Genomic DNA, 218,423 nt, shown 5'->3' on the forward strand with positions numbered 1-218,423 from the left:
TCCGGGGCTTGATCGTGCCTCGCCGGGGCTTACTCGGGCCGACGGCCAGGGTTTTTTGGCCCGACGAAATCCTTGGGCCAAACCGGGCCAGCTGGGACTAGAGGAGGGGTTATGAACAAATGCGGAGTTTCTCAGCGTCTAGAGAGCTCAGCACTGCGGATCATTTCAGAAAGATAACAGCTTTAACACCGGTATTAAAGACTTTTTAAAATAAATTGAGCTCAAAACTCACTCTTAGTTAGCAGCAAGTGTTTGAAATAACTTGATCCGATGTGGATTATAATCATTAAACAAGGCAAAAATATTTATAAGCGATGTAAAAGACTATGCACGCTGGGCATTAACATTAAACATGGTAAATATGACCGCTTGAAGAAATCAGACGTCATCTTCTTATTCTCAATTGTGTTAAATCACAATTGTGTAATTATTTAGTAACTTATATCTCTTATTCTCTATCACAAATGTGTAATTATTTAGTAACTTATATCGTCTGTCACAAGCCTCGTCTGGAGAGTTTAGCTCCGCGTAGCCTATCATAAAATATAATAATGTTTTTGTTCGGGAGCTTTTATAAAAATAAAGATATTATCATTCATTCTTAATGTGACGTATAGGCCAGGGGCGTAGATTACGCGAGGGACGTGCTATCATACAGCTATCGCTGTATGAAAACAGTTGTTTTGACAGAAGAACTGAAACTTTTGGAAACACGAAGACATTAATATACGATTGCGACAATATATGGTTTTTCAAGTCAACTCCAGCAGGTGATAAATACAGTATATCAACAAAACAGTGCTAATTGGCATAGATTTAGTATAGAAACTATTCTGCCTTATTATGTGATAAATAAGTGTTTGTAGTATATATATATATATATATATATATATATATATATATATATATATATATATATATATATATAGGCTTTTTATTTCACATAAATGCTGATTTTTTTTGGATCCTTCTATTCCTCAGAGAATCCGGAAAAAAATTTTACTCATGTTTTAAATATTGATAATCAGCAAATCAGCATATTAGAATGATTTGATTTCTTAAAGGTCCCATGACATGGATTATTTCCTTTTCTTTAAATGCTTTTTAATGTTTCCTTAGGTGTACTTATATTGTTAGTATGATTTTTACATTTAAAATTTAGAAATAAAAAGCATTTTTATATCCTGATATTTGCCCTCTGGCTTGAATGCTCTGTTTAAAGGGGCGTAAAAATAACCATGGTTTTATTATAGTAAAACTGTAGTAAACCATGGTTCCCTTTCATAGGTCACTTCGATGCTGCGGTGACGTCACCACGTATGGGAACACCTTCGGTGTGACGAATGTCTGAAGCCCTATACCATCCCGCCAATCTTATTGGCCAAATAGCGCGTGGCACCGCCCAGCATGCGTAGGCATATATATACCTGGTGCCGCGCGCCATTTACCTCAGATTTCATTTCTTCAGTACGAAGCGAATCTTCTGTGCCCTATTGTCTCGCGTTCTCAGCGATCGTCTACGAGCAGTATACTCCTCTCCGCGGACGCGATGAGCTTCAAAAAGTGCAAGGACCCGTGTACCAGGTACATCGTTCAGGGGGACACTCATGACAGGTGCGTAGTTTGCCTAGGCTTACACCACGCACAGGAGGCGCTTAGCGGCCTTTCTTCATGCCCCCATTGCGATGGCCTGCGACTCAGGGTGCTTCGCTCTAGGGTAGATGTGTTCTCCGATGTTGCCGTGTCTAACCCCCGCCACACCACTTCTGCGACTGCCGAGGCACCGCACGAGGTGATAGCTTGGGGTGACACGTGTGACATGGAGTTCGAGGACAGTTCAGCGATGGAAAATTACTCTCCACATCGCTCGCTCTCCCCTACCCCAATACACAGGAAAACTTTTGAACCTGTCGTCTTTTCCTGTGAGGATTTACGGCCCACACCGGGGGCATGTAGTGCCATCTCCTTCGGTTGTGACCGCCATGATGACGACGTTCTTTCCACTGCGGCCTCGGGGTCCGAGGACTTCGCGGCCGACACGAGCCCTCTCCCTCCTAGTGGACAGGAGAGGCGTGTTTCCCCCTCCTACAGTGAGCTGTTGGATGTGGTTTCCCGTGCAGTGGGTACATTGGGGCTGGAATGGGAGGTTGAGAAGGCCGAGGCCCAACCTTCTTCGAAGCTGGACGACCGTTTCCTAACTAGTCGGACACCTGCGCAGCCCCGGAGGCCTTTACCCTTTTTCCCGGACCTCCACCAGGAGGTTTCGAGGTCCTTGAAACAGCCGTTTGTGGCGCGCATCACGAACACTGCGGCCGCGGATTTCGCCACCATTTCGGGCATGGCGAGTCATGGCTATACAGCGATACCGCCGGTGGAAGAGACTCTCGCCGAACATCTTGCGCCTAATTCGGCCGCGGCGTGGAAGTCCCGCCCCCTCCTCCCCTCGAAGGCGTGTCGAGTCACGTCTAGTTTAGTGGGAAAATCCTATAGCGGCTGCTTCGCTTCATTCTATGGCGGTCCTTCAGGCCTACCAAGCGGAGCTGTTAAAAGGATTGGACGAGGGGGACGGCATTACACCTGAGGCGGTCAAGGAACTACGGCGAGCAACTGATTTGGCGCTTCGTGCTACCAAACATACTGCTCGAGCAGTGGGCCGTTCCATGGCTGGATTAATTACGGTTGAGCGCCACCTCTGGCTTAATCTCACCGATATAAAGGAAAAGGATAAATCTTTCCTCATGGATGCCCCTGTGTCTAAGGACGGTTTATTTGGAGAGGCTGTCACTTCAGTGGTGGAGAAGTTCAGAGCAGCGAAACAGCAATCAGCCGCTTTCCGCCAGCTGATTCCCCGCAGACCCAGAGAGGTTGAACGCCGTCAGGCGCCCGCGCGTTCTCGCTCAACCTCCTCTCACCGCCAGCGAGTGCCCTCTCGGGAAGAGCCTTCACCTATGGCACCCCCTCGCAAGGACTGGGGCCCTAGGGTTGTTCCACCGGCTCAACAACGCCAGCGAAAAAAGTTGAACCTGAGTTCGACGGCCAATGCCTCTCGTTCTCGGGCACCTAACAGCAGCTCCTGATTTTTTCGCTGCCTGCCAGGGACTGTGCCCTCCGCTAGAGAGCGCTGTTGGACCGCTTTCGCGCATCCAACACTCTCATTGCAGTCCCCACGCTCAAACCCTGACTGTTTCGCCGTAAACAGCGCCTCGAACAGCATTGGAGCGAACTGTAACACCAATCGCTTCCTCAGACACTATGCAAGATCCAGTTTTCAGAGCTCGAGGAGCACTTCAAAGGGTCGTCATCGAACGGCCCGTCATGACGGCTCGCACAGCCGCCGCTGTTTCACTAGCGGCAGAGCCCGATGCTCAATCTGTTGGCCTAATTCCTGCCGTGGACACGTTTCAGTATTACGTACAATGAGATGCAACGGCTGCTATGCATATACTTCCCCTGTGCACGAACACCGTGAGTCTTTCGTGCCCGGACATTTCTATGTGTGCAACAGCGTTGCAGGAAACGAACATTTTGAAACCGCTAATATTGTTTCGGGCCCCGTGGGAACGCTTGCCCGGCATTTTTCAATGGGTGTTACGCACAATTTGTCACGGATACACCATTCAGTTTCGGAAAGGCCCGCCCCCTTTCCGCGGAATTCTCTCCACGGTGATGAAACCGATGGACATGGCGGTGCTGAGACAGGAAATGTTAGCTCTACTGAGCAAAGGGGCTATAGAAGAAGTACACCCCTCTCAGATGGAGTCAGGGTTTTACAGCCGTTATTTTGTGGTACCAAAAAAGGACGGCGGATTACGACCCATTCTGGATTTACGCCGTCTAAATCTTGCACTCAGGTCGAGCAAATTCAAGGTGTTGACGGTAAAATCTATTTTGTCTCAGATTCAACCAAATGACTGGTTTGTCACGATCGATCTGAAGGATGCTTATTTTCATATTCAGATCATCGAGAGACACCGGAAGTTCCTCAGATTCGCTTTGGAGGGCTAAGCGTATCAGTACCACGTTCTTCCCTTTGGCTTAGCGCTAGCTCCCCGTACATTCTCAAAATGCATGGACGCAGCTCTGGCCCCGTTGCGGCTCCGGGGCGTCCGTGTGTTAAACTATCTGGACGACTGGCTGGTGTTAGCGCAATCTCAGACTCAAGCACACTCTCATCGAGATATTGTGCTGAATCATTTACACAGCCTGGGTTTACGCACAAACTTCCAGAAAAGTGTGTTAATCCCCTCTCAACGGATTACTTTTCTGGGAATAGAATTGGACTCTCGCGCGATGACAGCAAAGCTTTCTGTCCCGCGCGCTCAGTCGATTACGTCATGCGTTCAGCACTTCAGGGCGGGTCACACAGTGACAGTGAGACTGTGCCTCAGACTGCTAGGTCTAATGGCGGCGGCGCTTCCCGTGATCCATCTGGGTTTGCTTTACATGCGCCCGTTTCAGTGGTGGACGAAACGACAGAATATTTCACCCCGTTGTTCTCCGCATCGAACGATCTCGGTGACGCGGAGGTGTGTGATGTCGTTAAAACAATGGATAACAGCCGAATTTCTCCTCACCGGGGTTCGGCTGGGAATTTGTGCAGGCTGGCGAGGCGTATTCTTCTTTGGTCTCACGACAGATTTCTGTCTGAGGCTCTGGAACAAGGGGAATGGAGATTACACCCCCAAAGGGTGAATCACCTATGGCATATTTTCGGGGAAGCGAAAGTGGATTTATTCGCGTCGAGCACGACTACGCATTGCCCGCTATGGTTCTCCCTATGCCCTCCATCACCCCTGGGTCTGGATGCGCTAGCTCACAGCTGGCCCAGGACCAGTTTGTATGCGTTTCCTCCGATTCGGCTGGTCCCAGCGGTATTATGCAGAATACGGCGGGACAGAGTGGGACAGCTGCTGCTGGTGGCTCCGCGATGGCACACACAGCCGTGGTTTGCGGATCTCATCAATCTGTTAGCGGGCTCTCCGGTGGAGATTCTCCTCAGACGGGATTTATTATCGCAAGCACAGGGACGGATCTGGCATCCGAGGCCAGATCTGTGGAACCTGTGGGTGTGGCCTCTGAGCGGAGTGAGTTGATATGTCCCGGTCTTTCTGCTGAAACTACCGAGACTATACTGAACTCTAGAGCAGTTTCTACGAGACGCTTATATGCTTTCAAGTGGAAACTGTTTATGACATGGTGTGAAACTCATGATGTGGATCCAGTTTACTGCCCTGTGGCTTCAGTACTGGAGTTTCTTCAAGACCGTTTTTCGGAGGGATTGACACCAGCCACCCTGAAGGTTTATGTGGCAGCTATCTCAGCTCACCATGAGCATATAGGTGGTGTTTCAGTGGGTCGTCATCCACTGGTTTCTCGCTTTATACAGGGTGCGCGACGGTTGAGACCTTTCCGCCCTGTGCGAGTTCCTTCATGGGATTTATCCATTGTGTTACTGGGTTTGTCAGGGCATCCGTTTGAGCCCCTGGAAACTGTATCGGATAAGATCCTGACTCTGAAGACACTTCTTCTCATGGCTTTATCCTCCCTCAAGAGAGTTGGGGATTTACAGGCTCTCTCTGTCTCACCCTCGTGCATGGAGTTTGCACCAGGCTCTGTGAAAGTGTTGTTGCGACCTAGGCCTAATTATGTTCCTAAGGTCGCGTCTAATCCTTTTCATTTTCAGCAGGTGGTCCTGGAGGCTTTTTCTCCTGCTGCGACAGAGTCTGGAGATCTAAGTCTTTGCCCTGTGAGGGCGTTGAAGACTTATGTGGATCGCACTGCCCCATGGCGTGAGTCTGACCAGCTGTTTGTCTGTTTTGGACATAAGAATAAGGGCCATGCAGTTACGAAACAGCGCATGTCCCATTGGCTGGTGGAGGCTATTTACTTGGTCTATGAGGCGCGCGGGCTCGCTTCGCCCTTAGGAGTAAAAGGTCATTCCACAAGAGCAGTGGCTTCTTCTCAAGCCTTTCTCAGTGGATCTTCTTTGAATGATATCTGTGCTGCGGCAGGCTGGTCCTCACCGAACACTTTTATCAGGTCCTACAGTCTGGATGTGAGGATGGCTCCTGGCTCCCGGGTTCTCTCCGCTTGAGCAGATGCTTCCTTGGATCCAAGCTATCAGGTACGTCAGGCGTGATGGTATAGCGTTCCCATACGTGGTGACGTCACCGCAGCATCGAAGTGACCTTTGAAAGGGAACATCTCGGTTACATATGTAACCTTGGTTCCCTGAATAGGGAACGAGATGCTGCGGTTCTGGCCGTGCCATACCTTGATAGCTTTCTTCTCTTCTTCGTCATGAAATCTGAGGTAAATGGCGCGCGGCACCAGGTATATATATGCCTACGCATGCTGGGCGGTGCCACGCGCTATTTGGCCAATAAGATTGGCGGGATGGTATAGGGCTTCAGACATTCGTCACACCGAAGGTGTTCCCATACGTGGTGACGTCACCGCAGCATCTCGTTCCCTATTCAGGGAACCAAGGTTACATACGTAACCGAGATGTTTTTTGGCGTGTTGACTACCATTTGTATAACCACAGATTTACTACAAATACCATGGTTAAACTATGGTTAATTTAGCAAAACCATGGTTAATTTGTGGTTACCATGGTTTAACTATAGTAACCATGGTTTTTTGGTTTTATTTGTAGTAAAACCATGGTTAATTTTCGTAACGTGAGACTCCGAGTAAACGACAACTGTTGTGATTGGCTGACATCTTTGCATTTGAAATGCGTATTACATGTGGAACCCCTCTCAAATATATATATATATATATATATATATATATATATATATTTACTATTACAGCTGTCGAGATTAACGAATCGTTGATTTGTTGATTATATAATTATTTTTTCGATCTTTTCCCATCACATGAAAGGCTGCAGTGATGAGCATTGAGTAGACAGAGTCTGTTTATCGCGTGAATGCAGTCATCTCGTCATTATTGCAACACGTTTTCTCTCACAAAATGCCTTCACCACAACTAACAGCAAACACATGAATACAAGAGCTCCGTTGTGCAGCATAACAGCGTCATTCATTGTAATGGCAGTTTAGGCAAGTGTGCAGATATACTCGCGATGTGTGAGAGCTCCGAAAAAAGGGAGCGTTCTTTGATCGCTCTCTGTAGTTAAATCACAATTTAAATAACAGATTTGTTTCATGCTACTAAGAGAAACAACGTGAAGTTGATCATTTAGTCACTGGCTTGATTCACTGATGCATAAACAGTAGTTAAACGATTTAGAAAGAAAGTCTGTGTGAACTTGAATAATTAGCTACACATCAGAAATCACTGATCACAGATCAGGCATTAATGAACACTGTTACTCACTGTTTGTGCCGGTGCGGTCGAATCCATATCATAAAAGTCTGTTTGTAACGCCTGTGCTGACATTGCGACTGAATTATATGTAAATATTTGGGCGGGCAAAGCAGAGAAAGGGGAGTGTGACGAGTGGGGCGGGGCCGAGGGACATGGGAGCGAGGCCGGTGGAGTGATTGGAGATGAGCTACACCTGTTCGACCCACCGGTCTCGAGGCCCACGGAGGAGATGGAAGGATATAAAACTGGAGCTACGACAGTGAAGGACGAGATAGGACCAGGCCTGGGCTTTTAGTTGTGTTTTGGTTTTTATTTGCGCGCACCAGTCGTCCGTGAGGGGCTGGTGCGCTGTTTTGTGTTTATTTTGCTTTATTAAAATGTTGTTTGATTGTCCGCCGGTTCCCGCCTCCTTCTTCCGGATGAATATGAAAGGTTTTATCATTACAGTGGTGCCGAAGCCCGGGAGAAGGAGGGACGCGCTGCTGAAGATCCCTCGCCGCTGTGGTGAATCCGCGGTGCCAACGAGCAGGCGAGGAGTGTGAAGCCATGGACGCTCGAGGCGGTGGGCTGGAGCGAGTTGCCGGGGACGGGGAGGAGCAGGGAACGGGGGAATCCTGCCGGCTGCCCAAAACCGGAGGAGCCGTCGCCGTCCACCGGGCAGCGGAGGAGTGTCGTGCCGTCCGCCGAGGGCCGTCCAGTGCCACCGCCAGGCACCGCGGAGGAGATCGCCCAGCTGGTGGAGGGCCGAGCAGCGGTGCGTCTGGGAACCGGAATTTTTTTTTTTTTTCTCCTCTCTCCCCTCTCTCGTCTCTGTCGCTCCTCCTTCCATCTCCTTTTCTCTCGCCTCGCCTGTCCTACCCCCGGGGGGGGGGGGGTAGAGCGCTGTCTCGGGAGTACCCCCCGGCCTGCGAGGGGCAATGGGGGTATGTGACGAGTGGGGCGGGGCCGAGGGACATGGGAGCGAGGCTGGTGGAGTGATTGGAGATGAGCTACACCTGTTCGACCCACCGGTCTCGAGGCCCACGGAGGAGATGGAAGGATATAAAACTGGAGCTACGACAGTGAAGGACGAGAGAGGACCAGGCCTGGACTTTTAGTTGTGTTTTGGTTTTATTTTGTGCGCACCATACGTCACAAAGAGGAGATTCCAGATCAGCCTGTTTGAGCTTCTATTTTCTCAAAGGCAGAGAAAGATAGCAAAATCTCGATTTACACCGATTAAAATTTCTAGAAACTTGGGGACCATATACAGGCTAGGGGAACTCATTATAATGTTAAAAAACCTCAGAAAGTGAAATTTTCATGTCATAAGACCTTTAAGGATGTGACACTAAAGACTGGAGTAATGATGCTGAAAATGATCACAGGAATAAATAACATTTTAAATTATACTTTTGCTGTACTTTGGATCAAATAAATGCAGACTTGGTGAGCAGAAGAGACTTCTTTAAAAACAATAAAAATCTTACTGTTCAAAAACTGTTGACTGGTATATTATAGATTACAGAAATGTTCTATTGTAATGTTTTATATTATATTGTAATTTTTAATATATAAAATTTCTGTCCCCTTCACTTCTGAAAAGATGGCTACGCCCCTGGTATAGGCTACTACAAATAAACAGAAACAGACTCGACTGAATAAGCTGGCTATTTTCATAAGCGTTAAAAATAAATAAATAAAATAGAAATAAGTGTATTTATGTGTGATTAATTTTGAGTCTTGATAAATTAAATCAATATGATCAATGTATCACTTATTCTACATCGATGCTTTTGAATTTGAATATATAACAAAGCATGCAAACAAACGGCCACTTTTATCATGTTCGTTTTGTGATCGCGCATGTTCCAGTGACTTATTTCTTGGTTTTCTGATAACTTCTCTTTGTTGGTGAAATGATGAGGTTGCATGACGTTGTTCTGAGAGGCGTGTTTTAGTGACGAGCAGCGGAGCTTCAGGCTCCACTCTGGAAACCCTGCGCTATTCTGGCCTCGGTGCTACTGGCCCGAGGCTATGAGCCCCACCCGGCCCGCTTTAAGCCCTGGCTCGCACTGGCCCGACAGTGGAAATACGGCTATTATTGATTTTTTTCTGGGTTAATGATTAAAAAAATACATTCTCAAAAACGGTGGCAATCAAATAAAACATTTTTTTGGCAGTCAATGAGCTGCACAACAGAGGTTTATTGTTAAAATTAAAGCATTAATATTACACTGAGAAGTACATTATAATGTACTTTAATTGTACTTTAAATTATTTCTCTCATAAATTCTTCACAAAAGTCATCAAAATAAAAGTTCAGTGTAACTTGAAGACATTTGAGTTTCTGTGAGTATTGTCAGGAGAAAGCAGGCTGGATTCAGATGCGGGTAAACTCAAGGCTTTATTCGAAACAGAGGAGAAGAGTCACGGTTCACAGGTTACACTCGCAGTGACAGGATGAGTAGCAGATGAGTCACGTTTCACAGGTTTCACTCGCAGTGACAGGATGAGTAGCAGATGAGTCACGTTTCACAGAAGTACGTATAACTGCCAGACCGGAGGGATGAACAGCTGGAAGCTACTAGGAGCTCAAGGCTTGTGAGAACAAGGGCAGAGGAATCAACTAAACACACTGGAGCCTGAGGACAAGACACGACAAGGTGAGTTCAAAGAGCTGCTAGATGATCGGAGCTATTGGTATGAATAACAACAGTCTGACAATAGACAGAGAAACACAGGGAATAATAAAGGGGAAAAAATTAGAAGGACATAGAGAACAGGTGGCGAGCAATTAAGGTTAACAACGGGGAAACAAGGGAGGCGGGGAAAACACAAACAGGCAGACGCGGTGAGCTGTCAAACCATCCCAACACACACACACCCACACCAAAAAGACAGGTGATTAGCCCCGAGACCCGACAGTACCCCCCCTCCCAGGAGCGTCACCTGGCGCTCTAGGAAGGGGCCTACCTCGATGCCGCCGGAAGTCCTCAATCAACGAGCGGTCCAGAATGTCCCGGGACGGCACCCAACACCTCTCCTCTGGACCATACCCCTCCCAGTCCACAAGATACTGAAACCCCCTGCCGCGGCGCCGCTCATCGAGTAATCTCTTAACCGTATAGGTAGGAGATCCATCCACAAGACGAGGGGGTGGGGGGGGGGGGTGACTGCAAGCAGGATTAAGGGGGGAAGAGAACACAGGCTTGACCCTGGAAACATGAAACACCGGGTGAACCCGACCAAGAGTAGGAGGGAGCTTGAGTCTGATCGCCACCGGACTAACCACCTTGGTGATGCGGAAAGGCCCAATGAATCTGGGTGCCAGCTTACGAGAAGGCGCCCGGAGAGGCAGATCCTTGATAGAGAGCCAAACCCATTGACCACACACATAGGTAGGAGGAGAGGACCGGCGACGATCAGCTGCAGCCTTGGTTCTGTCAGAGGTTTGGACCAAAATCCTCCTGACTCTCTCCCAGGTGCAACGGCAGCGCTGGACGAAAGCCAGGGCGGATGGAACCGCTGCGTTCACAGGGTTCCTGTGATGGGAAAAGAGGTGGATTATAACCAACAGCACACTGAAAAAAGGGGACATACGTGACGCGGCCGCAGGAAGGGTGTTAAGTGAAAGTGAAAGTGAAAGTGAAGTGACCTTCAGCCAAGTATGGTGACCCATACTCAGAATTTGTGCTCTGCATTTAACCCATCCGAAATGCACACACACAGAGCAGTGAACACACACACACACAGTGAGCACACACCCGGAGCAGCGGGCAGCCATTTATGCTGCGGCGCCCGGGGAGCAGTTGGGGGTTCGATGCCTTGCTCAAGGGCACCTAAGTCATGGTATTGAAGGTGGAGAGAGAACTGTACATGCCCACCCACAATTCCTGCCGGCCCGGGACTCGAACTCACAACCTTTCGATTGGGAGTCCGACTCTCTAACCATTAGGCCACGACTTCCCCAAGGAGCATGCGTTCCCATACCGGGAGTCGAACCCGGGCCACCTGGGTGAAAACCAGGAATCCTAACCGCTAGACCATATGGGAACCGCTACCCTTATGGGCGTATTCTGCCCAGGAGAGCTGCTGACACCAGGAACTCGGATTGTTGGATGCTAGACAGCGGAGCATTCTTCCTAGATCCTGGTTGGCCCATTGGTCTGAGGATGAAAACCAGATGACAGACTTGCAGAGGCCCCAATCTGTCTACAAAATTCCCTCCAGAACCGGGAGACGAACTGGGGACCCCTATCTGAAACCACATCCACCGGTAACCCGTGGAGACGGAAGACGTGATCCACCACCAGTTGGGCGGTCTCCCGGGCGGAGGGTAGCTTGGGCAGGGGAATAAAATGAACCGCTTTGGAAAAGCAATCCACCACCGTGAGAACTACAGTGTTTCCCTTCGACGGAGGAAGCCCAGAGACGAAATCAAGGGCAATGTGTGACCAAGGACGGGAAGGGATAGGGAGAGGATGCAGTAGACCATCAGGAGGGCGATTGACAGGCTTACTTTGGGCACATGTGGGGCAGGCCAACACAAACTGTCTAACATCTGCGGCCATAGTAGACCACCAAAAACGCTGTCGGATGGCAGACAACGTTCTCCGAATACCTGGATGGCAGACTAACCTGGATGAGTGACCCCACTCAAGGACCTCAGAGCGCAGCGCAGCCGGCACCGGCAACCTGCCCGCCGGGCACTCTCCCGGCACCTGCACCCCTCGACCGGCCTCCTCAACTCGCTGCTCGATACCCCACGAAAGAGCCCCGACCACCACCCCCTCAGGAAGGATGGCCTCGGCCGCAAACTCCCCCCCCCGGAGCACCGAACAGGCGAGAGAGGGCATCAGGCTTGGTGTTCTTTGATCCCGGCCGGTACGAGAGGGTGAAGTTGAATCTGGCAAAGAAGAGCGCCCAGCGGGCCTGACGCGAGCTCAGCCTCTTGGCCGAACGGATGTATTCAAGGTTCTTGTGATCCGTCCAGACCAAGAAGCGCTGCGCTGACCCCTCCAACCAATGACGCCACTCACCCAAGGCCAATCGTACCGCCAGCAGCTCTCTGTTGCCGATGTCATAGTTACGTTCTGCAGGACTGAGACGACGAGAGAAGAATGCACAAGGATGAACCTTCTCATCATGGAGGGAACGCTGAGATAGAACTGCGCCAACCCCAACGTCCGAAGCATCAACCTCGACAATGAACTGGGCCTCCGGATCTGGAACCATCAGAACAGGTGCAGAGACAAAACGGGACTTTAAAATGTCAAAGGCTACCTGCCTTTCCCGGTTCCACCTGAAGGACACCTTAGTGGAGGTTAAGGCTGTCAGCGGTGCAGCGATCTGACCAAAGTTCCGGATGTAACGCTGGTAGAAGTTGGCAAAACCCAGGAAACGCTGCAGAGCCTTCCGGGAGTCAGGGACCGGCCACTGGGCAACAGCTTCAATCGTAGCGGGATCAGGCTTGATCTCCTCCGTAGAAATAATATGGCTAAGGAACGTAACAGACTCAGCGTGGAATTCGCACTTCCCCGCCTTGACAAACAACTGGTTCTCTAGTAACCGCTGGAGAACCCGTCTGACCTGCTGGGTGTGTAATTGGAGAGAAGAAGAAAAAATCAGAATATCATCCAAATACACAAAGACAAATTGATTAATCATGTCACCCAACACGCTGTTGACGAGTCCCTGGAAAACGGCTGGAGCATTGGTCAGACCAAACGGAAGAACCAAGTACTCGTAGTGTCCCGAAGGGGTGTTAAATGCCGTCTTCCACTCATCCCCCTCCCGAATGCGCACCAAGTGGTAGGTGTTGCGCAGGTCTAACTTGGTGAAGACCCGAGCTCCCTGTAATAATTCAAAAGCAGAAGACATTAAAGGTAGGGGGTACCTGTTCTTGATAGTAATGTCATTCAAACCTCTGTAATCAATACAAGGCCGCAGGGAGCCGTCCTTCTTCTGAACAAAGAAAAACCCTGCACCAGCGGGAGAGGAGGAATGGCAGATGAGCCCAGCCTGAAGTGACTCACGTATGTACTTGTCCATGGCCTCTCTCTCAGGACCTGAAAGGGAATATAAACGACCCTTAGGCGGAGAAGAGCCCGGGAGGAGATCAATGGCACAGTCGTAAGGGCGATGCGGAGGTAGCGGGGTGGCCCGGGCCTTACTGAAGACCGCCCGAAGATCATGGTACTCCGCCGGAACACCAGTCAGGTCAGAGGGATCCTCCTGAGGAACACAAGACACAGAGACAGGACAAAAAGCAGCACCCAAACATGACACGTGACAAGACTGACTCCAGGCTAAAACAGAATTACTGACCCAATCAATGTGGGGATTGTGCTTGTGCAACCATGGGTGTCCCAGAATTAAAGGAGCCTTAGGGGAATCAATAATAAACAGTTCAATCCGCTCATGATGACTGCCAGCAATATGGAGGTCTATCTTGGGAGTGACGTGGGTGATGGTGGTAAGGGGACGGCCAGCTAATGACCATGCTGAAACGGGACTAACTAAAGAAACAAGCGGGATTCTCCAACGTTGAGCAGAGGGAGCATCAAGGAAGTTCCCCTCAGCCCCTGAGTCCACCAGGGCGAGTTCAGTGTGTAAACGACTCTGGAAGGAGGCGGGTGTTTGCCGTTGTTTGCGGCGCCGGCTGAGACGACCCTCAATGCGGAGCGCGAGACAAATGAGCCTATCCAATTCCCGCGGGAGCTCTATGGCCGCGAGTTCATCCGAAATGGCGAAATCCAACCCCTCAAGAAAACGAGCGCGCAGCGCGCTCTCATTCCAGCCGCATGCTGCAGCTTAAGTCTGGAACTGGATAGCATAGTCAGTGACGGAGCTCCTCCCCTGAGACAGTCGTGATAACTGGGCCGCCGCCTCGTCACCCTGAGCAGAGCGATCAAACAATTTGGCCATCTCTAGACTGAAATCCGCGAAGGTGGCACAACAGGGAGCCCGCGATCTCCATACGGCGATTCCCCATTCGCGGGCACGGCCCGAGAGGAGTGTAAGGACGTAAGCCACCTTGGTCTCTTCATTTGCGTAACGCCAGGGCTGCAGAGAAAACACCAGCGAGCATTGGGAGAGAAACGCTTGACAGGCGTTAGGATCGCCATCGTAGACCGGCGGATTGTTGGCATGGGGTTCGAACTCGTGTGACATACCGGTGTGAGGAACGGGCCCCCGGCTCGTTGCCTCTCGCTGAAGATCGTCCACCCGTGTGAGGAGTTTGGAGACTCGGGCACTGAGAACGTCCACATCCTGCGCGGTGGTGTTGAGCTGGGTGGCATGCTGCCCTAACAACACTCCCTGTTGAACGAGAGCCGAGCGAAGCGGATCAGATCCCGCTGAATCCATAATCTGGTCAGACTGTTCTGTCAGGAGAAAGCAGGCTGGATTCAGATGCGGGTAAACTCAAGGCTTTATTCGAAACAGAGGAGAAGAGTCACGGTTCACAGGTTACACTCGCAGTGACAGGATGAGTAGCAGATGAGTCACGTTTCACAGGTTTGACTCGCAGTGACAGGATGAGTAGCAGATGAGTCACGTTTCACAGGTTTCACTCGCAGTGACAGGATGAGTAGCAGATGAGTCACGTTTCACAGAAGTACGTATAACTGCCGGACCGGAGGGATGAACAGCTGGAAGCTACTAGGAGATCAAGGCTTGTGAGAACAAGGGCAGAGGAATCAACTAAACACACTGGAGCCTGAGGACAAGACACGACAAGGTGAGTTCAAAGAGCTGCTAGATGATCAGAGCTATTGGTATGAATAACAACAGTCTGACAATAGACAGAGAAACACAGGGAATAATAAAGGGGAAAAAATTAGAAGGACATAGAGAACAGGTGGCGAGCAATTAAGATTAACAACGGGGAAACAAGGGAGGCGGGGAAAACACAAACAGGCAGACGCGGTGAGCTGTCAAACCATCCCAACACACACACACCCACACCAAAAAGACAGGTGATTAGCCCCGAGACCCGACAAGTATATCCTCCTGGGAACCAAGGAAAATATTTTTTTTCCTAATCATATTTTTTTGTGATTCCATACCTGTTTAGGGTTTAAAAAAACATCCTACAATTTAGACATTTTTATTTTTTATTTTTGTTTTACAGCATGTCCACTGTAGTGGACAACAGGATCATTTGAGTACGAAAACAAACACATTTGATAGATACAAATTTTACCAGATTATAAAGTTTTTTTTAACTAAGAATACATACATTTTGGGCTGTAAATTGACTATTATCCAAGAATACAGACATTTTGATTATACAATAGACACATTTATCATTTTAAAATCCTTTTCCTTACATTTTGTAAGTATATCTTTACTATTAAAGTTTAACACTTTGTTATGTCTGTATCCTTTTATTGGTCCCCTTGAATCCTTTTAGTGTTATTTGAAGAAACAGTCGAGCTACAGAGAAGGACAGCAGCTTGTGAGTGTTTTGCCTTGTAATGATCGTCATTGCTAGGAAAGTTTTTGGTTTAAATAGTGTGTGTCTTACCCTGGTAAATACGTGCTGAAAGTGGCGCTTGGTTTTGCGTTTGCGACTGCCCAGTTTCGATCTGCTAAATAGTGAGGCGTGGCCAGCTGACTTCAATCACAGGTAAATAAGGCAAATACAAAAGCGTGAGGTTTCACTGTGGCAGCCCTCGTGTGATCCCTCCTTGTGTGAAGACGGACGAGTGTAAAGACAATCGACTCTACCTGCGCGACTCCACCGAGCAAGGACACCGACAGGGCACTTGAGTATTGCCTTTTTTTCCTCTTTCTTTACTTTTTGTATACCTTGTTCTCAAATATCTTACACTTGTAGTCACTATGTGCTTTCAGATCTCTACTATCACTACTAACACTCGGAGAGCACGCTATGGACGTCGCAGGAAGGCCTGTCTGACAAACCTACGGCCTGTCCCTCTGACCTCTACTACTACGCTCTCTATTCCAGTTGGTCTCTGGAACTGCCAGTCTGCAGTTAACAAAGCCGACTTCATTTCTTCTCTTGCTACTCATTCCGGTCTCAACCTCATCGCACTGACAGAGACTTGGATCAAACCTGAAGATACTGCCACCCCTGCAGCCCTCTCCACTAATTTCACTTGTTCCCACACTCCTTGTACCACTGGGAGGGGTGGAGGGACAGGTCTCCTTATATCAAAAGAATGGAAATTTGATCTTCAGCCATCACCTACAGGTACTGGTTCATTTGAATCACATGCCATTACTGTAACCCACCCTGTTAAAATCCACTTTGTGGTCATTTATCGTCCCCCAGGTCAATTGGGAAACTTCTTGGAGGAGTTGGATGTGCTGCTATCAAACTTTCCTGAAGATGGTACTCCTCTGGTACTGCTTGGTGACTTCAACATCCACCTAGATAAACCCCAGGCTGCTGACTTCAAAACTCTGCTCGCCTCATTTGATCTCAAGCTAGTGTCTACTACAGCGACTCACAAATCAGGCAACCAGCTGGACCTCATCTACACACGCTGTTGCTCTGTGGACAACTCTTCAGTTGCTTCACTGCACACCTCAGACCACTTCCTCATTACTGCTAACCTAGCACTTACTCCTGAAGTGCCTCACACTCCAACGCAGGTCACCTTTCGACGGAACCTACGCTCACTCTCTCCATCTCTCTTATCTTCTGTGGTTTCATCCTCGCTTCCTGCACTCTCTCAGTTCTCTGCTCTGGACACGAACAGCGCTACGGACACTCTTTGCTCCACTTTAACATCTTGCTTGGACAACTTTTGCCCACTGTTGTCTAGACCAGCACGCACTGCCCCATCTGCCCCCTGGCTGTCTGAGGTTCTCCGTGAACATCGCTCTAAACTCAGGGCTGCAGAGAGGAAATGGCAGAAGTCAAGAAACTCTACAGACCTCAGTGTGTATCAGTCTCTCCTCTCTTCCTTCTCTGCAAATGTCTTCACGGCTAAAACATCCTACTACCACAACAAAATTAACAGCTGTTGTGACGCTCGGACACTCTTCAAGACTTTCTCTTCTTAATCCGCCGCCACCACCTCCCCCATCGACTCTTACAGCGGACGACTTTGCAGTTTTCTTCACAAATAAGACGAGATCCATCAGCGGCCAATTCTCCACACCGCAGACTGAGGACAAATTCACAATGACCGATGCACACTCTTTCTCCTCCTTCTCCCCACTCTCAGAGATGGACGTCTCCGAACTTCTCCTGTCCAATCATCCTACTACTTGTCCACTTGATCCGATCCCCACTCACCTCCTTCAAGCGATCTCTTCTTCAGTCATACCTTCGCTTACTCACGTTATCAACTCCTCTCTTCACTCTGGAACATTTCCCTCAGCATTCAAGCAGGCTCGGGTAAGCCCACTGCTCAAGAAACCATCTCTAAATCCAGCGCTTCTTGAAAACTACAGACCGGTATCCCTTCTTCCATTCATTGCAAAGACACTTGAGCGAGCGGTGTTCAACCAGTTTTCTATGTTCCTTGTACAGAACAACCTCCTGGACAGCAACCAATCTGGCTTCAAAAGTGGCCACTCAACTGAGACTGCTCTGCTCTCGGTTACTGAAGCCCTGCGACTAGCAAGAGCAGCTTCAAAATCCTCGGTACTCATCTTACTGGACCTTTCTGCTGCTTTTGACACTGTTAATCACCAGATTCTCCTGTCCACCCTCAGAAAGATGGGCATCTCTGGAACTGCATTCCTGTGGGTTAAGTCCTACCTCTCTGACAGATCCTTCAGTGTGTCTTGGAGGGGTGATGTTTCAAAGTCACACCACCTTGCTACTGGGGTTCCTCAAGGCTCAGTACTTGGACCACTTCTCTTCTCAATCTACATGACATCATTAGGATCTGTCATTCAGAAGCATGGCTTTTCTTATCACTGCTACGCTGATGACACCCAACTCTACCTCTCATTCCAACCAGATGACCCGACGGTAGCTGCTCGCATCTCAGCCTGTCTGAGTGACATCTCTAGCTGGATGAATGACCATCACCTTCAGCTTAACCTTACGAAGACAGAACTCCTGGTGATTCCAGTTAACCCATTGCTTCATCACAACTTCTCTATACAGCTGGGCTCCTCAACCATTACTCCTTCGAGGACAGCTAGAAACCTAGGAGTTGTGATGGATCATCAGTTAAGCTTCACAGACCACATTGCTACAACTACCCGGTCCTGCAGGTTTGCCTTATACAACATTAGGAAGATTAGACCCTTCCTGTCAGAGCAAGCAACCCAACTTCTTGTCCAAGCTCTTGTTCTCTCCAGACTGGACTATTGTAATGCTCTCCTGGCGGGCCTTCCTGCATGTACTGTCAAGCCTCTGCAATTGATCCAGAATGCAGCAGCGAGGGTTGTCTTCAATGAGCCAAAAAAAGCTCACATTACTCCGCTCCTCATCAGGTTACACTGGCTACCAGTAGCTGCTCGCATCAAATTCAAGGTACTGATGCTAGCCTACAAGACGACCACTGGCACGGCACCAACTTACCTAAACTCATTGGTTAAATCTTATGTGCCCTCCAGAAGTTTGCGCTCTGCAAGTGATCGACGCCTTGTGGTACCATCCCAAAGAAGTTCAAAATCACTCTCAAGGACCTTTTCCTGGACTGTGCCCAGCTGGTGGAATGACCTCCCAATCTCAATTCGTACAGCTGAGTCTTTACTCATTTTCAAGAAACAGCTAAAGACTCATCTTTTTCGCCTGCACTTAACCAACTAACACTAGCACTTTTCCTTTTCTTGTCTTTAAAAAAAAAAAAAAAAATACCCTACCTATGCGTTCTATACTAGACTAACTGAGACTTGTCATGGCACTTGTATACTGTTGTTGTTCTCTTGTTGACCTGACTGCTTCTATTGTTCTCATTTGTAAGTCGCTTTGGATAAAAGCGTCTGCTAAATGATTAAATGTAAATGTAAATATTTTAACAATGAACATCAAACATATGATCAAAGAAGTGACTGATCACACGTGATGTCCATTTCTTGGTCCTGCTTGACATACGATAGAAGCTAAGCATGCGATCACAAAGATCCACGCCACCCATGTTGGAATAAATAATAACTGTTTAAATACTCAATGCAGCGGAGTTTAAAATTGGGGAACTGCATAAAACATACATATTACTCCTGGCCCACAGAGGGCGTCGAGTTTCCTGCTCATCCCTGTCTGCATCTGTCCCTTCAACTGAGCCTTCTGCATCATCTTCCTCTTCTTCATCACCATCTTCTCTCACTGGTTGAAACTCATCCTCATCTCTTTCGTCATCTGACAACTCTAAATCTGAATCTCCCTCAACTATTTTGTGAAGAATTCTTTCTGCTTCAGTTCTGTTTCCTATAACAATGTAGAGTCATTATTTACATGAAGATAGTCCTGATGTCCACTATAATTGACATTCATAAAATGGCAAATTTTTCAAAAGATACATAATGTATTTGCTATCAGAACTAAATATATGATTCCTAACACCTTAATGAATAAGAAAATATATGATTATCATAGTAACAAAACCATAGACAAACAATATTTTACTCACCTTTTATCTTTCCATAAAATGTGCTTGTTCCTATGCCGTCCATTTTGGATTGAAAGATTGAGGGGGTTCCCGGCCTCCCAGCCAATCAAATAACATATCACTGAAAAGCCCAGGATGTCCTCTGTACAGTACAGCAGGAATTAAGAGACTTGCACAAAAGATTCCAAGGAGAGGGATGAAACTCAGATGTCCACTACAGTGGACATAAGTCATTGGGCTGGGTCTCAGGAGGATATGATGTCAACAGTTGATGACAATATTTTTTTATCAAATGAAATGGTCAATTAATAATTAACCTTACACAGCTGCAGGTAATAGATAGGGAAACATGTGCATAGGAAAACACACCAAACCAAGGCCAAATACAAAAAAAAAAAAAACTCAACAGTCCCACACATGAAATGCTGGTGAAGTGATTCTCAGGGCAGCTCTAGTCTCATGTAGCCAGACCTTAAGACTGATGACTGAAGGTCTGGAATTCATGGCAGCTTTCATTGGCTAAGGCCCGCCCATGAGGCCATTTGACTGACATGTCAAACAACCAATCACAGTTCATTTCGTTCATCGTCACGTTTTGAAATGTGGAAATGTTGCCACAATAACAGACTGGTGTGTAAAACTCTGACACATTGTAAAGATTCTGTGCTGGGAATTTCAAATATTTCACATACTTTTGAATATGTGAAAAGTATTCAAGTATTCAGACTCCCCCACCTGGGTCAGTCTGACCACCTCTCTTTGTTCCTGCTCCCCAAGCACACGGCGGTCATCAAATGTGTGAAACCTACAATAAGGACTGTTAAAATCTGTCTGGAAGGTGCTGACTCCACTCTTCAACATCAATTCCAGCACACAGACTGGAGTGAGTTTTTTGCCCAGGCCACCACAAACTCTCAGATTAACATTGACATTTACACCAACTCTGTCCTGAAGCACATCAACAGATGTGTGGGCAGAGTGACCACACACAAAATTTTTTAAATTGTCCCCAATCAGAAGCCCTGCATGAACAGAGAGGTTCGCCTCCTGCTCAAAGCAAGAGATGCGGCCTTCAGGTCTGGAGACCGGAGGCTTACAGCTCAGCCAGAGCCAACCTGAGGAAGGGTATCTGCCAGGCCAAACTCACACATAAACATAAGATTGAAGAACACTTTAATTCTTCAGACCCCCGGCGTATGTGGCAAGGCATACAAACTATCACAGACTACAAACCACCTAACTCTGTGCCCCCCTCTAGCTCTGCCTCCCTTCCAGACGAGCTCAATCACTCAACATCAGATGTTTACCGTACTCTGCGTAAGGTGAATGCACGGAAAGCAGCTGGCCCTGACGGAATACCTGGTCGTGTGCTTAAAGCCTGTGCAGAGCAGCTGGCTGAGGTCTTCACAGACATTTTAAATCTTTCCCTGACCCAAACAACTGTCCCCACTATCTTCAAAACCTCCACCATTGTACCAGTACCGGAACACTCCACTGCCTCGGTCCCTAACGACTTCCATCCTGTTGCACTCACCCCCATAATTGCCAAGTGCTTTGAGAAACTGGTTGCATCCCACTTAAAATCCTGTCTCCCTGCTTCACTAGACCCATTCCAATTTCCCTATCACCACAATAGGTCAACAGAGGACGCCATCTCAACGGCACTTCATTCTGCCCTCACCCACCTGGACAGTCAAAACACACATGTGAGAATGCTGTTCATAGACTTCAGTTCTGCATTTAATACGGTAATCCCCTCCAAGATGATCTCCAAGCTCAGCCAGCCTGGAATCAGCACACCCATCTGCAATTGGATTCTAGATTTTCTGACTAACAGACCTCAGGCTGTTAAGTTAGATAACCTCTCATCCTCCATCATCACCCTGAACACCGGCGTGCCACAGCGCTGTGTACTGTGCCCTTTCCTGTACTCCCTCTTCACCCATGACTGCGTTCCTGTTTACGGCTCCAACACCATAATCAAATTTGCAGATGACACCACGGTGGTATGTCTGATCAAGGATGACGATGAGTCAGCCTACAGGGATGAGGTACAGCACCTGGCTGTGTGGTGTGCCTCCACCTTGGTCAAAAAGGCACATCAGCGCCTTTACTTCTTACAGAGCCTTAAGAAAGTTCACATGAGTCCCAGGATCCTTGCTGAATTCTACCGCTGTACCATTGAGAGCATACTCACGAACTGCATCTCAGTATGGTACAGCAATTGCTCCGCATCTGACCGCAAAGCACTCCAGTGGGTGGTGAAAACTGCTCAACGGATCACCGGCACCCAGTTAACTTCCACTGAGAACATTTATCACAAGCGCTGTCTGGGCAGGGCAAGAAACATCATCAAGGATGCCTCTCACACTAACCCTCTTTCCATCCGGCAGGCATTACAGGAGCCTAAACTCTCGCACTAGTAGGCTCAAGAAGAGCTTCTTTCCTGAGGCTGTGACACTTCTGAACTCCACACCACCAATCTAACCTGCACCTGCTCTTTTACTGCACTGGTCCCAGTACTTTACATACATGTATTTGCACTACTCATATTTTGCACAGACTGCACACTATTCTAGCTATTACACTATATAAACTGTCTAAAGTTGTTACTGTACAAAACACAGTAAACTATTTCTATAAAAATATCATTGCACTACTGTTATTTTGCCTATAATACATTGTTTAACAATACTTTTGCACACTCATCCAACTGTATTTATTACCACTGTTCTCACATTGCTGCTGCTCATAATGTATATATAATCCTACATTGCTCTGTTCATAATGTACATACAATCCCTACATTTGCATTCCTATTTATATTCTGTACATACTCTGCTCAATACTGTATATAAAAAAACTCCACTGTACATTCTGTATATCATAGCTTCACTTACTCTGCACTTTTATGTACAGTATATAAAACACTATATTCTTGCACTTCTGGTTAGATGCTAACTGCATTTCATTAGCTCTGTACTTGTACTCTGCATAATGACAATAAAGTAGAATTTAATCTAATATCCAGCATTCAGTTGATCATGATAAGTGCTCGTCGTCACAGTTGTAAATACGATGGCTTTCTTCTTGTGAGGGGGTTTTACACCACAGCATTTTTTGTTATAGGCCGAACTTTAAAAAACGCGACACACACGTCAAATCCTGTAGAATTCAACCAATCTGATGATGACTTTGACACTCCTGAAGTGTTTCCACTTTTGTGTCCCATATACATCAGACGTTTGGCCAACGGTCCATGAGTGTGACGTCTAAGGCTGAGAATAGAGCAGCTCTAGAGATGAAGTTCATGTCCTCATAGTGAAACGCCCGAGTATGACGAAACTTCTCCGCTCATTCACAGAGATTATTTAGAATATAGTATATTTTCGATTTAAAATTGACAAACACTAGTTCATATCGCAATTTAATTGAGTTTAATTTAGTTTGATTTGTTCATCCAAAATTTGCTAAACTCTGAGACATTCCAGGTTATACTGTAAATGTGTATGTTTCCTGATTCCTAAAAGGGATGATAAATAAGCAGGTTGAGTGTGATTTGGGTGAAGTGCTAGGAAGGCTATCTGTGAGTCAGTTCTCCCGTGGTGTCGGAGCTGTTCTCCAGAGTTGTCGGACCACAGGCCAGGGGGACGAGCCAGCTGGCTGACACATGGACCTTGGCCCTGTGCGGTGTGTTAGAGGGGAAGATCTGGCAACGTGTCCTGTGTCAGGGTCATTATCACTGATTACACGTGGACAGCTCAGATCCATGTCACACACATACACACAGTCATCTGTCTTAAACAGGTCACAATCACAGGATTGTACGTCAGATAAAGCTGGTTTGTATAACATAGTTTTCATGCAGTTTTTGTAGACTGTGCAATGCAAAAATATGAAGTTCCAAGTGTAACCTGGCTGTTTTTGAATTGTGTAACACAAAACACAGTATTTCATGAAAAAATGGTGTCTTGTACAGAAAAAAAGAACAACAAACAAGCAAAAAAGGGTTGCATTTAATCAATAGAAATACAACGTCAGCACTTATTCTATGCACTTGTCATGCATGTCACAAAATGCATTTTGTTCACAAAATTCTCATTCAGTGGATATAATGCAGTTTGTTGATGCAAAATCACTTTTAGGGTTAGAATTTCACAAAATGAAATGCTGACTTCACATTTCTTCACATGCAACTTTGCTTTGTCCTGAAATACCGCAAATTGTATGTGACACAAGATATGCATACTGTATACAATATAATCAGAACACATAGTGCTCAATATGGTTTCCCAAAATACAATGCAACCGATTCCCATTTCAAGTATGACAAATGAACTTAAGTAATACTGCCTGTTTACATGTAATTTCCAACACCATCCTAATTCATTGTTTTATCTGACAGAAGATAGACTGCAGGAATAAGTCCTAAAACCCAGAAAGAGTTTGCATTGTCCTGAAGTCAATGGATTTTTGAATGGGTTTTTGTAAGGTCTGTATTTAACAAAGGCTCAAAATATTTTTATATTTGATTCTACAACATAAAATAAATAAGTAATATCCCCTTAATTTAAATAAAAAGGAAAAATCTTATCTGCGTTGGCCTACAAAAAAATGCATCACTGCAGCATTTTGATTTTACAAACAATTTGAGCATGCAAAATTACAAAAGGCTGTTGCTGCCACAGAATACAAAAATAAAGGTAATTGCAACTTTTCATTTCATAATTCTGACCTGTTTTTCTTGCAATTCTGAACTCATACTGTATATCTCCCAATTCAGACTTTATTCTCATAATTCTCAATTGCGAGATACAAACTCAGAATTGCAAAATATAAACTTGCCATTCTGATAAAGAAAAAAAGTCCAAATTGTGAGAAAAAATTAGCAATTATATATTTTTTTATTCCACGAAAAAAAACATTTATATATCTTTGCCTTTTCTTTCCTCATTGCAAGTTTATGTCCAAATTGTGAAAAAAGCTTTTTTATTTATTTATTTTTTATTTATTTATTTTTTTAATTCAATGGCCAAAAATGGACTTTCATACAAAATAACCAGGGCCCGGTTCCCCAAAACGTTCTTATTGCTAAGTAGTTCTTAACCTATTCCATAACCTCTCTCTTAACCTTATGGCACGATTCCCGACACGTTCGTACGCGAAGTATAACTTCTGTAAGTCACACTTTTTAAGGTTGGTCTGGACCATTCATAAGCTCTCTCTTAGCGTTGTTTGAGCTCAAGACGCTAGTCTTTAGAAATCAGCGCAGCGCAGCGCAGCACAAGTCAAACTGTTGACAATGTTGTGGCTCAACAATGATTTTATGTTATGGACATTTTAAGACTCATAATAAATTATGTTCGCAATGGATACAGGCCTATTTATGAAGTTGACTTTATGTGGTATCAGAACTAATATGGTGGTAATTAGCCTATAGGCTTTTTCATAATGTAATTAAAGCGAATTGGCAATCACTTTTGATAATTAAAATCTGGCAAACAATTTGGCTCTAAATGGCTAAGATCTATAAATGGGTAAGCATGGTGGTGTCCAGTAAGCGACCAACTATGACAACGTGTCCTTGTATTGAATCAAAGACGGAGCCCGACGTGGAGCCGTTAAGTTCATGTCAATTTTTTTATTCGGCAAAACTTAAGCCCTTTTGACGTTTTGCCTGATGTGTCTGTATTTAAAAAAAAATCGCCTCCCAAGACAACTCATTATGGAGCTGCTGGACCTTCTCAGACCTGCGCTTGCCAGGCTAACGCGGCGGAATTATGCTTTAAGCCCTGAAGTCCAGCTGCTTGCAGCGCTACGTTTTTTTTTTTTTTTTACCGAGAGCTTCATCGAGGTCGTGGGAGAGGGCTACGGCCTAATCAAGACCTCGGTGTGGAGGTGCGTCCACACTGTCACCAACGCCCTTCTGCGCCATGCCAGGGATTACATCCTGGGCACACTCATCACTATCGCCAATTCATCAGTGATTGATCAGGCGTAGGCTACTTATCGCGAAAGGGATATGCAGCCATAAACGTGCAGGTTATAGTGGACCATAGGGCTTGCCAGTCAATTCTGATTGTAAAGTACCTTACCATTAATATACAAGTGGCACAACGGGATAAGGAGGTGGAAGATTAGCGAGGGATACCCGGTTCGTCTAACCGTCACAACATATCGTGTGAACATATTACTGACCATTTGATAATTTAATTTAGAGTCTATATTCGACTGATAACTTAAACCATGTTAAAATAAATGTTACTGTAATAATTTGAGGAATGTTTCATTTGCATAGAACGTGTTGTCTTTCTTAACGCTGTATTGCACCTTCGCGGGAAGTGGAAAATCGATTCCTGAGCAATCGATGCCAACTCATTCAGCACCCTCAGTTTGGACAGCGCTCTTGTAACGTCGGATGTAAGAGGCAGCGTGCTAAGAAGCTTCCTAAGGGACACTTCGGGGAACACACTTAGGAACATAAACAACTTTGGTAAGAAATATCTTTCGAGGTCTTCTTAGAGCGCTAAGAGTGAGCGTTATCGGGGAACCGGGCCCAGAATGATTTCCAAAATTTACACACAATGTGTGTTTTTTAAACGTTTCGTTTGAGCATGCAAAATTACTTTTCCGCCATGGAATAAAAATAATAAATAAACAAAGATAATTGTGACTTTTTATTTCACAATTCTGACCTGTTTTTCTTGCAACTAGAAATTATGAGGAAAAAAAAGGTAAAATAAAAAGTTGCAATTATTATTTAATTCAACAAAACAAGAATTGTAAGAAGTGAGTCAGAATTCAAAGGTAAAAGTTAGAATTGTGACATTTAAACTCTTTTTATATCTCTCTCATTTTTTTCTCATAATTGCAAGTTTATATCTTGAATTGGGAGAAAAAAGTCAGAATTGTTAGTAAAAGTCACAACTAACTTTTTATTTATTCTTTGTTCTGTGATAGAAATAGGCTTGCATACAAAATATCCAAAATCATTACCAAATATACATTTACTGTGTGTGTTTTTAATGTTTCTTTTTGCATACTGTTTCACATTGCCATTTGAAATAAAAGTAGACAGTATGTAGTAAGAACATATATTAAGTATGTGCTTTCATTCAAAGACACCAAACAGAAAAGCAAACATTATGGGCATTATTTAGAAATTGTGAGAAGAGCATGGAAAAAATGTAAAAAAGTGCTTGAGCAGAAATGAGTGTGACATTCACAGTGCTTTGAGCTTTCTTCTCCATATGAACTATCGTTCCGCAGCCTATTTCCATATAAAGCAGCCTCCTGCCTGGAGATAGAGAGAGAGAGAAGGAAAAAACATCTCCCTCTGAGACACAGACAGAGAAAGAGAGAGAGCAATACTGCAGGCCGACTCCGATAACAACATTCAACTCAATTAAACTCCAGATTGGGGCCGTTCTCTCACAGAAACGATGAGTGCGCCGATAAAAGTCTAATCACAGGACCGCTGACCCTACAGGTCTCTCTCTCTGTCTGCTCTGCTACCTGCTCTCTGTGATGATAGCAGAGGCTGTATTTAAGCATGCTTACTGGAGTCACATGATTATATGTGCGTGAGGATCATTATACCCCCTGCTGAAGTAGGAGGGAGTGTTAGGGGCTGATAACACAAGCCCGGGCCCATGAACACCCCACGGCCCTCCCTCCCCTCACGATATGACAGAGGTGCTCGCTTATGACTCTCTGAGTGTGTGTTTAGTGCTTGCTAGTATTATTGCTCACTGAACTAAAACTTAAAGGGACAGTTCACCTAAATAAAAATTCTGTCACTTCCTCTCCCTCATGTCGTTACAAACCTGTATGAGTTTCTTTCAGCTGATGAACATAAAAGAAGATATTTTAGAATGCGGGTAACCAAAAACTTAACAATAGCCATAAAAAAAAACAATAACTAATACATGACAAAAACCCTTACCAAAATGACAAAAAAAAAGCTAATTCAAAATAACACACACACACACAGATATATATATATCAAACAGATGATTATATGAGAATTATTATGAAAGAACAACATCTGACTCATCAGGTGCTCCTCGGGGTGTATTTGAGGGTGACTGAAGTTCTTCAACATTAGGACAATAATGAAGAAGCAGAAGTTTTGGTTGGAGAGTCGTGGGCACAGGGCCAACCAGACCTCAGCAGGAGGAACAGCTTGGCTTAATGACTAATTAAGACTTCTTAACGACAATTTACTCCCCCAATTAACACATCTTGCAATATGGTGTTTACTTTTAAAAATCTTCAGCTCTGTTTCTATAATTCCACTGAGAACAAACGCTCAAACGTTCTCCCACTCATAATCATTAAAATATGCTTACAGAGAGCTCGAATTGAGTTCACTGCAATAAAAGTCCAGTCGCACATTGAACAAAAAAACGACTATTTTTAAGTTGCCGTGGTTAACTGTAAGAGTCCAGGGGTTACTGTAAGACAGCTAGTTAAGATGGGGTCAGAAAAGTGGGTGTTTCATATCAGAATGCCTGTGAATCTCTTAATTATATGCTATTATAAGATTACTGTCAAACTGCATTCAAATTAGTGTGTTAACAATTAGCAAAAGACTGTATCACCTACAAAAACACACACACACAAAAAAAAATCAAAACCGGTGCACCAGTGCTCGCCCACTTTTTCAGTGGCATTGGTTCCTGAGCTATTTTGCCCATTCATTTTCCAATACAGCTTTTTATGAACAAAACCAATCAGCTATGATCATGTATGCCTTCCAGTGCTTTGTAGATGTACCTTCCTGAAATCTAAAAATGAAATAAATGTTGCACCAGCTAAATGTCCATGCTTTACTAATAACAGGGTTTATGCAGGTTTTTATAAGACAGTAAGACTTTTCAAAACATTTAATGAATAAACTAAAGAGAACATACATTCATGTTCTCAAAATATAAATGTTTTGTATCATTTAGTACAATAGTACATTACTTCTAATCAATCTCCATTACTTTTTAATTAATTTGAAAAAAAAGGCATTAAAAACGTATGTCTTAAAACCATTAGAATATGAAAATAACTTTTACTACACCTTCTGATCATGCTGCAAAAAGTTGGTAATTTTGTCTTGTTTTTCACTGCAGGATTCTTAGACAAGACAACATAAAACAATAAGTCTCGTTTTATAAGAAATGTTTTCATTAAAAACAAAGAGAACGGTATCTTAATTCAAAGTTTAAATTTTAATCTCAAGTTCAAGTACATTGATTTAAGGATGTAAAATATTTGTATTGGGAAAAAAAATATTTTTTTGTAGTGCATACAACATTTAATGCCATGCCCTTGTGAATTTAAGACTTTCTCTGCTAAGACTGCTCTGATTTAAGACCTTTTTAGGCCTTAATGTGGATTTTTTAAAGACCTAATAAAATTTATAGTTTCAACATTACTTTATTTTTTTTTAAAAACATAAGTATCAGATACATAAGCAGCCACATTTGGTTTTCAGGTATTGAAAACTGATCAAATGCCACTATTTGAACTTGGAGCCACACTGAGATCCCAATATATCTGACAGGACAATAGACCTATAGCACGTTAACAATGGAGATACCAAAAGAAACATTTCTTAAGAATCAGAATCTAAAAGGATATTAAGATATTTTCGATATTTCTTGAGTAACAAGCATGCAAACTTTGGAAAAACAAAGCAAAAAGGGATTTTACCCATTTTTGAACTTTAAAGAATTTTAAAGAATTTACTAACAGACCTACCAGTCTCCAGGTAAAAATAAAATAATAATGCCACCATCTTTCTGAAAGTAATTTTCACCCTACTGTAATTTAGCTCCTAAGCTGAAAATGTATTTATAAAATAGCAGATTAATCAGTAAATATTAATTCATAGAATTTAATTTCTAAATGCTTAATGCTTAATTAATAGCATTTCAACCGTATGCAAGGACCTTTGGTTGAATTGACCCAACTATGAATGGAAGCAAAAAAGTATTTGAAAATTGGACAGAAAAGACAAAGGAAAGACTGTGTACTTAACTGCTTAACTAATGGAAAGAGCTACAATAATGGGAAGAATTCAGTTCATTGCAATTGACATGATCAAATTAAAACAATGAAAAAATATAAAAGTAATGATTAAAAGATGTTAATTATGTCTATAGAGTATATATATATATATATATATATATATATATATATATATATATATATATATATATAAAGTAGTTTGAGAGTGTAGTGTTATTGCTTTGTGGGAGTGGATGTATGCTAAATAATAATTATGCTGGGATTTGCTTGTTTCTGTTGTATGATTTTTGGAGATTGGTGTATAGTCATCATGGCTAATGTAGTTTTTCACCAAGAATTCCACTGTTGACCACAATTATAAAAAAAAAAAATCGAAAGTCAAAATAATGCACGCTGATGGCTTTAATGAAAGTATATACCATCGATTAACAACCTTGTAACTCACAATATGTCTGCATTTGTTATCATTAAAAAAAATCAATAAATTCCCTTATGGAGAAAATGAAAGGGATTTTTACTTCCAGAACCCAACTGTTGCACTGTATTGATTAGCACTATCTAAAAGCCGCATAGCCTATGTGATCTTAACCTAAATGTTTTTAATGAAATACACCAACAAACCACAAATTTGTTCACTAGAGTAACATGCACCGACCGACCAGTCGTTCACAATAAGTCCAGGATCATGCATTAAGAAAGTAAATGGGTTCATTTTGATTTCACATTGACTTTAACATCCGTAAACTCCAGGAGACAAACACACGCACAGAGCACGAGCCGCCACAGTGATTTATCTGATTCAATTAGCCTGTAAAATGTAAAACAAGTCAGTTCAATAAAGAGCTAAAACCATTCTTTCTGTTGTTCGTTCGTCTCTCGCCCTTCCTTCCTCGACCTCCCTCTCTCTACTGAATAATGAGAGTGTGTAAATGCTTAATTAGATTAAAAGGGTGTGTATAACGATATCAAGATGTTGTGTGTGTGTATGTTGAGATCTCTCTACATTAGTGCTGTGTTATTGTGGGCAGGGCTGAGAATTTATGACGCACAAAACCCCTGAAACATCAAACCCATTAAAGAATCCTGATTTATTCTCCGAGAGCACTGGGAAAATATATCACCCATAAAGAGGTGTGTGTGTGTGTGTGACAGGAACTCCTGGGAAGCATGTGTTTATAGGAGAGGCTTAGCCGAGGTCTCTTTGGAAGTGTGTGACCTGAAAACAAATTAGAATACAGAAGGAAAACGAAAGACAATATCACAATTGCATGCAAGGAAGACTAATCCAAATTTCCTGAAAACGTTTTCAAACCTGCCTCTAAAAAAGTCCTAAATTTCACATCAGAATATACGTTCATATTCTCATATAATTTTCATATTTTATATATTTTTATATTGTTCTTTGTTTTGCATTATTCATTTTTTTTTTGTTTATTTTAAAAGATTTTTAAATTACCAATGCTACTTCTATCATTTATTATTTTTGTTCAGTTCATAGACTGCTACATTTTTAATTTACACTGTTAATTATATTGTTTATTTTGTGCTATTTTACTTTACATATTTCATTACTTATTATTGGACACATCAATAGGAAACAAAGTCACATGTGAGTTTTATATACAGCAATGAGATCAAATGGAGAGCAAAAAGAAAGTTTTTGTCTATTTTTCAACAATTGTGTCCAAACAGAATTTTATTTATTAAATTCAGTATCATTGAGATACTATTAAAGTTTTTATTAATAGAAACTGGACCACAAAACCAGTCTTAAGTTTTATTTTATTTCCAAATTGAGGTTTATACATCATCTGAAAGCTGAATAAATAAGCTTTCCATTGATGTATGGTTTGTTAAGAACATCTGGAATCTGAGGTGCAAAAAAATCCAAAAACTGAGAAAATCACCTTTAAATTGGTCCAAATTAATTCTTATCAATGCATATTACTAATTAAAAATAAAGTTTTTATATATTTACAGTAGGAAATTTACAAAATATCTTCACGTAACATGATCTTTACTCAAAATCCTAATGATTTTTGCCATTAAAAAAAAGCTATCATTTTGACCCATACAATATTTTTTGGCTGTTGCTAAAAATATACCCCAGCGACTTAAGACTTCTTTTGTGCTCCATGGACACATATGATTTTGCCATATACAAAAAAGTTAAGTTTATGGAGAAATACAAATGTGTCCCATGAAGTCAGATCTCCTGTTATCCGTCATACAGTGAGCATGCTCACGTCATTAAATGAATCATCTAATTAACGTATGTACTATAAATAAAAAAATATGATGCATGTTTTATTTCACTGTCTTTGGTTTTAGGAGATGAATAGGCCATTCAGATGGAATAAAATATCAGAGCTCATGCTTTTCCTCTGGTGAATCTGTCTGTAACAGAGCTGTTAGTCTCAATAAAGTGAAAGTGAAAGTCATGACATTTGCCAAATATAGTAACCCATACTCGGAATCGGTGCTCTGCATTTAACCCATCCAAGTGCACACACACAGCAGTGAACACACACACAAACTGTGAACACACACCCGGAGCAGTAGGCAGCTATATCCAGTTTTGGGTTGGATTTAACATCTGGACTATAATGAGCCGGACCTGATAACCACAAACAAACAACAGCTAGTTTAGATGGAACACAACTCTCTAAAAATGCTATTTAAATGGGACAAACTCCATGATTATGTCAATAAGGCATGAGCGGAAGTTCCCAGTCCCAATTAGACAACTTTTAAAGAAATGTTGACAAAAAAAAAAAAATCCACAACCTTCACATTTCAGATTTTAACCACTCTCGAATGTTTTACCCCATAGACTTCTGAAGGAAGATTTCCTGTTTAACAGCAGGCCACAAATGCCATAAAGATGATGTCAGCATATATTCCTTAAATAACGCTTTGGTCCCCTGGGGTTTCAGGATCGTAGTGGAGGAAGGCGGGGTCTCTGGGGGCGGCAGACAGGAAGCAGCGCGGTCGCGTAGTGATGGAGGTCGTGTATCTGCTCAAACGATGCACTCACGTTATATGAGCCTGGCAGAGGTGTATCCTGCTAAGAGAAATCTAATATCTAACCACAGCATCATAAACATCATCTGCACAATGAATTTACAGCAGGGTTACCTATGTATATGAGCCAGGAAGCCCTGTGTGTGTGTGTGTGTGTGTGTGTGTGTGTGTGTGTGTGTGTGTGTGTGTGTGTGTGTGTGTGTGTGTGTGTGTGTGTGTGAGATTTTTAATTGTTTTTACAAAACAAATGAGAGTCAAATTGCTACAGATAATGTACATAGAAATTAAACTGCATAGAACTAGAAATATTCTAGTTATTTAGACGTATGCAACTATTGCATATTGTAATAATAACTAGCTATTTTTACAAATGCATCCGGATCATATTGGCACGGTAGTGACCATATCAGAAAACAACAATCAACAAACAAAATAGCTGTGAAACTAATTAACCTAATTAAAGTAAAATCACCTTTGTGTGATGCAGTAATGAAGTGACGAAGTAAATTCTTTGTAAATTCTACAATATTTATATATTTGATATGAATTTAATATACATTTTGATATTTTATATATATATATCAATTAACTATTTAAAATAGTTTTTATTTTGTATATTATTTTATTTGTATTAAGTATTAGTATTGCACCTTTATTTTATTTGTATAGCACCTTTCATTTATAAAATGCAGCTCAAAGTGTGTTGTGTGAACAAAAACAAAATTAATCAAATACTGAACAATAAAACAAAGTAATAATTATTATTAAGATTATTATTATTACTGCACCCTTCATACATAAAATGCAGCTCAAAGTGCTTCACATTTCAGTACAATAAAAATCAAAAGAGAAAGTAAAAGTGTACAATCAGGATGTAATAATAATAAAATCCATCACCATGTTGCAAATATTTTCAGTCAAGATTTTATTCAGCTATTTAAAACAATTTTGTATTTGTTTAACTGTCATGAGAATAATGTCACACTGCAGAACATCATAATGATGCTAAAATTAAGCTTCATTTTCTTTATGCAACATAAAATGTCTTATTTGAATGTGAATGTGATCAGGGTTTGATTTGATGAGACTGCTGCAGACGTCAGTGTGATTGTGATGTTATTTGTGAGGGAGCAAACGTGTCTAAAGCGAGGAGTAGACGTGAGGCGAGGCTCTGAGCTTATAATGAAATATTTGCAGAATCTACATCAGAGCGTCTGAGTCAAACACTCTCTAGGTTACTTGTGAGATCTCATATCTTATGTTGTATAATTACTGATTTTAGATATGGACGGGATTTAATCTAAATCCTCCATGAAGCCAAACTATCAGGGCTTTCCCACTGAATTTAAGCTTATGCAAACACACACACACACACTTAAAATCTGTATTTGACTTTTTACTGAGAAAATTTGTATTGCTCAGAGTTTGCTCATTTATAGGACAGATTCTTTTAGTTTACGTAACGTACTGTGCATATGTATATATAAATACAGACTATCAGTGCAAGTTTTTGGTTGGATATTTATAGGACAGATTCTCAGTTAGGCCTATGTTTTATTTAAAGTACCAACTTTTTCCTGAGTACATTTTGAGACACTGATGAGATCTTCTGACATCTTTGGAGGACACATGTGACATTACTAGGGTTTTATTCCCAGAAGAAGCATCTAATGACCAGGAGACTTAGTAAAATATCAATTTGCTCTCCATTTCATGTTTAGCAGAAACAACTAAGCTATTAATGATGATCTTATTTGTGATTTTTCTTTCCTATGAGAGTCTAAAGATGAATTCAGGGTGTTTTGTGTGTCCTACATTGGCAAACTGTAAACCCACAGTCTGTCAGATTTAAATGCAGTTGTGCTCTGTTTCTTATATAACGCTTCAGTTGTTTTCTCCACCTGCAGCAAACAGAAAATATCAGAAAAAGACAGAAAATATCCAACATTACTAAAAGCTATTGCTACAAGTTTCTTTAGAATACTTGGTTCTGACAAAACACATACAGTTGGAATGGTCTGAAGGTCAAAGGTTACATATTTGGAAACTATTTTGTAATAGAAGTGATATTGTGACAACTGCAAGAAAACTGCAAAAAAAAAAAAAAAACACTGCATTAAAAATTTTTAAATAGAGTTTGGGTGTTACCCAGTGGCTATTTTTAGTATAGTGCCCAAACAAAATCTCACAGGAACCACAATTTTTTTTTTTTTATCAATTTCAAATTTGGAACATAACTTTGTTAGACATATAGCCTTGATTTTATAGCAGTTTTAGAGTGCAAAATATTTCATAAAATATAAAAATTATAATACTACATTATCTTTACTGTAAACTTAAATATCTATAAATATTTATACTTTCCTTTTTTGAAATGCTTTTACTTCAGCAATAATCTGCTATGTGCTTTCTTAAAAAAACACACACACACACAAATAACTTAGGTCTGTATTCCAAAGCGTTCAGGAACCATGTTGTAACAAGCATTGATAAACAGGTGTCCTGTTTTCAGTGAATTTCAGTGAAAAATCTAAAATAAGAGTCAAGTTTTGGCATTTACATTTACATTTAGTAATTTAGCAGACACTTTTATCCAAAGCGACTCAAATATGGACAACGGAAGCAATCAAAATCAACAAAAGAGCAATGATACACAAGTGCTATAACAAGTCTCAGTTAGGTTAACACAGTATACGTAGCAATTGTTTTTTTGTTTTTTTTTATATATAGAATAAGAATAGAGAGTGCTAGAGTTAAAGGGTCAAATAAAGATGGAAGAGAAGGGTTTTAAGCCGATTCTTGAAGATGGCTAAGGACTCAGCTGCTCGGATTGAGTTGGGGAGGTCATTCCACCAGGAGGGAACATCTAATTTAAAAGTTTATAAGAGTGTTTTTGTGCCTCTTTGGGATGGAACAATCAAGTGATGTTGACTTCCAGGCACATAAGTCTGAAGTAATAAATTTAGGTAAATGGGAGCAGAGCCAGTGGTAGTTTTGTAGGCAAACATCAATGCCTTGAATTTTATGCGAGCAGCTATTGGTAGCCAGTGCAAATTGATAAAAAGAAGTGTGATGTGCATTCTTTTCAGCTCATAAAAAATGTATCTTGCTGCCGCGTTCTGGATTAATTGTAAAGGTTTGATAGAACTGGCTGGAAGACCTGCTAAGTGAGCATTGCAATAGTCCAGTCTGGACAGAACAAGAGCTTGAACAAGGAGTTGTGAAGTGTGAAAACCAAAAAATTATGAAATTGTATTATTTGAGTACCAATAAGATACGTAAAATAGCAATTAATTAATTTTCTGATGTCTCTTTATGGTTTGGCCATTTTTAGGGTTAAGATTTCACTCTGTGGCATGAATGGGTAAACATACAATTCTCCAAAACTGTTCACCAAGTTGAAATCACCAATGAAATTTGACAACAACTGTCCCATAAACATTGTTTCTTATGCTTAAATAGCATTGAAAAAGGCTTATTTTGTTCAGGTTAGAGCAGCCAATGCGCATCTCAGAATGCTGAGTATTGCTATAGCAACCGTAGCTTCAAACGGCAGCAGTGACAAGATGACTTTTTTTAGTGAGAAGGCAGAACTGTTCTGCAATATTGTGCATAATACTTTCTCCCATTGATAAATAATAGGAGTGCAACATCTTTGCATATCTTAAGTCTTTGATGGAAAGCACATACTCTCTTTCTCCTGCTCTCTCTCCCATACAAACGTTCACACACATCAAGTACTGACACACACTCAAATACACCAAAACATGCTTGCACACAGAAACGTGTTTGGCTCTAATCTGATTTAATTTATGAGTAAAATAGTTTAGCAACTACGCCAGCTTAGGTGTACATTATTCCTTATAAAATGACTGATTCATATTAATGAGATTTAATGAGATTCAAATAACACTTAAATTTGGACCTGTTCTTCTTATAATTGGAATATATACATTTTCACACTTTACTTGCATGGCTGCTGGTCTCTGTCTACCTTAACTGTATGAAAAAGCATGCTTGAAATTCTCCAAAACATTTATTGTTGTGTTCCACAGAAGAAAATGGATCAAATCCATTCGGAACAAACACAGAGGTGAATAAATGATGACAGATCTTTCACTTCTGGGCCATCACCAGTGTTGGGTAGGTTACTCTAAAATACTAATTAATTACTAGCTACTAATTACATCTTCAACAGTGTAATTGGATTACTGTATATTTCACTCTAAAAAGTATTTCATTATTTATTAATAATTACTTTCTAAATCCCATATTAACCTTGACCAGTTGATCAATACAAGGATAGCCCTGACACTGCTCTTTTAATTCATTCAATAAATCATATAAAATTGCATAAATTATTCTTGAACTGACCCATGTATTTTAAGGGAGAAGTTTATATTAAAAACAGTAGACACTAAATTTTGATGATAAATACACTATTGTTTTATATTAAATTGTTCTAGTCATGGATACCGTATATAATGCAATAACAGCAGAGGTGACTGTAATTAAATTACAGAAAAATTAAGAGTCATCTCTTACTTTGTCAAGGGAAAATTAATTTTATATATTGCAGTAATTAATTACTTAGTAATGTATCACACTCAATGCACTTGCATTTGTCACACTTGCAATGGAAGGTCTAATCAAGTGCATTGCATTGTGGGAGACAGTATTCACCACAGTGTGCTCTGCTTGCATATTGGACATTTTGCCAAATGCAGTAGGTCATCTCCATGTGCACTTCTGTTGTGCACTTCAAAAGTTTAGGGTCAGCAAGAGATTTGTTTGAAAGAAATTACTTTTATTTAAGGATTCATTAAATTGATCAAAAGTGTGAGTAAAAAAAGCCTGAGAGCATCTACAGAGCCAGTAGGACACATTCACTGCTCTTATCTATTCAGGCAGAGACCATGAACAGGGAACAAAAGCAGAGGAGAGTCCATAAAATACCTCCACTGGGGTCGGTTTTGGTTCAGGAATCAGGCCAGCTGGACCCTCACACTGAAAATGATGGACATTTCCAAGGAAAACAGCCCATAATGTACCAATGTCCCGAGTTTACTGTGAAATGCTTCAAAGGAAGCGAGGGATTCGCCAGCCACAACACACACTGTTATCATTCTGAATCTGCTATTCTTTCAAAAATCTACCATGGTAAACCACAGTGTTTGCCAAAAGAACACAGTTACTACAGTTACAGTAGAACCATTACTAGATCTAAAGAAAAAGTGGATCTTGCAAAACATCCATCGATCCTACAATGATGTGGTTGCTAAGGTGTTCTAAAGTGACTTATAAACAAGTAAAAGTACTTTAAAATCAATCCTAAATGTAACTGGAAGCCAGTGTAAGGACCTGAGGACTGGTGTGATATGCTCAGATTTTCTGGTTCTAGTCAGAATCCTGGCAGCAGTGTTCTGGATGAGCTGCAGCTGTCTAATGGTCTTTTTGGGAAGGCCGGTGAGGAGCCCATTACAATAGTCCACCCTGCTGGTGATAAAAGCATGAACAAGTTTATCTAAGTCTTGACTGCAAATAAAACCATTTGAGTACCATCCCAGAAAGCACGACCCAGTTTTCCAGTCTCTCTAGTAGTATGTTATGATCGACAGTGTCAAACGCAGCTTTGAGATCTAGTAGTACCAGCACTGATATTTTGCCAGAATCAGAATTTAAGTGAATATCATTTATTATCATAATAAGTGCTGTGATGCAGTCAGAAACCAGATTGAAAATTGTCCAGATATCCATTTGAGTTTAAGTATTTGTTCAGCTGATTAAAAACTACCTTTCCAATAATATTGCCTATAAAAGGAAGATTTTATATTGATCTATAAATGCTCAATATGGCGCAATCAAGAATGCTCTTTTTCAGAAGGGGCTTAACAACTGCAGTTTTTAGGGATTTTGGAAACGTCCCAGAAAGAAGTGAGGCCTTCACCACTTCTGTGAGATCTGCTCCTGAAGGGTTAAACACACTTTTGAAAAAGTGTGGCGAGGTAACAGGTTGACAATTTTAAGTGTTGCACTATTTCTTCCAAAACTATTGCTATCAATTGCTTCAACACAGACATGGTGACTTCTTTTTGAAATTGCGGTCGAATCTGTCTGACCTCTGCTTAACTTGAGGATGTGCTAATCATCTTTCTGATCTTATTGATCTTCTCAGAAAAGAAGGATGCAAATACATTGCATTTGCTGTCTGAGAGCATTTCACTGGGAATCTGACTTGGGGGGGGGGGGGTTGTCAGTCTCTCAACAGTGGCAAAAAGAGTATGTGTGTTGTTTTAGTTACTGTTTATAGGGTTTGAGAAGCAGGTCTGTCTAGCTGTGGCTAGTTTCACATTAAAAGCATGAAGGCTGTCTATAGATGATATAGGGAATTTCAAGTTTCATCTTTCCCCACATCCGCTCAGCTTTTCTGCATTGTCTCGTCATACTCTGAACTGCTGATGATTTTCTCCAAGGTGATTTTTGTCTGCCAGTCTTCTTATTGACTTTTACAGGAGCAATATCATCAATAACATTCTTAACTTTTGAGTTAAAGGAATCAAGGAGAATATCAACAGAGTCTCCAGAAATGCTTGGTGTTAAAGATATAGCCTTCATAAATATCACACTAGTGTTCTCATTAATGCATCTCTTTCTGACAGAAGTGATTAGATAGTGCTACGTCATTACTAAAAATGGATGAAATGTTTAGACCTCTACTGTTGATTAAATCTAGAGTGTGTCCACAATTGTGTGTGGGTTCATGCTAACATCTTTTGGGCAGTTGCTTAATGGTTGCAAGGGTGTTCTGGATGGTTATGCTATGGAGTTGCTAGGATGGACAGGGTGGTTGCACTTTTCTTAAAGGTTCTTAAAGGTGAAAAAATTCTTAAAGGTGTACTGTAGTATGTACAGTAATATTTACAGCTAGTGGTTGAAATGGGTACTGTAGTCCAAATTTAAAATACTGGAGAGAGTCGTTTCTTCTACTATTTGTCCTCAGACTCAATGCTCATGTGGGTTGCCAGATTGAGGACACGCAATAGGAACAAGTGCAACTGAAAATGAAAGGCGACGATGATTTATCCGCATTTTAATATTCCTTTGGTCATAGAGATTTCTAGATGGATGCTAGGGATTTTTAGGTTGGGTAAAACCCAATTCTGACCCAGTCTGTTTGCTGGCTTCCATGGCTGCAACTGGCAACCCAGGGTGTTGAAATCCTATTGGTTAAATTGGCAGTGGGCAGAATCACACGGACCAAAACAATAACAGACATTCCGACATGGAACACACATTTCAAAGTAGAATAATTGACTGTTGCAGTGTGTTTTATAAATATCTGCAAAAATATTATGGTATTTTTATGCTTTAGCACAGGCAAAAAATGACATAGATCACCATTAAATCTGACTGCTTATAAAAGTAAAAGTACACCTCTCCTCAACAAGCCAACAAGCAATTCAAGGCCTGCATTCACATCTGTAGCATGAATGATTGATACTTCATTTAAAGACCTCACCCTGAGCACGAGCAACAGTAATTAATACTGGCGTTTGCCATTAAGTGCACCAACTGTGGTACTTTGGCTAAACCTATTTTAAATTTCGAAAGGACAGGCTCTAGATTGTAGCCTGACATTTAGTGAATGCCGAGAAATATTCAGTTCAAGGGGATTTATGGAAGATTTATTCGTTTCATTGGATGAAACTCTCTGAAAAGTCTGAATAAGCTCCCAAGGGCGCTGGCAGATTAGCGCACAATAGACAAAGAGTGCACATTTTCTGGGTTGAAGAACTGCTCACCTTGTACTGAGTCGGCCCCGGGCGGCTCATTTCCTCTTTGCTGGGGGGGGGGAAGCCAGCATGGTGCAATAGAGCTGAAGGCACCCTTCCTTTTGCTCTCCAGAAAGGCTTTCTTAAAACCTTCATAAGCCAGGCCATACTCAAACACATTATAGGCACCGGGACCTAGCAAAGACATGCATCAGTAAGATGATTAGTTTCTACTGGAGTTCTACTAACCAGTGCTGTTTGATATTGTTGGTTGTTCAGAAGTCTGAGGTGGTATTTTTTTTAAGGAAGTCTCTATTACTCACCAAGGCTGTATTTATCTGTTAAAAAAATACAGTAAAAACAAATGTTTTTTTTTTTTTTACAAATTTTTACTATTTAAAACAATCGGTGTTGAAAACAGATGTGCTGCTTAATATATTTTTGGAGACTTTGGAAAATGATTTTTTTAGAATTCTTTGATGACAAAAGAACAGGATTTATTTGAAATATAAACATTTTGTTACATTATACATGACTTTACTGTCACTTACTTTGGCATACTATTTTCAATGTACTATGATTTGTAAAGCACAAATTGTAATTATGCATACTAGACAATGCAATTTAGAATGCATCTTGAGTGTCTTGATTGGTCTCTTTGAAAATGGCTTGAAATCCGATTGGCTGCTGTTGCAAAGAATATGTGTAGCAGTATGAAATCTAGTGCCTACTTTGCAAACCTCATGTTTGCCCCTCTGGCAAGCACAGTCCAAATTTGACCTCTTGACTGCATTTCACAGATAAAAGACATTTTGCATTCAGAAAGCAAAACAAACTCACAAACACAGGTACAAACCTGGCGTAGCTTTCGGTCTGATTTCTGTCAGGAAGTGTACAGCTCAGCTGTCAGGCCGAAAGGATTCTTCTTCACCCCTCTGCCTTTCTTCAGGATCTCTCCAGAGCACAGCGCGGGTCATCATACGCACCTACAGGGGGGGTCTCATCCTTGACTGGAGAATCGCTATAAAAACACAGAACTGAGATCAGATGAAAGTGACATGAAGAGGCATTCCCAACACATTTTACTTCTGTCATTATATTTTACTAAAAGATTATGAAGTACAGTTGTGATGTAGGCTACTGATATGTTGTGCACAATAAGATGTATCAAACAAGTAAATAAGGTCTAATTTGATTTTATGTGACATCAGGAGAGTTTTTTCCAGACTAGTTGTTATTAGCAGATATGAATGTCCAGAAATAAAGGAGTGTGTTGCCTGATCTTGAGACAAGAAGGGAGGACCCAACCCAGGTGCGTGTATGTTAGGCGTCTCAAACTGACTCTTTATAGTATTGCCCTGGTCCTGGAACACCCTAAAAATACACACACACATATTTGAGAAATGCACACATGATGCAAACAGTTATTTGTATCCATACAGAAAAGCATCCATGCAGAAAAGCATGTTTTGTCTTGTTGCAATAGTGCCCTCTACAGACAAGACAGAACGTCCATATGCAATCTTGCAAAATAATACTCATGGCTCATATAGAATATAGTGAGAATATGGAGGATAAAACACCTCAATTCAGTATTCAGAGGTTCAAACTGAGCAAAAATGTGCAATTTGGTGCAGTCGCTAATTATTATATGGCCAAATAGTGAAATAAAATTCTGGTAATAAGTTTGTAATGTAAATCAATGATATCTTTATAACAGTATAGTGTGTAGACAACTTACATAAAATGCTTTTCAGTTGACACTCTACAGTATATCTCCCAATAATATATCTTAGTAAGATATTATATAAATGCTTAGTTTTATGATCAAAGCTCAGTAATTTCAACACATAATGCAATGCAATACAATGAAGATTGAGAGAAGAACAAATAAACATTCCTTAAAAGCCTGATTATCATATTTGATATTAACACTTAACCATAAAAAGCATGCATAATCAAATAAATTAAGTTTCTTCAGTCCAATAAGTTACTCATCTTTACTAACAATATAAAGGTCTTTGTGAACAGAAAAATGTCCAAAATGATTTCCTCTGAAAGCTACACATATGTAACAGAGGACAAATACACCTGATATGAGGTTTAAACCTTCTTCTCCTCCTGTAGAGCCACCAGCTCATGGTACTGAGAGACAACCAGCTCTGAATGGTCTTTCTGATTCACATTCTCATAGAAGACAGTGTGATCCCTGACACACACACAAAAACACACAGGGATACACAAAATCAACCATTTAATCAAACACACAATACAGTTCTGCAGGGATGACTTGGGCTTCAGAATTCATAGACGTTGTGTTCATTTGTGAAGATTATCACGATGAACAAAACATGTAAGAATCATGAACTTTTGCTTGACACAGAGTTTATTTTCAGCAATAATCCAAAAGCCAATAGAAAAATCCTACTGGGTTTTGTCGAGGGAACCAGCAGTGATGCTTATTTCCGGGTTGGCCTATGAAAAGACTGCAGTGCTCTGTTGCCTCAAACAAAACAACCTATTTTCAACAGTTTTATGTAATTAAAATGGCAAATCCCTTGACTAGGTCTTCCTCAAACACTTATCATATCGACCCAGTAGTTTGTAAGTGTGACGTACTCCAATCATTTGAGGAAAAGTTAGTCAATCAGATTAGATTTTAATAGATGAAGAAGTGCTTTTGAGTGCAGTGTTCATCATACGGTCAGCGAACAGACTGCGGTTGGTCTGTGGGTGTGTCGTCTGAAAAATTGATTCTGAAGCATCTGCACACGGCAAACCAAGTCCAGATGCTTGTCACGGTTGGTAAACCTGACAAGCTCTCTGGGTTTTGCACTTTGTGGGTGAAGTCTGTGTGTTACTCGTCAGCACTGATTAGTTTGTGGGCGTCTCCGTTAATTGTCATCAGCAACAGCTGTCACTCATTACTCATCCCTATACATTGGGTGCTTCTCAGGGTGCTTCTCAATTCTTATTTGTGCATCCTCGTTTCCTCTCCTCGCTTCCTTTCCTCGCGTCTCAGCTCCGCCCCCTGTAGGATGCGAGGGAAGGCTGCAAGGAAAAGACGCGAGGACGGAGGGATCGAATGAAAGCTTTTTTTTACACATTGGAATCCTTGATCACTCGAGCGTCACTTCGTTGCGTCATCAGCAGCGCTCAGAGGATCTGCCCTCATGTTGTTGAAATTTGTTTATTTAAGAAATTCATAATAAATAATAATAAAGAAAGATACCCTGTTGAAATATGTGAGGTGTGTGGTTTATATAAACTGCAAAAGTAAAGTAGAAATCAAAATTATTGTGACCGATGTGAAGGGGGAGGAGAATTTATACGTGCGTCACGTTTTAGTCGATAAAACTCTTCCGCATAGGATGCACCTGTGTATCCTCGCTCATGACTCCTCTGGAAGCCTCCTCACTCCTCGATCCTCGACTCCTCGCGGTGCAATTAGAGAATTGAGATGTCCTTCAAGATGGCTGAGCTCGATCGGTTTCCGGGTCATAGGATAGAGGACGGAGGAGAGAGGAGACGAGGAGGGATATTGAGAAGCACCCTCTATATCCCTACTCGTCTCCTCGCTCCTCCGTCCTCCATCCTATGACCCGGAAACCGATCGAACACAGCCATCTTGAAGGACATCTCAATTCTCTAATTGCACCACGAGGAGACGAGGATCGAGGAGGGAGGAGGCTTCATGAGGAGAGATGAGCGAGGATACACAGGTGTATCCTATGCGGAAGTATTTTATCGACTTAACGTGACGCACGTATAAATTCTCCTCCCCCTTCACATCTGTTGTAACAATTTTTATTTATATTTTACCTTTTCACTTCAAATAAACCATGCATGTCATATATTTCAAACAGGGCATCTTGCTTTATTAATATTTATTATGAATGTATTAATTAACTAACTTTAACAACATAAGGGCAGATCCCTTTAATTACAGCTGATGACACTTTGAAGTAACGCTGAAGGGAGCGAGGATAAATCATTTCACTTGATTCAAGTCCTCCATCCTCACGTCTTTTCCTTGCGTCCTTCCCTCGCATCCTGAAAGGGTGGAGCTAAGACACGAGGAAAGGAAGCGAGGAAAGGAAACGAGGATGCACAAATATGAATTGAGAAGCACCCATTGGCTTGTCTAGCGTCTTGTGTGTTCGTGAGAGTGTTGTTTCATGTTTGTGACCTTTGCTTTGCTTTCTTGTGTGTTTCTGGTTGGATGTCCGTGTCTCCCCGGAACCCCGTCCACTCTACGCAAATAACCACCAAGCAACACCACTTACCTTCGGCTCGCTTCCCCGCAGTTCCTGTGTCACCCTCTCCTGCTGCCTACTCACCTCCACCTTCCGGATTCGTCATTCATCACCACCATCTTGGACTGTGCATTCCTCCCAGTGTTATTTGTGTCCCTGTATTGTTTCATTTTTCTTATTAAATTACTTTAACCTCGCACTTGCTTCCTGCCTAGGGTGACTGCTAATAAGCCCAAGGGGGGACAATTGGTACGTTTCTGAGGGACAATGTGGGACACCCCATGGGCAGACTCACTGATAGTGGTTTACCCATTTCTAGCACATACCACCTTATATTAATAATGCCCTATTCCCCTAAACATGTGTAATTGCTGATGTATGCTCATGACAGAATTGACAGATGAACTTCCACTTACGATTTACTTTAGCTATTTTATAAATTTTTCATTACAATTTATTCACTTTAAATAAATTATAATATAAATGTATAGGATTAAAATGAATTGTAGTTGCTCAACACCACAGGAAAAGTAAAAAAAAAAAAAGTCTGACATCACAACTCAAGGGAAGGGAATTCACTCATTCACTAATCCCTATATAGTGTATGGCAGTTGAGTTCACTATATCAGGAAGGAGTGAATAAATAAATAAGTGAACGGATTCGGACAGTGACGTAACCTACACTGCGCGTGAGACTTGGAGCTGTTGCAAAAACATTGCCATGTGTAGCCTACTTTTATATTACATCTACCTAATTTTAGAAAATAATACTAATAGCCTATATATATGCCTATATAATAGCCTATATAATGCCTATATATATATATATATATATATATATATATATATATATATATATATACAGGGGCGTTGCTAGGGTCTTGATACATTGGGGGCTTAGCCCAGACCCCCCCCCCCCCCCCAAAATGAGTATCTCTCATATATTAAAATCATAAAGAGTTTTTATGTGAAAGATTTGCTTTGTTGTGCATTAGAACCACACGAGGCATTTTAGTCATATTACAAAATAATTTATTGAGGCCAAACATAATATAACATTATAAACTGTGTCACTTCACCACGTGACAACAGCAAGCAGGCTCCTGTGCATTCATTGACATTAAAGGGTCATGAAACCCCCCTATTTCAGCGCAAGTCTAGCTCACACTGTTTTTGAAAAATGCAACTGAAATGGGCGTGGATGGCTGTGAGAAGGGGAGGGGAGTGTGGATGTGGTATTGCACGGCAGGGATAACTGTTATTGCATATCATTACAAATGTGTCGTAAAACGTAAGCAAAAAAAGTTTTTTTTTAAAAAGCTGGCAATACACTGACACTATTTCTGTCATTTCAAAAGTAACTGAACGCCCTGTCATCAAATTCTATTGAATAAAACATATTAAATGTACATATTAATTATAATGTCATTATAAACAACTATATACTTTATATACACACTATAAATTAATATATTTGCAAATAATAGATTTCCGGTTAAAAAAAAATTCCGTGCCTAGATCGACGCGCCACCTGAACAACAATAGTAAAGATGGACAGCGACATAGAAATATACAGTGACGGCAGCGCGCAGGGTTCTGTGGAGGTGGAGGACTTCTCGAGAGGCGAAGCTCTCTCGAGAAAAATGTTTGCTGCATATATATAAATTAGATGTGTCCGTTGTGGATGGCCAACCAGCCGCACGGAGCCAGACTCTAGCCCTGGCAGCATCGCGGGGAAAGCTATGCAATGCGCTTGAACTTTTGCACCACGCATACAAACACTTGCGTCCCATGATCGCCTCTCTCATCGACTACGCAATATCACAGTTTGTTTGACAGGTCTATCATTGAAAAGATCCACGTGGTATCATGATTAATTCAGTGAAATGTCTTCTCATTGGATATGAAGGCTCAGCCTCATTAATAATTATGAGAGAACGATGAGTCATCACTGTATGATCCGTACAGAAAAACGTCACATCCTGTGACGTAGACTTGATGAAGATTTCAAACCCGGAAGACGAAAATAGCCGATACAAACTCAAATTTAACCATTTATATTCTATTATTAAATTTTACAGATTATAACATTGTCTTCTATGGTGTTAAACACACCTACCTCTGTTAAAATCTCAGAAAAATTGGTTTAGGGTTTCATGACCCTTTAAACATAAAAATCACTCGCGCCTGACGCGCTATTCGCGTCCGGTGTGAACGCACCATAGTCACCTGACTTAAAGTTCAATGATAGGAATGAAACAATGAATGAGTTGTTGTTAATTCTCCATTTTCACTGTATGTTTCATTAAAAAAAACGGCAGCAAAACAGCGATTAAAAGACGTTTAGCTCGCGTCTCGCGAGATGAGAAAAGTGACATCGGTTGCTATAGCCAGGTAGCCTATCAGACAGAAAAGTTGATGCTAGCGATGTTAGGATTTCCTAACCTGAAATAAAAAGAATGAAGCAAGATATGATTCCTAAAGTTATTTATTTGCTTCGGTAATACCAATTGGGGAAAATCCTATTTTAGACTCTTTCTGTAATACGGCCCCTGGTATTCTAGCTAGCTATCCATCTGAGGGGAATAACGTTAATTTACACATCCTGTTTCAATCGCCAAATCAGATGTATAGGCTACTTCATCTACATTCTTCACGAGAAACGGATTATGGCTCACAAAATGGATTAGTTATAGGCGAAATAGTAAGGTCCCACGTACTTTATATATACAGTACATGTTGTTCTGCATTAATACCACAGTAAGTACAGGGCTAGGTACGTTAGACCAGGGTTTGCTAAAGAGCCTTCACCGACCTGAGCTTAATGATGAGGGAACGGCGCCAGTAGATAACTCTTCTTGCCTCCTTATTTTACTTTTTAAAAAGTGTCTAATGTCCATAGCTACCACCAGAAGCCACAAACAACAATGACAGTAAAGCCCAAAGCTCTTTCTCCTCAGGCGCGCACTCTAAGCTGTAACCATAGTAACTTTGATCTGCTTGAACACATTTTAATCGTCTTTAATACACGATTGATTCCGAAGGATAGATTAAAAGACCCGGTCATTTTTTTTTTAATAAATACAAATTATAAAAAAATAAAAAAAAATCATCAATAAATTAAATTTTTTGAGATCCGGGGCTATAAAAAAAACATCCGGGGCTTATGTCTAACGACGCGCCTGTATATATATATATATTGTAATGCTTTTATGTTCATAATCATTCATTGCTATTAAAATAACGTACTGAGAACAAAAATAAACACACATAAACGTTCATAATTGTGTATTTATTACTTTTAGTATCTTGACACTTGCTCAAGCAGCGTTTTGAGCTCAGATAAGATGGTTGTTGAGCGTCCACAGGCGACTGTTAATTTTACATCGGAATACACCACCTGTTATTAACGGAAAAATGTAAATTATCCACCAAATTATCATTTTTGTAAGTTAACAACGATGCCACCTCAGTAAATTAGTCAAATAGTTAACTGAGTTATTGCCTACATAACATATTTTAATATAAATAATGTAGGAAAAACGTTAAAACAGAAATAATAAAGATGTAAACTTCATCTCTTATTCAAACTCGCTCGCTCGCTCTCGCAGTAGCGTGCTGAACTGTCAAGTAGTGTTCGTTTGGCTGCCTGGGGCTCGAGGATATAGAGCCATCAACTTTTTTTGAGCAAGCATTGATTTTGCGTGACACAGTCTCAATTTGCGGGACGCATGAATTGGGCTTCAAACGCTGTGCGCGCACGCGCTACGCGGGGCGGGTGGTCACCCTATTCCTGCCACTCCTTCACCCCAGTCGTTACAATGCTTCAGAATACATTTTGTAAGACAATACAAATGCTGTTGTGTTGCAGCTGAGAACGTATGCATCAATCAAACTCACTCCTGTAGATCACACTGTCCTGGTCCAGGTCTGTCTCTACACTTTACCTGCTCTCTCCGTCCTGAAATCTTCCTGAAATGCACACCTTTATGCTTCTGAGAGGACGACAGCTCCTCCTGCAAAGTGGCAAAAACAAATGTATTTTACAATAAATATTTTTGTCATTTCAATCCTTTCACCTTGAATGTTTGTTAAGCTCAATTCTCACTTATCAACACTTTAATCAGACATACTAAATACAGACTTATGTTTTAAAGGGAAACACATACTTTAACATTCAAAGTCCACTAAGACCATTTACTGTATTAAAAACTAAACTGCAAAAAACACTTCATAATTCAGAAAATATTAGATGATCTGAAGTCTCAGTACAGTAAAAGGAAAACTTCAGAATGTCTGCTAAATTCATATTTGAAATATATAACAAATCTTATTTTAATGAGGTTGACAACCACCTCAAAAAAATATAATATAAACACTATCAATATTAATAAACTTATTCATATAATTATTTTACCAACTTAACACTATTTTTTTTTAAATCTTTATACATTAAAACGTTTATTTTTTATTCTGCCAGATTTCATAAGTACATTTTTTAATTTTCTAGTATATTTCAAAACCTTATTCCACTTTGAACTGTTAAGTTTTATAAATTACTTTTGAAATTATTTTGTAATTTTCACATTTTCATTAATTTGGGGGTTTTGTCAGATTTCACAAGTAAAAAAAAAAAAAAAAAAACACGGCTAACCATTTTTATAGTATATTTCATAACCTGATATCTATTTAACATTTTAGAAATTATATTTGAATTATACATTATTTTAAAAAGACAAAACTGGTATTGAGTATTAGCCATAATAGATGGTTATTCGTCATCATAAATCGTGAACTGTACAGGGTAAACTTTCAATGTTCATTCATAATGAAAAATGGTTAATTAACCTTGATGAAGCTTGTTGAGCACAGCTAAGTGGTCCAGTGAAACAAATTAAAGTGCTATGAAAGTGTAAAAATATGACCATTTTAATTTACCAAAAGGACTTTAAAATGGGTGGAATATGTGTGATCAACAAGCAAAACCTGAGAGGGGAGAGAGAAACAGAGATGCACCATGATGGATGGCGTTGCACTTTGATAAAGAGTTCTTCCCCCTCTAGAGGAAGTTGGCAGCTCAATGGCAAATGAAAGATGATTTGATTAAAGCTGAGTCCAGCATCTGCTGCATTATTGTAAGTGAATATTGAAATATAACATAAAGAAAAATTACCTAGGGTTTTCGGTCCTGACAGTAAAATGGATGAGTGCTGTGCTTTGTGACTTTTTAAAATAATGCAGCGATCATTAGTAATGGCAATAGGCCCGGCACTAATGATCCAGAGCACAGGGGCATTAGACGCTCTTCTGTTAATGGACACATCTGACCTCACACACACACCGACTAACTCAAGCATGCATACTCAAACCACTCCATTAGACATGTATCTTTTTCACTGAGTGCACATCCATTTACACATACTATTCGTAATCTGTCTGACTGGTACGGGACTGTAAGGAGTGTCTAGGAGACGGGATGGCCGGAGCATCATGATTTAGCAGTAACTTCGCTGCTTTAGAGACAGCCTGCAGACATTGTAATGACATATAATCAAAATACATATATGAGACCATTAACAGAGAGAGATTCATTACAGCTGCAGGAAAAAAGCATGTGTTTTTTTGTTTTTGTTTAAAAATGTAAAAGATTGGATGACAAATAATTTTCTCCAATTAAATTCGGATAAGACAGAGATATTAATTATTGGACCAAAAAACACCACACAGAATCTTGTAGATTACAATCTGCAACTAGACGGATGTACTGTTACTTCCTCTACAGTCAGAAATCTGGGTGTTATATTAGACAGCAATTTGTCTTTTGAAAATCATATTTCCAATGTTACAAAAACTGCATTCTTCCATCTTAGAAACATTGCCAAGCTACGAAACATGTTATCTGTTTCTGATGCAGAAAAGCTAGTTCATGCATTCATGACCTCTAGACTGGACTATTGTAATGCACTTCTAGGTGGTTGTCCTGCTACGTCAATAAACAAGCTACAGGTAGTCCAAAATGCAGCAGCTAGAGTCCTTACCAGGTCAAGAAAATATGATCATATTACCCCAATTTTACAGTCTCTGCACTGGCTACCTATAAAGTTCCGTATCAGTTACAAATTATCATTACTTACCTATAAGGCCCTAAATGGTTTAGCTCCTGCGTACCTAACTAGCCTTCTACCACGCTACAACCCATCACGCACCCTAAGGTCACAAAACGCTGGACTTTTGGTAGTTCCTAGGATAGCAAAGTCCACTAAAGGAGGTAGAGCTTTTTCACATTTGGCTCCCAAACTCTGGAATAGCCTTCCTGATAATGTTCGGGGTTCAGACACACTCTCTCTGTTTAAATCTAGATTAAAAACGCATCTCTTTCGCCAAGCATTCGAATAATGTATCTCTTAAATTGTGAGTGTAGTTGCATCTGCATTTTTATTCTTTAGCTTGGGTTAAACTAATTTTACTTTGTTGGATCAGCAGCTATGCTAATGATGTCTCTATTTTGTTTCTATGTTTTGCCACGGGATTTACATCCCGTGGTAACTAGGATTTACACAAGCTCCAGTCTGGATCCAGAACACCTGAGAAGAGATGATGCTGACCCTCAGAGGACCCCAGATGATGCTAACCTTGAATCAACAAACAGAACTAACAATTATTGCTACATGTGTGACTGCATCATATAATTACTATTAATTAATAATATTGATAGTTCATCATCTAGCTGACTACGTCTTGTATTATTATTATTATTTTTATTTTTCTAAAATCCTGTCAAACATGCACAAACTACTAGCTACTACTAAATATTGTAGAAACATAATTTTCTGTAAAGTTGCTTTGTAACGATTTGTATTGTAAAAAGCGCTATACAAATAAACTTGAATTGAATTGAATGTGTATCCTATCTGCATTAATTGTAAATAAAACCTATTGTATATATCGTTCTATATATTTTGGGGAAAATGTGATTAATTGGTGTGAAAATAATGTCAAACAGGTTTTTAGCATGTTTATGCAATTTACACAGAATATATTGAATATATATAAAATATGAAGACTGACAGTTTTTGTTTTATCCAGCTGTATTTTACTCAGTGCAACTTTATAACATGCAAGTGAATGATATAACGCCAACATGTCAGAAAAAAATTAATAAAACAATCACTGAGTTTGAAAAAAGATCAGCCCCTTGTGTCAGTATTTTGTTGAACTTCCTTTTAGTTTAATTACAGCCTTTAGTCTATTGGGATTTGTATCAGTCTCTACTAGACTTTGCTGTATTTGCCCACTCTTTTTTGCAGAACTGCTCAAGTTCAGTTCAATATGATGGTGAGCATTTGTGGACTGAAGTCTTCAAGTCATTCCACAGATTTTTTTTTCAGTGGGGTTTAAGTCTGGACTCCGATGAGGCCATGCAAGAACACTCACCCATTTCTCCTTTAAAGGGGTCATATGATGCGATTTCAAGTCTTCCTTTCTCTTTGGAGTGTAACAAGCTCTTGGTGCATAAGAAAAGATCTGTAAAGTTGCAAGGACTAAAGTCTCAAACCCTAAGAGTTATTCTTTATAAAAGTCAACCACGATATTGAATTTCAATAGAAAATTCCTAATAGGAAAAAAAAGCCTAAAGCATAAGTGAAAGTACAAACCGAGAGAGTAAATAATATTAATTCATATTTTTGTTATATTATTATTTTTAATATTTTATAATTTAAAAAAAAGTCTCAATCATTTATTATTATAGTTTCTCTAAAGTTTTTTAAGGCATACACAAAAAAATGTTAAATGTAATGTTTTGGCTGCTAAACCAAAAACTACGCTGTTCTTCCGCGCCGGTGTGAGGCGCTGCGCGCACAGATCGACTGTTCACGAACCTGCCCGAGGATCCCCGAAGAACCGTAAACAAAGAGATCCAGCAGAACAGGGTCACGGAACCACAGCTGCCGCTGCTAAAAACATCAGCTGTAAGTTTAAATACACTTTATAAATCGCATATTCGGGTTCTCTACACTTGAATGCAGTAACAGTAGCAGTAACTCATCGTGGAGGCACTTTTGTCTGTTTTTGTGTGTCCCGCAGTGAAAGCAGGACACGTTGTTGGTCGAGCATGCCCAGTAACACAGCTCAACTCCTGGAGTCCGACGACACTGAACCGGACCTCCCGGTACCGGTTCACAACCTGAGCGGGATGAGCCTCCGGGATGATGAGAGTCCATCAGAACAACATGATACTTCTCATCGGGGTGTCCTGGGTGCGGTACTGGACCTCCAGCCCTTATCCCAAACTGGATCCGAGGAGGAAAACACCACCACTAACAACAACAACAACAACATCAGACAGGATACTGATTCAGATCAGCTCTATGCCGGGGCACCGGGGACCGGTGGGCTCTTCCAGGACGGGCCGGGCGAGTCCCAGGGTTACCCGGTTCAGGGGAGTGTGATGGCGATGATGATGATGATGCAGGAGGGTGAGAGGTGTGCACTCAACACCAGGAGGAAGAGCGTAAACACAACAGAGTGTGTGATGGTGCCCACTTCTGAACATGTGGCAGAGATAGTTGGCCGACAGGGTGGGTTTGTTTGATCGTTAAAGTTTCATGTTTGATATTCTAATATTGTGACTCATCTTGTCTCACTTTTCAACAGTGGTCAACAGTAAGGAGGCCAGCTGGATTAGTGATTCATATTTGTACTCACCCTTCTGATTTTCACACCTCACCTCAAGAAAAAATAAATATATATATATATATATATATATATATATATATATAATATTAAGTTACAAAAATATATTTTGTATTTTATATTTAAGCATAAGTTTAGTTACCAAAAGGTTTTAAATTCACCAGATTTCAGACGGTAAAAAAGTTAGATAGTATATTTTGATACCTGAATTAAGTTTGAACCAGTGTTATTATAGTTAACTCAAGCTGAAACCATAAAAAAACATTTCATTTCTGAAACTAAAATAAGTGTCAACTGAAATAAAATAACAATTTGTATTTCAGTTAGTTGTCATCATTTCTCATTTTTAATTATTTGAACTAAAATAACTAACTTGATATACTAAAGTAACTAAAACTGAAATAAAAATTCATAAAAGACGATGTATAAATAAACTAGATAATAGTAATAATAGACATAAATAAAACCAAAAACTACTAAAATGGCAAAAAAACAACACAATTACTCAAACTAACTAAAATTAAAATAAAAATGCAAAAAAAAAAATGATTCAAATATTTGCTAACTTTTTTTTAAGTTTAAAAAAAAACACTTTTTTAAAAAATAATATTAGTAATAAGCCTGATCATAATTTGTCATAATTATTTGTAAATTGTGCGGGCCAATTTCCCAATATCAGTGCATTCATTATGAAACCATTATGAAAATGGTTTTAATAATATATGCTTGCATTGACCTCATTGAACTGCATGTGTCATGTGCATGTTTGAACTGCACTAAAGATTTCAGCTGCCTCACTTATCTGTAATGTCGTGATGTTTCTTCACTGAACTGCATGAAAACAAGTTGTGTAATACTAACAAGTGCCCTGTTACTATTTCAGGTATGTTAGTATCGACCAATAAGCATCCAGTACTGCTCTAATTACTCCTGAGAAGAGATCACTTGTCTATAGCTGTGATTGATTGATAGATGTCTTCTTAAACTAGGAATGTGTTGACTCGGCTTTGTATTTCTGCTCTCCTCAGGTTGCAAGATCAAAGCTCTAAGAGCAAAGACCAACACTTACATCAAAACCCCCGTGAGAGGAGAGGAACCAGTGTTTGTAGTGACCGGCCGGAAGGAAGACGTGATTATGGCGAAGCGTGAGATTCTGTCTGCGGCCGAGCATTTTTCTCTCATCCGGGCGTCCCGAAACAAAGTGGTGCCGAACGCAGGGCACAGCGGCATTCCTTGCCATCCGGGACAGACCACCATCCAGGTTCGGGTGCCATATCGAATGGTAGGGCTTGTCGTGGGGCCAAAAGGAGCGACTATCAAGAGGATCCAGCAGCAAACCCACACCTACATCGTCACACCAAGCCGCGACAAAGAACCGGTGTTTGAGGTGACCGGGATGCCTGAGAACGTAGACCGAGCTCGGGAGGAAATCGAAGCCCATATTGCGATGCGAACTGCAGGAAGCTTGGACACCAGCGTGGATGATGACGACTTCCACTATAATGGAACCGATGTTGGTTTCGAGTCGGGCGGCAACAGAGCCTGGCTCTTCTCCGGCGGCGTTTCAAACTTCCACAGCAATGCTGCAGGGAATCGCAATGACAGCTCCAGCTCGCTCGGAAGCAACTCTAGCGAGTCCCACTACAGCGGGAAAGGCAGCGCAGTGGCGGATCTCAGTCCTGGCAGCAGTGGAGGCACATTCTGGTTTGGTGATTCCCAGTTGCCCTTGGGATCCGAAGATCCTGCGGGATACGACGGGCTAATGATGACAGCTCCGTCCAGCAATCCGCAGCCGACACTGTGGGGCGCGAGTTTGCCCACTACGCCAAGGCTCTCTCCGTCTCTTCTGACCCGTCTGTCTCCATCTCTTCCGGAGGATCATCCGCTGGTTCGGTTGGTGCAGGAGAATTCCCAGAGCCTCCCTGCCTTTGGTTCTGCATTTTCTCCATCTAGCGACAGCACAGGCTCCAGCTCTCCACCGGACGTGCGCACTTACCCAAAGCACAGCCAAGTTCCTGCGTGCGTACGTTGTGGAGACAACATGGCGGCGCTTGTCCTGGGCGGGCAAAACCTTGTTTGTTTGGAGTGTTCCAACTCTGTCCTGCAAAGCGCATAGAGAGAGAGAGAGAGAGAGGGGAAAAAATTGGGATCAAAAGAAATTTATTCTTTATTACGTTTAAATAACTGGCAAATGCAGGTTTCTTATTAATAACCACAGTTGAGTTCATCTCAGAGATTTGCGTTTAGCTGCTACGTCGTTTTTACGGCGAGCGTCGCTGGGGTTTAGCAGTGCTAAATAGTCTTTTGTCATTTAGTTTTCAAGGTATTGACTGTGTTTACATTTTCATGTGCCTGATTCCATGGTGGGGTGTATGGCGATCTGTGGCCTTTAGTTTCTGTTTCACACTAGAGTCGAGCAGCAAGTGATCATAAAGAGCCGTCTTGAACTCTTTGAACATCTCCAACTTTGGCATCTCCAACAAGGGCATTGCATGACATCAATAAAGGAATTGTTCACCCAAAAATGAAAAATTACTGAGAATTTACTCACCCTCAACCCATCTAAGATGTAGATGAGTTTGGTTCTTTGTCAGAACATTTAAATATTTGGCTAAATTTAGCGTTAGACCAGTTGCTCACCAATGGGAGAACGCAGTATTATGGATAGAGGACTCCTATTCGAGCACGCAGCAACGGTTTGCAGTTAAAACGTGTTAATGATGAATTTGTTTCTTACAAACATGCAACTTTTCACTCCACAAGACTTAAACTGATGGACTGGATTGACGTGGATTACTTGTGATGTTTTTATCAGCTGTTTGGACTCTTATTCTGACGGCACCCATTCACTGCAGAGGATCCTCTGGTGAGCAAGTGATGGAATGCTACATTTCTCCAAATCTGATGAAGAAACAAACTCACATACATCTTGGATGGCCTGAAAATGAGACAATTTTCTGCAAATTCTCAATTTTGAGTGAACTATTCTTTTAAACATGAGCAAAATGAATTGCTATCTAAATTGCATAGTTAAACTGAACCGAACACATAAACTAAAGTAATTTTTAGATCAATTTAAACATTGGTTATGCTTGCGTTTCAAGTGAATTTTGCTTTCATGTTTCCATCCACATATTTGTATACCGATTTTGGGATGTCGTATACAAAAGCTGAATGGAAATGCCAAGATGCGAAAATTTGAAAATGCACATAGAAAAAACATACATGCTCAGTTGAGATTCCTAGTCATTTTGACCGGGAATCGAACGTGCACAAATTATGATGGAAAAACTTTGCTGGATGCGCAATAAAAAGTAAGTCAGCACAAAATTGCTTTTCAAAACATCAGGCTTCCCCAGTTGAACCAATTTTTTATTTTATTACTCATACTTTTGCGCCATTTTCCCAGAAAGTTAAGATTTTTTTATCTTTAACACATGGGATTGAAACAGTGCTTTATTCTCAAATGTTTTATTGATTTGCAACTTTTGATGGAAACATTAACTGGAGTGACGATGCACGTAAAACTACGTACAGTCGTAAAGGCCCTTTTTCGTAAATTGCATTATAGGGCTAGTATTTGTTGGTAACGACTCCTCTCGTTGCCTTAAATGAATGGGTCCTGCCAGGGCATCACCGGTGTCGTACCCAGAGGAGCCATTCTGTTGACGATAATGTGGTTTAAACTGCTCAAAGTGTAGGCTGACAAGGCTACAAACAGCACTAAACTCAGAGAAACTGAAGCATCAGAGATCCATAACCTCTCAAGATTCACCTTGACAGGTTTTTCTTTTTTTTTTACAATTTTGTAGTATTTCTGTTGTTTATATTTCATATTCAAATATATATATATGTATTAAGATTTAAGATATATATTAAGATCTATCTGGCGAGGAGTCAGCTGCTGCGAGTATTAGCTTGTAGAGTATTGCTGTTAGGTACTATAGAGCAGGAAAGAGCACACCTGCATGATTTATTATCTATTCCTAAACCACGAAGAAAAACGAAAAAAAGCCAAGGATTAGATATAGATATATACACTGCATTAGGTCTGAATACTACCACATTATGATCAAAATTAAAGTCCTATGTTGAACATGACTAGGATTTGTTTTACCATCACACTGCAACTGTTTCTGTATTTGATAATTTTACTGTTCTTTTATTATGTATATACATTTATGCAGGGACATGAAGTCATACAAGTTGAATTCTTAAAGTTTAAAATATATTTTATGATAAATGGCCTCGCTGTCAGAGCACTGATATTATATATTTGCTGTAAAAAAAGAATCAAGATTTTTATTTTTCTGATATTAAAAGTTCCTTAATAAATTGTTTCATTTAAAACCTGTGCTTAGTTTTTGTGTGATTTGGGTTTTACTTTCAACTAGCTTCATCCATACTTTAGCGTTGCAGATCCGTTGTTGCAAGAATGAATCTAAGAAATAAAATATTTGATGAAAGTAATGAAAAATGCAAAGATTGGTAATATAGTTCTCCCTTACGAAAAATGACCATGGTAACCCCAGTTTCAGCTAAAATGCAAGGTTTCAGTGCAGTGGAAGCTGTTGCATTTTAATGGAAACTATTTTATTGTGGTAAATTTTCAGCCTCATGACAGTCTCTGATTTTAGACAAAAAAACACTGATGCAATTTTATAACCAAACATTACGAAAGTACAAACCAGATTGACACATTTAATAGTTCCAGAGAGAATATTTGCATTGTTAAATGACATTAATAATGCAATATTACAGTATTCTCATATCTACCATGTTTCAGTCATATAGTGATTTCAGTCTGCTGTCGATCAGATTAAGTCATTATGAACAGAAAAGCACTAATATGTGAAGAAACACACCAGAAGCCTGAACAACCTGCTCAACTAGTCGCTCATTCAGCCGTTTCTCTCCGGTTGACACACAGGCTGTTCAGAATGGTATACTAGTGTACTACACAGTATATACTGCATACTATGTTTTTAAATATGTGGAACTTTAAACATTATTTGTTTTATTGTTGTCACCTTGTCTCAAGTTGCATGTTTAATTCAGCAAGTGGCATCCAGAATGCACTTGTTTTGCATTTGTAATCTGATTTTTATGTAATAACATCTTCAACTTTTGAACTTCTGATCAAATACTAAATCAAGATTGAAGAATTGCCTCATATTGCTTCAACATTACTGTTTATGTATGTTTATTACTCCAGTTTAGTCACACAATAAAATCGAGCAATATGCATTGTCCAATATGATCATATATGTATGTACTATGAACAATACTGCATACTGCAAAAATACTAGCATGCCATTCTGAACAAGCCTTCATATTCAATACTGTTGCCTCTTAAATCTCGTTGCTTATCACACGTTGCTCCGTCTCCATCCCAACATGAACATGCAACACTAAGAAGAAAAGATACAAATGCACATACAATGAGAAGACAAAACTGGTTAGTACAAGAAAATAATCAGTATTAACCATATCTAGCCCACCTGGGCTAAATGGAAGGAAAGTTTTATATCAAAGACAAAATGCACGTGGCTCCATCTCAATCCTAATCCTGACTGCACTCCGTTTGAGACGGAGCCCTTCCAGGGAAAGTTTAGTGAAAATCTTTACAGGTGATATAAAGTAACCAAGTGCTTGATATAAATGAGTTATTAAAGTCATAAAAAATACTAAATAAAAATATGAACACACAAAGGACAATATTCTGGCCACATACTCGCTACAAAAATTTGGAAGTGATGGAGTTTTCTTGAATCCTATTAAGTTACTGTCCCACATGCCTCATTCATCAAAAACAAACTGTGAACTCATCATAAAAAGCCATTTCTGCATATGAAAATATGCACACAAAAACACACATATACATACACACACACACACACACACATAAATAGCAGAAATACAAGAATTATGTGAACTACATAAAGAATGGTTTGTGAAACTATTTTTAGTTTAGCTGTCACATTGAATCGAATGAAACTAGATTTCAGTGTACATCACTGTAAAACCACTCTTATACAACTTGTTGAACTTCTTAAATACAACAATTTACGTGAACCCGAATTTCTGTATAACTTCTGTAACTATGAGAACGATCTCATTCATGAAACATAAGCAGAATACAGTTTGCGTAAATCATTTAACTATTCTTGTTCCTTTCAATTCAATGCAACAATTTACAGAAACATGTTTTTTACGAACCATCATAAAACAGAAGCTGAACAGATATCTGTGTGAAGTTTTAGATTGTGAAACCTTATTTACATGAACTGTTGCGTTCAAATTGATTGATATAAATATTCAATTTTTGTAAATACTTATTCAGCTTGTTTTATAAAATTAGGTAAATTATTGCATTCAATTGGAATAAATTACATTACTGTTCAAAAGTTTTAGATCATTTTTTGTCTCTTCTCCTTACTAAGACTATATTTACAGTAAGAACAGCAATATTGTGAAATATTTTGAGAATTTAAAATAACTGTTTTATTTTTGAATATATTAGATGTAATTTATTCCTGTGATCAAAGTTCAAAGCATCATTACTCCAGTCTTCAGTCACATGATCCTTCAGAAATCATCATAATATGCTGATTTGCTGCTCTAACATTTTTAACGATATTCTACGTTCAAATTAATGCAAATGCCATGATCCTTTAGTCATAAAACCATTGTTACATAAATGAACTGCATATAACTTAATGCAATCATTTACATAATTTCCCCCCCATAATCGTTAATGAATGCAACAATTCACATAATTTAGAATTTTTGTCTACAGAGTTCATAAAACCTTTCAATTCAATGTCATGACTTACAAGAAAATGGTTTTACAAACTACAATGAAAGATAAATTAGTAATTCTTAGTAAACGGATGCATTCCGGACGATTTGGTTCATCTTTGTTGTGTGAATGATTGTTGTGCAGAGAACATCTCACTCTGAAGAGAAGTGCCATCTGTATTTCGCTGCAGTGTGTATGTGGCCACTGTAAACTGGATTAAATGCAATATGAGGTCATTTCCTCTTTGAACATCAAAAGTGAAGGTCTCGTTTAAAAAAAAGATGATTTTGCTTTGTTTTGATGAACAGTCCTGTTGGATCGATCAAAGTTTGTGTCGTTTTATAGTATTGCTGGTTCTCTAACGTGTTGCCAGATGGCGTAAAAAAAAAAAAAAAAAAATCTGACTCTGCTGAGGTTCATGGCTGAGGTCAGAGGTCAGTCATTTTGAGCTATGTGACCTGTAATAAATCTGAAGGTTTGATGTTGGAGCATCAGTCCAGAGGTTGCGGGTCGGCTACAGGCATGGTGTGCAGAACCTCGTCCAAGAGCTGCAGAGCGCGGTGCAAATGAATTTCAATCCAACACGGGGTCTCCTTGATGCTCTGGCGAGGGTAATCGGGACCCCAGCCCTTGACGAAACTCATGCGCAGAATACAGAGACGCCGCAGGTCGTCCACACCGATGCCTGCCGCAGCAGACAGACCTGAGGACAGGCAGACGGATCACTACAAACCCAGCAAACACTGCTTTACTATTTCAGTACTCTGTTTTGACTGCATCAGCAGGAGAATACAGAGGTTCAAGAACACTTACCAGAACTGAACATCAATAAATCATTCATACAAGTATAAAAAATGAAAATAAAAAAAGGTACAATAAGATCTTTAGTTAGCATTAGTTAAGTACTTTAGATAACGTGAACTAAGCATGAACAAATACTTCTACAGCAATTATTAATCTTAATGTTGATTTTCAACGTTAACTAATGCTTTATTGAAATCAAAAGTTGTGCTTGTTAGCATTAGTTAATGCACTGTGACTATTTTCATTAACAAAGATGAAAAAATACTGTAATAAATGTATTGTTCATGTTACTTAATAAATTAACTAATGTAACCTTATTGTAAACTTTCCAAAAAAAACAAATAAAACTCAATGTCATGAAAATCATTTGGTTACAGTATTTTATTATTATTGTTGTTGTTGTTATTTTAAAGAATTCTAAACAGAAATTTATAAAAATTATTTGTATTGAATATTTGAATATGTCATGAAAATCATTTGGTTTGATTATTTATTATTATTATTATTTTTGTAAAGAACTCTTAACAGAAACGAATGTCATGAAAATCATTTGGTTTTAAAGAACCATAATAGGACTTAATTGTCATGAAAATAATTTGATTCTAGTACTAAAAAAAAAAACCTTAACAGAACCAAACATATTTTATTTTTGAATAAAAAATCCTTATAGGATCCAAACATCCTGAAAATCACCTGGATCCAGTATTTTTTATTATTATTTATTTATTTATTTTTATTAAAAAAATCCTTATACGATCAGAACATCCTGAAAATCATTTGGTTCCAGTATTTATTATTTTATTTTTTATAAAAAATCCATATAGGATTTTGAACATCCTGAAAATCATTTGGTTTTTATTTTATCTTTTATTATTATTATTATTATTATTATTATATTACACTATTTTTTAGTTAACAGAACTGAACGTCATGAAAATCATTTAGTTCCAGTATTTAAAAAAAATTATGATTATAATAAAAAAATAAATAAGAATAAAACATTAACGGAACAGAACGGCACAAAAATCATTTGGTTCCACCACTTTAAAAAAAGAAAAAAAAAACAGTTAATGGATTATTCCACTCATGACCAGCCGTGATCGCCACACGAACCGCTCTGTGACTGGGCTTCATTAATAATGACAGAAAGCGGATCTACACATGTATAGATGAAAGTGACTAAGACTCACTGATAGCAGGGGCGATGCCTCCCACCGAACCCGGGCCTGGGATGTTTCCCGCCACCGCAGCCGCCTGCGCAGCTGCTGCAGCTTGAGCCGTGGCCGCCTGCTGCTGCATCTGCCGATGACACTGCCGCAGATCAAACACCTGCAGACACACACACACACACACAGACGTCACAGACGCAGAGCAGAGAACACCTAATCCTGCTGCCACACTCTACATTTAATGATGCTCCAAGCCTCGTAAAGACACTGTTAGGATGCACACTTGTTACACCGCACTGATGCAGCACAAAAACCACAAAACTGCGTTACATAAACTTATTCTGATGCCCATACACACAAAATCAAAGCAAAATCATTTGAAAAATGCTGCATTTGACTAGGTTTTGAATTTTTCTCATTTTATTAGTTGCATTTAGTGTAAATGTTTCAGCAAGTTTACTGCGGTCACATTAACTAAGATCCTTATTGTTCTTAGGCGAGATAAACACTGAAGTCCGGAAACAGAAAAAAACTAATTACGATTAAATATTTCACATATTCTGATTGTAAATACAGATCATGAGCAAGTAATATTTTATTAATATTATTAATAGTTTCCTGGTGCACATACATACAATTTAATATGACTAAATGATACATAATACTATTTTGGTTGAAAACAAATACGATTTATTATTATTTAATTAATATTTTGGTTCAAAACAAATATGATTTAATATTACTATTATTCATATCGTAAACAGAAATAGGATTTTTTTTCTACTTATTTAATGTTATTGATATTTTCAGATTATAAACAAACAATATGATTTAATATTTATTATGAAACATTACTTACATTTTTTATTCTAAACTTAATATGACTGAATCGTTCCATTTTTGCTGTTAAAAAGACACTGCCACCTTAAATAGCTTAAATGATTTTTTTAAAAGAGACTAACTAATAGTAGTGTGACATAATAATAGTTTAACGACTTCCTCACACTGTATACACATATACCATAGTATTTCCATTGTACTTCGAAAGAATATCACTAATTTGTCCAAGAAGGTCCTAATAATCCTACCGGGTGCAGTGGACGCTTGTGTTACCTTGATGTAGGCGCTGGGGTAAATCTTGTGGACGGCGTCACCCGGAGCTCGTCCAGCCTCACGGTCCAGATAATAGCTCTGGACAAACACAGCGTGGTCACTGAGACAGTGCACCCACACGTCCCCCTCGCCTTTACACTCCAGCTGAACACCTTTACCGATGTGAAGCCTGCAGGACAGAGAACAGAGAGAGCTGCACTGACTGGAGAGAAGAGACATGAGGCGTAGAGTCTTGTCATTCAGTGCTGTCGTTATTACACAAACTAAAACCACACAACTACCAAGCCTTATTATTACTTATTAATATTCTGATTGTTAAACTGGTCAGATTTCACGTTATTAATGATTTAGTATTACTACTATTCTGATAATAAACAAACAATACAATTTAACATTTATTATTTATTGTTAATAACATTAAATTATAAACTTAATTATTTTTTATAACAACACCAGTGTTGTTAGTTTTCTTAAACTAAAACCATAAATTGTTTTAATAATAATTAAATATTTTTATTTTGAAAAAAATATGGCTTATTATTAATTATTAATAGTAAAAAAAAAAAAAAATTTTTTACTTGAAATAAAATAATATTTAACTGAAATGTAATAAAAACATAAGACATTGAAAAAAATGAAAAACATTTATAAAACTTGAAAACAGAAAATACAAAAATTCTACATATTAATAAAAACTATAATATCAAAGTGATATCAAAATAACACTGATAATGAAAGTGTTAGAGTTATATTTCATCTATTTACTGTTTATTTTGCAGTAAAATTTAACGATAATAACCCTGTCTGGGACAGACTAATAAACTCGCATTTCATCTAGTTTAACTTGATGCCCTAAAATAACTGAAATAAAATGAATAAAAATTATATAACATAATATTGATAAAAATGACAAAATTACTAAAATCTTTAGAACATTTAATTTTAACAAAAGAACATTTAATTCACAATATAAGTAAAAATACGAAGTGAAGTGACGTGTGGGTAAGTAATATATTTATTATTTCATAACTAAATAATATAATACTAAATAATACTCATTTAAATTAAATACTAATTTAATACTTGTAAACAAATATGGCTTAATATTCATTATTAATATTATAAATAAAAGAAACATCTTTGTTACTTGAAATAAAATAATATTTAACTGAAATTTAATAAAACCCAAAAAATTCAAAAACTAATACAAATGACAAAAATACACATCAAAATTACTGCAACTTTAAAATGATAACAAAATATAAAAATAAAATCTCAATCATAATATGAACAAAAATTGTAATCCTAATACTAGCAGTGTTAGGTTTCCAGTGATGATTCAGTCACCATACCTGGCTCTCTCGATGGCCTCTGTGCGATGTACGTTACTCAGCTGACCGAGACAGAAGCGATCTCCACCTGACGGGTCAACATAACCATCCACCGTCACCACGGGACAGTTAGACAGCACCTTAAACGTCTCGCCCACCTGGATGTCCATCTCAAAGTACGCAATCGAGCACCAGTAATCTGGAGCTGAGCAGAAGCCAGAGAGAAAGCACGCGGTTACAAATCAATTAGCATTTTTAACACTTACATCACAGGATTTTAATATGGATTCTGAAATACGCATATTTAACATATTTTGATTCCTTCTCGTATGCAATAAAAAGATTTACTTCAGGGTAAGAACATAGATTGCTGTATTTAAAAACACAATATGATATTGATACTGCATTACATGTTAAGGTGATGATGTACTGGTAAAATGAACTCTTCTTCTGTACTGCAAGGGGTTGTGGGTAATAATAGCTAAAAGCCTCTGCGGATATATACTTTTTATTCATGCATACTGCATACTACAAATACTAAATTTACCAGGAATAATGTATGATCCACACATCTTTGGCATTTTTATGATAAGGCACCAGTGTCATTTTAGTATTCTGTTTTGAATTAACTTTTTAGATTTTCATTTTTTATTATGTTTTGTCTTTTTTTTCTTCATATATATATATATATACACATATACACGTTTATTATCTTTTGTCTTTTTTTTTCATGTTTTTTTTCTTCATATATATATATATATATATATATATATATATATATATATATATATATATATATATATATATATATATAAATATATATATATATATAGTGTTCCTGTAGCTCAATTGGTAGAGCATTGCGGCATCAAGCGCAAGGTTTCTCTAGTTAGTTAACCGGGACGCAGTGTGTTTTATTCCTCACCTGGATGAGTGGATATGGGCGGCTGCAACGCCAGCTCATTATGCACTGACCCTGACCCAGACAAAGAGAAACATTTAATGATGAGACTAAAACATGGTAGTTAGGGGTAGATCTAGTGACTCACAGTACTGGCCCGTATGAGGAAGAGGAGGATGGTGCTGCAGGTGGCCGTTCTGCTGAGGGATGCTGGGAGGAAAATTGCTTCCTCTGGGCCATGAGCTGGGGGCATCTGAAGGAGGAAAACATGCGGATTTCATACACTCTCAGAGCTACATAAGATCATCAGGTTTCAGGAAAATGTTCATTTGACTGATGGGCTACAGCTAGATGCAGCATGAAGTGATGCATGTAAACAGGCGATGCATTCTATCCTGCTGGTTGAACAAACGGAAGAAATACTGACTTACTGGCTGGACCTGCAGCCATACTGGTGAATGCTGAAGTGGAGGCGGAGCCTGTGGAGTTGACTGGCGGCAGGAGGGCGGGGCTATTGAAAGCGTCGGGCGGGGCAGAGGAGGAGGCTGTGTGCTGGATAGTTTGAATACTGTGACCTCCATCAGCAGCAGAATGAGACGGCTGAGCATCGAACTCATCCTTCACCAGCGGATCTACACTCGGACCTACACTTACACACGCTAAATGACTTACTCACCAATCTGCAGTGGATCACATAGTTATTCCATCATTATCCCAAGATAAATTCCACTAGACGACATGAAATCCTGCTTATTTTATGCCTAATTAGCAAATAAATTAAATTAAAGGAGATTAAATGTTGATTTGAGTTTAAAGAGTGATATTTTTATGTTAGGTAAAAAATGTTAGCCTGAATGCACTGTAAGTTGCTTTGGATAAAGGTGTCTGCTAAATGCATAAATAAATAATATCAGAGAGTGATATGGGAGAGATTGGGGTCTGTAAGATTTTGTTAATATTTTTGACAGTCACCTCACCAAGGCTGCATTTATTTGACCAAAAACACAGAAAAAAATTCTGTGCAATACAATTTTTCATTTAAAACAAATGTTTTATATTTGAATATGTTTTAAAATGCTATGTACTTCTGTGATGCAAAGTCTTCAGTGTCACATGATCCTTCAGACATCATTTTAATATGCTGATTTGCTGCTCAAGAAACATGCTTTTTTATATTATAATATCATTTTAACATTTTAAAATAAACCATAATCCTTTTTTTCAGGATTCTTTGATGACTAGAAAGTAAAAAAATAAATAATAATAAGTTCAAAATCTTTTGAGATATCACTTTTTGTAAACATTATAAATGTAGTTAATGCCATCAGATCAGTTTAATGCAAAGTCTGTCCCCAAACTTTTGCAAGGTAGCATGTGTATCTTGAGTCAATTACGCAGTTTAACATAATTGTATGGTTCATACAATTGTATTTTTTTATTAAATATAACAATATGTAAATATAAGTACTGATCATTAAAAATTAAATGAAGTAAGAGCACTCTAACCTGGGCCGCCCAGAGTCAGAACCGACAGATCTGAAAATGGAAAGACGGAGAGAGATCACGTAAATAAGCATTATTCTACATAGTAAGAAAGTTTTGACAGTAATGTTCAACAGAAGACAATCCACCGATGCTTGGAGACACGACCCTCTCGTAGTGGTACGGGTTCACACACACGCTGTCGCATTTCAGGTCGAAGGCAAACTGGCAGTACTTCACATGTTTCAGCTCGTTCTTGTGCAGGTCCGGCCATCTCCACAGCCGTGTGTATATAACATGAGGAAATCCTTTACGACCGGCCACCTGAGAAACAACTGAGATGTATCGATCTACACATCGTCACAGCAGAACTGTGCACACGGATGATAAAACACAGAACAGAATTTCATTCCAGAGTAACTTCCATTTATAGATAAAGGGATAATTCACCCAAAAATTTACATTTGCTGAAACTTTACTCACCCTCAGATCATCTTAGATATAGATGAGTTTGTTTCTCCATCAGAACAGATTTGGAGAAATGTAGCATTGCATCACTTGCTCACCAATGGATCCTCTTCAGTGAATGGGTGCCGTCAGAATGAGAGTCCAAATAGCTGATAAAAACATCAACATGTAATCCACACCACTCCAGTCCATCAGTTTATGTCTTGTGAAGCCAAAAGCTGGGCGTTTGTAAGAAAGAGGAAGAAGAGGAATTCGCACCAATCAAGTGTGTTTACAAGTGAATACAGTCCAAAGCAGTTTTAAACAAAATATGTTTGTGGATTTTATTGTGAAAGGACAACAGGGGATTGACTTTTTAACTGAGATAAATGTTATTATGGATTATGGACTATTTTAGTCAAAAGCGACTAAAAGATGGATTTGTTTCTTACAAACATGCAGCTTTTGGCATTACTAGTCATTAACTGATGGACTGGAGTGGTGTGGATTACATGTTGATGTTTTTATCAGCTGTTTGGACTCTCATTCTGACGGCACCCATTCACTGCAGAGCATCCATTGGCGAGACCGTGATGTACAGTAATGCGAAATTTCTCCAAATCTGTGATGAGGAAACATCTTGGATGCCCTGAGGGTGAGTATCTACTATAACTACTACAAACTATTCCTTGTCCATTTTAATAATCTAACAGACCTGCAGTCTACCATCTAGCGTGCGTTGTATAGTCACACATTTACTGGGATGAGCTCCGTTCGTAGTGATGGCTGTGATGAGAGAGTCTAACTCATCCTTCTTCTCCTTCAGCTTCTTCACCAAGCTCTCTATGGCTCGTTTGGAGAAGGACTCGCTCTCTCCTCCCTGTCGATGGCACATGAGACTGTGGACGATGCTCAGACAGGCATCATTACTGGTGGGTGTGCTGGAGACAGACATACTGCTGGAATAACACAACCAAGTCCTTCAACGCGTCTGTCTTCACTCCTCGAGATGTGCTCCGCACCAGCCTAAAAACACAGGGCGTGACTTAAAGGCAGGGTAGGTAATACATGTATAAACAACTTTCTTCCAAATTTGTTTAAACTTTCTATATATATCAATGCATAATTAAAATGTAAGTACTCTGATAAAAAGAGTATAAAAATCGAGTGACTCTAGACCGTTTAATCTGTATTAAACACAGCTCATTATTTCCATTTCGGGACGAAACATAGGATTGGCTTAGGCGACTGTCACTCTCTCGCAACCATGGCAACCACCCTTTTGCCACACATGACCTGCCCACTTGCGCGTGCACGTTTGATTTGAGGAATTCAACAGGCACGGATCCTAGGAATACCAAAACAATGGCAGAGAAACAGCAAGCAAATTTCACAGTACCAGCCTATGCAGTTAGTGAAGGCAAACCAGGCAAAAAAAGGAAGACAGTAACAGTACAAGAAAAGGCAATGAACAAAAAGTCTTTGGATAAACAAAGAAATAAAATGCGAGTTAATATCGGCGTGGCTTTCCAGCGATGGCGAGAACTGAGGGAACTCAAGGGGCTGAAAAGTGACTCCTTGATGGCTTTATTTCTGCTGGACAGGTAAATCTTTCTTTTTGTATTTTGATCATACATATTTTTTTCATGAAGCATGTGTCATTAGCACACGTAGCTGCGTAATATAGCTAACATAACATTACTTAGCGAGCCATAGTAGAGGCTCTGGAAGGAGCCCAGAAGGGAGGGGGCGGAGTGAATGGAAATAATGAGCTGTCTTTAAAACAGTCGTGAGAGGTCTACAGACACTCGATTTTTATACTTTCTTTTTCAGAGTACTTACATTTTAATTATGTATTGATATATAAATAAAGTTTAAACAAATTTGGAAAAAAAGTTTTTTATACATTGTTTTACCTACCCTGCCTTTAATATACAATATTTTGTGTTTAGAAAACAAACATACAATTATTTGATATGCCTATAAAGCATGTTGCATTGAATTCAATCAGACAAAAACCTATATATATATATATATATATACACCGATTTTTTTACGTGTTTTAAAGGAGTCTCTTCTTTCATCATGGCTGTATTTATTTGACCAAAAATTCAGAAATAAAACAGAAATATTATAAAATATTATTCCCATTTAAAATACCGGTTTTCTATTTTAATATACTTTAAAAAGTAATTTATTCCTGTGATCAAAGCCGAATTTTCAGCATCATTACTCCAGTCTTCAGAGTCACGTGATCTTAGATAGATAAATAGATAGATAGATAGATAGATAGATAGATAGATAGATAGATAGATAGAATGCATCAATCTAAAACAAATACAATTAAGTAGATTATGTTCAATACTAGTGAAACATTTACTAATTTAGTATTTACATACCACATATTATTACTTCTGATTAAACACAGCAGTGGTCATATTTATGCAGAATTATTGGTTTATCAGATTAATTAACATCCAGTCCCGCACTGGCATAAAAACCGCTATGATTGAAACATATATGATCCCAAAGGAGTCAGACTGATCTATTAAACTATAAAATCATCAAAAGCACATAATTACAGTTAATTATTATAGCAATTAAATCTGTGAACGCGGTGATAATAAATCACAGTCCAGTCTGTGACAATACGACTGATCTCACTAGGACCTAACGAGCTGACCGGCTAACAGATACTCCTTATGTATGTGTGGAACGGGCAAATCAAATGCCTACTTTAGTGCTAGAGCTAAGTATTAAGTGGAAATTAAAAATAAAATGAGAAAATACCAACAGAAACACTTACGATTCATGGCGACAATACACGGAGACCGTCTCTACGTAAGCGCGGTGACGTCACCGGGAGCGTAAATACGCCCCGCCTACATAGATGCTGTTCTAGGTTCATGACTGAAAACTGCAACAGAGTAAAACAGCAGGTGAAAATCACAGGCTAAATATGTTATACACTAGAACGAGAAAACCAACAGCGCTGTGCTCACAATAGTAGACTGTACTACATCTAATTGTATGCACAGAATTTCTGGAAGACTTGCTATATTTACACACTGCAGTAACCCACAGTGCAAGTTGTTTGAATTTATTTCCATTTGGATGAATAGATTTGATTCAATAATCTTAACTCGGTTTTTGATCCGGCTAGGTTATGCAACAAGTGGCACAGAATTGTTTGAAGTTTTGTTATACACTGCATACTGTTTCACATCATTTTAAATTAAATAGTAGTTAGTATACAGTAAGTTTCTGAATTTAATTCAAGACTTGACACTCCTAGACTATTGTCAGTGCAATTTTCCTTGGTGCAGCTAATGACAGAAATTGTATGCTTTACTTACCATTAACCCCTTTAAAGCCTGACACATGAAATAACATTTAAAAAATAATAATAAAAATAAAACTGAACCCCATAATTTGGACAAAATGCAAATAAAAAAGTCTGCCTATGTGTTTTATAGGCCTTGTAGTATATTCTCGGTTGGAGCTCAAACAAAAGAAGGGATAAAGATGGAGTAAAAGGCTCGAACGGAGCAAAAATATGCAATTCGGCACAGTTATTTATAAGGTTAAAAATAAGATGCCAGTAATTGATTTACATTTCAAGTAGCTTGCAATGTAAATCAATGAGATTTTTATATCAATAGTATAGCAGACCACTTAAAATGCATATAAATATCATTTTTCACTCGATATCTGCCAATAAGGTCTTGTATTGTATTTTTATTTTCAAATCTCTGTAGTTTCTAAACGTATAATGCAATGCAATACAATGACTATTAAGAGATGAACAAATAAACGTTCCTCAAAAGCCTGATGATCATATTTGATACTCGCATTTTAACCAGATTTTTCTAAAAAGAAAAACCTAATTTGATTCAGTCCAGCAAGTGTCCATCTTGAAATATTACTAACAATATAAAAAAATATTTTTCCGTTTACTTAAAAATCAATAAACAACGTGAATCAAAAACCGAAAGTGGACATTTTTTTAAATTAATGTTTACTTGCAAAAAATCAAGGCATCTAGAAGATTGAGTGCAGCAGGTTTTTCAGCAAAGTTTTGATCATGTTGATAATTTAGAGGTCTCTGTAGGGTCAAGTCATCATCATACAGACAACTGAAATGGTTCATGCATTTCACTAGATATTAAAACTTCCCAACCTCAGTTCACTGGTCCAACAGCTTCTGTTTATGAAAATCAAATGATTAACAGTAAATAAACAAGTGAAAATCTCACCTCCTCGGGGATGTCCATCAGAGAGGCCCACACACTTCTCACCACTCGATCGATACACATATACTCTAAATAAATAAACACTCTAGAATATGATAAAACGGACAGACTTTATTAAAACACAATTCTTAGAAAAACATATTCATACATAAGTCTTACAGATACTACTGTGACAAATTCTTCTTGAGCGCAACAGGCAGCGTGAGAAAGTCTTCAGCGAGGATGACCTCCGTGTTTGACCCCTGCAGCACGAGCTCAGCCTGTCTCTTGAGCTCGGTTATGTCGTCATCGTCGCCGTCTCGCCGCAGTGTTTGGGGTTTGTAGCGTTGACTGAAGTGGTGCAGAACCAGTGTTTGCGCCCCGCAGGCGAGCGCCGTCGCAGCAGCCATGCTGGGAGTGCTGTGCCCATGTTCCACTGCCTTCTCCTGCTGCCCGTCCTCCAGCGTGGCCTCGTGCACCAGCACATCCGCCCCCTGACACGCCCTTTTAAACCCATCCCCCAGCGGAGCGCTGCAGTCCCCGAACACACACACCTTACGGCCCTTCAGCGGCGGCTCCAGCACCTCGCTGGTGGTCAATACACGTCCACTATCTAGAGTCACAGACTCTCCGTTCTTCAGACACCCGTATAGAGGCCCCGGCTTCAAACCTGCACAAGATAACATTAAAAGATTTACATTTTTTAATCTTAATCTTACAGTTCAATCAATGTGGTTACATATCTGCTTAATTACTGATATTATATTTTTATTGTACAGCCAGATGTACTACATAGTTGGTTGGTTGGCTGGCTGGTGTTTTAACACTTCACTGGCTATTTTCATTGTGAGAAACAACCGAAATAGTATAAAGGATCAATAAAAAATAAAAATGTTTAAAGTAGATAAAAACTTCTAAAATGTATTCTGGGCAGACACTGTTAAATATATTACTTTTGCTGAGAAATACATCATCATATTTACCATTTTACGCCATAACAGCACTTCATGGCAAAGTCAAGAATAATAAGTTTTAACAGTCTTAATAATACATTTAATAATAATAATTATACATATAAACAAAAAACTATTGTTTGTATATATTATAAATACAAATTATATATTTATATATATTTTTTTACAAAGTGATAAATAAATAAATTAAAACATTTGATATATTAATTTTTTTTGTTATCTATTATTATTTTTTTCCCAGGAGAAACTAATTTTTTTTTTACATTTTTTTTAAAAAGGCCCATGAAAGTACTTTCATTTGTAACATTCCCTAGTATCATTTAAAGCATGACATTCAAAAATATGATTTACAGTCAAGGATGACTTACCTAAAAAAATAAAACAAACTAATTAAAAACACACTTACACACACATACAGGCAATTCTTCTCCATTCAATAAATATACATAGGGACGAATTCAATATCTTGTATATACTGGTAAATTCTTTTTTCAAAATAAAACCAATGATTAGATCTTTCATTTATAACTAAATTCATACAGTAGGCCTAATTTGTTATGGATTCATTCATTCCATTCAATTTAACACTTTTAGGAAACATATAAATTCAGTATGAGTGATATCAACTGCTAAAAGAACTTAAATTAGCACGGTTTAATAAAATATATTTAAGAGATACGTCATAGTAACAAACAACATTCCGATTTAGTTAAAAAAATATCAAAGTTATCAAAGAAACTAAGTTACATATTGTTGCAAGCTATCATTTTACCATGGTATTTTTTGTTAGGGTTGCAAAAAGGTGAAAAATTACCAGGAAATTGCTGAAACTTTCCAGGATTTTTTGGAATATTCCAAGGATTTTTGAAAGGTTTCCAGAAATCTACCGAAAATTTTTCCACCCCTTTGCAACCCTATTTTTTGTACACATTAAAGGTAGAGACGTATATAAAAAAAATATTCACATTTCAGCTTTCTGGAGATCTAGGCTGGTAACAGAAAAAGAAGAAGAAGTCCAAAAAAAAAAAAAAAAAAAAAAAGAATCCCAAAATATAATTATAGTGCACCAATTAAAAAAAAAGAAAATAGATTAATTTAACCGGTAATAGGTGTATATTACTGTATTTTTCGGATTATAAGTCGCACCTGAGTATAAGTCGCATCAGTCCAAAAATATGTCATGATGAGGAAAAAAACATAAGTCGCACTGGACTAAAAGTCACATTTATTTAGAACCAAGAGAAAACATTACCGTCTACAGCCACGTGAGGGCGCTCTACACTGCTCAGTGGTAGGCTACAGGAGCACTGAGTAACATAGAGCGCCCTCTCGCGGCTGGAGAAGGTAATGTTTTCTCTTGGTTCATGTCAAATTAATTTTGATAAATAAGTCGCACCTGACTATAAGTCGCAGTACCAGCCAAACTATGAAAAAAGTGCGACTTATAGTCCGGAAAATACGGTATAAAATAAACTGCTAAATAATAAATTAATCAATTAAAAAGAATAAAACAATAATATTTAATAAATGAACCAGCTTTTTGCCTTTAACAGGTTACCTAGTTCTTTCAGCAGGTCAGTGTTTAACCGTCCTGGACGCTCTCGCTCCTCCACCGAGAAGCCGAACGATGGGACTCTGTGGTAGAGCTTGAACGCTTTAACCACAAACTGTTTGTCCTGGAAGAGGTGGTAACAGTCTGTGTGTGGGTCCAGCCGTACGGTTCTGCCGGGGCGCTCCTGTGGGTGAAGCGTATCGCTGCTGGCGGTCAGCGCAGGACTGAGACGGCCCTCCACGGGACACTGCTCATCCGACGGCTCCAGCTCATGCACGGCATATGGGAATAGCAGCTGGGAGCTGGACAGCTCTAACGCCACACGCAGGAAGTGTCTTAACCCACACGGGCCGTAGATGTCCACGCAGGGGAAAGGCTGATCCGGCTGGGGGTTAGAGTTCAGACTGATGGTGCACAGCAAACCAGGGAGACCAAACAGATGATCACCATGGAGGTGAGATATGAACACTTTCGTGATTTTGCCTGAACAGGGAACATGGGAAAGTTGAAACTTTTTGACTTTATGTGTGTGCACATATACATACATTTTATATATATATATATATATATATATATATATATATATTCAGTTTCAATTTTCTATTCACAAAAATATTAACATATGGACAGCAACTGTTTCCAACATTGATAATAATCTGATATGTTTCTTATGCAGCAGATCAGCATATGAGAATGATTTCTGAAGGATCATGTGACACTGAACACTGGAGTAATGATGCTGAAAATACAGCTTTTTGTTACAGGAATATATTACATATTAATATATATTAAAACAGAAAGCAACTATTTTAAAATGGCAATACTATTAAAGCACAGCACTTTTCATGACAATTAATTAAACAGATTCTGGGCCCATATTGTCGTGTATTATAGAGGGCTTTTTTTCTAATCTGATTTTCAATATATACAGTGATTCATAGTGCAGTATTTTCATTACATCAACATTCATTTTAAATGAAATAAGAGAAAACAGAATAACTTCATATCAGCATGCATTTAAAAATCTGTAAAAAATATTGTGTTGTTTCGTATAAGCGTACATTCACATTGGAATCAGTTAAAACAATTATAAAGTATTTTTAGAACTGCTTAAATTAAATAAATCGGTACAAATATTATATATTAGTTTTTTTCCCCATAAACTAATTAAAAGGTAGTACAACAAATACTACGAAGAAATCTTAAACAATGCATTTTTATAGCAGTAGTGATTTTTCCCCTTTGCAATCATTAGTGAAGAATGTGATTATTGTCATGAATTAATTTCACACATACACTGATGGCACTAAAGGGCCTAAAGTTTTTCTCATAAGCAAAAATAAGGTTTTGTTTGTTTCCGTTGATTTTGAAACACAGAACTGTGATATTTTCACCAGATTCATTAGATTGACCCAGAGCAGAGGACGAGCATGCAGCATGTAAACACAACACGAAGCACTGATCAGCGCGAGCTCAGACGTGCATCAGTGACTCACTCGCTTTAAGTGAACTCCTCATCAACTGAGTCTGTGTTCCCTCTCCACAGTCAAACAGCCAACTTTCCCCTTCAGTCCTCAACACCAGCGCAGACGCGCCGCGGCTGGGAGACGGATACGCCGAGCCGGTCCCGAGGAATGTGATGTCCATGGACATAGTGCTGTTATGCGACTTTACAACTACTATACTAACGACTGTTAAAATAAACCGGCACGATCTCACGCGTTCGATCAACATCCGGGGCACGAGTACGACGTGGAGGCAGGGCTTCACGTGTCGCTCCGCCCCATACGTACTCTGATTGGTTCGCTCGTCTTTCATAGACATACACGTTACATGATAGGAAATGTGTGCGTAGTTGGTGTAGGATGGAGTTTGAGTATGTTGTTTAAACTTGCAGCAGCTAACATCTCGTGATTCAATAAATCAGACAGCGAGTCAAGTTAACAATAAACAACTGTGCAATATAATAAAGGCTTTGTAAAACTGCAGTTTTTAGCTTTTTTAACAACATACTCCTACACCAACTACGCACACATTTCCTATCATGTATGCCTATGAAAGACGATCGAACCAATCAGAGTAGGTATGGGGCGTGGCTACACGTGTAGTCTCGCCTCGCCTTGAATAAAATTGCTGTATATTGCTCAAGATGAATGTTTAAAAAAACTGCTACATGCGGTCGAGTTATGATTTAAAAAAATTCAATAATTTTTCTTTAAATAATTAAATAATCTTCTTCAAATAAATGTTAAAAATGTGATGAATCTGGTTCTTGTCAAGTACTTTATGGTTTATTTCTGGGACACTAGAGGTCAGCATAACATCACACACTAATCTAATAATATTTGTGGGTTATTGTTTAATCAGAGCAGAATTTCCAAGGCAACTTTGCATGATATTAGTATTCATTTAAAAGTAAATAAAAAAGTTAATATTAGCATATATTTAAAAATGACAAAGTATATTTGTGTATACTATTTTAGTATTTTACTATATTAACATTTTATTTTTTTCATATAAATTAATTTTAACCTGTTAAAATATAATGAAAGATAACTATATTATTTTTGTTTTTCTTTTACTTTGCTGACATAAAATTTCCTTACAGATTAAAATTAATTTATATATATATATATATATATATATATATATATAAGTATTTTTCTTTATCAGAATCAGAAATATAAATAGGTAAAATAAAAAATATGCATATTAATAAAAAGATGTATTATATATTTTACAGTTTTTATATTTGCTTGTAAAAAAAAATACAAAACAAAAAACATATGACCTTATTTTGACATATTTAATATAAAAAATTGTTTTTACACATTTTTACAGAATCCCCAAAGCATCTATTATTATTATTATTAATGCATAATTCCCTAAATGGTATGTTAGTTAACTTAAATTAGCTGGATTTATATATATATATATATATATATATATATATATATATATATATATATATATATAATGTATGTGTATATAATGTATGTGTATATAATGTATGTGTATATATATACGTATGTATATATATATACACATGTATATATATACACATGTATGTATATATATACACACATCTTTCAAATACTTCCTGAGACCTAGAAAAAAAAAGTGTGTGAATTTAGTATTTTCTCCATGTGATTACATTGTTAGAGCATAAAAAAATAACAATTAAAAAAATGATATTTCATTCATATGTTATGCTTTGTCCTATGTAGAGGACACCAGGACTAAAATAAATAAATAAAAAGACATGAATGAACATGAATAGGCAAAAACAATAAATTATCAATACTTTTTTAGGTTTCAGGATTTGTTTATTCCATACCTTGTATAACGATAATACTCAACTATGCTATTAAAGATAAAACATGATAATTTGATCTAACATTTCACTTCATGCAATTGTAAAATAGACATTTAGGGTTTTCCCATAATATACAATGTATTTATATACTGCTTCTAATTTGCATAATAATGTGTTCTTGGGGCAACATGTGATGAAAAGAGTAATAATTGGCAAGATTTTCATAACAATATTCAAATATTTCATAGGAATATTGAAATGTAATTTCTTTGCCCTATTCATTTGTTGTGTCTCCCAAAATACATAATGCGGTTTCATAACAGAAACCTACATTTCAATTTGAAACCCTGCATTTTCAATGACAATTAAAATATCTTACATATGATGAGCGACGACTAAAAAATACATAAGCAGGCGCTTTGGTTTTTTGGAATATAGCTGGGATGGTATCAGATCTCTAATTAACTCCACATTCTTCTTTTTTTCACATAATCTGAACTCAAATCATGTTCACATATTGATTTATTTGGGAAGTAGCTGTGAAATGAGTTGGATAACATACACTCAGCCGGTCATTTTTCAAAATAAACCCCTTTAAGGAGAAATAAGATGACCACGTTAAGGTTTATTCTGTTACAATGACATACACTTTTTTGTTTACAACTATATAAAAAGCATGTTTATATCCTAAGCATGTAAATATTTGCTGGGAAATGCCCTAAAAGTTCACAGTCACAGCTACGAATATACGCTATAATGCAATTATAATTGTGCAATATACTGTACTATATAATATAGTTTCACGTCCTCCTCCTCTAGGAAACAAATGGATCTTTATGAACTGAATGGCTGTTACAGACACAAGATACCAACACAAACATGAACAAATAGAGCGCAATTTCATTAAGGTTTAATTGCACATAGCATATAAAAACAACAGAGGAGTGACTAGGCACACTATTGAACTCTAGACTGGAGAAAATACTGTGAGGGTGCAAAAACATAAATATTTATTTTGCAATGAAAGAATATGACTTTTAATTAGAATCATTCAGCTATTCTGCACTGTGAAATCATTTTCAATTTTTACTACCAAATTTTCATAAGCAAAACGGCTCTGGACATTTTACTTTTGAGTGTTGTTTGTAATTTTTAAGTCTTAATGGTTTCTTATTAAATTGTAATGTTGTGAAGAAGTGAAGTTCTTATACAAAGGTGTTATACAAATGACAGGAAACATCTAAGTAGTACAATGCATAAATGTAAATAAAATATTTAACTGTGCTTTTTGGGTAAAATGTGCTGAATTGTGTTGAAAATGGTTAAAATAGGTTTCATTTTCTTTGTGCAAAATTTTATTTTAGTAGTTATTTATTTGCATTCTGTAGTGAAATGTTTCCTGTTTGCAATTTAAACAAAGGGTCAGAAATATGAATAAATTCTAGAAGTTGCAAAAAAGAGTGCCTAAGACAGAGGTATGAAAACTCCCTTCAGACTTCCTAGTTTTTGACCCGTTTCTCTCGGTTTAGTGTTTTCTCACGTGTTCGTCATCTAGTCTACTACAGGGCTGTGAGAAACACCGGGCCAGTCGTACATCTCGGGCACAAACGAATCGTAGTTGGTATTCCACACAACTGATCTGATGTACGCTTCCTTATCCACAGGCTCTGGGTATCGAAAGGCCATTCCCTTTAAATACACGTACTCCATCACCTGTGCACAAAACACACAGTGTCTTAGTAAGGGCTTCTGACAGAAAACTAGTGGCATACTGTGTGACACACACACACACACACACACACAGTCTGACCTTGATGGCCATCTGCAGTGACACCTCTCTGATGTTGGACAGGGGTGGATACAGTCGGCCCTGACTCAGCTCTTCATCTGTCAGCTGATCCGCCAGCGTCTGCAATACAAACAATGTTTTATCAACTTACAATATCAAATATTAACAAAAACAGCAAGTACAAACTTCTGCTTCTTACACACAGGCCATGTAAGGCTGATAACTTATGAAAAATATCTCTAGAGATAAGCAGTTTGCTAAATATGTGCACTACGTTACATATACATTGTTTTTGCTTAAAATGTTGTTATGATTTATTCAAACATGCATTAAATAATGAACATGTTATTATGACAGCCACCATGTAAAGGTTTATATATGAACAAAGAATTGAAGTCATAAATATTTCATAAAAACTTAAAGATAAAAGTGCAATTGAAGTGTACTTATTCAACTTATTTGAATAATAATAATAAAAAAAAATTACATTTATTTGATACATTGATTTAATATTTAAATTAACTTTATTTTCAATTTTCGGCTAAATTAAAACTTCAATTCTGGTAAAACAACTGTTTGGCTAAAACATTCACTTCAGTTCATCAATTAAAAAATAAAAAATAAAATTGAATGATAAATCAGCAACAGAAATTCCTGAAAACTAACATTTGTTGTGGTGAGATGAGACCATATTCAACACTGTACAATAAAATGAACCATACTATAATAATGAACTACACCATATTTGAATTTTGAATTAAAAATAAAATGTAAAATAACAGTGTGGTTCAGGATTGTGTATGTACCTTTGCGGCCTCAAGGAAAACCGTATCACTGATGTGTCGCACTCCACTGAGCATAACAGCCAGAGCTACACCTGAAATCACAAATCACAACCCCAGGCCAGCTTTAGACCATTTGTTCTTAAGCATCTTTACATGCTTCTTAGATATTAGCAGCTTTAAAATGTGGATGTGTTTAGAGTTAACCATTAAAACATCCATCACTATATGACTGTAATAAGTGCATATTAATACCTGGGAATATATATGCATTGTTGCCCTGTCCAGGGGTCAGTATGCTGCCATCTTCTAGTGACACCGGGGCAAACGGACTGCCACTGGCAAACAAACACCTTCCCTGAAACAGAACCGTCTTCAATTATATTCACATACTGCTATTCTTATGTGTTTGACAATCCATGTGCACATCAGATCCGTGTATGACTACAGGTGTAATGTATGTCATCTGTGTACATCTGAGAGTATTAATGCTGTTATTACTGTAACACTGTAGTGATTAAAGCAAAAGCCACACTTTTTCATGCTGAATTTACAAAGAATTAAGTTCTGGCTTATTCCATCAGATTTTAGAGCTAACTGATACGCAAATTTCTAAATCCACTAAATTATCAACATGATAAAAACTTATCTAAAAAAAAAAAAATCTAAAATCTAATTAAATTGTGTCTTTTTGCTTTGAAATCGTAATGATTTTTATGAAGTAAACATAAGAATAACTTTCGTATCGTTAGTAAATATTGGACCAAAACAACTTGGGTTTACTCTATCTATGAAGTAACTTTTTTATATCACGTTCAAATGTGATTATCAAATATGATCATCAGGCTTTTGAGGAACATTGGTTTCTTCATCTCCCAATCATCGTTGAATTGCATTGTACCCATGTTATTAAAGTACAGAGTTTTGATCAAAACTAAGTATTTAAATATCATCTTGTGAAGACATTATTGGGAGATATACAAAAAGGCAACTGATATTTATATGCATTTTATATAAATGTCTGCTATACTGTTATAAATTAAATTTATGCATTTAGCAGACGCTTTTATCCAAAGCGACTTACAGTGCATTCATGCTATCAATTTTTACCTATCATGTGTTCCCGGGGAATCGAACCCCCAACATTGCTCCGCAATGCTCTACCAATTGAGCTACAGGAACACTGTTATAAAGATTTACATTGCAAGCTATTAGTATTTCATCCTACTTTTACTAAAATATCAGCAACTGCAGCAAATTGTATATTTTTGCTAATTTTTGGGCCTCTGAATAAAACTGAGGTGTTTTCCCTTCCATATTCTCACTATATCACACTGTATGAGCCTGGTGTATCAAATGATTTGCAACAAAACAACACATATCCACATTTTTTGGGGCTTTTATTTAAATCTGGCTTTACAGGGTTAAAGCATGAATGATATTTAACCTGTGTGAGGCTGTAGGCGTCTTCAGCTGTACACTCTGCCTTGGCAGTCGGGTTGCTGAGGGCGAAGATAATCGGACGCTCGTTTAAGCTGCCCATTGCTCTGATGACATCATGAGTGAAGAGCCGGCCGGCACCTGACACACCTGATGACATTGAGAAAGAGGTCATAATAACATACAGTGCATGCATATTAATATAGAATTTAGGGGTTATATATGATGCATCATGCTATATGTACAAACTATATGCTACATACAACAATGACAACCTGTGTTTACTTGCAGACACAATTCTACAGGTAAAGGAACAGCAACTAAAGGAGCTTGTTTAATTCAAATGGTCATGAAAAAATAAATGACATCTGTTTTTGTGTAGTCCTTGACTAACACAGAGCGATCAGCTCATCTTACCGATTATCGCCGTGGGCTTAATAACATTAACAGCGTCTAAGAAGCTTTTCACTTCCCCGGGATCAGGGTGAAGAAAACCCTCCTGATTAGTATCGGTCTCATAAGCTCTGCCCTGGAACAGAGAAATGCACACTGGATTACTGGACTGCAGTTGTGAGTCTCAAAGCATGTGGAAGAAGAATAAGTTGCTAAATGACACAGATTTTCAATTCCTGTTGAGAGTTTTTAGAGGAGACTTGGCATGTGAGCTCAGTCAGCGAAGCTTAGTAAAATAATGTGACTGCATTTCGAAGACAACAAACAACCTGAGTGGTAGTACTCAATTTTATTTCAGTATTATTTATATATTATTATTATTATTGTTTATATTTTCAGTTTTTTAAATTTTAAGTAAATTTTTTGTAATTTTGCAATTTGTTATTTTTAGTTTTAACTTAAACTTTAACATTTCAGTTACTAGATTTGGTTTAGGCATGGTATATTTAATAAAAAAAAAAAAAAAAAAAAAATTATATATATATATATATATATATATATATATATGCCATTTTTAAGGTACCTTATATTGTTTTGGGAGTCTCCTACAATAGGTTTACAAGCATGAAAGTCAAAAATGAAAATCAAAAATTAATTTGAAGCAGTTCTAAGATTGAGTCTCTCCTTTTTCCTTTTTTTTATATCCGTCACAGAAATGGGATTCAGATTACTAACGACTCTTTTAGGCTGTACAGAGTCGATTCTTTATTTTGGGAGACAATAACTTTATCGTGCACTTTCAGCTTTACAATGTCGCAGATTGCTTACATTCACATACAGCTACAGAACACACTGTATGAAACAATATTCTACATGGCATAAAAGGGGCACCTCAAAATTTTTAATTTAAATTATTTTATATAAAATAAGTGTTTTAAAGAGTTTAAGCTATAATAATCCTGGTAGCAATGAGACATTTTTAAAAGTTGGTTCATTTGATTCAATGAACTGGTTCAAAACCAGAATTTACTTATCATTGTTTATATTCCTTTTTGTAGTTAAAGCAAGCATCATTAGTACTATAGCTCATAGTATTATTCTCAAAGAGATTTTTTTTAAACTCACTAATCAAAAGTATTAACGTTTGGCTTATGACTTGAGTGGAGCAGGGATATGAATCCGCATTGGTTTCTCGATTCGATTACAATTATGTTATTATTTGACACATTTTCATAGAAATTTTATGTAAACTATTTTGTGCATTTTATTAAATTACATATGCAGGCCCCTTTTAAAAATAATTACAAAGTAATAAATGTTATGCTCGCCCACCTTTACTAACAGACCATATTTGTCAAACATCCAGATTTTCTTTCTGGCTTCTGCCTGAGAGACTCCCGACTCCATCATGGCCATGACGATCAGGTTAGCAATTCCCAGAGCAGCCTAAAAAATACAAAATTCCATCTTAATTACACAGGTTACGTTAGTTTAATCACATATCAAACCACACAGATTAAAAGACTTGGTTTGCATTATAGTGTCTTTAAAAGGTGTAATGTTAGCTCACCTCTCCAGCCCCTAGAAACAGAACTTTATGTTCAGATATTGGCTTCCCCAAAACACGTTGAGCGGTCAATAAGCCTGCCAGAGCTACTGATGCAGTGCCTGCGGGCACACAAACACAACTAATGATGCACAGCAGACAAGCAAACATCTGAAAATAAATCAATTAAATATGCATTTCTTAAAGGAAATACCTGTGCATGTACAACCCGAATTCCGGAAAAGTTGGGACGTTTTTAAAATTTTTATAAAATGAAAACTAAAGGAATTTCAAATCACATGAGCCAATATTTTATTCACAATAGAACATAGATAACGTAGCAAATGTTTAAACTGAGAAATTTTACACTTTTATCCACTTAATTAGCTCATTTAAAATTGAATGCCTGCTACAGGTCTCAAAAAAGTTGGCACGGGGGCAACAAATGGCTAAAAAAGCAAGCAGTTTTGAAAAGATTCAGCTGGGAGAACATCTAGTGATTAATTAAGTTAATTGATATCAGGTCTGTAACATGATTAGCTATAAAAGCTTTGTCTTAGAGAAGCAGAGTCTCTCAGAAGTAAAGATGGGCAGAGGCTCTCCAATCTGTGGAAGACTGCGTAAAAAAATTGTGGAAAACTTTAAAAGCAATGTTCCTCAACGTCAAATTGCAAAGGCTTTGCAAATCTCATCATCTACAGTGCATAACATCATCAAAAGATTCAGAGAAACTGGAGAAATCTCTGTGCGTAAGGGACAAGGCCGGAGACCTTTATTGGATGCCCGTGGTCTTCGGGCTCTCAGACGACACTGCATCACTCATCGGCATGATTGTGTCAATGACATTACTAAATGGGCCCAGGAATACTTTCAGAAACCACTGTCGGTAAACACAATCCGCCGTGCCATCAGCAGATGCCAACTAAAGCTCTATCATGCAAAAAGGAAGCCATATGTGAACATGGTCCAGAAGCGTCGTCGTGTCCTGTGGGCCAAGGCTCATTTAAAATGGACTATTTCAAAGTGGAATAGTGTTTTATGGTCAGACGAGTCCAAATTTGACATTCTTGTTGGAAATCACGGACGCCGTGTCCTCCGGGCTAAAGAGGAGGGAGACCTTCCAGCATGTTATCAGCGTTCAGTTCAAAAGCCAGCATCTCTGATGGTATGGGGGTGCATAAGTGCATACGGTATGGGCAGCTTGCATGTTTTGGAAGGCTCTGTGAATGCTGAAAGGTATATAAAGGTTTTAGAGCAACATATGCTTCCCTCCAAACAACGTCTATTTCAGGGAAGGCCTTGTTTATTTCAGCAGGACAATGCAAAACCACATACTGCAGCTATAACAACAGCATGGCTTCGTCGTAGAAGAGTCCGGGTGCTAACCTGCCCTGCCTGCAGTCCAGATCTTTCACCTATAGAGAACATTTGGCGCATCATTAAAAATACGTCAAAGACGACCACGAACTCTTCAGCAGCTGGAAAATCTATATAAGGCAAGAATGGGACCAAATTCCAACAGCAAAACTCCAGCAACTCATAGCCTCAATGCCCAGACGTCTTCAAACTGTTTTGAAAAGAAAAGGAGATGCTACACCATGGTAAACATGCCCCGTCCCAACTATTTTGAGACAAAACTATTTTGTAGCAGAAATCAAAATTGAAATGAGCTCATTTTGTGCATAAAATTGTAAACTTTCTCAGTTTAAACATTTGCTATGTTATCTATGTTCTAATGTTAATAAAAAATTGGCTCATGTGATTTGAAAGTCTTTTAGTTTTCATTTTATTAAAATTTAAAAAACGTCCCAACTTTTCCGGAATTCGGGTTGTAAAGACATCATAAGTCTCATTTAGATTTTGAGAAAAAAGAAAAAAAAAGGAAAAATCTGATCATGCTTTCCTCAACAATATGCATGTTTTCAGGAATGATTCATGGTTGGAACATAAACCACTAATACTATGAGCAATATTACTAATGATGCTTCTTTTAATTAAAATGGATTCAACTACAAAATTGGAATGTAAACAGTGACTCTCAAATGAACTGATTTACTCCATTGAATCAGACTTCTCAGTGATCCAAGTTTTATCATTAACAAAGTAAAAGTTATTAAAACATTTTGGTTAATTTGAATAAAGTTGAAATAAAAGATAAATATTGGTTGAAAACCTTTTTACTAAAACTAAACTAAAAATTAGAAACTGAAATTTGAAAGTTTAAGTATGAAGCACTAAAATAACTAACTGCACTAAAACTGAATGAAATTAAAATAAACGAGTACACAAAGTAATACCAACTGTGGTTAGCAAAACCCCATTATTAAATCCAGGACTGGTACACACCCTGGATGTCATCATTGAAAGTACAGTACTTCTCACGATATTTCTTCAGAAATCGAAAGGCATTGTGATTCCCAAAGTCCTCAAATTGGATGAGGGTGTCGTTTCCGTACTTATCCACCACAGCCTCCATGAACTCGTCTATGAGATCGTCGTAGCGCTGCGAACGGTCACGCCGCTGATACAGACCCATGTAGAACGGGTCCCTCAGTAACTTCTGCAGATACACACAAAAACATGTAACACGGCTGCTTTCATACACCATCTGTAAGCAAACTTAATGTTTGTTTGAACATTGCACAAAAACCCACCACAGCAGGATTCTGGACTTAAAAGCATTCAAATCTCCATAGTGAAATTAACAGTGAAAAGTGATGGATATATGTGACCCTGGACCACAAAACCTCTTAAAGTCTTAAGTGTCAATTTTTCAAAATTGAGATATATACATCATATGAAAGTTGAATAAATACGCTTCCCATTTATGTATGATTTATTAGGATCCGACAATATTTGGCAGAGATAAAACGGTTTGAAAATCTGAAATCTGAGGGTGCAAAAAATCTAAATACTGAGAAAATCACCTTTAAAGTTGTCCAAATGACCTCTTTTATTTTATTACTCATCTAAAAATAAGGCTGGTTATATTTATGGTAGGAAATTTACCAAATATCTTCATGGAACATGTTCTTTACTTAATATCCTAATGATTTTTGGCAAAAAAGTAAAATTGAAAATGTTGACCCCATACAATGTTTTTTTTGGCTATTGCTACAAATATACCCCAGCGACTTGCTTTGTGGTCCAGGGTCATATAGTTAATAATCTTTGATATTTTCATATTCATATATTTAATAATTTTATATACACATTGAACATTTTTATATATACACAATAGTGATACAAATAGTATATATAGAATTACAACTTTAAATAACCTTTACATATATACACATACATATATACACATACATATATATATATACATTATATATATATATATATATATATATATATATATATATGTGTGTATATGTGTATATGTACAGTACAGACCAAAAGTTTGGACACACCTTCTCATTCAAAGAGTTTTCTTTATTTTCATGACTATGAAAATTGTATAGTCACACTGAAGGCATCAAGGGCTATTTGACCAAGAAGGAGAGTGATGGGGTGCTGCGCCAGATGACCTGGCCTCCACAGTCACCGGACCTGAACCCAATCGAGATGGTTTAGGGGTAAACTGGACCGCAGACAGAAGGCAAAAAGGGCCAACAAGTGCTAAGCATCTCTCGGGGAACTCCTTCAAGACTGTTGGAAGACCATTTCAGGTGACTACCTCTTGAAGCTCATCAAGAGAATGCCAAGAGTGTGCAAAGCAGTAATCAAAGCAAAAGGTGGCTACTTTGAAGAACCTACAATATGACATTTTCAGTTGTTTCACACTTTTTTGTTATGTATATAATTCCACATGTGTTAATTCATAGTAGAGCTGAAACAACGAATCGATTTAATCGATTCAAATCGATTATTAAAATAGTTGTCAACTAATTTAGTCATCGATTCGTTGCTAAATAACTTATTTGCTGTAAGCGGCTCATTTCGTGCATATTTCAAATCTGCGGTGACCAGTGTGGCAGTAATGAGCCACCGGAGGTTTTACTCAGCCAGTACAGCAGGAGAAGTAGCAAATAGCCAATAGCTGGCCTCGTTTTATGTCACGTGCTTCCCGAACAGCGTCTCTGCAGCATTCAGCAGGATGTGGGAGTACTTTATTTTGGGCCTTCAAAAAAGAAGATTAACCTGTAAACTCTTCACTACTGAACTGTTTAAGGGGCCGTTCACATATCGCGTCTTTTGCGCGCTCATGTTCGTTATTTCCAATGTAGGCGCGCAGTATGCACGCTCATAATGGAAGCGACGCATCCGTTTTTCCAGGCACGTCCGCACCGCATCGAGTTAAAAACATTTCAACTCAGAATGCGTCAAGCGCACCGCGGGCCATGTGACAAGAACTAAATAATCAGCTTCATCCTTTCCCGTAACAACGTTAAAAGCTCAGCCAAGATGAAGGAACAGCTGATCATAGTTGTATATGGATTTCCATTTTGAAATAAATTTAGTAGCAGAGCTACTGCAAGCGATTTTTTGAGCTGCAAATCCATTTATTCTTTTGTTGAAATTTCCGCGTCTTCAAGGAGAGAGCACGTCATGGTTGCTTAGCAAAGGCAGACGCCTCAGGGGCGCTTCTGCCCGAGCGCTTTGGAAAGGAGGAGAAAGCGGTGCGCCTAGTGTTTTCCACGCGTTTTTAGGCGCGATATGTGAACGGCCCCTAAGACTTTCATTTGTGCAGATTCTCCAGTACAATGTTGTTTGCAAATGTTTAGTTGTAAAAGCTGATAACATTGCTTTTTAACAGTTAACATTTAAAGCTTTACAAACATGTTCTGTGATCAGTTTGTCATTTACCAGTTCATAATTCAGTCCTGCAGCCTAATTATGACTGAATGAGAGAGTTCAATGTTTAAAGATATTTGAAATGCACTTTTTTTCCCCTAAGTATTCACTGCTCTTTTTCACACAGCAGGTTTTTTTCTGATGGATTTTACTTTAAATTGTGAGTTCCATTCAGGTTTCATTCCATTGGCACTTTATTCGAAGGATTCTTTACAATTTCACAGCATAAGCTATAAAGCTGTTTCCCAGTAAATAATAAAATACAACGCACTGCAATCTTATTCTGTTTTATCCTTATTCTTCGTGAAAATATGTTCTGAAAGATTCCTTAAGCTTTGTTCGGGATGTTAAACTACTTTAGGAGCTCTAAGGACTGCCATGGTGAAAACGTTATTTGAAATCTCCTTGTGAAATTTGCTAGAGTATGGGTCAGTGTTCTGATTGCAGAAGAGTTCGACAAATGATCACTAACACATAATAAAACAACTCCAGGTATATTTTTGATGAGGATATGACAATGCAAAATGGTTAAAATCTCTTAAAAATCTAGTTGAATGATAAAGACCCTTTATTAATAATTTACTTGGGGGAAAAAAATGGAAAAAACTAAAATATAAGTACATAAACCGATTAATCGATTAATCGTAAAAATAATCGACAGATTAATCGATTATCAAAATAATCGTTAGTTGCAGCCCTAATTCATAGTTTTGATGCCTTCAGTGTGACTTTTCACAAGTCAATTTTCGTAGTCATGAAAATAAAGAAAACTCTTTGAATGAGGTGTGTCCAAACTTTTGGTCTGTACTGTATATATATATATATATATATATATATATATATATATATATATATATATATATATATACATACATACATACATACATACATACATACACACTGTATATAGTTATATAGTATATAATGTTTCCTTTTTTGACTAATCACAGTATTTAATATATAAGCCAGCCATGGGAAATAGTTATACATTTTGTAATTAAAGAAATAAGTTTTACATTTAACCACTATATATTTAAATATATATATTGTTATTAAGTGTTAAATGTTAAATTAATGTATACACGTACAAAGAGCTCTATATGGTCAACAAATCTTGTCAGTGATGAATGGTTTGGGAATGAATGGTCACCAACCTCGTTATCCGTGCCTACATCAATGCAGACCGGCAGGCAACTCTCAGGCCGTATTCCAGCACAGGCCGTATAAAGACAAAGCTTCCCTACAGGAATACCCATCCCATACACCCCCAGATCACCCAGACCCAGGATACGCTCACCGTCTGTCACCACTACAGCCTGTAAACACACACAGATGAACAATCCCTCACTGTACTAAATCAAACTCTCTTAAGAAAGCCAAGTAATATACGCAAAAGAGTAGGGATGCTCAATTATGACAAAAATCATAATCACGACTATTTTGGTCAATATTGTAATCACGATTATTTAACACTATTATGAGGGGACCATATGACCATATGAACTTTTTATGAGTGATTTATTTAAAGATAGTGATCATATCAAATATGTATTTCCTGTAAATAAGGTTGCTACAATCATTATATCTGTACTGTTTGTTTACTGTATTTTCCGGACTATAAGTCACACTTTTTTTCATAGTTTGGCTGGTCCTGCGACTTATAGTCAGGTGCGACTTATTTATCAAAATTAATTTGACATGAATTGAGAGAAATGAACCAAGAGAAAACATTACCGTCTACAGCCACGAGAGGGCGCTCTATACTGCTCAGTGCTCCTGTAGTCTACCACTGAAAACAGAGCACCCTCTCGCGGCTGTAGACAGTAACGTTTTCTCTTGGTTCTTGGTTCTAAATAAATGTGACTTATAGTCCAGTGCGACTTATATATGTTTTTTTCCTCGTCATGACGTATTTTTGGACTGATGCGACTTATACTCAGGTGCGACTTCTAGTCCGAAAAATACGGTACTTCACTGGTTTGCACTCTTACTGCCATGTGCCGTGTGCTGCTTTACTTAGCTTTCTTTGTACATGACCTATTTGTATAATTGTACTTTATATTTTATTATCTGTATTTAATGTTCTACTGTTAATGTTATCTGTATGCACCAATGGTCTGAAAGTAACAATTTCAATTCTCTTTATGTATGTACTGTACATGTGGAAGAATTGACAATAAAGCAGACTTGACTTGCTATGACATCTACATTATAGACCAGCGGAATTTCAAAAAAAACAAAAAGTCCTCAAAATTATTGAAAATAATTAAACTGTCAGTAATAAAAAGGCAAAGGAACAAATACAACAATAAAAAGATACAAATTAAACAAACTGTGCTTTAATGTTTTTTTATGCAAGTCTCAAGCAGTATGATTATTTCATTTATACACTATATCATTTATTATTAATATCTCATTTCAGTTTAAGATGGGTTAAGATTTATATATATTGCAGTTTATATGAAAAGATTCATGTAGCGTTCAGCTATAAAACATAGCCCGCTGTCACTTTAAGAGCTGCAAGGATCCAAATTACTGTTACACGCGTATTTTCATTCTCAACTCTTTACATTCATCTATTACTGACACCGAATGTATACAAGAATAATCACCAAGCGCAGCATTGAGACACATTTTTGCATGTACTTGATTGATTAGGTGTGCAGCTTGAGCTAAAAGATGACTTTAAATGTCTGTGTTCTGTTCTGTCTCCGAGCGCTTATCTTCCCGAGGAGCAGCGCAAGTTCTCTTTCACGCTTTTAAAAACATGAATAAATATACTTCAAAAATTCAAGCACGTCCCATTTTGCAAATGTCACATTACATGATTTTACTGATTTGAACGGGAAATTTGGCATTTATGGAGGAATGAAAGTGCAGCGCTGCAAAGGGGGGCGGAATGGGGCACAATAATTGTTTCATCTCGATTATTGGATTTTCATAATCGTTGGAGGCCAAAATCAAAATAGAATCATTTTTCCGATTAATTGCACAGCCCTACATCACAGTCTAAAAGATGTCGTTTGCCAAGAAATCTAAATGTTGTCATGTGTTTGGAACAGCATGAGGGTGAAAAGACAAAACTTACTAACATAGAGTGTCATCAAGCATGCACTTTAATAAAAACTGAAAAGCAGCAGAATGCTGGAATGTTGAAATCTAATACCTTGACAGTGGTTTCTGGCCAATTATCCAGTATGGAACGAATATGTCCTTGGTCCTTAATGGAGATAAACAGACCTCTGTAGAAACAGAGACAAAAACTTCAATCTCTTTGCCACACAAACACACAAACCAGTGTTTCAGAGTAAATCTCCCCTATGATGACAATGACAACAACAAAAATAGTCTGACATTTATACTAAACACAATAATACTTCTCTGGTAAAATATCTTGATGTTTTTGCTCCATTTTAAATGTTCATCTACTTAAAGCTATGATTTGTATCAATTATACAATGTATCAAAGCTAAATAATTAATGAAATGTAGCTCACTTGGGTCGCCTGAAGATATGTCCATACTGAGTACATGCGAGACCAACAGTAGGTGTGTAGACGATGGGCATGAGAGCCTCGATGTCTTCCATAAGCACGCGGTAGAAGAGACGCTCGTTTCTTTCTTGGATCCCCATAAGATAGATGTACCTGTTCAAATTAACCCATACATGAATCTGCATTCAAAAAACGTTGACCTTTTATAATTGGACATTTTCCAACAGAAACTGAATATGGAGTGTGAAATAATGTTGGGTTGCACTATTTAGCTACATAACTTTATCTATAAAGATCATGGAAAAAGCAGGTTATGATTTCACTTTTTTTTTCTACTTTCACTTTATTGGCTAAGATTTTTTGAGCCACACAACCTTTATTGCAAAATTTCTCATCTATTTGCATAATATACACAGCAAACTTTGGACATTTGGATTGAATTAATTCTAATTCAATCAAATTGTAGAACAGCTCTTATTTTCTGGAAAGGGTAGTGAAGTGAATGAATGTACTTCTGCAGTGGGTCGGACATCTTCTTCAGGTTCTTCTGGAAGCGCATGGCCTGGGTGTCCTGAGTCTCGATCTTTGGTGGCAACAGACCATGAATGCCCAAAATCTGCCGTTCTTTCAGAGTGAAGGCCATTCCCTATGCATGCACAAATACACAATAAAATGTTTACACTACATTTTTACTGCAGTTAAATTGAGGATTGGAAGTTTGGGAGTGTTTAGAAGTCAAGAAGGCTTTCTTGAAAATTTTGAATGCCTAGCAATGGTGTTTTTACAAATAGATCAGATCCAAATGTTTTATATTTTAAACAAAAAACGATTGTAGCTTCTTTAAATATTAATATTACTATTATTATGTAGTGTTCCTTTTTTAATGTACGTACACTGGTCTGCTGTACATTAAAACCGTGCATAAAATCTTTGACCTGAGCTGCCACAAATGTAATGCATACATCCTGTGTGTGAGGAGGAAATGTCTGCAGGGAGGAGATCAAATCAGAACAGTGACCAATGAGGGTCAGTGAGAGGGAAACACCCATCTATAAAACACAGGAACTGCATTCACTTTACATTCCAAATGCCTGGAGTGTGTGTGCCTGTGTGTTTGAGCATGTTTTGTCTTTAACAGGGCTGGTGGGTTACAGGTCTGCTTAAAAAAATTATGTTAAAAGCAAATAATAAAATGACTACATCATATGTGACCCTGGAGCATAAAACCAGTCTTAAGTCACTGGGGTATATTTTTAGCAATAGCCCAATAAAAAAAAAAAAAAAAAAAAAAAAACATTGTTTGGGTCAAAATTATAATTTTTCTTTTTTTTTATACCAAAAATCATTAGGATACCAATAAAAATCATGATCCATGAAGATGTTTTGTACATTTCCTTCTTTAAAAATATATTAAAACTTAATTTTTGATTAGTAATATGCACTGCTAAGAGTTCATGTGGGCAACTTCAAAGGTGATTTCCTCAGAATTGTGATTTGTTTTGCACCCTCAGGTTCCAGATTTTCAAATAGTTGTATCTTGGACAAATATTGTCCAATCTTAATAAACCATACATCAATGGAAAGCTTATTTATTCAGCTTTTATATGTTGTACTTACATTAATACATGTACTTACATTTTTGATTGTATTGTATTGTATTGATCTACACCATGGAAATGAAGCACACTACAATGTTTTTGAGTGTATGTGGCTCATCTGCTGAGTCACTCTTCTAATGTTCTCCAGACAAAAGCATTTATACCCTCATTACACACAGGGACTGTGTTAGACAGTATACATCAACGTTGTGGTAGTGGTGTAGCATGACAGAACATGGTTACACTATATTGTGCATGCAGTCTTACATTCATGTGAGTTGAGGTGAAAATTAAACACTACTAAAATGTCCAGTTTAATTTAGTTTATGTATACATTATATATATATAGGAAAAAAATGTATATAGCGACATGGCTTAGTGTGATGATCAAATTATAAAGGCAGTGATTTAATTAAACAAATACATCCACTGCAGGTTTCAGAGGAAAGCCTGGCACGGTGTTCATTCGTACACATACAGCTCATGATATAAGATGCAGCACATATTTACTCGTTTTTCTATTTTACAGAACATTAGCATAATTGTTCTTGTTGAGATCTTATTTGATGATAATCACAACACAACATCATAACTATTATTTTAAACTCTTCACTTTATTGCTTAATTTAAAATGTTTGAGTTGTGATAGTATATATACTAGGGGTGTAACGGTACGCAAAAATCACGGTTCGGTACGTACCTCGGTTTTAAAGTCACGGTTCGGTTCATTTTCTGCACAGTACGGGAAAGAAATGCAAACATTAAACTGCAGGTTGTTTATTACTATAAACTTTTTTTAAACAATTTACACTTTTTTTAAAATACTTTTTAATAAAATATATATAAAATAAAAAAAGAATAAGAAATAAAATACTGCTGCAAAGTTCTCCACTAAATAAAATACTCTCAAGTCTCAAACCAATATTATATAATAAAATAAAACGAAAAATATAAATAAATAACTATGATTACAGTGTAGCATTACCAATCCCAGCTTGTAGGCCTGCTCATATTTAAAAAAAAAAAATATATATATATATATATATATATATATATATATAACTTTTCCAAAGTGTAAAATGCAGCATCAACCGTTTCAGTTTTTAGACCTGCTCAGATTTCGTTATTGCGTTGGACCGATCGGAATTAAGAGCAAAGTTCTGTTTAAATGCCGACGGGAGCTGCGTTTGAATTACAATCGTTTTTTTCCTAGTTGTAGTGATGTTCACACTCGCGTGATGCCTTTTGAAAACCTTAGGCGGTGACACACTGGCATATTGCACCTGTCAAACAGTCTATTTTGAAAGTATGTGGACTGAAAGAGAACTAGAAGGCAGACAGATTGAATTTGGTCTAACCTTGTTGGTATGTGGGTTGAGCATGAGTGGTTTCCCCTTTTCTTTAGTGTGAACCCATCGGCACACGCTCACACATGGCCTCACACTCATGCTTAATCTGGACAGCATGGCTGCACTGATACCAACACACACCTGCAAAAGAAAAAAAAAAATACATGCGAGTACACTTAATGCACTCAGACACAAAAACAGATAATTTCGATCATTAGTGTCTGATAGAAGATCTGCTGATTAGATTTAATTAGAATTATTATGTAGGGCTGTAGCGATACACTAATTTCATGATACGATACACGATATTAAGCTCACGATACGATATATATCACGATATTCAGCCAACGATACAATCTGATATAATTCAATACAATTCTATATAATTCGATACGCTTACATCATTTAAAGGGGACAGAGTGATTTTGGTGACATCTTGTGACTTATTGTTTCATTTACTTGGATTGAATTAATTGAAATGAAAACTCAAACGTCAGACAGCTTGCAAAATAAATGCTGGACAAAATTAATCAAAGATGTGTTGAGAAAATTAGTTCCAGTTATTGAAACCGTGCAAACTGTAGCTTACAAGCCTTTGAAAAGTAAATAAAGTGCAACATTGCAATTTGAAATTAACAATGGAGAGTTAAAGTGCAAGTGGCCTGTTCTGAACAGTTTCTTTGAAAGCTTTTTAGCTTGACACTGAACATGAGGTAGCCAGTCTAGCTGCCAGGTAAGTAAACATAGTAGTACCATGGCTTCTCCAAAACATCAAATAATTCAAGTCTCTAAGAACATTTAACTTAAAACTTACCTGAGTATTTTAAGGCCTGTAAGCCTACACCTATGTGAGGTAGCCAGTCTAGCCAGCAGATAAAAAGAAACCATGGCAGCCAGACAATAATTGGCTGGGAGACTTTAACGTGTGCCCTTATCTGAGCATACAGCCCGGGAAGGCAAACCTTGGTGAGGTGTTCGCGGGTTGGAATAGGATATCAGGGCTCCATCGCGTTCACCATCCGCCTAAAGCCGGGGTTTTCCACTGAATACGTGCTCAAATCCTGACAAATAAAGTAAGCAATGGACTCTGCAATTTTCTGCGACCTTGGTGAAGCAGATGGAAACTTGTGGGAACAACTGCCATTGATGTCCAGCGTAGTTTGTTTTGGGTCACGCGGCCACTGCTGCTTTGGGTCCTCCGTAAGCATAAACTTGTCCAGGTGGTGACGTTTTAGGTGCGCTCATAAATTTGTGCTATTGCCGGAATATTTAACGTTAGTGCCACATAGCTTACAAACTGCGATGCTTTTATCCAAGTCGATGCTTTGCTTTCCTTTTTTTTTAAAACCAAAGTGCTCCCACGCATCTGCTTTTAAGCAGGCGGGTGAAGGATTTATATTCGCCACCATTCTCTGAATATCCTCGCTCTGACTTAGTAAACATGAAGAGGCAGACGTCTGCATCTGTGTAAAGTTAGTACGGGGAACTTGCTCTACAGCAACACTAGCGGCTGGCTGACCAAATTGCTCTTCCTGCAATGCGAACGGGGGTAAACATGGGGGATTTATAATGTGACGTATGTATCGATACTCGCGGCTAAAAAAAATCGATACTTTCTTTGGAAAAAAAATATCGATTTATATCGCAGAATCGATAAAATCGTCCAGCCCTATTATTATGGCTGATCTGTCGGCATCAGTAGAGTCTCACAACACAATCCTGACTGAGAAAATTATGAGTCACTGATGTGCTGATAAACATTCATGCCAGAGACATTCAGCACACAGATGGCACTGAAGAACATCTCTGTAGCCTTTAAAAAAATGCTGTGGCGCTTGAGAAGAATATTAAAGTCTTTGAAAAGCAGTATTTAAAAGCAATGCAAAACAGAAAACCAAACGTTGAAGTTTGTGAGGCATAAAAACCCATGCATGTGATCACTGAAGACAAAACAGTGAGGCCATCCTTAAAAATATTTTGATTTGCAGTAACAGTAATCAAAAAAACAAAAAAAAAGGGTCGGTAGGTCGGTCTATATTTTTTTTCAAGATTCAATTTCATAACGTCAAGATTCAATTATCATAACGTCACTGACTGGGTCTCCAACCCGTGCCTTCGGGCGCATCATTGCAAACCTCATTTTGATGCAGGCTATATAGACCACAAACAAATGTAAATCTTTGTCAAAAACATGTTTATTGCATGAATTTCAGGTGAGAAGAAAAAAAATTAGGTACTGTTTTACTTGCATCCACCATCCACCGCTAGGTGTCAATGCAACCTACAAATGAGAGACCGTTTACTACGCTTTCTTGGGTTGTCACTTTTGTGAAAAAAGTTTGATTTGAGTGACCAGTGTTCATTGAATCGATTGTAAAATCAATTTTGCATGTCTAAATAAGTTTTATACAGCAAAAAACACCAAATATTGGTAAATCCACGGACAACAGGCAGGAGAAATGTAAATATTCAATATATTGGTAAAGACCAATATTTCTGATGATTTATTGGCGTGAAGTTCTGTGTACAATGACAAACAGGAGTGCAACATTTTCGAAAAACAATAAGCAGAGTGGACTGCCATAATGCAAAACATTTACTGCAGGCTTCAACATGGCTGTGTTTACGATTAAATTTCAACAACAAATCGCATAGGCGATTTTCTAGGGCTGTCAAAAAAATCGTTTTTCGAATATTCGTCGAATTTAAAATAAAAATCCACATTCGAATGCAAAAACGTTGCATTCGAATTTTAGGTGTGCATTAAGGAAGCTGTCTTATGAGCCCCGGTAACGTTACTTCACAGTCCGTGTTCCATTCCATCTCGCCGCGTGCACAGCTGTGTCTACACAACTTTCAAAGGCGGACGAGCTCGACACGCAGTATCTGCCGTCTCATCTTTCACCTCGTATACGTGCACCGTCCGTGGTCTCAAGAAATGCCCGCACGCGGATGACAAAAAGGACATAATGCAGACTGTGTGTGGACGGCCGAAGTATACTTGATCTTTATCAGAGGCGCACGGGATGCGATGACGATGTATGTGGCATTGCATTATAAGGTTATGTTTGCCTATCCAGTTGAAGCCACTACAAAAAAAAGAAAAAAAAGAAAAGAGAACATCAATGTGGAAAAGATCTTGTTAACATCAAAACTGACACCAAGCCGTTCACACAGAACGCAAATTTTGCACACTTTCTAGAGGGACAACGTTGGGCTCGCATCTTGCACAAGAGAGTTGTGTTGTGTTGTTTTCATGTTTAGAAAGACATGTAAAATTAATGTATTTAATTTAATTTTCTAAATATATTTCGAGACTTTATGTTGGGTTTTTGTTCCCCATCCTACTGCATCTCATGTTTTTAAATGAAAAAATTTATTCTGTGTGACCGGTTTTGAGCCCTTTTTATTTATTTAACAATGCATGCATACATGACGCTGTTTTGTTTATAGTTCTTTAAGCAACCAAATAATAATTGGTTCATAAACATTATTTTAAATATTGTTGATTTTTCACAGTCATGTATTCTAATGCTTTGAATAAAAGTGCAGTAATATTTTGCTCGATGCGGTATCTTGATGCCTCAGAAGAGACGCAAAAAGCTTTTCTTCACCCTAACTTAAAGTATGCATTTTAAATTTGAATACAATTCAAATTTTGATCATATTTAAGTAATAAATTCGAATTTAGTTTTTCAGATATTTTGACAGCCCTAGGCGATTCTAGCCCGAATATGTATCTGTTTGCATGAGACTGTCTGAATACCGGCAGAATTCACATTTCTGTTGTAAAAAGAGAAACATTGTGCAGAAGTATTATTTGCTGTTATGCGTGTGTGTCCTGGCTCAATAGAAAACTAAAGGGCTGCAGTTGCTCTGTGACGCCTGTTCAAAAAAAAAAAAAAATTAAAAAAAAAAAAAAAAAAAAACTGGACACGCTCCGAGAGAAGGTCGTTAAAAACAATTTTCTATTTTCGTTTTCGAAAATTGTGTTGGTTGATTCGTGCTTGATTTGTGCAATAGATTTTCGAACATAAAGTGACAGTCGACACGCACAGGCCATAGTGTGACATCCGTTAACCAATAGTGTAAACATAGTAGGGATGGGACGATAACCGGTTTTATTGATAACCGTGATAAAATGTGCTGAAGGTTAGTAATATCGTTTAAAAATGAATTATCATTAAAACCGTGTTTGATTATCGCGGTTTTAATAACTCACTATTAAATCATGTCCAGCCAGCAACAGTCTGACGCAAGCGCAGCGCACAATGTTTTTTTTGTTTTTTTTCGAGAAGGAATGGCGAAAGTCAGTGACTTTTCTATGCTTTTCTATGCTTCTACACTTTTCATTGTAAGGAAGGAAATGCCACAGAATTTAATCTTTCTTTAAATTAATTGCATAGAGTTGCTTGTTTTATTAGTTGTTTGTTGATTATTAAATATAAAACTTGCTGAAATGTTTTCAGTGTGAGCATCAACTATTTTTGAACACTTTCATCTCGTTTCACGAAACCGTGATAATACTGATAATCGTGATAATTTTAGTCACTATAATCGTGATATTAAATTTTCATACCGTCCCATCCCTAAAACATAGATGACGTCACGTGTTTTTTTATTTATTAAAGAAGATAGTCTTCATTTGTATGTAGGCCTAGGCAATTTATATATTCACAATACTTACTTAAATATAATTATTAGTATTTTATTGTTTTTGTATTAGTTGTTGTAAAAAATTGGTCTGTCTTAAGGCAATTTACAATCAGCAAGTCGGTTGGACTAAAAGCAAAAAAAATTAAATAAATTGAGTCGGTGCTAAATTGACAGGGTCGGTCGGGTTACGGCAAACAAGAATATTTTTAAGGATGGCATGACTGGCCCAACACACCAAGTGATAGTTCTCAGTAAAACAAAATTATAATTTTTGTATAAGCTATTCCTTTAGGGATAAATCATATTACTTGTCTCAACCACATAGAAACAATCAGCTCCCTTCCCCCATGAGCTGACCTAAAGCACATACACAGTGCACATTCAGTGCTCTTACACTCACAATCTCAGTCACACACAAGGAATCAGGTCAATGAATGAGATTAAGACAGAATCTACTGTCAAAATCTGGTTTTCCCAAAATGGGGTTTGTGAGGTGATGAAAAATATTAAATAATAAAAGTGCAACATTCACATACATAATTAAAACAAATTACATTTTGAATGTAATAATTTTTTTTTTATATTTAATAAATAAATTTATATCTATATATATATATATAATATTGGTTTACCTGCATGTCATGTGGCCATTAACTAGCATAACTGTGAACTGTGAACATGCAAATGTGTTGTAAAGTTATTAAGATATTAACTTTCTAAGGGCTTTTGCTGTCAAACACATTTGGAAATCCCTGCAAATACTAATACAAATACTATGCAAATACTAATTTCTCAGCATCCTGTAATCTCCTGGAAGGAAGATGAATAAAATAAAATTAAGTAAATAAATAAAAAAATTAGGATGAGGAAAAAAACTAAAACAATTTGAGGGTGAATAAATTATTACAAAATCTAAATTTTTGTGTGAATTAAATGTCAAACTAGTTTACCCACATAATCACATAATACTGGTCTTTTTACAATGAGAAAGAGATTTAAAATTTTCCTTTCTCTCTGGAGTGTTACAAGCTCTTGGTGCATAATGAAGTAGGGCTGTGTATTGCCAAGAATCTGGCGATACGATACAAATCACGATACAAGGATTGCAATATGATATATTGTGATACACTGCAAGCAAAGAGATATATTGGGATATTTCTTATTTTAGGAATACTATATATTGTCAGGAAAACTGTCATTAAGAACACACCACCATATGCAAACCTTAACAATAAATAAATAAATAAAAATTGTTTAACCAGAACACAGTGGTATCTGCATTTGCAATCATTTAGTTAAATATCAGGGCTCGACATTAAGCTTTAACATGAGCTTGTCCTTCAGACAAGTAAATCAATCATTCACTTGTAAAAAAAAAAAATGTCGGTGTAAAAAAAAGTTACTTGTCTGGGGGGAAAAAACGTGTTTTTTTTTTTTTTTTGGCAAAATTGTAATTTATTTTGAAGCAGTCTCACCAGTAATCTTATTCTTAAAGTAATCTATTACTTTAATCAGTATATTTTTCGATATTTGCCTTAAATTGATTGCTATTTAACTTTATAGAGGACAATAGTTTCCTAAACTAACTAAATGTACATATCTCCATTTACATCGAGGTTGCCTTGCTCAAGGGTGCAACGATGACAGGCCAGGGAGTTCAGGGGTCACTCTAAACTGGGACATTTGCATTTAAAGAAATAGACCACCCAAAACACTGAAACATTATATTCCAAGATATGTTGAAGCTACTGAACAACAGACAAATTATCTGCAAGGCAGCAACTACTCACAATGTGATTTATGCATACATTTTCGCATTTGTCAGATGTTTTTTGTTTTCCAAAGTAAATTATATTGTACTTAAGAAATTGCCTGGGACTTGAACCCATGACGCATTGCTATCGCCATGAACATATACACCCAAGTTACCAAACTAACCACAGTTTATTACAGATTATTCACCATCAGGCTACAAATGTGTCCCAGACACAGAAAACATGCCTTCCTTCTGTAAGGCTATTCCTGCCATGGCCTCTGACCTTTAACAAGTGGCACTGAAAGTTATTTAGGGAACAAATGGGAAGTCACAAACCAGATCTGCCTAATGTGTTCTTGCTCAGTGAAAAACAAGTGATTTCACAAAGCGGCACCTCATAGCTGATGAACACATCCTGATCTTCAAACAAGGACATAATTTCTGTGATTTATGGAACTACATATAATTAGTTTAATGTAAGTGTCTTAATTAAAGGCAATGATGAAGATAGGTCACGGATTAAACCTAAAGTCTTTGAGAGTCCTGGCCAGATCTCAAACCATTATATGGTGCTACCCTAAGAAGTTAATTTTTTTTGAAAAGCAGATTTTCTAGAAATAAGAATAGTTCATCGATTACTCAATCCAGGCTTTGAACCTTCAACCTTAGTCCAGATTGCAATGGAATTTGAATCTACAAACTTTCATTTACCAGTCTAGATCTTTATGTACAACATCATCGAACACAAACAAGTGAATTTGTAATTATAAACTAAGAGCACCACGCTGGTAGCATACGAATAGAGTTTGAAGTTTGAACCTACCAGGATACTAGATATTTAACCACTAAGCCACCACACCCATTAAAATGATTTTATTCAAATAGATTAAACACACAGTGCTAATCGTTAATGGATCACATCTTCAGGATATTTAGGCCAGAAACCACCGGTGATTAGCGACATGACATACAGAAATATAAAAGAAAGATACCCACGCTCATAACATTAGCACAGAATCAGTTCAGAATCAATCACCAAAAGAACCAGTTCATTTCAGACGCTCTGTGTGTCATTCTGCTTCACGCTGAATCACACATGCGCAGTTATCATCAACTCCTCGGTTCTCGAATCGGGCGCGTCTGACAGAAACGGATCTGGACTCGAGAATGAGTCAATCTTTCGTTCGTTATCTGGCTCGGCTCGGTGTTCATCTTCAGTTGTCTCTTCAGAGCAGTTCAGTCAGTGTACTGTTTGAGTAAATGAATTACTCCGGGATATTGGTTTGTTTTAACCAAAGTCCTTTCAGGCAAGTCGTGCCACTCGGCCGCCATCTTGAGGAAGTGGCATGTCTCTTATAAATTGTCTCTGGTTTTAACTAACAGCTCAAAAAAGTTAAAGTCATTTGTGGATTAATGCTTATTGGCGAGACGAACCGTTTCAAACGATTCAGTTGTATCTGGTGAACTGGTTCAAGAAGATCCGGTTACATCGAGTGATTCGTTCGCGAACCGGATATGACAAACTGCAGTGTTTTGAAATCTCACAACAGACCCAGAAGAGAAGACAATGCTGAATAAAGTCGTAGTTTTTGCTATTTTTGGACCGAAATGTATTTTCGATGCTTCAAAAAAAAAAAAAAAAAAACTGACCCTCTGATGTCACATGGACTACTTTGATCTTTGATGATGTTTTTCTTACCTTTCTGGACATGGACAGTATACCGTGCACACAGTTTCAATGGAGGGACTGAGAGCTCTCAGACTAAATCTAAAGTAACTTTAACTGTGTTCTGAAGATGAACGGAGGTCTCACGGGTTTGGAACGACATGAGGGTGAGTCATTAATGACATAATATTGATTATTGGGTGAACTAACCCTTTAAAGAGGTACACCTATAATTATTGTGCAAAGTTTGCACGTTTCTTGTGTGATATCCATTGGCTCGGCTTCCTGGTTTGAAACAAATATTTACAATATTGCGACATAACTTGGGCAGCGGATTTGCATTATGCCACCGGCTCACTTTTGCCCAGGCCCGCCCAAAAATACAATTCTGGCTACGCCACTGGTTTGGTGTCTGGATTCATCTGGAAACTTAGAATGCAGCATGGAATGGAACAGCACGGAACCCATTCATTGTAACTTATTGATTGGAAGATTTAAATGACATTACATTTTTGTTGATGTTGTTCATAGAAATTCTGTGGAAAACTGTTGTTGTTAACAGTAAAATGCAAACCCAACGAGCCACAGGCGTAGAACCAAAATACTGATAATGTCAAACCACAAGGCCATCAGCTAACTAATTAAACAATCATGTAAACACGTTCTATAATGTGATGCTGTTAATCTAACGTTAATTGAGTGACGTGACGACAACTGCTGTTCAGCTAGGGTAACACAAAACGCTCAAAACACTTAATATATTACCATCGAGAGCTCTCTTAAAGGATATAACTGAAGCCTTACCATTTCCTTCAAACGTCTCAGAGTCAGCTGGTGACAATAATACGCGACTGAACATTATATTTTGGATTAATTCACCGTTGTGAGGTGTCCGCGTCAGGTCGCGCGGAGCTAGTGACAGTTAAAAGCCTTCTCTGCACGAGACATTCTACCGCACACACACCGACAGCCAATCAGAAACGAGCTGAAGTGTACCGTAAAGCTTTTATGTAAAACGCAGAACAAACTACAAATAAATAAATAAATAAAAAAGTATATAGGTCTCTGCGGGAGAGTAATGTAATGGGAGTTACCAGATCATGGTGTTTTAAGACCATGATACCTGATTGGCTGACGTCATAGTGATGGTAGGTTTAGAGGTGGGGTTAGGTAAGGGGAATCATTTTGATTGCATGATTTAGAAACACCAAGTATTTTAAAAACACCCACAAGGTCATAAACAACCACGTTTGCTCTGCAGAGATCGCCGACCACAGAAGCGGAAGATAAGTGATGAAATTACCGTAAGTTTCTAACACAAACCTCATCTCACTCTTCCTCAGAGTTTTTCAACAGTTGAGCTTGAAGTGAAATAGTGGAGTTTTCATTTTAGTTTTACTAACAAAGACTATAATAAAGAATAAAAAATAAGAGAAGCACAGCTTCTAATACAGGAGTGTGAGTTGTCGTCGTCTATTTTGGAATGATTGCGATGTATTCTAAATATAAACTTGTTCTGTCGATCAGCGTCATTTCTGGACTTGCAAAATAGCTACACAAATAAAACCAGATGTTTGTATTTAAAGTCAAAAATCAAAAACACTAGAATAGTTTTAAAGCTTTAAAAACCACAAACGTCTATATTCTCCTGATGATTACATTAGGCTACTGCTCTAACATAACTAATTTAAGTTTAAAATTATTTTCTGCTTGGTATCTTATATTTCACTTCCACTTGATATGTGTGGTGCATATTTAATGTAACAATGCAATACATAATATAGTAGTCATATTAATAATATTGCATAGCTATAATAACACCCTCAAACAAACAAATAAAAAGAGATTACATTAGGTACAATTTTATTAATATGTACAGTACCAAAAGCTTGGACACATTACTATTTTTAATGTTTTTGAAAGAAGTCTCTTATGCTCATTAAGCCTGCATTTATATATATATATCCCCTAACAGCAAGTATGTATTCATTTGATTAAAAAAATGGACTGTAAAGACATATTGTTTTAAATGATTTCTGTTATATATATATATATATATATAAATATTTTTGTAAATATTTGAATCAAATAAATGCAGGCCTGATGAGCATAAGAGACTTCTTTCAAAAACATAAAAATGTGTCCAAACTTTTGACACTTTAGGTACTGTATAAGTAAAAATATACAAAATGCAAAATCAAATGGTGTATAAATAAAGATTTTAGGAATCCAGCATGAATTTTGCCCGTAGAGTCTCCAAATGTCTAGAACACAAACATTCTGATACAAATTGGTCATCTTTACCTGCTTCATAAATATATTTCCAGATCTCTGTTCGCTTTATGACCAGAAGAGGTCACAGTTAACTTGTTCTAGTCTCGAGAAAACAATTAAAAGTCCTTGCACAACTTAACCAACCGTTTGAGATACATTTAACGGGTTTATTTATCATGCTACAGTATAGATGTGTTAATATGGTAGCACTTCTTAATATTTGTCATTAACAAACTTGATGTATTTTCCAACATATATTTTATGAATAATAATATATTATTACATCCCTGGGTATCTTAATATTTAAGAATACAGTGTACTTTCATGCACATTATTCTCCATTCTATATTTAATTCTGCATTATACATCTTTTTTTATATTTTATCCTTATTTTTATTGTTTACTTTTATTTATTTCTTTCATAGCTATATTTATGTATGTATATAAATATATATACATATATATATATATATATAGTTTTTTTTGTGTTGTATTCCTTAATAATTGCACTGTCCATGGAGCGGACCTGACTCAAATTTCACTGCTGGTTATATATGCTCTATATAATTGTGTATGTGACGAATAAAAATCTTGAATCTTATTATTTAAATATTTAAGGCAAAAATATATGAATCAAAATTTGAACTATTTAAAATACATTTAACAACTAATAATCTGTTTATTATAATATCATGTAATGGTTTTAAACTACTCTTTCAGTCACAACCAGCAACATGGCAAGTATTTAATAGCTCTGTCTTCTGGGACCTGCAGAGTTTAGCTTCAACCCTAATCAAACACACCTGAACCCGCTAATCAAGGTCTTCAAGATCACTTGTGAAGTCACAGGCCAGGTTGGAAATAAACATCGCAGGACAGTGGGTCCTTAGATTGATCTGTATTTATATAATCTTCTATTATGTTATGAAACATAAGGATTAAAAATGATTGGAAACTTTGCAGAAAATTGCAGGGAGAGGCACCTCAGACTCCACCTGAAGGAAAGTGACAGACGTCTGCTTTCATATGTGCATAACTCTCATAGCTGTAAGATTGTTGTTTTCACCTCTTTGACAGACTGTCTAAAGACTTAAATATGAATTCCTTTTACTAAAAAACAGCATTAATCCTTTCCATTTTAGTGCCTCGTCTGGTAATTCTGGTACTTTGTTTCAGAAAACAGAAATTTATTAAGAAAACCGAAAGATCCCAACCCTCTGTCCTCTTTTTTTAGGGTTGCACTGCAAAATATTGCCATCGTATATAGTTCAGATATAACTATAACTCTTAATGTTTTACAAGAATGCCCTGAAAGAGAAAATGGAAGAAAATGAGGGAAAGAAAGACACAAATCTTATTTCATATGTGTACATGAATATCACATATCAAATAAACATTAGTTTGGTTTTATTATCAAAATACTAATACAAATACTAAGTAAATTATATAATTTGTTAATAAATAGGTACAAAGAATAAATACATTATTACAATAGGTTTTATTATATTATTCTATGTGCAATATATCTGTAGTGCACTCCACACCAGTGACAGCAGCATGACTTCTACCTGAAACAAAAACAAATCTTTTATTAAACACCACACACAAAAATCTTATATTTAGAAACCCATAAATAAAGACTCGATCTTACTTCCTCTTCACACCACAATGTTCTTTTTCTCTAGTTTCTCTCTCTCATCGGTGGAGCTCAGGAACGCCACCTGAAAGCGTTGATGTGTTCTATAGCTGCAATATAAAATCAATTAGAAACAAAACATATTTAGTAGCCTACATGGTTCTGTCAAATTCTTTCAGATCTACTCTTACTTCTTTTCATTGTACTTTGCTTGATAGTTAGGCTTTATCAGTATATTGTTAGGCCTATTTCTTCTTCTTATATGTTGAATTTGCATTATAGTAAAAAAATATATAAAAATCAAATCTAACTGGTCAAGTCATTTGGTTGTTCATTCTGTGGAATGATATTTAAAGATCCGAGTCATTAAAATGATCCGATCTTCTCAACAAAGATGCATACGGTTAATCACACAACCTGTAGCCTATAAAGCGAGTTTGATTAAATATAATCCGTAGAGATTATACTAGGGCTGCAACTAACGATTATTTTGATAATCGATTAATCTGTCGATTATTTTTACGATTAATCGGTTTATGTACTTATATTTTAGTTTTTCCCATTTTTTCCCCAAGTAAATTATTAATAAATGGTCTTTATCATTCAGCATAGATTTAAGAGATTTTAACCATTTTGCATTGTCATATCCTCATTAAAAATATACCTGGAGTTGTTTTATTGTGTTAGTAATCCTTTGTCGAACTCTTCTGCAATCAAAACACTGACCCATACTCTAGCAAATTTTACAAGGAGATTTCAAATAATGTTTTCACCATGGCAGTCCTTAGAGCTCCTAAAGTAGTTTAACATCCCGAACAAAGCTTATTAAGGAATCTTTCAGAACATATTTTCACTAAGAATATGGATAAAACAGAATAAAATTGCAGTGCATTGTATTTTATTATTTACTGGGAAACAGCTTTATAGCTTATGCTGTGAAATTGTAAACAATCCTTCAAAAACAGTGCCAATGGCATGAAACCTGAATGGAACTCACAATTTAAAGTAAAATCCATCAGAAGGTTGTCCAGAAAAAAAATAGGACACACACAAAAAACCTGCTGTGTGAAAAAGAGCAGTGAATACTTAGAAAAAAAAGTGCATTTCAAATATCTACATTTACCTCTCTCATTCAGTCATAATTAGGCTGCACGACTGAATTTTGAACTGGTAAACGACAAACTGATCACAGAACATGTTTGTAAAGCTTTAAATGTTAACTGTTAAAATTAAAAAGCAATGTTATCAGCTTTTACGACTAAACATTTGCAAACAACATTGTACTGGAGAATCTGCACAAATGAAAGTCTTAGGGGCCGTTCACAAATCGCGCCTAAAAACGTGTGGAAAACGCTAGGCGCGCCGCTTTCTCCTTCTTTCCAAAGCGCCCCTGAGGCGTCTGCCTTTGATAAGCAACCATGACGTGCTCTCTCCTTGAAGACGCGGAAATTTCAGCAAAGGATAAATGGATTTGCAGCTCAAAAAAATCGCTTGCAGTAGCTCTGCTACTAAATTTATTTCAAAATGGAAATCCATATACAACTATGATCAGCTGTTCCTTTCATCTTGACTGAGCTTTTAACGTTGTTACGGGAAAGGATGAAGCTGATTGGTTAGTTCTTGTCACATGACCCGCGGTGCGGTTGCGGCATTCTGAAAAGTTTAAATGTTTTTAACTCGATGCGGTGCAGTGTTGGAACTAACGAACTTGAGCGCGCAAAAGACGCGATATGTGAACGTCCCCTTAAACAGTGCAGTAGTGCAGAGTTTAATGGTTACTCTTCTTTTTTAAAGGCTCAATGTAAAGTACTCCCACATCACGCTGAATGCTGCAGACATAGACATCATATGATGTCTATGGCTGCAGAGACGCTGCTCGGGAAGCACGTGACATAAAACAAGGCCAGCTATTGGCTATTCGCTACTTCTCCTGTTGTACTGGCTGAGTAAAACCTCCGGTGGCTCATTACTGCCACACTTTGGTCACCGCAGATTTGAAATATGCACGAAATGAGCCGCTTACGGCAAATAAAAGTTATTTAGCAACGAATCGATGACTAAATTAGTTGACAACTATTTTAATAATCGATTTTAATCGATTAAATCGATTCGTTGTTTCAGCTCTAGATTATACAGATCCATAGCAAGTAGCAACCATTATAATTATCGCTGGAGATTTGAATTTTTTAACATGTATGAAATTCAAATGAGAAAAAAAAAATGCTTCAGTATCCAGATTACGCAGTGACTCCTTCAAAAGCATCCCAAGATACACCATCTGAAGCTGGTTTATGAATGTCCAGACTGCAATCAAGTACAAATCTAAGATGGTTCTTGCATGGTTCACTCAAAGTTATAAACGAACATTCTTCTAGTAATGTTAAAGTGTTCAATCAAAGTTATCGGTTCTTTAATAATGCTCTCAAAAATTTAGCACAAAACGAACACATTTATACATCTTTCAAAATGTTTTTTTAGTTTTGTTTTGATTTTACATCTAAGTTGCACATTCATCTAACATTTTTTTAAAACGTTACTACAGAAAACATTCAAAAGCAACACTTCCATAATGTTCACAAATGATAAAATGGAATGTTCTCTTCATATTTGCATAACAAAGAAAAAAAGTTTTAAAAACTGATGTTTAGAATGTTCAGAGACAATGGGAAATTTAATTGGAACGTTAGCTTGGTAGAGTTATTTCATAGTATTAATGACTTATTATGTTTTACAATAGTAATAAAGAATGAGCAGGTGTGTCCAAACTGCTGTCACAATATGTGCCAACTATATCTCAGGCGTGTGAAAGATGAATGAGTGTGTGGGGGTGTATTTTTAGCACTGAATGTACTTACTGCACGCAGACCATGAGCAGGATGGCTAGGCAGCTGATGACTGACAGGACGACAGCCATAATGACGAGCGTGGTGTGGGTCGTTTCTGTGCTGCTCTCGTCTCGAGACGTCCCAAGCAGCTGGATCCCACAGCGTTCCCCATCATAACCTCTCTTACATCTGAAATGATCAGACTTCCATTACTTGAACACAACCATAATGCAGTGTTGACTGAATTTCATTAATTATAAACTCTTTATGTGAATTCTATGCTGTGTGCATGCAGAGAAGTATAGAAGCCTGTTTCTGCCATGGAATAAATAAAAAAAGGTAGGTGCGACTGTTTATCTCTCAATTCTTGTGATTCTTTATATATCACAATTCTGAACTGCAGTCCCGGAATTCTGAGTGTAAATCTTGCAATTCTCAGAAAAAAAGCAAGAATTACTGTTTAAACTCGGAATTTGGAGACATAAACTATAAATTCAGACTCTTTTTCTCTCACAAAAATGTGCATTTTCTCAGAATTTCTACATTTAATTCTTGTGATTTCTTTAATTTTGTTTCCACCATGAAATAACAAATACATATGTAGACTTTATATCTCACAAATCTGAGTTTATATCTTGTAATTCTTAGAAAGAAATCTGAATTGTGAGACATAAACCTTAAAATTCGTACTTTCTTATTGGCAGTTTCGAGTTTATATCTCACAGTGAAGTTTATATCTTGCATTTCTGAAATTATTTCTTAGAAATTTAATTTCATACTTTTATATTTTTTGTTTTTTTGCTTTGACCATTAAATAAAAAAATGAAAAAGGTAATTTGACTTTGTATCTCACAATTCTGAGATCATATTTTCCAGTTCTCAGAAAGAAAAAAAATCAGAACGGCAAGATATAAACTCAGTATTTACATCTCGCAATTCTGAGTTTATATTTACATTTTTTTTCCCTCTGAATTCTGGGTTTACATCTTGCAATTGTTTTTACATCATAAAATAAAGGTAATTGTCTCACAATTCTGACTCAAACAGTTCTCAAGTTTATATCTCACAATTCAGCGTTTATATCACACGATTCTGAGTTTATGTCTAACAATTCTGAGAAATGGTCAGATATAAATTCAGAACTTTAAGGATGAAAGTTGAATTGTGAGATAAAATGTCACATTTACCTTTTTATATCTTATCCCGTGGGGGAAACAAGCTTCAGTAGATAAGTATCACTCACACACAGACAGGCTCTCTCAGGCCGTGCAGGTATGTGCAGTGGCCGTGGATGCAGTAGTCCACATGAGAGGTCAGGCAGGGGTCAGCGGTGGTGCTGTGATTTGGCTGAACAGGAGTGATATTTTTATTCTTTCTTCTTCCTTTGTTCTTTTTGTGCCCAGAGCGTTTGTGATTCTGCTCGTCTCCTTTACTGACTTGGGTTACTGGAAGACACAAGATGTATGAGAAACTTTAATGTGTGTGAGAATGTTTACTTTCTACACTTTGAATTTTCTTTAATGTTCCTTAAGTGGTCCTTTACGTTGGTCTTTTTCACCAAATAGCTCCACACTTGTTCTTTGCTCAGTTCATTAATGCAGCAATTCTTCATCATTTTGTCACAGCATTTAGTTTTATTGCATGAGATTCATTTTAGTTCATCATTAATGAACTACAAAGGTTCAGAAATATATATATCGAGTTAATGTAAGTTGCATTGCAATTGCATGAATATTATTTCTTACCAGTAATGTACAGAAACTGGACGAGGAATTTCCAGTTCGCAGCATGCTTTGTTTGCTACTGAATACAGAGAGTGTGCAGATTATACTTGCATATTTTTTATTTTAATTTAGATTCGTTCGGTTATATTATTACAACAAAAGTAGTTCATTAATAGTTATTTAATTATACATTTAATGTCCTAATTAAAACACCAAAAGGTGTTATTCCAGTTAGTAATAATTAGCTTAATCTAAGAACACACAATATTTTTGCAAGTTTTTGTAAATAATGACATCTTAATACCTCCTTTACTGACTTTGATTTCTGGAAGATTCATACTTTAATGTTTTTGGCATTTGTATTCTATACTTTGAGTTTTAAAAGTTTAATTAAATGTTGCCATAAAAACAGTGATGCAAGTCCGGTCTTTTTCACTAAATATCTCTACACTAGTTGCTTGTTTAATTTATTTAATTAAAATGAACTAATGCAACACAATTTGGTCACACACTTTTGTTTTATTGCATGCAATTAACTTACATGTTTATAGTTTACATACACTATTCATTTTATTCACTAAGCATTCTTATTTTTATTTTTTATTTTAGAGTGAAAAATGAACAGTTTGTTCTTAGAAAATTCACTTATTGCTAGTATAATGAAACTGTGTTTAAATTCATATAATGTATAAGTTAATTTCTGAACCTTTGTAGTTCATAATCATAAATGGTGCATATAATTAAAATGCCAAAGGTGTTATTACGGTCAGTAATTATAATGATCTTTTTCTAAGAATAACAGACGTCTGCGGGAGATTGTCAAGCAAGTGGACGGGTTTGTTTGACTGTACCTTTAAACAAAGTTGGATCACTGAACATTACTGATGGATCCTGATCATCATCAGATTCCAAATCTTCACCTATGGCGCTCTGAAGCCCCTCCCCTGATGATGACATCACGGTCACATGATCCAGTGCAGATGTGTGAGCAGCAGCTGTCGTTACGGTGAAAACTGCACTGCAAACTACACACAGAAACACACACTATGAATCACAGCAGAAATGTAGTAACAGCTTTGGGAGGAATGCTGATTTGTATTTAGTTTCGGCCCAGTTTGCACATAATAACAGGATCCAATGCTTCATCATATCACAATAACACATTAACCTCAATTAGCAGATATAAAGAGAGGTTAATCTGCTAATGTGACAGTTGATATTGAGTCATCCTGTAAACACCCCATGTTTATTGTACTGAGCAGATTAACTGTGTATGTGTGAGAGAGAGGGAAAAGACATAAGCGAGTGGAAAAGTTGAGGTTATATGAGGTAAAGCTGCACCTGCTGCAAATACAATACATCATTAGAGTCATTTATGTCTACTTGTCTTGTTGGACACCTGCTTATGAAATACATAGTACAGAATCTGATATGATCAACACAGAGTTCCATTCATGCTAAAATACAGAATATAATGACAGGTATGATGCAAATATAAATAGGTGAACTGCACAGGACCCATACAGACCAGTTATTAAAGGTCAATTGGCAGGTTTTGCCAACAATTCTTTGCCAACCCCATTTTTTCAGCTGTGAATTAACCCTTTAACCTTAGTTTACATGTCTGGGATTACATTTTCTACATGAAGAATGTCACTTTTGAAAAAAAACAATGATTTTGACTAAGAAAATGATGTTTAAATGAAAATGTGGAAAATATGTCATCTCTCAAACATCATTGTATTGCATTGCATTTTATGGTTTTGCCCCCCACAATAAAAACTACAGAGCTTTGATCATAAAACTAAGCATTTAAATATCACCTAAGACATATTATCTGTAGATACAGAGTGACAACTGATATTTATATGCATTTCATACAGTCTGCTGTACTGATAAAATGTTTTAAATTTAAAGCTAACATCTTACTTTTTAGCCATTTAAATAGCAGCAACTGCACCAAATTTGGGCCTCTGAATAAAACTGAGGATTGTTTTTTTTTTTGCCTCCATATTCTATATGTCATGCAAAGCAAGGCAAGGCAGGTTTATTTATATAGCACATTTCATACACAATGGTAATAATTCAAAAGTGTATATATATATAAAAAAAAAAGAACTATTCCATTAAAAAAATTAGATTTTTTGGCCTATTATTTCATGAAGACAACATAAAACAGTGTTTGCATCTAAGGAGGTCTCAATGTTCACAACCCATGTGATTCATTTCTACAGTGAAACATGCTATTCAGCAAGAAAAAATGTAGGCTGGGACTTGATTTTATCCATCAGGAATTGATTGGGATCAAAAAAAAAAATGAAAGAAAGAAAGAAAAAAAAGTGGGCGTTATATAGCAGAATGGAGTCAGACCTGAATGTGAACGTGAAGGACTACTCCCATCCTGAAACACAGCCAGCATCTGTTGGTTGAATCCTAAGTAACCATGGTAGCGTTGTTGCATAGGTGGAGTAAGCTTTGATCATCACGTTTTGAAACAAAGTCAACCTTGTTTGTATTTGGAATAATGAACAAAAAGACATGGAAAAAGCATCCATTTGATTTCCTCTTGGCTTGAATTGGTGCCATTGTCTGAAAATTGCAAGAGAGAAAATTCCACCAGCCCTGGGTGTGTGGCAATCCAATCCACTCTATCAAGCACTAATTATAATTTTGCATGCCATTTTATTCTGCACATATTCTATTCTTCATCACATTATATATTAGTATCTATTAGTATCTATTAATATAGCTTTATTTTAGAACATCACTATATTAAACAACAAACTTTGTTGTCAGACATTTTGCTTGAAAAGCATGCATGTGCTATCTTTATTCTAATAAATAAGTATTTATTTGAAGCAATTCAATGGAATTTTAAATGTGCCCTTCTCACAGGTATCATTTGGCAACAGCTGCAGTCAAACAAGTCTACAGTGAGAATGTCTTGAGTAAATGCATTTGATCTGAACACTCCTACCGACTGGAATCCTGCATTTAATTCATTGAAATTCACACACACACACACACACACACACCTATTATTGTGTTCAGGGATGACCTTTATAACATTAGTTCGCAAAGCTAAATATATATTTAACACGGCACTGTGACGCCCGTATCCTCCGTCCTTTGCCATGAACAATACACACTTTGTGACGTCGAACATGACAACAGAGAGCCGAGATTTAAACTGTGTGGTGTTCTGGCATCATACACCTCTATGGGAAAAGCCGGAGCTCACAGCTATTCAGAGGCATGTTAGTACAGGTCGAGTCAATTTCCCAAAGCCTGCCTGTCTGGAGACACAAACACAATGCCACACTTCCCTCAGCAAGACTTACTATCTTGGAGGTTTTCATATTCGTCAGTCGATTGTCTTCTGTCAGATGTCAAAGTGAAATTAAAGTACAGTAAACCAGTCAGTAACTGCACATAATTTACACTCAACATGGAAGAGAATATCTTTCATTTTCACACACTTTAGACTTTTCTGGATTTTTTCCAGTTGTTACCTTTATCATTGGGCAAAGATTTTTTTTACATTTGTGATCAAAATGAATAATTTCTTAGCAATATGAATATTTTATAGCAAAGCATAGCTAGAAATACATATATTCACACGTACAAAAATCCCACAATATTTTATGATTGTATAAATGTCAGTTATAAATGAAATAACTGTTTTAATTCTCCTACGATTTCCAGGTTTTTTATTAGCGTGGCACACCTGAAGCTGACAGGTCAAAACTAATATAAGACAGGGTCAGATCAGGATGGAGAAAAGGCAACTCACCGACACAGAGCAGCAGAGAGGAGAGGCGCTGTAGGTTCATGGCAGCTGACTTCTGTGCTGAGTTTCTGTTTGTCATGTACTTATTGTCCAGGAGGAGCTTTTATAGGGAGGTTTCCGTTCACACACACACACACACACACACAGATAATGTGTGTGTTTGTAGGCGCCTTTTGTAAGGTGAATGTTTGACGAGAGTCCACCTGTAGAATACATCCACTGATCATTCACACACAAGTCATCAAGTGAGATTCATTTTCCATTTCACGTCACTGAGCTGTGATGCTGAATGTTTCTAATACTCTACCTCCACTGTGTTATCGGCTGGTGAGATTTGAATGGGATTTAAAAATACTCAATATATAAACATGAATATTTTTATTTTAATGGTCAATTGTGATGCCTTTAAATATAGGAGTCACTGGAACTGAATTTGGCCTAGGATCTTTGAAATATCTGGGATGGAATATGAGACACATCACGTCTAGAATAAAAAGAATTAAAAGAATGAAAGAACTGATAAAGAGAGAAGCCAAAATACCACTAGTGCACACATTTTGTGCCTATGTGTGAACACGGCCTCATGGGTCATTAAACTATGATTACTGTCCCTGAAATTTGAGGCCAAAAAACTGTGGTGTTCTACAGAAGAGCGGTAGCTGGAAGAACAACTGATTTGCTTAGATGAAGCCATTAATAAACGTGTTTGTGCATTTTAAATTCCGTTTGAGTCGCTTGCTGTGCAACACGTCCCTCACATCTGCATGGCAATGAGTTTCTAAAGAGCACCAAAAAGAAGAGAATTACAGCTAATGACCCTGAACCATTAACACCATAGAAACCCCGTTAGATGCTAACCAGACACCACTTGTATTCACCCCTTTTACATCTACATTTATTCATTTAGCAGACGCTTTTATCCAAAGCGATAATCGTTTAACTTTTAATTAACAGCAATGCATTTTACACTGTCCTTTGTAACTTCAAAAATGTAGTGAGAATGTGTACAGAGGTCAATTTCACCGAGATAAGAATGAGTTTGCATTCTGTTCATATGGAAGACGCCTTAAAATTCCATGTATAGGTATTCAGTGATAACATCGGACATCCTTTTTTAGCTCAGAACTCACATAATAGACAGGTCTATACGTACGGTGGATTTAATGCAAAAGTTTTTTCAAACAGAAATAGCTAAAGCAGATCTATTTTGAGGCAGCTCCTAAAAACATGCATGCAATGTAAACCAACTTGTTGGTGCAGACCAGAGTTATGTGTTTCCTCACAAGTCTAGAGGTTTGCATGCAATCTCATGGTTTTATTTGTGAGAAAGATATTAAAAGCATTTTTTTAAAGTGCAGAAAAATGTCCTGCATTTGTTAACTGATTTCTTTAGATTATTTTATTACTATTTGACCATGCGGTCTGAAAAGACAAGTTTATCTTTATATTTGTCAGTAATGTTTTGTTATTGTCTACACTACTGTTAAGCACTGTGTAATTCATAAATGTTGGTTGATGTTATTAATGAAGGATTAGAAAATGTTTAGTAGTACATTCCATAAATCTAGACTTACATAAAACCTAATTCAATCATTTTAACAATCATTTATAGAAACAGAAAATAGAAATGTTATTTTCCATATTGCAAAAATCATTTGCAGTTTTGTCATTGACTACATAATTGAAATAAAACTCAAGTACATAAATCATTATTAAAAGTAATAAATATATCAGTTCCATATGGTTTATAATTTGTAGCAAATACATTTATATCTAAGTTTTAAATAAATAGTTTTATATACAACATGGCATTTTTATAGTAACTATTTGTTATGCTACCATAGTAAAATGTCATACGGGTAATACGAAATTTCAGACTTGTGCGCATGCGCAGTGCTAATTTTCCGCATTGGGCTCTTTCACGCTTCCTCATTGACAGCGCCTAAAGAAAGACAGCAACGACACACTGTTTCATTTGCACTCTTAACAGTTTTTATCACGGTTTTAACGTATTATTTATCTGAAACAACTCGGAAGTCTTCTTCAAAAGTCTTGGAAAGTTCAGAAATGTCAAAGCCTCCCCCCAAACCAGCTAAACCAGGTAAGAGGTGCGCGTGAAGGAAAAGCCTAACGTCAACGTTACCTCGGCAAACCTACTAAACTTTCATTATCTATCCATACGTTTTTGCGTTGTTTATTTGTCTGATAGCTATACAAACACGCTGGTTTCCGATGCCGTGCAGTGAAATGTATATAAGAGCATGCAATTCTGGGGCTTGGTGAACTTTCTCCTGCGGGTGGAGTTTGGCGTTTCTCCAGCGCAACGCAATGCAATGCAACGTTACTTTCTTTTGCGCTGTTACGCGTTTTAAACGCCTGCTACCGGTTAACATGCGCAACGAAAAACAAGAAGAAAAAAAACACATCTTAGCTTAAAGGCTCAAAGAAATAGACAAAAATAGTAAAAGCCTTTTCCACCAATGGAGAAAATCGCCCTCGCCAGCGTTTGTATGGTGTTCAGAGCCACTGCCTATACATGCGCACGTTTGTTCTGCGTAAACGCGTTTTTGGTTATATTCGTTGCGTTCTGGAAATAAATAAATAGTTTCTATAATGCCTAAAAATGTTGACTAGATTTTTGAGTCACAGCTATTGTCTCTCAGTTATTTCCCCATATGAAAGAGCTGTGCTTATGTGTGCAAAATAACATGACATTTGGACTGGTGTTTTATGCACGGTCAAAGGTAGAGAAAGACCAATATGGTCTTTTCACAACTGGTACATTGCATGTTATTTTCGTATTAAAACTACCAATAACCGATTTGCAGAAATGATCAAATGTTTTATTTCTGCTTTTTGTTACAACGGTACCTAAATCTTTAGACTGCAGAACTAGTCTCATTATGACTATTTATTATTTTTTATTATTAATAATGCCATTCCCTCTTGTAAAATCACTTGATTGGTCTAAATGGTCACAAATTTATTTTTGATTCCAAAAGAACCAGTTATTTAGAAAACTGAACTAAACTTTGTGTTTTATTATGTTTATTATGTTTCCTTTTTATTTATTATATGATTTAAAATCCCTTGATATGTGTACTGCATTACACCAACTGAGACTTGTTATAGCAATTGCGTATTATTGCTCTTTTGTTGATTTCGATTGCTTCCTTTGTCCTCATTTGTAAATCGTTTGGATAAAAGCGTCTGCTAAATGACTCAATGTAAGTCGTAGGATGTCCTCTAGTTCCAGTTTGTCCAGGATATGGGTCTGTGAGATCCAGCATGCAAATCTGCCCAATTGGGTGGGATGGGATGTTTGGAATTCTTAACACAGTATTGTTTAGTAGTGGCCAAACCTTTACACTAAAAGTATAATAATAAAATGTGGTGTAGATTCTAGGGGAACTTTAAGAAACATCTTATTGTCAGTATTGCACTTCTTAACGATTGATTGTAAGTGTAATTGGGGGCAAACAAAATTATTATATCCAGTGGAGGCCAGTTTTTCCATTTCAGAGTCTGATCTGGAAGTTCAGGAGGGGCCGCTTGGATCCCGCTCAGCAGGGCTTCTACCTTATTTGTTATACGGCAACTCGAAATACCTTTGTGGTCAGGAAATGCCCTTTGTTGTGCATGTAGTGTTTTGTGTATTTAGACCTCAGGGGTTGGGTTCCTCTGGCTTGGAGACTTTTCTGTGTCATGTGATTTGCCCTGCATTTGAGCTGCGTTTAGTTCTGTGATACTACCTGGTTGTAGATGGGGTGGTGTTTTGCATATGGTTGGGCGGATGGGTGAAGATAAGGTTTAACAGGTGGAATATTTACTGATATTTCATTCAATCATTCAAATGTATGTTTTCAACAGGCCAGGTCAAGGTGTACAGGGCTTTATTCACCTTTGACCCAAGGACGGTGAGTTTCCTTCTTACTTATACTATTTCCCAGTTGTGTAGGTTGTTTTAGCCTGAATCGAGCTCATCATGAATATTTTCCTCTTTTTCAGCCAGATGAACTGTACTTTGAGGAAGGAGATATTTTGTACATCTCGGATACAGTAAGTTTACGATCTCGCTTGGAAGTACTGATAGTTCCTCCTGTGATAAAGAGCATTATAGTCACGGCAGTGTTGGTGATTTTGTACTGATTGCTGGGTTTATTTTCAGAGTGACAGTAACTGGTGGAAGGGGACATGCAGGGGAAGGACTGGTCTTATTCCCAGTAATTATGGTAAGGAAAACAAGCGGCAAACTAGAACCTACTTTACTAAAACATCTTCAGTGACTAAAAAAGTGACTTTTACGATGTCAGGCAAGTTTAATTCGAGATAATCAGTGGTGTTTGCTAAAGAAATCCTATAAATATTATTACCATTGCACATACATACAGGGTTAATGATTGGAACAAAATCCAACATCAAGTTCTCTTTTTATGCTTTATTATGTGCCATTACTTTCCAAAGCTTTACTTAAATTTGTCTGGAAGACAAAAAATTGGGTAAAAGCATCCTGTAGTAGGTGTATCATTCTTATCTTGATGAGATTTGCCTTTTTCCAGTGGCTGAGCAAGCAGAGTCCATAGACAACCCCATGCATGAAGCAGCCAAGCGAGGTACCCAAATAGAAACCTGTCTAGCATTTAGTTTATTTGATAACACGGTGAAACGATCAAATGTTTTGTGTGTGTGAATGCAGGTAATCTGAGCTGGCTCAGAGAGTGTTTGGATAATAAGGTTGGCATCAACGGACTGGACAAAGCCGGGAACACCGCTCTCTACTGGGCCTGTCACGGAGGACATAAAGGTCAAATATATACACAGGCTTTAAGTGTTTTCACATATTTGTGCACAAACTTAGCCTATAAGAACTCTTTAAGCTTGTTTTGTCCAATAATATGGCACTTAAAAAATCAAGCAAATTACAAAGATTTCACCTATTGTGTGTTTATGGGTTTTATTTCTTTTAGATGTGGTGGAGATTTTGCTGAGTCAGCCGAACTGTGAGCTCAATCAGCAGGTAAATCTGGTGTTTCTGATCGATCGCTGTTCTCGAGATCGAATGCATTTCATTTGAATTTGTTCAAATGCACAGAGAGATCAGCTTACAGAGGTCTGGATGCAAAAGTGACTGAAACGGAAGCAGTGTTCTTTATATCTGACTCAATGTAATAAATATTATGTTAATTTCCTCAACAGAATAAACTGGGAGACACGGCTCTACACGCAGCTGCCTGGAAGGGTTACTCCGATATCGCTGAAATGTTGCTTAATAAAAGTGAGTGAATTATTTTTTTTCCCCTTCTTATATAGTTCAGCAGAAACCTTACCTTACATGGATTATGTGAGAATAGTGAAATATGACACATGAACACAACAAATATCTGTGTAAAAAGAGAAACCATTCTTGCATTAAGCCTTAACAGGAGTGATGTAGTTTTGTTGTGACGCGTATCTGGTTCAAATCAATCGTGACTCAATTTATAATTGAAATGTTCAAATGCATGTCTTTTTTTTATATCTACATTGTTTATATTGCATCTGTGCTATTCTAGATGCCAGGACAGACGTGCTTAACAATGAGAAGAAGACCGCTCTGGATATGGCCACCAATGCACAGTGTGCCTCTCTGCTGAAGAGGAAGCTGGTGGGAGGAGGTGAGTCACAAGGCGTCTCCTTTCGGGTTACCTTCCTGTGAGAGAGATTCACACTTAACTGTCTCTCTCTGTTGAATCTGCAGTGATTCTCCGCACCCACAGTAACGCCGAGGAGTATCTCGATGATGAAGACTCTGACTGAGAGAAGAGCAGCACTAATGTCCATTCATTCCTACATTCACTCCAACACAACATGTATATAGATCAGATTATATGTGCGAGAAAGATTACTTACAAGATTACTTACAGGGGGGGGGGGGGTGATATGAAAGCTGGTTGTCTTCTTTCTTCTTCATTCCAGTTCATTGTAAACGTATTGCTGTACATGTTTAGGTTGGACACGGTGAACATTTGTTCTTCTGTTTGCTGCTCCTCTCTTAACTGTATTTATTCCACAGAACTGTCTTTTTGATTTTAAAGTGCCTTCTTTAACAGGGAGATGGCCCAGAATGCCTCCGAGCACTGGGTCTTTTTATTCCAAAAGTTTTATGCGTGTGTATGTGGTAAGTGTGTGTTTGAGTGTTTTACTCTGTGTGTGTGTGTGTGTGTGTGTGTGTGTGTGTGTGTGTGTGTGTGTGTGTGTGTGTGTGTGTGTGTGTGAGAGAGAGAGAGATATGTGCTTGATGAGCTTCTGAGATGCATGTAAATCTGAGTGTTATAACTATGCAAATAAACCAGCGTGGCCTTTGCTTGATATGCAAGTCTCAAGCTGGTAGCTTGAATATAATGGTGTTTGCCTTTTTTTCATTTATTGATTTTTTTTCATTGTGTGCATTAATTTTTTAAGACATTTTGTGTGAATGTATTTTAGTGTTTTACCATTATGCATAATTTTTAATCAGATTATCATGCGCTATTTATCACGGAGACACACTAGAGAAAACTGTAAAAAAAAAAAATTACTCTCCAAAATGGCATAATGAATCTTCATAGTGCAATTAGAGAAATGCTTTCATTTTAAACATGTTTTTCGAGGGATAGTTCACCCAAAAAGGAAATTCTGTTATTTACACACCAACAATTGTGGAGTTTCCTCCTCCTGTTGAATTTTAAAGAAGAGATTTTGAAGAATGTGGGTAACCAAAAAGTTGCTGGTTGACTTCCATATAAATTGACTTCTCATAAAAATTACTACGGAAGTCAATGGTGAACAGAAACTGTTTGGTTACCCACTTTTGTGTTCAGCTGAAAAAAAGATTCATACATGTTGTGAGTAAATGATGACCGAATGATTTTCAGATCCCTGTTTTTAATTAAAACATGATGTCAGGTCAACCACAAACCTTGTTCCAATCTATTTTCTTTTTCCATTTGGCTCAAAAACAGTGTTTGTGGTGTGGTCCTTATTAAATTATGTTTGCGTAGTTTGTGCCGCGTTTCATGAACTCTTGGTTTTGAGAGCAATGCGATTCATGGCAAAGAAATTAAATAATAGTGTTTATTTTACAGGTTAGTACTCCACTCATATTCTATATATATATAGAGTGAGAGGATAAGAGTGGAGTATTAACCTGTCAAATAAACACTTATGAGTGAGAGATTTTGTATTCAGTTGTTTCGGAAGATTTAGTTTATTTTTGAAATAGGAACTTTAAGGAGGTCATTGACCCACCGATTACATTTACTGGAAGATCATTCAAAGTTACTGCAGTTTAGTGGTCTCATGTTATATCTTGCCAATTCAACAAAAAAGTATGTTCTGAAATAATGTGCTGACTTCTTCATTTGTTCTGCCAGTCTCAGCTGCTGAAAATGCATTTTAAATAATGATACTGAACAATACACTAATGCAACAAAGGTAAAAATCACCAGTTTTAGGGTGTGATTTATATTATTTTGTTTTAAAATCTTAATATTGACCACAGTCCTGTGCTCAGACATTACAGTGAATGTGTATGTTAGCAAGGGGCTTTAAATTAACCCTTCAACTGCCCCACCAAGAAAAAGCATTTGAAATTTTTTCGGTTTGCATTTCTTGTCAGCGTATGTTGCTAGTTATCACACTCAAATGTATTTTTTTGCATCACATCCCATATTTTTTTAAACATCGGCCTCTACCAAATGGTTGATATGTCACTTGATGGTAAAAATACCGGATTTCATTCACACATACTATAAAGATCAGAAAATACGAACTATAATACTAATTTATAAAAAACAAATCATAATAGTTTTGTATATTGAATCTTCTTTATTTATTGAAGTATGCCATAACATATTTCAGGTTTTCATTTTAACAGGAAATTATACGTTTTCTTGTTTTTTAACAATAAACAAAAATAAATAACAGAAATAACTAAAAGTAACAAGACCAAACGCATTACATTATTTATGCATTCAAAAAAGTTAAAATAGCAAAAGATAATAATATAATGGCATTTAAGCTTTTATGATTCAAGAAACACGTCGTCAAGTGTGGTAGTGCAACAGGATTTTATTTCTTTCTTATTTTAGATTAATTTTTATCTCAACAGCAATGCTGTGCAGTGTAAGTCTTCAGCCAGGAGTATCCTCTGGCTCCTTTAAGGAAAGTTTTTTAGAGTGTGTTTGCCTTTTCTTCTCTTCTAACATGGAAGCTTAGTAGAGGATGTGCCTCTCGAGGGAGCATCATCTTCATCCAGGGACTCAAAAGGACTGTCACCAGCTACCTCTTCTCGGACGGGATGATAATCCAGATCCACTATGTCAGTGGTTCTCAAAGCTCTCCATGAAGTACCCCCAGCACTGCACGTTTTGTATGTCTCCCTATATCTGACACACACCCACTTCAGGGCTTGCAGTCTCCACTAATGAGGTGAAGAGTTGAATCAGGTGTGATAGATGAGGGAGGCATTAAAAATGTGCTGGGCTGGGGTTACTCCAAGACAGGTTTGAGAACTTTATTGGGTCATCAGGATAACTGAGATCAGCATCAGAGTCCTTGGGGGGTTTTCTGGTACATGGGCCTTTTACTGTTGAAATCCATCTAGTAATTGTAAAGAAAACAACAACAAATAAATTACAATCTCTTACATTTATAGTATTGTAAGTACATCAGCATTTGTCATTTAATAAGTAATTGCCTCTGATAATTATGATTTCCACACATTAATTCTATGAATTCATTATATTTACTTAAAAAAAAATCTAAAAGTGGCAAAAAAAACCTACACATTTAAGAAATTATCTCAGTATTTTAATGGAGAAATAACAAGAGCGGTGTCATATTCATAGCTATGAATAATCAGAAGTTTATTTCACAGCAAATTGTACATTCTGACTGCAGATGTGAATGATCTGAAAACATTGGCACAGCTTTTCTACGTTTTCCATAAAGTGACAAATCAACCGTTTTGTTGAGCACGTTTTTGAAAAATTATTAAAATCATACTAAAGTTTTTTCATGGCACCAAGTAACATAATTTTGTAAAGTTAAGTCTCTTACAGTGTAATATTAAAAAAAAATATGCTTGCCTTGCAAAATTTCACCGAGAAGGGCTCACATGGAAGGGTTGATTTCTTTGTTTCTGACATCCATGTCTATGGTTAGAAGGATTGTGACAAGTGCTGTGTATTGACACTCTGACATCTAATGGATTTTTTGGGCAAAACATACTTCAACCAGATGGTAGAGATGGCTCAATCAGCTTGAGTTAAGTTAGGTACTCCTCTCAACAATACTAATAGTCATAATAATAATAATAGTCATGAAAATAAAACGGAATACACTGATTATAATTTTTTTTTTTAGCATAGTACAGCTTAATGTTCAGTGGCATCTGTGACAGCTGACCAGTGCTCTGTTTGTCTTTCATATAGTTAGCAATAATGTATTAATATTCTCACAATAAATGTTGTTACTTTCATTTTCAAAACTGTAAGAAAGTACATTCGTTAAGCATACTCGTACAAATATAAAGTACTAATAAGTTCTCAATAACTTAAGTATATTAGAGTATACAAGATAATACTTTTACTTAAAGGACAGTTCAGCCAAAAATGAAAATTCTATAATAATTTACTCACCCTTCAGTTGTTCCAGGTCTGGATTTTTATTTTATTTTTGGGTGAACTGTCCCTTTAGCAAAGGTTTTAAATATGACAATTAGTTTCTCCCCAATATGGTTTTTAGTAGTAATTATAGTTTACTAAAGTATCTCAATATTTCTTGTACTAATTACCTTTTCATAGCTCTAAACAATTTCTATTTTCCTTCCTTCCCTAAATCAGAGCAGACCCCTGTACAGCAGGATAAAGCTGAATGTGTCAGCGCTGGACAGGTGTTTAATGGTTTTGGGCTGAGCAGGGAGGCCCTGACAGTACTGCTGGATCTTCTGAGAAGTGCCACAATCCAGACCCTGGTGTTTCTCTTCTGTCTGCCAGTGGTGCATCATAAAGATGGTCTCCAAAGTGTTTGACGTATCTCGTTCCACTGTCACTGTATTGTCCTCTGAGTCTCTGAGGAGGTGCTGGCCATTCACCAAGAGATTCACCTCCTTAAGACCCCAGAACACATGGAGGCAGCGCTGGGCTCAAACTGAGGGTGTTTTTCTGATGTTAAACCTAAGCTATGCTGTAAATGGTTGTAAAACGTACTTTCAGTTATGTATAGAACAATTTGTTTTAATGTGTAAAAAAAAAATTTACAGGACAAAAAAAAAAGCACCTAAAAGAATGTTTTGTGAAAAAAAAATTAAATGCTGCATTAAAAAAATTACAATGTTCACGAGTACTTCTCTTTTATTTACAAGTGAATATGAAAAACAAAAATACAAAATGTACAGAAAGCACTGAGGTTTATTTATGAATAAATTACACACTAGAAAAGAAAGATGTATACAACTTACGCATTTCATTTTTAACTTGCATCACAAAAATAAACTAGAGAAATTAGGTTTTTCCATTGACAATATGACATTTAAAAAAAAGATATTGAAAAACTGTAATATACAATTTTTTTCCTACTGTTATCTCTTGGCTAATGAAGAATGTATTTGTTATGCATTATCTTAAGCAGAGAAAGTTTGCACTCTTCTCTCTCTCTCTCTGGAGTTTGATGTCCTCCCTGAACAGCTCCACTCGCTCCCTCACCTGTCCCAGGACGCTTAGCAAATAGACCATGCCTGTTAACAACAACAGCACACGGAATTTCAACTAAAAATGTACTATTAACTTTGTATTTTTGTCTTTCCCAGCAGGCTCACTCGCTCCAGAATAGTAATAAAACAAGAGAAAATGGAAAAACGTATGAAAAATATAAAGACAGGTTTGTAATCTTACCAATAGAAAAGTATAACACAGCAGGCTATGCATACAAAATGCTGCAGTGTTTAAGTTTGGTTAAAACATTTGTAGATATGTCTTGCATGACAGCACTTCAAAAACACAACAAAGAGAAAGACCATTGTCTTATATAGCCATACTTGCCAACCTTGAGACCTCAGAATTAGGGAGATATTAAAAAGGACCCGGTGGGGGGGGATGTGTCGCCATATATAATATCCCATACACAAACGCAAAGAAAAATCTAATTCATTTATTTGACAAATTCAATTCCTTAAGGCCTCTCCTCAGGAGGTTAGACCCTAATTTGTTAGCTACTGTAAATGAAGAGATATGAAATAGCTAGATCTTATCAATAAACATTTATTAATTCATAGCCTAATGCAACAACTACATAAGTAAACTCTCAAAACATTATAATTATGACATTTCATTTTGAAATTTTCATGTAACAGTCTAAAGCTAAATAAATAGCTGTTCTTGCCGTTCATTTCAGACGTCTGCTTCTAGGGGCCGTTCACATATCGCATCTTTTTCGCGCTCAAGGTCGTTATTTCAACCGTAGGTGCGCGGCCGCGGTGAGCACGCTCATAATGGAAGCAACGTGGTGCGCTACTTTTTCCAGGCGGGTTTTTCCTTCTCATCTCCAGAAATATATCTAGTAGTAAAGCTAATGCGAGCCGAGGTGAGGCTAGAAATCAATTAATCCTTTGCTGATACTTCTTCGTCGTCATCATGGAGAGCGCAGTTTGGTTGCATAGCAACGACAGACGCCATGGGAGCGCAAGCGTTTGGTCTAAAACGGCGCCCAGTGACGGATGGTGTAGCAATATTGTTGTCCGGGTGGAAATCGGGAGAAATTCGGGAGAAAGGTCGGTCCGGAGATTTTCGGGAGGGGCTTTGAAATTCGGGAGTCTCCCGGAAAATTAGGGAGGGTTGGCATGTATGTATATAGCGGCTGTCTTATTGTCTGTGGGCTTTATGTAAAAAATACTATATTAAAAAATAATTTTTATATTAAAAAACTGTCTTTTAACGCTTTCGCTAGGTATTTGAGTGAATGAAAATATAATAGCCTACTTACATATTAATGTGATGTCCTCCACAGAACTCTCACCTGCCACCGTCGTCATATGCACGCAAGTGATTCTGGGATATGGTAGGGTGCGAAGTGTCCATAGGATGTACACTTCATTTTCATGGGAACTGAAATTCGAAATTCGAAATTCGTCAGCCTTCGTCGCGCCGCGGTGACGCATTCGCACTTCAAATGCGCCCTTCGAAGTGCGCATTCTGACTTTGGGACAGCTTACATCCGCACGTCGGAGTCCATGCACTTAGGTTTGGGACACAGCAATAGTAGTGTCTCAAAATGTGCTCAACCATTATTTCGAGCATGCAGTTTAAGGTTAAATCATATGGTGGCGCTAAAGAGCCAGATTAGTACAATAGCCGAATGGTCTTAAAGGGCACCTATTGTGCAAAATTCACTTTTACATGGTGTTTGACCATAAATGTGTGTTGGCAGTGTGTGAGCAAAGCCACCCTAGAATGATAAAAATCCACCCAGTGGTTTTTTTACAATCTCAATAATTCATAAGCACTGTCTCAGAATGCCCTGTTCTAAGATTGCTCTCACTGTGACGTAGAATTGCGCTAAGCCCCACCGACGTGGTTTGATTGACAATCTGGTTTTGGCATAGACCCCGCCCTCGGTGATCTGTACACCATCCTCCATTGTTTCAACGACAGCCGCTAATGTCTCCTAAGAAACATAAGTGTTCTTTTGTGGGATGCAATAATGAACATAGTAGTTTTCACTTACTTCCGACATCAGAGCCACTGAAAACGCAGTGGATGGATTTTATTTACGAAGGAAAGGCGCCACTCAAAATTCCAAAATACGTTTATGTTTGCGCGAATCATTTTTTGACTGTTTTGAGAACGAGGGTCAATTCAAAGCAGGTCTTGCTTCAAAGTTAATCCTCAAGTGTGGTTCCCTTTCAGTCGGTCACTCTCGACGCCACGTCGGTGACCGACGAATATGGGATATCGCTTCGATAGACTCTACTTCGAGTGTAAACTAAACGAGCCAATGCACATTGGCATGCAATTATTGCATCCAGCTGCCGCTGATCACTGCGTGAGTATAAGAGGGCAGCAGGTGCAATGTATACCAGCTTTTCGCTTCGGAGCCGAGCGTTAGTATCGCTCTGCTCAACTGTGTCTGCTGTGAACTACGAGTTCAGCACGCTCTCGGAAGCTTCGTGTGTTGGCGAGACGGCGCTTCAGCGGCGGTCGTTCCTGTGTCGAGTGTTTTGCACACTTCAGGCTGCACTACCCCTGTCGTGTTGCAAACGGCCAATTCCCCAGTGCGCCTCAGCACTAAAAGAGCATTTCCTAAAGAGCAAATTTCTCTAAAAGAGCTTCACGGGTGCGTCTTAGTAAAGAAGACGGATCGTCCTTATAAGGATGCCGTTTCACCCGTGCGTTTCTGGGAGCTGTCGTTACCTGGCAACGGGTGATGGTCACGATCGCTGCCTCACGTGTCTGGGCGTCGAGCACGCTGAGGTGGCTTTCGTGGATGAGTCATGTTCTCACTGTGGGAATATGACCATCTCGGAGCTGCGAACCAGGCTCCGCTACCTTCAGGGGGGCGGAGTCCTGCGGCCACGATCTGGGGCTCGTTCTGGCGGCCGACAGACGAGAACCACTTCCGGCAGTAGCGCGGATGGTTTGAGGGTCACAGTGGTGGCAAACCCTCTGGGGACCACCACTCCTCTTGCACCTCCGATCCAGTGGAGCAACCCACGGAATGCACTGGGCCCTCTACAGCGAGCGTACCAGTGGTATCCAGTGGGCCTCCCCCCGACCGGATGTCGATCTCAGCATCGGAGGGAGAGCTGTCGGACGAAGATTCTGGGATGGTGGCAAGGCCTGAGTTGGACCCCGAAATGTCAGCTATGCTTTCCTGGGCCGCCGAGAGGGTAGGACTCCAGTGGAATCCTCCACCGCGTCCCGAGCCCTCGCGGCTGGATGATTGGTTTCTCGGGGTGGCACGCGCTGGTTCTCAGCGCCCCACCCCAGTGCCTTTCTTTCCGGAAGGTCACCGCGAGTTTGCTGGGTCGTGCGATGTCCACATTAGTGGTCCAGGAGCGCCATCTCTGGCTGGGTCTGGCAGACATAAGAGACACCGACACGGTCCGCTTTCTCAATGCCCCTGTGTCCCAGACCGGCCTCTTTGGCAACGCAGTCGAGACCTTGGCACAGCAAACTGCATTCAGTTGAGCTAAAGTTTCTTTCATTGAAAACTCCTGCTCCTGCTTGCACTGGCCTCCATCAAGAGGGTAGGGGACCTGCATGCATTTTCGGTCGACGATTCGTGCCTACAGTTCGGGCCGGCTGACTCCCAGGTAATCCTGAGGCCCCGGCCTGGCTACGTGCCCAAGGTTCCCACTACACCCTTCAAAGACCAAGTGGTGAACCTGTAAGCGCTGCCCCTGGAGGAGGCAGACCCAGCCCTGGCTTTGCTTTGTCCCGTCAGAGCATTAAGGTGCTACGTAGACCGGACACAAAGCTTCAGGACCTCAGACCAGCTCTTTGTCTGTTACGGAGGCCGGCAGAAGGGGAGTGCCATCTCTAAGCAGAGGATGGCCCACTGGATTGTGGATGCCATAACCCTGGCTTATCAGGCTCAGGATGTGCCCTGCCCATTCAGGTTGCGAGCTCACTCAACTAGAAGTGTTGCATCCTCCTGGGCGCTGGGTCGTGGCGCCTCGCTGACAGATATTTGTAGAGCTGCGGGCTGGGCGACCCCTAACACGTTCGCTAGGTTCTATAGCCTTCGTGTAGAGCCGGTATCCTCCTGTGTTCTCACCTCAAACGGGTAGTGGCACTGAGAGGCCCCGGTTAGTGTCGGCTTGCTTAAACCGCTCCAGAGTGTCCGTATTGTAGACCCTGTTGAGATCCTCCATCACCCTAAGCAGCTGGACGCAGCGGAACGTCCGGCGCCAGACCTTCATGATGAATCTGTGAGAACCATGGAAGGGTGGGTTCCATATTGAGACCTAAGCGGTACTCATATGTGTATAGTCCACGGTATAGCCTTAGAGCCTGTGTTTCCCTGGCAGACTTCTGCCTTCCCAAGAGGGTTTTAATCATCTCAAATTTTTCCTTATACTCCTAAATGGATGCTATATGTGTATTTGCCTCCGAGACCTCCTTCGGGAAGGATGGGGCTTCCGCAGCGTCCCGGCTCCAAGCGGACCGGGTACGTTTTCCCAGTGTTATCCAATCTCACCCAGTGAGGTAGTGCTTTGACAATGGTGAGTGGAGCTACTTGTTCTGAGCCCCGGCCTACACCAAATAGGGGCGCAGGCGGCTCGCACAGGGCACTGGAAGGGGCAGCACCCATGGCGCTTTGATAGGGATCCCATATTCGTCGGTCACCGACGTGGCGTCGAGAGTGACCGACTGAAAGGGAACGTCTCGGTTACGTATGGTAACCCTCGTTCCCTGAAGGAGGGAACGGAGATGCCACGTCCCGTCGCCATGGTTGCTGTACCGCCGCTGAGCTGCCGGGTCCCAGGCTCGGCTCCTCAGCGAAAAACTGGTATGCATTGCACCTGCTGCCTTCTTATACTCACGCAGTGATCAGCGGCAGCTGGATGCAATAATTGCATGCCAATGTGCATTGGCTCGTTTAGTTTACACTCGAAGTAGATTGGTCTATCGAAGCGATATCCCATATTCGTCGGTCACCGACGTGGCGTCTCCGTTCCCTCCTTCAGGGAACGAGGGTTACCATACGTAACCGAGACGATCGTTGCCTTCTGTTCGCGATCCAACGTCACCTCCAGAAGAAGTAAGTATATTTAATGTTTTTTGAGCAAATGGTCATTTCAGTCGATGTCAGCCAATTCAATAACAAATGCGTCTAAAGTTGTTGTCGTCCTCGTAGAATGTCTGTGTATATAATTTAAACCTTGTTTGTATAGTGTGTATCCACACGTATATATATATATTTTTTAAGATATTGTATTAAAAACTGTATATGTTTTCTGTAAAGACAAGACATCAAAATTGCTATGTTTATACAAAGGCCAGCACATCGACACGAAGCTGTAGAACGAGGGATATTGGCGTGCAGACAGAAACATCACAGCTATGCAGTGTTGGTACACAACTGTCACTGAGGACGCTTCAAACACACCACAGGAGTATCAGTATGTTTATGTTTTTAACTGTATTTATATTATATAGTATACAATATAATATTATATAATTGTATTAACTAATTGTATTTTTATATGCACATTTCAAAATTCATTTTCTGTAAAGTTGCTTTAAAACAATGTATTGTGAAAAGTACTATACAAATAAATTTGAATTGAATTTAATAGCCACGATAGAGAAAGTGAATCTTTGCTGAATTATATATTCCAGGTTTCCAGACAGAGACAACATTGTCAAGTTTTGGTGTTAGCACAAAATTAGTTTCTCATACAGCTGTTGCGTCTTCCACGCCCCTCAAGACTTCATCAAAGAGACCTTGTCTGGACCTTGAGGAAGATGAAGATATCCTACAGGAATGCTCTTCAATACTAACAGCACAAGAGACTGATGTCACATTTAATCCTGCAGAGGCAGACACATCAGTAACAGAGCCAAAAGACTTGTCGTAAGTTTATATTATATTTTAGAATAATGCTTGTTTTAATTATAGCATATCTAATTTTTATGTAGTGCTTATGTAAATTAATGTTCATTTTTCACAATTGAAAAGGTATTTGTAAATGAAATAATAGCTTTGCAGTTACATGAGACTAAACATTTATAATGTAAAAAATGTTATGTTTATTAATTTATTAATTTACTGTTTACCAACTTTTCTCTATGTGTTGTCAGATATTTGCAGCTATGAAGTTACATCTTTTCAAGTATGACACCTTTCAGTGGACCTGAAAGAGTGGCTAAATGGACGTCTATGCTAAACCATATGCAAAATAAGCACACACATGAAGACAGCAATTTTCCAGCATGTCTACATGGAACAAGGAGAAGTCGAGACACAAAAAAGTGGCTAGCTGCTGGTATGTAGGCTAAAGAAGCAATAGTTACTTTTAAAAAATGTATGCAGATCATATAGCTTGCCTTTTTTTATTTAAAATTACATATCATACTATAGTAACACTTCCAATAATTTAGGAACACTGCCATATTTCAAGTTGGAGAGAGTTCTCTCCAACAAGAGAATTGTGAAGGATGTTGCCAAGCTAAGTCCGCACTTCCAGACTTCTTCTATCGAGGTTTTCCACAGTGTAATACTACGGTTTACACCAAAAAATGTGGTTTTTCCATTTCTGGGAATGTTGTGCAGGTAATGTTATTGTTGTAAAAATAAATTTACTTTTACATACACTGTAGACATTGTATGTTGAAAATGTATTTATTGCTTACAGACTATACCTGCACTACATTACAATGAGAATGCCGGGCGTCCTCAAGCCACAACAGCAGCTGCTCGACCGGTGTTCAAAGTGACCTTTCCAAAGGCCAAGAAGGGAGAATACCGGCTCAGAGAAGTTAAGACACAAGCAACATTCAGTATGTATAAAATGAGTTTACTTAACAAATTTACTACAAATGTACATATCTTTTTTGCATCGTTTCTTACAAGCTATTTGAAAACTCAATATTTTACTAATTAAAAACAAAATAAAATGTTATATTGCACAGGATATGTGGATGACCTGCTGGACCTTATATTTGATAAAAGTCTTTGTGGATCCTGCACCATATGTGGATGATGTTTTGAGGATACCAATATCACCAGCATTGTGTGCAGAGTATGACCGGCCAGAGAAGGAGGAGGCCATCTGTAGTAGGGTATCTCGGTTTAATCAATAGGTGGATCGAAAACCTACATAACTACCCTGGGCATCAGGAAACTCTCTTTGAATCCTCAGGACCACACAGGCTGGAATCACAACTCGAACTTTTCGTCCAAGGAAACCCCAGCACCAGCTCACAAAACTCCGATAAGCTAAAAATCTGTAACGACTAATGCACACACACACAGGCACGTCCTCAAAACAGGGTTCAAGGATTTTTCTGTGTTTTTTTCTTTCAAATATCTATCATTTGTTGTCTGGAGTTTATGTTTTGTTTTCACTGTAATTTCCTTTGAATATAACCTGGCAAATATTAGACTAAAAATTCAAACATTTGTAATATTTAGAATAAATAGACATTTTTTCTTAAATGTGCTAATCATTAACACTCACTGTTGTACTCCACGAAGTCGCAGGGGACCATAGTCAGCCCTGTAAATGTTAAAAGCGTTTTGTAACGAAAACACATTGAAACAAACTGGATCCATTTCGGGATGGTCTACCATACATGATGGAGTGACTTGAAGTTGTTTCATCCGTCTTGTAACCTTTGATACAACAAATAGCGTCAGACAGTTTTATGTCACGTATTATTTTTTTGCAACAATTACAAATGTAAATAAATTAATACCTGTTCTATCTCCCTGCAGCATATATTTTCTGGTTCTGTAGCCATCTTCTCACATTTGCCACATAAGCACCTGTACGACAAGTAATGTCAACATGACGCAACCGTTCCCTCGCATAAATATAATTTTGTTTGTACTTAGCAAACGTTATCACAGTATTTGTGTTTGTAGTTTCAAAAAATTTGCGCGAACGTTATCACAGTGTGTGTGTGTGTTGCACATCCATAATTGCAAAGGGGAGGCGATTAAAACTCTGTAAGTATTTATGCATAAATGTATCAAATAACCATTCAGAGACGTCCTGCTCCATTCTCAATTGTGTTTCTTCTGCCGGAGTCTCTTCTTCATCTGGGTCTGATTCCGGTTCAAACATGTTCGGCTGAATACCATACAAAACAGCGGGTCTCTCACTCTCAGCCCTTCTGCTTCTACCGACTGTTATTGCCATAGGTATGCAAGTTACGCCCTCATCCAAAGGCAGGGCGGGGATATGCAGCTCATTTATATTTAAGGCGGTACACACCAAAACAGCTCTTTTTAAAACAGGCCCCAAAAATGACATTTTCAGATGGTTATAATAAATCTACTGTGGGGTATTTTGTGCTGAAACTTCACAAATACATTCTGGGAACACCCAAGACCAATATTACATCTTGTAAAAAGGGGCATAATAGGTGCCCTTTAAAATTGAGTTTGGATTTTGATATTGGAATGTATGCATGAATGAACATTCTTTAGCATACTAGAAAACGTCATCCTGATTATTTTCGTGGAATTTTGAAAATATTAACGTTTATGTTAATGCATTTTGCCAGACACTTTTATCCAATGTGACTTTCATCGCATTCAAGGTATAAACTTGATCAGTGCATTTATTCCCTGGGAATGGAATTTATACAAAATGACATTAAAACACATAGAATAAAACATAACTTTTAGTGAGCTTTTAATGAGATTTCAATGCAAATAAATCAACAATTCGTAAATCAGTCATTCAGATCCTGGTATTTATTCAACGTCTTGTACAGTCCATTTAGACCCCAAGTTTCAAATACAATGTGCATGTCATCAGTAAGTATAGAACAAAATATGACATCACCCTGAAAAAGAAAATCTTTAAATTATGGAAAAACACAAGTCGGGTACATTTTTTGCAATCACTAATAATCCATAAAACTTTAATTTACTTGCATACAGTAGGAAATCAGATGAATTGAAATAAAGGCAAAAGGTGCATCACAAACTCATTACATACAAGAAATTAAGACAAAAATCATCGTAAGTAAATCACAAAACATGCCCGGTGGCAATAGGCACATTGTGGAACGCCACATACTCAATGAAACAGGCATATGGGCCCAAACTGGTATCTTTAAGGGGGCGTTTTATAAGAATAAAATATGTAATTATAACAGCAGAAGTAAGTTGATTCCACAGTTAAACTCTCTTAAAGGCATAAGGATGGAAGCTCAAACCACTCCAGCCATCCAGAAAAACAAAGACCACACATGAATATAAAAATAGAAACAATCGTCAACAAAAAAAAAGGTAAAAGAGCACACTTTATAAAGTGATCAGACAGAGAAATACATGCACAATAAAATCAGGACTGAGCAAACTCTCAAGAGTACCAAAAATTAGAAAAATATACAGAATATGGCATTGAGCTTTTGATGATGCCAAGCTGTTATTGCACCTTTATGAAAAACCTGATGTGGCCGATGGAGAAAAAAAAAAAGCTAAATCGAATAACAGAAAGTTTCGTAATACCAGAAAGCAGCAAAGAGATGCCTGAAATGTGCAAACAGAAATGTGCATGTTCAAGTTAAGCTCAGTGTGTGTGTAACAAGTACAAAAATAGATCTGGATTTGTCCAATGCAGTCGATAATATCTAAAATAGCTCCACGAAATTTAAGAACCATAATTTAGTCTCTAGATCAAGGGAAAGCATGTTAAAAAGGCTGTTAAAAATCGTCATAGCCTCCCTGAAGATTTACACTTCTCTGACAGTGCTTTGGCACAGGAACAAGCTGGTGTAATGCTCTCTATCGCCACAAGATGACACTGTGGCCAACTGGAAAACTCGACCCTTGGGACTTTGGGTATTGGTGTGCATGTTCAAACACACTTCTCTCAACACTACCAGACTCTAGCTGAAGAGCTTGACGAAGCAGTTTTGGCAGTAGGGTTTGTCGTTCTGCTCTTTGAACGTGCCCTTGTTCAGCTGTTTAAGGCAGAAGGCGCAGACGAAATGCTCGGGGTGAAACTTCTTGCCCATGGCGGTGATGCAGCGGCCGGTAATGGGCTTCTGACAGCCGGAGCAGAGGGAGCCGCGGTGCTCGTGGTAATGAGCCTCACAGTAGGGCTGCCCTTCATGCTCGAAGAAACTGCCGTTCACAAAGGGAATGAAACACTCCTGTGGAGGACAGAGTGAAAAGGCAGGAATGATTCAAATAATGCTACAATAAAACAGCACAGAGGATGCATGCAGCAACACAGAAACATCTGATATTAAAATGTGCATACATTCAAAACACACAGATGGCAACATAAACACCACAAATCTTCCAAAACCGATCCCAATACCTAGAAAGCAGCATGGCTTATGATTGATCACGTCGATATGAATTAATATACACTGCTGTTCAAAAGTGTGGGGGTTTTAGAAAGATTTTTAAATGTGTTTTAAAGAAGTATTTTCTGTTTATTAAGGCTGCATTTATTTGACCAAAAATACAGAAAAAAAACTAATATTGTAAAATATTATTACAATTTAAAATAATGGTTTTGTATTTGAATATACTTTGAAATGTAATTTATTTCTGTGATGAAAAGCTGAATTTTCAGCATCATTAATCCAGTCTTCAGTGTCACATGATCCTTCGGAAATCATTCTAATATTCTGATTTATTATCAATGTTGGAAACTGTTGTGATTCTTTTTTTCAGGATTCTTTGATGAATAAAATTGGGAACATGCATTTATTGAAAAAGTCTTTATTATCACTTTTTGTCAATTGAACACATCCTTGCTGAATAAAAACATTTATTTCTTTCAAAAAGAAAAAACTGTAGTGTATATTGTTACAAAAGATTTCTATTTTGAATAAATGCTGGTCTTCAAAGAATCCTGAAAAAAGTATCACAGGTAAAAAAAATATAAATATAAAAAAAAAAAAAAAAGTGAAAAAATCTGAATATAAAATAAATTCTGATTTATAACTATATAGACTCAGATATAGGTGTAATGCATTTAATGTATTTCAAGAACGTGATTAAAATTAAATGTATTTACATCAGCCCATGCCAAATATTGGCCTATTAATTGGCCCAGCTGATATATCAAACACATACTGACCCTGCAGACAAAACACTCAGGGTGCCAAAGAGCGTTAAGGGCCGAAATATAGTTCTCCAAGATGGCACGAGCACAACCGCCACATTTGGGGGCAAACATATCGAAATAGTCCTTCCTACAGTACGCCTTTCCCTCCTTCTCATGGAAACCTGCAGGAAATTGACAGAGAGAGAGAAAAAAGGTTGCCAAAGGCTTAAAACTATTTTAAAGAAGAAGAAAAAAAGCTGGTAGAAAAAGAAAACTAAAGAGAAGAAAAGAGGTTGAGAGGAGGAAGCTGCTTACCCTCAGGCCCAAAGAATGACCCGCACTGGGCACAAAAGAAATGCTCCGGATGCCAAGTCCTGTCTAATGCGGTCACCACTCTCTGCAGGAGGAAGTCAAAGCAGTTCATTGCAATGAAATTATGGTGAAACAAGAACAGGAACAGAAACAGAAAGCACAATTTGATTTGAAAGAATTTATGCAAAATGAAGACAAGAAAAACTACTAATAAGACAATTATTAACTATTATTGGTAATAACTGGCAAAGTGCTCATTACCCAGAGGTCATGCACCAACCTACATAAACAAAAATGTGAACCACTTGTGTTTTAGTAATATAAACTGCTCCAATCCAAACTACATGCTAAACAATGCTATTTTTCAACGTTATTCAGCTTTTTTGTGTGTGTATTATCTTGTTTTTACATGTGTATTTATCAGTTCTCATATAAACATCCAGTCATTAAGTGAGTCATATTAATTCAGGTATTCATGACTGATTCAATTAACTTCTGTGATATAGCTGACTCATTAAAAGAATCTGCTCATAAGAATCACAAACTAGTATGTTTTTGCATTCAGCCACCTCTTGACTTCTTGTTTTTTTATTGCCTTTTTAATTTGATTTTATGTGTGTACTTTATGTAAAATTTTGTGTTAATGTGTTTTTTTATCTCTATGTTATCATATAAACATCCAGTCAGTAAGTGATTCAAATCTGTGATTCGGGACTGATTCAATCATGTAACTCATATGTTCATGAATCTTTTCAAGCGACTCATTAAAAAGACCTTCTCGTAAGAACCATGTTAGTCAATCAGATTTTTGCATGCAGCCATGTATTGTATTGCTTTTGTATAATGTTGTGGTAGACAATGTTTGTAAATGCATCTTGTTTTAAGGATGTTTAGTCATTTTTTCTAAAAGAGCCATAAGAGTCTTATAATTATTTATTTTATGCACTTACATTCATGTTGTCAGCAGACTCTTCATGCATGTGTTGCATGCTTCTTTAAATCATACTTGACCTATTTAGACTGTCTTTAAGGGACTGTTTGTGTTTACAGGAGATCTGAAACCAAAGGTAAAGTGTGGCCGGCTATAGTAAGCACCATCACGACAGGGTGCTGATATATGAGACACTAACACACGTCCGTGAATGCCCCGTCTGTGACCGCTTAAAGGTGGGGATACGAAACCGAATCCTTACGTCCAGAATGGGTCCGTTGCAGTAGTAACAGCGTGGAGAGAAGAGGCTGTGGTAGTCCTTTTCACAGTATGGCTGGCCGTCTCGCTCAAAGAAGTTTTTGGAGCCGATTTCCTCCTGACAGTGAGTACACACAAAATGCTCCGGATGCCATGTCCGACCCATTGCTGTCACCACCTGAATGAGTCAAAGAAAACGAGGAGGGAAGTGTACGAGTTCAATTTAATAAAGTAAATAACAAAAGACATTTTGTTTAGCTTAATTAAGCCTACAAACTAAAACTTTCAAGGCCTGGTTCCACAGTCAGGGCTTAGACTAAGCCAGGTTTAGACCATAGTTCAATGTGGACATTTAAGTATCCTTTATAAAAAACATTACCGATGTGCATCTGAAAAAAAAACAGTGGCACTGATATATCTTAAAACATATCAGTGCAAGTTTCTTTCAGTTAAAACAGCTCAGACATGCATTTTAGTCTAGGACTTGGCTTAAGCTTTTTCTGTGAAACCGAGAGTGAGACTGATTTGATCAAAAACAATACAGTAATATGAAATATTACAAGTTAAAATAGTTTAATTATCTATTTTAATTCATGTTTAAAATGTAATTTATTGCTGTGTTAGAACAGGGATACATTTTTTTCAGGACTTTTGATGTAGAGAAAGAACAGTATTTTTCACAAAAATAAAGCAGCACAACTGTTCTTAATCAGCTTATCAGAATGATTTCTGAAGATCATGTGACACTGAAGACTGGAGTTAAAATTCAGCTTTGATCAGAAGAATAAATTATATTTAATAACAAATTATATATAAAACATACTCGAATAGAAAACACATTTGAAATTGCAAAAATATTTCACAATATTACTGCTTTTACAACAGTTTTTTGATCAATTAATTGCAGCCTTGGTGAGCATACGAGACTTTCAAATACATATTATATTTAAATTATTATTACTATTATTATTTTCAGATTTACCTTAAAAAAAAAAAAACTCTGACATACAAAATATACACATTGGTGGTGTTTTGGAGCACAGCGTCCGCTCTAGAGTACAATATCCAAAAAATCCAAATGGATAATAATTTGGCCAGTATAGGAGATTTTTAAGGGATTTCTCACCTGGCCAGCGATGGGTTTCTTGCAGGCTCCACAAACGCCTTTGGCAACAGTCTGGACACCCAGTCGATTGAGGTCTGACTGCAGGCTGCCCAACATGTTATCCAGTTTATTCCCCTGCTTTGGAACGCTGTTGGGGGAACTCTTGCCCTGAGCCATAATCTACAGGAAAAAAGAAATCATTTTCAATTTTTAATAAAAAATTTTAAAGACTGTTTCATTAAGCAAAGGAAATGAAGACAAATCCTTTACTGCACACACAGACACAAAATAAGCACTTTCTCCTAAGTACACATAATTACTACCATTCAGCAGATGCATTTATCACTTTTTTTTACTAGGTCAATCTTCATCAACGACATAATATTGATTATTCATGCCTAAACACTTGCAGGATTTGACACCACAACACCCACTGATACTCAACTAGTTTTGGAGACTCGACACTGAGAAGTGAAAATAAATGCTCTCTAATAAGTGGTTTAAGATTTATCCGTACAAGCCCCAAAACTGATGATCAACTTTGCACCATGGGAAATCAACTACCTTATTAAAATTCTCTTTTGGATGAATATTTTCTCAATATGACCATCAGCATGTGAAAAGATTTTTACCACGTCAATAACAACACAGCATGTACATTAAGAGCTGTTGAATTGCACATCTTTAATTGCACCATTTATTAATCAATCCATTATAGCATGTTAGTTTTATTAAACAACTACCACATGCACTTAAAGAAGCTCAAGTAGTTCTCAACTTCACCGAAACACTGAATCACTCATGTGAAATCAATTGTAATTAGCCACAGCGATGCATGTCATGGAAATGTTTACTGCATTTGTCTTATTTCACAGCCTTTGGAAGAGATCCATGATCCTGCACAAAGAAGCTATAGTTACCATTCATAAACAGCAAACCTGGTTAGACTTTATGCAACAGGCTTTTGAATCATGTCTTTTTATTAATTAAAGGAAACCAATCTCACACTCCCTACATAACCGACTACAGCGGGATCAAGAAGGTGTTAAAGACATAATCAGATGATAGTCCAAGAATGGTTATGGGTCAAAAAGGGCTGGTATCCCCATCTCTGTTCTCTCAATTCAAAGAATCGTGACACAGAAGCATTCTTCAGAAAGCAAAAATAGCAACCCACACATCCTCTGTTATTTCTGCATATGAACTCACACTTAAACAAGCTACTCTTGAAGCACTTCCTGACTTTCAACTTGCAGTATTAAGTCTAGAACATTCTGCTCAATTGTGGAAGACAGAGACCCTAACCCTAGTTACAAATTTGGTCTTAAAAGACAACTCTAACTGATAGCCAACAGATCAACAGTCTTTTCTGTGGTCACTAGCACTTCATGTACCAGGAATCAACAGGGAAAACAAGAGAAAACACAAAGACGGACTGTCTTCATGGGACATGTTGGCACTAGCAAACTATTTAATAAATGCTGAGACACTCCTAGTGCAAACGCTGTTTGGAGGTCAAACACATAACAACATGCGCTCCATATGCAACATGCTAGAAACCATGAAAGAATGGCTAGAAACAAGGCAGAGGGTTCCCAGTTTTCAAAATTACCATTTCAGTAGTTAAATAGTGTATATACATTTACTATAATTCAGAATGATTCACTAAAGATTCACTCAAATTAAATTGTGAACCACTTCAAGAAATTTTCTGAAAATAATCCACTCTCAGAATTATTCACTATGGCTTGTGGGCAAGTTTTACTCTACACAAACCCAACATACAACCTGCTTTCGTTTATTAATTTCCATTTAGACTTTTCCAGGGCCTAAAAAAAATCACTATTAATTCCAAGTTTTCCATGACTGTGGGAACCCTGAAGGCATAAATGCAAGCTCTGATCAGATGCAGATAGACAGAGAGAGCAAGTTCATGCCTGTACCGGTGGAAAAAGAGGTTCATATTCCGTTTGGCAGCCAACAGATGCTAAAACCTTGGGTGGAGGGGGCGGGGTCACAGGTTTAGGAGGAGATGGGGAAGGGCTGGGGATTTTAGGTGGAGGTGGAGCTGGAACTGGAGGAGCAGGAGGAAGTGGAGGAGGAGAGAGCTCCCTAGGGGGTGGGGGTGGGGGTGGAGGTGGTGGGGGGAGAGGAGCTGGCATCTGTTTCACAGGATCTTGCTTTTTTGGGACAGGATGGGTTAGGACTTTTTTCGGAGGACTGGGTGAGTCTGGAGGAATGATGATCTGATGGACAAAGAAACATGAAACATGTAGCAGGAAGTGAAAGGAGCACAAAATGCATAATAAAGTGCAACAATCAGGTTCTGGAAGTAAAAATCACATTCAATTTCTAAACAGGGAAATTAGATTTTTTTTCTTTTTATATACACAATAACTTTATAAACTTTTTAAGTCAGACCTGGTGTGAGCTCTGAGGTTTTAAAAGCAAAGGTATAGGCATCAGTTTGCATTATTAATTTAACGTATTTTTTAAAGAATTGCGGTAAACGGCAGAATTCCTGAAAAACTACATTACCCATAATGCTGTGAAGAAATTTCCTTCAATCATAGTTGTAACAAGCAAATTGCGCCAAAAGTGCTTGCATTAAGTACAACATATCACATAATCCATCAATCCGTCTTTTAACTCAATTTTTAAGTGCTTTTATGCTTCAAATAAAAGTTGTAACACTGTGATTCTCCTCGCCACTGGTTGGTTTGGTTCATGGCTTATAACACTTTAAAAATTCCCTATGGAAATTTTGTTTTTGAAAAGAATACTTCAGTAACCACTAGTGGACGTTGTTTCACTTTATTTGAAAATGTTCTATAAACACTAAAAAGCAAGTTTTATAAAACAAACCATTATAAGAAAGGTTGTTGTGTTAGTGTTTTGTGAGTTCCACCAGTAACCTTACGCTACCTTATCAACGGTTGGTGATACACCACCTTCCTCTCTTAAGCGCTGTGGGTTTGAACAGAGAATGACTCCTTCTGTGAGCCAATCAGCTGGCTGCTTTCGTAGCCGCTCAGTGCGACCAATTCCCAGTTTCCCTTGCAGCTCTTCAATGAGTAGATCCTGCGAGTTACTCTTGTTGATGATTAGAGGGCCCATTTTTCGTCGCATGTGGCCGTCACGAAACATAGGGTGGACGTTGGACGTTTCCTTTGTGCGTCTGATGACCGATTTAAGCTGCGGAAATGCAGCATTAATAAAGTGACCACCTTAAAGGTTTAGATCATGCAGTGCTTTCTATGTGAATGCCATTCAAAAACATTCAGTCCAAACGCCTCTAGAAAGCAACCCCACACTATTCTGGTTTGGGCCTATGCAATGCGTAGCCTCGAGCATCCTCTTTGTGACTCACAATAGAAAACATCTCTTACCTTCAACAAATGATGCAGGAGCATGTATAAAGACCATGAAACAAACACAACGTGCCAAAAGCAATGCAAAGCAAAACTGACAAAGCAAACTCAATTTTAACCTTAGAGTTGACATCGCAACCAAAATCACTAAATTCAATGCATTTAAACTTTTTAAATTGGATTGAAAACCCTTTCTTTTTTCAAATTCAGAGTGAATAAGTTCAATACAATACAAATTTAGATTTGATTAATAACCATTACATGCAATGTATTTTTAGATGCACTTCTAATGTTTAAATAAATGTTCATATGGAACAGACATTGCCCAGATATTGTACATTACTTAAATCAGAATTTTTTCTATCTGGCGATTTTTAGCTTTTTAAATGTTACTGGCAAACACAAGCAACATATGATTTAAAAGTTATATTTCAAGATCAATGCATATTTTTAATGCATCAAGAAAATAACTTAATTCATTAGATTTCACACATCAACTTTAGCAACTGCAAATCATTTTCATCATGCAAAACTATTGGGACTATGGAAAAAAAACACTTTGCAGAACATCTCCTGCATCAAGTGCCCTGAAGAAATGCAGAAGAAGTGAAGATGGAATGCAACTGCACAACGAAACTCCACTACAGAACTGCAAAGAAACAAGCAAGCCTAGCCTTGTTGTCCATTTAGCGCTATACACCTTGATGAGGAAGCGTGTCAGGGCATGCATTTGAACATCGCAAAGACTCCTTTCACAGAATCTTATCGACTGCATGCACCACACATACTTTGGATTACTGAATTCTCCACCTTTCCATAAACACGAGATGCAAAGCAATGCAACAGAAACCCAATTAAATGACTATCCCTCCAATTTTAGGAGCACCATGTGACGTTTGCATATGTGTATCAGGTTTTTGAGAGGCATATTTAACTTGCTAATGGTGGGTGCTTCTATCCAAGTAGGATGGAAAGGTTCAGATTGGGTATCAACAGGCCCCTTGGCCCAAGGATCAGGCTCATGTATTTGAGAAAGCATAAACAGCCGTATGTGGTTCAGCATGCTTTTTGCCCATGCTCGCTAAATTTAGGGGTGCAAACTGGAGACAGCCTGACAGAGTTGGTGCGCCTCATACTTGTCCAGAAGCGGAGAGCCTTTCAACCGCCGATGGCTGGAGAAGTGGAAGGTCCAGCGAAACATCTACCTCCCCAGGGAACGATGTGGGGTTTAGAGAGTCGTCCATCCAAGTGACATCTGTAATGCCACCCTGTGGAGTCAACTGATGAAGAAGTGCCAGAACATCATCATTCACCTCTGATGAGGCAGGAGCTCCTTCACCTAATTTCACCGGCTCTGGTTGGGAAAGACTGGACGTCAACAGCTTGTCCAGGGCTTCCTCCAGAAGATGCTTGGGGCAAGGAAGGCTTATTCCCAATATGCCCGGTTCAAAGCTCTCAGGTTTCTCTTTGGAAGGCTTCGGAGTTAATGTTAGGTTTGAAACTGGAGGAGTGGGCAGTGTAATAGTAGTTGGCACTGGACTCTTGCTAGTATTCCCTGGCTGGGGACTTGGGCTCTTGGCAAGGACTCCAGGGACTATAACTGGGCATGGGCTCTTTCGTACAATGACTGGACTAGAGGTTTTAGCAACTGTTACAGGACTAGGAATTTTCACATCAACAATTCGATTTGAGCTCTTGATCACTTGAGGAGGACTGGGGCTTTTAGCCACTTGTCTAGATATCCCTGGAGTCCTAGCTGGTGAGGAGGCCTTTGGTACCACAGCGGGACTACTTTTGGTGACCGAATCTGAACTTGAGGTTTTTGGATCGACAGTCTTGGGTGAACTGACTTCACATGTACGTAAACTTGATGTCAGAAGGCTTGAAGTTTTTGCAGATGGTTCAGGTGATAAAAGAGACACATGGGCTGTACTCTTTGTGTTAGAAACTACCAGGAGTTTCTCCGAATGGTTCTTGGAGGAAGTGTAGAACACCGTGGAGTTGGACTCTGGAGCAGCGGTTGAAGATTCCTCAACGATGTGGAGTTCCAGTAAAAATGGTGAGCAATTAGGGGAAGAGTGGGGAGGAACGCTGCGGTCAGATACCTCTGACTCTGGGACTGGGACAGAAGGGACTGTGAGATTCTCAGTCACCACAATATTGGAAAGTTCTGACTCTTTAGTGGATAACGAGTCCTCCTTAACTGACAGAGAGCCAGACTAGACAATCAACAGCAAGACAACAACAATAAAAAGAAAAGGAGAAAAGCATTTGAGTAGAAGGACTGATGAATTGACAAAAAGAGCATAAAACTTAGTGGCTTAATGTGATGCGTTATGTAATACCTCAACAAGTTTGGCTTATTTAGTCAATGTAACAAAGTATAAGTTGGTTTACCAACCTGCAGGCAAATACAATCACCAGAATTCCCAGATATAACATGACACCACAACCACAACATTCCAGATTCTCTCTTTTCGACCGCAGTGCGGCTCGCGTCCACGACAGATATTCTAACAAGACCTTCATATTGGACCCATTAAGGCATATAAACTTTTATTCATTTTAAAAGCCTTGATTGATCAGATTATCATTATCAACACTTATAGACACGCATATGATAAATCACAACATAGCTGATACCCCTGCAATACATTAAAAAGGAAAATCCAATGACAACTCATTAAAACCGCCCTTGTAAAGATTTAAGACATATTATATGCCAATAAATAAGAATAATATAAGCACTACAAAATCATTTTGCTAATTAAACACTTCGATTTTAAACACAAACGATTCCATGAGTGTGACTTAATTTATACGAATTAACTATTGTGTGGTAACGCAATGAATCACAGTTTGTTTGAAGGAAACATTTATAGGAAACATGAACAATAGCACTTATTTATCTCACTTTCTCTAAAACTTACATTGCTCTGAACTTTGAAGTCAGACAGTGAAGCCATGAGCTCATCAAGTTCTCGTGTCGCTGAGGAGGCAGAGATTCTAGCCTGCTGCTGGGCAGGAGTCTCTTCCTGAACTTCCCTCGACTCAGGAACCACTGGTACTGATGGGGCGGGTCTGTAAATGTTTCACATTTAAAAATGGGATGTAAGAAAAGGTCTAAACCACAGATAGGAATCTTCACTTGATCACAACTTTTCTACTCATTTGCACACTAGAGTGTCCAAAAGACCACAATGAAAATCTAGTATCCAAAGTTGTATTTAAACTCAAAATAAACTAAAACATAGGACTATTTTCTCAAATTAAGAGAAGAAATATCAATAAAATATTTTACCTTTTTAATTTATTTACTAAAAAGTGGTAAAACGCTACCAGTCAAAAGTTTGGAATAATTAAGATGTTTAATGTTTTTGTAAGACGTGTTCAACAAGGCTGCATTTATTTGGAAATTCAGCTTTGATAACAGGAATAAATTACATTTTAGTAGAAAACAGACAACTGTTCCTTTAAATTGTAATAATTTTTTCACGAAATGACGGTTTTTATTTTTGATAAATGCAGCCATGGAGAGCAAAAAGACTTATTTTTAAAAACATTAAAAAAAAGACACTTCTGACTGGTAATGCACACAAATATATTTATATATATCTATATCTATATATCTATATAGATAGATATAGATGTAGATATAGATATATGTATATATATACAGATACATACATACATACAAACATACTTAAAAAAATATAGAAATGAATGTTTTCAGCAGTGTGCTTACGCAGGGGCCGGAACAGAGCTTTCCAACTCATTTAGCAGGCTCTCCACACTGGGTCTGACGTCCTCTATCCCTCGTCCGGGTGCACTGCGTTTGGGTTTCTCTATCTTGGGAGGAGGTGCTTTCACTACTGATGAGACGCCGTTTTCTGGGACATAGCGCTGGGTGTTGCTGGCTGGTTTGGGTAGGTAGGCCTCTGTGCAACACAACATGGAAAAACATCTATTGGATATGTTTGACATAGTGTGAAAATGTTGAATTGATGTTAAACAACCCATTAACGCTGAGGTTTAAAGCGCTCACCTTCAGTAGGGAAGGAGGGTGTGCTGTGCTGTACGGCGTTGAGCTCCAGCAGCAGACGGTCCAGCTCTGACAGGTTACTGCCCAATGATGAGCTCATGACGGCGGCGGAGGAGTCAGTAGTCTTCTGCTTATTGGGGAAACTATAGACGTGCTCTGCTTCAGATTGTGACACACGAGGACTGGCGCTTTTCGGAGCTGAGCTGAAAGACTTGAGGAAAGAAAACAAAGTTGATTTACTTTAAGGCACTAAAGCATAAATGGGGAAATATTACCAAAAAAAGAAAAGAGAAAGAAATGTGTTTAACGGTACAACAAGAGACTGCTTAATGCAGTCTCTCCAAATGTTAATGTTTTTCTTTTATTTATTTTTTTAGCTTTGTACAATAAGTGTTGCATGAGAATTCTTAAAAAAGTGAAATCATGTGGGACTGAACTATGCTTTTAATAATTCCTTTATTTTGATTTGGCCTCTATATGTGATCCCACAGAGCCCAAAACATGCATTTAAATGAATAAATATCACCTGTATGAAAGCTATCAAAAAGATCTGATGTCTAGCGCCAAACATTTAATAACACATACATATAAACACCTATATTTGCATAACACTGCAGATTTAATATCGAGAAACTTAACCCAAACTGATCTGTTAATTATAACAGACATAATTCAAATCAATGCAAAAATATAATACTCAAGGCAGTCACGTGGTTAAAATTTAAAAACCTTTTATAAACCGGGCTATTTCATTATAAAATTGTTAGCCATCATGTTTCAGCTTCTCACAGCCTTCCTCAGATCACCTAATCGAATCATCTTAAAGATACAGCTGCAAAAACAGTCGGATTACTTCTCAAGAGTCACTGAGAGAGTGGAGAACCATTGCAAAAAACTAAATTATGACCGTTTTTAGTCCAAGAATGCTTAATTAACATTTTAAGTGAACTTAAATGCTACAAATATGTATAATATGGCATTCAAGAAACCTTGAAATGTTGAACCTGGTTAAATGGCACAAGTCTCTGGAGCGACCGAAGATGAAGTGCTTTGCTCGAGGGCACAACAGGCTGAATGTGGAACAGGACGGCTTCTGCTATTTGTCATAAGGTTAAAGGATAACCAGCAGCCTCATATAAAGACCAGCAGAAAGCTCTAGGGAATAAAGAAACGCTTCAGGAAGTAATGGTGCATTTTACCTGGGTTGATGAGTGCTTTGATTCTGGCTTTTCTACCCAAGATCCATTCAGTGTTTGAGCAGGAGGAGAGGTTAGTGGAGGTGGGGAGGACACGTCCTGATGCGAGTCTTTTCTTGTGGGGTAAGAATATGGCGTCTCTTCTGGCAGAAAAACAGCTTGTTTGGAAATGTGGGAGGTTGTGGACTCCAAATCCGCAAGAAGAGCATCTAAAAAAACAAGGGAATCAAAATATTGGGTTGATTCTCAGAGCTGGATGTTTTTTTAATGCCATACCGGATTCCTTGGCTGTTTTCATGGCGAGTAACAACTAGAAATGGTATTAAAGAGCGATTAAAAATCGATCTAAATGTAGCTTTAGATAAAAACTGACATTACATTTTTTTTTTTTTTTTTTTTTACTATTCACCAAACTTCTGTATGTTGGATGATACAGATTTCACAAGAGAACTTAAACCAACAACAAAAAAATTCTGAAGCCTATAGGGCTGTTTAAATCCATAACCTCAAGTATTCAGATGTTTGCTTTAGATTCAGGTTCCCTGGGGTGGTTTTGTGCAAGAACACCATAAATCTATGAGAAATCAAAAAGGTTGCTCCTGAATAACCCTGTGTCAACTTGACTCTATAAAGGCTGTTCAAAACATGGCTCTCGCAGCTGGATCGGAGGGATAATTCTGAATCACATGATCAGGATTGTGAAATCACTACAGGCTTCTCTCATACGGGGTGTGGCGAGAGCGCCAACCTCTTGTGTAAAGACTGCTCTGAAACAGCATGCCTACAGGCATAGATTCAGCAGGAAGTAAGGCGCAAAATGCATGTGCATAAATGGACAGACCTCATAATGCACACATAAAATCACCATTAAAAAGCCATAAGCTCAGGAATAGAACAGAAAGCACTTAACACAATCAGGTAAACTTGTAAAACATGCTCTTAAGTGACTGTCAATACATCTCTGGTTTAAAAGTCCTTCACTTAGCAACTTCTAAGATAAGGCATCTTTAGAGCACAGTTGCATCATCATCTTTGCTAACAAGTGTGTCACACCACCTCTATACAGGAAGTGATTGAGGTCATATTTTATTGATAATGTGTGAAAAAGTTTAGAATAAAAGTCAGAGAGCCAGAAATATCATGCTCCTAGGATATTCAAATAGAAAACATATAAAGTTTAGAGCATATTAATTCATAATTACATAACTAACACAATTCATAGCAAATTAATTTATAAATATAAAATGCATAAAATTCAACTCAGAATTTTTTTTTTTTTACAAGCATTTAACTCATAAAATTCTTAGCAAGTGAATTCATATAATGTATATAATTTAGAGAAAATATATTCTGAAATGTATCAAAATCTAGAGTAAATTATTCATATTACATTTAATATTCAGAGCATATTAATTCAAAAATATATAACGCAGAAGCAAATAAATTCATAAATATATAATGCAAAAATGTCAGAGCAAATTAATAATAATAAATATATAATAATGCACAGTAAATGAATTCATCAATATTTATCTCATTAAATTCCAGATTAAATCAATTCATAAATATAACAATATTCATAAAGATAAAATATTTTATCAATTTCAGAGGGAGTGAATGAATTCATGAATAAATAATAAAAAAAAATTCAGAGTATGTATATTAATTTATAAATATATTACATAATTCAGACCAAATCAGTGTATAAATATATAATGCACAAAAAAAAGAACAATTAATTCAGATATAATTAAAAAAAAAATCAGACAAATGTGAAGAACAAAGTAGCTAGAGTTTCTGTGCAGTACATAAATAATATAAAGAGTTGTGTCAAATAAGGCATCGATTGTCAGTGATGATTTGATTGTAAGTTTTGATGTTCTTCCACATGCCGTTCACGCCTAGTGTAGACACATGATATTAATTTAGATGTTAGGTGTTCGGTTTATCTAGAACCATACATGTTATAGTCCAAACTCAAACAAGACGAGTAAAAACATCAAACTCAACAATCAACCTCTGTAAGCAGGTAAACGTTGGTCAGTCCACAGACACACAACACTTTGTTAAATCACACAATATCAACCGTCAACAACAGCCGATCCCCAAAATCCCCATTACAGCCACAAACACATGAAGCCACAATCCCAAAGGAACAACCAAGTGAATACAAAGAGCAGGAACGGATTGAAGCTGGTTACTTACAGTGTGTTGGGACAGACAGAAACACCCTGCCGAGCTCTGAGTCTTTACCTTTGCACTTTATCTCAGACAGGAGGAGCTACGACAAAAAGTGGAAAAAAACAGATAGGAAAAGGATGGAATATCCAAGAGTGACAGAACGATCTAGACAGAAGAGGAGAAGAAAGGGAAAACGGAGCACTTTGAGACAGGACAAGTATCGGAGACTCTTCTGCGTTCAGTAGCAGGGACTGTGGAGTCGTCCGAGGGAAGGGCGGGCGGGCAGGAGGCTGTTTCTCAACAGGTGCTAACTTTAACTTCCCCTCCACAGAGCACATAGTAAAAATGCTGCGGTATATAACCTGCCTGCAGCTCTGTACAGGTCACCAATCTGGTCAAGCGAGAGAGAGAGAGAGAGACGCTGCTACCATTAGACCAACAGATTAACTTGCAAAATAACTCGGTCAGTGATACTACAGTACTACCATTTGCCAAATAAATGTGAATATTATTTACAACAGCAAGGACCGTAAGACTTTGAGACTTGAATCTGCTCATATCTTAACTGTTTGTTCAGCACTCGGCCTGATGAGGGAGTGGCAAAGGAAACATTAACCCATATTTCTCTCTCTTTCTCTTTCTCTCTCTCTCCAGTCTCTGCTGTTTCTCTGTTTACATCCATTACATTGATATTAGCAATCAATCTCAATTTAAGGGATAGGTCATCTAAAAATAAAAATTCTGTTACTATTTACTCACCCTCAAGTTGTTCTAAAACAGCTTCTTTCTTCTGTTGAACATAAAAAAAATGATATTTTGAAGAAAGCGTGTAACCAAACAGTTGATGGTGGCCACTGACTCACATTCACATAGAAAAAAAATACTACGGAAGTCAAAGGGGACCATCAGCTGTTTGGTAAAGGTTTGTTACAACTTGAAAGTGAATAAATGATGACAGAACTTTCATTTTAGGGTGAACTATCCCTTTAAGAATTAAGCATCATAAATCCTTTGACAAAAAAAGGCTGTATGTCTTATATATATATATATATATATTAGTGTTGTCAAAAGACCCGGTACTTTGGTACCAAGTCGGTACTAAAAATATGTAAATGTGACGGTACCAGGTTTCTTTAAGTACCGGTAGTACCGAGGTCCGGTTCAAACCCGGTTCATCGCTATGATTTCCGCGAAGCAGAAAACGAGGACGGAATCTCAAAATCCAGTCATGAAAATGAAACTTACATTTTAATATGGACAGTCATGGAATTTGTCAAAGTTAGCATAAATTAATCAAATCTCCATATGGACCAGTATCTGTAAATGTTAAGCCGCAAAAGTTGTTTGAAATATGAATCCGTGTTCTGCGCGTCTCTGTGTGAATTAATGAATGGCAGAGACGTGCGGGTTTGTTTACTACATAGACTGAAGCGCATGACGCTTGCATTAATTTCAGCATCTGAGCTTCAGAGTTCTCTCTCCATCAAGCGATCTGAACTTTTCAGTTCATCTCAATGGACGCACAGCGCACCTGTATTTGATGCTCTGTAAACTCTTTGTAAAGGCGCACGAGTCACCGTCGCTTTACTGATAGCGCTGTTTCTCACACATGCAAAGAGAGAGAGCGACAGTCTTACCACGCTGAATCGACACGCTATATGTAAACTATTCTTTGTTGTCTTCTCCTGTCAAAATAATGGAGTTCATTTAGAATTATTCATATTCATTTTCAAACAAGCAGAAGACATACCGGTTTCTCCGGTAGTGGGCGGAGCTAATGCGCAAATGGCAATTTCATTGGCTGGCGCTGATCTCTTACCGTCCCTGTTTTGATTTCAGCAAATCAGTTTGACTGAAATATTACTATTATTTAGTAAAATGTATGTGATACTGCTACTACTGTTGAAAAAGTTTATAAAACTTTATTTTTAAAATAAATAAATCACAATATGTCTTCCATGTTTTAATTTTAATAGCAAATCCCCTTTATTTACCAAAAATAAAATGTGTTCAAATTTAATAAATTAAAAGACAAATTAAATTTGGGTGAAACTTGTTTACTGTTTTTCATAATTATATAACTTGTAGAAAAACTTTAAACACAATTGGAAGTAAGTATAAAGAATGGCATTGGTTCTATTTTTAGTGCTAAAAAGTTATTTTTTTTAATTTTTAAATATATATATATCATACATAAAAAATTATCAAATCATGTTTATTGGATAAGGATTTTTAAATACCACTTAGAGACTCCTCTAAAAAAAATATTTCTAGTCACTGAAACATAGATATGTTGAGATGTTTTTTGACATAGATGTTTTTAAGATTTGCATGGTTGCAAATTACAATTTTTTAAATGCCCTTATTTTTCCAGGTTTTTATGACGATGAGTATTATCTTCTGATAAACATAAGCTAATTAAAATATATAAAATATATAAATTATAAATATAAATAAATAATATTATAAATAATAAAAGCCACAAAAACACAGTTCACACATACACATATATATATAACATTTTTTATTTATTTGGACACATTGACTGTCTGCTGCGAAATTAGGATACAAGTTGCTGCAGTATATGAATAATGGAAAATATGAATCAAAATCAAAATCAAAAATGGAAGCATAACTGCATTTCTTCTTTTTTTTCCCTATCCACTGTATATGATGCACTAATACACCAAAAATCTAAACTGCTGAAATTGAATTGACATGAAATATCTGAAGGCTTAAATAAAAACTTAATAAAATAAAGTCCAAAACTCAAAAATGATACTGTCCACATGAAACCCCACACATATCTGCAAACGTATGTGTGTGATTTTGGGAAATAAATACATACATTAACTTAACTGCACAGTGACAGGACAAAAAGAGCCAATCCTACCTCCCCCAGTCACCCAATCCGGGTCTGGGATCATGTACGTCCCGTCTGAATCAGACGTGCCGGCCAACTGAGCAACAGAACCTGTCAATGACTCTCCAGCATGTGCTTTTTCAGTTCCCAAAGCAGTGTGTGTGTCTGACGCCTCAAACGGAGCTGAATCTGGGGCTGAATGTGGGTCAGGAGCGGATGTTAATGAGGACACTTCTACGGATGGAGCGACTGAATCTGAATTGATTTCTAAAGCCGAAACTAAGGCGGATTCAGCCGCTAAATCAGAAATCAGCTCTTTTTTTTAACATTTCTTCTATGGCACTTGATACCGAAGCTGACACAGGTGCCAAATTTCTTGAATAAGGTGACGTCTTCTCTGGAAAAGCGGATATATCGGTCTCAGACATCGGCTCTTGGGCCCGTCCCAATTCTGGTAAGAAATCCTTCATGTCGAATTCCCATAAAACCTTCTCAATCTCCTCAACTGCTAAAAGTGATGAAGTTTCTCCGTCCATCATGGAACAAAAAAAACGCCCCCGAAGGAATCAAGCACAGGATCCGGAAAAGTCTGGAGTGGGATGAGGAAAGGAAGGGTCGTTCCCATTCCAAAGCATTCAAACCATTCCTCTAGGCTCAATTATGTATACAGCTGTCAGTTCGCTAGATAACGCTTTCTCTCAGGGGGTTTGGTTTACAAGCTATAGACACTATGCAAACCCATATATGACCACGTTTTAAGGTCTCCAAAAAACACTACGGGGCTAAACATTCCCAGACGTTATCTAGGAAGAAAGTTATTCTGGAAATCCTGCAAGAGCGAGCAAAGGACCGTTATTCCTTCGAAAGACGATACAGGATGTGGCTGATTTAAACATCATCACTGAAAACGCATCAGATGATCTCTGCTCAGCTTCAAAAGAAGGACAGTCCGCCCAAAATCAGTTATGATTTTCTGTAAAAATCAGGTTAATAAGGATCGGTCGTCATGAAACACTAATCAGGGTTTCAAGACCAATAAAGAAAATTTATGGGAAAAAAATGGAACACAGTACGTGAGTATGGTCTCTAAATGTAAATGTCTTATATCAGCAAAACTTCAAAGCTTATAAATTAACTTTCAACACATAGTGATGGCGTGCGAGCGGTGAGCCTTGCATCTTCACTAAACTTTGTCAGTTGTATTTGTTTTATGGTTTGGACGTTCAAGCGATTAGACGATCGGATGTGTATTATTATATCAAGCTACCATGTTCGCGCAGCTGCATTGTGGGACGAAAACTCATAGCTGTGAAGATCGCGCGCACAGAGGAACGCAGATGTCAGCGCTGTCCTGTGATTTATCACTAAAGTATCTTAGAATCTCAAAACTTATTATAGCATATTTTTCTACTTTTGAAGGAACTAGGCTATTTACAACCCCCAGCTTCACAATAATACAGAGACGGTATGACTAATTCACACACGCAATCATTCATACTGGTACTGTTTACCTTTAATCTTTATTTATCTCTTACACCGAGCAATAATTTGTAAGAAATGTTACGAACATAGATAAAATAACTGCTGATAGTGAGCTATGATCGTTCTTTCAATAGAAAAAATATTCCACCTTTAATAGTTGATCTCAACCGTCTGGCTGAGGTCAGTCTAAAAAGACGCTCAGGAAAGTTGACAGAACGCTGCTGCGTGTCGACACGAAAGCGTATCATTTTCACGTGTTATTAAGCCTTGCCACTTGCAAATGTAACCATTCAAAAGACTTTAAAGCATTCAAAGACAAGACGCGGAAAAGCTGAACTGAGTAGCTGGTTACTGGCGCGCTGTGTTCGGTGCGCACGCAGAGAGAGAGCCGCGTATCACGGACAGCAACACTGAACCGAGCTCTCTTCTGCAAAGTTCTCCTTTAAGTTCCTCCTGCACCTCAACAAACAAAAACAAATCACAGTTTAAACAAACAGAAAAGGATGTGTAAGAGCCCACTTCAGCACCGCGTTGTTCTGGTGTACGCAGAGAAAGGCGTCTCAAAACGTTTGAACACCGAATTTGTCTGTTTTTGCTCTTGTACCGACAAATACATAAAAAATATGCGAAAATACTCGTCTTGGATAGTATGTTCGAAAAAACTGTCAGTTATGTCTTAAGTTAAAGTAAACAGTTGAGAAAAAAATCGTATGTGTATTATATTGGATGCATTCATTGTCTCTTAAAGTGACCGCGCCTTATAGGGCTTGGGCGCCGCGTTGCATTCTGGGACGTGGGGGGCATGTTGATGAACAAATAAACAGAACGAACATACAAATTAAACACTTTCAAACAGGGCCCATTGGTACAACCTGAACCAGGCGCCGCAAACCCCAACTACGGCCCTGTTTACAGTACAAACATGGTAAGTGAACTATGAGGGCAAAAAAACCAAAACAGAAACAAAATAAGCGTTCATTAATCGTAATCGAGGTAAAATGTTCAATTAATAGAGGTTTTGACTTTAGGCCATAATCGTCCAGCCCTATCTCAACAGATTTGAATCGCCACATATTTTAACTGATTTTCAACCAGCTCGCAGTTAATCGTTACATCCCTACAAAAGTGCTTTTCATAAAAGGGTCATGAAATAGAAAATCTAAATATCCTTGAAATTTACTCATAAAAAAATAAAATCATACTGAATGTTTAATACCTGAAAGCTGTTAACGTTTAAACAAAATAATTTAGTTAGTTTTATGCTTTTGCTAAGGGAGCTTTTTAACCAATCAATTTGATGATTTTTTGCTTTGGCAAAATAATTATGAAGTAGGGATGTACGGTAGGATGATTCATATCCTGGCCATGGTATAAATTGTCTATCTATATTACGGTATGCAAATATATCCACACTAGGGCTGCAACTAACGATTATTTTGATAATCGATTAATCTGTCGATTATTTTTACGATTAATCGATTAATCGGTTTATGTACTTATATTTTAGTTTTTTTCCATTTTTTCCCCAAGTAAATTATTAATAAATGGTCTTTATCATTCAGCATAGATTTAAGAGATTTTAACCATTTTGCACTGTCATATCCTCATCAAAAATATACCTGGAGTTGTTTTATTGTGTTAGTAATCCTTTGTCGAACTCTTCTGCAATCAGAACACTGACCCATACTCTAGCAAATTTCACAAGGAGATTTCAAATAATGTTTTCACCATGGCAGTCCTTAGAGCTCCTAAAGTAGTTTAACATCCCGAACAAAGCTTATTAAGGAATCTTTCAGAAAATATTTTCACGAAGAATAAGGATAAAACAGAATAAAATTGCAGTGCATTGTATTTTATTATTTACTGGGAAAAAGCTTTATAGCTTTTGCTGTGAAATTGTAAACAATCCTTCAAAAAAAGTGCCAATGGCATGAAACCTGAATGGAACTCACAATTTAAAGTAAAATCCATCAGAAGGTTGTCCAGAAAAAAAAATAGGACACACACAAAAAACCTGCTGTGTGAAAAAGAGCATTGAATAATACTTAGGAAAAAAAAGTGCATTTCAAATATCTACATTTACCTCTCTCATTCAGTCATAATTAGGCTGCACGACTGAATTATGAACTGGTAAACGACAAACTGATCACAGAACATGTTTGTAAAGCTTTAAATGTTAACTGTTAAAAAGCAATGTTATCAGCTTTTACGACTAAACATTTGCAAACAACATTGTACTGGAGAATCTGCACAAATGAAAGTCTTAGGGGCCGTTCACAAATCGTGCCTAAAAACGCGTGGAAAACGCTAGGCGCACCGCTTTCTCCTCCTTTCCAAAGCGCTCGGGCAGAAGCGCCCCTGAGGCGTCTGCCTTTGATAAGCAACCGTGACGTGCTCTCTCCTTGAAGACGCGGAAATTTCAGCAAAGGATAAATGGATTTGCAGCTCAAAAAATCGCTTGCAGTAGCTCTGCTACTAAATTTATTTCAAAATGGAAATCCATATACAGCTATGAGCAGCTGTTCCTTCATCTTGACTGAGCTTTTAACGTTGTTACGGGAAAGGATGAAGCTGATTGGTTAGTTCTTGTCACATGACCCGCGGTGCGCTTGCTGCATTCTGAAAAGTTTAAATGTTTTTAACTCGATGCGTTGCGGTGTTGGAAATAACGAACTTGAGCGCGCAAAAGACGCGATATGTGAACGTTCCCTTAAACAATGCAGTAGTGCAGAGTTTACAGGTTACTCTTCTTTTTCAAAGGCTGCAGAGACGCTGTTCGGGAAGCACGTGACATAAAACAAGGCCAGCTATTGGCTATTCGCTACTTCTCCTGTTGTACTGGCTGAGTAAAACCTCCGGTGGCTCATTACTGCCACACTTTGGTCACCGCAGATTTGAAATATGCACGAAATGAGCCGCTTACGGCAAATAAAAGTTATTTAGCAACGAATCGATGACTAAATTAGTTGACAACTATTTTAATAATCGATTTTAATCGATTAAATCGATTCGTTGTTTCAGCTCTAATCCACACATCCAGTACAGTACTACTCAAAATGCATTAACGTCACAGCGATAAAGAAACTATTTCTGTATTTCATAATTGCTTCTGTTAAATAAACAAACAAATAGACTGTCCCTAAGAAAAATTAAATTACTTGTTAAGTACTAAACTTGTTTAGTTATGTCTTTCTTATTGTATCTTTCTAATACTGTTCATCATTTTTTTTTTATAATAAAGACAAAATAAAACACCAAAAATAACTTTATGGTGTTGTACACTGTTACAATTAAACAAAATTTTGTGACATAAGATTTTGCTGATATCAGCCATTTAATGTGACTGAAAGAATATGAAATAAATTACATTGAACATTTCATCATCATTACAAATAAATACACAAAGCGATTTTTACTCATTCCTAAAAAATGACCACGTCCCAGGGAGAACAGTTTGCTTTGAGTAACCATTATTTTGGAAAGTTACACTAAAATACACCGATGCAGACATAACTGCAGCATAACTTCACCCTGACCCAACCTCCTCTAGCACGAACGTCTATAAAACATTCAGACAGTGGTTGGAAAAGAAGGAATAATACAATTTAATTTTAATAATTTAATTAATACAATAAATTTTAAATAATACAAGTCCGAACTATTTTCTAACACGCCATTTCACAATCCAGCACATGTATATGCTGTAGATTCTAGAGTCTAGCAGGAATAAACACAGCCGGAAATATGAGTCTAGGGACCAAGACCTGCTATCTCTTTGCCTTAAGGGCTCCTTATTATTACCCATTTCATAATCCATTCATTTCCACTCTCATATATATATACATGTTTGTTCCCTTATTGCCAAAAAGTGGAAGTTCAGATAACACCTTCTGCACCCGAAGAGATAAACCAGTTGAGCTGAGAAACCGGTCTTAAAAATGACTGACAACTCACTGCAGTCTTAATTGCAGGAAACTCAATCTACACAGACAGATCAAACCAAAAGAGTGATGTTGGTCATTTATGACAGTGAAATATAGGGTTCTCAACTCTGAAGTCCTGACATTCAGGTTTGAAAGCACCAGGGTGGTCGAGCCAAGGAGGGAGACCCAAGACCCCTGCGCTAAAATAAGAGCCTCCAATACTAAACCTGCCACGAAGAGCCGATGAAATACATCCCACGCTGTAAAACCTGAGAGATCTAAGGGAGTAAAGCATTAATAACTCAGAATTCTCGAGTGTTCTGTTCTCAACATGTGACACAGATGTCAACCCTGCAAGAATGAGGAAGAGTATTGTAAGAAATGACACAATCTGTTTTTCCATTACAAAAGAGCAAACATAGTGAGGCAATGAAATGACTGACAGGGATAAATCCCACAAAAAACACCAAATACCAGACATGAAGCAGAATGTTGAAACTGCTTATAAAAAAAAACTGATGCTTCTATTCACAATGAATGTATTACATTATCGTGCATTTGCTACCAATTCTCAAAATACCCCAGACAACGCAACAAAAGCCCTGCCTTGATGTAATGATTGACAGGGTGGGGGCTTACATTCATTGCATGCAATTTAAACATCTTAAGTGTAAACGTCAAAGCTTTTTGCAATACCTTCGGCTTACAATGCATTTTGAAATTCACACTGCATTTTGCTACAATTATAACACTGTATTCTGATGAAAATGCGATCCCAAGTGTCCTTTTTAGTGGTCGACAGATATATTGCAAAGTTTTTCTGCTTGGCCAATGTGTTTGAGGCACAACGTTTATTTTGACAGTGCTCCGGACTTCGGCAGCACCAGAGCACACAGGGCTCCCATTCCCCCTCTTGTTTACTGTCATTGTTAACAGTTCTGTCTAATATGGCTAGAAGTTGGTCTAATAATCTGATAGAAGGGTTTAACAATTGAATTAATGTATACATAAAGTATTCTAACGATTGCTTATATATTATTAGTAATAGAAAGGCAAACATTATAATACTTTCTTGTTTGCCATCAGCATTACGGTAATACGCATTTATATGATTTAAACAAATCTTTGAATGACTAATGAACATTTAATTTCAGAAACTTTGCAAACTTAGTTGAATCCAGCTGTGAGATCTTGAGTTTTATCCAGCATGATCGTGTTCTCTGTGTGACGGTCGGTCCGCGTGGATTGAAAGCTTTAAACTTTAAACTCGTGATTTCAAATTATGCTGCGCTTTATTCATTTGCCCACTGTCATATTCATGTCATTTTCACACTGTATGTAAAATGAGTGTTACCCTGGCTATGCCGGTATCAAATTTTTATGTTGTGATTAATTGCTAATGCTTTTATCACGGTATATGGTATTATCATGATATTAAAATTTTGTTTAATAACATAGTATAATACACGGCCATAAAACAGTATAACAAGTTTAATATCTTTTTTTCTTATTAAAAAAACTGAATATTTAAATACAATAAAACAATACAGAAAAAATATATAAAGTTAAATGTTTTACACAGATTAAAGTGGAAAAGAACTATAAATACCAATAGGTATCACTTTACAATAAGACCTCATTAGTAAACCTTAGTTAATGCATTAACATTTACAATGAGAAATAGCTACATTTGCTACAGAAGTCATTAATCTTTGTTAAAAAATACAAGTCTTAGTTCATGTTAGCTCATTAAATAACACCGCTGCAACTTTCGATTTTAACAACGTGTCATTAAATATTGGAATGCCTAAGATTGATGAATGTTCAGGAGAATTTTTCATTGGCAGTTTATGTTGACTAATGAATTAACTGATGTTAACTAGTGAAGCCCTAATGTAATGTGTGAATGAACAATAAAGAATCAAAACACTTTCAAACAATATCAAGGGCATGATTAGGGCTGCACGATATTGGGAAAAAATGACATTGCGATATTTTATTTTTCTGCGATATATATTGCAATATTTTTTCTTACAAACAAAAATGGGGTGAGCACACTTACATTCTCATTTTAAATGATTTAAACATCGACACCATCGTGTCAATTGATTAATATGCGCGAGGGAGAGAGAGCAAGACAGCGCTCGTGTTGTTTGAAAATGGGTCTCTCTCTCTCTCTCAATTCAATTCATATTGCTTTATTGGCATGACATACAAAGGTACATATTGCCAAAGCATTGTACATAGCAGAATAGAAACAAACAAAACAAAAACACATATATATAAATAAGAAAAAAAAAATTACGTGCAAAATAAATCCATATACATTTCTATAAAAATTGATGGTACTTCTAATGTACTCTCTCCCTGTCTCTCTCGTGCGCTCTCTCTCTCTGTCTCTCTCGCTCGCACGCGCTCTCTCTCTCTCTCTCTCTCTCTGTCTGTCTCTCGCGCGCGCGCTCTCTCTCTCTGTCTCTCTCACACGCGCGCTCTCTCTCTCTGTCTCTCTCGCACGCGCGCTCTCTCTCTCTGTCTCTCTCGCACGCGCGCGCTCTCTCTCTCTCTCTCTCTCTCTCTCTGTCTGTATCTCTCGCGCGCGCTCTCTCTCTCTCTCTCTCTCTCTCGCACGCGCTCTCTCTCTCTGTCTGTATCTCGGTCTCTCTCTCTCTGTCTGTATCTCTCTCTCTCTCTCTCTCTCCCTGTCTCTCTCTCGCGCGCGCGCGCTCTCTCTCCCTGTCTCTCTCTCGCGCTCTCTCTCCCTGTCTCTCTCTCGCGCGCGCGCGCTCTCTCTCTCTCCCTGTCTCTCTCTCTCTCTCTCTCTCTCTCCCTGTCTCTCTCTCGCGCGCGCGCGCTCTCTCTCCCTGTCTCTCTCTCGCGCTCTCTCTCCCTGTCTCTCTCTCGCGCTCTCTCTCCCTGTCTCTCTCGCGGGCTCTCTCTCCCTGTCTCTCTCGCGCGCTCTCTCTCTCCGTCTCTCTCGCACGCGCGCTCTCTCTCTCTCTCTCTCTCTCTCTGTCTGTCTGTCTGTATCTCGCGCGCGCTCTCGCTCTCTCTCGCTCTCTCTCTCTCTCTCTCTCTCACGCGCTCTCTCTCTCTCTCTCTCTCACGCTCTCTCTCTCTCTGTCTGTATCTCTCGCGCGCGCTCTCTCTCTCTCTCTCTCTCTCTCTCTCTCTCTCTCTCTCTCTCGCGCTCTCTCTCTCGCGCTCTCTCTCTCGCGCGCGCGCTCTCTCTCTCTCTCTCTCTCTGTCTGTCTGTCTGTATCTCTCGCGCGCGCTCTCTCTCTCTCTCTCGCGCTCTCTCTCGCGCTCTCTCTCTCTCTCTCGCGCGCTCTCTCTCTCTCTCTCTCGCGCTCTCTCTCTCTCTCTCTCTCTCTCTCTCTCTGTCTCTCTCTGTCTCTCTCTGTCTCTCTCGCGCGCGCTCTTTCTCTCTCTCTGTCTCTCTCGCGCTCCCTCTTTCTCTGCCCTGTTAAACTTGCATGTGGTTTTCAGTCCTGTCAATTATAAACTTACACTCTATGATGGTTAAGCTGTGCAATTAATCCACGAATCGTCAAGGGCAGGGGAGTAGCTGGCCCGTACAGTTAATGAATAACGGATCAACTACGACAGCCTACATCGCACATCCTGCGATGTGACTATCGTGGATTCGTACATCGCGATATCGATGCTTAAACGACACATCGTGCAGCCCTAGCATGAATATGCAAATGAATAGTCTATTAAGTCTAAATATTTGAGTATTTGGCTCTGTGATGAATACCATAGGGAATACACAAATCTGAATGGCTATTTAAATCTATTTAAATATGTTTTAGAAAGTAGCGCAGCTGCTTTATTTATGGGGTTTCCAGGGTAAGGGCTGCATTTTCTGCAGTTTAGCGCCATCTGCTGTCAGAGAGTGAATATGTTTTCATTCAGCACGATATGCATACAGCGATGTTGTGAATTTGAACAGTTGATGGGAAAAGTATTTTTAAAATGCATCACAAATTCTGAATAATTTGTAATTTATAATTATTCACGGTATTTAGAATTGCCCAGGATAACAATATTGTGCATATTCATTACCGTGATATATCGCATTACCAAATACCGGCACATGTCAAATTCCCAATGCACACAAACTTGCACTTGGACATGTAAAAAATAATTAATTAGGGTAATACATTTACATTTTGCAACTTATAAAGTGTTAAAATAAGTATTTAATTGACAAATTAGAACTGAACTGTCAAATGTAAATTATATAATAGCAGAGATGGGACCAAGTCACACATGTGCAAGTCTCAAGTAAGTCTCAAGTCTTAACCTTCAAGTCTCAAGTAAGTCCCAAGTATTTTTTTCTTGGGCAAGTCAAGTCAAGTCAAGTCACAAGTTATGTCAAGTCAAGTCAAGTCAAGTCCAAGTCAAGTCACCTTATTATTGTAATTTTACCTGCAGAATCTGATCTTAATAAAGTTAAAGACAAGATATAAGTAACAGTAAATTAAAATAATTAGGATTTGCATTGTAAATACTCATGTTCAGTAAAATACATCATGGAATCAAACAAAATTGTAACTTCATAAAATTATTTATTTTTCACTCTCTCTCTCTCTCTCTCTCTCTCTCTCTCTCTCTCTCTCTCAAACGACGTGACATGACATTCCGCCAAGTATGGTGACCCATACTCAGAATTCGTGCTCTGCATTTAACCCATCCGAAGTGCACACACACAGAGCAGTGAACACACACACACACTATGAACACACACCCAGAGCAGTGGGCAGCCATTTATGCTGCGGCGCCCGGGGAGCAGTTGGGGGTTTGATGCCTTGCTCAAGGGCACCTCAGTCGTGGTATTGAAGGTGGAGAGAGAACTTTACATGCACTCCCCCCACCCACAATTCCTGCCGGCCCAAGACTCGAACTCACAACCCTTCGATTGCAAGTCCGACTCTCTAACCATTAGGCCACGACCTCCCCTCAAACACAGTTTACATACAACATTAAACTTTCTTACATTTCTCCTCTCTCTCTCTCTCTCTCTCTCTCTCTCTCTCTCTCTCTCTCTCTCTCTCTCTCTCAAGTTCAAGTTGCTTTATTGGCATGACATTTGAGTTACAGTATTGCCAAATTTAGCATTTAGATACAGAATAAAATATGATTACAATAAAATACCACTCAATAAAAATAGCAGCAGCAGATAATATTTCTAATATTAATAATAGTAATTATATACAATTAAGAATATCAAATAAAACAGTTGAATATAATAAATTATCCCTTTCGTATGGTGTATAAATATTTAGCAGCTATTGTGACTGCCGTCTCATTCTCTCCAAGTATATAGAGTAGTTTCTCAGAGTCATTTAGAGACAAGAATGAACGATTCAAAGCTTCAAACTGTGAGAAGAATGTTTCTCTTGTAGTGCTGTATTTGGGACAGACAAGAAGGAAGTGTTTCTCATCCTCTGTTTGATTCAGCTCACAGTGTTTGTCTCTCTTCTCTCGGTAGCCAGGATCTTTTATGTCTACCAATCTCTATTTCCAAATCATGATCACTGAGTCGATATTTTGAAAGGATTTGTCTTTCTTTTAATGGCTTTAGTGATAAGTAATTTGCCAGTTTTGTGGTTCTGTTTAGGGCCGAATAACACTGAAGTTTGGTTTGGAGCTCAAATTCATTTTTTCATTTTTCATCTTAATTATACTTCAGATTTTTGTCAATTAGTTTCTGAATGTTGGGGTTGTGATTGGAGTCAGACTCAGTTTGGGTTTCCTTCATCAGGTGAAGCACGAGTGTGTTTCTCTCTCACTCTCTCTCTCTCTCTCACACACACACACACACACACTCTCTCTCTCTCTCTCTCAGAGTACATCCGTAAGTCATAACCTCTATTACAAGGTATTGCACTTGCAAAATATAAGATTCGAGAGTCTTGTCTGCAAGCCGAGCACGATATGGCCTATCCCACCATGTATGCGCCACCGGTATGCGCGCTCATAATGGAAGCAACGCGGTCGCGACGCGCTCGACGCCTCAGGGGCGCAACTGTCCGAGCGCTTTGGAAACAAGGAGAAAGCGGCGCAACTAGCGATTTCCACGCGTTTTTAGGCGCGAATTATTGACGACAAAAGCGATGACCCTCAGTACCCCTCAAGCTGAGATGTTGATGTGATGTGATATCTGATCTAAGTGGGCGTGGTCTGCGTAAGGTAGAGAGGGCATGACTGATGATGTCATGACATGACAACGCGATTCTCAGCCTGCGCTCCAGCTGAGTAATCAATTTTATTTTTTAAAAATAATTTATATATTTTATATTCAAACTGAAAACATAATGTGATTAACACTCAAGTCATTCAAGTCATCCTGTCTCAAGTCAAGTCAAGTCCCGAGTCTTTAACTTCCAAGTCCGAGTCAAGTCTCAAGTATTTTATTTTTTGTCAAGTCAAGTCACAAGTCATAAAAATAGCGACTCGAGTCGACTCGAGTCCAAGTCACCAAGTCACAAGTCCCCATGTCTGTATAATAGAATTTTCATTTTGAATCTAACCGTTGCACATGTGTGGGAAATTGTAAATTTAAATACAGAAATACATTGCCATTTTGCATATTACATTTCAAAAGTTATATTGCTGCCTATATGTTTCCATATGTGTGTGTGTGCGCGTGTGTGTATATCCAGCAATCATTTATATTAATTATAATGCCCTTAAGAATAAAAAAAAAATATTGTTAGATATTAATATCACAATAAACTATATGTGATATTTGAAAAGAGCAAACATTCAGCTTTGGCCTGTTAATTACCTAAATGATACTTAAAGAGAGTGAAAGACATGAGAAAGTGCTGTTCCTCGGAGGAGATCGTGTCCTCTGGCTCCTCTATATTTAAGGCTGTGTGCTTTTTTTAATTATGATTCTGTCAGAGAGACGCCATGTGGGACCAATTACCAGCTCGGAGTCAAACAGACAGACAGAAAGAGAGCAGCAGTCCAGTATCATTATCAAACTGCTATTTATTCTAGCGGACCATCTCATTAATAACCTGAGAGTATTAGTCACATTTAATCTAAAATGATAGCCTTCTCATGAGGCGAATCTGCTGCAGGCTACAGTACATTTGTGTAACTTGTGGTCAAATGAACTTGAAATTAACCATAACCCAAAGATGAATCAACACAGCTGATGACACAGATGTGTAGTCAAAACATATGTGGTCGTATAGAGGAAGTGAACACACACAGAGACACAGTTTTAGTCTAGTTTAGTTAGTAGCTATTGAATCGTATGCTGCGTTCGACACTACTGACCACAACATTCTCTTGAAAAGACTAGAAAACTTGGTATTCCATTAAACTGGTATTAATGGAAGTGCATTAGCATGGTTCAAATTGTACTTATCTGACTTATTAAAAAAGAAAACAAAAGATGAAATAAAAAAAATAAAATAAAATAAATAGTAAAAAAATTATAAAATAAATTAAATATAAAATAAAAAAGATAAATGAAATAAAAATAAGATTAAAACTGGATTAAAATTTTTTATAAAATATAAAAAAATAAATATAAAATTAAATAAATTATATAAGAAATATAAAAATAAATAAAAGAATAAACCATACAATAAAAAATAAGAAATTAAATAAAATTACAGATATAAGAGCATGTGAAGTAGTTATTGTTCCAGCTGCCATGTAGATGTGTATCTGAGAGAAAACAAAAGCAAAGGCCCAAACTATCTCAATCAAAACCACCTGCAACCACCTGATCCATGCAAAAAAATAAAAGTATCATGCTACACAGTCTTGGTCATGACATGCCTGGGATTCAAAGCCTAATCAGAGATGATACGTGCAGGCATCACCCATACAAACATGTGACATGAGAGTTACTGTACTTCCAATGAGAGAAGAACGGGAGAATAAATGTGCAAGTCTCTACTTAACATTCCTGCATCCAGCCGTTCTCCCATGAGCTCTTTCTCTCTCACCCTCCCCATCCCTCCGTCTCTCTATCTGATGGGCAGAAAGGTGTGCTGGGAATTCCTCAGATGTTTTGGCCTGTTTAGACTCATCCAGAACACCTCTGATCGCCCTGCCAAATGCATCTCTTAGATTGAGTCAAGGAAAACGCACAGCCAATTCTGGGTATAGTAAGCATTTACAGAGTAGCCCAGTAATTAACCTGACAGCAGGACTTGTTTATCTAACTAGGTTATAAGAGATTTACAACATGTGCATGTCAGTTATGCTGTCTGCGGATGAGATTCCTTTTATTTCTGATTAATTTAAATGACGAATGACTAATAGAAATGTAGCCTGCTGAAAAAAAAAAATGAAGGAATGGAGATTTGTTCACTAAAGAAACAATATCCAACTATATTCTGCACAGAGCAAACAAGAAAAAAATTAAATAAGAACTTATTTATAATATTTAAGGACATATTTATAGAGGAATAAAATATCTTTTTTTTTTCAAAATAAATATAATAAACAGAAATACAAAAATGAATTAATAAATACAAGAAAAAGTACGAGAAAAGACAACATGTTAAGGGCCAAATCAATTTAATAATAAAGGAGATAAAAAACATTTTTTTCTACTTAAAGAGTAACTAAACCCTAGACCAACTTTTTTTAGTTAATGATCTATAAGAATGGGGCTTTATTAGTGCTGTTCATTGATTTGAGTAACTTTTTTGACATTTGAGTATAAAGTGTTTTAATTCTATAATATATGGTGTAAAAACGTCTGAGTGCTGCCCTCTTCAGGTTGAACGGTGGCTACTGCAGTTGATTTTTCTTATTGGATGTTGCGGTGACAAGTGACGTAAGCAGTTTCCAGCTCACCACGCTCCTTGGTACGAGTTACCATGCCCTTTGTAGTATAAAACCATCTTGTTCCATCAAAATCACTGTAGTGAGTCAGGAGTTGGAATTGCGAGTATTGAAAACGATCAGGATAGACTATTATAGCATCTATTTAGCATATCAATTATAGAGTTATTTAGATCTTCAAGTTAGCGTAGATTTATCTGTATTTAGTACAGTGGTCAGGATGGTACGGAGGTGTGTTGCTGGTTGCGACAGCACTGCTGGACTGCATAGTTTTCCAGCAGACTTTAAAATTAGGCGCCAGTGGTTGCATGCACTTGGCCTGGAAGACCGCGAGTTCCCTTCTAGAGCTGAAGTGTGCAAACTGCATTTTACACGGGCTTGCTTCTCCAACGCAATGGAGGTGGAAATGGGCTTCTCCACAGCTCGCGCTGAAAAGCGGCGCGATGGGGGAGTTAAGACCGCAGTTTGAGCCAGTTGCTCAAATTGATATGAACAGACACCTCGACATCCTCCACTTCAGGTGAAGGTGGGGGAGAAAAGTCCTCTACTTCAAATGATCGCTCTGTTGCAAAGCCTCTTGCGTCATTACAGTCACTCTCCGTTTTAGCGTCTCTGACAGCAGCTGTCAATCAATCCGTCACTGCGGGTCTCAGGTTCACGCCGCACTTGCTCAGCCCCGCCCTTGGTTCGTCCCCTCTATCTCCGCTGTGATCTGCCCACTTTTCAGCATTTTTCAAATATTGTCAGTGGGTGGAGTCAGGCTCTGACCAGGGGTTTAGTTACCCTTTAATCTATCTTGCCTTACAACATGACATGGCATCTCAATCGCAAAACCTATTGTGTATCACAACAACACAGAATGTGGTATCTTTAAGACGAGACCAGATAAGCTTTCAGCTGTGAGAAAGTGTTCAGCTATGATGTGAGCGTATCTGTCCTGCAAACAGGTGATACTCTTGATAAATTCAATTCAAACCTGAGTCTGAAAGTCAGTTTCTTTTACAGTACAAAACAAAATAAACTTAGCTATACAAGAAAGATCAAATGATCACATTCTCAAACCATAACACATACAAATACAAACATGTCACAGTCTGGGCCTGTACATTTCACCATTAAGCCTGTGTTTATGTGTGTGTGTGTGTGTGTGTAGAGGTTAAAGCGTTTTACCATTCACCAAACACTTAGTGTTTACACATCACAACCAAACACTCTTTCCCAGAAAAGGAACCGCTGTGAGAGCGTTCGCAGTGTGACTAAGAATCACCAAGAGAAGTTCATGCAGTCATTTTACCATGTTTTCCATACAATGACAATGTGTGGTGATTTATATAGAAGGCCACACAAAAAGGGAACAAAAATGTATTAAAGTGTTTCATATGACTTGTATGCTTATAATAGTATTATTAGTAATTGCAACTTTTGATCTCACAATTCCAAACTTGTCTCACAGTTATGACTCAGAATTTTCCTCAGAAGCTTGGTCTGAATTTGAGATTTCTTTTTTTCTTCTCTATTCAAAGCCTGATCACCATGCACTTATATCAAATCGAAATGAGAGGCTTGGACAATCTGCCAAACAACACATTTTGTGTTTCACAGATAAAAAATTAAACAAGGGTGTGAGTAAATGAGGAACTTTCTTTTTTTTAAAGCTATTCCTTTAACTCACAGATAACACATCATCAAACCACAGTTTTGCATGCAGCAAACTCAATGGTTGAGAGCCAATGTGCTTGAGTTATAACCACAATTTCACACTATGTACAACAGAATATTACAGTTTAGCCCTACGAACATCAGCAAACTCACACAGTGTCTGAAATGGTTTAGGACAGACATAAAAGAAAGCTTAATAACACACAATCCTTTCTGATTCATATTTTGGCATTGCATACAGTGAAATGATTGTGAATGAAAAATGAATAAAATGTGAAGTTTTAATCCAACATAAACCAATCTTATAAGGCAGTGGCTTGTAAACGTGCGATTATTTCAGTATATAGGTGCACTAAACTACAATTTACAGAGTAGACTAGAAACTAGAAATAGCGACACTGCAGTGTGTGACATCCGATGAATCTGATCGGAATGAACCTTTATTTATCCGTATTATAAATTATTATCCGTATTAAATATGTTTTAACAAAGGGAATGTATGTAAATGTCACTATTCTGTGTCTTTTTTCATTCACAAATATTTCACTGTGTGCGATGCCGAAATATGAATATTCAAAGTAGTTGCACTGTCAAGGCGTTACTGTCAAAAATGAATGAAATGTTTAACATTGTTTAATTTCTTTAAGGCAGTTACCGCGTATTCATTCAACCATTTTTAACAATGGAATAACTGAAATTGTGAATTGAAAATGCGCCTAATGCAAACTCGTCAATTTCACAAAAACTCCCATATATCGCAAAAACGTTTTTACGCTCACATGAGAATATGAATTCAACGCGTTTAATTACACGTTAAGCCTTTATTTCTCATAGAAAACCATCATAAGGCTTAACGTGTTATTAAACGACTTTCATTCATATTCAGGGCTCATCTGGTTTTCTATAGATAGTATACTTTATTAGTATGATTTTTAGTGAGTTTGGTCTGTTAATATCACTGTCTTCGTACATAAAGCCATGTTAAGCGTTTTTGACGGTAAGGGTTTTAGAGCTGCCCCCTCAAGCATCAGGTCGCGGAGCAACATCAAAAAGAACAGCTGAGACCGGCCGACAGTTAGGAGTAGCTGAAGCCTTTGCGAAATCTGTAAAATACAGCCGTGAAAGTAACAGGCATACCTGCTGAAGTCACGGACAACCTCCGCGTCAGTGCCCATACCCAAGAGAGCGTGAGCAGATAACGAGCTCACACGCTTTCTGCATGAGGAGTGCATCGACTCCAGCGCGAATCCACTGTCCTGGTGGGTCAGTGGTGACGCGATAATCAGTCTAGATTTCCGCTGCTGTCCAAAGTCGCGCGCAAATACATGTGTAATACGTGTTAGAACTCTTTGATTTCTTAAAAAAAAATGTATTGGAAAACGCGTGTTCTTGTTGCGGTTTGGCATTTAACAATAAACAAAAATGTTTTAAAACGTGTCTCTCTGTCAGTTAAAAAAGCAACAATATATGCTACATAACTCAACGATAGAGCTTTGTATGCAGCAAAATCAGGATAAATTATGTAAAAAAAAAAAAAAACGGCGGTAATACCGCATATCGCGCTATTGAGCCACCCATAATAACCGCAGGGGAAATTTCTTAACCGCGACAGCCCTACTCTCTAGTATAAGGGGCTTTCCTTGCCATTAATACTTGGATGAACTCTTATTTACACTGCACATGTCTTATTCATGCGTTATATTACATATTCAGTATCAGAACAGATGACATTCAGTGGTTCCTGAATACATTAGGACACATACTGTGCACTACTAAGTTTCTTTCTTTGAAAGAAGTCCCTTCTGCTCAACAAGGCTGTATTAATTAGATCAAAAATACAGTAAAAATTGTGAAATATTAATGACAATTTTTTAAAATAAGTGCTTTCTATTCGAATATATTTAAAAATATTGTTTATTCCTGTGATGCAAAGCTGAATTTTCAGCATCATTACTATCTATTTTAGCAATAACACCCAGGCAAATGATAAAAATATGATTCCAAAGTCATAACTATAAGATATGGATATCTCATCTTAGATGCATCTCAGTCCAGATGCAGATTACATTTATCCCCAGCATTTTATCACTACACAATCAATATTAACTATCAGTCCAAATTTCACCACTGACACTGTAAAAATATACTACTTGTGTGTCTAATTCTGTCCGTTTGTATTTTTGTGCAGTTGCCTGGCGATCATAAACACACAAGTGAACAGCAGAAGCTCAGCACTCTTTCAGCTCTCGTGTGTTTTATGGCTTTTTAGTTATTTATGTATTAAGTCGCTGTGAAATGTAATGTACACTTAGGCTAATGTACATGCATTACCGTTTAAATGTTTGGGGTCAGTATTTTTTTTTAATTAATAGCAATACAGCAAGGATGTATTTAATTGACAGAAAATACATTTATATTATCATAAAGATTCCATTTCACAAAAATGCTGTTCTTTTGAACTTTCTTGTTATCATTTGATTTTGGAAAAAAAAATTAATGGTTTTCCAAACAAAATATTAAGATTAAATATTTTCAACATTAATAATAATCAGAAATATTTCTTGAACAGCTAATCAGCATATTAGAAATGATTTCTGAAGATCATGTGACACTGAAGACTGGAGTAATGATGCTGAAAATACAGCTTTGATGACAGAAATAAATTATATTTTTAAATAGTGGTTGACCGATATGTGTTTTTTGACAGCCGATGCTGATATCCTGAAAAGCAAGGGGGCCGATAGCTGATATAAAGCTGAAATTATTCTTTTTAATATTTAATGATTATTATTAATATTAAATACATTTGAAATCATTTGACAATGGATTAAAAAATAAATGTGTAAAGGAACACACTTATACTTTAGATGACAGTATTTTTTCACAAATAAATAAATATTTAATAAAAATATAATTAAAAAGAGAGTAAACACTGTAACCAACAGGGCACTCAGTATTCTGGGAAAGTTTGTGTGCACTGGGAATCATATTTTTCAAATAAAGACATAAAACACTCATTTTACATACAGCACACAAGTGAAAATGACATGAAACTGACAGTGGGCAAATGCATAAAGTGCAGTATAATAGAGTTTAAAGTAGAGTTTAGAGCATTCTTTTCACATGGACTGACCATCACACAGAGAACACACGATTATGCTGGATAAAAATGCATGACGACGACAAACAAGAGAGAGAGAGAGTGTGAGCACACTGTGTGCACTTACGCATTGCCGCTCTCAGCGCCATCAAAATAAAACACATCGGCCAAGCTGAAAAACTTATCAGCTGGTGCCGATATTTGAAAAATATGAGATTGAGATTTTTTTTTAAAAATGTATTCAAATAGAACACAGTTAATTTAAATTATAACAACATTTCACACCATTGCTGTATTTCAAATAAATTCTTTACACTAAGAGACACATACGGACAGGTTTGTTGGTTTATTTAAGAATGTCACATTAACTCACTCAAGACACAATACACTGAAAAGGACGCTGGAGTACAGGTTTTTTAGGTTCAAGCGCTCCTCCATAGCCCACAATAGAGGTTTATGGTTTCAGGAGAGGCCTGCATAAAAAAAAAAAAAAAAGCTCACACCTGTGATCTCAATGTCTGTCTGGATCTACGCTCCACTGCAGAGGATAAAGAAACCACTGTCTGTGTGCCATTTAGGACACAGTCGAAGCAGGCCTTATGAGATGAGGTAAAAGTGCACTGTGCACTTTCTTCATGCATGTACTGAGTCTTATTTTGCACAATTTGCATAGAACAAAAGCCATTGAACTCAATAACAAAGATCTGCACATCTATATTGCTGCTGAGTATTTGTTCAGAGATGCACTTGAAATGGTTTTTGTATCAGATTGTGATTGTGATGCCAGTCTATATAAATAAAGACGACAGCCAAGATATTAAATGTCATGGATGAAAGTTAGTAATCCACTTTTACTAACTTTAGCAATCCTTGTTGCATTATATGCATTACAAAATGGGAAAAAGCACTTTTTGTGTTTGTTTTTCCAAATTAGAATGCTTGTAACTTAAAGATATCTCAATATCATTTTGGATTTTGGTTCTTAACAAACTTATATTTTGGTACTTTCATTTCATTTTTAAGACCCTATATGGTTAGTTTCCAGAGATATTGGGATTTTAATGTCACTCAATTAGTAAATTATTAGGACAAGGAGTCATTCCGTGTCAAAGAAACCACATTTCAGAAACTTTCTGGCTAAAATTTTTGATTTTGTCAATATTTTTTACTGAAGAAAGACAAACATAAATAGTAATGAAAGGCAAAATGATAAATGTCACGGATATATATTTGCATAATATTCCACTATTTTGCAGAGGAGAGTCAAAATGACAATTTTCACCAGATATTTTGAGTCAAATTACAAGAGAGGGGAAATTATTTTAACTTTGAATGCTTGCAACTCAAGAAATATTAAAGATCTCAATATCCATTTGGATGCTGTTTCTTAACAAATTTTGATTTTGGTGTCTTAATTTTTTAAGGCCCAATATGGTTTAGTTCCAGAGATATTGGGATTTTAATGTGCCTTCCATGAGTAAACGGTTTAATAGTACACATTATCAACAAACCCCAACATTTTAGCCAGGGAAGTTTCTGAAATTTGGATGATTTGGCACAGAATGGACCAAAAAGTATAATCAAGTTTCAGCAAACCATAAATTGTGCCCCATTTATGCCAATCCGCATTACAGAGTATAGAAGGCTCCTATGATCAGTAAGAGAACAGACGGTTTACAACGAGGCAGACACTAAAGCGCTGTCAGGGTGACACTACCATATCACCGCTAAAAATAGGTTTGAGTGTTTGAAAGACTGAGGCTTTGGCCCAGCATCTTGAGTCATTTCGCAGTTAGACTCTTTAATGTCAATATGACACAATCCTTTTATAGTCAAACACACTGAAAATGAGACAACAGCTACATCTACATGCAGCCAAGATAAACAGAGTAAACACCTCAAACTGGTAAAAACTATCTAGTTAAGCTAAACCTAAAGAAAATGTATATTTGATTTAACAAGACAGTGGTGCAGGTCTTTTAAATAGGAATTTTCAGCAATAAAGGCATCTTGATAGTGTTTTCACAGGCTATGATGTAAATCTCATATACATACACATGCTTTAAACCCCACATGAGAGACTGTTCTAACACACAACAGTCTAATCTGGTGTATAAAGTTAAAGTACAACACTAAATACCGTATGTGTTAAGTGGTTATGCATGCAAATGGACTTAATTAAGGGACAGTTTTCACCCCCTGGAATTCATTTTTCCATTGTGCCATTCATAAATATCCAACTAACTCATCTCAAACTCATTTCTAACAAAGTTAACGCAAATAACTGACAGCAATAGCACTAAAGTCAACACTAGACAAGTCTAGATAAAAATGTAATTCAATTTGTCAGATGTTAAGAGTCCCCAAATATCAACTTAAAAGAGGAATGCACCACATCTAAGGCGATGTTGTTACGTTCACTTTGGCATTTCATCCCCCAGACCTGGTTAATTTCTGACCCTGCTCGCCCACATTAATGTCTAAACTCTCTGAGCGAAACAAATGCCTGCGTCTCGTCGTCAGAGATGAACGAAAATAACTTGACTAAACAACATGCCACTCATGAAAACTCCACTCAACAACAGCCTCAAGGCAGTAATATTGAGATTAGTTAGATTAGGGAGCAGCTCATTTTCTCATTGCTCTGGGCTACAAGTCAAGAAGTTACAACACCAAGCCCAAGATTATGGGATCAACTGTATTACAGTGCGTCAATACTAGTTAACTGTCAACAATAACAACTAATACTTTTATTGATTATTTTGTAAAGAAAGTGTCCTGGAAACCTATGTGTGTTGATTCCTCAAATTAAAGCCCGTGCAATCAAATGCACAAACCCAACAGAAAGTTTTAGGTGCAAGTTGGGAGGTTGGGTGCAAAATGACACATTGATGTTTTGTTGACACATTTCAGAAGCTGCCTTGCAAATCAACCAGACAGGAACTATGCACAATAATTAGCAACAAAAGTGTGTTCTACACGTCTGCATTTAGGGACAAATATAAAGCTCAACGCGGTTTTGCTCTAGCAATGCTCTGGTATTAATCACATAGTGTTGCAAAGGAAGCAGCTGTAAAAAATGAATCAGTCTGACTCCTGCTACACTGCAGCATCAACACAACAGCAACACAGCTGGACACACATGAAAGGAACGCGTCAAGCAGCTTTAAACAGCCGTCCAGAAGCGTGAGCGTGTGTTTTTCAGCATGCTGCGGTAGTCGAGCATCGACGCGCGCTGACGTTGGTAGCAGCAACGCGCTCCATCCGCTTCTACATGTCAATCCAGCGCTCTAGCGTCGCGTCGAACAGCTCCTTTCGCGATTATCTGATGTCAAACGTCAAAGCGGCTCACACTCACCTAAATCGTCCATGTTTCGCGGTGGTTCTGGTTCGAGAACGGGAGCAGGAGTCCGTGATTTACCGCTCTGGCTCTGGTTCTCGTGTCGTGTGCGCTCCGCAATCGCGCGGAGAAGTTTTCAACTCAAGTGCACGAGCTGCGCGAGCCCGTGGTGACTGGTGAGTCGAGCACACGCAGCGCCCGCTCACTGACCTACAGCGAGGCTTTTTAGGAAAAGCGTCCAAAACTATGACACAATTATTACAAACAAATAATAACCCCAAAATAATACTGATAATTATAATTGGTGCTAATATGTAATGTAATGTAATGTATTAATATAATAATAATAATAATAATAATACAAACATTTGTATCACACACACACACATTAATAATTTAGCAAATATTACAAATATTAATAATAAGTGTCAATTTATTTATAAAAAGAAAGAAAATGGTAAAAATTACAAATAATAATGGGTGCTAATAATAAAAATATTAAAACAATAAATGGTTATAAAATAATACATATAATATATAATAATATACCATTAAATATTTAAATAATATATACATACTACGATTAAGTAATATATACTTACTAATGGTGCTTATATTTCATATAATAAAACAATTATTAAAATTATTATCAGAATCAGAATCAGAAAGAGCTTTATTGCCAGGTGTGCTTGCACACACACAAGGAATTTGTCTTGGTGACAGAAGCTTCCACTACACAGACTGACAAGTGACAAGGCACAGATGACACAATAAAAGTGAGTAAAAATAAATATGTAAAAAACAACACACAATAGACAAGAGACAGTAAACAGTATATTGTGTGTACAGTGCTAGACAAATTATACAAGGGAATGTGGATATATGTAAGATATATTAAATCAATAACATGCATATAATAAAGATAAGTATAAATAGTTAAGTATTGCACGTTTTATTGCACAATGGTGAGAACATTTAACTTTTCATGAAGTAGATGACGTGAGCTGAAGAAACTTTTCCTATGTCTGGCCATTCAAAGAGGAAGTGTGCTAGATGTGAGGGGTCCAGACAGATTTTACCAGCTCTTTTCCTCACTCTGGATAAATGCAGTTCTTGGAGAGAAGGGAGGGATGTGCCAGTGACTTACTCAGCAGTCCGGACTATCAAACTGATGATAGAATTGTATAGAAGCAAAAAATACAATTTAATATATACAATTTATTTAGATGAAGTTTGTGTGAATACTAAATCTACATTGATTTTTAGCATTTTCCATTAAGAAATATAATATCAGAACTGCATTTGACTGAAGTTAAGCACACACTATCTGCATGCGTTTGATAAAGCAGTTGTGTGAAGATGTCTTTGCCATATGTTTAAATCATTTAGACAGCAATAGCAATAGCACATGAAATGTCATCCCATTACGTTCATGCAGTGCCACGTCAACCTATGCGTTACACAGCGATCAAGTCATCAGAGTCAGCTTCAGCATGTTCTTATGGATCATGCAGTGCAGAATTGTAATATCAACAGATAGGCTATACAGTGATTTTAAGACTTTTATTTACTGTGAAGAAACCATTTTATCATCTTTAGTGCTTTCTGTTATGTTGAGGGTGAAGATCGTGTGTGGGTCAGTCACGGGGAGCTGTTGGCTGTCATTAGAGACTGGGATATCCCATGCTTCAACTGCTGTTAACAGGCTGCTGAAAGCTTCAGGCTCTTTGGGAATCACTCTAAATTCACACGTTCACGTCCATGGTGAAGTGAGCGGCGGTCACAGTGCTGCAGGGGAACCGCGTGAGGAACGTAAGGACATCTGTGTTCACCTGTGCTATTCCTGCATGCACTCCAAAACAAGCACACTTCAGTACTGAATTAAAGCAGGATTTACTACTTAATTAAATGTGTAACTTTTATCAAGCATCTAAGAAAAAGCATGTATTTGGAATAATAATTTGTACATTACTATTCAAAAGTTTAGGTTCAGTATTTATTTATTCATCACTAGTGCATTAAACTGATCAATTTATAATACACAACATTTGTATTTCTATGCATGTTTTCCACAAAAGTATAAAGTAGCAGAACTGTTTCTAACATTAATGATAATCAGAAATGCTTCTTGAGCAGCAAATCAGTATATTATGATGATTTCTGGAGGACCTTGTGACACTGGAGACTGGAGTTATGATGCTGAAAATACAGCTTTGCATCACAGGAAGAAATTACATTTTAAAATATATTGAATTAGAAATAATTTATTTTGAATTGCAATAATATTTCACAATATTACAGTTTTTACTATATTTTTAGCAAATAAATGTAGCCTATGATTATATAAAATTGGATTATAAGGCAAAAAAGAAAGAAGAAACAAAAGACAATATGCAATTAAAAAATTTTTTGAAAATAAAAATTATTAATTAGCAATTAAAATAATCGTAAAAAATTATTAGCAGTTAAAAAAGCTGTTTTTTATATATAGTTATGTAGTTTAGTAATGTTTAAGTGAAACTGCAAAATGTTATTTTATCAATTTTTAGCAGTGATTTGCACAATAATGTGAGATTCACAGTACCTTGCAAAATATTTAGAAAGTTCAACATCTGCAGTGATTATATCAGAGTTTAGAGTCACAGTTGTGTTTTCCTCACCAAAATCTGCCTGTATAGTTATTTGGTGATGCAAAGGCCTTTGGTAACCTCATCAATATGATTTGCAGAATGACTCCAGTAAAGACTCTTAAAGTAAACACACACTGCTTTCAGGACAGCAAAGGCCTGAATACAACTCTCTAATGACATCATATTGTTTGCAATGATTATAAACGCCAGGAAATCTTAATTTCACAACTGCTGAAGCCAACTGAATGAGTAACAAAACATTTTGAGCAACAGAGCGCAGCTGACTGCTCTAAAAAAACATCTACACACTGACCCGGATCACTGTGAAGCTTCTCAGACAGAAGAAAAGAAACGTATAAATGAAAAATGAAAGAATAGGGTTATTAAAGGCCCTTGGGGAAACTTGTCAAAAAATCGTTTGATTCTAAAATAGAATCTCAAATTGTGACATGTTTCTGTTGTTCTGCTGTTTTTAGGGAACTGCTTGCTCTTAAATCTGGCGACTGAACTGACACATGCTATAAAAAGAAGGCAATTATTTAAAAACTCATTTGAATAAATACATTTTCCAGGGAGGTTGTTTGCAGCACCATGTACAAACTGTTTTAGAGAGAAAATGATTGTCTCAGTCTTTTACAAGCTACTATATCAAAATAAATGCATGGAAATGTGGGTTTTTAGTAAATTAATCTAGCTTTGTTGCTCATGGCTTGAATTAAACGTGACTAGTTTCTGCAGTTTGGATGAAAAAAGACCTTCAAATATACTGTAAAAATTTTTTTTTCAAAGTTGGAAATAAAACGATTAACTAACTGTTTTATAAGAAAGTACTATTTCAGTCCTTTCAAAACTTCGCATTTAATTCACTTTGTCATTTGCTGTTTCTTTATAATTATTCATGAAATTTACTAGGAATTCTGGAGTAAAAATTTATAAAAAAATAAATCATACACCATTTTTTTCCCTGTGTGTGTGTGTGTGTGTGTGTGTACATATTATATATATATTTAATACAAAAATTGCAATTAAAAAATAATTAACAGTTAAAAGAATAATTACAAACAATAGACAGTAAACAATAATAATCCAATTTGAAAAATAATCATTAGCAATAAATAATGAAAGTAAATAATGAAAATAAATCATAAATTAATTAATTAGCAAAAGTTAAAAAACATTAGCAATTAAAAATAATAATACAAATAATTAGTAAAAAATATTTATTTCTAAATAATTATTAGCAGTTAACAATAATAAAAAATGTTTGTTAAAATGAATCGTACAGTTAAAAAATGATCATATAACAGTTTAAAACAACCATTTAAAAATACAAAAATAATAATTAAATGAATAATTTATAAAAAAATAATAATAATACATAATTAAATTAAAAAATAACCATAATAATAAATTAAAAACAAATAAAAAATAAAAGTTTAATTATTATCTGTTACTAATGTTAAATAATAATAAAAAATGTTTAGTATCACACTAAACTGAAGCTGCTGTTTCAGTGAATCTGCAAAATGTTAGTTCATCAATAATCATCTTTTTCACAATAAAATGAGATACACAGTCACTGCACTAGTAGTTTGGTGAGGCATAGAAAGGTCTGGTTTGGTAACCTCATCGGTATGCCATGGATGGGCGATTCGGACCAGCAGTGGAAGCTTGCCATATTTTTTCATCATTATTCATGACAGCAATGCCAAACCATGGCAAGCCAAGCCCACATCAGCCTGGAGTTATTTCATTAGTTGTCATTTTTGGAGACTGCCACGCTTTGTTCTCCGTTCACATGACTCAGCTGAACTCCTGCCAAGTGCCAACGACTTACAAAGAGACAGGAAAGATATACAGAGGATAAAAGGAAATAAAGAGAAATACACACACACATGCTCACCAATATGGACAATAGTTAGCCTAAAAACCAAGAGGAGAGAACATGAACGTGAACAGATGAATATCAGATGAATTTATGAGTGGATAAAGATGGAGATGATTAGAGGGGAGGAACAAGTAAACAGGGCTGGGCCGTCAGCTGAGAAGTTGTCTCAGAAATGAATCAAGTTATGAAGAAAAATTAGCCTATGTCAGGTCAGTCTTAATTTCATGTTGACTTTTAAGCCAGAAATACATTGCTCAGTTTTCGTCTGTGTACATATTAAAATATTATTTGCAAATAGTTCAAAATAATTATTTCAGAACTAGAATGTGTCCTTGAAAAAATAATGAAACAAACACATTTTCAAGAAATGGTTGTGATCTTGTAATGCAATAAATAAAAAGTGTCTTTTAGTGTTTGCATGTTACATTTTCCTTTATTGTTGCTCTACCATTAAAAAGTTGTACTTTTTATTCAGCAAGAATGGATTAAATTGACACACAAGTAAAGATTGCAATGTCACAAAAGACTTCTATTTCAAATAAATACTGTGGAAAAAAATCTATAATTAGAAATGTTTCTTGAGCAGCAAATCAGAATATTAGAATGATTTCTGAAGGATCATTTGACTCTGAAGACTAGAGGAATGATGCTGAAAATTCAGCTTTGTGCACAGTAATAAATGGCATTTTAATACATATTCAAATATAAAACAGTTATTTTGAATTGTAATAATATTTAACATTATTACTGATTTTACTGTATTTTTGGTAAAAAAGAGAGCAAGCCCTGCTGAGGATTCATTACCAAACTTGTGGTATTTTCAGAGTTATATCAATCTATCAGAAAAAAATTTAATCAAGACATGAGCCAAAGGTCAGAGATCAAAGCATGGGCCGAGGCCTTTATTTCCAATGATAGACACACAAGAGGCAAAGCAGTCACTTTTGCTTTCGAGCTTTCTTGGTAGTCCTCTGAGCAGGCGCAGGGCAGAGGTCATGAGCGGGGCTGGCCCTCCTTCAGCTGCTGGCAGCCGGAGCGGGAACGGGAGCTGGGGCGGGATTGGGAGCAGGACTGGGGTTTGGGTTGGGTTTGGGAGCCGGGTCGGGGACGGTGAAGCAGCCCCGTTTGTGCCACTGCATGTCCCGCACACGCCGGACGGACTGCAGCTGTGGTTCTGTGGCTCCCCAGTCATTCCAGTGTTTGTATTCGCCATGTTCAAACACGAACTGACGCCCGCGGTAGCCTGGGTACATGTAGCCCACCCACCTGAGGAAAGAAATTCAAGTCATACTTGACTGTAGAAATAATGTTAGAAAAAATCACTGAATCAATTAAGTTCATTTTAAGGATACTGTATGTACACTCTTTAAAATAAAAGTTCCAAAAGGAGGATTTCGCAATGATGTATATTTGGGTTTATCAAAGAACCTTTCAAAGAACAGTTCTTAAAAGAACCATTTTTGTTTCAGTCTGAAGAATATTTTAATAATCTGAAGAATCTTTTTGCACTATAAAGAACATTCTGTGCAATGGAAAGGTTCTTCATGAATCCATCAATGGCAATAATTTTAAGAATGAAGGACCATTTTTTGCTTCTCAAAGAACATTTCAGAGATCACATTTTAAAAGAACAATTTGATAATCTAAAGAACCTTTTTGAAAGCGGAAGAGAGTGATCGCTTGTAGATTTACTTGCTGTACTAGAAGTCAACATGAAACAGCATTTGAATCCGAACCTTTTGTGATGTTATAAATGTCTTCATTGTCACTTTTTGATTATAATGCATGTTTCTGTCAAATTTCTATCCAAAAATAAAAAATAAAAACACTGACCCTAAACATTTTAAAGGTAGTTTCTTTGAAATAACATGCACTGATGACCAGGAAAATGTATTTAGGAAGTAAAAAGAGTGCATTTTGAGATCACATTGACTTTAAAGTGGAAATCATGGCCTAGTGGTTATAAGTTTGACTATGAGTTTGAGTTTGTTCACGGTGTGTGTGTGTGTGTGTGAGTGTGTGTGTTCTCGATGTGTGTGTGTGTGTATGGTGTGTGTGTGTTCACTGCTGTGTTTGTGCACTTTGGATGGGTTAAATGCAGAGCACGAATTCTGAGTATGGATCACCATTTCATCACCATACCATTTCTGTACGTCACTTTTTTAAATATACAGACTGTTTGTAATCAGGAAAAATAAGGACTGAATCAAAAATCAAAACCATCTTGAAAAATCAAGCTTCACGAGTTAATGGTCTTTGGATATCAGCGGCAAGAAAACAATCTCGAATAAACTCTCAAACTCACGTTCCGTTGACAGCTTTGGCACTGGCCACACGGTCCTGGAAGCCATGGACCCACAAGCTGGGAATGTCATCATCCACAATTTCCATCTTTCTCCCGGCAAAGCTGCAGTTCTCGAACAGATGTAGTTTGTGGTCTGCGCTGTCCTAGTAATGGAGCATAAACACAAGACTCAGTGGGTCGTGACAGAAGAGCCGATCTTTAATCAGGTGTGAACGTGTCTCTCACCACTCTCAGAGGTCTCATGGACAGGAGGAGGGAGCTGCTCTGGGTGTTGGTCCAGGTGGACCAGCGAGGATATTCTCCCTTCTCCAAAACAAACTGCTCTCCCAGAAAGCCCTTCTTCTCAAAGGCGACCCATCTATGACAAGATCATCAAGATCAGGACGGATAAATGGATGATTCCTTTTGATTAAAGCAGGGATTCACAAACTTTCTTTGTCAGCCAAACCTCTTTTAAAATCCATGTGAACAACCCCTGCGATTTTACATTTCAATAATTTAACAATATATTTGCATTTTGACAATTTTCTGATGTTGGTTAATGGTCACGTGACATGTAGGTAAAGCTGTGTTATTTTATTACTTGTTATAGTTTTTGTCATTATTTTGAGTTAGATTTTATCTTTATATTTTTATATTAATGTTCATTTTAAGGATTTAGTTTTTTCTCTTTTTTATTTTTTTTATCTTTATATAGCCTTAGGTTCATTTACTTAGAGATATTTTAGGACTTAAAAAATACATTTATAAATGAAAATGAGAAATGTGTATTTGGTAACTAGCTGAAATGTAATTTATTTTAAAGTTTTTCAAATGGGTTTTTTAATTTAATAATAAAAAAGTTTTTTATATTCTCTAAATTGTATTTATTTATTATTATTATTTTTTAAAGTAATCATTTTTTTTGTGTTTTTAGTTTTAGTTAAGGACAATAACCCTGAGTTAAACATATACAATATTTAGGTATTTCAGATATATTCATATATTTTTTATTTTATTTTTTTCATTTTTATTTATTTTTTGGACATGAAGGCCCACTATATAATATTATTCTAACAGAATTATAACTATATCTAAATTACATTCGGTAACTGAAAGTGTTATTTACATTTATTAAATGTCCACATAGGTATATTAATAAATCACAGTTCATTTTGTGATTCCAGCGGTTTTAAAAACTGCTTGTTCTAAACGAACGTTATAGAGCATAAAAAATAAATATGATTCCATCTTTATATTTTTATTGTATTTTTGCTTTTTTATTCAGTTAATTATATTATATTATTAAATTTATGCATTTAGCAGACGCTTTTATCCAAAGCGACTTACTGTACAGTGCATTCAGGCTATCAATTTTTACCTATCATGTGTTCCCGGGGAATCGAATTAAATTATAGTATATTATATTATATTATATTTAGTAGTCAGTCCATTGATTTGTATGTTACAAGAACACTCTGAACATTCTTCATTCCATCTTTTGTGGTTGTAGATAATATGGTTTGACAGTAGAGAACATGTACTCACGGGCAAGACTCAACTATAATTGATCCAACTTTTTCCAGGTTCTTCTCAATCAAGTCCTTGCATTCTGCTGACAGCTCGACCTTTTTTCCACGGAAGTTCTCGAATTCAAACAGTGAGACCTGTTAAGATGATTCAACATATTTTAAGTCGTAAACTGTTTGTCATAAACACTATAAGCCATAAACTCTTTCATTCATGAATAACGAGGAGAGTTTGTGTGTAAATTATTTATAAAATCATTCATGCAAATTGTCATTCATTTTAATGAACAACATTAAAATGCTCTTGTTTCCCCTAAACAGCAATTAGATGACATGAAGAACAAGCGGAGACATCTGCAGGTCAGAATTTTCTTTCTCAAGACAACATCTCAAACTGTTCTCAAATTTGTCAGTATCAAAGTCTGCAATCAAAATTTAAGAGATATTAAAGGAAAAGTTCACCTTAAATTGAAAATGTACTCACCCTCAGGTCGGTCATGTAAGATGTAGATGAGTTTGTTTCTTCATCAGATTTGGAGAAATGTAGCATCGCTTGTTCACCAGTGGATCCTCTGCAGTGAATGGGTGTCGTCATAATTAAATCTAGAATCTATAATTATGCTTCCTCCAGTGAAAATGTCCAGTTGTCCTTATGTTGTCCTCTCACATTAAAATCCATTGAAATATTTGTTTAGAACGGCTTTGGACTGTTAATCTGTGCATATTTCTCTCCTGATTCACACAAGATCACTTTTTCAATGGTTTCAAGCAATGGTTTGAAATTAAAAATGTCAAACACGCAGCTTTTGGCTTTCACCAGACATTAACTGATGGACTGGTGTGCATTACTTGTGGATTATTGTGATGTTTTTATCAGCTGTTTGGACCCTCATTCTGACGGCACCCATTCACTGCAGAGGATCCATCGGTGAAACAGTCTGTTCTGATGAAGAAACAAATTCATCTATATCTGAGATGCCCTGAGGGTGAGTACATTTTTACATTCCTTCATAGATAAATACTCTTACTGTGTGTCAATCTGTTTTTGCAAGAATCCATTCAGTCTCGGGAGCTATAAAAGAGTTTCCTCTGGGTTTTTTGTCTGTGAAAAAGAACTGTGTAAATGAGTACCTTGTAAACCGCTCCTGCTCCTCCTTGGCTCTTCCCAGCGACCTGCTGATCTGGGACTCCCTGCTGATCCGACATCTCTCCACCTGTCAAAACACAAACACACATCAGAGATGAGGAAAAACGACATTCACCAGCTATTGCTGCATGAGAGCTAAAAACATGAGAAGATTAAATAACTTAAATAACTAAATAACCAAAAGGGGATTTAATCTAAAGTGGATGGCCACAAAGCACATTTGGACACTTACATAAATATTATTGCATTAGATAAAAAAAGGCATTTATTTGAAAGAAACATGCATAATCATGCAAAATATTCATAACTGATATGAACAGTATGAAAACTTGAGTTTTCCCAAAATTTAACAGGATGGCAGACTAATTTCTTAGTCGGATGGCAAAAACAAAACTAAACAAAACAAATAACAAAATGCTAATGCACCTTTCTATTCAATTCACTAAAAAGAGGTTTATTATAGGTTTTAAACTGAATCAATAGATCTAGCGATGACAATGAAGACAAAAACATTTTGTAAACTTTCTTGTTTTAGCAATAACAGTTTGAATCAAATAGATCAAATAGTCTTGATCAAGGAAAAATCTCTCTAAAAATGGTTTTCCTTTCTCTTTTACATCAATTTCTGTATTTAAGTTACACTGCATTAGGTATCCAATTAAACCTAAGACAGATTTCTATGACAAAGAAATTTAGTTTCTTTTTTTTCTGCCAGCACACATGAAAAGTAAGACTTCAGATGAAGGCTGAACATATCTTTACCTGTTTCTCCCGTCCTTCACTTTCAGCAGTTCTCGCCCCTCCACTCTCTCTCAGCGTGCGTGTGTATGAGTGTGTGTGTGTGTGTATGTGAGGAGTGTGTATGGAGGTGAGGGTGTATGGTGGAGGGGACCTGGGGGGTATTTATGGTTTAATTCCGTCCACAGCAGCAGAAATGGGTTGGGCATCGATTGCTGTTGATGCAGCAAGTCTGTCGTTCGAATTTGTGTCCGTCAGACTGCCTCTCAATAGACTGTGAGTTGGCAGGAGTTGCCCGCAGCCACCAGCTTGCTCTGCTGCCAGCGTGGGTACAGCGGGCTCCGACAGGGCACGAGCCAAGAGGATTCAGACAGGATCAGCTGCTGTCATCACAACCCTGCTCACTATCCCCCCTCTCTCTCTCTCTTTCTCTGGTCTCACTGCCTCTCTAAGCCCAGAACAACGCCACAGATCTGGGAAATTCATCCTCATTTGATGGATTCTCTAAATTAGTGATTGTTTTCTATAATTGTTTACTCGAGAAAAACATGCATGTAAAAAAAAAAAAAAAAAAAAAAATCTTTTGAAATTAACAAATTAATAAAAAAAGGCTTAATTTTTGTTTAAAATGTAGTTAAATGTAACTTAAATTGAATTTTAAAAACGTGGTCGATGTAAGTAAATGTATATCCAACACTACCCAGTATACGCACACTATATTAAATTCAACATGTTTAAATTCAACATACATGCATTTACAAAAGACTAGGGATGCACCTTAAAAAACAAACAAATCAATTACTATTTAATTTAGAAAACAAACAAACTTTGAAATCACATTTGAAATCATTAAATAAATAGAAAAATGGCTTAATTTTGATATAAAATGTAGTTAAATGTATCAATGAGTTAATATTTATATATTTTTAAATTAAATTTAAATTGCACTTAAAAACAAAACAAGGGATGCACCTTAAAAAAGGAATCAATAATTAAACAATTTTAAAAAAATACACCGAAATCACATTTAAAATCAGCAAATAAATTAAAAATGTTTATTTATTTAAGAAATAAAATGCTTAAATGCTTAATTTTGGTATAACATATTAAATGTATCAAATAAAAATAGCTTAAAAATAGCATTTAAAAAAGACTTTGGGTGCACCTTAAAGGAAATGAATTATCAATATTTAAAAAAAGTCTTAATTTAGGTTTAAAATGTAATTGAATGTAACAATAAATGAATATGATCTACTGTACAATTTAACCTCTTATAAGGACTAACCTCTATCATTGAGCTCTACTAATATCTCAGTCTTGCAGCACATACACAAGCCGTTTATACAAAGACAAACTTGCTTCCCATTTAGAAAAATATTTAATCAAGATAATTGCAGTTCGTAATTCATATTTTATAAAACACAATTCATATTTCCCAACATTAAACAGGTAAACATTTTCCTCAAGCATCAATTTACACAGCTGAAGTCTAAAAATAAACATGACCGAAAAACATTTCAAAGGAACACAGTCACAACTTATTAGACATTATCGTAACTCTGATTTGTGTTTGTAAAAGTGTTCTTGGCAGGGCTGAAAAGACACGGGCAACAAAACAAAACCTCATAAATGACAATCAGCCCGATCCAAGCACATCAGCTGATGCTTTTCTGCTCACTAGCTTTGATTAAATAAGAAACATAGAGAATAAAATAAAACCGAATGAGACCAAAACACCATCAAATCATGAATGGGTCTTAAAGGACCGGCATGTTGTAAACAATGAAAACAATTAAGAGAGAGAAAAAAGGAGTTTCATATAGCAATGCCATAATGAACATCTGAAGACTTTTAGAAACACAATATTTAAAATCAGAAAAATCTAACTCAAATGCAATTTAATGCCTAAGAGCCCTAAGGTACTTTTCCAGTGGTCTCAGCTGACTCATTTAAAGTGCATTGAAGCTATACTGATTTCTGCTTCTCCACGATCAGAGATGAACAGAAGATATGTGCATTTGGCCCCTGATCGAACTGGAGGAACTTGAATGCTTGTTTTACCATCCTCTCTTTGGATAAAAACATCTGCTGGATTAATAAATGTAAACAAAATTCAAATGAACGGCACTTGCTTTTTAAACACACATTCTTTTGCCGCTTATAATGCTGCCAAATTATGACAGACTTTCATGTAAAATGTAAAAATGTGTATAACAGGACGTCATCTCGGCAAAGCTTGACAAACTGTTTAGTCCAGGACTTGTACTCAAAATAGTCTGATACTCAGTCAGCATGAGAATGAAAGATCATCGCACTTCTCATTCGTCTAAGGCAGTTCTTTTGGCATCTTTGTGGCATCACGCAGACTTCCTCTGCAGAGGACTTCCTCTTAAACTGCATCAGACCTGTGAGGCAAGACAGCAGGGTTTAATGTACTCTTGAGACTGTAAGAAGAACTAAATTAAGTGACATATATGTGGATTTGTCCCCTCTACTGAAGAGAAAGGTAACAACATGCAAATATTCCTGGACTTTCATCAAAGTTTCAGGAAGCTTGATTATTTCGGTAATCAGAGAACTGGATCCTGCAGATACACTGACCGGAGCTTCACGAGCTTCATGCTTCACTTTCAGGTTGATTCATTCGCTTCTTGGATTTGAGCTCAAGCAGCCAGGAGGGTGAAGAGCCCGACCTGGATTTACATGAATCACAATGAGTACATTTGACATAAGGTGAATGAAATAAGAATGATCTGAATGGTGTACTCAGAAAAATATATATTCATAATACGTGGCACCGTAAAACATGATGTGTTTCAAAGAAAATAAAAAACTGAAGCAGCACAATGAAATTAACCCTTTAAAGCTTGACATATGAAATAATAATCAGAAATAACTTTTTTTTGTGTGGAAATGGAACAGTTGTTTAACCTTTAGACATATATGAAAAAAGTGGGGAAAAAAAGGTCTGATTGTGTTTAATTATATAATTGGTACATCAGGATTTTATAGCTCATTTGATATGATGTAGATACGGAGAAAAAAGAAAGAAAACAAAGAAAACAGAGAACAAAGAAAAAAAACTACGCAATTTGGTGCAGTTATTGATATTTATATGGCCTAAAAGTAATACAGTTATGATAGTATGAAATATGATGACAGTACAACAGACTAATGACATAAAATTCATGATGATATTTAAATGTTTAGTTTTATGATCAAAACTCTGTACTGTAGTTTCTAAACATATAATGCAATGCAATACACTGATGATTGAGAGATGAACAAATAAACATTCCTCAAAAGCCAGATGATCATATTTAATAACCACATTTAACATGATTTTTCTAAAAAATGATCTATGGATGTTCAAGTAAACATAAGCTACATCAGTCCAGAACGTGTTCATCAATATACTATAAATATTACCAACAATATGAAAGTTATTCTTACATTTACTTCATAAAAATCAGTAAAGGTTTCACAGCAAAAATACACGTGAACCATGATCTGATGGTGGATGTTTTTACAATTATAATAAAAGGCGTTTACTTGCTAAAAAGTATCAACTATCAATCAGACGACAGAATGCATGTAGTAAATTGTGAACAAGCAGGTTTTGATCATGTCGATCCTTTAGTAGCCTTAGAAATGTATCAAATATAATACAGTAGGCTCTATAGGGTTAAATTAGCTTAAGAGTTATAAAATGCATTGACCTGACAATTAAATTGTGATTGCATCACATCCGATAAGCAATAATAAATAATGTTTTACTGAAAATGTCTGGTCACACGTACCCACTGTTGTCAACAGGGGGCAGCACTCTGGGGCCGAGGGAGCTGGTGTGTGTGCGGGGAGAGCGTGTGGGGACAGACGGAGACGTCTGTGCTTCTGCTGGACTTACTGTTTCTGCAACTCCACTTCTCCGCTTTAGCTGCGCCTGTGAGAGAAAAACCAGACAGGAAGAGTTGATGTGTGGCTTCTGAGGGACTTTAGTTAAGTCCCATATTCCGAATTTGGATTTAACCCATCCAAGTGCACACACACACACACACACACACGTTTGTTTTTGTGAAAAGTGGGTTCATCCCATAGGTGTAGTGGTTTTTATACTGTACAAACTGTATATTCTATGGCCCTACACCAACCCTACACCTAACCCTAACCCTCACAGGAAACTTTGTGCATTTTTACTTTCTCAAAAAAACTTACTTTCTCAAAAAAAGCTTATAAAAATGATTTATAAGCGTTTTGAAAAATGGGGACATGGGTTATGTCCTCATAATTCACCCTCTCCTTGTAATACATGTGTCATACCCATGTCATTATACAGAGTTGAGTCCTGATATGTCACAAAAGCGAGAGCACTCTCTCTCACTCACACACACACACACACACACACCAGTCTGGTATTGAGGACGGAGGAGAGCATTGGTTATTCACTTCCCCCTCCTACACTCGAACCCTTGACTTTTGGGTTACAAGTCCGACTCTCTAACCATTAGGCCACGACATACCATGAGGGCAGAAGGGTCCATCCCAGGAAACAAAGGGACTCTTTTGGGCTGACTCGGGGCTGGAGAGGACGTGACGTCCTGGGACGGTTCCTCTTCTGATTCAGAGTCCGCTTCATTGGAACACGGATCTTTTGCTTCTGTAATAGATTGTTTTCTGTCTAATCATTCATCGACATAAAGTTTGTGGAATTTCTGCAGGTGAAGCATACAGATTCTAAAGAATAAAAATGTAACGTAAATGTAACTATGATTCAGCGTTAAATATATCAACTGCTCTGCATGGGACATCATCTAAATGAATTGTTTTTATTTGTGATGTTACCTGTGGAGTCACAGAACCTCCAGTCGGGTTGCGTTCCCTCTGTCAGAGAGAGCAGGGTGGCTTTCTGTCGTATAGAACGAGAAGGTCTGGAGCGCTTTATGCTCCGTTTCTTCCCCAGAGCAACCTTTGAGCGGTAAACGCTGGAGTCCGGGAGAGGAGCTGCAGTCTAATCCAGCATTTCACATGCAAAAATACACTCATCAACACAAGTACACAATTATTTATCTCATAATTATATTATTTTTATATTATATATACATTTAAATTTAAATAATTCTATTATAAAGATTATTTTTTTATTATTTTAGAAGACTTGCGTATAATACAATATATGAATTCTATATAAATGAATATGAATTCTTATGGAATTTTTATCTGTTAACCAGAAAATTCGAATGATCCTCGTGCATTACATTATATTACTGTAACACATAAAGAAAAAAGAAAACAAAATCCTAACTTATAATGGATATACAGTAAAACATTTGAATGATAGTGTATATGATGCATATAAATATAAAAATAAGCACATGAAAAAAAATCGAAATATAAACATAATATATATAAAAATCTAAATACAAAAACATATATATAAACATTAATATATATATAATAAAATCTGATAACATCTTAACTGAAATGTACCTCAAGAACCGGTAGCGGTTCGGCCTCCTCCTGAATTGGGACGTCTTCTGTGTCTGAATCAGTAGATGTAGTTTTTTGAGTCAGTCTCTGTAGGACTTGATTGATTCTGGCGAGACTGAACAGATAAAAACATGAAATCAACCCACATGTAACTCTGCAGTGAGAGAACTGATGTTTGATGCTTTTCATGACCACTAGAGGACAGTCTGAGCAAAGCTGATGTCTGATGACTGTTAGTCTAAAGATGCATATAATGCAGTGTTGGGAAAGATACTTTAAAACAGAGTTATCTAAACCTATAAAAACATGTATTTTAAATTAAATAAAAATTAAATAAATGTTAACATATAAAATGTATTTTATTTCAGGGGTTTATATATATATATATATATATATATATATATATATATATATGTGACACATGTAGGATGATGTCAAAGTTGAACACATACATTTACACTAATATAACTATAAAACCCTAATTTATATAATTTAAATATAAGAATGGACATAAAAAGCAGCATTTAAAAAAATAATAATTTTGCTACCAAGAAGAAATGAATAAATAATAAATGATTACTCACTTATCTTTTTTTATTTTAAATTCAGTGTAATGAATCATCTACGCAAAACTAGCTAAACTTTTAGTAAAGGGTATTTCAAGACACTTAAGAATATTATTATTTCCTTCAAACTCATTCGGCTGCAAGACTATGTACACAGAACATGAAAACACAGCAATACAGTCATTTTGTCACCTGATACCATGGGAAATAATATCTTGTTACTGGAAAAACGATATTGATTTGTGACTAAAAAAGTCAGTATTTGTTAGTTTTAGTTAGTACATGTAGCTCAACAACACAGATCTAATGCTATTCTCAGATGTTCAAAAGACAACTAAATGTTTATTGTGGCAACAAAAATAAAGATGTATCATGCTGAAGATATTTCTTACCCATCAACAGTGTCGCTGTTTTCATTTTGTTCATCGGTTTCCTCGATTAGATTCTCTGTGTCCTGTTCTGCAGCTGCATCCTCCTCGGGCTCAGCGTCCTTCAGCTGACCCTGCAGGGTTTAATGAGAGCATAACACACTTCAGTACTCAGATTACAGTAAAGTCCTGCTGAAAACACCAGCTTGTTGCCACATCAAAACCATGAAAACCATAGGAAAACCATGCTGGTTGATCAAGTTTCTTTTATAAACAGCTTGCCAAGACCACCACCAAACCAGCTCAGACCAGTATAGAAAGACCAAATATGTAAATATTAATACAATCTATAATTGTATCTTAGTTATACTAAAATAATATTGTTCAGCTAAATTAAATTATTTATTTTCAGTTAGAAAATATATCGCTTAAAATTGTAACTTAAACAAGCACATTTCAGGTTATCATTTTTGTTTACCGTATTTTCCGAACTATAAGTCTTTTTTTCATAGTTTGGCTGGTCCTGCGACTTATAGTCAGGTGCGACTTATTTATCAAAATTAATTTGACATGAACCAAGGGAAATGAACTAAGACAAATGAACCAAGAGAAAACATTACCATCTCCAGCCGCGAGAGGGCACTCTATGCTGCTCAGTGCTCCTGTAGTCTACACTGAAAACATAGAGCGCCCTCTTGCGGCTGTAGACGGTAATGTTTTCTCTTGGTTCTAAATAAATGCGACTTATAGTCCAGTGCGACTTATATATGTTTTTTTCCTCGTCATGACGTATTTTTGGACTGATGCGACTTACACTCAGGTGCGACTTATAGTCCGAAAAATACGGTAGTTTGTTTTCATCTAATATTTACATTCAAGCTTAATTTCAATTAACCAAATTTTCTTTTCTTTTTTTTTAAATTAAGTCTTAGTTTTTAGTTAATGATAATAACTCTTTCTAATAATCTCAAAAAAGTACTCATTTTCACAAAGGAGTATGTAAAGATCTTGTACTATGAGGACAGACTTCTTAAAGTTGCAGATTTTATTTTATAAATTTTTTTCTATGTTTAGCTGGCAGAAAATGAACAAACAACCATCACCTAATGAGAAAAACTGCATTTAGCAGGTAAAATGGTGAACTGAAATTGAAACAGAATACATAATTTAAATCACACATCTTTAGTCAACCAAAATAAGAAATTCCAAAGAAGAAGAAGTTAGATCAAAGGTTTCAGCTGAAAAAAAAAAAAGTTTTCATCTGCTGTCATAATTTCATAATCCATGAACCTCATGTCATGACACATTCCTGGAGTCAAGCCATTAAAACGACCAAAATAATTGTAGGTCTTAGTGTTTTTACGATAATATTTTGCCAAATAGCTATAATATTTATATATACATTCATAATATATTGTTGCATATAACAGACTTGCAGTCACATGTTAGTCTGGGAACCATGTCTCGCTATTAGCTAAATATTAACTATAATTTTGCCTAAATAAACTCCTAATTTACTGCATATCAACTAGTAAGGTAGTTGTTAAGTTTAGGCATGCAGGAGTAAGGGATCTAAAATATGGTCATGCAGAATAAGGAATTCATACGTGCTTTATAAGTACTAATAAATATAGAAATATGCATGCTAATAAGCAACTAGTTAATAGAGAGAACTGGTCCCAAAAGTTTTACCAGAATAACATAATGCACAAATGCAATGCAAAAAATCACATCCTGTTGGCAGGCATGACAAAAAGTTATCCTGTCATTTTGGTGCTAAGTGATGAGTTAAAATTACACACACATGCCAAAACAACATTCGCTGCAAACAGAAAAGCACATACAATCCAGGCATACGTGTTTTAATGATCACAGGAGGACAAAACTATCCTTTATAAACACACACACACACACACACACATACTCAATCATCCAGACACTTCTTTGTACACAGATCAAATACTTTGAATTTCACGTCACTCTGCTGTGTATAAAACATCTCAGCGTACAAGAATTGTTTCTAGGAAACAAAACACTTCCTCGTAAACAAGCTCTCTGTGAGCAGCACATTAATGTTCATTCTACAGAGTCCATCACGAGACAATCCCACAAACATACAGCAACGGCTGGACTGTATCTCTGATCTGTACACGCTACAATAAACAGCCCCTCTTCTGCATCACACCCATCATTCATTTCCCTTCTATACGGACACAGAGTTGGAGGCTCTTAAAGATGCTGTATGTGATGTTTTCAGTGTTGAATAATGGAAACCAGGGAAAACTGTGAGATGCTTTTGAAGTGTCAAATTATAATGACAAATACTAGATCAAAATAATTAATAACAGGTGTTGGGGGTAATCTAGTGCTGTCAAACGATTAATCCAAAATAAAAGTTTTTGTTTATATAGTATATGTGTGTGTGCTGTGTATATTTATTATGTACTGTATATATATATATATATATATATATATAAATAAATGGATTTTAGTTTGTGTTTTGATTTTTATTTGTGCGCGTCAGTCATCGGTGAGGGGCTGATGCACTGTTTTGTGTTTATTTTGATTATTAAAGTTTCATTTGATTGTCCCATTCATTTGAATTGTTTATTCATTACAATAACATTTTTTTTGAATGCAATTAATTGTGATTAAAAAAATAAATGATATTAACCCACTTTATCTCAAATAAGAGGAAATAACTCTCATGTGTCGTGGTACTCTCGTGAACGACGGTGACAGGGAAGAGAATAATTGTTGAATAAATTTTTTTTGTTTGTTTTCTTTTTAAACAAAATGTATTCTCGTAACTTCATAAAATTACGGTTGACCCACTGATGTCACATGGACTGTTTTAATGATGTCCTTAATACTTTTCTAGGCCTTGAAAGTTTCAGTTCCCTTGCTGTCAATGCAGGGTCAGAAAGCTCTCGGGTTTCATCAAAATTAACTTCATTTATGTTTCTGAAGATGAATGAAGGTTTTATGGGTTTTGAACGACATGAGGGTTAGTAATAAATGCATGAAATTATTATTATTATTTTTTTTTTTTTTTGGGTGACCTTTCCCTTTAACCAGAATTTGCATGTACGATGTGCATGTAAACATGGCTGATGTGCAGCTTTAATTTGTGTAGTTACTCACTAGGGAAATTTAGGACTGCTCTGCTGTTCTATGAGCACCATTAGAGTCATCCTGTGATATTTTAGTAATAGTCCATGAGTCATGCAGCAACTACTGAACTAAAACAAGCCGTTAAACTTTATACAGACTCATTTTACCATTCAAAGGTTTGCAGTCAGTAACATTTTTTTTGGGAGGGGGGGTAAATTATAATTGACATTTAGAAATTTAAAACCATTACAGAAGATTTCAAATAAATTCTGTCCTTTTGAACTTTTCTGTTCCTAAAAGAATCCTGATGAAAAATGCCTCACGGTTTAGACAAAAATATATATATTTATTTTAATGCTGATAACAAAACATGTTTCTTGAGAAACATTAGAATCATTTCTGAAGGATCATGTGACACTGAAGACTGGAGTAATGTTTACAGCTTTGATCACAGGAATAAATTACTTTTTAAAATATATTCTAAAGTATATTAAAATAGAAACTGTTATTTTAAATGTTTATAATATTTCACAATATAACTTTATTTACTTTATTTTTTTATTAAATAAATGCAGCCTTGGTTAGCATTAGGAAATTCTTGCAAAAACATTTAACGACTCCAAACTTTTGTTCTAAAACGTCTGTATAGACACAAGTGCATGTCTGGAAAAGACGATCCAAAATGAGAAGATGAGCAAATTTACAAGTGAATAAAAACAAGCCTAGACAGCTCGAGATTATTCCAGAAGACAGCATCTGAACACACTGACTCATGCATACGCAGCTTCAGGAACTGTAATCAGATTCTACTGAATAATAATAACAACACCAGCCAGCATCATATTTGCTGGATGAAATCCAATACTTGTTTCTTACTAATTTTGGGGTGCTGATTATAAATCCAGTGCCTGGTTTGCTTGACCATGTCACGCTTGCAAATACATCTTTTAATGAAAGTGCTGTGCCTTAAAGATTGGCTGACAGAGCAAGATGAAATAGAAGAGAGGGCAGAAAACATTCAGCATAGTCTTACATTATTTGAGTTCGATGCAGTCGTGCGTTTGCGCAGGGAAAAACGCTGCCGACTTTGAGAGAGATTTCGAAGAGACAGTCGACCACGAGTTGCAAAACTTCTCAGCGGTGAGATGGCCCTCTCAAACCTTCCAACTCGTTCTTCATCCTCCTCTTCCTCGATTACTCCCGACATAAGCTCCACCACCTCCTGTAAGGAGCGACGCATGTTGCCCACCCATCCCGACACCTGCGTCTGCGCCTCAGACAGTTTGTTACCCAAGAACTGCATCTTATTTCACAACTGACAGAATATGTTGACAAAGTCTGTGGTATCTGGCAGGACAAATCCCAGATATGAGGTCTAGAGGCTGTTATCGCCAACATGCATTGGCATCTCTGTAGGCATCTTGATTTGAGTTCCAAACTGGACCAGACTTTAAGCCAATGTCCATCACACAAAGCACTTCCGGTTCTCAATCAATCCTAGACGCTCTTCTAAAACCTTCCTCTGCAAAACACATTTAAAGTCAATCCATTCTGCAGCTGATCTTCTCCTCTTGTTTAGATGAGGTAGAAACACAAATCTGGGAATACAACCTTCTTACATCCAGATATTAAAGTCTCATAAGCTTCTCTCTTGTGCAATTCCCCGAGATCTCACTGGAAAAACATAGCAGCACTCTGGCAAGCCCACCGCTTACGCTTGAAACGCTGCAGGTACGGACAGGTACCGGAAACAGACACAGCCCTCGAATGAGTGACAACATCCCAGCGCAGAGAAACAGAGAGAGAGAGAGAGGGGGAGGGATGAAAGAAGATCAAGGCCATTTATGTGTCACTCTATTTGAAATAGTGAAATACAGACGGACTGAGAGAGAAATCAGGAAAGAGTTTTATGTGGGAGCCTTTCTGTATCTGTGAACTTTGGAAGAGAAACTCTAAACCACAAAACCCTTATGCAAACTACTGCTGAATCAGACGCTTTATACTTCACTGTGCATTAGTTTGACTATTTGTCATGACTAACAGGCTGTGTTTGTCTAATATGAGCCATAGCGTGTTTGTCTGCAATAAACTCTCCTTGACACCAGCTGTTATGATTACAGTAAGTACTGGTTTAACTGGAGGACATTTATTCCACACAAAATAATCACATAGGATAAGAAACTGACTCTGTAGTAGCCATTCTAATAAAGATGCTTGGTAATTAATAGGAATATTTGTTTGGAATGGCTTTCACAACACATTTTGCGATAGATGTTACAAAATATTTCTGTTTTAAATAAATCAATAAATAGATTCTGTGCGAGTGAGATGAGTAAATGCATGTTCACATTCAGCTTCGCATAGAGAACTACAATATATCATTACTCACTGAGTTGAACACTGTTCAAGAGAAGTGAAATCACAGACGTTTCCTCAAGCGAATTATAACTACTCGAGAACCATATTTCATAACCTTTTCTGAACAGCTCAAATGGCTTCTTTAGAACTACATTCAATAAAAAAAATTCACAAGAGCTTAAGAGGTAGAAATACTGTCCCATACTGTAATCATAATGCATTTCACCACAATCAGGAACCATGAAAACATTCTCTAATGTTATAATATTACTTTACTAAGCATATGAAAGAAATATTTTCAATAGCAGACAATAAAACAGGCTAATAAAATCCTATCAACCTTTGAAAAACGAATTAATATCTAGAGTATTCCAGAACCCTATCAACTGCATACAACATGCTAAAAATCAACAATGTTAAAAAAAATTTCTATTTCAAATAAATAATGATTTCTTAAGGATCATGTGGCACTGAAAACTGGAGTATTTGGCTTTTTCATCACATTTAAATCCCAATTACATTTTATTATATATTTTTATTTATTTTAACTATATTTTAAAATATTTTAATATTAAATAACGTTTAAAAAAAAATAATATTTCACAAATATTACTAATTTTACTGTATTTCAGCCTTTTAAATATGATTTTATTATACCTTTTTTTGTTGCTGGGTAAAACAAAATAGCAACAAAATGACTGTAAAACATTCATATTTCTTAGTGAATAATCAAAATTATTGTAATTTGCTTGTAAACAACAGAAGAGGTTGTATTTAATAATAATAATAATAATAATAATAATGGACTAATAAACAAATGTACTCTATTTGGAATTTTTTTTTACTTTTATATTTGTTTATTTATTTTATAAGTATTATTATATATTACAAAATAATGATGCTGACCTTTGTACCACTCACTTTCTTAAGAAAATGTAAACACATAGTATCTTTATGAACTTAATTACCTCTAAAGGCAGTTGCTGAATGTTTTATTAAACCACCAGAGAAATCCCACACATGTAGAGGTATTCTCTTTCCTTTTCCTGATGTGAACAACTGCATGAACACATGAATCTGTAGCCCAACAGATTCAACCAGAAGTTCACACGAAGATATGAAAACCAAACAAAGAAATCATTCAGATCATTCTACGTCATTGCAAATGTTCTATTTTTGTTTCAAACATTTTGGAGTTCCAAACTTTATTTGCTTTGCTGACAAAAGTAAACATCCAAACCTTCAGGGCTTTGCAAATCATTTACATGAAGATCGGTGCAGAGTAAAGTCCCTGACTGTCCCCAAAACTTTCACATGAATCAAATGCAAATTCAGCCTCTAAACCATAATAAGTGGTGCTCACTAAACTCAACTGTAGCGCATGCTTAGGGTCTGATCAAATCCAGTGAACCCTTAGCTGAAAGCATTGGCTATATGTCATTAAGATCGTGATTATGTTGCTTTGATTACATTGATGCTCATCTCATCAGAATATTGCGAATTAAGGAATTCTGATCATAATTACAGTATAACCATTATCACAGTAAAATATGTGGTGGTTTTAGTTGCACTATAGGCAAGTACACAATTGAATCACATTTCTGTCACTCAGATAAAGTAGAAGCAGGAACCATTTTGCATTTGACACTGCAAATAAAAACAGCAGCTACAAACAAGTCAGCTGCATCTGAATTGAGCATGTTGCCGTGTACAAAATGGCAAAAAATCGTCACAAAAATGACGATAAAATAGCAACAAAATGGCTGTAAAAACAACTAGATTCTTTTTTGCAAATAATCCAAATAATGTCGAGGATCATGTAAAAACAACTGAAGAGGTTGTTTGCCCATGTCATGTAGGCATCCTATTAATAATATAACAAATAATTTAATTTGGATTAATTGTTCATTAAATATATTTGCGTAGATTTAATCAATGCCAATGTTTGTATGATCTGTTTCTCAAATGCAGTCGACAGGTGCTGTCTGAAAATATAATAGGCCTGACTCAAGGATAAGTGTCAAGTAAGAATAAACTCATCAATATACAGTCGTGGCCAAAAGTTTTGAGAATTACATAAATATTGGAAATTGGGAAAGTTGCTGCTTAAGTTTTTATAATAAAATTTGCATATACTCCAGAATGTTATGAAGAGTGATCAGATGAATTGCATACTCCTTCTTTGCCATGAAAATTAACTTAATCCCAAAAAAACCTTTCCACTGCATTTCATTGCTGTCATTAAAGGACCTGCTGAGATCATTTCAGTAATCGTCTTGTTAACTCAGGTGAGAATGTTGACGAGCACAAGGCTGGAGATCATTATGTCAGGCTGATTGGGTTAGAATGGCAGACTTGACATGTTAAAAGGAGGGTGATGCTTGAAATCATTGTTCTTCCATTGGTAACCATGGTGACCTGCAAAGAAACGCGTGCAGCCATCATTGCGTTGCATAAAAATGGCTTCACAGGCAAGGATATTGTGGCTACTAAGATTGCACCTAAATCAACAATTTATAGGATCATCAAGAACTTCAAGGAAAGAGGTTCAATTCTTGTAAAGAAGGCTTCAGGGCGTCCAAGAAAGTCCAGCAAGCGCCAGGATCGTCTCCTAAAGAGGATTCAGCTGCGGGATCGGAGTGCCACCAGTGCAGAGCTTGCTCAGGAATGGCAGCAGGCCGGTGTGAGCGCATCTGCACGCACAGTGAGGCCAAGACTTCTGGAAGATGGCCTGGTGTCAAGAAGGGCAGCAAAGAAGCCACTTCTCTCCAAAAAAAAACATCAGGGACAGATTGATCTTCTGCAGAAAGTATAGTGAATGGACTGCTGAGGACTGGGGCAAAGTCATATTCTCCAATGAAGCCCCTTTCCGATTGTTTGGGGTATCTGGAAAAAGGCTTGTCCGGAGAAGAAAAGGTGAGCGCTACCATCAGTCCTGTGTCATGCCAACAGTAAAGCATCCTGACACCATTCATGTGTGGGTTTGCTTCTCATCCAAGGGAGTGGGCTCACTCACAATTCTGCCCAAAAACACAGCCATGAATAAAGAATGGTACCAAAACACCCTCCAACAGCAACTTCTTCCAACAATCCAACAACAGTTTGGTGAAGAACAATGCATTTTCCAGCACGATGGAGCACTGTGCCATAAGGCAAAAGTGATAACTAAGTGGCTCGGGGACCAGAATGTTGAAATTTTGGGTCCATGGCCTGGAAACTCCCCAGATCTTAATCCCATTGAGAACTTGTGGTCAATCCTCAAGAGGCGGGTGGACAAACAAAAACCCACTAATTCTGACAAACTCCAAGAAGTGATTATGAAAGAATGGGTTGCTATCAGTCAGGATTTGGCCCAGAAGTTGATTGAGAGCATGCCCAGTCGAATTGCAGAGGTCCTGAAAAAGAAGGGCCAACACTGCAAATACTGACTCTTTGCATAAATGTCATGTAATTGTCGATAAAAGCCTTTGAAACGTATGAAGTGCTTGTAATTGTATTTCAGTACATCACAGAAACAACTGAAACAAAGATCTAAAAGCAGTTTAGCAGCAAACTTTTTGAAAACTAATATTTATGTAATTCTCAAAACTTTTGGCCACGACTGTACAGTACACACACGCAAAACAAAGCAGTGTCTACTGCGATGGCATCACTCTACATCGTCATAAGACACTAATGGGAAATTCCAACATGACACATCAATGGAAACAAGAGTAGCATCAGTTAAACAAGGTTTCTCGTACCTCCACCTATGAGCTCAGAGCGGATTGTGCTGGCAGTCACTAAAAAAATCATGCAATTCTATAGGTAATATTACAACGATATTTTTTACTTTTAGCAAGTCTGCTGCATGCGAGTTGTGCTTATACAAGTCTGGACTGCATTTCACAAAAGCATCGTAAGCCAATGAACACTGTAACATCTATTGCAACCAATGGGCTCTACGATCAACATTTCTCACGAGGCTTTTGAGAAACGCAGCTCTGGACATTTATAGTTCTTGCAGTTCTCTTACTAAGATACAATGATTGTGAAGTTTGGCAAATCCAGATACTATTTTTCTTCCCTCAGAACTTCCAACAAATTATTATTGCTTATTGCTTATTGTTTTTTTTATTAAAGTAAAACATATCACAATATTAATAAATAATAATTTTGCAGTATTTAAATAACTGCCATTGGTCTCACCTCATCAGATTGAGGTTCTGGCTCCAGCGGGTCCTCTGGTTTGGACTCCTCAAATAAATATGACTGCTTTCTGCTTTCTGTCGAGTTTTGTGGACTGTAGGCTTCAGGTTCAGATCCGATCAGATCATGCACATATACCTGATCTCCGTATGGTTCTTGAGATCCAGGATCACTGGACTTTGATTCTGGCTGTAAACTGTGGTCAGGAGCAGCAGGAGGTTCTCTGGATGGAGACGGTGTGGAGGCACGTCTCGCCCTTGTTCCCCATCTTCGGGGTTTCACTGAAAAGTCATCATAAATCACTTCAGTGAGCAGAGGTGAGACGTCAGCAGCCTGGACGGTGGAGACGAGAGTCTGTGACACTGCCGGTCCCTCCGCATCAAACGATATTAAATCATGACTCGTAGGAACTTCCGCATGACATGTTTCCATCTCCATCTCATTTTCTCGTTCTTTTCTCAATCTGTCCTCCTCTTCCTGTCTCTCCAACTCCTGAATTCTTTGTCTCTCCTCTTCCTTCGCTTTTTCTTTCTTTTGTCTCTCTTTTTCTCTTTCCTGTCTCAGTCTTTCTTCTTCTCTCTGTCTCTCCTCTTCCATTTGTTTTCTTTCTTCAATTTCTCTCTCTTTCTGTAGTCTCTCTTTTTCTCGTTCTTGTCTCAGTCTTTCCTCCTCTTTCTTTCTCTCCATCTCTTGAATTCTTCTCCTCTCCTCTTCCATCTCTTTTTCTTTCTGTAGTCTCTCTTTTTCTCGTTCTTGTCTCAGTCTTTCCTCCTCTTTCAGTCTCTCCATCTCTTGAATTCTTCTCCTCTCTTCTTCCATCTCTTTTTCTTTCTGTAGTCTCTCTTTTTCTCGTTCTTGTCTCAGTCTTTCCTCCTCTTTCTGTCTCTCCATCTCTTGAATTCTTCTCCTCTCCTCATCCATCTCTTTTTCTTTCTGTAGTCTCTCTTTTTCTCGTTCTTGTCTCAGTCTTTCCTCCTCTTTCTTTCTCTCCATCTCTTGAATTCTTCTCCTCTCCTCTTCCATCTCTTTTTCTTTCTGTAGTCTAACTTTTTCTCGTTCTTGTCTCAGTCTTTCCTCCTCTTTCTGTCTCTCCATCTCTTGAATTCTTCTCCTCTCCTCTTCCATCTCTTTTTCTTTCTGTAGTCTCTCTTTTTCTCGTTCTTGTCTCAGTCTTTCCTCCTCTTTCTGTCTCTCCATCTCTTGAATTCTTCTCCTTTCCTCTTCCATCTCTTTTTCTTTCTGTAGTCTCTCTTTTTCTCGTTCTTGTCTCAGTCTTTCCTCCTCTTTCTTTCTCTCCATCTCTTGAATTCTTCTCCTCTCCTCTTCCATCTCTTTTTCTTTCTGTAGTCTCTCTTTTTCTCGTTCTTGTCTCAGTCTTTCCTCCTCTTTAAGTCTCTCCATCTCTTGAATTCTTCTCCTTTCCTCTTCCATCTCTTTTTCTTTCTGTTGTCTCTCTTTTTCTCGTTCTTGTCTCAGTCTTTCCTCCTCTTTCAATCTCTCCATCTCTTTAATTCTTCTCTGCTCTTCTTCCATCTCTTTTTCTTTTTGTAGTCTCTCTTCTTCTTGTTCTTGTCTCAGTCTTTCCTCCTCTTTCTGTCTCTCCATCTTTTTGATTCTTCTCTGCTCTTCTTCCATCTCTTTTTCTTTCTGTAATCTCTCTTTTTCTCGTTCTTGTCTCATTCTTTCCTCCTCTTTCAGTCTCTCCATCTCTTGAATTCTTCTCCTCTCTTCTTCCATCTCTTTTTCTTTCTGTAGTCTCTCTTTTTCTCGTTCTTGTCTCAGTCTTTCCTCCTCTTTCAGTCTCTCCATCTCTTGAATTCTTCTCCTCTCTTCTTCCATCTGTTTTTCTTTCTGTAGTCTCTCTTTTTCTCGTTCTTGTCTCAGTCTTTCCTCCTCTTTCAATCTCTCTTCTTCCATTCGTTTTCTTTCCTCCATTTCTTTCTCTTTCTTTAGTTTCTCCAGTCTTTCCTCTTCTCTCAGTCTCTCTTTTTCTTCTTGAATCCTTCTCTTCTCCTCTTCAATCTGTCTCTCCCTCTCTTCTTTGGCTTGTCTCCTCCTCTCCTCCTCTTTTCTTTCTTCTTTGATTTGTTCTTCTTCTTGCTTTCTCCTTTCTTCCATCTGTCTTTGCTTTTCCTCTTCCTGTTTTCTCTCTTGTTTCTCTTCTTTCTGCCTCTCTATTTCTCTTGCCTTTCTCTCCTCTTCCAATAGTCTTTCCCTTTCGCGCTGTTGTCTTTCTTTCTCAGACTGCTCATCTTTTCTCTGTTTTTCTTCTTCTTCCCTTCTCTTTTTCTCAGCATCTAGGCTCATCCTTTGGTAAACCGGAATGGCAACATTGTCTTCCTCTTCTTCTTCATTCTCCACATTAGCAGCAGCGTTCTTGATTTCTGTCGTACTTGACGATTTGTCACCAGGCATCTTGTCTGTCGCTGCAGGTTTTTCAGAAGATCTTTCATTCAGTGGCTCATCTGAGGTGCTCTGTGTCTTCTCGGATGGTGGACTGCAAACATAAGTTTGGAAATATGTTACAGCTTTGTAAATAAGGACAACATAAGGCCAGAATACTTAACATTCCTGCATATATTTCCGTTGGCCCCACCACACACACACAAAAAAACAAAAACAAACAAAAAACTTTTATTTATAGTTATTTTTATATGTGCCAAGAATAATATTTATATTTTTCATTAAATGTTTTATTTTTATTTTTTATTCATAAACACTTTTTCTGATAAATGATTGCATAAACGTCACTGATTGTCATCTTTGAAATTTCAACAAAATCAGTTAGTCATCGATCTAACATTGTCTTGGTGACAATTTAGCAAAATTTACAAAAATAAAATGTTTAAGTTAATTGCGAAACATAATTCTAAATATTTTTTTTTATATTAGGCTACTAAATAAATGAAAGGAAAGAGTCATTTAAAAACATCACTATTTTAAAAGCATATTAAACTGAAATTTTTTTTTCTTGATTCAGGTTTTTTTTTTTTTTTTAACAAATCGGCTGAATGAATGGCTCTTTGACTCACTCGCTTGCTTCATTCTTGAATGAACAAGCATGAATCACTTATTAAAAAAGTCACCTGTCGAGATGTTTGTGAAGCTGTTTCATACATAAACTGGATCAGCAGCTGTGTTTAAACTTGATTTGATCTTCGGTGTGATTGTTGGCTACGTGTCAAATGTTTAAGAGTCATAACTGACATAGCTGAAATGTTTTCAAATACAACTGAGTGGGTGTTTGGATCAGGATCGCGATCACACATATCCATCTTTATGCAATACACAAAATCTCATCAGCAAGATCAATTAATGTAAAATCAACAGTTCAAGTTCTGTCAGTTGAGCCCTGGTATCTGTTTATGTACACAGAGTATGTTTTGTGCATAAGAAACACAAGTATTGGAGGTCAGAATGAAAAGATAGGCTCTGCTAACCTTTTCGGAGCACCAGTGGATGGCAAGCGTGTCCTTGGTGCGTCCGAGCTCAGATTCTGGATTCTCTGTTTAATGTCAACAGATATTTCTGCTCGTGGATTGTCTCTTTTGTTGAAGGTGTCCCTGTGCTGAGCTGCTGTATATTGATCGCAGAGAAGGCTGATCCGTCTCTTAACACTGACCTCCTCATCTCCCGTCTCTTCTTTCTCCATCAGAGGCTTTGAAGAGCTGGACTCAGAAGGAGAACGCGGCGGCCAGTCTTTCTCTGTCTTGCTGGTTTCAGCATCTCTCCTCACCTCTTTCTCTGGTTGAGATGGTGACTCGAACTTGGAGGTCAGCTCCATGGCTAGACGATTTCGAGGCGGCCAGCATTTTGAAGACATTTTAACATCTGCATCGGTCTTGGCTGCTTCTCCTTGGACCTTCTGGCTCAGGATCTTTTGATCCTGAGAACCCAAGGATTTTGCCCTGCTCCTGGGCTGAACGTCCTTCACATCTTCAGCGGTCACACCAGGTTTTGAGTTTGGACTGGTTTGGTTATTAGAACCAGGAGTCTTCGTTGATTCCGGTTTAGCTTTAGCCATTAAGTCAGGTTTTGGGATAAGTGGGACGGGTATAGGGGCTGCACTTTGGTTAGTGCCATTTACTGTGTCATTTGAGCCTGATTTTAGGGATTCTGATGGTTTTGGAACACCAGTATCAGGTTTTGTAATATCAAAAGGCATTTCAGAAGAGGCGGCTCGATTGAGCTCTTTCCTTAAGTTGGTTTTTGGAGCCTGGATCGAGCGGACAGTGGCATTCCTTTGCAGGACAAATGGTTTGGGCATGAAGTGGGATTTTGGGATCAATTCTGACTTGCCTGTGTCTCCAGGAAGTGCAGAGGCTGCAACTGAAGGTTCGTCTGGGTTAATGAGCGATTGGCCCATTTCCCCTGTGGACGCCTCCACCCATGCAGCCATGGCTACACACTGCACCTGAATGGGAAAACAAAAGAGAAACACCCCTTGGGATCTCAGTGGTATTAACATACATCTCTGGGACATTATTATAAGCACTCTTGTTAATGATTAGATAGAGTTGTTAGTTCCTTTGTTTGGCATTCTTCATATTAAATGGCATTGCATTGAAGATTATTTTCCTGATATATTCCTTCCTCCTAAAGCAACCTAAAAAATGGCCACACATTGTGCTGATCACTTCAGTGGCCAGCAAGACAACAAGCCCAGAGCTATGAGGAAAACTCTGAGCAACGATAAGTGAGATAACGAAAGTGTAATGTAATATCCGTGAAGTAGTCAAAGGTTTTTGGATGGTTTGATCAGTGTGCATTCTGAAAAGATTTGTTTGAATTTTCTAAGTCAGCTGTTCGGATTTAGATCACTAAGTAAATAAATAGTCATTTAGGTGGACAATTTTAGGCATCATGCAGCATTATTTCATCAGTGACAGATTGATGAAAAACTTCCTAATGAAGCAGGTTGTGTATTTTTACTTGATGCATGTGCCAAAGGACATGCTGTGTATGTTCATGGACATCTTTATATTAGATCTTTCTGGTAGAGACAGAATTAATGAATCAATGAACACTCCAAAGCAGCCATAAACACATAAAAAAAGCCAATCCAGTTGGTTGAGCTCTCTGAGGCCATGTTACTCTGGTTGGGCTAGATTTTTAAGTTTTTCCATCCAACTAGAGTTACTCAAAAAAGAAATGACATTTCTCTGCAGGCTGTTTATACACACCCTGCATGACCCACAATAATTGACCAGCATCACTTTCACCTGATGTGTGACTCTGATATCAGCAGTCTGCATCCACACAAACACCATCACATGGAGAAATTACTCATTTGCTGCAAGTCATGCACTAGCCTGAAATGAACTGAAAAAAAAAAATCTGAATGTTGACATTTCGAAACCCTCACCAATGTTCTCTTATCATCAAAATGATCAAAACTCTCAGTTCAAAACAAGTTAGAGCCTGGAGTGTTTAGGAAGAAACCCCTTCCTCATCCTGCATACAAAGTTAAGCAAAGTGGAGTTATCTTAGTGTACTTTCTGATTTCCATTGGCCACAAACAGAAAATCCTTCAAGCTAAGTCACTGAAACATTATCCACACGAGAAAAAAATGCTCACTTCTCATATTTTGGCTAGACGTAAATCTGTCTTCGTTCAACAAACCGGTCCGACAGAAAGCCAGTATTGCCAAATGAGATATAGATGGACAAAATGTGTTACACTCAAAATATATCACAATGAGAATGGCTGATGGATGAAGCTAGCAGTTATCAGACAATCCCTTATCAATATTTATTGGAGTTGCCACCAAAGTATCATTTCTAGGCAAGATATTAAAAGTTATAGCTGTTAATTACATCTCAACAAAAAATATCCATAGTTTATAACAAACTAGATTATTAATATGCATATTGTCTGTCTCCGCTTTCTGAGATCGAATCGTTGTGACCTTGGATGGTCACAGCAAGCAACCTAAGTAGATCTGCAGAGCTTACACTCACCAGGAACATATGCAAATTATTATGCACAAATGTATATGCTAAGCTTGTAACATGACCAGTGCTTGTCTGGAGAGGGGCAATATAACCTCATTTTGTTCATCAGTCAGGTGCATTTATTTACCTCCATTCCTGCTTCTCTGAATTAGCATAGCTAAATTTCACAATAACTTTTTATTTAGAAACTTTATTAATAACCAACGACATCATATAATTAATTTGATAACCAATTAAAAGCAAACATACATATAAATGGCATCAAACTTATTCATATATTTTCAAATACATTAATATATTAATGTAAATGAGCTATTAAAGTTAAGCATTAGCTATATAATGTTATCGACTATTAATGAGGGTTTTACATATATAAACGAGAGAGTGAGAGAAAAAAAGAAAAGCTTATAAAACAGGAGCACAGTAATCTGCACCTGTTGGTTGGTAATACGTAACTTATAAATAAGTGCCTCTTACAATGAACCGTCTGTCTTTGAACCCTTTATTATTTCCAGCTGTGGGGGAAAAACACACTATTTTGGCAGTTTTATCCGGGGGTACTATTAAGTTTACATAATGATTAACAAAATAAATCTTACAACCGAAATAAGTATACCCTTTATTTACACTAGAGACTGAATGGATGTTGTTATTAGCATATTAAATAGCTACACAAATAAACCGTTTCAAATAATGTGCATTTACCTGTATAGTAGTAAATCTATTCCATAAGATTGTACATATAGATGCCAAGCTCAAATACACGTCTGTGTCCTTTTGGTTTGTAGGCGTGCAGCTCAAAATTTAAAGAAAGGAGAGCAGGTCGTATATGTAGGAATCCTACTATGACGACTGCTGATCTCATGAATATTAATTTAACGTTCCATAGAAACCTGACGGGAGTGTCCATGGCTAATTAATATTCAGAAGACTTCGGGAGAGTCTGATTCGTTTATTTCAGAACTTTCATCCAAGCAGTGGCGAACGTCACGGTACGTAATTAATATTCATGAGACAGGCCTGGACGGGCGATTCCTGTCAGACTCAGCAGCAGCACGCGGAAGCTGCGTTCTCGAGGTGTTGCTCGCGGGCTGCCACTCCTCTCATAAACCTGCTCGGTCTTCAGCAGGAAAAACCAGTTAAGCTCAATGCAACAAGGAAGACACGGGGGGTGTAAGAAAACACTGTGTGAGATGGGAGACATACACAGGTGCATATTCCATGATAAACCATGAACCAGAATTCTCTGCGTTGCATTTCACATTTTATTTCAATCTGATGTTTTTTCTTTGAAATAACCATTTTTTCTTCTTCTTTTTTTATCTGTTATGTTTATTATGGTTGTATGTTAATGTTGTTAAATTAATGTTCATTGCATATTTCAGTTTAATGAGTGGTGTTTAGTGCTTGTGTGAAAGACTCTGTGCACCTTTTATCTATCTTATTATTAAAAAGCTGCTTGTGATGTGCGGCTTTGTTTCATCACGTGACTTTCTCATACCACCTGCTTTTGGTGGTTAACAGTGTATTTCAGTGTATTAAGGTACAAATCAGATTTAAATTTTTTTTTTTTACAGTTAACATTAAACTTTGCACAGACCTGTAGTCTGTTCTGATACTAATAATTAACACTTTCTACCTGATCGGGCAAACATTTATTTAAGACTAGTGCAATAAAACAAAGATAGATTTCAGAAGATCCATAGAGTAGATGGGCCAAATAAATACAGTGCTATCATATCGACCTTTAGATTCATGATCATTAGAGCCTACAAGTTAGTGACCAGCAGTATCTTTGAGATATCGTTATAGTTTATATTTCAATTTTTTTTATTTTCAACTACTGTGTGTGTGTTTGTGTGTGTGTGTTTGCGTGTGTGTGTGTGTGTGTGTAAAAAAAATAAAATAAAACATATACAAATACTATATGTAATATAATAACCTTGACGTAAGTTTCCGAAATCTATCATTTGAAATCAGTATTTGAAGGACTAATTTACCCCAAAATAAAATGTTGTCGCCATTAACTCCCCCCTCATGCTGTTCCAAACCTGCTTAACTTTCTTTTTCTTACAAAACAAGTCATACTTCATGAGCATTTCATGTGACTTTTGTGCTACATTATGCTGTCTTCTAAAGTCATATGACAGCTTTATGCAAGGAACGGAACATAATTGAAGTCTTTATTTGCTGAATTTCTTCCTGTCTGTCACAGTTCTTAAATTTAATTAGTGCTCAAATCAATTCATTTATTATCTTTTATTAACACTTTTTTTTCTCAGTCATGCTGTACTTTCATTTCACTTTAACTCATTCTTTGAAAAAAAAATTATTTTGGGGGGGTTCAATCAATACATGTCATTTGACATCAGTTCATTGGCTACAAACCTGGTGCAGTGCAATCTTTTTGTGCCATATTTGAATGAAATGTGAACAAGATTAAAGAACTTTGACAGAGAGGAAGATATGAATGATGGATTTGTTTTTTACAAACATACAGCTTTTCACTTCACAAGTCATTAACTGATGGACTGGAGTGGTGTGGATTACTTGAGGCACCCATTCACTGCAGAGGATCCACTGGTGTTACAAACACGCCAGGTTCCATCTCCACGCAATCACTACGCACGCCCTCACCGGAATACTAAGCACATCCACCCACCTGATCCTCATCACCACCCAATCACCTCAGCAACATAAAAACCACACACGCACTCAATCGATGTCCGGTCTCGTTCGCGACAAGGTCTTACCTGTATGATAACTCTAAGGACTAACTCTTCTTCTACTTGCCTTGCTCCAGCGATTCTCCGAAGATCCAGATCCCCAGTGTGCGTGTGTGTGGTTCACCTTCCTCCTCTGACGTCTTCACCCAGCCTGCACAGATCCATTCCTCACTCCACCCTACACTACCTGCTCCTCTGCTCAATAAACCATTCTTTCTGTTACTCCTCAGCCTCCCGAGTGATCCGTAACAACTGGTGAGCAAGTGATGTAATGCTACATTTCTCCAAATCTGATGAAGAAACAAACTCCTCTACATCTTGGATGGTACATTTTCAGCAACTGTACTTTACTTTAATGCAGCCTAAACATTTATATTCAAGTATCCACAATTATCAACTCACTGAACCAAATACAGGAGAGAAGCAGACTTTGCTTTGTTTGAAGATAAAGACTTTGGTCTTTCATTCTGGTAAATCACTTTTTTTAACAACAGCAGGATGAAAGTGTTAACTACTGTACAGACTTCCTCTCTTTACACCTCCCAAATAAAGTTTCAGACACCAAGTGCTGGAGACGTTGAGTGATATGACTCATCAGAATGATTCAGTATCCTGTCAAAATGATTATTGTCATAATTACATACTTAGTTTTATCATATAAACACAAACAAAGAAAGTGAACTTGACTCTGCCTGTGAAAAAGCCATTTTGCATTTCAGGAGCAGTGTGTGTGGGGTTAAAATGAGGTCACTGGCTTTTTCTGCAAATCTCTTTTGTTTGTTTGCCGACATCTGGTGGAAAGTCTATGTTGCTGCGGTTTTCCTCTTCAGGCAGGGGTGTCATTTGTTTGTTATTTTATTTTTATTTTTTTATCTTTTAGGCCAAGGACCCATTGGTGAAAATATACAGAGCAGAGATCCTTGTTACAAACTGTGAAAAATGTGTTGTTGCATTTTAAGCCTGGCCTATCACCATAATCTTGTATTTATTTACATTATGCATTTAAAAATAAAAGGTTCCAAAAGGAAATATATATTGTAATATTTGAATATGTAGTATTAGGTTAATAGTGGCACTTTTTGCTTATTGGATGACAGCATATAATAATTTAGAAATAGCAATAGGTGCGGTGTCCTCCTCATGCTCGTGTTACCTGCAGTAATCACAGCTGATGGCCTCCATTATGTGTTTGGTCCATTTTTTCTGACAAAGGTTAAATGGGTGGAGTCTTTCAGTCCATGACGGGGCATGTGCTTTCTGTGTATCTCATAAATAAGTAGAAATAAGCATTATTTTAAAATTAGACAACATTTTATAACAATTTATACTAAATATATGTTTTTGTACATTTTCTGAAGAAAATGTGAGCGCTGCTTGCCTGTGCAAAATTCAGAACTTTGCTAAATTGTCAAAAAGGTATTCTATGTGGTTGCTAGGGTATTCCGGATGGTTACTAGGTGATTTTTTAAAATGAAAATGTTGTCATTAATTACTTTCCTCATGTCATTCCAAGCCCATAAAACCTTCATTCATCTTTGAAACACGAATTAAGATATCTTTAATGAAATCCGAGAGCTTTCTGTCCCTGCATAGACAGCATGGAGACCACCACATTCAAAGCGCAGAAACGATGTATGGACATCATTAAAATAGTCCATGTGCCATCAGTGGTTCAACTGTAATTTTATCAATCTACAAGAATACTTCTGTGCGAAAAACGCATGCGTTATGATAGAAAGCCCTCGGATTTCATCAAAAATATCTTAATTTGTGTTCTGAAGATGAACAAAGGTCTTACAGGTTTGGAGCCACATGGAAGGACACAAGTAATTAATGACAGCATTATAATTTTTGGATGAACTATCCCTTTAATACTTAATGCTAAATTCTTATGCTTGTATGATGATGCTTATGCTTGTTATGATGCTTGTCTTGGCAAACACCACTAATGATATAATTGTCCCTTTGACACAGTGAACTGAGTTTATTGTTATCTCTTTGTATAATTTGTCTCCCTTTATCTCTTTTTGTCTCTCTATTTGTATAATTGTACAAGTTTATAATTTGTATCGGCAGATCACTGTCTATTTGGATAAAAGCGTCTGCTAAATGAATAAATGTAAATATACCTGGTGCACTTCTGCCTTTGGTCAAAAGAGGGCGCAAGAGGAGAGATTCACAACTTTCTCCATATTGCTCCATGAATGAATCGAACTTATATATGGAACTTTAAGATATATGTGTTATAAATATGTATTAACCCTGTAAAGCCTGACACAGTAGTTGTGTCTTTGATACATCAGGACCATATAGAATGATATAGGAAGAATATGGGGCTCATACTTCAGAAGAAAATGTTGCTGATATGCAAATGAAAAAAAAAAGTTATTTATGAAAAAATTATAATTTATGGATAATTAAGTAAATCTAAGTTGTTTCAGTCCAGTAAGTGTTTTCACAGCAAAAAGACACATGAACCACAAAGTGGATGATTTTACAATTATACTAAAATACATTTTGCTTGCTAAAAATCAATCAGACGACATCTGCTGCCAAATGATGATTCATCTTGTAAACTAAAACCTATTGACTATTTTCCTCTAAATATTCTCTTTTTAGAGAACTGCACTGCACTTCAAGTCACAGGGTCTTTGAATTCATTGTTATTTTTTTTTTTACGCTGGGTCATGCTGATCACAAATGATTCCAGTTATGCTTGATAATGTTTCCTCTCAAACCCCTTCTTCTTTACTGAAGGCTTCTAAATCACTCTCATTCATCCTGCGCTGATCCTGTCTTTATGTTAACAATTCATCCTGTCTTCCTCTTCCCTGCTCTCCTGTTTCTCTCTCGGCACCTTTGCGCCCCTCCCTCGCCCTGTCGTGGTGTTTTTCTTCCTTTCTTCCACTCTCACCAGGTAACCAGACCTCCTGTGGGGGGTGTTGAGTTTCCACTTTCCCAGAGAAGGAGACAATTTGAGCTTCACAAAGCCTACAAAAGTTGTATGGCACCATCCCTCCTCTCTCGCTCTAGGCCCTTTCTCCCTCTAATTCGCCACTGTCCGTGTGCCTTCCTCGATATTCCCTTGGCTATTTTATTTCTATGCTCTTTTTCTCTTCCTTTTATTTTAGGTTTGAATCAGATAAATGGACAAAAATAATTGCGGGGCAAACTGTGAAACACATACGCACATTGGCAAAAATCACATCAGACCTTATTTGCTCACAAGAGATGGGAAAGAAATCAAATAAAATAAACAGTGATTGGTATCTTCTCTGCTGCTTCGCTCGATACAAAACACTCGTGTGTGTGTGTGTGTGCAGCTGGACAGCAAAGAACAAGTGTAACTGAGTCGATGTGGCAGACGGGGGGTGAGGGGGAGGCGGGGGTCTATATTAGTGTTGGTTTACAGTGTGCAACGATGACAGCAGTGGCACCGTGAGAGACGAGCCGAGATTCACCCTGTGACCTCTCATGCTGTCACTCACCGAGTCTTACATGTCGAAGTAGTGGCTTTTCGAAAAAAAACAAAAACAAAAGGAATTCAGTTTGGGCTGAATAAGTCTAGGCCTTTCCAGCACCCAAAATGGCAAAAATCAAAAGAAAAGAGTTTGTTAAAAACAAGTCTGTTAAAACAATCTCTCTCTAGATGAAGGCCACAAACTGTAAAAAATGCTTTTGCAGATTTGGAACAACATGAAGAAGCTGGGGAACAATGGATGTTCAGATTGAGATCATTATCAACAGTTTTCACATCTTCTGAAGAAAATGTGAATGGTGCATCCCCATGCAAAACTCAACTCCTAAATACTAGGATGTAATAATAAGACCTAAGGCATTACTTTGCGGTTGCTATGGGTGTTGCTATGTGGTTACTTTATGACCAAGAGTCAAAAGAGTTCACCTTCAAGCCTGTTTTTATTTTTATAAGTGGCCTGGGTTCTTCTCATTGCAACTATAGGATTTCTTCACCAGTTGTATTATTATTGTATATTATTATATCTACATATAGATCTATCTATCTATCTATCTATCTATCTATCTATATATATTATTATTATTTTTTTTTTATTCTTCGAGGATGCATTAAATTGAAACCATGTGACAAACTAAATCTATTTGCTATTAATCAATTAGTAATTAGAGCAAAAGGGTTCAGTGAATAATGACCTATGTATCACACAGGTTACTTTTATGGTGCTTTTTCAGTCTTTTAGGAGTTTGATGGCTCTTATTCTACAATTTTATGGAAAAGAACTACTCTGCTTGTACATTCTGCCTAACATCTGTTTCTATGCTCTACAGATGAAAGAAAGTTACAGGGGTTTACAACTCGTAAGTAAACAATGACAGAATTTCCCTTTCAGGGTGAACTGTTCCTTTAAGAACACACCAAACCAGTTCACCTGATCGGACGGATGTTAAACATATAATAAGTAAAAATAAAGGTGCCCTGGTCAGTAGGGGATTCCCATGTCCTCTGTCTTGACCCCCACCAAAACCCTTCAGTAATGCATTCACTAACCAGGCAGTTCCAAATGAACCTCACTTCGTCCCACAGAAATAGGGAACGCTGTGGCCCTATAAATAGAGGCGAGGAATGGTGCTGATATGTTGAAGGAAGGAGTGGGGCATGGAAAAAGGATTAAGAGAGATATTCGGATGGTGATCTGGCTGTGAATCTCTGACTCAGGTAATTTGGATAGGAGGGATGTCACATGTGAGTTTCGTGTGATCTTGATGACAGTGCAATTGGCCTTGATGCAATCTTTGCACTCCATCTCTCTTTCTATTTACCTCTCTTCCTTTCGGCAGCAGTGCTGCGCTTTCTTCCTGAGGATGGGATGTGCGTTCAGTATTGGAGGTAGAGGTGTGATGACTGTACATTTGCTAAATAATTATATTTTAAAATAAATGTTGTTTTTTTTTAAAGAAAAATACTTTCTAGTCATCAAAGAATTTAGAAAAAATTAAAACAGGCAGCAAAACACAACATTTTCAACATTGATAATAATCAAAGATGTTTCTTGAGCAGCAAATCAGCATATTAGAATGATTTCTGAAGATCATGTGACACTGAAGACTGGAGTAATGATTACAGAAATGTTAAAAAATATATATTTTTTTAAGTAGAACAACATTATTTTAAATTGTAATGCTATTTCAAAATATAACTTAATGTATTTTTGATTAAATAAATGCAGCCTTGGTGAGCAGAAGCGATTTCTTAAAAAAAAAATTGTGACTTTTCTCTCATTAATTTTTGCAGTTTATCTCAAAGTAGACAAGGTATGAAAAGACAAAGAGGCCAAAAGTTAGGCTGCTTAACAGAATCAGTGAGTCGGGGAGCAGGTCTCAGGGTTGATAGAGGTTAAAGAGCAACAATAGCATGTGAGACCCAGGGTCAAAAGAGCCACTGGAGTGATGAATTGCCAAGAAAATCCCTGGTTTGTGTGACTGTGCAAATTTGGGTAAAGAAAGACTGGGAAGAAACAGAGCAAAACATTTCGTCGTCATGTTTCATAGGACTATTTTATGATATATTAAACTTTTAGAATGCAAGGCTAAATCACTCAACATTACTGTGGGAAAAAAGCTTATCATTTACCACAAACTGCATGTTGTTACACTATATGGGGTAAGTTGTCACATTGAGTTATAAATATTAAGGTAACGCACATATTGTTTTAGCCAGCATAACTTGTATTTAATGAATTATATATAATTACAACATTTGTAACAACACACCCCAATTTGACATTTATGAAACTATGAAAACTTGTTTCCATCATTTTTTTCTTAATCCCGTGGCAGAAACAATCTTTCATGTGAAACATGATTCAGTCTTCCAGTTAAAATCCAGTTAAGATGTGAGGCTTTATTATGTTTACTTGTTACCCAACAGCTACATCAAAAATATGATGGGAATGTAACTTCAGAAGACAGGATTCACAAAAATAACTATGATTTATGGAATTTGAACTAAATGTCTGAAAGCAACATACAAAAGCACTGCTGGAGAAAAGAAGAATTTGTGAAATTGAACTTCTGACTTAAAATATCATAGCCTCTGTGACAACTAGCCCCAGTGCCCCTGTAAACATGCCATATTCTTTATCTGTAGTGTAACTTGTTATTTTGCTTTCTTCACCTCTTTTGTGCAGTTCCAGGACCTGCTTCACTAACTCCTGTCCTGTCATGTCCAAACCAACTTCAAAGGACGGTGTTTAAGCCACCAGCCAATGCAAAAGAATAAAAAGTTGCTAATGAAAACAGATTCATCACTCATCGTCACCCACTGTTGAGGTACTTTTCCTGTGCAATTCTTCTAATGAGGCCTGTGTATGAGGTCGAGATTTATCATAAAAGCATCTTGTCTCATCATTCTGTTTTCAACCTCTTCTCAGCCCCCTTTCAAACTAATTATTTACCCTCCCCCTCTTTCTATTTATTCAAAGCCATTGATCATGCATGCAGAAATTTAGCACGCCCATAGCTCCAGTCGGGAGCACTGGGGCACTGTCCTACATACTGCTTCTCCACACACACACTCACACACACACTCGTCCTGAGACCACAATCAAATATACAAGCACACACACACAAACACAGGGCAACCGCGCTGACAAACTCTTGAACTGTGATACATAAGCACGCAAATTTTTTCACAAATTGTGCTATGCATTCCTACCTGTTCAGCCTACGAACTGCTCTCAAAACTTTTGGTGCATGAGTTTTATTTTGGATCTAATAAATCAGATTTACAATTTGCATCTGTTTTCTTGTCTTCCACTAAAATATCATGTTTCATATATTTAACTTGTACTAGTTTCCTTTTGCAGGTGCACTTCTGCTTTAGCTTTTGTGCTCTTAACTGCTGATATTGTTGGCTTTTGTATGATAAATTGCTTTTGCTTTTTCTCAAGTTGCTTTGGATAACAATATGATTAAATGTAAATGTCATAGAGATGCAGATGCAGAAGTCATATTTCAAGTCAAGTCACTTTTATTGTCACATCACCACAGCACATGTGCCTTGGTGAGTGAAATTCTTGGGAGCTTGCTAAATTAACTTAGTTAGCAACTATGGTTTTGGGAAACGCACCCCAGGTTGGTTATATGTTACTCTTGTGCTTTATTGAAATAAACAAATTAGGAAACATAAAATTCACATTTTACTTGTGCATGAGATGTTTTGTGAACCACATAGTTTTGTATAAATTGTTTATTTTATTTTTGTTATTATGTTTCAAGGTAAACTGCTCAGAACCAGTAAATATATTTTGAAATAGGCTTTAATATTCCGAATTATTAAACTTTTTTTTTTTCAGTCTGACCTCTGAATGTCAGTACTTACTTATTTTCAACAAATAACAAAATAGCAGAACATTAGAATGATAACAATACCACGTGAGATGCTGATGTTTATGAGGAACAATGCACACCTCCCTGAGGATTACAAATGGTTGTGGTCAGTCTGTAAGCCCCACCCACACATGCAAACCACCAATCACCTGTTCTTGACTTTGTGCCAATTCAGGCCTTCTGAAATCCAGACTACCAATCACCGAACTCAGCCTGATGCTGCGTGATATTGGCTGCTGCTTGGCTGGGTTGGTTTGGTTGATAGTACACACAATAGACACAACAGTCTTAATCTATGTATTTGTCTGTCTATCTATCTATCTATCTATCTATCTATCTATCTATCTATCTATCTATCTATCTATCTATCTATCTATCTATCTATCTATCTGTCTATCTATCTATCTGTCTATCAATCTATCTGTCTATCTATGGTCTGTCTGTCTGTCTATCTATC

At 37.6% G+C, this 218,423-nt stretch overlaps 11 protein-coding genes and 1 non-coding gene across 16 annotated transcripts; 2 read left to right on the plus strand and 10 right to left on the minus strand.

Annotated features, from left to right (window-relative positions):
* Positions 1-11,301: 11,301 nt before the first annotated feature.
* Positions 11,302-11,373, minus strand: trnae-uuc (transfer RNA glutamic acid (anticodon UUC)). Its single transcript has one exon. It is a non-coding gene; the product is annotated as a tRNA-Glu (tRNA).
* A 41,421-nt stretch (positions 11,374-52,794) lies between these two features.
* LOC132140037 (RNA-binding E3 ubiquitin-protein ligase MEX3C-like) lies at positions 52,795-55,768 on the plus strand. Its single transcript, XM_059548806.1, has 3 exons — positions 52,795-52,910; positions 53,026-53,519; positions 54,663-55,768. Exons 2-3 carry the CDS (start codon positions 53,054-53,056, stop codon positions 55,748-55,750), a joined length of 1,554 nt encoding a protein of 517 aa, XP_059404789.1. The 5' UTR covers positions 52,795-52,910; positions 53,026-53,053; the 3' UTR covers positions 55,751-55,768.
* A 4,860-nt stretch (positions 55,769-60,628) lies between these two features.
* smad4b (SMAD family member 4b) lies at positions 60,629-68,653 on the minus strand. Of its 3 annotated transcripts, none has more exons than XM_059548810.1 (10): positions 68,399-68,653; positions 67,386-67,560; positions 67,261-67,290; positions 66,186-66,398; positions 65,903-66,007; positions 65,779-65,829; positions 64,875-65,058; positions 63,523-63,691; positions 62,431-62,569; positions 60,629-61,139 (listed from the first exon to the last, which is right to left on the minus strand). In XM_059548810.1, the coding sequence occupies exons 1-10, from the start codon at positions 68,636-68,638 to the stop codon at positions 60,928-60,930; spliced, it is 1,518 nt and encodes a 505-aa protein (XP_059404793.1). In that variant the 5' UTR covers positions 68,639-68,653; the 3' UTR covers positions 60,629-60,927. The 3 variants fall into 3 exon arrangements, with proteins under 3 accessions (XP_059404793.1, XP_059404792.1, XP_059404791.1); XM_059548809.1 differs by having other exon boundaries at positions 66,195-66,413; XM_059548808.1 differs by having other exon boundaries at positions 66,186-66,413.
* A 3,374-nt stretch (positions 68,654-72,027) lies between these two features.
* elac1 (elaC ribonuclease Z 1) lies at positions 72,028-76,146 on the minus strand. The gene is made up of 3 exons (XM_059548811.1): positions 75,938-76,146; positions 74,448-74,924; positions 72,028-72,585 (listed from the first exon to the last, which is right to left on the minus strand). The coding sequence occupies exons 1-3, from the start codon at positions 76,092-76,094 to the stop codon at positions 72,101-72,103; spliced, it is 1,119 nt and encodes a 372-aa protein (XP_059404794.1). The 5' UTR covers positions 76,095-76,146; the 3' UTR covers positions 72,028-72,100.
* A 3,108-nt stretch (positions 76,147-79,254) lies between these two features.
* On the minus strand, positions 79,255-103,982 carry LOC132140040 (NAD-dependent malic enzyme, mitochondrial-like). Its single transcript, XM_059548812.1, has 15 exons — positions 103,830-103,982; positions 94,957-95,088; positions 92,513-92,646; positions 92,004-92,153; positions 91,674-91,749; positions 89,662-89,823; positions 86,054-86,267; positions 83,732-83,829; positions 83,494-83,607; positions 82,186-82,297; positions 81,776-81,918; positions 80,584-80,686; positions 80,353-80,423; positions 79,568-79,666; positions 79,255-79,470 (listed from the first exon to the last, which is right to left on the minus strand). The coding sequence occupies exons 1-15, from the start codon at positions 103,830-103,832 to the stop codon at positions 79,309-79,311; spliced, it is 1,773 nt and encodes a 590-aa protein (XP_059404795.1). The 5' UTR covers positions 103,833-103,982; the 3' UTR covers positions 79,255-79,308.
* Positions 103,983-106,769: 2,787 nt separating this feature from the next.
* LOC132131650 (proheparin-binding EGF-like growth factor) lies at positions 106,770-115,528 on the minus strand. The gene is made up of 6 exons (XM_059543713.1): positions 115,278-115,528; positions 112,336-112,509; positions 111,004-111,205; positions 109,791-109,949; positions 106,951-107,045; positions 106,770-106,867 (listed from the first exon to the last, which is right to left on the minus strand). The coding sequence occupies exons 1-5, from the start codon at positions 115,351-115,353 to the stop codon at positions 106,958-106,960; spliced, it is 699 nt and encodes a 232-aa protein (XP_059399696.1). The 5' UTR covers positions 115,354-115,528; the 3' UTR covers positions 106,770-106,867; positions 106,951-106,957.
* Positions 115,529-117,164: 1,636 nt separating this feature from the next.
* Positions 117,165-121,381, plus strand: LOC132140041 (osteoclast-stimulating factor 1-like). Its single transcript, XM_059548813.1, has 10 exons — positions 117,165-117,375; positions 119,145-119,191; positions 119,283-119,333; positions 119,443-119,506; positions 119,834-119,887; positions 119,971-120,078; positions 120,242-120,291; positions 120,471-120,549; positions 120,827-120,928; positions 121,012-121,381. Exons 1-10 carry the CDS (start codon positions 117,342-117,344, stop codon positions 121,068-121,070), a joined length of 648 nt encoding a protein of 215 aa, XP_059404796.1. The 5' UTR covers positions 117,165-117,341; the 3' UTR covers positions 121,071-121,381.
* An 11,380-nt stretch (positions 121,382-132,761) lies between these two features.
* LOC132131658 (P2X purinoceptor 7-like) lies at positions 132,762-134,070 on the minus strand. Its single transcript, XM_059543724.1, has 4 exons — positions 134,000-134,070; positions 133,715-133,784; positions 133,477-133,631; positions 132,762-133,252 (listed from the first exon to the last, which is right to left on the minus strand). Exons 1-4 carry the CDS (start codon positions 134,020-134,022, stop codon positions 133,093-133,095), a joined length of 408 nt encoding a protein of 135 aa, XP_059399707.1. The 5' UTR covers positions 134,023-134,070; the 3' UTR covers positions 132,762-133,092.
* Positions 134,071-134,705: 635 nt separating this feature from the next.
* On the minus strand, positions 134,706-175,830 carry LOC132140042 (paxillin-like). Of its 3 annotated transcripts, none has more exons than XM_059548815.1 (10): positions 175,642-175,830; positions 148,256-148,461; positions 147,060-147,267; positions 146,760-146,952; positions 145,945-146,095; positions 139,665-139,823; positions 138,543-138,716; positions 137,353-137,434; positions 137,071-137,219; positions 134,706-136,129 (listed from the first exon to the last, which is right to left on the minus strand). In XM_059548815.1, exons 1-10 carry the CDS (start codon positions 175,652-175,654, stop codon positions 135,863-135,865), a joined length of 1,602 nt encoding a protein of 533 aa, XP_059404798.1. In that variant the 5' UTR covers positions 175,655-175,830; the 3' UTR covers positions 134,706-135,862. The 3 variants fall into 3 exon arrangements, with proteins under 3 accessions (XP_059404798.1, XP_059404797.1, XP_059404800.1); XM_059548814.1 differs by lacking the exon at positions 175,642-175,830 and adding an exon at positions 153,327-153,805; XM_059548817.1 differs by lacking the exon at positions 175,642-175,830 and adding an exon at positions 150,458-150,649.
* On the minus strand, positions 141,427-143,327 carry LOC132140043 (uncharacterized). The gene is made up of 2 exons (XM_059548818.1): positions 142,569-143,327; positions 141,427-141,889 (listed from the first exon to the last, which is right to left on the minus strand). The coding sequence occupies exons 1-2, from the start codon at positions 142,788-142,790 to the stop codon at positions 141,575-141,577; spliced, it is 537 nt and encodes a 178-aa protein (XP_059404801.1). The 5' UTR covers positions 142,791-143,327; the 3' UTR covers positions 141,427-141,574.
* Positions 175,831-181,015: 5,185 nt separating the features above from the next.
* Positions 181,016-186,021, minus strand: crybb3 (crystallin, beta B3). The gene is made up of 6 exons (XM_059543736.1): positions 185,864-186,021; positions 185,086-185,168; positions 183,974-184,092; positions 182,672-182,804; positions 182,447-182,589; positions 181,016-181,407 (listed from the first exon to the last, which is right to left on the minus strand). The coding sequence occupies exons 2-6, from the start codon at positions 185,158-185,160 to the stop codon at positions 181,158-181,160; spliced, it is 720 nt and encodes a 239-aa protein (XP_059399719.1). The 5' UTR covers positions 185,161-185,168; positions 185,864-186,021; the 3' UTR covers positions 181,016-181,157.
* A 1,177-nt stretch (positions 186,022-187,198) lies between these two features.
* tnks1bp1 (tankyrase 1 binding protein 1) lies at positions 187,199-208,672 on the minus strand. The gene is made up of 10 exons (XM_059548819.1): positions 208,581-208,672; positions 205,361-206,334; positions 201,921-204,417; positions 192,285-192,394; positions 191,327-191,441; positions 190,682-190,847; positions 190,360-190,496; positions 189,640-189,782; positions 188,441-188,532; positions 187,199-188,244 (listed from the first exon to the last, which is right to left on the minus strand). Exons 2-9 carry the CDS (start codon positions 206,317-206,319, stop codon positions 188,457-188,459), a joined length of 4,203 nt encoding a protein of 1,400 aa, XP_059404802.1. The 5' UTR covers positions 206,320-206,334; positions 208,581-208,672; the 3' UTR covers positions 187,199-188,244; positions 188,441-188,456.
* Between the last annotated feature and the right edge of the window lie 9,751 nt (positions 208,673-218,423).

The sequence above is a fragment of the Carassius carassius genome, chromosome 4 (assembly GCF_963082965.1).
Source record: "Carassius carassius chromosome 4, fCarCar2.1, whole genome shotgun sequence".
Lineage (NCBI taxonomy): Eukaryota > Metazoa > Chordata > Actinopteri > Cypriniformes > Cyprinidae > Carassius > Carassius carassius.

Bases quoted from the DNA above. Each gene is read 5' to 3' on its own strand.
- elac1 (XM_059548811.1), bottom strand. From the start codon at position 76,094: ATGTCCATGGACATCACATTCCTCGGGACCGGCTCGGCGTATCCGTCT. The intron at 74,925-75,937 runs GTGAGTCACTGA...TTCCCTGTTCAG, and splicing joins GAGGAGTTCACTTAAAGCGA to GCAAAATCACGAAAGTGTTC. The intron at 72,586-74,447 runs GTAACCTGTTAA...TATCTTGTGCAG, and splicing joins TGACCTGCTGAAAGAACTAG to GTTTGAAGCCGGGGCCTCTA.
- LOC132131650 (XM_059543713.1), bottom strand. From the start codon at position 115,353: ATGACAAACAGAAACTCAGCACAGAAGTCAGCTGCCATGAACCTACAG. The intron at 112,510-115,277 runs GTGAGTTGCCTT...TTCTGTGTGTAG, and splicing joins CTCTCTGCTGCTCTGTGTCG to TTTGCAGTGCAGTTTTCACC. The intron at 107,046-109,790 runs GTAAGTACATTC...TTTATATTGCAG, and splicing joins CTGCTCATGGTCTGCGTGCA to CTATAGAACACATCAACGCT.
- LOC132140041 (XM_059548813.1), top strand. From the start codon at position 117,342: ATGTCAAAGCCTCCCCCCAAACCAGCTAAACCAG. The intron at 117,376-119,144 runs GTAAGAGGTGCG...TGTTTTCAACAG, and splicing joins CCCCAAACCAGCTAAACCAG to GCCAGGTCAAGGTGTACAGG. The intron at 119,507-119,833 runs GTAAGGAAAACA...GCCTTTTTCCAG, and splicing joins TCTTATTCCCAGTAATTATG to TGGCTGAGCAAGCAGAGTCC.
- LOC132140042 (XM_059548814.1), bottom strand. From the start codon at position 153,360: ATGATCCCAGACCCGGATTGGGTGACTGGGGGAG. The intron at 139,824-145,944 runs GTAAGTTTTAGA...TTTTTCCTGTAG, and splicing joins ACTTCAAAGTTCAGAGCAAT to ATTATGGCTCAGGGCAAGAG. The intron at 137,435-138,542 runs GTAAGGATTCGG...TTCCTCCTGCAG, and splicing joins GCAACGGACCCATTCTGGAC to AGAGTGGTGACCGCATTAGA.
- LOC132140043 (XM_059548818.1), bottom strand. From the start codon at position 142,790: ATGTTTCGTGACGGCCACATGCGACGAAAAATGGGCCCTCTAATCATC. The intron at 141,890-142,568 runs GTAGCGTAAGGT...TTTGTCCATCAG, and splicing joins TATCACCAACCGTTGATAAG to ATCATCATTCCTCCAGACTC.
- LOC132131658 (XM_059543724.1), bottom strand. From the start codon at position 134,022: ATGGAGCAGGACGTCTCTGAATG. The intron at 133,785-133,999 runs GTTATTTGATAC...CTTGTCGTACAG, and splicing joins GAGCAGGACGTCTCTGAATG to GTGCTTATGTGGCAAATGTG. The intron at 133,632-133,714 runs GTATTAATTTAT...GTTGTATCAAAG, and splicing joins GCTGCAGGGAGATAGAACAG to GTTACAAGACGGATGAAACA.
- LOC132140037 (XM_059548806.1), top strand. From the start codon at position 53,054: ATGCCCAGTAACACAGCTCAACTCCTGGAGTCCGACGACACTGAACCG. The intron at 53,520-54,662 runs GTGGGTTTGTTT...TGCTCTCCTCAG, and splicing joins AGAGATAGTTGGCCGACAGG to GTTGCAAGATCAAAGCTCTA.
- LOC132140040 (XM_059548812.1), bottom strand. The intron at 92,647-94,956 runs GTTAGACCAAAT...GTGCATGCATAG, and splicing joins TCAACCCACATACCAACAAG to GGAATGGCCTTCACTCTGAA. The intron at 83,830-86,053 runs GTGTGTACCAGT...GTGTGCCCGCAG, and splicing joins TTTCAATGATGACATCCAGG to GCACTGCATCAGTAGCTCTG.
- crybb3 (XM_059543736.1), bottom strand. From the start codon at position 185,160: ATGTCGGATCAGCAGGGAGTCCCAGATCAGCAGGTCGCTGGGAAGAGC. The intron at 182,805-183,973 runs GTGAGTACATGT...ATCTTGTCATAG, and splicing joins ATTATAGTTGAGTCTTGCCC to ATGGGTCGCCTTTGAGAAGA. The intron at 181,408-182,446 runs GTGAGTTTGAGA...TTCTTTCCTCAG, and splicing joins GCCAAAGCTGTCAACGGAAC to GTGGGTGGGCTACATGTACC.
- smad4b (XM_059548808.1), bottom strand. From the start codon at position 68,638: ATGTCTGTCTCCAGCACACCCACCAGTAATGATGCCTGTCTGAGCATC. The intron at 65,830-65,902 runs GTGAGTCACTAG...TGTCTGGGTCAG, and splicing joins TCCTCATACGGGCCAGTACT to GGTCAGTGCATAATGAGCTG. The intron at 62,570-63,522 runs GTAACACAAGCG...GTGTGTCTGCAG, and splicing joins ACCCCAGCGCCTACATCAAG to GTGTTTGATCTGCGGCAGTG.
- tnks1bp1 (XM_059548819.1), bottom strand. From the start codon at position 206,319: ATGGCTGCATGGGTGGAGGCGTCCACAGGGGAAATGGGCCAATCGCTC. The intron at 191,442-192,284 runs GTAAGAAATATC...TTATCTGTTCAG, and splicing joins AACAGCGACACTGTTGATGG to TCTCGCCAGAATCAATCAAG. The intron at 190,497-190,681 runs GTAACATCACAA...AATCTATTACAG, and splicing joins GAGGTTCTGTGACTCCACAG to AAGCAAAAGATCCGTGTTCC.